Genomic DNA, 278,698 nt, shown 5'->3' with positions numbered 1-278,698 from the left:
AATGATACTAAGGTATTTAATTTTTGATTGAAAATACGAGATTATATGCAATGTAATTGTAATTGAAGACTACGAAATGGAAGCACAAAACAATTTGTAAACCAACCGGCACACTGTATGTATACATATGGAAGATGGCTTGATGTTTTTATGTTTTGTTTGTTTATTTTGGTTTTAAAAACCAATAAAAACTTAAATAAAAAAAACACAACATAATCTGTTTAAAACACACACATGGACAGAGAGGGGTATGTTTCCCATTAATATTCTGAAAAGTAATATCAAAATACATCTCGAGGGTAAGAAACCTCATCCCTTTCCTAAGAGGTCTGTAGGGGGCGTGCGTAAGCGCACCAACATGCCTACCGTCCTTGTCCTATTGTTTCTTTTATTTTTCTTATATGTACCCATTTCATGTATTCATAACTGTGTATATACTTATACCTATTATCTTGTAAGCGATTGACAAATAAAAATAAATAAATAAAAATAAATAAAACTGAACAACAAAAAAAGTAAGGACTTGTTTGTCTTGTATTGGTCTCATCATCCAATTTTTCTGTATCCTTGCTTTTGTTCTTAAGGGGGTGGGGGCAGAACAATAGCACGACCATAACATTAAAATTCTGCCTTTGGGCCCCCATGCAAACTCTCTTATTTGCTGTTGGTCTTCCAATTTGAGACCAGTGACTCCTGTTGACACCTGCATTAAAGTATGGAAAGTAGCAAGTTTTCCCATTCCAACAACTAACCCTAACTCTAAAGTGTCCCTCTAATTTTGAGTCTGATTAAAAAAAAATGTTGTTTCTTCAGGCATGCCTCCAGCACAGAATAATATGATATTATCAGGGGAAATACAAAGGAGAGAGGAAGGGAAGGGGAGAGGAAAGGAGAGGAATAGGCTTGATATTAAGGTGAGGGTTGTATTCTAGTCCTATTGTAAGCACTAATTTCTACTTTACAGTCTTGAAATAGTTATTACGAATACTGCTGGTCTTCCCAACAGACATAGGAAACCATAGAAACCATGTATACAAAATCTTTTTTAAAATTCATCCAGTTCGCTAGGTCTGTAATGGACAACAATAGATGTTTCTCTTGGGGTTCAGGTGAGGATGAAGTTATATTTCCAAACCTTGAGAATCTGGAAAGCTGATATTACAGTCATTTACCCACAAAGCATGACCCCACCCAAATGAATCAAGAGGAACCAAATTGAATTTTGTCTTGTGGATGACATGACTAAAGAATATAGTTGGAAAATATCCATTTCAGATTTCTCAGTTGGAGAGCAAAAGCAGAATGAATCAGAGAAGCAAAAGTGGATGGTCTCAATAAAATGAGACACACGGGATTTCAAAGTCGCAACATTTGAAACCAAATGTTCCTACCTCATGGCCAAGAAATTAGACTGATAGATCTTTCCAGTCTATTTTCTCTGGACTCTTATTTGGGATCCATATTAGTTTCACAGTTATGTCAACCAGGCGTGGATCTGATGTCTGAAGTGGGTGTGCCCATCCTCATCATTTGAAGAAGTTCATCATCGATCATCTGCAGACTTTCTGGAGTACAGTTCTAAAAGTAGCATTCTTCCAAAGCCAGGATGGGTTGACCCACTGCATGAGCTTAGAAAAAGGGCTTTGCTTTGGGTTCCTCTGTTGCGTGAACCTGACATGTCGGACAAGAAAAGGAATGCAAAACATGAGCAACTGATTGAAGCAGAGGTGAAGTTCATTTCTGAGAGCCATGAGTTTTTGTGTGTGCTTTCTTTTGCTGCCAAGACAAATTCTTGATTTTATTATTTATCAGAAATGTAACTTGATGCTTAAAATGATGAGAAACATGATGAGACTCTCCTCAGAGAAAGGCATCTGTAGGTTCCTTCTCAGCTCTTAGACTCTGTCCGCAGAGCACAATATGTCATGGCTATTGAATAAATCTCAGTTTGTTCAAAGAACATAAATGAACATAAATGACAAATCATGATTTGCAACACTTCAGGCTGCTATAATTTAATCTATTTTATGCAACTTTCTCAATAAAAGTAGCCCAACCAACTTTACAAAGTACCATATGTGCAACAATAAATGAAAAACAAACAAAACATTTATGTAACAATAAATGAAAAACCAAACCAAAAAAACCAAACACATACTAGAAAGGGAAGGAAAAATGAACAGAGAAAAATATCAATTTGTGTCTAAAACTACTCTCACAATTCTCACTAGATCAGGAACTTCTGAGTGACATAAATTATCATACACTATTGAGGGACTACAGGTGGTTCATTTAATGACCGTGCAAAGTTGCAAGGGCACTAAAATGTGATTAATTGCCATTTTTCACATGCCTTTTGCAGCAAAGCCATAGCCACATAATCAAAATTTGGTGGCTTGGCAACTGGCTCATATTTATGACAGTTGCAGTATCCTGGGGCTATGAGATCACTTTTTGTGACCTTCCAACAAGCAAAGTCAACGGGAGAGGCAGATTCACTTCACAACCATGTTAGTAACTTAATGATTCACTTAACAACTGTGGCAAGAAAGTCCATAAAATGGGGCAAAATTCACTTAACATCTGTCTCAGCAACAGAAATTTTGGACTCAATTGTGATAATAAGTTGAGGATTATCTGTATTTATTTTTTAAAGATTTTAGTCATGATAGAGAGTGGTTGGTTGGTTAAGTGGCATCAATTCTTTTTAAAGAAGGACAAGGAATGTCCTATCATTTAGAGTCAATTAAATCCCATTGCCTGAGATAAGCCTTTACAGAACTTCACTTCCTAGCAATGCCAGCGGCCTATTTGGATGGAAGATATAAAGGATTAAACAACCACATACACAGTTCTTGCATTTGTAATAATGTACAGGTGAAAGATCTGACCCATGATTTATTATATTGCAAACTTTTATCAGGAATTTAGAACTAGATGCATTATGCCCTTGTTAATCCAACGGAATCAATCTAGTTAACTAGAGAGAAAAAAATCGTTCTTCTTTTTGTCTATTGAAGATGAACATGTAATAAAACAAGTTGCATTGTTTGCAACAGCTGCAAGGAAGCTACAAGAACACACTCTGACAAATAGTGCTGTCAATATTAGAGAGAATGTATAGAACTGATATAATTGCTGCAATTTTAAATGTATTTTGCTAAAGCCTACAGTTATGAATAAATGTTTCAAATACAAATACAGAGACAGATATTTTTAAAAGCCTTCTTTCTTTTTCTTTCTTTTTTTTTAAACAAACTTTATTGATTACAAAACCAAAATATCAAACAAACACAACACACAGAAGAAGAAAGAAAAGAAATAGAAAAAAAGAAAATGATTAAAAAACTAACAATTCTACTATCGACAGTCTATGGTTCCTTGTTTGTTATCAATATTGGTGATACATTTACAAATACATCTTATTGCGAATATATAATTATGATTTACATTTTACGTTATTTACTAATATATTTTCTATTTTTGTTCTATCCAGTCATACCAGCATTCCCAGCTTCTATAATATTGTGATGTTTCTTTTTTCCTTAAGTGCTAAGGTTAACTTGTCCATCTCTGCACAGGCTGTTATCTTCTGTATAACCATCTCCTCTGTTGGAATATCTGCTTGTTTCCAACACTGTGCAAAGGTTATTCTGGCTGCAGTAAGAATATGCAGTATTATATATTTGACATTTTTAGGAATTTGTCTATTAAATATCCCCAATAGGAAGAATTCTGGTTTTAATTCAATTTGCTCCGCCGTTATTTCCTCTAACCACTTTTTTATTCTATGCCAGTATCTTTGGGCTTCAGTGCAGGACCACCACATATGAAAAAAATGTTCCCTGTTTCTTTTTACTTTTCCAGCAATTCGGATTCATGTTAGGAGACATTTTCGCTATTCTTGAGGGTGAGAGATGCCATCTATAAAACATTTTATAGGCATTTTCTTTATATGCTGCTGATCTTGTAATTTTATTATTCCTTGTCCAAACCTTTTTCCATTCTAATAATGTAATGCTACGTCCTATGTTTCTGCTCCAAGCTATCATGTTGCCTTTGACTACTTCCTCTTCTAATTCCGTCTCTAGTAAATAATTATAAAATTTAGTTATATTTTTTTTATCTGGACCTAATAAAATGTTATCTATTTGTTGTGCCTTAGTATAAATTCCAAAATTTTTCTTGTCTTGGCTATATCTATTTTGAATTTGCAAGTAAGCCCACCGGTCTACTTGTAGCCCCTGTTCTTGGAGATCTTGCCATGATTTTAAAGTTCCTTGCGCATCAAGAAGGTCTTTGTATGTTATCATTTTATTAAGATCTAGATTATTTGGATGTATCATCGCCTCCATCGTTGAGATCCAAATTGGGATTTTTAAAGAATGTTTTTTTTTTGTTCCAATTAGCCAATAAGGATTCTCTAATTATATGTCTGTGGAAATACTTCTGCTTAATTTTCCCAATGTCCCATAAAAATGCATGCCATCCCCTCTGTAAATCATGGCCTTCTAAAAATAAGATCCTTTTCTTCGACAGATTTACCCACTCTTTCAACCAGAGTAAGGAGGCTGCACTATAGTATAACTCCCAATTTGGGAGTGCCATACCTCCCCTGCTCTTCATATCTTGCATTGCCTTTAGGTTTATCCTCAGTTTTTTCCCTTGCCAGATAAATTTGGTAATTATCTTGTTAAGTTCCACGAAGTAATTTTTATGTATTTTTATTGGTATTGTTTGGAATAAGTAAATAAATTTGGGCAGAATATTCATTTTTAGAGTGGCAATCCTCCCTATTAAGGAGATTTGCAATTTAACCCATATCTCTAAATCTTTTTTAACTTGCTGTAATAATTTATTATGATTATTTTCCATTAGAGTTTTGCATTGAGCTGTCAACCAAATTCCTAGTTATTTAACTTTTTTTACTATTTGTAATCCCATTATCCTTTCCAATTTTAGTTTTTGTTTTTCTGTTAAATTTTTAGTGATTAATTTTGTTTTTTCCCTATTAATTTTAAGTCCTGCAACTTCCCCAAATTGATCTAACTCTTTCAGTAATTCTTGACCTGTTTCAATTGGTTCCTCTGTGAAAAATACCATATCATCCGCAAATGAATGGAGTTTATATTCTTCTTTTTTAATTTTTAGTTCTTTTGTTCCTGGGTTCTGTCTAATTCATGTAAGCAATGTTTCCAAAGATAATATGAAGAGCAGGGGGGATAATGGACATCCCTGCCTGACTCCTTTCTCTATTTTTATTGAGCGCGTGTGTTAGGTATAACATTGATACCAAATATGGTTTGGGTGAATAAATATATAAAACTTAGATATCATGGTTTAAGTGCTTATCACTTTAAGCACAATGCAGCAGGCAATTAGCCGATTAAGGGTGCGGTTAGAAGTTACAATATAAGGAAGCATTAGAAGCTGGAAAGCTTGCTGGCTGTTACTGTCTGTTACTGTAACTGTGTGCTGCTGCGACTAACTGTGATTACTGACTGTGAGTGCCTGTGACTGAACTGTTATTGTTTGCTACTGTTTGCTGAATATACAGCGTTTGTTTCTCTGGAGAGTGAAACCGGAGGAGGAGAAGATATCTTTATCGGCTGATAAAGATATTGCAAGGACTCTTAACTTGGACTATACTAGTGAGTCTTACTGGATGGAAATACTGTGAATGACTTAATGGACTGAATGACAATGCTTAAACTCTAACTGGATTAAAAACTATTTAAACTACAAACAGTGTTTGTGTTCAGTGTGTGTATACTCTGGGGCCCTTCCGCTCTCCTTTGGTTGCCTGGCTTGACTACTGCTGCAATACTCTTCTAGGGTTAATTCCAAAACCCTAACATTGGTTATGGGCCCAGCAGCATAGTCTAACTAACCAGGATATAGCATAGAGAGTTGGTGTGAGTTGCACATTACTGTAAAAACAAACTGTTTTAATTAGTTTAAAATAGTCAAAATATCTGAAGAGTAATGGCACAAGTAAATTTGTCACAACTGTCCATGATATCCAGGCTGGATGGAACAAACTATGTTTCATGGTCAATGAAATGTAGTTTACTTCTACGCAAAGAAGGTTTGTGGGACATTATAGCAAACCCACCAGATGTGAGTAGCTGGGATCCTGCTGATGATGATGATAACGAAAAGTTACAAGACTTTAAACTGAAGAATGAGCAGGCTTTATGCATCATAGGACTGACTCTCTGTGATCAGCAGCTTGTCCATATTCGTGGAGAAGAAAATGTTGCAAACTGCTGGGAGAACCTCAGGAAGATTTATGTTCGGGACAGTGTAGGAGCACATATAAATCTTACACGGAAGCTTTTTCGAACGCATCTTCAGAGGAATGGAGATATGTTAGTTCATTTAAACTGTATGAAGAGCATTTTTCAAGATTTGCAAGAAAAAAAGCTTATATTTAATGAACTGCAACAAGTCTACATAATATTATCTTCATTAGATCAAAGCTATGATGACTATGTGACTTCGTTGGAGGTATTGCCAAAAGAAAGCCTCTCATTAACCGACATAACAGGCAGGCTATTAGAAGAAGCCAGAAGAAGGCGTGAGCGTGACGAGCTGAGAGAAGATAAGAAAGAAGAGAAATTATCTTCAAAGCTTGAAAGAAACCAGCAAAGCAAAGTAAAGCACCTGGAAGAAGAGAATTTATCTTCAACGGCATACACAATTAAAAAGTGTTTTAATTGTGGAGGCAGAGGACATTTGGCAAGATTCTGCAAAAAGAGAAAAAGCCAGAATGTAAAAAAGCCAAAGAAAGCATTTGAACTAGCCACGTTTAGCAACTCTGATGTGAAGAATAATTTATGGGTGGTTGACAGTGGCGCATCCCACTGCATCACAAGAGATAAGACAAAATTTATAAAAATGTCTACAAGTTCTCAACATATATCTCTTGCTAACGGCTGGAACCTGAAAGCGAAAGGTCAAGGTTTTGCACGTTGTCCGTACATAAACCAGGATATAAAAATGTTGTATGTACCGCAACTAAAGTTTAATTTGCTTTCAGTAAGGGTATTAGATAAATTAGGTTATGTAATTACGTTTAAAGATAATAATTGCATAATTGAAAAAGATAACAAAAGGGTAACTGCAGCTTTAAATGGAACATTATATGTATTAGATAATAGTAAGAAAGGGGAGGCTCAAACTGTATTTAATAATATAAAGCCTCATGAAGAATGTATCCATTTATTGCATAGGCGTTTGGGGCATGTAAATTTTAAAATGCTAAAACGTACAGTTGAGTTATCTGAAGGAATAAGGTTAAAACCTTGTGATAAATATTTGCGTTGTAATGTTTGCTGTGAAGATAAGAGCAAAGTATTGCCTGCAAATAGGCTAAATGGTTTCAAAACAAAAAGAACCTTTAGAAGTAGTATTTGCAGACATAATAGGTCCAAAGAAACCCAGTATGGGGGTGCTAGATATATACTGAGCATTATGAACCATTATTCTAGATATGGGTTTTGCTATTTAATGAAAAGCAAAACTGAAACATATCAACATTTTTTCAATTGGCTTAGGTTTGCTGAAAGAAAGTCTAAACGGCAACTGATAACCCTGGTGACAGATAATGGTACGGAATTTATTAATAACAAATTCCAGAACAGACTTAAGATAGCTGGAATAGAGCATAAGAAGTCTGCTCCATACAGGCCAGAACATAATGCTTTTATTGAAAGAAGAGGCCAAACACTACAGGCAATGGTTAGAACAATGTTAAATGATTCTGGGTTACCTGATTCTTTGTGGGGAGGCTACAATGTGTGCTAATAACATATTAAACAACGTTGTTAATACAACAACAGGTGAAATTCCATTTACCAGATGGCATGGCAGGAAACCTGACCTAAGTTACCTGCACACATTTGGTGCACCAGCATGGGTGCATATTCCTGCACAACTCAGAAAAAAAGGGCAACATAGAGCTAAAAGATTTTTCTTCGTTGGTTATCAAGCAAACCATAGGGCATATAGATTTTGGGAGAAAGGCACATCTAAAGTGTTATGTAGTGCTAGTGCCCAATTTCTAGAACATGAAGGATGGGAGAAATTAGAACAGGATGCCAATAAAGATGTAATTATTGAATCCTATAGAAATCCCATTAGTTATCCCTGTAACTTTATAAAAATAAAGTAAAGAGACGAATACAGGATGAAATAGTGCCCATAAAGGAAGAAACAGATTCAATAGCTGAACAGGATGAGAAAGATGAACAAGTAGTAGTTCAAGAAAGTCCTCCTGTAAGCCCTATAATTCCCAGAAGAACTACACGTATATCTAGACCGCCTGATAGGTACCAGGCTAACACAGTGTGCCAGATTAATCAAGTTCCTAATTCTGTTGAAGAAATTAAAAAGTATCCTAATAAGGAAAAAGAAAAATGGTATGCAGCAATTAATAAGGAACTGAATTCATTAAGAGATATGAAGGTGTATGAAAATGCTAAATTACCTGTAGGAAAGAAATCCATTGGCTGCAAATGGATTTTTAAGGTAAAAATAGATAAAGATGGTAATTTAATCCATAAGGCAAGGTTAGTAGCCCAAGGTTTTAGGCAGAATGCTAATGACTATGATGAGGTGTTTGCACCTAGTCTTAAGGCAGCAACCTTGAGAGCAGCTTTAGTGTGGGCAGCTAGTAAAAACTATATAGTTAACCATTTAGATGTGGAAACTGCTTACTTGCACGCCCCATTAAAACATATTATTTATATGAAAAACCTGTTGGTATTAAAAGTGAAAATAAGGATAATAATGATTGTTGGTTGTTAAAGAAAAGTCTCTATGGTCTTAAACAATCAGGCTATGAATGGAACCAGTATATTGTAAAGGAACTAGACAATATAGGATTTAAAGCTGGTTTAGCCGATCCATGTCTGTTTAAGAGGGAGACAAATGGGAAAGTATCATTATTATTACTATTCACAGATGACATTGCTTTGATTACTGAAACTAATGATGAAGCAAATAAAATAATAGCATCATTAGGAAAGAGAATAAAGATCAAGCAATTAGGGAGATAAAGAAGTATCTCGGTTTGAATATAAAGAAAACACGGAAAGGTTTTAAGATATCTCAGGAAGATAAGATAAGCAAATTGCTAAAAGATTACAAGATGGAGCTTTGTAAGCCAGCTAAGACTCCAATGAGTCAGGAGTTTAGCAACACTGATGTACAAAGCCCTGAGTTTGATAAGGTGATTTATCAATCTTTAATTGGTAGTTTGAGTTATATTAGTAATTGGTCTAGACCAGATATATCGTACTGCGTGAATCAGTTGGCTAGATTCAATTCTGCACCATGTGAAAGACACTGGATAGCAGCTAAGAGGATATTAAGATATCTTAAAAAGACAATGAATTATTCATTGTATTTAGAACCAAAGGGTGATTTAATTCTAAGTGCATATGCAGATGCTAGCTTTGCATCAGAAAGAGACACTAGAAAGTCGACTTCAGGAACAGCCATAATGCTGGGTAAGACATTAATAGGCTGGAAGTCAATAAGACAACAGCATATAAGTTTGTCTACTATGGAGGCAGAATTCTCCTGTTTATCATTGTTATGTACAGAATTAATAATGTATAAACAAATGTTAATTGATATAGGTATAACTGTAGATTATCCTATAATTATACATGAAGATAATCAGGCAGCAATTCAAATGGCCACAAATATTGGAGTAAAAACAAGGAGCAAGCATACAGATCTAAGATACCTAAATGTGAGACAATCTGTAAGAAGTAAGATGATTCAGCTAGAGTACTGTATGTCGGAGGACAATTTAGCTGATAATTTTACTAAAGCCCAAGGTGCCAGTAAGCACCAGGAGAGTTGTGAAAAATATGGGGTTAGATTGTAAAGGTATTATATATTTATTTCACCCAAAAGGGAGTATGTTAGGTATAACATTGATACCAAATATGGTTTGGGTGAATAAATATATAAAACTTAGATATCATGGTTTAAGTGCTTATCACTTTAAGCACAATGCAGCAGGCAATTAGCCGATTAAGGGTGCGGTTAGAAGTTACAATATAAGGAAGCATTAGAAGCTGGAAAGCTTGCTGGCTGTTACTGTCTGTTACTGTAACTGTGTGCTGCTGCGACTAACTGTGATTACTGACTGTGAGTGCCTGTGACTGAACTGTTATTGTTTGCTACTGTTTGCTGAATATACAGCGTTTGTTTCTCTGGAGAGTGAAACCGGAGGAGGAGAAGATATCTTTATCGGCTGATAAAGATATTGCAAGGACTCTTAACTTGGACTATACTAGTGAGTCTTACTGGATGGAAATACTGTGAATGACTTAATGGACTGAATGACAATGCTTAAACTCTAACTGGATTAAAAACTATTTAAACTACAAACAGTGTTTGTGTTCAGTGTGTGTATACTCTGGGGCCCTTCCGCTCTCCTTTGGTTGCCTGGCTTGACTACTGCTGCAATACTCTTCTAGGGGTTAATTCCAAAACCCTAACAGCGTGTACTCTCCATTAATTATAATATTCGCCTTTTGTGAATCATAAATTGTAGTCACGATGTTTTCAAACTTAGTGCTTAGATTCATACTGTAAATTTGTTGAATTAGGAATTGCCAATTTAAATTGTCAAAGGCCTTCTGTGCATCCAAGAATACAAGGGCTATTTGTTTTTCCGGGTGGGCTTCGTAGTATTTCAAAACATTTAATACTATCCTTAAATTATTCCTGATTTGTCTATTAGGAAGAAATCTGTTTTGATCTTTATGTATATATTCATTCAATATTTTTTTCAATCTATTTGCTATAATTGTAGTAAATATTTTATAATCAGTATTTAACAGGGAAATTGGTCTATAGTTTTGTATATGTCGTAAATCTGAATCTTCTTTCGGAATCAATGATATCAATGTCTCCTTCCATGAATTCGGCATTCTTGCTGCTAGTAGGACCTCATTATATACTTCCACCATGAGAGGTCTTATTTTCCGGTGACAAGATATGGGCAAACGGAGGTGCTGAAGCTCGCTCTGGGTTTCATGCTATCTCCTCTTGCTGTTGGAGTGACCCTTAGGGGTGCACGCATCTTGTAGAGAAGTGTGCCAGTGTGGGGAGACTCAAGTTGTGGTGTGGAAAAGGCGATTCTCATCGCGACGTAGAGAAACCCTGTGGAGACCGACAACAAGAGACTGTCAGCAATGGCGGTCCTAAAGCCTTAATTGTTGCATACAAGAGGAAGCGAGTGAGTGACAGACTGTGGTGAACGAAGAGTGCAAGTGAAAGAATTTGCGATCCTGATTGAGCGTTGAATATTGGAGTATCTTAGTCAGAATGAAGCCCGAAAACAGCGGCCAAAGCAGATACGAGCAGCGGCGAAAGTGAAAGGGCTCATGAGACGGAAGAGGGTAAGGACGCGGGCAATCGGACAGAGAAGATAAGAGAATCTGAGGGATCTGAGAGACTGATAATAATTGGGGGAGAGAAAAAGAAGAAGAAAGAAAGAACAATAATTTAATTTAAGGGAACTTTGAAGGATTTGAATTGTGGACTTTGGGGGAAATCGGAAGGACGAACTTGAGATGGAAGGAGACTTGAAGTAAGGAATTAAATTACAACTTTAAATATTCCACGAACGAAACTGAATAATTTACTAGTCTCCTTTTGGATTATTGGACTGGAGCTGTAGTAAGTGGAGAAGATTTATTAAAGAAAGAGACTATTTGAATCTGAAAATTGACTTGTTAAACTTTCAAACGAAAGGAGAAACGACTACAGTGGAAAGTGTGGTGAGATAGTGAAATCAGAGACATTACTCAGCAACTCTGTACTTCCAGTGCGCTTGGTGAAGGAATCTTGAAGAACTGAACAATTATATGAAGACACTTTAAGCTTTTAAATTTGCGGATTGCAACAATTATTTCTTGACACCAACTTAACTGATTTTTGAATGTGGTAAATGTAATTTATATATATTTAATTGATACATTAGTAATATTGTAGTTTATATTTGGTTATAACACACATAAAAAAGGGAGGTGATAATTAATTAATTATTTAGGTATAGATATTTGATTATAGGCACTGATTAGATTGAATTAAATAATTAATTGTGATTAATTGTGATTATTATAGATTAACTAATTAATTATTGTATAGTAAGGTTGATATATCTATATTTAGATTTGTAAGTATTTGAAATATAGCATTTATAGATATACAGGTTAATATTATTTAAATTTAAATAGAGGAATTTGATATATTATTAAGAATTACAAATCCAGATATTTGATTTAGAAATTAGCTGTAAAAGTGTTCTGGAATATATATATATATTGATAAGAGAGGTTAATCCTGTAACATATCATATTATTTAGTGTAGTGGCCATTTATAGTTGATATTTCTTAATAGTGAATGTTAATTTGGGACAACATATTTAATATAAAACAAAAACAAATTTTACAAGAAATGACCTCCGTCACTAATACAACGCTTAAAACTGGAAAGAAGACTTCTTCAATACAAACAACTTCAATGCCATCAACCTCAGTGATGGCACAAAAGACAATTGAAGAAACTTTATCTGGAGAAAAACAACCTATCATCACAAATGCCAATATTCAATCGACCCTTCTTACTTTACAAGAGTCCATGCTGAAGCTTCAGGAAATAGTGGTAAAAAATCATATCGAACCAAGAGCTGACACAAATGAACTAAAAGAAGAGATGGGAAACTTAAAGGCAGAAATGAAACTAGACATCCTAAAGCTGGATCAAAAAAATGAAACAATACAGCAAGCACTAGAAAGAAATGAATCAACAATAAAGGAGGTTGAGAAAAGAACGGAAAAAATGGAAAAGAAGCTGGAAATGGTTGGTCAGCAATTAAGAAATGTGAGTAAAGAAATGGACGACTCCTTGGTAAATTTTGGAAATGGATAAGGCCGCAGGACATCTAAGATTCCAAAATATAATGGAATCTAAAGAAGAGGACTTAGAACTAGTGATGGCAGGAATATTAGCAGGCCTATTGGAAAAAGATAAGGACGATATTCTGAAAGAGTTAGATGAAGTATACAGAGTGAGCACAAATTATGCAAGACGACATAAACATCCAAAAGAGGTCCATGTGAGATTTGCCAGAAGGAAAGTTCGAGATATTATATAAAAAATTTCTAGAGAAGAAACAATTACATACAAAGGGAAAAAAATCTTGGTGCTTAAACAAATCCCAAGAAGAGTGAGAGAGCAGAGGTGAGATTATAAATTCTTGGTGAACCAATTAAACCAAAAAGGTATCATATTTAGATGGCTAATCCCAGAGGGAATGCTAATCACTTGGGAAGAAAGAAAAATTAAAGTAGACTCTGTGGAAAAAGCCCAAGAATTCTACGAACGATTGATAGGCCATGAAGAATCGAGTAGTAGAGACGAGTTAGGAATGAATTTGCAAGACGACCAAGACTACCAAAAAAATAGAGATGGGAATTGTAGCAAATTTAGCAAAGGAATTTAGCAAAGGAATGTTTTTTTACTACAAGGAAAGCCAACCACTTGACTGAAAAGCTGGAATTACACCCCATGTCTAATGAGAAAACTGCTTCTGAAGAGCAGACAGCGTAATTAGTGGCTCAATTTTCTTCCAAAACTAAAAAAATTATCCCATCATTTACATGGTGGACTCTATTTCTTCCCTAGTCTTCCTTGCCCCCAAACAATAAGAACCTGAAACAGCTTTGTCTTCGAAGTGAATGTCTCCATCCAGAAGGCAGCAGATCCATCTAAAACAGTTTAAAAAAAAAAAAAAATAGTTAGCGCAAAGCATCATAGTTTTTCCACCAATAATGGAAGGAGAAAGTCCATGGTGTGTTCTTGCATGGGGAATTCAGGATGCGCAGCCTTGGAAAAAAGTGTTGCTGTTAGTTGCGAAGTCGTGTCTGACCCATTGCGACCCCATGGACAACGTTCCCTCAGGCCTTCCTGTCCACTACCATCCTCCGGAGTCCATTTAAGCTCATGCCTACTGATTCAGTGACTCCATCCAGCCACCTCATTCTCTGTCGTCCCCTTCTTCTTTTGCTCTCAATCATTTCCAGCATTAGGCTCTTCTCCAGGGAGTCCTTCCTTCTCGTTAGGTGGCCAAAGTCTTTGAGTTTCATCTTCAGGATCTGGCCTTCTGAAGAGCAGTCAGGGTTGATCTCCTCTAGGACTGACCGGTTTGATCGCCTTGCAGTCCAAGGGACTCACAGCAGTCTTCTCTGGCACCATAGTTCAAAGGCCTCCATTCTTTGGCGCTCAACTTATGGTCCAACTTTCACAGCCACACATTGCAACTGGGAAAACCATAGCCTTGACTATACGCACTTTTGTTGGCAGGGTGATGTCTCTGCTTTTTAGTATGCTGTCTAGATTTGTCATAGCTTTCCTCCCCAGGAGCAAGCATCTTTTAATTTCTTGGCTGCAGTCCCCATCTGCGGTGATCTTGGAGCCCAGGAAAATAAAATCTGTCACTACCTCAATTTCTTCCCCATCTATTTGCCAGGAATTGAGAGGGCCGGATGCCATGATCTTAGTTTTCTTAATGTTGAGTTTCAAGCCAACTTTTGCACTCTCCTTCTTCACCCACATCAAGAGGCTCTTTAGTTCCTCTTCACTTTCTGCCATTAGAGTGGTATCATCTGCATATCTGAGGTTGTTGATATTTCTCCCGGCAATCTTAATTCCAACTTTTGATTCATCTAGCTCCATCTTTCTCATGGTGAGCTTTGCATATAAGCATAAGGGTAAAGGTCTTTCAAGATTAATTTACCTAACAAAAACTTTACCTTCATCCAAAAGGATTTAGATGAATCCAGTGAACCTGCAGATAGAAGACTGGCTATAGTTGGAATTTCCATTAAATGATCCTCCTGATAAGTCAGTTCTGACTCCTTGATGGAACCTCCCTGTTCAGGAGCAGAGGATGCAAAGGATAAGGGCCCTGCTCAAGGAATGTGAAACTTGAGAGATCCAAGAATTAGAGACAGGTAAAATATATGTTCTCCTGAATCAATAAGAAATTTCCCCTTCAAATTATGCCCCAAAATACTTAGAGATCCTTACATAAGTTCCTACTCTATAGTAAACTATAATTAATTGGGTTTCCCCATGGCATGTTGAATTCATTTGACCATAAACCATGGATATTTTTCTGTCAACTCAACCTTATTCAATACCACCAGTAAAAACCAACTTTGGTATAGTGTGGAACCCATTCTACATTGGAAATCTTTTAAAAATTAGTGAGAAGCATTTCAATGATTTGTGTTCTTCTCGAAGTCAAACCATTGATGCAGTAGCCAGCCTGCTGGTGTCTTAGAACTGCCAGGGCTATATAACATTGGTATTGAGGGTTCTACACTTTCTTCTAGCAGATTCCCCAGTAGTTTAAAAAAGTATTACTTTAAATCAATAAAGGTCTTTATGACTTGGCATCTGACTATCTTCTTTAAGTAGACGCAACTCACCCAGTTTGTAATCTTGGAGTAAATATTTGAACAGGGAAGAGGGGGTGACAGCATGATGTTTCTTCAAGCATGCTCCAATGTTAGAAAACAATTTAGGTCTTGGATGTTCAACAGTACCCTCTGACAGCCTTTTAGAGGGCAGGTAACAGCAGAGCTGTCCTTCATAGCTACAGGAAGTAAGAAAGATGTTCATTAGATGCAGGCTAGAGTAGGCTAGTTATATAAAATTTTAAGGATTTTGTGTAGCTTTGTGAAATGAGAAGTGATCAATCTGTTTAAAGTTGGTAGTGTAAAAATGTCATAAGCACATAAACATAAGGAGAACTGGCTATGCAAACCAAGACATGGAAAGGACACTAATATGTTGCCCCTTGACTCAAAACAGTCTGTCATCTGCTTCTGTCTCTCAGAATAGTTCCAAATTCCTCTTACAATTGCAAGACCCAGAAATCAAAGTTGATGGTATGTTTCTAAAAAGAGACATAGATGTGATTCCCCATATGGGGTTTCTATTCACATTTATTGACCTAGTAAGTCTTTAGAGACCTCCCACCAAAGGGATGCTTGTTCCATCAGTTCTCTAGCTTCTAACCATGTTTTAGTTTTCACATCTGTATCTCAGCATTTTTTCCCCAAAGAAACTTTATAGAGTTTTAAATTAGGCTGTGCCATTCTGTCCCCATGTAACTCTAGAGATTTATTACACTGAAGGAGAAGGAGAAGGAGGAGAAGAAGAATCACAGTGCTTGGGATTGTTTATTGTACATTGCATTCAAGTATAAATCATACATCTCTGGCTAGCACATCGTTAACCATGATTTGGGCCACTATGAAAGTTACAAGCAAAACATTGGCACGAAAAAAGACAAGCACCTAAGTTAATGATTGGCAAGAGGACCTGTAGTTTTGAAGCAAAGAGTGATAACCTGGAGATGAAGATAACCAGGAACGTCCACTCAAAAAAGAAATTTTGGCAGGATGGGTGGATGGAATGCTGGCTACCTCCTAATAGCGAACTGGGAGCTGGATTTCAAAGGGGCATCAGGGACAGAATCCTCAGTCTGTCCTTACAGGCACTTTCTACTGTGGAATCCAGGTCTGCTCAAGGTAGACCCATGTAAATTCATAGTGACATGCAGGTGGAAAATTCAGAAGAGCTATTATTCAATATGCTGGGCTACTTGCTCCACAGCCAGAAGATAATCCTAAATTGAAGGTTGATATAATTTTATGCCCGGGGCCAAAGAAGAAAATCTAGGGAAGAGGGTATCAGGTGCCTGTTCTGACCTGGTGCCTCCAGATTATTTTGGACTTCAATTCAAACAGAATCTTCAACCAACCTGGCTGAAGGATTCTGGGAATTAAATTCCAGTGTACCTGGAAGAATTTCCATTGGGGAAATCTGACAGACTGAACAATTTCTTCCCTTAGGAGTTACATGATGCAACAACAATCCACAACAATCAAATCTATCTGCAGAACAATGTCAAAGAGTCCATTTGTGAGGCATTCAGCTTCGTAAAAATAAATGATGGCTGTTTCAGTTTCCTTCATCCCCAACACCTTGTGCACACGGTGGCCTTCCCTTCTCTGTCTTGCTGGAAAGCCAACCATCCAATGCAGGGTCCTCAGTGTTACCCCCACCCTCTCTTTCTTAGATGGAAAGGTTTCACAGCATGCGAGAAGCAGACATCATGAGGAAATCTTCGTAGCTGATCCGTGCAGTGCCCGTCATGCCAGTATCCTTCTCCCGGAAGGCTTCGGTCATGGTTTGAAGGAGAGTGCAGGTCTGGATGAAGCGGTCCAACTGAATGCCAGGAGTGCAGCCCTTCTGTGAATAACGGGACACCAGCAGCTGGGAAAACTGGGGGCTCAAGTTGTACCCCATTTGGCAAAGAGCTGGAAGGTAAGCAATAGAAATGCGATAGAGGAATCTGTCAAATCTCTCCCCCAGCAGGGCTGGGTTGAAACCAATTAAACCATCTCCCAAGTATTAAGATTTCTTTTTTCCTAACCAGTAATTCATTGCAGAAAAGCTAAGAAACTTTAAGGCTATGAATCAAAAGTGAGCCCTATTTACAGGGAAACCAACGTTCATATTTTGGCAGCTCTTTCTCCTGCCTGAACTATGCAGTCGTCCAGATCAATCTCTCTTTTGGGGGAGAGAGAAAGCCTCCCTGTCAGACTGCCCAGGGCCCAGTGGTTTCTGTCCGTCATACTAGAGCTGGCAAAAATGGGCATGCTCCAGGCCCTGTCAATGAATCAATGTCTCTGGTAAGGAAAACAACTTCTCTATTATGGCACCTCTGCTATAAGACACTGACAATCCCAATCCCATCCAGGGTCTCCTGGACCCTGAGCTGGGATTTTAATCAAGCTCTGGCAAGTTCTGTTTGGTATGCTGATAATGTGATTTTTAGAGTCACTGAGCCTGGCTCTTTTGAACTGGATTTTTAATAGTTTATTATGTTTTGTTTCTGGGTGGTCTTGAGTAGATGGGAGGCTATATAAATTTGTTAAATGAATAAACAAATTGGCAATGGATTGATTAGATATCAGATAGTATTCCTCTGACAAAGTGAGAACTAACTTTAACATAACTCACACTTAATCCCTAGTGAAAATCCTCCATGCTGATGACTCAAATAGTTGGTGACAGAGTGGCATGACTGATATTTTTATATCAGCCAAACATTCCAACATGGAAGAACTACCTGACAATTAATGGAACCTAAGGTTTCCCCCCACAATTTTTGCTTCCTTTGCCATCTTCTCCTTTCAGTGGACGTACAGCTGCCAGTTCTTTCTGTGTCTCCAAGCTCAGCCCTTACTGCCAGAAAGTCTACATCCACCTTAGGAGCATGGCTTTCTGATGAACTGAATCAGACAGGTAGAAGCAGCTGTCTTTTCATTAAACTACTTGGCTCAACAGCTCAGTATTACTTTGATTGCCAGATAATCTGCTGCTTGTCAACAGATTTTTAAATGCCAGAAATTGAACCCTAGGATCTTTTATAGTGGAAATTATAGTGGGATTGATCCAGGCCGATAACAGCTAAGAACACTGGGCTGAGCCAGCGGTAGATCCAGCCTTGGATAAGATTTCAAGCTGAGGAATCCTGGAAAACATGGAACCTGACTTTGGAATGCCAGCACCACTCTTGGAAATCCAACCCACAGGGAATCTCATTTCTAATAGAAGAAGCTCAGAGTTTAACTGTGGGGACCTTGGTGCTCTCTGAGCTTGGTTGTTTTCTTGCAGGTATTTCATTACCCAACTAGATATCATCAGTGCCAAAACAAAGTGGGGTTTGCTCTCTCTTATATACAGTGGCTTACCCTGATGTCAGTGGGGTATAATTTTTCTCCTTGGCAGTTCCTTGATCAGAGTATTATTTGTCTGGTGTTAATCCCTGCTTATCTGGGTGTTGGCTGCTGGAGATGTTGTGTGAAATCTTCAGTGCTCTCTGAGCTTGGCTGGTTGCTTGCAGGTGTTTCATTACCCAACTAGGTAACATCTTCAGTGTTAGAATGGAATGGTGCAAAGGATGATGTTACCTAACTGGGTAATGAAATGTCTGCAAGAAAACAACCAAGCTCAGAGAATTCCAAGGACCTGACAATCTAATTTAATTTTGATAATCTAAAGTCAAAACCAACGGAGAACATTGCCACCTCCAACCTCAATTTTCTCACCTTGGTGTAGCTCATTACAAGTAATGTTTCCTGAATGGTCCCGATCAAACTGCTGGAACAGATTCCTCCACTGTTGAATAAAACGCCACAGGGCTGAAAACCCATAGAGATCGATCCGACCAGATTTGCTTTTATCAAACATGTCTGCCAAGACAGAAAGGCAAGAGCGGAGCACTAAATAGTAATGTTTCATTGCCTGTATAATAACTACTTTCCCCTAACCAAAAGCTGAGAGATCATACCACTTTTTGAGACTGCTTAAAAAGGTAGAAGGTTTTTACAAGCTTCCAAAATCTTGACCCATTTATTCAACCCAGGAAAAACTGGGAGGGAAAAAAATATAAAAAACAAAAAAAGCACTAGCATACCATTTGAACCTATTTAAGAACATCTTCTAAATTTATCCTGTTCCTTAGAATGCCATCTGTATTTCAGTAAGACATCAGGAGAAAGAACCGAAGACTTGGCTGAAATTGGGAAAATGATTCTCCCTGAAATATGCCAAAGGCAATGGTGAACTATCTTTAGGACGCTATCCTTATTCTTTAGCCGAATTTACTGGTTTAGATATTGAGGAAGATATACAGGTGAAACTTGAAAAATTAGAATATCGTGCAAGTTCATTTATTTCAGTAATGCAACTTAAAAGGTGAAACTAATATATGAGATAGACTCATTACATGCAAAGCAAGATAGTTCAAGCTGTGATTTGTCATAATTGTGATGATTATGGCTTACAGCTCATGAAAACCCCAAATCTACAATCTCAGAAAATTAGAATATTACATGCAATCAATAAAACAGGGATTGTCCATAGAACAATATCGGACCTCTGAAAAGTATAAGCATGCATATGTACTCAGTACTTGGTTTGGGCCCCTTTTGCAGCAATTACTGCCTCAATGCAACATGGCATGGAAGCTATCAGCCTGTGGCACTGCTGAGGTGTTATGGGAGACCAGGATGCTTCAATAGTGGCCTTCAGTTCTTCTGCATTGTTCGGTCTCATGTCTCTCATCTTTCTCTTGGCAATGCCCCATAGATTCTCTATGGGGTTCAGGTCAGGCGAGTTTGCTGGCCAATCAAGCACAGTAATCCCATGGTCATTGAACCAGGGTTTGGTGCTTTTGTCAGTGTGGGCAGGTGCCAAGTCCTGCTGGAAAATGAAGTCAGCATCCCCATGAAGCTCGTCTGCAGAAGGAAGCATAAAGTGCTCCAAAATCTCCTGGTAGATGGCTGTGTTGACCCTGGACTTAATGAAGCACAGTGGACCAACACCAGCAGATGACATGGCTCCCCAAATCAACACAGACTGTGGAAACTTCACACTGGACTTCAAGGATCTTGCAGTGTGTGCCTCTCCATTCTTCCTCCAGACTCTGGGTCAGTGGTTTCCAAATGAGATGCAAAAGTTGCTCTCATCAGAAAAGTGGACTTTGGACCACTGAGCAACAGACCAGGTCTGTTTTTCTTTAGCCCAGGTAAGAAACTTCTGACGTTGTTTGTTGTTCAGGAGCGGCTTGACAAGAGGAATACGACATTTGAAGCCCATGTCCAGGATCCGTCTGTGTGTGGTGGCTCTTGATGCACTGACTCCAGCCTCAGTCCAGTCCTTGTGAAAGTCCCCAACACTTTTGAATGGCCTTTTCCTGACAATCCTCTCCAGGCTGCGGTCATCCCTGCTGCTTGTGCACCTTTTTCTTCCATACTTTTCCCTTCCACATAACTTTCTATTAATGTGCTTTGATACAGCACTTTGGGAACATCCAACTTCTTTTGCAATTACATTTTGAGGCTTTCCCTCCTTATGGAGGGTGTCAATGATGGTTTTCTGCACAACTGTCGGGTCAGCAGTCTTTCCCATGATTGTGATTCCTACTGAACCAGACTGAGAGATCATTTAAAGACCCAGGAACCCTTTGCAGGTGTTATGGCTTAATTAGCTGATTAGAGTGGGACACTTTGAGCCTAGAATATTGAACCATTTCACAATATTCTAATTTTCTGAGATTGTGGATTTGGGGTTTTCATGAGCTGTAAGCCATAATCATCTCAATTATGACACATCATGGCTTGAACTATCTTGCTTTGCATGTAATGAGCCTATCTCATATATTAGGTTCACCTTTTAAGTTGCATTACTGAAATAAATGAACTTATGCACGATATTCTAATTTTTCGAGTTTCACCTGTATATGCATGCAGACCTGTAGCTCCTATTTGCGTTTCAAATTACTAGCCATGGAACAACAGTGGAGAAAAACACAACTTCTCCCTTGTTTACATGGGAAAAGAAAAATGCAGTTGGAAGAAACAGCTCCTTTGAGGGAGGGAAGCATCAAAATCCATGAACTTCAAGCATAATTATGTTTATAATTATCTTTAGCATTTCATTATGTTTGAGTCACTTCATTATTCTATTATTCTGTTCTCTTTTCTATTACATGCAAAGCAGCCTATAACATTTGCTTCTTTTACTATTTCATGGATCCTCAGCTTTGAGCTCTTCCAAAGGAGAGAATTGAAGGAGCTGGAAGCTTTAGCCTTAGGAAAAGATGATCACAAGGGATAAGAGAACAATCTTTAAACACCCGAAGGGAAAATGTCCAAAGAACAAGGCTTAGTCTCTGTCATCCCGGCAACACAGTGTTAAAGACAGGAAGGAGTTTTGGGAATACTAGAATGTCTAAGTAAGAGCAGGGGGAATCAAGGTTTGCTTTGTGAAAAAATTTCAGTGAAATTCCTTAAATGGCTAAGAGTGACCCCTTCTAAAAGTGGAGAGAAATAACCATGTTGGTTTACTTTGCAGCTGCTTATCAGCCTCTGGCTCTTGCAACAGCTGGAAGGACATTCTGCCCATCTGCAGAACCTTCACAGAACTTTCCTTCTGCTGGAGAAGGCTGGGGTCTCCTTGCAGTCTTCTCCAGCAGCACTTGCCAGAATCTCCTCCAGCAATTAAGTCTGATCAAAAGACTCTCCCAGCTTTCACAAGTGACAAAGGTGAGGGATGTAGGCAGGTGAGATGCTGCCCTGGGACACAGCAGGTTGTTTCTTTGCTTCAACAAAGAGAATCGGGTTTCCTCCAAGGTGTGAAGCTCTTCCTTGAGCTAAATTTAAGCCACCTTGCAGAACCTGAGTAAGAATGTTCAGCCAATGGGACTAAAGGCCTACAGGAGCATGGGGCACCTTTCTTGGATGCGTCCAGATAAGAAGCTGGGTTGCTGCTGCTTAGAAATGCTTTAATTTGCATTTGTGCACCAAAGGAGATCAACTTTGATGGCTTCAATTATCTCTTCCTATTCTAAATTGGATGAGTAAGTAGGGATTGACCAGTAGCTTAATTTCTTCAGAATATCTTGAAAAGATTTCTCCAGTGGCTATATATATAGAGAGAGATTCCTATTAAGTCTCTTTGCACCATTATTGCATAAATAACCAAGGCACACAGGATGATTTTACAGCTCCCTGCTGCTCTTACATACCATCCCTGGTACAATATACCCTAGCCTAGACTATTATTATAGAGTATTTGTATTAGATTTATTTGTATTATATGGATTTTGTTTGCCATGTTTTTTATGTCCATTTGTTTTTACCCCTCCTTTTAGAATTTGTTTTTTTATTTTTATAATCTTTAGTTTTTTAATGCCTTTTTAAATATTTTTTATGTTTTTAAATTCTTTGTATCTCACACTTTGAATGCTGATCTTCGATCACAATAAAGGTTGATTTAGTGGGAAAATCTAGTCTGGGTACAACATAAAAAATATATTATATTGACTCAAGAAAATGCAAATATAAGGGAAGCCACAGATTCTATTTTGTTCACATTCAGATACAAACACCTTTTAAAAAAAATATTGTGTGGGAAGCTTTCTGAACTGTCTTGCATGGATGTACTTGGTCTTCTGACAGCCACATCCTAGTAGAGAATAGCTCTAGAGCAGGGGTCCCCAACCACCGGTCCGCGGACCGGTACCGGTCCGTGGAACAAGTCCTACCGGGCCGCTGGTTTGCTGGCGCCGCCATCTTTTTGATGAAAAAGTGCTTCCGGTGAGCTTTTCCGGGTAGAAAGCTCACTGGAAGCACTTTTTCATCAAAAAAGATGGCGGCGCCCAGCTAATGCCGGTACCGGGCCGCGCCATAAAAAGGTTGGGGATCACTGCTCTAGAGACTCTGATGGGGAATCAGACCTACAGTATTACAGGGTCCTCACATGCTTTTCACCACACTGAGTATAAATTATTTTACCCTGAACTTACTCATCATCATCAAGCAAGTATCATCGCTGAAAGCAGACCAATTGGAGTTGACAAGGGCCTGCGTGAGCTCCTTGGTCGTGATGTAGCCACTGTGGTCAGCATCTACACTCTGGAACCAAGAGAAAGCTTCCGGGTCCATACCAGGGGGAACATGGCCTGTGTGGGAAAGAACGAGATATAAAGAACATGTACAGAGAAAGGCAGGGCCTTTGACCAGGGCATGCCAAGTACCCACCAACATTGACAGGAAGCATCTAGTAAGCTTCTGACAAATGGACAAGACGAGACTCAAACCTTTGCTGAATCAGCCTCCTCACACACACACACACACGCCCGGGTGAGTATATTAAATGTGAGCCCTAGGGAAGGAAGTTCACTTAGGCAGTGGGATGCAAAATCTTGTAAATACAGAAAGAAAATAAATGAGGTCTCTGCCAATGATCTGTAATGCTCAATGCCAACATGGAGAAGCGTGTCGCTTCAGCAGGATGCAAACGCTGTTGTGTTTAGGAGGCTTTTGCTCAGTGGCAAAGTTCTATGTCCATTTCCTCAGGAGGGCGACTTTGGTTCTTTTCAGTTCTCACCTTGGAACCTTAATAAATAATGCAATAGGAATGCCTTTCTGAACCCCTGGTTTAAATTAAGATGAATAATTCAAATTACGGACAGTTTTTCCAATTCTGCAAATACAAAACAGGCACCCACTGCTGCAGCTGCGGAACCAGTCCATAAAGTGAGAGATGTCGCAGACACCTGGGTTGTTCCTTAACACCTGGCTTGTGTAGCCGAGGGAGCTCTGGAGCTACAGACAAGTTTGCCTCCTTTGGGAGATGGTTTCATCTCAAAGGCTTTCAAAAGGTCTGCAAAATGTAGGCACTTTTGTATTCCAAAAACACTTGTAAAATGTCGCTAGCCCAGAAGAAAGTGCTACTTGGCTCACAACCTGCCCCAATGCAGGTTTGTGGTTTATTTGCAGCTTTTGATCAGCACCAGAAAATAGATAAGAAATGCTCTGAAGTAAGAACAAACCAACAAGCGACACCACACATTTCTCACTATAACCTGAAATTCCAGATCTAGTAATCACGGGTTTTGTAGAAGGGAGGCAAAAACACTGCAGTGGAAAAATGCAAATTTGAGGGTCAAGATCAACCGGTTCTTAAGAGAGGAAACCTGATAACAGACTTGGTTTGAAATGTTTGCTTGCTAAAAAAAAGGGGGATCAATGTTGCAACTGATAGGGGAGAAAAAGGATGGTCAGTAGAGCAAATCCAGATAAAATCAGGATACCCTGGTTCAACAACGAATAGCTGACAACTGAACTGAAACACAACTGAACTCCTACCACTCACCTCCAGGACCATAAGATGCTCCATAAGGTCCAGGCTGGGGAGCACCATAGGGATTGGCAGGCTGTCCATACGACCCTCCTGGGACTGGGCCACCCCCATACATTCCTCCCGGAGAGCCAGAGGAAGAGTATCCATATGGGTCTCCACTAGGCGGTGGCCCATATGGGCCTCCAGGTGCTGGGCTCCCATATGCTCCTCCAGAAGGCTGTCCACTTCCATACTGTCCACCAGGATAGCTGCCTTGAGGAGCTCCTGGAGCCTGTCCTGCAGTCCCAGGGAAGCCCTGTCAAGGAATGAGAGAAGGAAGGAACTGTAAAAAAGCAGACAATGAATCAGCACAGCGCCCAGGTTTCTCACTCCCTTGTTGTGAAATGGTCCTTTTTCCTTCTTCGTAAGTTCCGTGGTGGTGAAATGGTCCTTGTTCCACCCTACGTCCTTACAAAAGGTATATACCCTAAGCTGTGAATGGCTAGGACGCCATTCGTAGAAACTGGTGGTAGTATAAATAAAGAAGTAGTCATGGTGGAAAATATACCCCTTACATGAGTCACATCATTTGCACAATGGCATCCTGCTGCTGTGATCTCGCCTGACCCCCCTGGCAACTCCTCATCAAGTTATCAGGGTAAACAGAACTGAAGCGCCACTTTTGCTGTTGATGAAGTCCGACTCTTCTTACTCCAGAAGAAAAGAGACATTATTTTTTAGGGGAAGAAAAATACAAGTGCAACTATTAAAAAAGACATTTCCCCTGTTGAAGGTATCAGATTCAATCTCTGAACTGATTGCCAGCCTGAGAAATCAGTAAAATATGCTCTTTTGACAGCAACATGGATTGTCTGAGCTTCAGTTAGCCCATAAACATTTTATATTATCTTACAAATACCAACTCCAAGTTTGATTTTAATTAATATTTGTTTTAAAAATTCTATTTTTAGAGAATCAAAAAGCTTTAAATATATCTAAAGAACAAGTGGCTAGAGAAGACATTAATTTTATTAGATTGTATAATATTTCATAATTTCCTGATGGGGTAAATATATTTTGATTTGGGATAAAGCCAGATGGATCCATAGAGATAATTTTGCCAATATTTTATTGATTAGCTGTTAGTGTATAGCTAATAGTCTTTTAAGAAATGAAATAGGCATATAAAATGGCAAATCCTCAAAATTTTAATTTTTATGCAATACTTTGCTCCTTGTAACTCTTGTAACAGTGTCTTGGAAACAGTCTAAGATACCTTTTATTCTGAAGTCGAGTACACTGATGTATATTTAAAATAAAATCTCCTTAGCATTGAGCTTCAATTCCGAACCACCATGAATTTAACTTCACTAAACAACAAAGAGCATTTCCTCTCCCAGAAGAGGTCTTGTTCACACATGCTAAACTAGGACAGAGAGCATGAGTTTAATGTGTTGTGAAAATACCAGTTATTAAACCCCAACACAACTGACCCAGAGAAGGAAGGTTTATCTTAGCAATTTATCAACCCCAAGGCTAAACCAACCGTTTGGTTAACTGTTTTTATTATTATTATTGAGGAACAGGAGGGAAGATTCTTCCTTCCTGATTACAAGGCAATAATGAAGTCTTAAAACTCAATATTCAATAATGCAATATCCCAATACCAGAGTGAAATGAAAAAGATGGCTTTGGGCTCCAATGCATCCCTATGATTTTTTTTCTCCCCACATGGTGCAATAAAGAAATAAAGCCTCCTGCCACCTTTGTGGCAGTATGTCAGAAAACCTTGCTGACTGATTTCAGTCATGCACCGATAAGTCAATTTCCTGGCAGAGTGGATGACTCAATTAATAACTTGGTCCAGGTAATCAAGAGAGACATCTGAATCCATGTTGTTATCCTTGGAAATGAATTTAATTAGGAAAGACAAAATTACCAGAACAGATACAGGAGGGGGTAAAAAAAAAAAGAAGGCTGGATTCACATATTGCAATAAGCCACACAATCTTGGCTTAATGGAAGGCGTGGATCTTGAGCAGAGGGTTGGACTAGAAGACCTCCAAGGTCTCTTCCAACTTTTCTATTATTCTGAGCCTTAGTCATGTGTGCAGCCAAGGTAGATGGCCATTTTTGAACATTCGGATTCATTGCAAAATGCAGGTTACAAGGAGCAGGGCTTAAGGCACAGGTGTGTAAAAGACAGGGTTTTAATGAATGCACTTCTCTCATCTCTGCAAGAAAAGCTCTGCCAGTACCACCACTTTTCTCTTAAATCTTAAAGGCAGCCTGTGCCCTCCCGCAGGAGTCAGACGGCCAAAGTATTTTATGCATTTATTGTTTCAATTCCGTTCAATTTATATGGCTGCCCAACTTTGCATTAGCAACCCTTGGCAGTGAACCCCTTTGAAAATTTGTCATCAACCTTGCTTTGGGGGACAGATGACCTCCAGGTGGCTGAATCCCTGGTTTTTAATCCCTTTTAAAAGTCTGATTTTGTAAGTGTTTCCTAATTGCTTCGTTGTGTTTCTTGTGAGCCAATGCAGAACGGGGAGGAAAGTTTGGTCCCCTGGCAGAAGAGCCATTTGAGGGCTGTCCTCAGACGACCTGTGTCCCATTCTTGACGAAATAACCACCTACGTTCCCCTGCTTGCACAACATCCTGAGCGTTAACTAACTCACCAGGCTCCCCAAGGGGGTGTCACTCCCCCTCAGCAACTGTTGTTAAGATGGGCGGACTTCAACTCCCAGAATTCCCCCAGCCAATGAAAACACTTCCTAACCTCGTTTTGGGGAGCTTCCTTCCTTCCCCTCCATCCCCAACAACCTCCATTTCCCCCCCCCCCTCACAATGACATCACTACAGTACTCCATTGGCCTGGCCGTGACGTCACCCTGAGAAGCGGGATTCGTTTTCTTGCCGGTGCCATCCTCTCGGCTCTCCCCACCCCTTTCTGGTTGCCTAGGCAACTTCCAGCCCCCTTCAATCCAGAGCCCACTCGATCTCGCTTCGGTTACGGGGGGCTCCCGTCGACCACCGCGCGGCGGGGTGAGCCCGACGCCTCTTTCGCGCGCGTGCACGCCGCCTCACCTGTCCATACGGGTAACTGGCCGCCATGAAATCTTCCTTCTTGTCGCGCGGGAACGCCCTTCCTTCTTTCTCTCCGCCCTTCCACCCCCGGTCCTACTTGATTGGACGAGATGACCCTCGAGGGGAGCACGAACGTGGGCGGATCAACTGTCACTCACCTTGGTGGGCGGGGCTTCGCGAGGGTGAACGCTATAAAAGGGCAAGATGTTTCTCTTCCACCTCTTTTTCCCCGCCGAGTGAGGCGGTTAGAGGTTTCTCATTGTGGTTGTGGGGGGGTGAGGTAGGGCAGCCCATAACTTTCCAATCGTTCGTATGGCGTATTTCTGTTCTGGTTTGCATCAGAACAGAAATACGCCAGCGGCCTAGATAAATGTGTGTGTTATTCTGCCCGCATTTACACAAGCTCATCCCAAAATCACCAGTATGTGCCAATCAGGTGCTGACGAGTGGCGTCTACTCTCTTTAATATACAGTATTTAATCGTTCACGTTCTGTGTTTTATCAAATACTTTGTGGGAAGCCCCTCCCTCCTAGAAGAATGAAATATTTTGGAGGGGAAGCCCAAAATTTTTGGCCAAAAATACAGTGCGGATGTTGTTAACAGAGCCTTTTCCTGGACGGATTTTGTAATCACTTGATGCAGTCCTGGTTGGATCAAGGTGGTTTGTGAACCTGGTTTATTGCTTAATGCAGGGGTCTCCAACCTTGGCAAGTTTAAGCCTGGAGGACTTCAACTCCCAGAATTCCCCAGCCAGCAAAGCTGGCTGGGGAATTCTGGGAGTTGAAGTCCTCCAGGCTTAAACTTGCCAAGGTTGGAGACCCTGGCTTAATGTATTGGGGGATGACAGTGACTTGCGGGTTAATCTGACTACTGACTTTTATTGGGCAAGTTTCCAAAAGCTTCTCTCACTATTGAATCACACCTTTTTATCGTTTTCATCTTTCCTTCCTTGGGTAAAGCACGCATAGGTTGTTTTGAGGGGGAAAGTGAGTACAAATTCAGAGAAAAAGCTGCTAAGCCTTGAGACCCTTGAAGGACTAAGCAAGGATTTCTTCACCTCAGCAACCAAGTCCCAGAATCAAAAGCCCATCCCAGTTGGCTGGGGAAATCTAGGAGATGAAGTCTACACGTTGCTGAGTTTGAGAAATACAGCTGAATGTTGGGTGTTGAGCAGATAAGGAATGATGATGGTGGTAGTAATACAGGTATCCTCGACTTACAATAGTTGCGTTAGTGACCATTCAAAGTTAACAATGGCACTGACAAAAGGAACTTATGGCCATTTTTCATGCTTATGACCATTGCAGCATCTCTAAGGTCACGTGATCAGAATTTTGGATGCTTGTCCACTGGTTCGTATGACTGTTGCAGTGTCCTGGAGTCATGCCAGATTCACTTTAGAATCATGTTGCTAACATAAGAACCACAGTGATTTACTTAAAAAAAATGTGTCAGGAAAGGTTGTAAAAAGGGGCAAAACTCACTTAACAAATGTCTCAATTAGCAATATAAATGTTGGGCTCAATTGTGTTCATAAGTCGAGGATTACTCGTAATAATAATAATAGAACTAGGTTATGTTCTATAATGTTATGGCATCCTGGTTATCTCTTTCCGAGCTCACAACCTTGGAATTATGCCAAATTTGGGGTGCAATTAGTCAGTTTGATGCAGTGGTGAAGGCACCAGCCCGGAAAGATCATGAATTTTAGTCCTGGTTTAGACACAAAACCACCTTGGACCTTGATCCAGTCCTTCCCTTCCCAGCCCTAGGAAGAAAGCTATACCTAACTGTTCTGTCTCACTTGTAGCCACAAGTGAGAGTCCAAATGTCCCAAAGAAATAAACACGAACAAATAATACCAGAAACCACAGAGTTAACTTGTCTCTGTAATCGTCCTTGGCAGCTTTCCCAGAAACTGTCTTCAAGCCGAGATAACGCAAGATAAATCAGGAACAGAGGGCTTCTTCAAAGCTGCGCAGTAATTAACAAAGTTTGCTCCTAACAAAGTTTGCTCCAGACAAGGATCGTTAACTATCACGCTTCCTTATATTCCTTGAAGGGGCCTGTCAATCTCTCTAATTAGTCTCTGACTTGATGTTTCTTTTCAAATTGTGCTTGACGTCTCAACCTGCATCTAGTCCTTGCATCAACCCAACATTCGTCATCACTCAAGGACTCTGGTATGTTCTGTGGATCAGCTGCTGACACCTGAGGCATGATTGAAGTGGAAGGTTCTGGAGAGGAGTGTGTTTCCGACACTCCCTCATCCTCCTGGCTCACGTCTGCATCTCTCATTAGAGCAGGCTCCAATTCCAATGCCAAACCTTCCTCATCACTCGACCCTGTGTCTTCTGATACATCAGACTCAAAGCTCACAGCAGGCTCAAACCTTCCAGTCACAACACCTAACAATTTCAGAAAAAAACCTTGCCAAGAAAACTGCAGGAGCTAATCCAGATGGTCATCAGGAGTCTGACGTGAAAGCATCGTTGCCCTAAGACATGTTTTTCAGCCTTGAGGAAATCACTGAGTGTGTTGACTTGCTAGTTGTAATGAAGCTTCTCCTTATGAAAGGACAGACAAGGAGTTATGTTGGGTGTGCAGTGAGTGCAGTATCTGGGGATTTTAGGTTGCTGGTTCAGTTTGCATGGGAAATTAAACAGTGGCGCAAGAGTGGCATCCTGTGGGGTCTACAGGAGTCATCCTCAGTGGGTATCTTCTTGATTAGAAGCAAGATGGCATGGACAGACATAGCACCTTGGAAGAGACGTAGCAGGGGAGTTGAAATATCAGCTCTATGATGCCAGTTATAGTAACATGGTCCTCGACCTACAATCGTAATTCAGCCTGGCAATTATGGTCGTAAGTCATGATGGTGTAAAGTAAGTAATCATGAGAGTAGACCTGACTATGACCTTTTTTTGCGGCAGTTGTTAAGTGAACATGGCTGTCATAAAATCATTAAGAAAATGCCATGGTCATCAAGCAAATCAATGGTTTGCTACCGATGCAGTTTTGCCAAAACCTAGAAATAAGTGCCAGTTTTCGGCAAAACCATTGTAAAGTGCCATGTGAAAATATCTCTAAGTTCAATCATGTGACCATAGAAGGCATGACTGTCAGAACTTCAAAATTGGGCTGCAAGTTCCCTTTTTCAGATCAGCCATAACTTGTACAGTCAATAAACACATGATTGTAAATTGAGAACTATCTCTCCATGGTAAATTTCTGCCCTAAAATAAATAGTTTTGCTTTTGTGGGAAATTATTAAGTATTATTATTATTAAGTATTGTACCTTATGATTCTTGACTCTTGATGAATGGATCTTTTCTTTTATGTACACTGAGAGCATTTGCACCAAGACAAATTCCTTGTGTGTCCAATCACACTTGGCCAATAAAATAATTCTATTCTATTCTAATTCTATTCTATTCTATTCTATTCTATTAGAATTAAGAAGAAGAGAAACTATTGGATATATAGTATTATCACTATCACCAAATTGTTTCCTTCATGATACACAAGATGAGGGATCTCCTGGTATCCTACTTTCCACCTTATTCTATTGCTGTTGTGGAAATAAAAGGGTTAAGGCTGGAATAAATGAAGGCTAATGTGTAAGAAATAAACAGGGAGCTATGTATTTGCTGGCTGATCTGAATTGTGTGTGTGTGCTTGTTCTGAACATATGGGGACTGACTGGGAGAGTGTAGGTTGGGAACTAAATTGGAAATTACTGAGTAATTTTCAAACAAAAATCCTGTCATGTTTTGTTTAGGAACTGAATTAGCATTATGAGTAAATATCCTGCATTTTATTCCTATCCGTTTCCATTCAATTTGATGAAAATGAATTTGATTTCTTTTCCCCAAAGGAGAATGAATTTCAGTGATTTAGTTGTAAGATGTCTTTACCAAGGTGGCCAGATCTCTCTATTGTATTTTTTAGCTTTCTGCAGCCTTTCTAGCATCCGATAGAGTATTTTCAAAGAAAGGTGGAATGTAAAACATAGAATAATGGAAAGGGCTTTGGAGGTCTTCTAGTCCAACCCCCTGCTCAGGCAGGAGGCCCTATATCATTTCAGATAAATGATTGTCCTGTCTCTTTTTGAAAGCCACCAATGATGGAGCACGTTGTTCCATTGGCAAGTTGTTCCATGGGTTGATTGCTCTCACCATTAGGAAATTTCTCCTTACTTCTAGGTTGCTTCTCTCCTTGGTTAGTTTCCAACCATTGTTTCTCATCTTGCCTTTTGGTTGTCTGGAAAATAGTTTGACCCTCTCGTCTTTGTAGAAGCCACTCAAATATTAGAACACTGCCATCATGCCTGCCCTAGTTCTTTTTTTTTCCATACCCAATTCCTGTAACTGTTCTTCATATGTTTTAGCCTCCAGTCAAGGGTCCTTGAAGTGCAACCACTCATTCAGCAACTGTTATGATCATGGTGAACTAAGGGGACTTAGAACTGGTCTTCAAAGTTCTGGCCATCACAGCATCCCTGTCATGTGGTGAGGTGCTGAGGCCCCAGAAAGAGTGCAGAGAAGCACAACAAAGTTAAGGGATCTGGATGTTAAATGGCATGATGAGCAGCTAAGGAAACTTGGTATGTTTCTAATACTTGAAGCCACCACAGGGATGGGATAGTACTTGAAGGCAGGATAAGAAGTAATGGATAGATGATTATGAAAAAGAGACCCAACTTAGAATTGAGAACAATTAACTAACAATTAATTAACAATCGGTGGAATAGTTTACCTCTGGAAATTGTGGGTGTTCCATCACTGGAAGTTTTCAAGAAGAGATTGGACAACCATTTGTCCGGAATGGTATAGGGCAGAGATGGGCAACTATGGCCCCTTTACAACCTGTGGACTTCAACACCCCGGAGTTGGCTCAGGAATTCTGGGAATGAAGTCCACAGGTCGTAAAGGAGCCATAGTTGCCCATCCTTGGTATTGGATCTCTTGCTTGAGCACAGGGTTAGACAAAAAGACCTCCAGGGTCCCTTCTAGCCCTAGGACTCCATGATTCCATGTGATTGTGAACTGGGTGCTTGGCAACAGGCTCACATTGGTTGCAGCAGGCTGAAGTTGTGTGACTGCCATTTGCCACTTTCCTTCCTGGAAACTGATGGGGAAAATTGTATGTTGCCCAGATTATTCGCTCACATTCCCATCACTTTTTCTCCCAAGGAGCCTGGCTATGTGATCCTTGCTTAACGATGGCAACAGAGACAGCCAGGATTGCCATTTCTAAAGGATGCAGTCATGTGGATAGCATGCTTTATGACTGCATTTATTGGTGATGGAAAGCCCAGTCGCAATTACCATCATTAAGCGAGAAATTTAGGTAGTCCTTGACTTGCAACAAAATGCTTAGTGATGCTTGTTCAAAGTTACAACGGCACTGAAAAATGTTTTGCACACAATTGCAGGATCTCGGCGGCGCAGCAGTTAGAGTGCAGTACTACAAGCTACTCCTACTGCAAGGCTTAAGGCTGACTCAGCCTTCCATCTTTCCGAGGTGGGTAAAATGAGGACTCAAATGGTTGGGGGCAATATGCTGACTCTGTAAACCGCTTAGACGGGGCTGTAAAGCAGGGTCCCCAACCGCTGGTCCAGCGACCGGTACCGGTCCGCGGAACAAGTCTTACCGGGCAGCTGGTTGCTGGTGCCGCCATCTTTTTGGTAAAAAGTGCTTCCGGTGAGCTTTTCCGGGTAGAAAGCTCACCGGAAGCACTTTTCATCAAAAAGATGGCGGCACTCAGCACTCCCGGTGAGCTTTTCCGGGTAGAAAGCCATTTCTACCTGAAAAAGCTCACTGGAGCGCTGGCGCCGCCATCTTTTTGACGAAAAAGTGCTTCCGGTGAGGTCACCGGAAGCACTTTTTCGTCAAAAAGATGGCGGCGCCCAGTGATGCGGTACCGGGCCGCGCGCCCAGCTGATGCCGGTACCGGGCATGCGGTGTCAAAAAGGTTGGGGATCACTGCTGTAAAGCACTATGAAGCGGTATATAAGTCTAAGTGCTATTGTATCTCTATGGTCACGCGATCCAAATTCGGGCTCGTGGCAACTGGAATGTTATTTAGGAGGATTCCAGTGTCCTGTGATCCCCTTTTGCGACCTTCTGACAAGCAAAGTCAATGGGGAAGCCAGATTCATTTGAAAACAGTGTTGCTAACTTAACAACGGCGGTGATTCACTTAACTGTGGAAAGAAAAGTTACAAAATGAGGCAAAACTGACTTAACCATCTTTGGAAACTTTGGGCTCCATTGTGGCCATAAATTGAGGACTACCCGTCCCTTACCCCCATTTTTGGAGTCAGTGCAGGATTTGGGGAGATTTTTGAAAACAAGGAAGTGGCTGACTTTTGCGCTATTTTCAATCTAAACTCTAAGCTTGGGATTATTATTTTTTGGAGCAGTTTGCCATCCTAATTAAATTCAACCCTTCTTTTCAAAATCACCCAAGGTCACAAGGCGCTGCCTCCTGTTGTGATCTTGGATCAAAGGGGCAAGTTTCATCATATATTTAATTTAGAACAATTCATTTATGGCTACAAAAAACAACCTTTGCAAAAGTTTGAAAGGCCAGCTTTGTTGAGGGGGGAGCAAGAATAGCTCAACCTAATGCAATTGGAAAAAGGCCTCCAGGGGCCTTGCATTTCGGTAGGATTATCTGTCGTGGCATTTGGTTGATCTGAAAAGCAGACCCACTACCTGTAGCAAAATGCTAGGAAAGGGAAAAAAAGATTCTGTCATCGCAATAATAGAGCCACAAATCTTTGTGGAATCACATTTAAGGCATGCGGCTACACAGGCATTATTTTTAATGTCTGAATTACTATCTAGCGGAATGGGAATAAATAACATAAATAGCACAGGGTGTTATTTCATTCAACAAGCAGGAGCCAGAAGCATCACTCGTTATAAGCAAGTCAATCCAGAAGGCTGAAAAGACGGAGTAGAAAAAAGGGGAGACAAAATCCGTGGATAACAATTTGATCTGAAGAAACAATTTTACTGACAAAAAGGCATCGAGTCCTGAGGATGAGCAAATTCTTTTCATGGCATCGTTTACTGAGGCACAAAACGACGCCATCAGTTGAGGTTCTGTAACGCTCCCATAGTTACAGCTTGTGTGCCAAAACAAATCATTTTCATCCTGCAATATTTTCCCTTTTCCCTATTCTTACTTGATGCCAGAACTACAATTTCCTGATATTTCATTGCTGTTCCTTATGTTACTTTTGAAAGCCTCACTTTCTCTTTGTTCAGATAGTCACTGTGCCAAAATGTACATGCAGTTTCTCAAAAGTTTACTTCTCCTGAAAGAAAGGCGTATTTCAAATATTTTGTGGTTCTGTTTCAAGAGTTCATTTTATTATTGAAAGGGCTGGATTTTTTTTTTTTTTTTTGTTGTTTTTGGAGGGAGGGAGAAGGAAGGAAGGAAGGAAGGAAGGAAGGAAGGAAGGAAGGAAGGAAGGAAGGAAGGAAGGAAGGAAGGAAGGAAGGAAAAAAATGAGAATGGGAAAGAAAGAATGAAAAGGAGAGAAAGGAATGGAAGGTAGGAAAACTAAGAATAAAAGTGTAGAAAGTTAGCACTCACCTTTCTAGAAGAATGAAGCATTCTAGGAAATATTAAAAAGGCAGAATATTACTTTACTTTATTGTCATTGCACCTCGAACAATGAAATCAAACACCATCTTCAGTGCACATCATGACCATGAAAATAAACACAAACACATATCCTTCACCCATCAGACATTGAACCGAAAACCCCCAACACCGTACCAACACTGCACTATACAGCAGAATTCAAAAGAGCTACTGCCTTGGGATAGAAGCTGTTTTTCAGCCTATTTGTCCCTATTTTTATTATTCTGTACCGTCTGCCAGATGGTAATAGTTAAAAAAAAAAAGGGTTCCCAGGATGAGATCGATCTTTGAGAATCTTTTGAACTTTCTTAAGGCAGTGGGAGCTATAAAGCTCTTCCAAAGAAGGGAGAGAGCAACCCATGATCCTCTGGGCAATGACGTTAACCCTCTGGAGTGCAATTGGCAAACCATACAGAGGTACAGTATGTTAAAATGCTCTCTATGGTGCAGCGGTTGAAGGTCACCAGCAGTTTTCCATTCACTTCTTGTTTCCTGAGAAGTCTCAGGTAGTATAATCTCTGCTGGGCCCTTTTGACCAGGGCTGCAATGTGGGCACCCCAGTTCAGGTCCTCTTTTAGGGTAACACCCAGAAACTTAAAGTTGGCCACTTGCTCAATTCGGTCTCCATTGATAAGCAAGGGCTGGATGTCTGATCTGTTCCTTCTATAATCCACTATAAGCTCCTTGGTCTTATTGGTGTTGAAGACTAATTATACTTCCCTGGATGAAAAAAGGAGAAACATGCTCTTGGAAAGCAGCCCCCAACTTTCTTAATAGCCCCAGAAATAGACTGTGCCATCCTATCTACTAGACAAAAGGCTGGGCCATCTTATCCACAACACAAAAGACCTTCACTCTCAGGACATGATAGGATTAGCCCTCTACCCATCTCACCACATGGCACCTGGGAAGATTACATCACCCAGCAAGATTCAAGCAAGCCTGGGACTCAAGACAACCTACAAAGTTACCCCTGCATGGCTCCATGGGAGTCTGGCAACCAATCAGAATACATTTCTTTAACAGGAACAGGAAGCAAGTTCAAAGCCCAAGAGAAGGTACAAATATATCTCACTCTTTTCTCCATGTGGTCAGCCACCCAGGACTTCAAATCATGTGGTCCTGTCCACCATTAAATCATCTTTCCAAATAGCCTCCATGTTTCCAGTGCCTTTCTCCCCACTTGGAACTGAACCCAGAGGGACGTTTCTTCCAACAAAAAGGAAAGGAAAGGTGAAAACAAGAATGAAAAAGGTAAGAAGGAAGAAAAAAGCAAAAATGAAATAGGAAGAAATGAAACATGAAAGTGAGAATGAAATTGGAAGGAAGGAGGAAGGAACGAATGGAGGAAGGAATGAAACAAAGAAAGAAAGGACTCAGTTTTATTGCCAACAATTTTTCAGAATTCAGGGCTGAAACAGGAACTGGGCCAAGTTACCCAGCTAGCCAGCTTTCAGAATTGGAACTCAAGGTTTCCCATTCTTAGCCTGGTGACTTTAATCACTGCACCAAACTTTTGTCATTTATATACCTGCAAGTATTTCATACATCTGAATGCAAACCAAAGTACTAGCAAGTACTTTGTACCGAGATGTCCTATCAGAGTATTGTGTTTTGCAATGTTGAAATAAGCTGTAATTTGCAACAAAATGTTTGACTGGAGCCATATAGCTTAGGGAAGGGAATGTGTGAGTAAATAGCCCCAGAACAATAATTACTGAGAATAATAATTTGGATGTTATCTGCTAGAGGTTGGTAATTGCTTCATATAACCCATTGCTCTGTGAATCAGTACATCTATAGGAGCAATATTTTAAGAGCAGATACAAGCAGGTACATTTCCCACCTCTGTACAAATACTGACTTTGCAATGGAAAAGAGGATGCCCACAGCAAAAGGTGAAGTGGGAAAATAGCAGGTTTTTGATGTGAGTTTATACACTTTTGCAAAGCTGTGACGGTGGTGAAAAAAGGAATATGGAGGAACTGGCATCATTGTCAATATTGAAGCAATTTTCCCTCTGGGCTTAATGGACATGAAGTGCTATGGAGTATCCACACCATTGGATAGATGATTGGAGTTTTGTTGTGGACCTTTTCAGCTAAATGGATAGTCCTCGTTCAGAGAGGGAGGGAGGGAGGGAGGGAGAGAGAGAAAGAGAGAACAAAAACAAATAGAAAAAGTCATAAAACCTGAGCTGACAGCTAAAGAATGCTGGTGACTTCTATGGAATTATTGTTCCCAAAATTGCCAATTCATTTAAAAAAAAAATCTATCTCTTGTTCTTCTCAAATCATACGCTTTTTTCAGTCCAGAGACAACTATGAAAATATGACCATCAAGAATTTATGTGTGGTTTTCTCTGATCAATTTGCAGCAAGCCACATTTTGAAGAGAATGTCTGACTTGATGGATCAGCCTCTTGATACCCGTTTGAAGGAGTAACTGCAAATATTTTCTCTAATGCTTGAAAATCTCTGCTGGATGTTGTTCTTTGGTGTTTATCTGACATAGAAGCAGGACCATCTTACTCTTGCACTTTCCTTTTTCGAGATTGAGAGAGGAAAGAAGCCACTTAGTCTTTTGGCCAGCAGCCTTGTCATGGGGGAAGAAGCTGTCCCCATGTTCCTCGGGAGTTATCTTCTGACTTGAAAAATGATGAGCAGCAACTTGTTTCTTTCAAAAGATGAGGTGGAGATGAGAGACGGACATTCACAAAGAGAAGATCTTGGTGGTGTTGTGTAGGACCAAAGACTTAGTAGCACAGGGGATCATGGTAGCTGCTAGAGTGTGGGATGAACTTGCTATGGACACCATGCGGAACTAAGGGGAGGAAAATCATACCGTTTTTGACTAGCAGGCTTGTGGTTTCATCATTCAAAAATACAGTCAGAAAATTTTTGTCTATGGCATGACAAGGAGAAGGACAGTCACCATGTTGTTGCCTTGCCTTGCGGCATGATCCTATCATTGCAGCAGTGATTTCTGATGAGAATGTGTTTGTTTTTATCTAAAGGACCAAAGCTGCATGATGAACCAACAGGGGTTGCTAGCCTACATGTTTCTAATAGAAGACTATAGTCACTGACAATAACTAGTCACTGTACACTAATGCACTGATGATGTTACCTAGTTGGGTAATGAAACATCTGCAGGAAAACAACCAAGCTGAGGGAGCAACCAAGGATTCCACATTACAGTTCATTTCTCTGCTTCTACTGTACCTGTTCATTGAATGGGCTTTGCTGACAGAATGACCTAACGTTGGCTTGTAAATCAGTGGTTTGAAATGAACATGAGCCAAATACCAATTAGGAAACAAGGCATCATTTATTTAAACATTAAAATTAGGGTGGTGATGATTAACTCTTGGGATCAATGGCCCAAATGTGCATGTGTGAGAGAGACTCTCCTCTAGGGGAGACCCATTTGGGTCAAGGATGTAAGGGACACACCGTGTGTTCACGTAATCTCTGTGTTTGTGGTGGGGTGGACCTGGAAAGAGTTAATAAAGGGGCTTAAAGATTAGATTACTGCCAATTCTAGTTTCTGAAGAGATGTGATTTGAAGTTTGAAGGAAGACCTTGTGGATCGTTTGGAGGAAGAGTGGGGAGGGGGGTTAAGTAAAGAATTTTTTTTCTCTCTTTTGTGGTCAAAGGAAGTTGCAGGTGTCTGCTACAGGCCACAATAATATTACTTGGATCATGAGATCATCATGCAAATCATGAGAATTATATAATTTATGCCATTGCAAATAAGATAATTCAGGTTATTTGTGTGAAGGTGACAGCAGGCAAGGGACAATCACTATTCCTTCCACAATTTCCCATCATGAAGGGGCATCTTAGCCACAGATAATGACCGCTCCCACCCCAGTCTTATCTTCCCCTGATCCTCCAGGATCTCTCAGTTCTGATGCCCAGACATATGAGCAACTAGAATTAAATCTGGTTTGGATGAAGCTCAATATATTTGATATAAAAACAATGAAAAAACAAAATCAGGAACATTCAAGAAAAATTAATTAATTCCAGAAGGTACATGGTCCCTCACATTTCGTACAACAGGAAGAAAACAGAATGTTGGACATCTGGAAAAGTAATTACACCGTAAGATGATATTCCCATTCATACATCCTAAATACCACACAAGTTGTTTTAAGTTCAGGAGTTCTTTCCATTTTTTCCCCTCTCCAAAGACAACACAATTTTTAATACATTAATTTTTGTTCCACTTTTTCATTTCAGTTAAGGGGGGAATGTCTCTGAGTATGAAGTGACTTTTTTTTCCTGTACAATTTTATATATATCTACTAGAAGTAAATTCTGCTGCATTTACTTGTGCAACTTGCTCCAAGAGAGGTGTGTAAATGCTAGGTAGGGCAGCCTTTCTCGGTGTGTGCTCTCAAGAAGTGATAGGTGACAACTTCTTGATTTGCAATGGCTCTGCTGGTGTGATTCCATACTGAGGCAATTTTTGTTCTATCAATTGCATTTTAGAACTGTTTATCTCTTACCTTTCAGATACCCATTATAACTCATTCTAAAAGGGAAAATCCAATCAAAACTGAAATTAAACCACAGTATTCCCTCTTTCCCGTCTCCCCTTTGCATATTTTCTTAAAAATTTCAACAGATTTCGTCTATATTGTGGAAATAATAACTCCTAATGAGGTGGGAAAATAATGAGCAGAAGTTTTGTCTTGAATACATTTTGCTCACCGTCGGTAAAAATCACTCAGAATATGGAGACATTCACACACAGAAATCTTCTCTCTCTCTCTTCACACACACACACATACATACACAGACAGACACAGATATCCTGGTAGATCTTTTTTTTAAAAAAAATGCCATCATGAGAAGAAGTTGAACTCCACTGGAGAAAAATATAGTCAAAATATTCACAACAATGAAAGCATCATCACAGCTAGTCATGATGGAAGACTTGATCTTTGGCTATTCCAAATGGAGTCCTTTGTGGGGAGGGAAAGGAGAATATTCTTTAGCCCATAGGCCCCTTCATGTTTTTGGGCGGGTACATGGGCTGCTCCATGGGCATCATGCCAAAACAGTCTGAAGGATTGCAGTGACCAACTTTCCCAGGAGGGCCTGTGATTCCTGGTGGCCCTGGGATGCCCGGAATACCTTGCTGCCCCATAGGCCCTGGAAGACCCATTTTCCCATAACCTGGAGGCCCCTGGATACCTGAGAAAGGAAAACAAGAAATAGACAAGTATAATTGAGAGTCTTACATTCGGTGGTCTGTTTTTCCTTTCCTGAAATTATAGGAAACATTGGAGAAACCTTTCCCATGAGGATGCTCTTCAGACCAGTACACTTCAACTCCCAAAATTCTCCACTCTAAAGAATTCTGGAAGTAAAGTCCACAAACCTGAAAAAATTTCCAGGTTGGGGAAAGGTGTGTTGGGAAGGCCTCATTTCTTTGCGAAGAAAGTTTTGAGGGAATGTAGATTTGAATCTATTAGAAAGCTCAGTGTTGAGCCAAATAGGTTGATCTTGCTGTTGAAGGCCTCAGTCCTCAGCAGAACCAGTGGTGGCCCTCCAAATACTACCTGAACGTTTTGATTTGTAGTCCCACCAGCGACACTAAGAAAACCACCTATTTCATTACATACTTATTTATTAAATTTATATGCTACCCATCTTGCTCTGCAAAGCAACTCTTGAGAATTTAAAGAACAAATTATTTCAGAACAGGCTCCTTGTTCTTACAAGAAAAACCTAAGAACAACCTCTATTTTGGCTAATCAGAACAATATTTCCACCTTCTGCTCTACAGAGATTGAAGTATGGTTCAAGGCTTCTGGAGAGAAGCTTGGCCTATTCTAGGTTCATTGAGTTGGAGTAAGCTATGAGACTCTCCTCTTTTTCCAATCGCTAGTAAGACCAAAGTTGATCATTTCGCTAATGGTGTAGATCTAAAGAGATTTTTTCCATCCTTTTGAATGACCATGAAAGGAAGTAGAACACCGTGGTTTAAAATTGCTAAAGGCAGCAACAAGAAAAAAACTGCTTTCTGAGTGAAGATGCAACCTAATGCATATAGTAAGACTCTGAATGGCCAGGAATGGCACCACTGGTCTGCAGAAAAAACTCTACATATGCTCTATGTCTTGGTGATGGATAAAAGCAAATGACTGATGAAAGCAAGCAGACTTAAGCAAGCAGGTTTAACTTCGAGGGGAGCCAAATTTACCTGGAGGGCCTGGTGCTCCGGTCTCCCCCATGATTCCAGTCCCTTTGTCTCCTTTTTCTCCTTTGGTTCCGGGCTCACCTGCATTGAGGAAGAAAACATGAAAGTGAATTGACCGAAGCCTCTATCCATTTACAACATCAGGCTACATCTGAAACGGTTTGCAAAGAGTCTTGTTTGTATTTCTTTAGAGCTGTGACCACATTCTTGCCCAACTGGGATTAAGTATTCATCTGAGGAATCTGCTGGGACAAAGTTATAGAACTCAGGCACACCCCAAATTTGGGGACTCTTGCTGATGTGCCATCTGGATGACATGAATCTACTGGCTGAGTGGTCACCTGCTTAACCTGGCTTCTGATTTTGCCCATTGCCTAAATTTACACTATTTGCAGAGCCATTTGAAAACTCCATCAAGGTTCAAATTCTCCAAGCTTGACAACTTTAAGGCTGGTTGAAGGATTCCGGGAGTTGAAGTCCACTTAAAGTCACCAAGGTGGAGAAACTCTGGTCTATGATGTGCCTCTGTAAGTCTACCTTCTGTCAGGAGGAGGAGTTGCAAGGCTTACCTCTCATGCCGGGCACACCTTGCCGGCCTTCCCTTCCAATTTGTCCAGGCAGGCCTGGAGAACCAGGAGGGCCTGGCCGTCCTGGCGTTCCGTCTTTCCCAGGTGACCCTGGTCTCCCTGGCTGGGAAAGGACTTCTACTGGTGATATGGGCAGTCGGGAAGCGTAGTACTGCATCCGTTCTGTAGGAAAGAAAAGGGAGCCATTGTTTGCTCTGCTGCTCAAGGGGTGGACAGGAACTGGTGAGGTAAGGAAATAGGAAAACCTGTTTGTGGGGAGGACAACTTTCTCTGTAGCTGTTGAATAGAAACCCTTAAGATAAGCCCTTACAGGAATCTTTGGAAGCAGATGTGTTCTCCTGAGAGACTCATTGATAAGTTGATCTGGCTATTCTGTTAATTAAAAAAGTGGCATTTTATTTTACTTTGCTTTTTACTTCATTTAAATTTGCATGCTGCATATCTCACGCTGAGAGGCAATTCTGGGTGTTTTTCCTGAGATACATTCAAGCCAAATTACCCTGTTTCTCCAACAATATGGCCTCCCCCAATAGGAAGTCCCAGCATGTTTTATAGGCATGAAATGAAATTAAGCCCCTCCCCCCCAAATTAAGGCCTATATTAAAACATGCGAAATGGGGGGGGAATGGTGGGGGGGCTTGCCGTTAGGAAGTACTTTTGTTGCACACCCGGATATGGTGCTGCCGGCATTGACCCTGATACGAAGTGCTGCACCAACGCCGAGGTCAACATCGAAACCATCGCCGCCCGCCCGCCCGAAGATGCAGGGGGGGGGGGAATTAAGTCACCCCCCAAAAAGACGGCCTAGCCATTTTTTCGGGGCTCAAAAAAATAAATAAATAAGACCTGGCCTTATTATATGAGAAACATGGTATTATTAACAAAGAATACCACTGCAACTTTTGGATTTTTCTGGTTCCCAAAAAAAATCATCATCATCATCATCCATCATCTATCATCCATCATCTTATGTCCTGCAACAATATATGTAATGTTTTTAAACAACGACATCTGCCTATTCCAGGACCTAGGGAAGGACTTGGCAAAATGCCAAATCCAGTCTAAACGTCTGGCTGAGAATGCAACCAACCATAATTAATAGTACTATAACCTTCCTTGGACACACACTTTTATAGCTGACCTCCTTCAGGAATTAGTCAAACTATTGATTAGAACTCCTTCTGCAATCTTGTATTATCTTTATCATTAATTGTATCTGGTCTTGTTATCTGAACTTGTAATGTTTGAATTTATTGGGGCATCTTTTAGTCAATTTCTGGTCTATTTGCAGAAATGATGGAGCCAACTACCCTCTTAGGTCAGGAGTGGGGTTAATTTTAATTCACAGCAGGCCTGGGGGCACTTGTAGTTAAAATACATTCTCCTGGGCAGCTGTGTCATATTATAACAACAGGCATATTGAGACAAATTCTCAATTCCACACTAAAATGGGAGCCTACAACAGCCTTGCCAAATCGGGCTTTTCTCAGCATTTTCTCTTTGCTTATTTTTATTTTCAAGAGTGCCTGGGGTGATGGTGAAAAAGATAGAAGCTTGAGGAATATTAAGTCTGAATTCTGATTCTGATCACGCTATTCTTAGCTTTCATTTATTTTCTTCTCTCTAGAACAGTTGAAAGAAAAAGAAAGGAAAGAAAGAAAGAGAAAGAAAGAAAAAGAAAGATCCTCAGAGTCTGCAAATAAATATTATTGAATTGAATATGGCTATTGAATATTGCTTCCCCTAAAATAGTGATTTATCAGGCAGAGTGGTGAGGAGGGATCTGCAGGGAGATGATCAGGAAAGTCAAGATGATAACTGTGAACATGTGATTGAAGTTTCACTTCCTCTTAATGGTTGGAAAACGTAAGACAGAGCAAGGTTTGATTACATAGGTGTGGTCTTTTTCGCAACTCTTTTGACGCCACTCTGCTGCAGAGGACTCACGCAGGAATTCTGAAAACACCCTTAGAAGGTGGCTCTAAAATAGATGAAAATTCATAATTTCCCTGTAGGGCTTTGTAGGCGTTATGCAAACATTTCCCTTGCTTGGAAAAGACCAAAATCTGTTCTAGATGTCCATGGCAGAAAAGATGCATTGCATTGTTACTCCAATGTGCCCTACATGAGATTGCCCTGAAGAGCATTCAGAAACTTTAACTGATGAGAACGCGGTTGTGCAGATAGTAAAAGGTGACAGATATACAGCACATGTAACATTGCCGCTATGTGAACTGCTAGCGGCGTACTCCGGGTGCAACTCAAGATGTTGCTGTCACCTTTAAAGCCTTACGTGTTTTGGGACTGAGTTCCTTGAGGGATCGCCTTTTTCCAAGGCTCTCTACGTGTCCAATTGGATCTAGCAAAATGGGCCTGCTGCAGATCCTGTCACCCAAAGAATGTCAGCCGGTGGGGATAAAGAAGGGCCTTTTCTGCAGTGGCTCCTACTCTGTGGAATATCTTCCCCTCGGAGATTAGAATGACCTAAACCCTGTTGGCCTTTCCTAAGACTTTAAAAACCTGGCTATATTCCTTTAGTCTGGGATGCTGGATTTGTTAAGAGCCTCATAATTTGGCTTTATTGTTAACTTGGCTACTATATACAGCAGTGGTTCCCAACCTTTTTTTCGCCCCACACCCCTAAAGAAATTTCACTCGAACCTCACACCCCCTGAAATTTAGACTTTAGGAACTACTGAACGCGTTAAATATATGGTAGTATTGAATTTTTTCAGCTATGTATGTGACGGCCACTAAATAACGATACTTAACTCTAAAATGAAAACAAAGTTAATCCATTGCATAATAAATAAAAATGCCAACATATAGCCAATATCCTATTATTTACCTGGACTTTTCTCGCAACCCCTGGAATATCGTCTCGCCCCCCCCAGGGGGTGCGATCACCCCAGGTTGGGAACCCCTGATAGAAAGTATATTTTGAACATGTAAATGAAGACGCAATTGTTCAGGCCAAAAGTACCTAAAAATGTTAAATATTTGGTCCAGTTGTCCTGCTTTAACCTTTTTAGATATTTCTTTTGAATATTTTATTGTTTTTAAAATGCTTTTATTGTTTCAATTATTTTTTATAGTTTGGAGTTGGAAGCCGCCCAGAGCCATTGATTTGATATAAGCAGTTATAGAAATTGAATGAATGAACGAATGAATGAAATTGAGCAGCATTGAAATAACCTTCTCTATGGTGGAGTTTGGGGTAAGATTTGGCATCATCACTTGATTCATTTCCTGACCCTCTTAACTAATTCTGCTTGGTGTTCTAGGGTTTCCAACCTGCAGAGAGAGACCCTGTGCCTTCCCCCCTGCCATCAATCTGTTCTCTTCACCCACCATCAAACATTTTTTGGAACTCCTCTCTGATGAACATCCTGATCTGGTCATAGCTGATGGCATCTCCCTGTTGAGAAAAACAAGGAAGAGGGAAAAGCAGAAGTCAATTTCTGCCTTATCTTGCATGTTAACTTGTATCATTTGACCACTTTCACATGCTCAGCTTCACCCCACATGCAGCCATTTCCCCCAAGCTCCAGAAAATCTCCCAGAACCAAATCTTCCAACCCTGCCATCCATATCTTCTTCCTTCCACACTTGTTCCCTCCCTAGCTGAAGGAGTGGCTGCTGAGGGTCATGATAATCAATCTCCCAGCATGCTGTTATTTTAACTTCCTCCCATCCATGAGAAGCAATGCTTTGTGGGACCCTCTGGGGCTCCTCAGTCCTGGATCCTGGACAAGCAACCCCTCTCCTGCTTAACTTCAGGAAGGATTCAGCAACGTTGTGTTTTGGAGTAGTTGCATTTGCAGATTAGCAGCTCTGAACTACACTGGATCTCCTCAGCAGTTCTATATTGCAGGAGAAGCCAAGAGGTAAGGTTGGGCCCATGATGCCACGGCCAAGTCAGTTTTGGCACCTTATGCATCAGTGAAGTTGTATGAAAAACTCTTTCAAGTGAATATCAACCACTGGTGGCACATCCTAGAACCCATCGAAGAAGACAGATGCCCCTTCTAACTGCATCTACTTTTAGATTGAACCAAAATGACAGAGGACTTAATAGTTCAGTTGCCCATTACGCTGCATGCCTCTCATTGTCTTTGCCCCAGTTCTTACCGATGTCCCCGGAAGTCCTGGGTTCCCAGGGTTCCCTGCAGGGCCAGGTGAGCCAGGGTGTCCTCTCTCCCCGGGGGACCCACGTGGTCCCATGGGGCCCATTTCACCACTTTTTCCTGGGCCTCCTGGCATCCCCGCTCTGCCTTTCTCTCCAGGGTGACCCATCTCCCCTGGAGTGCCATGGTCCCCCTGAAAGAAGAAAGAGGACAATTCCATGAAAGGTTGTCCTAGGAGAAGAGCCTGACATTCACTCCCAGCGGTGTCCCACTTACTTTCTGTCCAGAAGGACCAGGAGGACCTGGTTTTCCAGGAGATCCCTGTGGAAAAGTAAGAAGCCATCTTCAACATAGTGATAAATACCCATCATGCATTTGAGTGGAAGAGAATATTAGCTTAAGGCTATTTTGCCCCATCAAGTGGCCCTCGTCCTACCATTTAACTTGAAGCTGTTTACCTGCCCTCTACAGGAGGTGTTCCTTATCTGTTACTTGTCTCCATTATTGTGCAATCAAGGTAGTCCTCACTTAAAGACTGGCTGTTTTATGGCTGTTTGAAATAACGGCCATGGAATGGCTGCTTTACAGTCTCTAAAGCACTCCTGGCCATCATAAATGGCTGCGCCCACCCATTCCCTGTGGCCATATGACTGCATGCCTGGTAGATCAGTTTTAGATTTGTTGGGGTGTTCACAGTCATGTGACCGCAATTCGTGATGTTTTTGCCAGTTTGTGACTAAATACCCCCATTCAAATGAATATTTTTACTTAATGACCACATCGAAAAAGGCCAGTAAGTTGGTGGCATGGGTGCCTTGACTTACAATCACAATGACTTACAACCATAATTCCAGGCTCAATTATGTATGTAATTTAAGAACTCCCTGCATTAGAAACGAAGCATTTGGAAGTCAGCTTCCAGGAAGCAGAGAAGGTAGTGTGGGAATGCAATAGTTGAAGATATACTGCATGCAAGGTGGACCAAGGGCTGCCTTCCAAGAAACTTCTTTCTGTCCCTGGTCCATATTGCCCCTGTGTGTGAATGAAAAATGTGAACGTTGTTTTGGGCATAAGAAAGGTGATGTAGGTGGCTTCCTCCTTTGTTACAGTGGGTTACTCCTATTTTTGGTTGTGAGATGTGGGTAAATAAGGCTCTTCTGTTCAAGAAGGTGATGAGAAAGTAAGAGTCACCATACCTCTTTGCCTCCCAGTCCATCCGAGCCTGGCTCACCCTAGGAACCAAAAAAGAAAATAAGGGGAAAAGAGGATTTAGTTTCATTTCTCTACTAATGGGTCCAAAGTCAAATAGTCATGTTGTTAATCTCTTTCAGCCTAATATTGAACAAAGAATTAAGACTAGGAAGCATTACAAACCATCCATGCATCCATCCATCCATTCTCAACAAGAGGGTTTTCCCATAAGCTCTTCATGATTGATTCTGAAACATGTTGACTCCATCAAGGGACACTCACCGGTGGACCTGGGTGACCCGGTGTTCCTGGCTGGCCTGGGAGCCCACTGAGGCCTCTTTCTCCAGTCGATCCCCGTTCACCCTTCAGACCCTGGGAAAAGGAGAGATGGCGTCAGAAACTATTGGAGACAATCAAGGAGATGCAGTGTTTTGAGGTGACTCCTTCAGATAGATGACCAACTCCACAATGTTCTTCCCAATGCATGTGCTCTGAGATCAGAGGTGGCATTCAGCAGGTTCTGACCAATTCTGGAGAACCGGTAGCAGAAATTTGGAGTAGTTTGGTGAACCAGCCAATACCACCTCTGACTGGCCCCGCCCCCATCTATTCTCTGCCTCCCATCGAGTCCCAGTTGATTGGTTGGGTCTTCTTTGATTGATCTGCATAGGAGAACGGAGCTGGAAAGCAGGTTAGTGGGGTGGGGAGAGAATGGGGATTTTACAGTATCTTTCCCCTGCCAAGCCCACCAAGAAATGGTAATAAAAATATTTGAATCCCACCACTGTCTGAGATTCATTTTTGTGGGAGAACTCAAGGTCCCCTTTCCAGTTGCAGCTATTTTTGTATACATAGATGAGTGGTGGGCAACTTTCTGGCATGTTTCTCTCCACACATCTGCTTCTTCATTGAAAAGAAAGCAGAGGTGAATGATAATGGGGACAGAGATAAAGATCTCCGTGTCTTGAGTCAATCTCACATCTAGAAAAAATCATGGCCAAATATTTAGCCAAGTTCTAAAAAATGTTGACTGAATAGCACAGAGTATTTCTACTTTGCTAGATGGTAGGTTCGCCTCCCCGCCCCCAACACGACAGTCTCTAGATATAGTAGATTGCATCCTCCTTGGCCCCCGGGATTGGGTTGGCTAAGAAGATGAGCATTTCCAAGATTGTCCAGATACATCTGGCTAGAGAAGGATGGGAAGTTCTTGGGAGCACCCTCTGCAGTCCAGTACCAATCTATGAAATGTCACCTTCCAAGATGGCATCTTAACAATTGACAATTCAATGAATGTTTCCTGGAGATCATTTTCTTATTTGGTTGGACATGATTTTGGAGGTAGGGATTCACTGTCTTTACAAAGAAATGGGAAAGGGGTTCCAGTGGAGAGAGATTTGCAAGCTTCAAAGAATGAATGGTTCCTATACTGTGGCTTCATTCAGAAGTGAAGAGGATCCATGTTGGATCAGACTCAAGAAGACCAGAGCCTAAGAATGCCAAAAGGGAAGGGAGGATACTCACAACTCCAGCAAGCCCTGATGGACCAGGTTGACCAGGGCTTCCAGGTGGACCCTGAAGAGACAGAAACATTGCAAAAGGATGTAAGAATGTAGACAAACCCACTGTTTCTCAACCTTGGTAACTTTAAGAGATCTGGACTTCAACTCCCAGAATTCCCCATGCTGGCTGAAGAATTCTGGGAGTTGAAATCCAGACCTCTTAAAGCTGCTGAAATTTGGAAACACTGAATATACTGATCACCATTGAGTATTTCCCCAGTAAGACTGACTCTGCCTTTCATGTCTAAAAAATAAATCCAAAATGAATTATTAGAGAAAAGCATACTCGGGAGTTAGTCATGGACATCTAAAACAGCATTCTTTATAAAGTTCTCTTGGGTGCATTTTAGAAAGCTCAGACATATTCATTCATGTCAGAATCCTTGCTGAATAGAGACCAAGGGAGAAATCTGGAGTAGTTACGTTTCTTGTTCGTAAGTTAAGTCTGATCTCAAAGGGTATCTGATCTTGACATCACAAGGGCTATTCAAGCAAGGGGAAACCTGGTTTCTCCCCCCTTAAATCTCTGTTCTTATCTGCCCATATATTCTTCACACAGTCTGTTTCATGATTCGGGCTGCAGAGAAGCATAGCACACATAAGAAATTAAGACAGGGTGCTGTCTAGCTTCCTGCTACATTTCCAATGTAAGTTCCCAGATGTAAATGGATAAATATGGCAGCTCAGAGCAACCAGACACACTGGTCTGTGCCATCTAGGTTGACTCTGGTTAAAATTCTAATGTGCAATGTTAAGATAGCACTAATCTAGCACTGATGATGTTACCTAGTTTGGTAATGATGATTATTACTACCTTTATTGTCAGAGTACAACATGTGTACAATGAGATTGGCTGAGCCTCCCTTCGTGCACCCACCCCCAAAACAACTCACAGTGAGAACAGAAGTCCCTAACTCACTCCCACTATGTGACCTTGTTGCACAACATGCCTGAAACATCTGAAACGTGCCTGAAACGTCTGAAAGAATACAACTAAACTCAAGAGAGCACCAATGATCCCACAGTGTTAATGCTTGCCCCAGTTGCTGCCTAGTTATGGATGGATGGGAGTTATAGAATTAAGATTTGGCAAAACTATTTATTTAATCTATTTATATTCCTGCTTTATTATTTTTATAAACAACTCAAGACAGTGAACATGTCTAATATCCTTATTTTTCTCCCCACAACAACCCTGTGAGGTGAGTTGGACTGAGAGAGAGTGATTAGCCCAAGATTATCAATTTTTTTCATACCTGAAGCGGAATTAAAACAGAGTTTCCTGGTGATTGGCCCAACATCACTCAGCTGGCATTCATGCCTAAAGCAGGACTAGAACTCATGGCCTTCTAGTTTCTAGCTAGATGCCTTAAGTAACTAGATTCTCTTCAGTGGATTAAGTGGATCTGTCAGGATTCCGGCAGTTACTCCAATTTATAGTTTTATAGTTGACAGGAACATAAATTTCTAAATATCAGTCCAGATTGAGAATAAAATATACTGAATTCTACAGGTTATTTGCAATAACGGAAGTTCAATAGTTTCCATACAGCTTTTGAGTGACCAATCTTTAATTATTGGATTGAGGAGGGATTGGCAATTGGAATAGCTTATTCTGACTATCTGCAGAACTGCTGTTATTTCTGAGGAATAGGTTTGGTGGGCTCATTTTTGTTTGTTTGTTTGGTTTATCTTATAAAAACCAAAATGTGAATGGTGCTTTATTTTTGTTTTAAAAAAGGGAATTCAGAAAAGAACAAAATGATACAAATGGAGAATTTAACAGTTGACATTTTACTTTGGCTTTTATGCCAAGTGGTATCTGCCTTTTAGCAGTGGTTCAGAAGCCTGACCTGGTAGCTTTATAGACATCTTTGCAACCCAACTATAAATCTGCTCACACAAAATTCAAGAAAGAGTATTTTGACTTACGACATGTCCAGGAGGGCCTGGTCTACCTTGAGGCCCCACAGGACCTGGCTCTCCCTGCAGAAGCAAAAGAACATTAGAGCAAATATTTATCTGTGTTAGGTTATTCTTGGAGCAAATTGTATAAATACATTGCCAGAGACTTCTGGGCAAGTTATAACTAAGCTAACCAATGCTATAGCATCGAAACATACATATCTTGGGATGTATACACGGAACTATGCCTCGTCTACTGTTCTCTGATTTCATCTACAGGTAGTCAGCCCTCAACTTATGACTGGTTGCTTAGATGTTATACTGGACTTCCACAAAGCTACTTATGACCCAATTTTGAAGTTCATTACTATCACCATTATTCAGAGAGTAGGGTAGGGTAGGGTAGGGTAGGGTAGGATAGGGTAGGGTAGGGTAGAGTAGAGTAGAGTAGAGTAGAGTAGAATGGAATGGAATGGAATGGCATGGCATGGCATGGCATGGCATGGCATGGCATGGCATAGCATAGCATAGCATAGAATAGAATAGAATAGAATAGAATAGAATAAACATTGGAAGGGAATGGAAGTTATTTGTATCCCATCTTTATTATTTTTGCAAATAACTCATGGTGGTGAACGTATCCACGACAGCAGCATCCCCATGTGGTCACATGATCACATTTTGGGCACTTGGCAACCAGCTCACCTTTGTTTACAGCATCCTATGGTCCTGTGATAATTTTTGACTTTTTTTGCCCGTTGCTGGTGTTCATTTCCAGCTTCCGGCAAAACACGCCCATTGAATAAAATGGATATGCTTAACAACTGCTGTGTTCACTTAACAACTGCTACAAAAAAAGTCATAAAATTGTGTCTTGTGACATGGTGAGCTGCTTAACAACTGCAATGACTTATGACCATAGTTCTGGGTTCAATTACATAGTAAGTTGAGGACTTCCTCTACTTCCATAAAGCATATGTTTGCATAGCAATCTATCTTCCCTTGGCATAGCAAGTAATTTCTGCGTACATAATATAATAATTTGCACAGCACAAGGTTGTCTGTGGGGAAGGTTTGGTAATGAAGATTGTTGTTGCATCAATGTCCTTCATATTCTCTCTTTTTCTCTCTCTCTCTTTCTCTCTCTCTCCCTCCCTCTCTCCCTCCCTCCCTCCCTCCCTCCCTCTGTCTCTCCCTCTCTCTCTCTCCATACACATCTGTATGAAGGTAACTGAGGTAAACTACTAGTAGAAGAATTAATCTTGTGGATTTACTTTGCTCTCCTCCCAACATCTTGCTAATTCCAACTCACTTTCTTTGTCCCACAAACACAAACCAAAGTGTTTTGAATTGAGCCACCCACAGCATTTTGTATATCTCCATCCTTCATCTACTCTGCATTCTCAACTTGAGTTCCTTTAGTCAGTCATGGTATATTACGACAATGAACGAAGATTCTTCTATAATGATTTCCACATATTCATACACCGCCACCCTGCCCACTGCTGAATCCAGGCAAACACAGTGCAGGATTAACTCAAGAGTGTATTCCTGACATTGCAATTCATTTTTGTCTGGTTGTTGACAACTCACCTCAGCTCCAGCCCGGCCCGTATTTCCAGGAAGTCCTGGCTTACCACAATCACCCTAGAAAATCAAGGAGGCATGGCTTAGAATGTGTATATTATGGACGATATAAAGCAACTGAAGCCTATCTTTTTCCAGTAAATTTCCTGGTCTTCTTGTTCAACCAGCCTTGGTGACAGACGGTCATGAGGATCAGCTGTCCTCCTCACTGTCCCAACGGGCCCAAATCTCTGAATGCTTTGTCACAGCCAAACACACCTTTGGGATTGAAGAGATGTGTGAAGTTGCCTGGAGCCAGATTAAATCAATGGTCCACAGAGCCCAAGGGGAACTCTGTCACTATTCTTCAAGTTTCCAATGTTGGGTTTCGATCCCCAGAATTCTCAATGGGAATTCAGGGGGTTTCTGAAGGGATAAGTTTGGGAGAGATGGATCTGCCCTAATTGACAGCAGTTCTCCAGAGTCTACTTGAGATCTTTTTACTGAATTTCTTTTTGCTCTTAGAAAGAATTGCTTCTCAAAACAGGGGCCTTTATAATCTCTCTCGGTCTCCAATATTTTTCAGCTTCTAATGTAACAAGCTGGATTGCTGTTGCCTGATTGTTGAGTTGATGACCCTGAAATCTACTTTCATAACACTGTCAAGAAATGGTTGAAGTGGCAATGAAGAAGACCATTGTTATTATGAGGAGCTTAATGATATTCCCCCTTTATATTAAGACCAGTTTAGAGCTCATTTGGAGGTAACCTGCTTGCCTTTTACTTTTGTTTACTGAATAAAGGAGAAAGGAAGGAATCTTTGTGTAGCTTTTTTCGCTGTGAAAGTCTCCGACATTTGATTTACCTCCCAGAATCACCTGCTACCAAGCAAAATCAGGTCTTGCAGTCTTCTGACCATAGTACGACCATGAAGTCACAGTGCCAGGTTTTGATCCAAACTTTGGACTTATTTGTGAGGAGCTTCTGCATGTAACCTCACATTAGTATTGTAGAAATTGGCTGTCCTTAGGATATCTCTGCTGTTGTTATTAAGGAGTTCCTAACAGCATGTAAGAGATTTGGGTACTAGCTTGCTTGGTCTGTAAGCTTTTTATGTTATGCCTTTCAATCAGTTTGCTTGAACTAATAAAAAAGCTTAAAACCCCTTTATTTACCGGTTTGTTCATTATTTCTGGATGCAAAAGAAGCAACGGCTTGGGCACCTGGTCACTGCCCTAATACTTGACCAAACAATGGTCATGAACACCAGCCTGCAGTTAATAATGTTGGACCTGTGACTTCAGTGGTACAGACTCTTCAGCACTTTGTCACCTGCTGACCACAAGGACAAAGGTCAGTGGGGCAAAGAAAGCAAGCTAATAATTTATTCCTTGTCTAAATACTCTGCTTGCTCCTGATCTCTGAGACAGCTAATCTCAAATCCCTGTCTCTTCCTTTTCTTCCAGATATGCACCTAAAGAATGCACATTCTCCCATTCTCTTTCTGGTAAGTTGTAGTTAGCTAGGTGCTAGGCTTTGTTTATCCCTATCTTGTTCTTCCTGAAATAAATCTCTTTTCTGTTGTAATTCTTAAAACGGCTTGCATTGCTTATCTTAGATTCTCACCTTCGGGAGCAGCCAAATGTATGCAGAAAAATTTTCCACAGATAATGAGTTGCATGTAGAATACTATACAGAAAATGCAACAATACAAGACAGATTCTGTCAGAGGGTCACCTTTCCAGAGAACTGAGAGATCTCTCTATTCTGAAATAAGGAGGAGGAAGAAGCGAGTGTGTAGCTTGGAGATGCTCCTAGATGTTAAACTCTCATATAGTCAATGGTCAGAAGTATCTTTGATCTGACTGGCCAATTGGAAGAAAATGACCTTCATAGTGTGGTGCCTGAGTGTGACATCTGCAACATGTTCTCTGCAGGCCTATCTGTGGGTCTGACAGAACTCGTCTGAGGTAAAATTGTGTCATCATGTGGGGTCATTGATTGTTTTCTTGCAGATGTTTCATTATCTGACTAGGTAACATCATCGGTTACCTGGGTAACTTAAGCAGTGATGATGTTAATGAAATGTCTGCAAGAAAACAACCAAGCACCAAAAGAACCCACAGTTCAACCCTGAGCTATAACTTCTCTGTTGATACCATCATGTGTTGCCTATTTCTTTCCAGACAAAATACAAAGGGCTGCTTATTGCTTTTATAAGATGCCCGTGGTTTGTATCAAGGCTTCTTGAGAAGGTTCCTCTTGCTCTAGGATTCAAGGTCTACTGGAGTTTTCTTTGTGGTCACCCAGTTTTGGGGGGTGTATTTTCTACTGCATTATGGCAAGTCTTGGTTTAAAAGCTTTTAAGACCAAGCACTTCTTTAAAAAAGGATTTTAGTTGCTGATTTTAATGGTGAGCATTGTTTTTAACATTTCTAGTTAACTTGATTGTTGTGTTTATCATAAGCTGTGAAGAGTCTTGATAGGTTATAATAATACATTTACCCAAACAAATTGTCCCTAAGGAGATAATTAACAATCAGTGGTTTATATCAGTGAGAATTACAGTCTTCCTGCATTCAGACTCACGATACTTTGGCTTTTCCAATTTTCAGGCAAGGAGAAACCATCTCCTAGACAATATATTTGACCAATTTGACATGAGGTTGAATAAATAAGAAGGAACATGTATCACATTTTGATCTTGCAGTCAATGACAAGGCTAACCTTCTGTCCTGGCAGGCCAGGATGACCTGTTTTCCCTTTGAATCCCTAGGGAGAAGAAAAAGAAAACAACAATAGAGAGGCTATAAACTTGGCTCAAAGTCAGCAGGCACTGAGCACTGAAGATTCAACAGACCAGAAATGTACTTCCCCACAAAAGAACCTGGCTTGGTTTTAGTATCTGGCAACAATCATTACAGTTGAGAACAGCTGGTAAACATCTGCGTGCCAAGACAAAGCTAAAAGGGCATCATCTAGCTGATGAAAAAATGGCACCGTCCAATCTCCCAAGAAACTAAGAAAGAAATGGAAGAAAGAAAACTCTGTCCCCCTCTTTCCCAATGACTAGTAGAATCTTGGATAGCCAACAACTTACTGGAGGTCCCATCATTCCTGGAGGTCCTGGAGATCCGGGGTCACCCTAGAAGAAGTCAAGAGTTAGTGCTCCTTAAAAGAAAGATAACTGCAATATTCCTAGTCTTCAGCATACCAAAGTTGTCTTCTCTCCCTACTTCCCATCCGGATATAAATGGGTCCACACTCTCTTTTCCCAGGAGGCATATAATCACCACCTTGCTATTACAGGTAATCTTGCACTTACGACCACAATTGAAGCTCAGAATTTATTTTGCTAAGTGAGAAGTTTGTTGTGAGTTTTGCCTTGTTTTACGACTTTCCTTGCCACATTTGTTAAGTGAATCACTGCAGCTCTTCAGTCAGTGACACGGTTGTTAAGTGAACCTGGCTTCTCCCCATTGACTTTGCTTGCCAGAAGGTCACAAAAGGGGATCATGTGACCCCAGAATACTGCAACCGTCATAACTATGAACCAGTTGCCAAGCATCCAAATGTACTACGGGGATGCTGCAACATTCATAAGTGAAAAATGGTCATAAGTAACTTTTTTCAGTGCTGCTGTAAGTTTGAACGGTCACTAAGTGAACTGTTTTTAAGTTGAAGACTATTTGTATTCTCAAGGAGGTGAAGGTCAGCTGATGCCAAACTTTCTTAATGGTTCGCTTTTCAATCCTAAAGAGCCAGCAGTGACTGTAGAATGCAACCTATTGCTAGGGGATGATTGTTCATGTGAATGTTGTAAGAAAGGCTAGTGTAATTTGCTACTGGGACACACATTCTTACCCGTGACCCTGGTTTTCCATCTTTTCCATCTTGTCCCTCCAGGCCAGATGGACCCTAAAAATAAACTTAGATTACATGTGCATTCTTTCTTTGAACTGCCAAGAGGAAGAAAAAAAAATCCAAGTGCAACGGTCAATGCTTTATGTTTATTTAATGCACTATACATATTAAGACAGCTTAATGTGCTGAAGTTTGGTTTATGGATGGATATCTTTAAGCCGGAACATTTTAACCATAGTTGTTAAGATGAAAATAAATGAGCCACACACAGTGATGTCTCACTGTAATGATCTGGTATGATGATCAAGCATAGTTTGTAATTGATAGCCCTATAGAATCAGAAATTATGTTTGGATGTAGACTTGCAAAATATCCTTGATGCTAAATTGGACGCTGTGTAATGGGGAAAATAGTGCACTACAGTTAGAACTGGAAACCCACACCTGAAAATTGCTGCAATATCAGCCTCTGAAGCTAAATGGAAAGTGAATATTGTCAAACAAATTTACGTAATATTCTGCTTGTTACGGTGTCATTTGCTTGTTGTGCAAATCACAGCTAAAGAATCTAAATGGATGGCTGTGTAAGCCATGGCTTTTAGCGAGATCTAATTTAAACAAGTGCCCTTTTCTAAGCCTTTTCATAAAATTGGTTCATTTGGAAAAGGGCGAACAGACTCCTTCTAATCTTTACCTATGGCAGTCTTGCAAGGGGGTTGATATGTTGAAACAAGACAACAAAACAAACTCTTGTGCTCTTAGTACAAAAGTACATCTGGGGAAGCAGGACATTTTGAATACAGGGTGCACATCATAAATATTTTATGGAAGGAGCCATAGTTTCTGTTACAAAAATAATAAAGCATCTTCTTGCTCCTTGCTCCCCAGTCTTTGTCCCCACCCGGTGCCGCAGTGGATGGAACGTTTAAATCTTTTACTTTCCAACTTCAAGTTGCCACAGTTTCCTTGTTTTAGAATGGGTGATGAGGAGATACACTTGAGTTTAATTTGGTAGTTTAAGAACAGAATGAGATGAGTGTCAGGATTCCGGCAGTTCCCCCCATTTAAATCATGAGTCTCGAGCCAAACTTCCAAAACTTCAAAAGGATTTATTGGGAGTTAAGATGTCCGGCACTGCCTGGGTGTAGCCAACTCTGAGGCACATCATTCATTGTCACCCTTGACCCTGGTTTTCCCCCACCCCCTGGGTGTACCGTAATTCATATTCTCCAATGGGACACATCCATAGCCCAGAGTCATCAATCATGCTCTCCAGTTAGAATTTTGCGCTGCAGAAACTTCAGTCACCTAGTTACTATCTTTGAAAACTATGTATGGAATTGTGTTTCACTTTCCAAGCTGCCTCACTGCTTCCCCTTCCCTTTCTGTTGGCAACTCTAAAAAGACCAGAGAAATATTTTATGAGTTGACAATGAGTTGGCTTCAGCATCTGAAAGGGACTTCTTAGGGTGGACACAGGAAAACTGTACTGCTGATTTTACACCATGGGTGAAACCTGCTGTTTTGTCACCTTCATTGTAGGGTGATTTAGACCAGGGGTTCCCAACTTCAGGACCACAGCCCACTAGTGGGTCATGAGCTGTTTGCAACCGGGCCACGGAAACGGCAGACGTGTGCACATGCATTCCCACTTGCCCGAGCAACGGGGGAGCGTGTGCATTCATGCTCCACTTGCATGAGTGGTGATCACACATGCACGCCACTCGGGCAAATGGACCTGTGTGCATGCATGACTGCCAGGCACTCACGCAGTACCATCTCCTTTCCCATCTCCCCCTCACACACACACACCGTTGATCCGCAAAGGTTGTCTGATTTAGACCATTGGGTCTTCAGCCTACTTACCTGCAGTCCAGGTTGCCCTGGAGGCCCAGGGGGACCAGCCATGCCAGGAGTCCCACGCATCCCTTCGCTGCCCTGCGGAAAACAGAGGAGAGAAGCCCTTGCAATGATTCTGCTGCTGTTGGCTGCCATGGAGAAGAAGAGTAAAGGAGAAGAAGCCAAGGAGAGGACACAGCTTGGGCTGGGGAGAAATGCGATTAGATTCCCATGCGTCTTCCTTTCCATCGCATTTACAGGCGGTCCTCGACTTACAACAGTTCACTTAGCAACCATTCAAACTTACAATGGCACTGATAAAAATGACTGGTGACCGTTTTCTGACTTGCCACCTTTGTAGCATCCCCATGATCACGTGATCAAAATTCAGAAGCCCGGCTTCTGAAACTGATTCATACTTATGACCGTGGCTGTGTCCCAAGGTCACATGATTCCCCCTTGGCCACCTTCGGACAAGTAAAGTCAGTGGGGAAGCCAGGTTCACTTCACAGCAGGGTTACTAACTTAACAACCCCTTAAGGGCTGTGGCAAGAAAGGCTGTAAAAGGGGACAAACCTCACTTCACAAACGCCTCACTTAATAACAGGAATGTTGGACTCAATTGTGGTTGTAAGTTGAGGACTACTTGTATTAAATGCTTATGTTGCCCCATCTCCTCTAGGCTTCCTCTTAGCTTCCTTTGCTGGAAAATGTCCCCATTCCCCGGATGACAGAAAGCTGATCTGCTTCTGGGGGAAGTGAGAATTATGCTTTGCCAGCCCTCCCCAGAGGAAGGTCCCCCATTTGAACACCACAACGTACAATCTTTCTTAAACCCAAATGGGGCTTTTTTAAAAAAGGCAGCTGGACTTTTCTTGTGTTTTTTTCCCCCCCCCTGAAAACATTTCGCTTCTCATCCAATAAGCTTTTTCAGTTCTGAAGAAGCTTCCTGGATGAGAATCGAAATGTTTTCAAAGGGGAAAAAAAAAAAACTTAGAAAATCGAGCTGCCTTTTGAAAAAAAAAAAAAAAAAGCACCTTGAGGACAACTATGACCTATAACGATGATGAGGACAAGTATGACCTATAACGACAACTATGGCCTATAACGATGATTGAAAATCTCCATAGACAAAAACCCTTCTTAAATTAGGCTCAAGGTTTACTTCCCTTCAACGTGCCTCTTCCTGTTTCCCAAGAGCCAAACAAAATCTCCAGGCTGCAATCCTGAGAAAACGCAGCAGATGTCAGTAAAAGCCAGCAATTGGCAGGCTCCCCTCCCTCTCCCACTTCTCCTAATCTCTTCCCTGTTGCAACCCAACGGCTATTTTTCTCTTGGCATCCTCAAAGGGGCTCCTTTCCAGATCCACGCTTCCAATGCCTTCTCCATCCAGCCTTCTATCTGCAGAAAGTATTCCCATGACCTGTAATACATAGATAAAACTCTCTGCCTTTAATAGTATGTGTCTACTACAAATCCCTGTGGAAACTCCTCCTTTGAGCAAAAAAACCCCAGTTCCCCCCTTGCTCTTCTGAAGGTTGTTCATCCATGGTCTTGTTGGACAGAGAGCCAGCTAGCTGAAGTAGGAGTGTGAGAATTTGTAGCTCTGGGGGAAGAAGGGTCTTCATTTACCCCCCAACTGCTTGCCTAGAAGATGGAAAATGTGAGTGGATGAGACAATTCATGCCTTCTTACTCTCCCGCCTCTGAAATATCTCATGGCTGTGTCTCTTGGTTCCTGTACCTAGTGGGAAGGCAGCACAGGCAGTCCTTGAGTTATGACCAGAATTGGGACCAGAATTTCCACTCCCAAGAAAGGTCCATCATGCCCATTTTTTTTGTCATGGCTGTTAAGAGAATCACTGTAGTTAAGTGAATCACAGGGTTATTAAGCAAATCTGGTTTTCCCCATGGACTTCACTTGTTGGAAGCCAGATGGGAAGGCCACAAATGGGGAATCATGAAATTCTGGGACACTACAATCTTCATAAATACATGCCAGTTGCCAAGCGTTTGGATTTTGATCAAATGCTACGATGGTTGTAAGTGTGAGGAATAATCATAAGTCACTTTTTTTTCAGTGCCATTGAAACTTTGAATGGTTGCTAAATGGATGGTTGCAGGTTTAGGATTAGCTAAACTAGTGGAGACAAAGTCTTTATGTCTCCCTTGGTTGCTCCTTCTGTTCAGCTCTAAGTAATATTAAAGGACTGCAAGAGCAGCATTTTAGATGTGGAGTTTGGGGAAAGAAAATATAACCTCCAAGAGAATCTCAGGAACAAAAGATGGACTAGCATCTGGAGTGCTGCTCTTGCAGAGATCAAGTTGCCTGAAGATAGAGGAAGGGGAAGGGAGATATAGAGTCAATGCTGTCATTATCCCAATTTTGCCTGCAGATAAGTGCAGATTCTGCAGAAGGAGAAAGGAAGGGATGAACGAGGAAGGAGGAAGTCATGCTGCTTTCTGTAGCAACAGTCCTGCAATTGGTATAAAATATCAAGGCCAGCAGGGAAGTTGACCTTCATATTTTGTTTCTTTTGGCCTTGTTCTTCCAGTTTGGAAGCCAGAACCCACCCCTCTTCTTCAAGCCCAGGAGACCGGAAGAATCCCTTTTCCCCAGCAGTTTATAACAGCACTAAGGCTGCATTTGGGTTAACCACACGGATTTCCATGCATTCTTTCCCTCTGTCAATATTTCTGCAGCTGCAAAAAAATCATCCAGGAAAATCAGTTGTAATAGAATTGTTTTCACTTTAGGTGTATGGTTTTGTATGCGACTTTCCCTTTTATATTTTTTAGAAACACACTGCATCCATGTTTTTATACAGAAGTATCATTTCAGCTCAACTACCCCTTAATACATATAATCTTCTTGATGCATCTTTCTTGAACAACTTCTTTGTGTGAATGAAAATGCCAAGAAAAACGGGGTGTTCATTAGCTGGTGCAATTTTGCTCCCATTGAAATCGGATGGCAGGTATGTTTACAGCCTTCCCGCTTCTTGCAAAATTGCTCCTGCTTCGTTTATCTTCCCTCCCCTCAAGATTTGGCTTTGGTCACTCACCTTTTCGGCTGGAGGTCCTTGAGGTCCAGGAGGCCCTGCTTTTCCTGGAAAACCTGGAGGACCCTGAAAAAGACACCAGCAATGATTTCAGAACACTAAATATGCTACATTAGTAAGAAAAGATCTATTCAGTCTAAGTGTGGAATTTTGTAATAGGACAAGCAGGGATTCTGCAATATGTCTAAATGACTTGAATTAGGTTACTATACATTTCTGTAGCCTATCATAGAGAGGGGCAGAAGCTCTGCAAAAATCAAAACTCCCCCACTAATTTTACTCATTATTTAACTTTGGAGCTTCTGAGATTTTAGTCGGATCAGGTGCTTCATGGTAGTATGAGATTTTGATGTGAGGCTATGCGTTGTGGTGAAAAGAATGCTCATGCTGGCCTCTGAATGGAAAATGGGTTGATGTTTTGTCCTAGTAGGCCGAGGGGAGGCCCCAGCTGAGATTTTCCACCCCAAGTAGCAGTCAGGAAGTGAGAAAAGCGGGCAAAAAGTTGTGTGGTTCTGTGATGAACTGATGAAGTTCTCACAGATAGTGTCTTTGGTTGGCTTTAAGCAGAATTTTTTTATGCTGAAGTTCTCCAGCTATGCTGGATTACCAATTTCCATCCTGTCAGGTCCAAACCATATCTGGATGGCATCAGATTGGAAAAAGGTGATTGGAAGCTTGTGGAAAGTTAATTTTCCATTTCTGTACTGCCAGAGAAAGGTCTGGGATGTTTGTTTTTTGAGCTTAGTTGTTTTCTTGAAGATGCATCATTACCCACAGAATAACAGAGTAACAGAGTTGGAAGAGACCTTGCAGGTCTTCTAGTCCAACCCCCTGCATTTCAGACAAATGATTCTTAAACACCTCCAGTGTTGGAGCACCCACAACTTCTGGAGCCAAGTTGTTCCATTGATTAATTGTTCTAATTGTCAGTGTTCTGATGCTACCTAATTGGATCATGCAAGAAAACAACCAAGCTCAGAGAGCACCAAGGAGCCCAAAGTTCAACTCTGGGCTATAAATATTCTCTTCTATTAGTACATTGGTTTTTCTCATGCTAGTACTGCTTTTCTTCTTAAACAGATTTCTCTTGGGGATTTTATCCCTAAAGAGAATCTTAATTAATGTGATTGGAATCTATTGGAAGAGGCGCTGTGACTCTTTACTTATGGCCATGCGCTGTTTCAATTCACAGACATTTTGCAAGTGATTGTCTAAGGAGACCCAACACTCCAGGACAAAATATTTTAGGATGTACCAAACTTACCGGTGCCCCTGGAAAACCAGGCTGGCCTTGAAAACCCTGTGAATAAAATAAATGTAGATTAATACCCAGCAATGCCCAAGATAGATAGGCAAAATAGCCCCCCTGATGCAAGCAGTGCTGATCTGAAAAAGCTAAGTCGAGTAAAACCAGATTAGCATTTTGGACGGGAGACCACAGAGAAATCTTGGGGCAGATGACTATACTGGGAAGAGGAAAAAAAGCTCTCAGAAGGAGGCAAGGACAAAAAACTACTGTATTGGATTTCTGTATTATTTATTCAGGTGGCATTAAGCTTTTAAAGGACTTCCTTACTTCCCTCTTGGAAGTTTGAGACAGACCCAAGACCCCAAGATCATCGGCTGGGAACATCCAAGGCTGGCAGACTGTTCACAGAGCAAGTAAAGTGCCAATGATTGGTGGACAATGGACAATGGGAGGGCCAGGAGGGGAAATGGGAAAGTTTTCTTAACGCTGTTTGCACAAAAACTGGAGTTTCTATTTCTGTGCCCATTTGGGATTTTCGGTAAAGTCTTTATTTATTTTCAGTAAACTTTGAGTAAAACTTTAAGAGTTCAGTAAACTCTTGGTTAAAAGAATGTCCCAGGAGTTTCTCTTACTGTCTAACCAGTAGGTAGGACAGTTGACATAAAACAGACAGAATTTTGACCGCACTAGCCCTTTTCAACCATGCCATGCAACCACTCCTACCAGCACTCCAGATTAAGCCTCTAGCAGAGGCTGGAGGAAACAACACTCAAAGCAGTGAGGCACAGGGACACTATTGCAGTGCCCGAAGAGAAGGACAGCCTCCCTCTCTCCGGGGATAACCTGTGGGCACATTGCCCCACGTGGTGGCCACTTCCAGAGTGGAACACTCCTGGCCCAGAATAGCTTACCTGGTCTCCTTTTTCCCCTGAGCTGCCTGGCAACCCTCTTTCTCCTCTGGGACCCTGATGCAAGGAAAGAATAACATGGGTGTTGTTTGCTTAGAGTTGTTGCACTGCAGGCTTGAACTTCTCCCTGGGCTGGTTAGCCTGAATCTGGCAGGCTTAGATGATGACTGAATGAAAGCTGGAACCTTTGTCCCTGACATGCTCCTTCTCAATTGGCAGAGCAGCTTTGAATCCAGAGAACCCTTCAAATAATCTAAGCCCTCACCACTAGCCTGGTATGATAAACTCCAGAGTCAGGTTCACCTCCTTAGTGAGAACTATGACCCAGATCATATATAAAGTACACAAAATAGATTCCCTTCCTGCATTCTCAAACATGCTAACAAGTATATGTATCTATCTATCTATCTATCTATCTATCTATCTATCTATCTATCTATCTATCATCTATCTATCTATCTATCTATCTATCTATCTATCTATCTCTATCTCTATCTCTATCTCTATCTCTATCTCTATCTCTATCATCTATCATCTATCATCTATCTATCTATCTTTATCTATCTATCTATCTATCTATCTATCTATCTCTATCTCTATCATCTATCTATCTATCTATCTATCTATCTATCTATCTATCTATCTATCTATCTATCTATCTATCTCTAAGGAGATCACAAAAGCTTACCCTGTTGACTCAACCTCTGATACCCAACCTTTGATACCGTTCCTTCTTTTCTGACTGCTGACTGTTTTTAGATTGGAAACTCCTCAAAACATAAATAACAAGGCTTGCTGCAGCTCAGTTGTTTTCAGAGGCAATGGAAGCCTCAAGATTTCCTGCACTACAGTCGTGCTGTATACAGTGAGCTGATAAGCTTACCGAGGGTCCTATGGGTCCTATCGGTCCGTCTACGCCAGGGGGTCCCTGGAGAGCAAAAGGAGACATTCCATCAGCAGCATTCCTAGAAATTAAGAATACTCCTAGTGGAGGATGGAAGGGAGGAGATAAGCTCTTTGAGTTGACAATTGTTGATCTAACAATAATGGCTTCAGAGAATAAGACAGTTTAAAAAGAACGAGTACACGCTTCCATAAACCTGTTTATTATTTTTATTTACTAAATTGCAGACTTAATAAATATAATCTAATATATAAATAAAAATTACGAGAGCCTTGACATCATTTGTGAGAGTGGGTGTAGGATTTATGTCATCGTTAATGAACAGATAGTTATGCCTTACTGAGATACTCGTAAAATTGTTTACATGCAAGAGGCTCCAAAATTGATCTGTAAAATCTTGCCAGAGAAGTTTTGAAAGTCCCGTTTTTTTTAAACCCCAAAGAACCATACTCAGTTGTTGTAGGTTGTTTTTTCCTCTGACTTACATGCTGGCAGGAGATGGTGGATGCTGTGGCAAACACTCCTAAAAGGGGTCAGGCTTGGAAAGGTTAATCTACAGCCATTTGAGCAAGATGGTCTTGGGAATTAGAACACTTTCACATGACCAGCCCTTGGGTCTCTCAACCCATCAGTCTATTTCAGTAGAGAATGAGCTCATGGTGGGTCTCCTGATTCTTGATGATGTAGTCCTACCTAGTCCCTACCTTCCCTTCCTTTCAGTTTTCCCACACATATTGTAGCTCAGATGAAATGAATGGGTGGCAAAGGATGTTAATTAGCTCCTTTAAGTATCTGTTTTTTTCTGGGTAATTTGGAAGGAACAATTCTCCTTTTCTTTGGCAGGGGAGACATTGGCATGCAAGGTGCCACCCTGTGAGCTTTCTTCTTCTCCATAACTTGGTTTGGACTGAATTTGAGATTATCTTTCCTGGTTGGTTAGATTCACAGAGAGTGACTACCATAGAATCCTAGAACATAGGGCTGGAAGGGATCCTTGGAGATCTTTTCTAGTCCAACAACCTGCTCATGGCAGGAGATCTTATACCACCCCAGGCAGATGATTATCCAGTCTATCTTTGAAAGCTTCCAGTGACGGAGCACCCACAATTCTAGGAGGCAAACTATTCCATTGATTCATTGTTCTCACTGTCAGAAAATGTCCCTGTGGTTCTAGATTGGATCTCTCTTTAATGATCTTCCACCCATTGCTTCTTTGTCCTGCCTCCAGGTGCTTTGGAGAATAAGTCAATCCCCTCTTCTCTGTGACAGTCCCTCAAGTACTGAAATACAGCTATCATGTCATGAAATTCCTTATTCATAGAAAAGATAAAGGAGAATACATCAACATTTTATGGAATCACCGGCTTTTGGTCAGAATGTTGTTTGATAACTAGGAAATCTGCTTCAGCTTAGACAGTGTTTGTCAATCTCGGCAGCCTGAAGATATGGGGGCTTCAACTCCCAGAATTCCCCAGCGAGTTGAAATCCACACGTTTCCAAGGTATCGTTGTTAAGAAATGCACCACTAAAACCAGGGCTCCCTCTTGGCTTAGCAATGCCCTTAAAGTACGGCAGCTTACCTCACCAAGGTATTTTATATTTACCTAACTTAATATGAATCTTAATGCATTTCTTGCCCTTTCATATTCCTACTTTCAGGCTGATTTATAGCAATGTTAAACAGTTAAAGCCATAAATTAAAATACTTTTTAAAAATGCGGATGTAACTACTACAGAATAAAATGTGTACCAATGATATTTTAAAAGGCCTTTGAGGATATAACTTGCAGCTGTAAAGATAGGGGAGAGAGCTTTGTAAAAACGAGAAGAGGGTTATAAGCAGGGGTGGGATTCTACCAGTTCGGACTGGTTCGGTAGAACCGGTTGTTATGATTCTGCGCAGTTTGGAGAACCGGTAAATCGCGCCCTTGGCTGGCCCCGCCCCTTCCTGCCCACCCCACTCACCCCGCCAAGTCATTCCTCATCTCGCCCGCCATTGCTAACCTGCCTTTGCCCACCATTGCTGCCTGCTTTCCACCGCGGCCCTGATCTCCTGGGCCAGCCTAGGCCGCTGCGCTCTCGCTCCCCCCCATCCGCGGGCTTGCCTGGCTTGCTTTGCCATGACCTCACTAGCTAGCTGCCTCCCCCCCACTGCAAGGCCATGGCTGTGCTGGCTGGGAAAGAAGGGAACGTTCTCCTTCTCCCCCCGGCCGCGAAGAAGCAAGCCACACCCACAAATTAAGCCACACCCACAGAACCAGTTGTTAAAAAATTTGAATTCCACTCCTGGTTATACGAAAAAAAAAAAAAAAAAGGATCTTCTTCCCCAGCCACAATTCCAAGGATGAGCTCCGAAAAGATTACAGGAAAGGACATTTAAGATAAAACCTCTTCCAGTTACTTACCGATTCCCCTTTCTCTCCTGAGGGTCCAACATAGCCCCGTTCCCCTTTGGCACCCTAACGGTAAGCAAATACATAAACATGAAAAGGGAATATTGTCAGCAGTGCTATAAGAGCAAACCTCTCCCTCCATTCAACCATTTCTAATTCTCAGAGACTCCACAGATCACGTCTCTGCAGTTTTCTTGATTCAAGTTTTTCGGAAATAATTTGCACTGGGTTTGCCATTCTCTCTGTTTCCTAGGGGTAAGAGGAACCGCTTGGCTCAAGGTCACCCAGTTGTCTTTGTGGCCAAAGTGGGACTAGAACTCACCGTCTCCCATTTCTAACCTGGTGCCTTTATCCCTACACTTAAACTAGCAATTAACAGCAGCCAAAGCAAGTGAGCACTGCAGTAAAACAAGAATTCCCTCTTTCTTCCATTCTTCTAATAAAATAATAAAAGTTCTGCAAATATTTTTTTTTAATAAAAGGTCAAACATAATATGGCAAACTCTGCTTTTGAAACCAATGTTTTAAATTTCCAACTGTTGATTCTAAAAATGGTGAAAAATTTAACACACATGATAAAATCTGAATATTTTACGCTTTCCCCTCCATGCAATAGAAACCCAGTAGGGCTTTAAGAAGGCACACTGTATTCTAAAGAGAATCATATGAGAAGAAGAGAAATATGAGCAAACTTTGGATCAGAAAAAATGTCTTTGAATTTTTTTTTTCCTACAAGGCAATTCTGCTCCACTGTGGGTAATTGATGAACACCCAACATCTTCCTTGGGTTTCAGAAAATGGTTTTTGGGTGGCACTAGGTTCCTTCTTAAGTCCCAAAAGCAAGGCATTATGTAGCCATTCAGCCCATCTCTTTGGCATGAGTTAGAAGACCCAGGTCCAGGCCCATCGGCAGCCATGGAAGTCCATCGATCATCTTCTGTCTGTCTGTCTGTCTGTCTTTTTTTGTTAAATAATTTTTTTTATTTTTCAATATAAACATACATGTTTTGTGGGCATTGCATTGACTGGGTGAAGTCTTTTTTAAGTAACAGTAACAATAATAATAGAAATAGCTTTGTGTAATTCTAATCTTCCACAACTCCAACAATGCTATCTGTCTCTGTCTATCTATCTATCTATCTATCTATCTATCTATCTATCTATCTATCTATCTATCTATCTATCTATCTATCTATCTATCTACCCTGTTTCACCAACAATATGGCCTCCCCCAATAGGAAGTCCCAGTATGTTTTATAGGCATGAAATGAAATTAAGCCCCTCCCCCAAATTAAGGCCTATATTAAAACATGTGAAATGGGGAGAATGGTGGTGGGGCTTGCCGTTAGGAAGTACTTTTGTTGCACACCGGATATGGTGCTGCCTGCGTTGACCCTGATACAAAGTGCCCCACCAACGCCGAGGTCAACATCCAAGCCGTCACTGCCCGCCTGCCCGAAGATGCAAGGGGGATTAAGTCACCCGAAAAGACGGCCTAGCCATTTTTCGGGCTCAAAAAAAATAAGACCCGGCCTTATTATATGAGAAACACGGTATCTATCTATCTATCTATCTATCTATCTATCTATCTATCTATCTATCTATCTATCTATCTATTTATCTATCTATCATGTATCTATCTATGTATCTATCTATCTATCTATCTATCTATCTATCTATCTATCTATCTATCTATCTATCATCTATCTATCTATCTATCTATCTATCTATTATCTATCTATCTATCTATCTATCTATCTATCTATCTATCTATCATCTATCTATCATCTATCTATCTATCTATCTATCTATCTATCTATCTATCTATCTATCAAGTATCTATCTATCTATCATCTATCTATCTATCTATCTATCTATCTATCTATCTATCTATCTATCTATCTATCTATCTATCTATCATCTATCTATCATGAATCTATCTGTCTATCATGTATCTATCTATCTATCTATCTATCTATCTATCTATCTATCTATCTATCTATCTATCTATCTATCTATCTATCTATCTATCTATCTATCTATCTATCTATCTATCTATCTATCTATCTATCTATCTATCTATCTATCTATCTATCTATCTATCTATCTATCTATCTATCTATCTATCTATCTATCTATCTAATTTATACGCTGCCCATCTCACTCTGCAAACTGACTCTCAGTGGACCTAATTACACTTAAAATAATAAATATAAAAATATTAGATACAAAGATGAGAAACGCAAGGCAAGATCGGCATGGGGGTGCCCTCCTCTTCCCTGTCAGTCCACCAGCCACCTCCAGTATGGAGCGCTCCCATCAGCACCTAAGCCAAATAGCAGAGGCGGATGGCGAAACCTTTCTGAGTGCCAAAAGGGTCATTACTGCTTAGCTGAATTGCCCTCACAGGACTGTGGCAGTGGGGAGAAATTAGAAGAGACAGTACAAGGCACACACCCCCTTGAGATCCAGGAGAAAGAAGGGCTACAAAGGAAGGTCATACTCACAGGGAGCCCAGGTGGTCCAACTGATCCAGGATATCCAGGCTGACCTGGAGGACCCTAAAGAGAAGAACATTGAAAACATCTCAATGCAGGCTACTACTGAAGCTTCAAGTTAACCTGGCAGGACCAGCTCTCTATGGCATCCACGCAGTTCCATTTGGATGTTTAGGTAGATGCTCGAACACGGCAGGCAAGCCTTCCTTTTCTCATTTAACCCCTCCTGCAATATGCAGCAGAATCCATGTCCTTGTGCTCAAGTTACTTGAACATGGAGTGGTGGCCCTTCTTGGCATCTTGTCAAATCCTCAGTCAGAATAATTAAATGGGTGGACAGCCGTTCTTTTTTACTGCAACCTTGCAGGTCAAGTGAGGATTCCAACTAGATTAGAATTTCTTAGATTTAGATCAGATGATATCTAGAATTTCTTAGATTAAAACTGCAATCATGGAACTAAGGCAAGGTTTTTCAACCTTGGCCACTTTAAGATGTATGGGCTTCAACTCCAGAATTCCCCAGATAGCAATAGCAGACTTATATATTGCTTCACAGTGCTTTAGAGCCCCCTCTAAGCCATTTACAGAGTCAGCCAATTGCCCCCAACAATTTGGCTCCTCATTTTTCCGAGCTCGGAAGGATGGAAGGCTGAGTCAACCTTGAGTCTGGTGAGATTTGAACTGCCTAATTGCAGGCAAGCAGGCAGGCAGCAGAAGTAGCCTGCAGTACTGCATTCTAACCACTGCACCACCACGGCTCAAGCCAGGAAGAGAAACTAGTGGGAAGTGGAAGAGAAGCTGGAGCCAAGATTGAGAAACATCAAACTAAGGGGGGCAGGGGGATATATATATGTATGTATGTATGTATGTATGTATGTATGTATGTATGTATGTATGTATGTATAATATTCTTAAGTTTTCGCAGGTACTTACATGTATGGCATTCAGCTTTGTTCGGGTATTTTCCCACGTCATTGTAGTTGTGCTTTTAAAGTTGTAGCAATGTTTCGGCAGAATCTCATCTGCCATCATTAGGCTTCTGTATTGTGTTCGTCTGTCGTCCAGACAAACACACTACAGAAGCCTGATGATGGCAGATGAGATTCTGCCGAAACTATGTGTGTGTGTGTGTGTGTGTGTGTGTGTGTGTGTGTGTGTGTGTATCACTGTAGAATGGAAAGGGGAGCCTTGGATGCATGAAACCTCTCTAGGTCTGTACACTGGGTAGCTACTATGTTCAGATGACAGGCTGAACTAAATCAGCCAGAAAGTTGCTGGCTACTTTGATGCAACACAATCGGCTTTTATTTCAGGGGAGTTGAGGGCAGTTGGGGGTCCCACTCAGCTCATAGTTCCTACTGTGCAAACCCTAAACAGGTTAATTCAGTAATAAGCTTAAGCATGCTAAGATATTCTGTAGACCTTTTCTGACTTACCTGGCCTTGCCTCCCTATCATTAAGCAGACAAAAACCATCACTTTAAATCACAGTTAACTCTTTGTGGACAATCAGGCATTTTGATAGCACGCAGCAAGTGCTTTTACAAAATAACTTCTATTTTGAATGTGGCCAGTTACAATGATGAGGAGATGTTCTTCCCCCACCCATTTAAATGTCCTCCCTTCTACTATTCCCTGTCATCCTCGTTTGATTTTTTTCCTCTAGGCAGAGAGGGAGAATATTGTCACTTCCATGGCATCTTCAGAGGAGATAAATGCCTCTAGAGTTCTCCATTTACTTGTTACTGCAAATTAGAAGAATCTATTTAATGCACTTAAATCAGAGATAGAAGAGGCCCAACAACAGCTGGATGCTCATGGACACAGCCTCTAATTATAGATTTTCCAGATCTGATATCATCTGTTTGTGGTTGATTACAAACGAAACACTCTTCAGGTTCTGTCATTGCTTTAAAAAAATGTATGGGGCATTCTAGCTCCTGCCTCAAGTCATCTGTAACTTGTTATTTCAGGCATTTGGAGTCATGATCACACCAAAATGTTCTCCATCAATCTCAACTGCACCCATCCATGAGGCTTGTCATCAGTCTTCTAAGCTGTGCAATCGAAGGGAATTCAGACCTGTCTTTCCCAACCTAGCATCTTGCAGACAAGTTGCTGTCCCAATCGATCTGTAGAGAGCCATGCATAGCTCAAGGCTTCTCTGAAATTATCAGTTGGATCCAACACTCACTGGTTCTCCCTTGGATCCAGGGAATCCAGCTGTCCCACGTTCACCTTGGAGTCCCTTCGGGAAGAAAAAGATACCAGGCATGTTTCATGTTGTCTGCCCTCCCCCATTTAACTGAACCACGGTTGCGAAGGTGGCCTCTCTAGCTATGTACCTGGGAACAGGCTGGGAACAGATGGAGAATAAGTTATAGAAATAGGAATACAGCATAAGTATCGAGTAGTCTTGAGGTAGTCACCACTTCTTTAATTAACCACTGGTGCCAGGAAAGCTACCATCAGCATCTGGAACACAGTTTTCCATAGCTTTTTCTAGGCTTACAGATCAATAGAATGCACACAGATTTGATGGGTTAGACATCCGAATAGCCAGGTTTTAGAAGGGCAGTGTTTGCAGCAGAAATTCTGGGCACACATGACATTGCTAATTGAGACAAGGAACAATCAAAATGGGTTTGGATCATGATCTGGGTAATATCTAGAGGACAGAAGATTCACAAATGTTCTCTCTCTCTCTCTCTCTCTCTCTCTCTCTCTCACACACACACACACACACATGTACACACTTACATTTTGTTCCAAATACAGGTAGTCCTCGCTTAATGACCAAAATTGGAACTCCATTCCTAAGTGCTGCAGTCGCTAAGCAAAACATCACATGATTGCACTTACAATTTTATTTTCGCCATCTCTATTAACTCTGCTAATCACAAGCTGGTTGGGAAGCATCTGAATGGCAATCATGTGACTGCAGGATGCTGCAATGGTCATTAATGTGAGGATTGGCTATAAAGCTATTTCTTACAGCACTGTAATATTGAATGGGCATTATAGTTGGTAAGCGAGGACCACCTGTATAAGGTCTTAATTGTCCCATGGAGACATATCCCAATCCCCACAAAGCACTATTGGAAACACATTGCTAGATGAAAAGAATTAACTCTATTTGGATTTCTTTTCTATGATCTAGGAAAAGCTTTCTCTGAGTATTCAAGACAGCATGTGGTGCAGAAAAAAAATCAGCAAGTTTTTAAGTACACACATCTAAATTCCAAGGCAAAGTGAGTGGTGTTATGTGGCTGTCACATTTCCTGCATTGGCATCTTGGAAGCTCTAGAGAAGATGAAATCATTATCAAATCATTTCACTGTTTTTTTTTCTCTTTACTACTTACACAAGAACTATTGAATCTGATTAGATTCCACTTCAGTCTCCATTACTGATCCTGGCCAAACATTTAAATTAAAGTCACAATTCAGCCATGATTCATAATTCAATGGGAACTGGTGACTAGTTCCCACAGAAAATAATGAACATCTTAGGTCGCAATCCTGTGCAAAAATCCTTAGAGAAATCTATCTATTTATCTATCTATCTATCTATCTATCTATCTATCTATCTATCTATCTATCTATCTATCTATCTATCATCTATCCCTCCCCCCATCAAAGATAGATAGATTGTGCTGGTCTTTGATTTAGATAGATGATCTTCCTTCCTTCCTTCCTTCCTTCCTTCCTTCCTTCCTTCCTTCCTTCCTTCCTTCCTTCCTTCCTCCCTCCCCTCCCCTCCCTCCTCCCTCCCTCCCTCCCTCCCTCCCTCCTCCCTCTCTTTCTTTCTTTCTTTCTTTCTTTCTTTCTTTCTTTCTTTCTTTCTTTCTTTCTTTCTTTCTTTCTTTCTTTCTTATGCTGTCATTCTAATATTGTAACTGCCCAATCACTAATTCAGCTCCTTCCTCTGTGATCATGTCAGGATCATGAGGAAAATACATGAAGCCCCACCAGGAGGACAGAAGTAGAAAATGGCCTGTAATGTAGGATCAGGTTTCGACTGAAGATATGAAAGTTAGCAAAAATAGATTGATCTAAGAGAAAATGAAACATAAAAAAAAATGATCCACAATGTTCTTTCCTTAGCACAGAGGTCTTCAAACTTGACAGCTTTACGACTTCTGGACTTCACCTCCCAGAATTCCTCCTCCAGTCATGTTAGTTCAGGAATTCTGGGAGTTGAAGTCCACAAGTCTTAAATTTCCAACTTTGAAGACCCTTGCCTTAGCAAATATACATTTTTATGTTGAGCAAAAGGCTGAAGAAGGCAGAATATCTTCAGGGTGGGTCAAAAGACACAACTATGCTTCATATGTAAAATATATATATATATATATGGGCCTTTGATTGCATATTTATGACCTGAAGTTTTGACCTCACCCTATTGACATATCTGAAAGAGAATTATATTTTGATAATTCTCCCCTCCTTTTTCTCATGTTGCTTCATCATCCTGGATACTGTTCAGTTTGGTCCAAAGCCTGGGACTGGATTCACGAGGAGATTCAGCAATTCATGCCATAAGTTCATTGTAGGATAAAATTGTTGTATTAGGGAGGAATGGGGCTTTGTTTTATCAGGGCATCCAATAATATATTCCTAAAATGCTTCTAGAATATGTTTTTTCATTGTGTAGCAGTTGAAGGGAAGGAGGCAATCACTTTTTACTAACTTAAGTTGGTTTTTTTCCTGCACCGCAATTATGAAATACTGTTTTTACAAAGGCTGCCTACAGATGTCTTTTCTGTTTTTATATTCTGATGTGCCAATTATAAAGGGAAGATTTGAGGACTGAGACTGTTTTTCTTACTTGCAGATAGTCAAACTAGGAAAAATGGACAATCTTTCTACCTGCAGGGCCAAGTTAGAAAAAAAAGGACTTATACTTATCTTGCTAAAACCATTGTCAAATGAAGCATTTTGGCCAACATTGTATTCATTTCCCTTTGTGCTCTGAGTCCATCCGTGAAAGGCTTCAGTTCAATTTCCTCATCTATAGACCCAAAGAGATTCTGAATTTTCTTACTAAATGCAAATACTAGCCCAGTTTGGCATCTCCCCTAAGAACGCCTGGTGACTAGGAGAGAAAGTAATGCTCCCAGTTGACACTGGTTGCTTGTAGGACCTCGCTTGTGCATTCATCCAATCAATGGGGATGTCTCCAGAGACTCTTTAGTATCCAAAAGTCCCACATCACAAGCATCTCTCAACTGTAATTTCTTGCTAAGTGGAGAAAGACCTACACAACCTATAATACAAGAATGAATCTCCATTAATTACACCCCACACAAATGTTGGAGGCTTTCATGAACCATTGCAGGGTAGAGTTAGTTGAGGTTACATGGTGATGGCTTTTATTGGATGTACTCTTGACACCAGACAGTGACAGGGCCACATCACGGAGCGATTAATCACACAGACTGGGAGTTACAGTGTCATTAGTGAGATGAAAATCAGGAATTAATGAATGGTGGTGATGGTCAGGTGAGGATACAATGATGTTTCAAGAGCTGGAAGCACAACTCACAGACATGACAAGGGAGGCTCTTTAGTTTAGGAAAAGTGACAGCTTCTTCTCAAGTCCACAGATTCTTTCTCAGGTATGTATTTGAACCTGGGTCCAACTGCTTCCTCTGAAGGGATTCAGCTCAGCAGGTATTCATGACCAGAGTCTAATTGATAAGCTAAGCCCTGAGGGGAAAATTGTGTGTTGGAATCTACTTGATATGAAATATCTCTGGGGAGAAATATCAGCTGTCTAGAAATAATCAGTCTACTCACTGCCTGATAAATAGTTCCAAACCCAGAATATCCCATCACAAATTGGGATTGTGGAGTCTTCTGGTGTGCTTTTCTGAAGGAAGGCTGAGGAAGGATCTTGTCTGAGAGCTTACCCTTAAAGGGGAATTCTCTAGATCAAGTGAACCCCCTGTTGCCTATGGAACTAGATAGTTTCCTATCGCAATTGATCGTTGGAAGGGAAAGTTCTGACTGAAAGAAAAGTTCTAGATAGCATAGCATCCCTGAGCTAGGAGAAGGACTGAGGAAGAGCTACAGACCAGGTGGCAGCACATGGGAGAATAGGCTGGCTGAGATATTAGACCCAGAACCTGGAGAAGAAGGGAGGAAGTAGGATGAGAAGCCAAACAAACAGCAGCAACACAGGACTGCACAGAGCGCGTGCTTTATCGGTTCTTACAGGTAATCCAGGTGGGCCAGTCATTCCCGGAAAACCTGGGGGCCCCTACAGGAAGAAACAGGGAGGTCATCACTCAGTCATCACATTGGCTGGACTAGGGAAAGCAGGCAAACAAAGGAGCTTTCGTTGAAGACAAGGCCAATCCTTCGCAACATATTATGCATTTCTGCTTAATTCAAGTGTAAACTTCCAAGTTCTATTGCTCCAAATAGCTGCCAAGAGAACAAACAGTGGCCCACCCTTCCCTTTATGGGTGTAGGTGTGGATGAGCAAAGAGGACATTTGTTGGACCAGAATTAGCTGGGCTCTTGGTGAAGAGCAAGATAGCAGCCACCCAACTGAACACTGTCCAGTTGTAGAAGCATCCCCTGAGGGGGAAGGCTGGCCTTAAGTGGCTTTACATTCCATGTTTCTTAGACAGGCATCAGATTATGCCAATACATGATGCTGCAGTGGGTAAAGGCTTAAGGGAAAGATCTAAGCAGAAATTGGCTCAAAGGATATACTTACAGTTGGTCCAGGTGGGCCTGGAGAGCCTCGTAAGCCTGGTGGGCCCTAAGGAGAAGCCAAGACAAAATTCATTTCTGAATTCAAGGAAACTGCAATACCATCCTGGCTCCTTGATCTCTCCAGGGGCTTTACCTGCTCACCCCTCTGTCCAGGATAGCCAGGGCTTCCAGGATGTCCTCCAGCACAATCAGGATCATTGTTATCAGACTGGAAGAGAAGACAAGATGACTCAAGTGGTTAAGGATCTGCAACAGTTTCAAAACCCAAGATGGACTCTGCTGGATGAAAGCTCCATTTCTGCCATAGTAATTCTAGTGGTCACTGTTTCCTGACAGATTTCTATCTCTTCCTGGGCTTCTGCTCACTCTAAAGCTTTCCAAAAGACCAAACCTAAATATTATTTAAGATTAAATATTGAGAATGAAGCACTCTCCCACTTAGTAAATTGCCTCCATCCAAATCTGGATTTCCACCCACGCCAGTACCTATGAACATCCATTTGAGTTTGTTTCAAGCAAACAACAAGAAATCTCATTTAATTGACTGCTGGATAGCCATGGATTGAGACTGGGAATTACTAGGGATAAAATTCCATGAATTTTATTCCATGGATAAAATTATTTATTCCATGAATAAAATTCCAAGGAGCCAAATGAGGGTTTTTTTTTTGTTTTTTTTTGGGGGGGGGGGGCGGAACAATCTTTGGTGGAACCAAATGTCAGAACCCCGGACTGATTGCATGAATGAACAGGAGTTTAGAACCCTCCATGTCCCTTGGCCCATGGTAAATGGTGTGAGTGAATTTTTCAGGGCTGCTTTGTGTATTTACATGCCTTGTTGGGCACAGACACACTATTTCTAGACTTAGAGCTATTCTGAAGGCCAGACTAGATGCCACATCGGGAGATTATTAGGTAGCCAACCATTGTTTTTCTTAAATGGAAAATGCGCTTGCAGGCTCCTAGACTGCAATAGCACTCAAAACTCTTGCCTAACGGAGTCACATAGAGAAAGAAATATTTCAACCCCCAGCGCCCCACCCCCACCCCAATTCCATGATATTTCTCTAATATCACCAGCCAACAGCAATGGTGGTAATGGTAAAAACGAAATCAAGATGGCGGCTGCAATCGCACCATTGAAGTCCTATGGGAAATTTTAAAGAAGAGCAGGGCTCCGTCCGTCTGTCATCTATAATCTATTATATTTAAGAACTGCTCATCTCTCTCACCCAGAGAGACTCTGGGTGGTGTATAATAAAATATTAGAAGCATAAAAACAGTAATTGCAAGAGGGGATGGCTTCAGGGCACTAAACAGACCCAAGGCTGCATGCTCCTCTGAGAGCTTGAGAGCACTTTGTCAAGAGGTCTGTGAGGGGGAGTGTTCCATGCAGGAGGGGTGGCAATGGTCTAGAACAGGGGTCTCCAACCTTGGCCACTTTAAGACTTGTGGACTTCAACTCCCAGAATTCCTCCACCAGCTTTTCTGGCTGAGGAACTCTGGGAGTTGAAGTCCACAAGTCTTAAAGTTGCCAAGGTTGGACACCCCTGCTGTAAACGAATGGTTATAAGTCAAGGACTAGCATATTAGCATATTTATCATAGTTTCTTTTCCCCACATTTATTCCATTTATCTCTGTATGTAATTTAACAATATCAAGTAGTCTAGTAACAAAGAAACATCAGTTCCAATCTTTACATTTTGAGAATCTATATCCTAGATAATTTATTACTTCAAATGCCATTATATTACACCACATTACCTTGCAGAAGCCCCTTTCTTAACTCTAATCTATCCATTATCTTTATGTCTCTTGATTAAACAATCTCTTTTCATTTTTGTACAATTTCCATATCTCCTTGTTTCCTGGTCCTTTCTCTTATTGTTTCTTTTTTGCCTTCATTTTTCCCCTCCATTTCTTGCTCCAGTTTTTATCCCCTCCCTCTTTAAAATTTCCCTCTGTAATCCCCTTTTCTGCTATTTTCATATTCTTTGGCTTTCAAAAGATTTCCCTTTTTAATTGCCTCCTCAAATATCCAAGTTTTAATTCCTATTCTTTTTCTCTTTTGCTTTAATATTCATTGCTCCCTTTGTTCATTGAAGCTGGCATCTTCTTTAATTCTTCATACTCCAAAATTGCCATTTCTAATTATTGTAAAGCTAGGTAGTAATGTCTCACCTCTTTCATGTAACATTTCTTTAATGTTTCTTAATTCCATTTTTAGTTCCAAAAAAAGTTCTGCCATTTTTAAACACTTCTTTTATATTTTCTTTATCCCTTTCTTTAGTCTTTAAATCCAAACCAATTGTCCAGTAATTTAATTTAACCAGTGTCTTTGATGTTTATTTCCAACTATGAACTTCCATTAAATCCTCTTTAAGTTTTTTCCAAGTTCATCAAACAGTCCAGTGTCCATAAGTTTAAATTTATGCCAAATCACCAAACAATCCCAGAGTAATTTCTTCACGTTTCTTTCTTTTATTTTGATATTCTGTATTTTCAACTTTCACTTTCCAGGGTTTCTATTTTATTGAAACAAAGTTTCTCTTATTTTGTATCAAATTCCACTTTTGAAAGAACCAGGCATTTTTAAAGAGTCACTAAAATTTTTCTTTTACCATTTGATGGCGCTGTCTGTTATGTCCAAGTTCCACCCCCCCACACTTACTTTTCTCTCATTAGGGCTTTTAAGTCCAATTAACAATTACTGTTTTTTTTTTTTTTGCACATTCAAGTCCAGCTTTTATTTTTGCCTATTTAGTGCCAAAATCATTTATTTATCCAATTTAAACACGTTTTTTCTTCTGGCTTCCTCCTTGAATTTAGCTCCTTTCAAAGTTCAAAGCCACTTTCAGCTGTCAATTTTTCCCCACTTTTTCTGGTCGCCGCTTTTACTATCTTTCTTTCTTAAGGTTTCTTTTTAGCTTAATTCTGGGGTACCTTAGTGTCCATATGTTAACTAGTTTGCCTGGTCTCCACACTGCCGACTTCTTCTCTGCTTCAGCATGATCTTAATCCCGAATGGCTTCCCATCTTCAGTGCAGCCATTAAAGACTGCCGCTTACTCCTGTCTTCAAGGGGAGTAGGCCAAGCCAGGGAGGGGAGATGCGGCTCCCCTTGACCCCGCTGGCAGTCTCCCCCTCTTTCCCCACCCCTCCGAGGTAGATCCAGTCCCGTTTGGGACCCTCCGACAAGGTAAACATACATTGAGGCCGTGCACAATCACGGTCTCTAATCCGTTGTTGATGGAAGCACTACCAGAAGCCTCCAAGATAGCTTCTCTTCCTGACTGGGTGGGACAGAATGATGTGATGAGGTAAAGATGGTTCCATAGGTAACCTAGCCCCATGCCATGTAGGGCTTTGAATCACCAACACCTTGAATTGGCCCAAGAAACAGAGCAACTTGTGCAATAGAGATGTTACATGCACTGTTCTTTGGGTGCCCAAGATTGTCCGTGCCATCACATTCTGTACCAGCTGAAGCTTCTGGATACTTTTCAAGGGTAGTGCAGAACATATTGAGATGAGTGGCCTAGCAGGAGGCCTCCCTGCCTAGGGAAGCGTGTAACTGGTGCACAGTACAAAATGGAGCAAAGGTCCTCCTATCATGACGGCCACCTGCTCTTTGTGACTCCAGGAGGGCATCATGCAGTTAATCTTGCAGTTGTAGCCTTGACATTTTTTGACTGCAGACACTTCTGCCACCAGCTCCAGCTGGATTGGAAATTTTTAAATATTCATAGGGAAATCAACCATAGAATATCAACTCAGTAATAACTTTGGACAATTTGGCATTTTTTAATTTATTAATGACTGCTAACAAACTCTGGAGTGTCCTGAACTTAGAGATCCACCAAATCCCCGTTTGGAGACACCTGGTCCACAAATGTTCCTGAGTACTGGGACTAAACAAAACAAATAAGCCTTTTGAACAGCTGTTTTATCTTTTTAATTCTTTTATAGAAAAACTGTGACTGTTCATACATTTTAAGCATGCTTAGTCGGAATTGTTTGGTGCTTATTTACAGTGTGTTTGTTTCTTTTACTCCACTCAATTATTTGCACAATCCTTGTGCAATACAGGAACAATTGCACCATTTTGAATGCTTTGTGGCAGTTGGGTGATAATTCTTTTTCCCATTTTCCATGGCACAGCTGGCATCAGAAAATATTTTCTGGATTTAGACATTTTCTAGCTGTTTTCTCTCATCTCTAGCAAACCTAGTTCTTGTCACGTAGCTTCAGTGCTCAAACAATGGCTGCATGCACACAATGTGCTCTGTTAGATTAACCCAAGTTTTACAAAACTATTGAACCTTAGATTACTCAAATGATGTGTGTTCATGCAACCCAACTTAGCATGCTGACCAAGTTTGGAAATGTGTGGCCATGTGTGGTTAAGAGGGTTGAATGAACATAGTCACTGAGTGACTATGTTTCACTCTTTAGAGAAAGAGTGAAATGGCTTGGGTCAAGAATATTAAGGCTGTGTTTGGTGTTAAGGACAACTGTACTGTTGGGAAGACAGCTTTCAGTGAAACAACCATCTACTAACCATCATTTCATGATGATGATGGTAATTAAATTTATTATGGCCACTCATTCCAAAAGATTTGGGGCAACTTACAATATCTACTATTTTATGTATTACCAGTAAGTAATAGTTGTTGTCTTTATATACCGATAGCTAGACAAAATAAATAATAATAATTGATGGTATCAACAGAATCAAGAATTAATATAATACCACACTACTATCCAACTTAAGGTCACAACTAAAATACATAACTTCAGAAATGTGAATAGCCAATATCCTTTAAAAAATTCATTGAAATGTTTATTTAGACAGCAGTCCAGTTTTTCCAGAAGAACTACTACTTAAAACAGCTTTGCAAAGGCCCATACAAATGGCTTGTTTTTAGAAAGATCTAATTCCCAATATAATTTTGGTGAGAATTGATTCCTGAGTACAGAAGGTCTCAGTTGTAATGAAACTATTTTAACTTAAGGAGTTTTCAGCTGGTGCCAGTTGGGTCAAATACAGCAGCACATGAGCTCCAAGTCAATTTGCCAAAGAAATAGGTATCCTGTTGTTTTTTGCATATTATTTGGAGAAAAGAAGTGATACTAATTTGTTATGTCTTTATCTTTCCTTTGCAGCCTTATGGATAAATATCTGGCCTAGAGATTTACTCACCTGGGGTTCTTCTGCACGGAACTCAGTGTGGCACTGAAAGTAGAAGAGATGCATCATGAGTTTAATTCCTAGTCCAGAATTTACGGCACACTAAAGTTCTGCAGATGCTAAATTTGCTTGATCAGTGCAGGACTAATTCAATTGAAGAATCCACTCAAGTTTTCTTTTGAGCCTATATATTTTTCAGGATGCCAATAAAGCAATTGGCAACTGATGAGCATGCTCCAGGACCCCTTGTGATCATGGTAAGGTATAAATTGTGGGTCAGGCATTGCACTTAGGCTTGTTCCCCTTTGTGATATATGGCAGCACAGGAGACCTGAATGTATTTATGGAATCACACAAAGAAATTGCTCAGGTCAGTGAACCTGATGGAGATATAGTATCCCCAATTTGCTTCAATTGGTTGGGAAATCTCAATGTGTTAAGTCAAGTCAAGACATCCTTAAGTGGAACTCAACTTCTCACGACTGCTGGAAATATCTAATAGCTCATTTGGCAATGATACAGAAATGCTTTACTACTCTTTTACTGAATATTTTTAAAATTCACAATCTATCATTCAGTATGGGGTTTTGTCATCCTTCCAAACCAAATATCAACCAAACCAAACCTTGAGATCATCCAACTTCAACTGGGAATGCCTCCTGCTATATGAGATCTAAAAGACTATTGTTAGGAATCTGTCCACCAATTAGTTGGGTTGGCAATATATAAACCAGCAATGTATGTTTGTAGCTTTAAGACAAAATCACTGTGTTGATTTATACTATATTCCGATTGGTTGATTGTATTGCAGGTTGCCATAAGAGGGTGCTAGAGATCATGGCTTATTCTCTCTGACATGCTGTATCTCTGACATTCAGTATCTCTGTTGTATTTATGCTGTGCTTATACTTTGATATTTTTGTTTAGTGGAAATGACAAAGGCAACCGGTAAGATTTTGTAATTGGATATTCTTTGGACTGTAAATCATATATGACCTGGACCGTTTATTGGACTGTGCTATTTCTTCAAGTAAACTTTAACTCAATTTAGTGTATCTGAGTGTGGCTGTATAATTATTCATAACTACTCTCATAAACGTTTCCATGTGCATATCCTTGTTACTCAAAGGTTATTCTGTACACATCATAACAACTATGGTGGATTGTATTTCTTTAAGTAACCCACATGTGAATGTTATGACCAGAATATGGATTTGGAGAAAGTGCAAAAGATTTTATAATCTTGCTCAAGAGTACCAAACTTTCACTTGTATGAAAAATAGGTACCAACATACACCTCTAGGTATAGTGATATGAGGGACTTCATGGCACTGAATGAGATTGAGCAGGAAGTGCCAAAAACTTGAAAAGGCTGTCCTCAATTTACAAGTATTCATTTAGTGACCATTCAAAGTTACAATGGCACTTAGAAAAGTGACTTATGATAGTTGTTCACACAACATTGCAGCATCCCCATGGTCACATGATTAAAATTTGGACACTTGGCAACTGGAATGTATTTATGATGGCTGTAGTGTCCCAGGGTCATGTGTTCACCTTTTGCAACATTCTGACGAGCAAAGTCAATGGGGAAGTCAGACTTAACAACTGTACTACTAACTTAACAGTGGCAGTGATTCACTGAAAATGGGGCAAAACTCACTTAACAACTGTCTTGCTTAGCAACAGATGCATCTGGATGACTAAAATTAACCGAGTGGTTGTTTAAAAGTCTTTAAAATGGTATCACTCTTAGAAGATTCGTATTTCAATTCTTAGAAATGGAGATCTGGAACTATGAGAAACAATAAGAAACGCTTGCAGAACAAGAAGATTGGGACAAAGAAGAAGCCATCTTTAATGATCAAATAATTTTAAGTGGGGGGAAAGAGAGTGAAAGGTTTAAGACTAGAAAAAACAGCCAAAAAGAATAATAATAATTTGAAAATAAGTATAAGATTAGAAAGCAACAGAAGAGGGGATTACAGATGAGAGAGTTAGAAGTAGAGAGACGAGGGGGTAAAAAGGGGAGGGAGAAGAAGAGGGGGAAGAAGGCAAGGAAAAGAAGTTGTAAAAGACAGAAACAAGAAATGGAGAAACAGGGAAAAGATATAAGGATTGTAACCATAAGCTTGTTTAGAGATAATGGGTGAAAATTTAATTGCAAAAGGGATTCTGCAAAGTTACATAAGATAGCATTGTTATATTACAAATAGAAATACCTTTAGAAAATATGATGATAGATAAAATATTTATTGTAATGCAGTGGGATGTTTGTTAATAAATAAATGAATTAAAATGATTGAGAGAATTAAAAGGGAACATTTTAAATTATTAGTAATGATTTATAACAATATACGTGAGAAATATGAAAAAAAAGAATTAACTATGGAAAATTTATAAGTGTTCCCAAGGAAGTATGATATTTAATTGAAAAGAAATGTTAAAGATGTTAAGATTCTAATGAATATTAATGATAGAATTGAATTGGAATGGAATGTGTGCTTTATTTACATATATATATAATTTTTTCCTTTTAAGAATATCATGTGTATTTTAAGAATGTACCAAGCAGAATTCGACTGGAAGTTATGTATTATATTGAATGCTATAATCTTAAAGGTATACATTGAAGCTTAAATAAGAGTTTGAATGGATAAAATTAAAGGATATAAAGGTGTCATACTCCAATTGGTAACTACAGGGAAAAATTTGTTTAATAAGAAAAGATAATATGAAATTGAAACAGGACAGACAAAAGTATAAATATAATTATTTGAATTGAGATGAGATAATTAAAATAACATTGAGAAAATTAAAAGAGGGGAAAAACTATGTAGAAAATATAAAACGGTAATAAGATATGGAATAGAATATAAAAATGAGCATGAAATTGAGTTTGGTGTCTGTAATGAAGAAGTATGTATGAAGACCTGTGCCATTTTCTGCAATGCGAGGATTCCTCTTAATGCTTCCCTCCAGTCCAGCTGGAGATTCCATCACACATATGCAGTGTGACTGCACAATGATTGAAAGTGTGTGCGTTTCAGATGGACACCCTTGCAAGCCCACTGAATCTGCTTTGTGGCTGAAGAGACTCAGAGATAACTCACCTGTGCACAATTATCTATTCCTGGAGCTCCAGGTTGTCCCTGATCTCCCTTTTCTCCTTTTATCCCATTAGAGCTTTGGGAGTTGCAATCTGCACAGTAGGTTTGCTATAAGAGAAGAGAAAGAATGTAAGTCTGATAAGGTTTACCACTTGAAATATGGATTGAAATAACCAGAGATGGCCCTGAGTTCAAATATAATGATGGCTCGGTGGCCCCAAAATTTTGTAGAGTTGTATGCAAAAATGAGTCCAGCAAACGTATATTCATTCATATAATAAACACCATTGCAAAAACGAATCCCAACCACAAAAAACTTCGCTCAAGACCAGACTTATCCATACTGCAAAGAATCCGCTCCCGTGAACTCCACACTGAATTCAAAAGACGTCTAGACAATGGAGAGAAGGACCTGTACATTGATTACTGCACTGATTGTATCCAAAGTAAGTCACACAACCCACAACTCAGCATCCAACCCTACCACATCCATCCCACCATCACTCAAAACTAGGCATGCACACCCCTAACTACTTCAATTCCAACTACAACTGGCCTTAAATGCAAGCTACTCAATGCAAGAAGCCTTGTGAATAAAATACCTGAATGTCTCCTCTTACTAAATACAGCTAAATTCAACATCATATTTTTCTGTGAAACATGGCTCAACGCATCTCTCCCTGACTCCATTACCACAGTAAGAGACTACCATGTTTACCGACCAGATCATGAAATCCATAGAGGAGATGGTGTTGCTATCTTCTATAAAAAGTCCCTACATCTAAAAAACATCCAAGTTACCCAGGAGCTTGCTATTCCTGAGACCATCGTCTGTGAACTGTCCTTAAATATTACATTTTGGTTCTTACTGTGTTACAGAGCCCCTGATTATGACATCGAACATGTAAACAAGCTAAATACACCACTAACATGGGCAGCATCCTGCCCACATGCTTTTATCTTTCTTGGTGACTTCAATCTACCTCATATTAACCAGACCCTAAACAAATGTACAACTGAACCCATACATGCAACCTTCTACAATGCTGTAACAAATCTGGGACTGGAACAATTAGTAACCAACAATACTAGGCTTAACAACTGCCTCGATCTCATCTCCTGCAATAGTTTGAATTCAATTTATGGAATACAAATTAAAGAACCCTTTTCCAACAGTGACCACAACATGATTGACTTTTGTCTCAACATACGTCCACACAAAAATCATCATAACGACAGGATTCCCAATTATAACTTCAAAAAAGGCAACTATGATCTTATAGACATAGTTATAGATCTCTCATCCCTTGATTGGCAATTTCTATTCACTGGATGCAATACTGTTGAAGACCATTACAACATATTTTTACTTGAAGTCAAAAGAATCATCAAACTATATGTACCAATAACAACTCCTAAAACCAGAAAAAAACAGATTACTCATAACAAGGAAGCTTCAGTCCAAAAAGAGATCACTTTGGCAGAAAAACAAATCTGGTCATGTTGCCAACTTCAAAAGCTGATACAAAAATTTATGCCACCAGATAAAGACTGAATGCACCAATTATCACATTAAACAAGAGGAAAACCTTCTATGCACCAATTCCACCCGCGCTTTCTACAATTTTGTAAACAACAAACTAAAAGAGGCAAGCTCCTTCCCACCCGTGAAAGGACCTAATGGTAAAGACTGCAACGATGACACCATTAAAACCAACCTCTTTAACACATTCTTTGGCTCAGTATTTGTAAACAGCAATGGATCATGCCCAGTATTTCCTAGTCGAACCACAGATGATCTAATATATATCGATTTTACAGAAGACAATGTTGAAAAAGCACTACACAATCTAAAACCATCTCTATCTATCGGACCGGACGGAATATGTGCCTACTTCTTAAAAAGCTATCTACTGCCATAACTGAACCTCTAAGCATAATCTTTGAAAAATCTTTCAGGACCAGCTCTTTGCCAAACCTATGGTCACTAGCCACGGTCATCCCCATCTTCAAAAAGGGAGACCCCAGCCTAGTTGAAAATTACAGACCAATCTCTTATGCTGCATCACCTGTAAAGTCATGGAATCAATTATTAACCAATCCATTATCCTCCACTTAGAGACAAACAACCTACTCTCTAATAAACAATTTGGTTTCAGAAAAAAAACACTATCCTGTAATCTGCAACTCTTACACTGCAAAAACATATGGACTACACAACTCAATCAAGACAAAGCAATAGACGCAATCTACATAGACTTCTGTAAAGCCTTTGATTCAGTGGTACAAACTACTACTAAAACTAAAATCTTATGGTATCTCTGGATACCTGCATAACTGGATAGAAGCATTCCTGTCAAACAGACAACAAATGGTCAAAATTGGGAGCGTCCTATCAAGTTCTGTACCTGCCAACAGTGGTGTCCCCCAAGGCAGTGTTCTAGGACCAACTCTCTTCATACTCTACATAAATGACCTCTGTGATCATATTAAGAGCAACTGTGTTCTCTTTGCTGATGATGTAAAGCTATTCAACACCACAGACAATACTGCTACCCTTCAAAAAGACCTCGACTATGTGTCAGAATGGTCAAACAAATGGCAACTTCAAATCTCAACAAATAAATGTTCTGTCTTACATATTGCCCCCCCAAAAAATCCGAAAATAAAAGTTGAATAGTCAAGACCTTGTTGATGATCCAAACTCTGTCAAGGACCTTGGAGTACTTATCTCTAATGATCCAAGTGCTAGAGCCCACTGTAACTACATAGCCAAAAAGGCATTAAGAGTTGTTAACCTAATCTTACATAGCTTTTTCTCTGGTGATATCACACTACTAACTAGAGTATACAAAACATTTGGTAGACCTATACTTGAATACAGCTCATCAGTCTGGAACCCACATTATGTATCTGATATTAACACAGTTGAGAAAGTCCAGAAATATTTCACAAGAAGAGTTCTCCACTCCTCTACTCGTTGCAGAATACCTTATGCCACCAGACTTGAAATTCTAGTCCTAGAAAACCTAGAACTATGCCGCCTTCGGTCTGATCTAAGTATAGTATATAAAATCATACATTGCAATGTCCTACCTGTCAATGAATACTTCAGCTTCAACCATAACAATACAAGAGCACACAGTAGATACAAACTCAAGGTAAACCGCACCAAACTTGATTGCAGGAAATACGACTTCAGCAACAGAGTGGTCAATGTCTGGAATACTCTACCTGACTCTGGTTTCTTCCCCAAACCCCAAAAACTTTAACCTTAGACTGTCTACTATTGACCTCACCCCTTTCCTAAGAGGTCTGTAGGGGGCATGCATAAGCGCACCAATGTGCCTACCGTCCCTGTCCTGTTGATTCTTTTTATTTTTCTTATATTATCCATTCCATATATTCACAACTATGTTTATACTTATACCTATTATCTTGTAAGCGATTGACAAATCAAATAAATAAATAAATAAATTAAATAAATAAAAATAAATGGATGTTTCTCAGCTAGAGATATAAGCTGGATCAGACGGAGTGATAGTATTTCATACATGTCTGATTCTGGAAGAACCACGGAGTCCAACCTTCTGCTTCATGGAGAAATCTAAATTGAAGTATCCCTGAAGGAAGACCATCCAACTTCTGCTTGGATCTGCTGAATGAAGGACAGTCCTCCAACTTCCTTTGGTAATTGACTCTACTACTGAACTGCTCTTGTGCCTGGAAATATTTCTTCGCATAAAGTTGAATTTTGCTCAATTATTTAATTTATATGCTGCCCATCTTCCCAATAAGGCAACACTTATCTTAGCATCAGTCTAAAAATCAGTCTAAAAATTCATGCCTTCTGAAATCATAGAAAATGGGCCACACATAATCAATTTCTACTTTCATTCAGCCATTCATATCTCTCTAAAGTAAATGATTTATAATACTCTTTATAATAATTTATAATACTCTATAATTCTTGGGTGAAGTTTTACAGCTTTGGTGAAAATTCCTTATGATTTGCTTCAGAGTATTTCTAGAGTGCTACCTTAGCAACTTTAACATATATGGCAGAGGTGGTATTCAGCAGGTTCTGACCAGTTTTGGAGAACCAGTAGCGGAAATTTTGAGTAGTTCAGAGAACTTGCAATTGCCACCTCTGAATGGAGATTTTACAGTATTCTTCCCCTGCCACGCCCACCAAGCCACGGCCACAGAACTGGTAGTAAAAAAATTTGAACCCCACCACTGATATATGGACTTCAACTCTCAGAATTCCCCAGCCAGCCATGCTGACTGAGGAATTCTGGGAATTGAAGTCCACTTATTTTAAAGTTGCCAACATTAAGAAATCCAGAGCATTATCGTATCTCCTGCTTATTCATTTTTTCTCAAGGAAAACTCCCAGTATCTCTGTTAGACCTAGTTTCTAGTCCTATGGTTGTCATCTTTTTCTATGGTATTCCATTTTCTCTGAGCCCTTGATAAATCAACAATTCCCCATGTTCTTCTATGCTCCCACAGTAGTTACTTGTGTTAATGTTTAGAACAGTTGAAAAATGTAATATAGATTTAATGATCAGTATCCTTAACCCTCTCAGAAAATCCATAGTTTTCTTTGCAGAATAACCAATAACCCAAATGAGCAAATTCAGGATTGATATTTTGTATTGTGTTGCAATATTGTACAGGTAGTCCTCAACATATGACCACAATTGAGCCCAAAATTACGCTGTTAAGTGAGAAATTTGTTAAGTGAATTTTACCCCATTTTACGATTTTCCTTGCCACATTTAAGTGAATCATTGCAGCTGTTCAATTAGTTAACATGGTTGTTAATTAAATTTGGTTTCCTCATTGACTTTGCTTGTCAGAAGGTCGCAAAAGGCAATTTCATGACTCTGGGATACTACAATCGTCATAAAAATGAGTAAACTGTCAAGCATCCAAATATAAATCAGGTGACCCTGGGGATGCTACAATGGTCGTTAAGTGTGAAAAACAGTTATGTCATTTTTTTCAGTAAACGGTCACTAAATGAACTACTGTAAGTCGTGGACTACATGTATTGTACTAAATTGTCCTCAACTTATGACTGATTGCCTAGTGACCATTCAAAGTTATAAGGCGGTTACAAAGATGTATTTATGACCCGATTTTGAAGTTACAATGGCCACCCCCACCTCTCCATGGTCACACAGTCACATTTTTGGGTGCTTGGGAACTAGCTCATCTTTATGGCCATTTGCAATGTCCCATGGTGACATGACCAAGATTTTCGGCAACTCTTTGCTGATTTTTACTTTTAGTTTCCAACAAAATATGCCGATTGGGTATAATGAATTCACTTAACCACCACAGTGTTCGCTTAATGACCATGATATAAAAAGTCATAACATTGGGACTCATCACATGGTGACCCACTGAATGACTTCAATGACTAACAACAGTCATAGGTCAAGGACCACCTGAACTACATAAAAGAAACATGATGATGATGGTCATATTGTCCTACCGTTCCTACAGAAATGCTCTCTTGTGGTAGAGGATTCTGCAATGGAGAGACAAAGCAAGAGAAATAAAGGGTGCATGGAAAAAAGGTAGTTCTAGTCTTGCTTTCTTTTACAGGAAGAAAAGCACAATGGCGTTATGAGCTTCTAGGGTTGTTGCCAAAAGCGGTGGGAGTTCCTAACCAATTCTTCATTGATGTTGCTCTGCTTTTTTTTTTTTTTTTTTGCTTTGCTTTGCTTTGGATGCTCTTCTGCACTTGGAAGATGGCGGCAGCTGCACAAAGGGGAGAGCAGTAAGCACAGGGCTGAGCAAGTGCAGGGAATAGCGGACGCTGCAGTCCTGTACCTACCCTTCCATCTGATAGCCCAGGTACTCCCGGCAAGCCATTCTCTCCTGGGATGCCCTAAAGGCAAGGAGAAACTTTGAATACGTGAATCCTCCCTGACTATTGTCTTCCAAAGGAATCCGGTTGCCACCCAAGGGGACTTCAAGGCCCTGTTCCCCTTCACCTAACACCTGCCCAAACATTCTCCTCCACGCTTTTCCAGATCCTTCACCTATTTTTCCAGCCATTTTCCTGAAAAGACAGGGCTATGGTGGTGTAGAAGAAGATGGATCTTTGGAGATGTAGCAGTAGTTGTGAACACCCATGTCTCTGTAACTTCTACCTCTGGATGAGAACCCAAACTGTACAGAGAAATGTCCCCCTTCAGCCAATTCTGAAATTTCTCCCTTCACCCCTGTCAAATCCTAAGGAATCCGATTCTCGTTATCTTACTTTTCCACTCCCCTCTACACTTTTCCTTGTATGATCCATCTTGATTTATGATGCCCAGCTTTCTCAGATACAGAATAAATATCTGGAAATGTATGAAAAATGTCTCCATCTATTCTCTGCCTCCTGAGTCCCAGCTGATTGGCTGGGTCTTCTTTGGTTGCCCTGCACAGAAGAATGGAGCTGGAAAGAAGAAGGAGGAGGAGGAGGAGGAGGAGGAGGAGGAGGAGGAGGAGGAGGAGGAGGAGGAGGAGGAGGAGGAGGAGGAGAAGAAGAAGAAGAAGAAGAAGAAGAAGAAGAAGAAGAAGAAGAAGAAGAAGAAGAAGAAGAAGAAGAAGAAGAAGAAGAAGAAGAAGAAGAAGTTTATTGTCATTGTACAAGTACAACGAAACTGTGGATGCACCCCAGCAGCTGTTCTCAATACAATAAAACCGAAGCAGGTTAATGGGGTGGAGAGGGAATGGGATTTTGCAGTAACCTTCCATCTGAAGTAGGGTGGGCATGGATATTTTGGAGTATCCTTCCCCTGTCACGCCCACCAAGCCATGCCCACCAAGCCAAGCTACGCCCACCAAGCCACGCCCAACACCACAGAACCAGTAGTAAAAAAAAATTGAGTCCCACCACTGCCCCTAATCATTCTGGTTGCTCTTCTCTGCACTTTTTCTAGAGTTTCAGCATCTTTTTTATAGTGTGGTGACCAAAATTGGATGAAGTATTCTAGATGTGGTCTTACTAAGGCCTGATAGAATGGTATTAGTACCTCATTTATCTTGATTGTATCCCTCTGTTAATGCAACTTAGGATTGCATTGGCTTTTTTGGCTGCTGTTGCACACTGCTGGCTCATATTTAGCTGGTTGTCCACTAAGACTCCAAGATCCCCCACTCAGTTACTGCTATTAAGCCTGATTTCACCCAATCTATATGTGTGCTTTTGGTTTTTCTTGTCTAAGTGTAAGACTTTACTTTTCTCTAAATTGAATTTCATTTTGTTAGATAGGGCCCAGTGTTCAGGTCTATCAATATCCCTCTGGATCTTGAGCCTACCATGTAGGGTGTTGGCTATTCCTGCCAGTTAGGTATCATCCACAAATTAGGTAAGTTCCACTTCTATTCCCTCATCTAAGTCATTTATGAAGATATTGAAGAGTACTGGGCCTAAGATGGAGCCTTGTGGTACCCCACTGCTTACTTCCATTCATGTAGACGTAGATCCATTAAGGACTACTCATTGAGTACAGTTTATCAGCCAGTTAAGAATCCATATGGTGGTGATGCTATCTATCCCACTTTTTTGTATCTTGCCAAGAAGTAGGTTATGGTCTACTTGTTGAATGCCTTGCTGAAAGAGATCCTCTCCTGATTTCCTGCTCTGAGACCCATAAAGCCACAGATGATCTCCCAGGGGAACATAATATTTCCAAGGCATATTACACTTCACTACCTTTCCAAAAACTAATTGACATTTAACACCATGCTGCACAAGGTTATACAAGAGGAGGGAAATTATTTCTGTCCTTTGCCTCTTTTTATTTGGCCACCCCTCAGCTTCCCACTTTGCACTTTCCAGCCTTCTAGCAATTTCATTGGTAAAATCTGGCAGCCTGACTTTGCATGGAAAATTAGTGCGGTTTTGCACAAGCCATTATTTGAGAGCCGAAATGCTACTTTCTGGGTTTCTCTTTTTTTGTGGGGCAGGGGGATTTTCCTCAACCCTGTTTGTGTTACATCATGACTTTGTTCACTGTGGCTGAAAGAAAGACCAAAATGTTGTTCTTGTCTTTGAATTAAGCAGCAGCAGCAGAGTGCTGAAGGACAGTGGGAGGGAGAATACAGAATAACAGAATTGGAATGGACCTTTGAGGTCCTCTAATCTAACCTCCTCCTTGAGCTGGAGACCATATACCAGTTTGGACACATGGTTATCTAATCTCTTCTTAAAAACCTCAAAACTTCTGGAGGCAAATTGTTTCGCTGATTGATTATTTTCACTGTCAGAAAGTTTCTCCTTAATTCTAGATGGGTTCCCTCTTTGATAAACTTCCATCGGTTGTCCTGTCCTCAGATGCTCAACCCCCTCTTCTGTGACCACCCGTCAAACATCAGAAGACTGCTATCATGTCATCTCAGTTATCCCTTTGTTAGACTAGTCATATCCAGTTCCCCCAATCGTTCATCATATGCTTTATCCACCAGACCCCTAATCATCTTTGTTTCATGTCTATGGAGATTCTTGGTCATCCAGGTCATGGTTGTCCCAAAGGTGCTTTTTCACGAGGCAAGTGGACTTTCTGGTTTTTCTCAGAAAAAGAAAAGTCACAGTCAAGAACATTCAAAGGAAACCAGAAAATCCAGTTGCCTCTTGAAAAGCACCTTTGAGACAATCATCTTTGTTGCCCCTTCTCTGCACTCTTTCTAAAGTCTCCACATCTTTTTTGTATTATGGTGACCAGAATTGGATGCCGTATTCCAAGTGTGGTCTTACCAAGGCAGTATATAGTATATACTACTGTATACCATACACTTCACGTGATCTTGACACTATCCCTCTACAGTTTTGATTTGTAGCTATCATGCAGACGAGGAGAACCCCATAGGACTACAGATGAACACATATCTGTTGTTTGTTCGCTTATTGCTCCCCACTCCCCCAACACCATTAGACAATCCTTCTGCTGCATCTTGATGAAAACAAGTGCTGGCCTCTCCGGTTATCTTCAGATCAGTATTTCTGAACTGAACAGTAAAAATAGAAAGAAACAGCACTAAAGGGATTACTGGAGAGCCCCACTTGTCCATTACAAATCATTCAAATGAAAGGGTGTCCTGTAGAGAAAAAAAAAAACACGGCAGCAAGACTGTAATGGGTTTTTCAGAGCCTGGGAAATAGATTGGCCATTTGCAAAATATTACTAGGACAGATGCTTGCACAATCTTCTTTTATCGGCAAAACGGGTAGCCACCTCATTGTGTCACATTTAAGCAAAATAAATTGGATGTTAAAAGTAAATGTATCCAACTGCTAACATTTCTGAAACCAAATCCCTTTTCTTTTCAAGCTGGTTAAAGTTGATGCTGAGAATCTTGCTCCTGGGGGCTTGATGCAAAATCTCCTATGTCACCTCCCTCTGCAAAGCACTACTGGGTGAAAGGTGGTCCTTTAGATGTGGTTGCACTCTAGCGCCCGTCGGTTGCAGTTAAAATGGCTGAAGGCCAGGAATAAAGAAAGTTGTGGACCAAGAACATCTGGAGGGCTAGAACTTAGCTACTACTGCTCAAAACACTACTGATGGGGATTTTGTGCAGCCACAAGAACATCGGGGAGGGATTTCTGAGTGTACCACTTTAATGAGGATCACTGTAGTGGTGCTATATTTACAAGGCCTCCTCAGTTCCAAAGGTGATAATAATGAACATTTTTGTGCCCTTGTTCCTGTTTGTCAGAAAGTAAACCTGGCCCTCCGATCACTTACCTGAGTTCCAGGGGCTCCCGGTGGGCCTGGAGGTCCCGGAGCGCCTGGAGGTCCCTGCAAGCCACAAATTAAAAGAAAAAGTGATAGAAAATTCGGCTCTTCAGAGAACACGGAACCCTCCCCACGATTGAGGAGCCAAAGTTGCCACACACAGAGGAGCAAGCATGCACATACACCCACACACACACCTGAGGGCCCGGCTGAGGCTGCCAGGGGTTCCCGATCCACAGTCCCGGAGCGCCCTGTGGGATCCAAAAGGGGAGAGCATTTAGCAAAGGCCAAGCAGGACATGGGTTCCACCTTCCGGAGCAGCAAAGGCGTTGAGCAGTTGAGCGAAGAATGGGGTATGGGTGGCTTGAACTCTCATCCAGCCTGGCAGCAAATCCCCAGGGCTGTGGGGAAGCAGGAGTGTGGGGCGACGCTTACCGGAAGCCCAACATGGCTTGTGTCCGTCCGAGGGCCAGGCTGGCAGGTGCATTCGCCAGAATCTCCCTGGGAAGATAAAAAAAAAAAAAAAACAGGTATGTGGGCTTGAAGAACCTAGTGAGGACAGGTGTGGGGAACAGGGCATCCTTTGCTACTGAAGGTTTTCGCTTGATCCATAAACCAAAGTGAGGGGTTTGTATAAACCATGGATGGCATTGAATGCCCTCAAAATTGAAGTTAAAAACAAGCAAATGTACCAAATGGGAATGTAGTAGGATGAGAAGATTAACCCACCTTCTCGCCTTTCGCACCTTTTTCACCCTAGACAAAAATGGAAAAGGAAAGAAAGCAAAATCAAACATGGGCGCTATTGTGGTATTAAGAGGCTCACTTAGATCATTATCAGATGAAACTCAGAACTAACCCCGAAATCTTGCAAAGTCCTCTTGACTTGCTCTCTTGACTAGCACATCTCAGACATATCCTTACTGAGACTCCGTCTAGTCCTTTTTAAAGGTACGTTCTCAGTTCTGCCAAAAGTGGACTAGTTTACCCTTCACTGGGACAGATTTCAAGGCCTGCCAGGTCCCAATCAAGAGTTTGATTCTCAAATTCTTTGGAGTTACTAGGAATTAGGCTGAGGAACTTCTGCATCAGGAATAGGGAAATGGGGGCCCTAGAAGACTCCCAGCCCTGTGTCTCCCTTGAAAATGTCTCTGCAAGTATGTGTCTACATGTATCTGTCAAGAAGATGCCTCTCTTTCAGACATCTCTCTTAGGGGATTGAAGAAAAGGGAAAGAGGGAAAAGAAAGGAAGATGGCAGAAAGACTGAGAGATTATCTTCAAACCATTTTAGTTCTGACTCAACTTCAGCCTTGTCCACCCCAAAGAGATCTTGTTCCAAATCAGGCTACCATTACAATGAACAAACAAACATAAATATATCCCAGATCATAATTCTACTATGAAATCTCCATGGAGATTGTCAGTCATTCAGGTCGTGGCTGTTCCAAAGGTGCTTTTTTGAAAAGCAACTGGACTTTGTTTTTCCTTGAAGACGTTTTGTTTCCCATCCAAGAAGCTTCTTCAGTTCTTGGATGAGAAGCAAAATACCTTCAAGGGAAAACAAAGCACTTTGGGACTACTATGAAATCTGTTTTGGTAACAATTTTGGTATCCCTCCCAATTTTACCGTACCTTAAGCCTTTGTCTCTTGGCAACTTTAAAATGTGTGGACTTCAACTCCCAGAATTTCCCAGCCCACTATACTGACCAGGGAATTTTGGGAATTGACATTTACATGTCTTAAAGTTGCTGAGGTTGAAAAATATTTTCTTAAATAACAATAGCAATAGCACTTAGACATATACTGCTCCACGGTTCTTTTTACAGCCCTCTCTAAGCGGTTTACAGAGTCAGCATATTGCCCCAAACAATCTAGGTCCTCAATTTACCGACCTTGGAAGAATGGAAGGCTGAGTCAACTTGAGCCTGGTGAGATTCGAACTGCCAAATTGCAGTCAGCTGGCAGTCAGCGGAAGGAGCCTGCAATATTGCACTCTAACCACTGCACCACCGTGGCTCTTTTATCCAGGTGTTTCAGGCCAGGCCAAGAAAAGGACATCAAATCCAAATCTGATTTAGATGGACTTAGAAAGAGAGTCAATGGATTTACAAACTTTAATGCATCCCTTCCCAATTTGTTCGCTAAAACAAAATTCCTTAGAGGAGAAGAAGTATATTGAGGTGTCCTTTTTTGGAGCAAATGACTGCCCCACTCTAAACATTTTTAACAGGTGTCCTTTTTCGGGGGGGAAGAGTTCTGAGCAAAACGCAGAAAAAATCTTATTCTGTTTTTCATTCAGCTTAGCTCCCATACAGTACAATATGTCTCAAAAGGATTTTTGCAAGGAGAAACATCTGTGTTATTGGTTACTTTCATACAAAATGTTACACTCCCCAACCCTCACAACCTAACAATATCTGCTAGCGAAGCAGATCTCTTTCCTTTTAAAAATAAGTTGACTGCATCATGTATCCTTTACAAAATTTTCAGGCTTTTAAAACTTTAGATCCAATCGTTGCTAACAAGCCATTTTTTGAAACAAATGCTTTAACCCAAAAAGCTGTTTTCACACTTTTCTTTTTTGAATCAATGCCTATGAAATTGGGTTTGGCTTGATTTCCTCAGACAAGTCAGTATTCTCAAAATATCCTCTAGGATTCTGCACAGAAGGCATTTCTAAAAATTATTTTTATGTATGTATTAGTCAAATTTATATGGCCACCCATTTCAAAGAAGCCACTTTAATAATAATACTAATAGCAGTAATTTTTGTAAAAGAACATCTATATTAAAAGTACAGGTAATTCTTGACTGACAACTGTCAACTCGTGAAGCTTCCCTGACCCGCTCCTGAATTGCCATAGGCAGGGGATGGGAAATTGCGCCTTGCAACTGCACCGGGGAATTTACTCCTCAGTCATAACAGGACGCAATCTGGCCAAGCAAGTCAAGGGCATCTCCAATAGATATCAGCAATGCCTAGAGGGAGTGACTTCCACAACCCGCGAAATTACCTCGTTGGGGAACGTGACGGGTGACACATTTTGGGGGGAGGGGGAAACAGGGTCAGAGGTGAGGCGCAAAGGGGGTGAAGTCAGAGTTGGCTTCACCCAGGCAAGGCTGACATGATGCTCCTAATAAAAGATTGGATTTTTATTGACAGATGGCTTGAGGCTCTTAATTGCATTAGGGTCCTGGTCAGAACCCTGACAACAACTATAATTGAGACTGGAATTATAGCCATACATTGTGACTGTTGTTAAGCAGTTCATCATGTGACCAACCCAATTTTACATTTTTTTTTGTTTCAGTCATAAAGGCGACACCATGACTGTTAAGTGAACTCATTGTCTGCCATGTATATTTTTTCCTGGACACTGCAAGTAAACACCGATTTTCAACCAAGAAATGTAAATTTTGGTCACATGACTATGGCATGCTACAAATGGCCGCAAATATAATCTGGTTGTCAAGTGCCAAAATGTGATCATGTGACTGAAAATTTACATTTCCAGAATTTTGAATCTATTTTTGGGTCTGTCATAACTGTCATGACTTATAACTGACCAGTCATAAGTCAAGGACTACCTATATCCAGTTCCAAGCCTACCTCTTTGTCTAAAACTTATTTCGCTTCATCCATCATATGGTACTGTTATTTCTAAACAACACCATCCATTTAGATTAGAAAATATTTATAGCCATTAGTTGATTTCCTTATTTGTATCCCCAAATCTAAATGTGGATTTCATTCCTGGGTCAAATCAAGGCGCTAACAAATCCATCAGAAGAAAATTGCTTTCTAAAATCACCAGAGAGAGCTCCCACCCAGATCCTGTGGGCTCCCTTTCTCAACCAGCAACTTAAAGATAGATGGACTTCAATTCCCAGAATTGGCTGAGGAATTCTGGGAGTTGAAGTTCACATATCTTACAGGTCTATGGAGATTCTCAGTCATCCTGGTCATGGTTGTCCCAAAGGTGCTTTTTCAAGAGACAACTGGACTCTCAGAGCTGAAGAAGCTTCTTGGATGAGAAGTGAAACATCTTCAAAGGAAAAAAAACCAGAAAGTCCAGTTGCTTCTCGAGAAAGCACCTTTGGAACACATATCTTACAGTTGCCAAGGTTGAAAAACACTAGTCTAGAGATATTGTGTTTACACAGTTTAATGTATTTATCTTTCCCCTGTCCTTTTTCCTTCTCTTTATGCACAGAGAAGATCATGCCGGTGGGCTGTTGCACAACCCATCTTGGGATGGATTATCACTATCTCAGAGGGTTACAAGGGCATCTGGAGGTGTGGCCAAAAAATTAGTATGGCAAGTCATGACAGTACAACCCCATTCTGCCTATTTTTTTTTAAAGGTGTGATGCACCATGCAGACACCCTGGCCAGGTTACAATTTTTCATTTGCAGTTCACAGAAGCAAAGAAAATCCCATCTCCAGCTTGGCTTCAGCAGAGACGTGTCTCCAGATCCATATTCCACCCAGCCCCTGAACAGCATCGCTGCATTAAAAAAACAGGCGAGATACATGCAAAAATCAATTGGAATTACTTAATAACCAAAGAACAGGTCTCTGAAGACTCTGCATAATGGTTTTTGGATTGGAAGAGTCAAAAGTCTCCCCTTGTGAGAGAGAATGTATAATTAATAACTCTTTATCTCAGTGGCTGATCACATTCTGAAGTTATTAAATAATAAAAAACGGCCCAAATCCAATTTGGTTTTCAATGTTGTATGCTGGCCTTTGAAACACAGCTTGCTATTAGAACAGCAGTGAACATTTGAGCTGTACTTTTCCAATAACCACGAACAATTGTCTATGCTTTGCAAATGAGACGGCACGTTGTGTTCCTCTTGATTTTTTTCTCTAACACCCGGCTAGTCTAACCATGGTTATATCAGCCTTATTTTCCAGTAGAAACCCAAAATTTTCACCAGGGATGTGCAATCCAAGTGCCCTATGTCCAGATCCTCAAAGCTTGGGAGGGTTGTCTTTACAGCCCCTCCAAAGGTTGCTAAAAAGCTGCAATTCTTATATGAGGCAGAAGAATGTCTAGGAAGATTCTCAGTCATCCAGATCATGGTGTCAGCCTTGGAAGCCATTTTTTTTTTTTTTTTGGAAGCTTCGAGGCTGCCACATTCAGTGCCTGGGAATTTGGGAGGGGGGATTTCATAGTGGGGTAAAAGACTAGACACAACAACATTCTTTCTCAGAGAGTCAAGGACATGTTGCCCTGCACCTGAAGGGGAGTGACTGGGATGGATGTCTCCAGTTGGGACAAAGGCTTGATTGGGCCATGTGATCAGAGGTGGAATTCAGCAGGTTCTGACCAGTTCTGGAGAACCAGGAGCGGAACTTTTGAGTAGTTTGGAGAACCAGCAAATACCCCCTCTGACTGGAGATTTTATAGTATCCTTCCCCTGCCATGCCCACCAAGCCATGTCCACAGAACTAGTAATAAATTTTTTTGAATCCCACCACTGCATGTGATGGACTGGTGGGTGCAGGGGGGTGGATTTTTTGATTCTATTTTGGGAAGAGAAAACCCGGAGCTCTCAGATTTAGGTTTTCCCAGCTGTATCTATATGACAACTCTAATAAAATGGAGTTTTGAAGAATTGTTTGTTTCAGTTTGGAGGTTGGCTAGTTGGAACACTGACACATGGTTGCCCCAAAAGCACTTTTTCAAAAGGCAACTTGACTTTTTTGAAAATCCAGCTGCTTTTTGAAAAAGAATCTTTGGGGCATAAGAGGCAGAAGAACAAAAATATTCAATAAGTGGAGACAAAACCCTTATACTAAATTAATCCAATGGGATTTGATTTACATTCATGTGAAATTAAATCCGCCTGGCTCCTCTCTCTCTTTGGCTTTGCTAATTTTGGAATTGTAGACTTGGGCTCACTATTCATGTGCCTTATGGCCTGGAAAAAGCTATTTACTCTAATTTGCACCAATGTTCACACCTGGGCTGTGTCAAGGCTGAATTTGGTGACATTCTATGAATCTGATTCTTTCTTTGTTTGTATTTTGTACTGTACTTCTGTTTCAGAGCTTGCTCCAAACAGCTGCAGAGTTTGGCAAAAGGTAGAGAGATGGTGCTTTAGTAATTACAAGCTTTCCAAGTAGGCCAACCTCTTCTAAAGAAAAAGTGTTTTCTGACACCATTCTGAAATCCAACAGGGTTTTGGAGAAGAATTATCTGTCGCTAGTGCTTTGAGATTTGAGAAGTTTGCAGGTAATTCAAAAGGGTGTACTGGAAGAGATCTTGGAAGTTTTGTATAAATCTTCCCTCAAAGGAATTCAGGTTGCAGCTTACGTACCATTAAACCATTGGAACCAGAAACTCCAGGGAGGCCCTGCTGGCCTTCTGGACCCTGAAAAGAAATATAGCAAAGGGTTAAGACAGTGTTGTAGAGACAGCTCCAGAAACATCATTTTGGCCACTATCAGCCAATTATGGGATACTAGGAGGAGAGGGAGCCAAGAGTCTGTGGCCCCCTCTTAATTTTTTCATTTGTTTCCCCTGCTTGGACAACTGATCCTTTAAAACTTTACCATAATCAGCCCTCCTGATTACAGAAAACACAACCAGACAGAAAACACAACTAGGTAAGTTAAATTTACTTTATTGTAAGGATGCAGTATTAACAGTATTGTGCAAGTCTGAAAGTATGTTTCTCCTGCCGTCCCTTTGAACTGGTCAATCCATGAGGGTGGTGCCTTCCTAAGTTTCTTTCCTTGACCATTGAGTGACTGGGATCCTCCCTCTCTTGTCTGATCATTACCTAGGCAGCATTTATTCCATTCATCTTCCAGGGCCATTCTCACATACTATTATAACCATTCACTGAGCTTTCTAATGGAAAGACAGCCCTTTCTTACCTCCTCCTTTGATCACAGATGCCAAATTTCTAGCATGGAAACCTTGGTGGTCATATTGGACCTCATCACACTCATCATCCACTTGCTAGCTTGTTCCTATTTGCATGCTCAGGCTCTGCTAAATACAGAGCCCAGGAAAAGAACTGGAAGATTATTCCAACCAGAGTTATTACACCTGGAGAAAGTGAACAAGACTGGACGGTGGCCAGCTTAAAATTTCCAGGGTCTAAGATGAAAGTGAGGGAGAGGGAAAGATTCTTATACTTACCTGTGGGCCAGGAATTGGTAGACCTGGAAGCCCAGGGGGACCAATGGCACCTTTAACACCTGGTGAGCCCTATATTGAAAAACAAAACAAAACATTATAGGTCCTCTTTGACTTACAATCATTTTCTTAGCAACAGTTTGAATTTATAATGGCACTGAAAGAAACTACTTCTAACCAGTCCTCACACATACAGCTGTTGCCTCACCCCCTACATTCCCCCCCAATTCACACATACAGCTGTTGTCTCAAGTAATTCAAGAAATCAAAATTTGGGGAGCTGACAAATTTGGTATGTATTTATGATGGGCACAGTGCCCTGCAGTCATGTGATCTCTATTTGGGATCTTCCCAGATAGTTTCTGAAAATGGGAGAAGCTAAATTCACTTAATGACTATGAGTCATTTAACAACTGCAGTGATTTGCTTAACAACTGTGGCAAAAATTTGCAACAGAAATGCTGGTCCCAACTGCAGTTTTAAGTAAAAGTCTACCTGTGTTGTGCACAGGTTCCAGACGTCTCAGTCCAGTCCAAACACTCCAATTTGGCTTTGTAATTGGTTTCCTGCTAAAAATATATCGGTCCATATGACACTCATCTTTTTCCTTTCACAACTATTTATCTCTGCTGCCAAAACTGGGGTATGTCTGGTATCATCTGAAATGGTGCAATGTCCTTCCCCACCCAATTTAAAAATATTGAACGCAGTTTGAGTCAGTGTGCATCCTAATTGTAGTTGATAGTGGTATTCTGTGCAATTAGAGCCCTCTTCTCTACCCAAAGTATCCCAGAATATTCACAAACTGGCAGCTGATTTGAGACACTTATTTATGGTAACAAATATGGGGAATGGAGAAAAAATAATTAATCAGGGAAGCTCATAGCTTCCATATTGATTCTTATTTAGATTTTATTAGCAGCATGGCAGCCAATCTCTCAGAAGGGATCTCAACATGAAACAAAACAATTTTAAGTTCAGTGACCAGAAAACAAAAGATGTAATCATGTACTGCAGTATTATTACATTCTGTCATCAGAGATAACAAAAAAACAAACAAAGGCATGAAAAAGCAAGGGGAAGAAAAGAGTTTTTGCACTGAAATGATACCAAGTTAATTGTCACATGTCTCAGTGAAAGAAGCACGGATAACCTGTAGCCATCTGTTGGAGCTGGATTACAACTTGTATTAGCCCAGAGCTGGCCATTGGCCATGCGATGGACTCCAACAACACCTCAATGGCAAACGTTCAATGGTATGGTTACGTCGATCATCAGGAAGCACCATGCTACTGGTATTATCCTTACTGGACACTATCAGACATGGGTAGCCAGAATTGTGTATGTAGGGCAGGGGTGGGCAAACTACGGCCTGGGGGCCACATCCGGCCCGTTGGTCTGTCCAATGCGGCCCGCCCCTGAAAAAAATAACTGCCATTGGTCTGTCCAATCCGGCCCGCCCCTGAAAAAAAAATCACTGGGTGTGGCGTATTGCCCTGTGTCGCGTGGCCCCCAAAGCTGCAAAACAGTGCGGAGCGATCTAGGGGTAGGAAAGAAAAGAAATTTGCAAAGGCCTCGGCTGGGAGTTCGAAATCACCTTCGAGTGCGACCTCTCCGAAGGTGAATCCCCGCCGATCCCCCTTTTTTTTCTGGGGCTTCCAGGCTTAAACTTTGCAAAGGCAAAGCTTGCAGGCTGGAGCGTCTTCCCGCCGAGGAGCGGGAAAGGTTCCACCCGGCAGGCGGGGCGGGCTGCTTGGAGCCACCTAAAGCTAGGCCGCTGCTGGTGGAGCCTTGCCCTGCCTTGGTGCCCCGTTTCCTGGCTCGGCGGTCCTGCTCGGGCAGCACTTTAAAAGCCTGCTCCCAGAACCCGAGCAACTTACCAGCAACTTTCGGCTTCGTTTTAACTCGCGGGCGCCAGGCATGATATTCCGCTCTGAGAAAAATCGGGCCGGCCAAAAGAGACCCCCGCCGCGCGCCCGGGAGTGCCCGCTGCTTTCCCTCGCCGGGCCGGGCGGCGGCGTGTTGCACGGAGGCTGGTTTGTGGCTGGCCCAGCTCCCTTTTCCTGCCGCTCAGCGGCCTCCGCCGCACCTCCCGGGCTCCGCTCAGGTATCCGGCTGGGGCTGTCAGGAGTTGCTACCGCCGGCGCAGCTCACGCTGGCTCCAGTCCCGCGTTGCCTCGGGAAGGGAAAGGCAAAACCAGGAGCCGCTGCTGCCGTTGCAAAGCGCCGCCGCGGCTCTTCCTTTTGCCTTTCCCTTCCTGAGGCAACGCGGGACTGGAGCAGCACGGAGCCGCGCCAGCAACTCCTGACTCGGGCCTCCGAGGGAGGGGAAGGAGGAGAAGAAGGGTGGGGGAAAGGAGGGGCGATTCCCCAAAATCGGAATTCGATTTTAATCGGAAGAATATCATGCCTGGGGCGCTCGCGCCTGGCCCGAGCCGCGCGGCAGAGGGGAAGCCCGGCGGGCAGGCGGGCAGGCGGGCTGCTTGGACGAGGCGACCCAGCGGCGCTCCGGGCTTCCCTCCGCCATGCAGCTCAGGGCGGGCGCGAGCGCCCGCAGTTAAAACGAAGCCGAAAGTTGCTGGGAAGTTGCTCGGTTTTCTGGGGCTTCCAGGGCTTTGCAAAGGCAAAGTTTGCAGGTGGGAGCGTCTTCCCGCCGAGGAGCGGGAATGGTTCCGCCCGGCGGGCGGGGCGGGCTGCTTGGATCGGGCTGCTGTGCGGCTCGGGCGGCGCGAGCGCCCGCGAGTTAAAACGAAGCCGAAAGTTGCTGGGAAGTTGCTCGGATTTCCGGGCTTCCAGGCTTAAACTTTGCTCGGGTGACACTTTAAAAGCCTGCTCCCAGCACCCGAGCAACTTCCCAGCAACTTTCGGCTTCCTTTTAACTCGCGGGCGCTCGCGCCGCCCCGAGCCGCGCGGGCGAAGGGAAGCCCGGCGGGCGGGCGTGCAGGCTGCTTGAGGAGGTTCCGGGCTTCCTCTCCGCCAGGTGCGAGCGCCCGTGAGTTAAAAGGAAGCCGAAAGTTGCTGGGAAGTTGCTCGGGTTTCCGGGGCTTCCAGGGCTTTGCAAAGGCAAAGTTTGCAGACTGGAGCGTCTTCCCGCCGAGGAGCAGGAAGGTTCCGCCCGGTGGGCGGGCGGGCTGCTTAAACTTTGCTCGGGCGGCACTTTAAAAGCCTGCTCCCAGCACCCGAGCAACTTCCCAGCAACTTTTAACTCGCGGGCGCTCGCGCCTCTCCCGAGCCGCACAGCAGCCCGCTCCAGCAGCCCGCCCGCCCGCCGGGCGGAACCTTCCGCTCCTCGGCGGGAAGACGCTCCCGCCTGCAAACTTTGCCTTTGCAAAGCCCTGGAAGCCCCGGAAACCCAAGCAACTTCCCAGCAACTTTCGGCTTCCTTTTAACTTCGGGCGCTCGCGCCTGGCCCCAAGCCGCGCGGGCGGATGGGAAGCCCGGCGGGCGGGCGGGCGGGCGGACTGCTTGGAGGAGGCTCCGGGCTTCCCCTCTGCCAGGCATGAGTGCCTGCGAGTTAAAAGGAAGCCGAAAGTTGCTGGGAAGTTGCTTGGGTTTCCGGGGCTTCCAGGCTTAAACTTTGCAAAGGCAAAGTTTACAGGCTGGAGCGTCTTCCCGCCGAGGAGCAGGAAGGGTTCCGCCCGGCAGACGGGCGTGCTGCTTAAACTTTGCTCGGGCGGCACTTTAAAAGCCTGCTCCTAGCACCCGAGCAACTTCCCAGCAACTTTCGGCTTCCTTTTAACTCGCGGGCGCTCGCGCCTGGCCCTGAGCCGCGCGGGTAGAGGGAAGCCCGGCGGGCGGGCGAGCTGCTTGGAGGAGGCAACCCGGCGGTGCTCCGGCAGCAGCAACAGGCAGTTTCGCCCGGGCTCCGCTCAGGTGTCTGGCTGGGGCTGTGAGGAGTTGCTACCGCCGGCGCAGCTCCAGTCCGCGTTGCCTTGGGAAGGAAAAGGCAAAACCAGGAGCCGCTGAGCCTGAGCCTCCGGTGCCGCTGCTCCGTTGCAAAGCACCGCCGCGCTCTTCCTTTTGCCTTTCCTTCCCGAGGCAACGCGGACTGGAGCAGCGCGGAGCCGCACTGGCGGTAGTAACTCCTGACTCAGGGGGCCTCCGAGGGGAGGGGAAGGAGGAGAAGGGGGAAGGGTGGGGGACGATTCCCAAAAAATCTTGTGCTGACCCGGCCCGTCTGTCAAATTTTAAAAGTCAATGCGGCCCCCGAGCCAAAAAGTTTGCCCACCCCTGATGTAGGGGCTTGACTGTCAGGTGTATGAATGAAAAACAACACAATTAATTGCTCAGAGTAGCTTCTTTGTTGCTGTTTGCCCACAGATAGAATCTTGCCAGACTGAAGCACACTCTGCATAACTATCAGTTGTGTGAAGGTTATAGGGAGGGTCCCTTCTGGGCCTCTGACTGCAAACCAAGCACTCAAGGCTGATTTGTCTTTTAGCCCCAGATTCAACATCAACATAACATGCGTTTCTCTGAGAGATGAAGTGACCATTGATCTCATTCTGACATATTCTGTACTATGTATTTCTTCCTACAACATCACTGAGCGTCAGCATCTGTATAACTCCTAAAGCTAGAGTGTTTTATTGTACAAAAGTTTGATGGTGCATGAGAGTTCAATGCCCCAAAGAGGGTTTGAACCCTGTAAAATAACATCTCATTACACACACTTGATAATTGTCAATAAGGATGAAGCCAATAATGCAGTGGCTCATGTGGTCTATGTGATTAAAAACACCACAAAGAAAATATGCTGGATAAAAATAGAATAATGCCCCCCCCAAGAGTAAATGGAAGTCATGTTAAACCGCATACATGGGGGGAAGAATATAACATTTCTCTCTCTCTCTCTCTCTCTCTCTCTCTCTCTCTCTCTCTGCTCTGAGAGCTACAGGTAAGATGGTGTGGTGGAAACTTGTCTATCAGCTCATGGTATTATTCTGATTCCTTATGCCTGAGACAAAATTTCTTGTCAGATACATTTCACAAGAAATATATAGACAGGAACAAGAACATAAAGATGGATTAAGCACTCACATGGAAATTCCTAAATAGCAATAGCACGTAGACTTATTTACTGCTTTACAGCCCTCTCTAAGTGGTTTACCGAGTCAGCATATTGCCCCCAACAATCTCTTGCCCTCATTTTACTGACCTCAGAAGGATGGAAGGCTGAGTAAACCTCGAACCAGTGAGAATCGAACTGCTGGCAGTCAGCAGAATCAGCCTGCAATACTGCATTCTAACCACTGGGCCATCACGGCTTTTTCCAACTGTTTCCCCAACCCTAGAGAATGAAATCTTTCTACATGCAGATACTCACCTTTGCACCTTTTATTCCTGGTGGCCCCTGAAGATCAGAAAAAAAGGAGGGAAAACAATTACTGTACAGCAAAAGCAAAGGTGTTGTAATTTCCTGGTTAGTGCCAGATGTTATTTTATTATTTGCATTCCTCCAACTCCATATGGATTCCCAAGAATCTGCAAAGTCCACGTGCAATAAAACCATGGATTCCTGGATGAAACTATCCCATGGAAGCTCTTTGATCACCACTCTACCCCCATCTTATTCCATGAGCGTTATTTTTTTGCCCTAAAATTGCCCAAATGATTGGGGTCAGCTATCCTGTGCATCAAGTAACTGGCATGCAGTGAAGGATGGCTACCATTCATTCATTCATTCATTCATTCGATTTCTACAGCTGCCTATTTCTGTCAATGACTCTGTGTGGCTCACAATTCCAAAAAAATATATAACAATCAAAATATTAAAAATACCTTCAAACAATAAAAACAATAGTCACATCCAAAATAAATATACATAGCAGCTGAGATACTTGACCAATTAGCAATATAGCTAGGAAAAGAGAGCCTTAACATATTCAGCATCCTAGTCTCAGGGGCATAGCCAGGTTTTTAGAGCTTTATGAAAGGCCTATAGGGTTGGGGCCATTCAAATCTCTGAAGAGAGATTGTTCCATAGAATGAGGCCACTCCAGGAAAAGCTTATATTCTAGACCCTGCCAGCTGACAATCTTTGGCTGATGAGATCTGCAGCACGCAATGCCCATTCTGCTAGATCTGGTTGGATGGGTTGAGACTCTTGGGAAAAGGTGATCTCCATGTGGTCAAGGTGCCCACTGGGTTGATACTTACTGGATTTCCTGGTAAACCTTTCTGCCCAGGTTCTCCCTGCGAAAAGCACAGATAAACATTTGGGGTTGATGCTAATGGTAATGCATGGTTGGAGCAATCTGTACCACAGGTTAAAAAGGCAGTTACTCACTTCAGGCCCTTGGATTCCTATGCCAGGGGTACCTGGTTCTCCCTAAAAAGTTGCAAAGGTTGTGTTAGTGGAAACATGAAACTTAGTGAAAAACTTTCATTGCACAACTCTTGAGAAGAATTAGCTTAATGTTTTTCCTCCCTGTTTTCCTCCTCCAAGAAATCAGAATCAATGTCTTAACCCATCCTATGTAGGACCTCTGATCACCCCTTACCTCCATCCTGTTCCATAAGCTTTATTTATTTGCCCAAAAATTGATATGGAGCTCATAGTAGCTACTTAACCATAGCCATTATTTTTATTTTTTTTTTTTTTGTTGAGTCTCTTCTACCACCCCAGGAAAGCTAAAAATGGATGCCCGAGAAAGGGTCTTTGAATAAATACAACCCTGATTGATACTCACCTGCAATCCCTTCAAACCAGGAGGCCCCTGAATACCCCGAAGTCCTGGTTTTCCCTGAAAATTGGAGGTGGAACAAAGAATTAGCCCAACACATTGTAAACTTTACAACTCTTCCCTTCTGAAGGCATCGTCGACAAAACTCAAGAGAAAAGTCTTCTATCTTTGACAACAGTCTATTCCAGATATACTGGATCACTTCCTATAATTCCCAGCCTGTATGGCGAATTACTTCTGTATGTACTGATAGAAGAAAAGATTTGTATTTTAGGGTTGAACTGTGAGGTCCTTGATGCTCTCCAAGTTTGGTGGTTTTCCATTTCATTACCAAACTAAGCAACTCCATCCATGGTGATGATGATGTTACCTAGTTTGATAATGAAATGTCTATAAAAAAGCAACTAAGTTCAGAGAGCACACATCTGTATGGCTGAGAAGATTGCTTTATCAAAGGGATGGAAATCTGAAGCGCTCCAGATGTTGGTTTGTAAAATCCTCATATTCCTAGCTGATAATGAGGGTTGTCAGGAGTTGTAGCTATAGTTGCAAGTTCCCCATCCCTGCTTGACTAGCATCCAACTGATAGATAATTCTGAGGAAGAAAACTGAGGACCCTACAGTTGATTTGGCAAAACAGAAAAAAAAAAATATGTTTATTTACCCTGGAAAGGATGAACCACAGTGAATAGTTATATAAAGCCTTAAGCCTTTACACCTCTAAATTTTGGAAGGGGTTATTCGGGTAATCAAGATGAATCTTACACTTCAAGTAAGAAGCCAAATTAAAGCATTATCAGCAGATGGCTCCTCAGTCTCTACGCGAGTATATCTACTGCAGAGAAATTCACCTCATTTAGTAATTGGTTCCAGTTTCACCACATTTCTCTACCTGCCATTCCACAAACCCATTATTCTTTGTCTTGAACTCTGGGATGAGAAATAACAGCCTTAGCTTCCTTTGTATGATATCCTCAGGTATTTAGACTGCTCTAATATAATCTTCAATCTTCTGAAGGCCAAAATAGGCCCAAATACTTTCATTTCTCTTCACCCTTTTAAACTTTATTTCACAATCCGGAGGGTAGAAATGCATTTCTTCTTTTAAAGTAAAATCAACATGGAGATTTTGAGCAAGCTGGAATCTGAATCCCAGTGGGAAAATCTAGGCTACTTCTGTGCATGAATGAAATTACAAAATACACAGAAAATTAGAGGGGGTGTGTGTCAACCTTGCTGGCATGAATAAGGGCACCTCTCTCAAATTAAGGTTAAAGATCAATATATGTGAGAATATAACTAAAGTGCTATTGCTGTGTTATCCTCCAAATCATCAGATATATTCTCAGCTTAATAAGATTACAGCTTGGTTTATTTTGTAGCCTTAATAAAAAAAAAACTCACGCAGATAGATTTTCTTTTGTTAATCAACGTCTGGGAACATTAATGATTTGACATTCATTGTTTCGCAATGGTCACCTTTTATTCAAACAAGCTGCTTGATGGAGGTGTTCTGATATGTAAATCAAATCAGTTAATTAAAGGAATAAAAACCAGCAGTTAACACGGTGCCTTCAAATAAACTTGATTGGAACCAGCAGATGAGAGGAAATGTATCTTCATGCAATGCGTAATTAACTGATGAAAGTCATTTCTGTACGCTCTGGCAATGGCTCATCTTAAGGGATTAGAAAGATTCGGGGGAAAAAGAATTCTGGCAATAGCTATTAGCCATGAGAGTGATAGGATACTCTTCCCCAATTTGATGGCTTCCTGATTACAAAGCCCATAATCCCTAGACAACCTACTCAAGGCCACGTGGAGTGAGAACCATGGGAGTCTGCAATCTGACATCAAAGGAAATTCAATTACTGGAAAACTGAACCCAGCCCTGGATGAGCTGGCAAGTTAATCTAAAGCATCAAGGCATTTCTAAAGATCCATTGACTAGCTAACAAGTTCAGTTCCAAAAATACAGAGTGACATGGGTGGCTAAAGATGCAGGCTGAAATGTTCTGCCTTTTTTATACAAATAACTGGGAAGAACAGGAAGGAGTCTTGGCTATATCAGACCAAGTTCTCAATTTTAAAAAAAATTTGTTCTAATTTGGTTTGGTGGCGAAGGCACCAGGCTAGAAACCAGGAGACAGTGAGTTCTACGGTAGTCCTGTTTTAGGCATAAACGTCATTTACCTGTTATGGGGAAAGTAGGAGGAAGAGGAAAGAATATTGGGTGTATTTGTCACCTTGAGTTATTTATAAACAATAACAAAGGCAGGATAAACATAAATAGTAAGAAAATAAACTCATAACTGATCACAGGTTGTATTGGTTAGAAAGTTACTTACAGGTATGCCTGGCTGACTCACACCTGGAAGACCAGGGTCCCCTTTTTTACCAGGTGGGCCTGGGATACCAACTACTCCAGAATCTGTGTTGATCATGGGACATGACTCACAAGCATCTCCCTGTAGGATGAGAGAAGGCAGGTGAGAAACAACACACAGTGATGTCAGTTCCAAGTTTGATACAAATACTGTGTTATTTCTTCATACAACATGTCACACAGCCATTGGTGACAGAAAGTTGCAGAACTGGAATGGAAGATATGAGACTCTTCACTGGTCATGCTCTCCACATCCACAACAGTGTGGCCAAAAAGCTTTGCACAAGCTTTGTGCAAACAGATTGTTTAAATAACCTTTGAAGAAGGTTTACAGAAAGAGGAATAAGCAACCAGAGGCTCATAGACATCCTTGAACCTACTTTTCTATAACCTCCCCATGTCATCTGAATAAGGTGCAAATAACTGGTAGCAGGGGAATCCGCTATTCTGTGGAAATATATGAAATCGCAGTTTGTATCTTAAAAGATTCATGTAAGAGTAAAAATGCTTCTAGGGATTTTTTTTTGAGGGCGGGGGAGGGAAGCACCATTTAAGCAAATCTTCCTCAGTAGGTGTTGTGGTCCACCAGCAGCCTGCAGAGCTGGCAGCAGAGTCGGACAGTGGGGAGGAACATGGGCCAGTCCGGGAGTCTGGGGAGGTCTCTGATGAGGGTCCTGCCTCTGATACAGAGATGGGGCCAGGACCATCTGGGAGTTATATGCTGACTCTGGAGCTTCCAGAATCTGACAGCAGTGAGGCAGAGGAACAGGGGGAGCCTGTTACCAGTGCATGTGTGCACAGAGCTGCCAGAAGGCAAGAATAATTAAGACAAAAGGGGTGACTTGGGAGTAAGGCTTGGAGGTGATTGGCCCTCCCATAAGACATAAAGGAGGAGCAAAGGGACAGGAACCTTTTCAGGAAGCAACTTTGTTTGTACTGGTCAGTTTGAAACTTGAAGCTCAATGTTGAATTTGTGCTCTGTTTGGTCTTATATAACTAACTGGCAATTTTGTCGTTGGCAGCATTTCAAGAAAGATAAAGGTGCATGCTTATCAGACTTATCCTGAAGGACTTTGGCAGACTTCTGTGGGACTAGTTACAAACTGTTTGAGACTCATTATGGGCTGTGAATTACTATAATTCACAGCCGTTGAAATAAAATAAAAGATTTTTGAGACTAACTTGTGTTTGTTAATATCTCAGGAAGCCTTGGTCAGAACAGTATGTCATATGTATTATACCTTGACTTTTTTTTTTTTTACCATAACTGTGACACCCTACCAACTCTATTTATTAATGACTGTGTTCCTATGGATTTACAAATGTGTTAAAATTATCCTTTCTACTTGCAGACAGCTGGTGAATGAGAAACAATTTAGTCGAGCTGAGCTTAATTAACATACATATTAGTATGTGTCCAAGCTAGTTTTCTTACAAGTTCCAACTATTTCAAAAAAGCAGACTCTCACCTTTTCACCTTTCACCCCTGCTGGTCCTCTGATGCCAGGCTCCCCAGGAAGGCCATTTAAACCTGCTTCCCCAGGTGTGCCCATATCACCTGGGTTTCCTGCATCACCCTGGAAAGCACAGAAGATAGAAGGAGACAGAGAGATGAAAACACCTTTGAGAATGGCCTTCTCTCTTATTCGTCAGTCTTTGAAGAATCAGAACACATACACACAACACACACACACGTGTAAGATATGAAAGAAAGTTCATCCTTCTAAACCAAAGTGAGTCTTCTGTAGACAGCAAAACATGCTGGATTCAGATGATCCAAATCTGGTGCTCAGTGTGGCTATGTTCATGCATCACACTCAAGTGAGTTCAGATGTAAATAGTTACAGTTGCACAACTCCCTAAGTGTGTGCTTCTGTATATGTTGTGTCTGTGATGCCATACAATATGACATCAGACCAGGGGTGGGATTCAAATTTTTTAACAACCAGTTCTGTAGACGTGGCTTAGTTGGTGGGCGTGATTTGGTGGTCATGTGACTGGGTGGGCGTGGCTTGGTGGTCATGTTATTGGCTGGGTGTGGCCAACTCAATATCACTCACATCGAGGCACGTATCTCCTCGCCTGGCCTCTCATGACTGTGGGGATGCTACAACAGTTGTAAGTGTGAAAAATGGTCATAAGTCACTTTTTTCAGTGCCATTGTAACTTTGAATGGTCACTCCACACAAGCAAAGTACCAGCAAAGGAGGGGAAAAAAACTCCAAAGAAGTTCCTGAGACAGGAAATCTAGTCCTGCCAAGAATGTAAAAATGGTTAACGGAGAGGCAGTTTCTGTAAGCAACACCAGAATGTTTCCTTCCTGCTTCCTTACAGGATTAGGCCAGTAATTTCTTCTGACAACTGGTTCTCCGAACTGCTTAGAATGTTAACAACCGGTTCTAGCGAATAGGTGCGAACTGATAGAATCCCACCCCTGCATCAGACTATACCCAGAGCAATGTGTTACAAGGGCCAGAGCAGGCCTTCTGTAGCATGGCCATAGAACTGATACCAATGGTGTAACAAATGTCAGATATGAGCCTTCCCTTAGCTACGAAATAAGAGCAATTGGTTCAATTATTTTGCAGGGCTGTTGTAAAGGAAAGAGGGGAATGAATCATGTGCACTGACTAGTACTTGCCCGTTGTGTTCAGGTGCCTCTCGGGTTGGTCACTTCAAGAAATATCAATAATTTGGTTTAGATGGCTGGGCTGGGGTGTCACACAGGGCGGAACTGGTCCAGGGCTGCAGGTGCAGGTGGTCGCCCTACAGGGCTGGCTCATGGTCTCCTTTCCCCTGTGCTTCCTGGGTTGACACAAACCTCGTTCGTTAAACTGGTCTCGTGCAGTCTTGGGGGTGCCCCGCCCCGCAACAAGAGGGCGTTGAGCGACGGCGCCTCAATGGGTTTCCCCCCAACAGCGTGCGTCAAAGGCCTCGGGTCGGCCGCGTGCTGGTAGCCTCCTGGTGTACTTACTACAATGGTGAGGAATGTTGGCATTATAGGATAACAACATCTAGAAGGCCAACAACTTTTGCCTCACTAATTATAAGAAAGTGAGAATATTTGATGTGGCCACACCCAGCAAACTGGTTGTTAACATAAGTGCAGCCCACCTCTCACTGTAAGTGTGAAAAATAGTCATGTTCCTTTTTTCAGTGCTGTGGTAAGTTTGAATGTTCATTAAGTGAACTATTTTAAGTTGAGGACTACCTGTACCATGCTGATATGATATCAATGGTATCTTGTGAAGAACATGATGTGAACGAAGGCCAACACTAGCTAAGGATTTCCGGCAGCTGTGATTTCACATTTTTTGTGTATATAATAATAATAATAATGGTGAGTGCCTGGTGTGCTTTAATCAGTAAGGTTACAGCTCTATGATGGGTGCCAGTTAACACAATGCCAAGTCCTCTCACCACAATTGTACATATTGTTTCTCCTAAATTCTACGAAACCTTTCTAATTCCTAATGCTAATTCCAGGATCCCAGGGCAAGGTTGCCAGGCAACCCTCAGGCTTTCGGGTGATGCTGGCTAGAAGAGGAAAGGTGTGCGGGTGCACAGGCCAAGATGGCCTGCTTTGTAAGGGTTGCTAGGCAACTGTGGTTCTAGTTCTTGAGTCTTGGGGCCTGTGTGCCTTTCAGAACTGCATAAAAAGGAATTTCCAGAATTAAATTATTTCTCAGTTCTGAAGAACAAGCTGCTTCTGCTGAAATTATTTTATCTATATTCTTGAACGATGCAAGAAACATTTTTTTTTCTCTTCATTTTGCTCTGGCCTAACATGCATACATGCATTTGAACCCATCTACAGGTAGTCCTCGACTACCTGTAACATATATATATTTGCACCCATACAGGTAGTCCTCAATTTACAACCACAATTGGGGCCCGAATGTAGATTGTTAAGAAAAATGGTCAATAAGTGAGCCAAATCTGATTTTGCCATTTTTTATGACACACACTTGTTTAAGTGGCCATTAAGTGAATTGTAGGTACTTAAGTGAATCCACATTTCCCCCATTGACTTTGCAGGTTGGAAGTTAGCTGGGAGGGTCACAAATAATGCTCATGTGACACCAGGACACTGCAACTCTCTTATTTTTTATTTTTTTTATTGTATAAAATACAAAAGGAAAGGAAAGAAAATAGGAAATTAAGGGGGGAAAGGGAACGGGGAAGAGGGGGTGTGAGATACAAGGGGGAAGAGAAAAAGAAAGAAAAGGGAGCATTGACTTCCAACTCTTCCTAGCACAGTACAAGATAAACACACTTGAAACTCAACTTTTTGCTTTTATATATTAATATATAACTAGGCATTTTTATAACTCCAATTTTTTCTAATCAACGAAACAAAAATCGAAGTTTCATTTTTTTTTCTTCACAAGCACTAATTCCAGAAATGATATCCAAATAAGACCATACCTTCCTCTTTAAAGAAAGTATCCAATTTAAGGACACTTCAAGTGTCATAAATACATGCCGATGGCCTGAATTTTGATCACATGACCACAGGTATGCTGTGAGGGTTGTAACTATGAGGACTGGTTGTAAGTCACTTCTTCAGCACCACAGTAACTTTGAACAGTCAATAAATGAATGATGTATAGATAATTTACCTGTACAGATAATTTCCCTGTATAGGTAAATTACAGTGACCATCCATCCTTTATTATAAAGGGCCATTCTTTATTTTTTAAAAAACCTGTCCTTTAGATTTATTTAATTTAATTGTTTATTTTCTCGGTTTGGCCCTTGCATTTCCTTTCTGTAGCAAATAAATGTACGTGTGTATATCTCCTTATAAATCTCTTTCAGATTTGCCCCCTTTTCTGGTTTGTCCTTTATTTTCCCCAAAATTAGGGTCACTATAAAGTGAATGCATCACAAGGATTGCTGATTTTTGAATAAGAAAAGGTTGTGTGAACTGCTGTTTCCAGGCTTTGTTTGATGTGTGAACCAGCCCATTGTACCATATTCAGTAGACCAGGATGAATAAAACCTTGGTTTGGTGTAACTAGGTGAATCTGTCTAACTGCATCTCCCTCAAACTTCCTGTTGTAGCCATGGCACATCTGGTGGGCATTGGTCCCTGCTGGTGATAGGATAAAGGCAGACCCATTTCCATCTTTACTTACCCTGCAGCGTTCCAAGTGCTCAGTTTTAAAAGATGCAGTACATGTGGAACAATATTATTCTTATAAAGATTGAGGAAATAATCTGTTTTCCATTAATAAGGAATGCACGAATGGACTCATTTTCTGCCAGGGCTTATTTAAAAAGGGTTTAATCAGAATAATAAAACAGACTCCACTGAAGGAGCAATTTTCTACTCACATCATATTGTAGATCTGGGTGGTGGTTAAGAAATGGAATGAATAACAGAATAATAAAGCTGGCAAACAAAGGAAATATATCTGCGGATATTTCCAGTGTTTTTTCTGTAGCTTTTATAACTTGATTGCATTACAAATTATTGCAGTTTTTTTCCACAACTAGTTCATGTCAATATATAATTTATGCATTTTTGCTATGATCCAGCCTTAATAATGCAAATGAATGCACTTGCTTTGCAACACATCAGTGTTTTGGGAAACAAATTATGTTCCTAGCCACAGTCAGGAGCTCATCCTGTTTACTTTTGGGCTGAAAAACCAAAGCTTTTCCTTACCTTCTGCCCTTTTAGTCCAGCTTCTCCGGGTATTCCCTAAAGCAGAGAAAAAAAAATATGAACTCAATAGTTTTCCACCCAGACTGATTGATTGCAACTACCTTCTGGAAGCCGGAAATTCCTTTTATAGAGGTTTGGCAGGCAATCTAATAAGAAAGCTGTTTACAGTATCTTCCGCAATCATGTTCTGCATGGAACAATGGCATCAGCTGTCAAATCATAGCAAGATGCACTGAGGAGTCTTTGGTGCTCTCTAAGCTTGGTGGTTTTCTTGCAGATGTTTCATTATCCAACTAGATAACCTTATTGGCACTCCCTTTTAACTCTGATGTTACCTAGTTGGGTAGTGAAACATCTGCAAAAAACCCACCAAGCTCATAGAGCATCAACAACCCCACAGTTCATCCCTGAACTACAAATATTCTGTTCTATTAGTAAAACATACTGTTTCATGTGCTCCACATTTCTGACTGAAAACTGTTTTCATTAATAGTCAACCAATGGTGGCCAAATCTGGGTGATACACTGATCAATTACACCAATGGGATTTCCCACCATGTTTTGGTACTCTTTGGGCTAATTTGCATAAGCAGTTTGAACAGCCCAATGATCATTTCCCAAGGGTTGAAACACACAGATATTGTTATCCTCCACCTCCCCTCAGTCTAACAAAATGGCCCACCCATCTTTTCCAGCAACACCGCAAACATAGCAGTCTCCTAGTTAGGCCAGCTCATAGAAAGTAAGGAAAATGGCTAGATGGAGATATGCAAAGCTCCATTGGCAAGGGGTAAATATTTTCTGAGTTCAGATAAACTTTTAAATCTGGCTCAGACAGAATGCTCTCCAATTCACTGAAAGAGCATGAAGTACAATCCAAGGAGACTTGCAACATTTGGTTATCTTTGCCAATCTCAATTAAAGCAGTTTTAGCCTTCTTGCAGAGTTGATTTCTTGGTAAGGTCAGCAGTTCAAGTGGTGTTGCCTGCTCTGCTGGAATTCTTTGTAACCGAATTCCTTTATATGGGCTACTGTGGCAGAACCCTCCTGTCCCCATCACTGGTCACTGCTTTCCAAGCTATTTTGTCTTGACTTGCTCTATTGCATACCCTCTTCAAAAGAGACCTTCACTGGTGAATCCTTTTTTAAAGAAATGCATTGGCAAAATGAATTAAATGTGTCCCTTTTTTCTTTTACAAATGGGGGTATGTTGATCCTTCCTTCTTTCCTCCCTCCCTCCCTCCCTTTGTTTCCTTCCTTCCCTCCCTCTCTCCTTCCCTTCCCAGTGAATTTGGCAACAATTCTGCCAGTTTCCCCTTCTAGCCTACCTGAAGGGTACAATAATGCTCCTACTTCCCCCCCTTTTTTCACCAATCTACCAATGGATACACCTGACTGATAATCCACATGGGGAGTCACCAGGTTGATGTAAAAGACATGCAGTGGGAGCCACAAGTTCTTCAGAACCCTCCAATGAAAGGGGAAGTGATTGAACTTGCTTTCTTGTGATGATGGAGTAAAGAAGCAAGGAGATACACAAACTGAGCTTAAGCAAGTGCAGTCTGGACAGAACCCCAGGCTGTCACTGCTGCCAAAGGAGACAAAAGGGTTGAAATGCAGAAAGGGATTTTGTAAGCCAACTGTCTATGGAGATCCTCAATCATTCAGGTCACGATTGTCCCAAAGGTGCTTTTCAAATGGCAACTGGGCTTTTTGGGTTTTTTTTTCCTTGAAAACATGTCACTTCTCATCCAAGAAGCTCCTTCAGTTCAGCTTCTTCAGATCAACTGAAGAAGCTTCTTGGGTGAGAAGTGAAATGTTTTCAAGGAAAACCCCCCAAAAAGTTCACTTGCCTTTTGAAAAACACTTTTGTAAGCCAACTCTATTTTGAGCAAGTTTATGTATTCATGATATTGAACTAAAATAAAATGTAGACACCTTTCAACTTAAATACAATCCTCTTTTATTGATAGAGTCATCTTATTGGTGCGATGTATGTATACATTTAACAAATAAACAAATAGATAATGAATACATAGATATCACTACATCTCTGCTGCAGCTCAATTGCAAAGTAAATGAATGCTATGTCAGGAAAAGGTGGTTTCTATGTCAGGAAATGGTGGTTTCCTTCCACATCTAGGTACCATCTTCCAGCAAGTGCTATTAGGAGAACAGCTCCCCTTTCTCCTCCCCTCAAATGAGATATAATGAGGGTCCACTCACTTGTTTTCCCGGAAGTCCAATCCCAGGGAGACCCAGTTCACCCTTTTCACCCTGAGGCCCAGGAACACTGATGGTAACCTTTCCACCTTCTAGAGAAGAACAGGACGTGCACGATTCTCCCTGAGAAAAGGTGGTGGGATAAGAGAAAAGACTTGTCAAAATCCATAGCTCTCTTCCAGGAAGAGGTGAGTCATGCTTGTTTCATTTCTTGTTATCAAGTTGCTCACCTTCTCGCCTTTGACTCCTGGACCTCCAGTGTCCCCTTTATTTCCCCGGATTCCCTGAAAACAGAGAAGAAATTAAGATGCAATTAAGAAGGAAGTGGAAAAGGGGAAAAGCCAGAGGGTTCTTTTAATCTTGTTGGCACTGTAGTTTAGATAGATAATGAAACCAATCATTAAAGTTAATTGTCCAGAGTTAGAATGTATTGAACAGCTCTCCGAGCTCCTGTGTGTGAGTGTCTGGGTTGTAACATCTGGAACAGAATTTCTGAGGAGGAAAATAATCCCACAGAGAGCCTAACTGTATGCAATTCATTCATAAGAATATAGAATTACTATTCTTTGCTACAACAATCTCTCCTTCTACACTCATTTGAAAATGCATTCCCCTTTCCTTGGTTATTAATTTTTTGTTATTGTTAGATATTTTTATCCCACTTTTATTATTTTATAAATAATTGAAGGTGACAAACATATCTATTCCTCCTCCTCTTTTTCTGAAAACAACAAATATGAGATGAGTTGAACTGAGACAGAGGGATTGGCCCAAGGTCACCCAGCTGTCTTTCATACCTATGTCAAGACTAGAACTCACAGTCTCCTGGTGATTGGTCCAAAGTCAACCATTTAACTTTCATGCCTAAAGTAGAATCAGGACTCAGAGTCTCTGGTGATTGATCCAAATTCACTCAGCTTTCATGCCTTAGGTAGGACTAGAACTAGAACTCACCATCTCCTGGCTTCTAGCATGGTGCCTTCACCACTAGACCAAACTAGCCAGTACCTGGAAGGTGATCTGAAACACTGATTTTTTTGAGAACTCGGAAATGGTGACATTTTATTTCACTGTCATTTCTCACAATTCATATGGCTTTCGTTCACTTTCACAACATCTTCACACTATTCAGACCACAGAAGGTGATTCTGGAGAGAACCTACTCACAGGTTTGCCCATAGGTCCGAAAAGTCCAGCATCTCCCTAGGGAATAGATAAACACAGGTGGGTTACTGAAAGAAGAAAATGGGCCATAATGGAATTTCTGAGATAAAAACAGCCTATTGATCAAAGGATTAACCTGGGAAATGGCAGTGGAATAAATGAAAGCATAAATCATAGCTCAGGGTGCAACATTTCTCATTCCAAGCAAACAATAATATGGTATTAAGCACTATTGGCAGTTCAAAGTTGGTACACTGAATTGATTTTGATGCTCACATAAAGAATCTGAAAAACTGTCATTGAGTGACATTAAACAGCCTCAATGATGATTATAAGTTTCCAGCAAACCCTGCAGATTTCTATGGAAGATCATTAGGTTAAACCTGCAAATACGTAGCCTTCACCAAGACAGGAAGCTTATATGTTCATGCATTGTGAACATGCCACTGGAATCTCTGCCTTGTAAAAGAAGATAAGGGATTCAGGTTTATGAGCCTAAATCTAAGACTGTAGATTTATGTGTTCTTTGAATAACTCAGTAATAATCCAAGCAAGTAAAAACAGGGCGGATAATGAAGGAAAAGACAGAACAGTATACGCATATTATGCAAGCACGCAGATACGCATGTAAACAGTTACAGTTTCATTAAACTCTGAATGAAGAAACACCTGAAACTGAATTATACATGCTGAACATTTTACCTTTTCTCCTTTTAATCCAGCCATTCCAGGAGGGCCAGTTTTGCCCTGTGGGGTGGGAAGAACAGCGGGCAACTTTAGTGAGGAAACTATTAATATGGCACTTATCAAGATAATTTATCAAAAGTAAAAGTGGTCTTCAACCTGCAACTACAGTCGGGACCGGAATTACTGTTACTAAGGTGGTTGTTAAATAAGTCATGCCTGATTTTTTTTTTTTTTTTTGCAACAGTTGTTGAATGAATTGTTGCAGTTGTTAAATTAATCAGGAAGTCATTCAGGAAATCTGGCTACCCTCACGGACTCTGTTTGTCAAAAACCATCTGGGAAAGTTACAAAGGACCCTATGAGGCTGGGATAGTCCAACTGTCACAAATACATACCAGTTGCCAAGCAACCGAATTATGATCATGTGGCCATGGGGATGCTGCCACAGTCATTAAATTTATGAGCACTGGTCATAAACCCCTTGTTTCAATGTCATTTAACTGCAAATGGTCACTAAACAAAAGGTTGTAACTTGAGGACTACCTGTAATATATCCAGAGAAAAAGTATTCTTTGTAACAATATAGAAATGGTTTGCCACTGTATTTGTGACTTTTTCCATTTTTCAATCTAGCCTACGATCCTGGCAAGATTTCAAGACCAGCTAATGTCAACTACTGTAGAGAGCAACAGCACTCAGACTTATATACCACTTCACAGTGCTTTACAGCCCTCTCTAAACTTTTTATAGAGTCAGCCTATTGCCCCCCCCCCCCCAGCAAACTAAACCATTATTTTACTGACCTGGGAAGGATGGAAGGCTGAGTCAACCTTGAGCTGGTGAGGATCGAAATGCCAAACTGCTGACAGCCAGCAGTCAGCAGAATTAGACTGCAATACTGCATTCTAACCACTGAGCCACCACGGCTCATACGACACTGTCACGAATGAAGGCAAATATATGTGTCCCAGAATAATGTTACAGGATCCAATCTGGGTCAGTGACTGGGACTATAGGGTTTAGTCAGAATGATACATTCTGGTGATAAAGATGTTCCCTGAGGATGGGCTCCAGAATGAGTCCAAAAGCTTGGAAGACTAAAACTCTAGTCCTGGTAACCAACCCAGAATGGATCTTAGATGCTGTCAATTAATTAATTGGATGGCCCGTTTAAATAGTTTAAAACAGTTAAACTTTCTTGAATAATGCTCCCCCTCCCCCCGATGACCCATCAACCAAACCTTGATATTAATGTACAGTATTTTGTGCTCTTCAATATCATCAGCCAACTTTGTAGAAGAAGGCTGAGGCAATGAGCAAAAAGCGGCTCAGAAGATGATATGAACATCATGGACTTTTCCATTTACAGAGAATGTTCAGGGCATTGCATTCTATCAATGAGGACCAGAAACCCTCCTTCACATTCTCCTTATTGCTCTTCATCCCTTCTACCTGCCAGAGACTTAAAGTCATAAAAAAGGAGTTTGTACATACGGGAAGTCCAATTGAATTGGTTCCTACAGAACTATTTTTCCCACGAAGTTGTGATTCAAAACTGATGCATGACAAACAGGGTTCACCCTAAAAAGACAGAGAGCAAAAAGCCAAGATTTAGATAGGACCAGTTCAGTTCTGCTGGCTGTTAAGTCAGTAAAGCTTCCACCAAAGATGGTGTCAAAGGAGGTCAGGAGCAGACCAAGTTAGTGTCTAGTAAATAGACTTAATCTAAGGAATACAGAATACAGAATAACTGAGTTTGAAAGGACGAGTTTGGAAGTCTTCTTATCCAACCTCCTGCCTAAGCAAGAGACCCTATATTATTCTGAGCAGATGGATGTCCAATCTCTTCTTAAAAACCTCCAGGGATGAACCATCCACAACTTCTGAAGGCAAGACGTTCAACAACACTGATTAATTGTTCTCACTGGCAGGAAATTTCTCCTTAGTTCTAGGTTAGATCTCTCTTTGATAAGTCTCCATCCATTACTTCTTTTTCTGTCTCAATGTTTCGGGGAATAGGTTGTCTCCCTCTTTTTTGTGACAGCATTTCAAATACCGGAAGACAGCTATCATGTCACCCCTAGTCCTTCTCTTCCTTAGACTAGACCTACCCAGTTCCTGCAACCCTTCATCATATGTTTCAACCTCCAGCCCTCTAAATCATCTTTGTTGCTGTTCTTTGTACTCTTTCCAGAGTCCCAACACCCTTTTTTGTATCGTGGTGACCAAAACTGGATGCAGTATTCCAAGTGTCGTCTTACCAAGGCACTATATAGTGTATACTATACGTAAATGGGAAAAGAGATCAATCTCAGTTTCAGAGCTATTATGATTATTTGTTTTACACATGCTTAGTGGTCTGTAGCAGATTTGTGAGTAAAATCGGCAAAAGAGAGGAATTTACCAAGAGGAGAAGGAGGCAGAGAAAACATCATAGCATTGATTCGTTGAATAGGATCTGAAGCCAGGAAGTCAGCAAGGGGGGGGCAGCCTAAAATTAAAGAGAAAATAGGCCCAAGGAGAGATAAGAAAGGGATTATCCAGAGAAATTGCCAATTACCTTTTCTCCTTTAATGCCATTAATCCCAGGGTCCCCCTAAAAGAAAAAAGAAAAAAAAAACAAGAAATGGAAATTGGGAGTAGAAAAAATGAACAACCCTGCCTCCAGCTGAGAGTTGTTCACCATGGCAAGGCTGCTGCATCTGGGAATCCAGACAGTAAATACAGTTGACAGAAGTCTGAAAATGGTTCCAAACAGCTGTTATGTACACAGTGACAGTTCTTCCAAGCCCTTCCACCTGGTGACTTAGAAGACAGGGGGCTGAATGGATTGGTGCCCAATTGGGCATTTGTCAGTAAAAGTTCCAGAACCGGTTCAATGCTTAACTTCAGAGGTGACTCATGTCTGTCATACCATAGTCAGCATGAGTGGAATTGGATGTAACCAAGCAAAGACACTCACCAATTTTGGAAGTGTGCTGGAATCAGGCTGCAATGATTGCCTGCTTAATGGCCCTTGTGGTTACTTTTTACTTTCCTTTCTGCCCCTTATATTTCTGGGTCCTGCTGGTGTGAGCAAGTCAGAAATCTCTTCTTCCCAGCTAAGGGATCTCAGAAAGAGCACAAAGGAAGTCTTAAACTAAGACTGGGAAAAGGTGCTCTTTTTTCCACCTCAACTTTGCAAATTTCTTAAGCCCAGCTTGCAAATATGAAATGCACTTTTTTAAAAAAAAAAAAATACAAGAATATGGGTGTATTTTGGTAAATCTCAAAGTTGTACATCTGGACCTGCAGTTTTACTCAAAACAGAAAAGTTTTCACAAGTATTTTACATGCAAAGAAACAACTTAAGAAACTTGGTTTTATGTTGAGCTTGGGGATGTGTGTGTGTGTGAGAGAGAGAGAGAGAGAGAGAGAGAAAGAAAGACCATCTCCTTCTTGTGTTCATAGTTTGGATGATGCCCAACTGCTGCATGGTTTACTATAGTGTGCATTTTATCTATTTCATTGTAAACTACCTGGAATCACAGCTATCAACATCGAGTAAATAAACACTTAACCCAGATAGCATTTGCCATACCTCTCCATGCAGTTCTATTCTGCACACTCATCTTGTTTCTCTCATATCCATCCACTGCTTTGTGCATTTCCTTTGTTCTTTAAAGCTCTCACTCCTCTTTCTGAAGATCTCATCAATTCCATTCAACCACGACTTTCCTTGTTCTTCTCCCTCAACCCATTTTTCCCCCGTTTGCATACTTGTTGTGCAATTTGATACAGTATTACTTTACTTTCTGTTTTTAGCCAAGCCGCTGAAATGCACTTCTTCCATATAGGTGATACATACACCTTCCTTATTTCTTCATTCTTGTTTTATCATCGCACACACTTAACCATGCTGTCCCATTGCATTCAGCAGTTTCCTATGTGTTTTCTGACATATTCAGTATTAACTTCCATGCACCTATGGTGGCAGAAACATGGTCTAACGTATGGCCCTTTTGGCTTCTTTTGATGACAACATATTACCTACTGGTACTAACTTTCTACCAAGTAATTGAATATCTTAACTTCCCTATCTTTAATAAGAATTTCACTGAAGTGCACCAATTAATCAATTTTCAATATTTTTTTCCTTTTATATACACTATGATTTATAATTCTTACTCCATTTTCCCTGTGAAACACAACTAAGATGGTCATTGAAACATTCATTTTTAGAAGTGTTTCTTATTGCTACTAATGTTTGGTGCACAACATTTGGGCTTTCAGCCAAGCATGTTATCAGCTACATTCATATCCCTAACCTGTCAACTCATGAAACATTCCTATGCCTGTTTTAGTAGTTGCCATAAATAAAAAAAAAAAAAAAAAGGGGGTGGGAGGAAGGAAATCTGGAAGAGCAATGCAGCAGTTTGAAAGCGAAAGTACATTCCAACTGTTATCTTTAAAAGATTGTAACTAAAATACCAGAGCTTTTGGTCTCAAATATATTTAATTGGAGAACATGAATGATGACACCCAGCCCATGGATGTGCTCAATTGGAGAATCTGGTTTATGAGACACCTGGGGGGAGTGGGGAAACAAGGTCACAGGGGACTGTAAATTACGTAGGGTAGAATTGGCTTCATGCAGGGCAGGGCCAGTATGTTGCCTTTAATGAATCCTTTGAAGTTTTTTGAAGTTTGGCTCGAGAATCCTGGTTTAATTAGGGCAATTGCTGGAATCCTGACATAATCATTATACAGATAAAGAGGTAAAAGTTTCCTGTGTCCAGTTGTGTCTGACTCTAGGGAATGGTGCTCATCTCTGTTTCTTGTCTGGGGCAGCAATGTTGTCTGAAGACATTTCTGTTATCATGTGGCCAACATGATTATATGCTAGAATAGAGAATAGAGATGAAAGGGACCTTGGAGGTCTTCTAGTCCAGCCCCCTGCTTGAGGAGAAACACCTATACCATTTTAGATAAATGACTGTCTACTCTCTTCTTAAAAACTTCCAGTGATGGTGTGCCCACAATTTCTGGAGGCAAGCTGTTCCACTGGTTAATTGTCCTCACAGTTAGGATGTTTCTCCTTAATTCCAAGTTGCTTCTCTCTTTGATTTGCTGAAGGCACACAAAATGCTGTTACTTTCCCACCAGTGGACTCATTTATCTACTCGTATTTGCCTGCTTTCAAAGAGCAGTGCAGTGGCTTAATGGTAAAGATGTTTGTCTCCAATTCAGAAGGTTGAAGTTCAGTCCTAGGTAGCAACAGATATTTCTCTCCTAGGGCGCAAAGAAAAAAAAAGTATCTGCTGCAAACTCCATGTGATGTCAGTAAACCCTCAGCTCCATCCAGTTGCCCCAACTCTACCCTGAATTAAGGGATTACAGGACTGAAAAAGGGAGTTATTATTACATGTATATGCCACCTATCCTACTATCAAGCAACTCTCACATGCCTTCTCTAAATCAAAATATTTTCTTTCTCCTTTGCTTCTTAAGGACCTACTGAAGAGTAAAATTCTGATCTGTGCTCTCCCTGCTTACTGTAAAGCCATGGTGCACTTTCCAAATTGTCATTTTTGATACTTTTTCAGTCAAAATTCTACCAAATGGTTTCCCAGATACACCTAATAAATTTAATTCCCCTGTAATATTTGCATTTGTCCTTGCGATCTTTTCCTTTGTATAGGCCGTAATGACAGCACAGCTCCAATCATCAGACATAAATGCATTCTGTACACATAGAGTAAGCAGAACACACAGCATCCAAATTTCAGTGGTTCTCCAATAATTCCATATACTCCTTAGCCTTGGCCTTTTTTCAACACCCACACAACACACAGGTTTTCGTTTTTCAGCTCTTGTTACTTAGATAATAAAGTTGAACAAGTATTTATTTCAGTTCCCCTCTTCCATTTACTACTCTCTAAAATATTCCTTGCAACATTTTCTCATTTCACTTTTGAAGGAGAATTTCATTTCATCACTTTTATTTTTAATTCTATGCACTCTGCAGGAGATTCCTTGTTTAATCCTCTCTCCCTACTTGCAAAACAGTAGGCATTTTATTTCTATCAAAATCTCCCTGCGTTTTCTCAGGTTCTTTTAATCTTAACCATTCCTTATTTTTTCGGACTATATTTTTGCAAATTCTTCTCTTTCAATACATATTATTAAACATCGTTCGGCTTTCTATTTTGCAGCAATCATTCTCTTATATGCATTATTTTTCATCCACAACCTCTTTTCCTTCATCATGCCATTACTTTTTTTCCCACATATCCCATTATTGTAATTCCACACCTGCTGTGGCATCCGGAAACGTGATTGATTTTGTTTTGTGCAGCTTCCACAATTTCTTCCTTTGCATCTGAAACTTTTTTTGATACCTGATTTCTATTTTTTCTTCCTGCAATAATTTCTACTTTCACCCTTGTTATTTCTCTTTCTTCAATTTCCTTCCATGTTTAATTTTTCCCGAGAACCACTTTTTCTCACTGATAAATGATTTGTCTCACATTGAAAGCATCGCTTAGCTAATTGTCTCAGTCTTTCACCATGGACCATCAAATCAATCATGCTTTTAGATTTGTATTAATTTCTTTGCTTTCCAGCTGAGAAAGGCAATGTGCTGACTTCACAGTCTTGGTTCTTCACTGAAGGAAACAGCCTCTCTGCTCTTCTTTTGATTGTTCTATTAATTGTTAAGTCAAAAGCTCCCCTTGTTTCCCTTTGTTTAAACTAAGCTCTAGGTTGATGAATGACAAGACGGAGGTTAAAATTACAGAGAAAGCGGAAATGGCTTCTTACTGCTCTCCATCTAAGCAAGTACAGTTTCTTCAAACTGAAGAGCAATCAAAAACTGGATTTATTCCGGAACTTTATTTATTTATTGCAGAAATATGTAAGGCTGCTCTATGACAAGTCTGGACAGTGTCTAGTTGAAATAATCATACTGTACAATTAAAACTAACAAATAACACCCAACTGCCAGGAGACATGCAAGACCTGCCACTCATTCTAACTACAAAGGCTGGAGAATCAGCCAGATTTTCTATCCATGTTTTGAACATGGATAGTGGGGAGATCTTAGGGAAGATGGTGTTCCAGAAGGCAACAGAAAAGGCATACATCCTGGGGTGTCACTAGATACACAATTTAATTGGCAGGGCAAAGAGCACGCCAACTCTGCCTGATTGTACAGGTTGGGCAGAAGCCATGAAAAACAGGTGGCTCTTTGGATAACTGTGGTGAAATCTCTAGCTAGCGTAGAGGAGGAGGAGTAAAGAGGCTGACTAGCTTAGAGTCACATTGTGAGAAGAAACAACAGAGGCCAGACTTCTGAAGTCTTCATCTGCCTGTTCCCAAGAGAACAAAATTGGTCTGGCAAGATTTTTCTAAAGAGGAGAACAACTTCAAAGGAATTCCTTGTGCCTGAAAATAATCATGCATCAAGGCTTTTTATCTGGCCTAAGCCCAAAGACAATGCAACAAGATCCAAATTGAGTCCAGTTCTTTATTTCCTTACACCTAAAGAACCAAGCCTTACCAGATTAAAGCTATAACCTTATAACCTAATAGAGATGCCCTGGGAGATTCCAAGGTGTGGTTACCCAGAGCCTTTTCCTCCTTCCTCATCTGGTTCAGGTCTGTGCAATGTCTTGTCATGGACTCTTCCCTGGGAAACTGCGATGCTCTTGAAAAAAAATATTTCCCCCAGTCTTACTCCAGATGCAGATTACACCACTCCTTTAAGGTAATAACTTGAATTGCTCCCAGAAGTCAACTGATAACCATTGCAGTTCTTAGAGCAGTATTTCTCAACCTTGGCAACTTGAAGATATCTGAACTTCAGTTCCCAGAATCTGGGAGCTAAAGTTCAGACATCTTTAAGTTGCCAAGGTTGAAAAACATTGTCATAGGGCAAAGGGGCTACTCAGCCTTGATGAAATAAAACTTTAACTGTCTAATCAGCTGCAGGGAAAGCATAACAGAGATAGTAATACAGGAGCAGCTTATAATACTTATCTCTTGAAAAAAAGCCCTTTCTTATGATTTATAGATTTTTTTTTATAAAAACCAAATTTATAAAGAGAATGAGCACAGTATGTAAGGTGAAACAGGACTTCTACAAATAAAAGAGAGCTTTTTTTTTTTTTTTTTTTAAGATGGGGAAACAGGCAGGAATTCCAAACCTTAGCGATTAAATCACATAAGAAGAAATTAGCTTAAGAATTCTGATCAGCAATTTGCCATCAAGGTCAAAACTATATTGAAAGTAAATAAGCAGGTTCAAGATGAAGTGAACCATTTACAAGCTGTACATCATAACATTTTAAACATTCCTGACAATGCAGATTGGAATGCAGGCTAATACATTCTTCATTTATATACAAAGTCTTTTCAGTGCAGCCATAATATTAAATAGAAATTGAAACAGGTTAACACGGAGTTTCTATTTCTGTTCAGAAGAGAAACCTTGGACTATTGTGATGTTTCAGATGACAATAGGATGATATCCTACATTTATATTGGATAACAGAATCTTTGGAATAGAATATAAGGAAGATAATATTTTTTCCAGATCTGCCTTTACAAATAGTTGGGAAATGCAGATTATGTAACAAGGTTTTACTAGTTGGCCTTCATACTCATTAAATTCTTCCCAAGAACCTCGAATGTCATAACATATCATTGTAATATACGTATGGGTCCAAGCACTGAGGCCTTTTGCAATTGACAAATAGAAATTTTCTCAATGCACAGATTTTCTGAGTGCTGTCTAAGATCCTTTGGTATGGTATCCAGTGTGCTGATTACAACAACTGGGACCACCACAACTGGTTTAGGCTACTATCTAGGCTACAATCTTTCACCTTTGATTTTCAGATCTTGAAATCTGGAAATTGTGTGATCTTCATTCTGATCTTCTCCAATTCTTTGCCTTCTATTCCATTCTATTCTACGGTGTATTCTGGTATTGCTATATCAATTATCTGCATTTTATTTCTTTTCTTCTTTTTCTGGTTACATCTGATGTATTTTGATTGTTTGATCAGTTTGTGTTGGGAAAACTCATAATATTTTAATCTGCTCATTTTCAACAACTTTTTCAACTCTAGGTTCCCAATTTTTCATTATTGTGAAACATGATAATTTTTACATATGCTGCAATAAATCATTTTTGGCAACTGTGTTATGTAATTGTTTATAATCAGTTTGTGAAAAGCTGAGTACAAGATCAGCTGTTTCTTTTGCCTCTTTGTACAATCTGCACTTTGAATTATTTGATGATTTTTCCATTCTGGCCTTGGTTGCATTAGCTTGAATAATTTGGTCTTGAGCAACCAAGTCTTCAGTTGTTTTTTTAATGTTCCAGGTATAAGCCATTGCTATATTATTATTATAAACTTTTATTCATTAAACATGAAATTCAATCAACTGAACATTTAAAAGCATATCACAAATATTATTGACTGGTACTGATGGTTGATATGGGATGCTGGCAACATCCTACCCGTTTGGGGGGGGGGGGGGGGGGGGGGGGTTTTTTTTTTTGTTTTTTTGTACCCTCCCCCGGGGGGGGGGGGGGGTTCGGCGGCCCGGCCCCCCCCCCCCCCCCCCCCCCCCCCCCGGGGTATCAACCAAGTATCATCTTAAAATGTATGTTGTTCCAAGTAGCACAGAGTTGGTTGTTGTTGTTGTTGTTGTTATTATTATTATTATTACAAAAATGTGAAATCACAGCTACCAGTTTTGCTTCTACTGACTACAATACTACTCTATGTAAGCAGGTCCTTTCACCTGAAAGCTTCAGTTGGCCCAGAATGCAGAAGCCCAAGCAAATATGGCCCATTATTTTGAGAACTGTATAGAGTAGGTAGTCCTAGAATTATGACTAGAGGGATCCCCAATGTTCATTGTTAAATGGTGTAGTCATTAAGGGAGGCACCACATGATTGCACCTGATTTCACAACTCTTTATACCAGCATTGTTACGTAAGGCATCACATGGTTGTGACTTGCAACCTTCCCTCCCAACTTTACTTGTGGGAAGCTGTCTGGGAACATCAGAAATGGTGATCATGTGATTGAGGATAGTGCAACCATTGCAAATACACAATGGTTGCCAAGCACCCAAATCACAATCATGCAACCAGAGGAATGCTTTAACAATCATAAGTGGGAGGACTGGTTCTAAGTCACTTTTTTCAGTGCTGCTGTAACTAAATGAATGGTCATAAACCTAGGGCTATCGGTATCACGTTGCTTCTGAATGCAATTTAGGTTTCTAATTATCAGCTTTAAGGACCTGCACAGTGCAGGACTTCATTATCTCTGGGACCACTTAGTCCTTGAGATGGAAGAGAAAACCCCTTCCAGGTCTCTGTTGCAAGGAACATTTCAAATTTGAAGACACTGTACCTTGATGAACTCATAAAAAGTGAAGGTTGGAAATTTCTTTTGCAGTTTCCAAGATTAATATGAAGCAAAGGCAATATCCAGCTGGGCCAATTTCAGGAAACAAGAACTCTACAGACTTCAGGAAGTTTTCTTTCATGCTAGTCTTGGGGTAAACAAAGTACCCTGGAAACTGGAAGATGAATATCACAATTACATTCTCAATGGGCAAACATGAACCTCTTTAGTCTTTTTTTTACAAATTGAAAGGTAGACTTATTTATATAGCCAATACAAGATGGAGTTGCATAGAGAAAGTCTCTGGGCTCTCCCTGAAATGTACTCAGAGGACTCTGTTCTACAATGTGCCACATTGTTTGCTTCAGAGCACTACAAAGAGGAGAATTTTCCTCATTTATGGAGGAGACTCGCTCGCCTGCCATGTTGAGTCTTAATCCTATTCCTAATCCATCCCACATTTAAGGTGAGCACATTAGAGCAGAGTCTCTTCCAATGATTTTTCCCAGGTATCTTTCCACCTGGACTGAGTTGTTTATAAGGTAGGCTGTCAATGTATTACAGGTAGTCCTTGACTTATGACTGGTTGCTTAGTGATTGGTCAAAGTTATGATGGGACCTATCAGGGTGCTACTTTCAACCTGGATTCAGAGTTCCAATGGTGACTGCCCCCTGCAATCATGTGACCCAACTTCAGATGCTCATCAATTAAACTTCATTTATGGCTGTTTGTAGTGTCCTGCAGTAATATGACTGCATTGTACAATGGTTTTGCCAAACCCCCTTCCCCCCCACACACACCAGCATTTCCTTCCAATGTTTGGCAAAACTGCCCATAGTTGTTCTGGCCTACCAGTGGCTAGTGGAGCTGGCAGCAGAGTCGGACAGTGAGGAGGTTGGGGAGGAACCTGGGCCAGTCCTGGAGGCTGAGGAAGCCTCGGACGAGGGCTCTGCGTCAGAGGCAGAGATGGGGCCAGGACAGTCTGGCAGTTATCAGCTGCCTTCGGAGTCAGATAGCAGTGAGGCTGGAGCCGGTTCCCAGTCTGTGCATGTGCACAGCTGCCAAAAGAAAACAACAGTTACGAACTAAGGGTCAATGTGGGAGTAAGGCCACAGGTGGACGGTGAATGGTCCCTACCATAAGGATTAAAAGAGGAGCAAAAGGGGAGGGGGCTTTTGCAGGAAACAATTCATTTGCTGCAGCAGTGTGAAGAGCTGTCTGTGCATCTCAGAGGCTCTTGTGCTGAGCCCTTCCTTGTCAGCACTGCGTTTGAAAATATTTACTTGGCAGCTCTCCAAGCTAGATAAGGTCTGTGCTCCTAATTATACCCTTGAAAGACGGTTTGCCAGGCCTTTGGCTGAAAGTGAATGCAAGAAATTCACCTTTGTTTAATAAAAGGGGTCCTGCCGGGACAATGAAAAGCACTGCTTAGTGCTTTTGGGGGAAGCCTAGGTCAGGACAATAATGAACTATTAGTTCACTTAGGAGCTTATGGCGTTCACTGAATGCTTTAGAACCATCCTGTTCACTTAACAACCCTTGCAAAATAGATTGTAACATCATACAACCGTCATGACTTACAACCATGATGGGCAGGCTCCCTTATGGTCATAAGTCAAGGACTAGCTGTACCTTCTATGTCTCAATGGTTTATGTTTGCCTAACCTCTCTCTCATTCTTCTCCTGGTCTCCCCATTTTCTGCCACACTGCTTGTGGGCTGATTAGTTTGTGTCCATTAAACCAGGGGTGTCAAACTTGCGGATTGCGGGCCAGATGTGTCACATGCTGTGGGCCAGATGTGCCACATGCTGGCCCTGCCCCCACCTGGTTTAGCAAGGGGGAAAAAAGTCCCAATATGTCATGTGACGATGCGAGTTTGACACCCCTGCATTAAACATATGAGCTTAATATGCAAGTCAATAAGCATCCTTCCATATAAGAGAGATTGCTTAGCTAGAGAAAGAGTTGTCAATCATACATTACTGGAATTCAAAATCTGACAGAAATGCCATATTGTTGATTATTAAATCTTCAAATTTTGTAATAAACAAGGAGGATTTTTTTTAAAAAAATTGATGGATAAAGGATATATTAATCACACTGCATCGATTAATTATTATGGCATAACTAAAGACCACCCATTGTCGTATATAGGTATTTTAATACATTTTTAGTTTGCTAGTGAGTTAAGATATTTAGGACTAAATATTTTGATGAGTTATTAGATCCTTTCTCATATCATTATATTGCTTGACTAAATTTACCTGTTATTCATGGAAATGTTACAATCTTATATGCTGGAGTTTAATTTTGTAATTGTATGGTAAGTTTTAAATCCTTCACAGCAAGAATATTCTTTTTAAATTATATTCTATTTAATATTCTTATTAAACTTGTTCCCAACTTGATTAATTTTTACTAGTTTTATCCTCAGTTAATTGGATGGATAAATGCAATATTTATTTCTACAGAAATATCTGATCATTCTCCAGCAACATTATATATTTTAGATATAACCTAATTATTAAAGATATTTTTACTAAAATAGATTAAACAGTATTTTGAAGGTTTTTTAAATTGAGAATGTAATGGTTGTTTGAAATATTTTAAGACATATGTTTTTGGACTTATTAATGCAAATGTTTCATGGAAAAAGAAAGAAAAAAGAAAATTTGGAGATCAGAGTTAAAAAACTCTTGACCATGTATAGAAACAATCTATATCAAAATTGGTAAACCTTTTATGTTGGCTAAATTGGAACTTAATTTTAATTTATGGACTTAGTATAGAATACTGATTGAATTACATAAAGCAAAGAATGTATTAGGAATGTAGAAAAACCTGCTAAATAATTGGGTTCTTGACTGAAATGGCAGCTAGATTGTACTGTACACTATACATTGTATAGCGTGCATTGTACATTGTAAAGATAGCCCTTGAAGTACAACCATAATTGAACCCAAATTTTCTGTTGCTAAGAGAGACATTTGCTCCATTTTATGACCTTTCTTGCTACAGTTGTTAAGCGAATCACTACAGTTGTCAAGTTAGTAATATGGTTGTTTGGTGAATCTGTCTTCCCCATTGATTTTGCTTGTCAGAGGTTGCAAAAGGGGATCACACATGACCCCAGGACACTGCAACCGTCACAAATATGAGTCAGTTGCCAAGCATCTGAATTTTGATTACGTGACCAAGTGGATGGGTCTAAGGGTGAAAAAAAAACAGTCATGCATCACTTTTTCCAGTGATATTGTAGCTTCGAATGGTCACTAAACAAACTGTTGTAAGCTGAGGACTACCTGTACTCTACTACGCTGACAGCAAAACATATCATGAACTTAATAAATCACCATGTTTTTATTTAGAACCCCCCCGCCCCTGCCGAGAATACTGTGGATGGAAACAGCCCTGGGTCATGTTTTTGGATGATCGCTGGCATGGATGAGGAGGGGGCTGTGCATTCAACCTCGTCCCACCTGACCTCTCAGTGGCTTTCAATACCATTGACCAAGATATCCTTCTAGATTGGCTCAGAAGATTGGGGACAAGATAAGATAGACTTTATTGTCCTTTTTTTTTTTTTCCCCTGCGGGCACACTGGCACACACTAAAAATGAAAATCTATTGCCTGCTCTCAAAAGTGTACATGTATCTAACACACAAATAGACATGCTATATACATACATTTGTATATATCTACACAGGGGTGGGATTCTCCCAGTTCGGACCGGTTCGGGTGAACCCCTAGCTGCCAAGATCAGCTGGCTCCTAACCGGTTCGATCCGATGATCATGTGGGCCTGCACTGGACTCACTTATGTGTGCTCAGCGGATTGGTGTGGCAGAGCGGATCGCCATGCTTCAGCTGTGTTACTTCCCCGAAGTAACATTGAAGGTAAGTAATTGTGTGCCCAAAGTGCGCGATTAGCGAGCCGGTTTTTACACCAGGAGAATCCCACCCTCTGTACCTACAACCAAACATACATATAAATATTAATCACTGTCCATCTTGAATATGTAGTGGAAAGAAGAAGCTTGAAAATTGCAATGTTGATACTGTACTGTGGCTGAACCTGGATGTTCTGCTTCAGATACCGTGAAGCCCGCTCCCAGAAGGTAACAAGGAAAAGAGGTTGTGAAGAGGATATGTAGCATCCCAGACAATCCTGCAGACCCTGCTCAAGCAAATGCTTATATGCCATGTCCTGGAGAGAAGGGAGTGAACTGTGAATAATCTTTTCGGCCATCCTCGCCACTCTCTGCCCCGCCTTCCTGTCTGAAGCAGTGATGCTTCCAACCTAGACCGCAATGCAGTACGACAGGATGCTCTCGATCGTCCCTTTATAGAAAGTGATAAGGACAGGGGGAGGATGATGAGCTTTTCTCAGGTGAAGCTGTGCTCACTTCACTAATGTCTCGCTGTTGAGCAACCAAGCCAGCCTATTCATTAGCTGCACACCCAGAAGTTGGATGCTGCCAACATGGTGTTGTACTAGTTCACCTTGTTTCTCTGGGGTTGATTTCAGTAGGTGGTTACTGGGGGAGAGGGAATAGAATAGAACAGAGCTGGAAGGGACCTTGGAGGTCTTCTAGTCCATTCCCCTGCTCAAGCAGGAGAACCTATCCTATTTCAAATAAGTCTCTTCTTAAAAACCTCCAGTGAAGGAGCACCCATGATTTCGGAAGGCAAGCTAGTGTCCTCACTGTTGGGAAGTTCTTCTTAATTCTAGGTTGCTTCTCTCTTTGGTTGTGCTGCTAATGTCTTCTCTAGGTGCCTGGAAGCTGTGGGGGTCTCAAATAATAGGTTTGAACCCTGGCAAGACTGAGTGATGTTGGGTTGGGTGCCCACTGGTTCCAGAACTATGCCATCTTTGGTGCTGTATGGGCTGACACCAGTGGTGGTATTCAATTTTTTTACTACTGGTTCTGTGGGCATGGCTTGGTGGGCTTGGTGTGGCTTGGTGGGCGTGGCAGGGGAAGGATCCTGCAAAATCTGCATTTCCATTCCACTCCATGGGAAGGCCTGGGTACCCCAAGGACTGATGAGTTATTGAGGTGAAATATATTAATATAATTATAATACTATTATTCATTATTGTTTGTTGCATAGTCCACCAGATGTTCAGACTAGATTTGGCATTTTTGTCTGCCTTTCGAATTCTTTCCAAGAACCTGATAGGTTCTTGTGGGTGTGGTTACTGATATCGTTGCAGGATGTAAATTGTTCCCAGTAAAGCTACCTTTTGCAATTGACAGACAGGGAAAGTGTCAGTGCTAATGGTATGATTAATTATTACTAACATATATATCTTCACCTAATATTTCTTCCTTTTCTGCTTTGTCTTTTATTGTTTTGAAATGCTTTTATAAAATAATTACAATGATAATAGTTTTACCATGGTATTTATCAACTTAACTGTTTTTCTGCTTTGTTGTATGCTGTCACTTTTTTGTGAAATTTGACAAATAAATACATAAATATTGCACATGGAATTATTGCCTCATGTGTTGTGAAGCTCTTGGCAACCCTCTTCAACAGAAAGTAGATTTTCCCCGAGTGTAACAGGATTTATTGAAAGGGGACAGGAAAAACTTCCAGCAAATCTAGCAATTGGCTTGCTTTCACTTTAGAATCTAATCCATCACGCAGGTTGCCAAGTCAGGAGCGTTTTTGGTCTGTGGGGCTCCTTTGTGAACTGGTGAGGCAGCTGTTATCTTAATTAATAAGTAATGCCCAAGTAGTCGGAAAGAGAATTTCCGACAGACTCTGCACATAGCATCACACCTGTCAAAATATTTCATGGAAATGGTCAAGAATATGCCGTTTACCTCTCCTTATTCTCACAGGTAATCCTCACAACCACAGTAGGGATCAGAAAATCCATCATTATGTAGTGCAGTCATTAAGTGAGACGTGCTGTTTTCAATGTATTTAATTTTATACTTTGGCTACGGTTTTTATGTCGCTTCAACTTTTCATTGGAGTAAAATGGGTGACTGTATAAATGTTATAAATAAATAAGTAACAAGGTTTTTTTCCACATTAAATGGAACACCTGCATTCATTAAGTGAGACATCACATGACCGCAATGGAAGACACTGTGAGTTCCTGCTGCAGAAATGACCAAGATCAGCAAAAAAATAAATAAAATCAATCATGTTTATTCGACACCTCAGAAAACATTTAAAAAGGTTTGGCTATTAATAATACAGGAAATATAAAACAATAGAGGGGACACTTGTATGTAAGATAAGGTTCTGCCATATTTTTGTCTGGTCTAAAAGCCCTAAGTTATTTTATAATGCTTTGGGGAAATTAATATGGTTTAAAGATATGAATGTGATTTTGAATTAATGTCAAATTATTCAATATAGGAAAAACTATGGATTTTCCAAGTATGACATGCAGTAAAAAAAATGATGTCATTGTTCTGTTATAGAACCACACTGCCAAGTGCCAGGGAAATCAGGAGATTCAGGCAGTTCAAATGAATATAAAGATTTATTGCAAGCTTAAGCTCTCTACTAGAATCTGAACTACTATTGGTCAAAGCAAATGAGTGGGAGATAAGAGAGGCATTCAAGGTGGACTTCACGGTGCACAGGGACTCATGACTTATGACACATTTGACCCCTCCCTTGGCCTCAGCCTGGTCCCCTCCTGTACACATTAGTTTATAATTTGAGATCAAGGCCATCCAGCTGGGGCTTTAATTACATGGCTTTGAATGTCATCTTGATAGTTTAATACCCACCGACCACCATTCCCTGCAGATGCTTCTGTCTGGGGTAGATAACATGCATTAGCTCATTATTCATTAGCTAAGTAATGGGAACATTATCAATATATGTTTGGATCTAAATATATATTAATAAGCAACAGCATATTACTTTCTTCTGGGATTTGTAGCATTTATTTTTCTGTCTGTCTAATCAACAGATAACCATTAAAGAAACAAAACTAGCCATTGTTTTAGATTTACACTTCTTCCCTTGCCCAATGTATACATGGAGATTTATGCTTAAATCCTTGAAGCCAACAGCCATGTCTCTGCTCATTCAACATTCACCTTATTCCTTCCATATTGGGTCTCCTAATGGCGCAATCACTTTTTCTGTTCTTTCTCATCTCATTCCCAGCCATCCAAGCAAGTCACTAAAATGAATATTTATCTGTCCTGGGTCATATACATTCAGAAGGTTGCACAATTTCCCCCCAAAAGTCATATCCAATTCTTCCATTATTATTATTCACTGGAGCATAACATACGCTGATCAGCAGTCCATCGATTTCTACTTTCCTATGCATCCATAATAACCAAAATGCCACTAATTCATACCAAATGACATCCTTTTTAGCCCTCCCATTCATAATTAAACATAAAGGCTAAAATTGTACATCAGTAAATTCCCTACGTCCATTCATCATTTACATACCACAAGATCAGACCCCTCTTTCTTCTGATCTATTAATTTCTACCCTTCTCTTCGTTTCAAAGACACACACATACATACATAAATATATTTAGCTATATTTATCCACTCCAGCTTGCTAGTCTTTGCTCCTTTTAAATTCCATAGACAATCTTCCATGTGCCAATTCAAACCCAGAGATACAGACCTTTGCCACCTATCACAGCATTTTACTCAGATAGATAAATGCAATTCATTTCTCTAGTATAAGGCCTACTAGAGCATTCTTCTAAACATATGCATTTTAGGCAGACTTTCCTCTAATGTATTGTTTTTAAATTGAAAATGTGCATTGTAATTCAAAACAAAATGAATATGACTTCCATTTTGTGCCTTGGGCTGAAAAGGTGGATTTTGATAAGTATCCATTGGAATGCCCAATAACTCAATCCATCTCCCAACTTAAATTGGAGACAAGGGTCTGATCCTGGTCTAGCCTTGGATTAAACAGACCATATTTTTTTAAAACTGAAACTACCGAGACAAGAGGCTAAAACTGGGATTTTCATTTTGCAGATAGCAATAGCACTTAGCTCCATAGTGCTTTAGTTTAGACCCTCGCTAAGAAGTTTACAGAGTCAGCCTTTTGCCCCCAACAATCTGGGTCCCCATTTACCCACCTCGGAAGGATGTAAGGCTGAGTCAGCCTTGAGCCAGTCAGGATCAAATTCTTGGCAGTCAGCAGAATTTGCCTGCAATACTGCATTCTAACCACTGCACCATCAGGGGTCCTGTGTGAATCATAGAACTGCACCTATAATCTCTTTTTCCCTTTCTCTTTTCCTCACAGGAGCTGGATCCAACACTTACCCTGTTGCCTTTAACTCCCGGAGGCCCAGATTTGTCCTGCAAAAAGGAAAAGAAAGGAGAATCTATGGAAGGCTTCAGAAGTCATTTCTGCTAGCTAATCAGGCCAGCAAATTCCCATTTCCCAAGAGCATTTGGATGGCTTCTTCACCACGACCTCAAAGAACAAAGCAATCTATGAAGGGGACTCACTGATTTGCCAGGTTTCCCAGGTGGTCCAGGTTCCCCCTTGGCTCCTGGATTCCCAGGGAGGCCGATTTGATTTTCATCAGTAATAATGGGGCAAACTTCACATGGATCGCCCTATTGGGAATACATAAAAATGCATTAAAAAAAAAAAAGAATACAAAGAAAAGCAGGAAATAAAGGTCAGGTAAGAGCCCGGGCGGGCAGGTGGGCCAAAACAGCAGCAGACATAGAACTGGTTCTATGTATGCTCTCTGTCTGCTGCTCTTCAGAGCTACTGGTTCTACAGAGGTGGACAGAACTGGTAGAATCCCACCCCTGGAAAGACGCACATCTCCTTTGGATTGGATTTCTCAAAATAAAGTTATCCTTGTGCAAACGTGGGTGCTTTTCCAGATGGTACCATTCCCTAAGAACTTCAGAAAAGATCAAGGAGTGAAAGGAAAGTCTACCTCATTTGTCATCTTCTTTCTCAGAGATCTATGTTAACCATTTCTCAAAGGTCCCCATTTAGTTTCAATGCCATTGGACTCACAATGGCAGAGCTGTTGGTTTCCCCTCTGAAGGGCTGTCTTGATCCTGACCTATTTATACTTACCTTTTCTCCTCTCAGGCCCGGGGTCCCTGGTTTGCCCTGGAGAGAAAGGGGTATGGATTTAATTTGGTTGATAAAATGCTAGTAAGGCCATCTCCTAACCTATCCTTCATATGCACAAGAGGTATGAAAACTGTGCCATTGTGCTTTCTGAACTTACTTGAAGTCCCACCACCTCACCCATAAGGCCAGACCCATTAAATTCAGAGGAACGCCACCTCAAGAGAAGATGAATACACAGAGAAAAGAAGGACTGGGAACAGAGTAAGATGGTGGTGACTCTTCTGGCATCTGTCCTCTTCCCCAAATGGGTGGAGGGTGGCTGGCCTCTATGTCTTTTATTATATGACATGGCTCAAACAAGCACCCTCTAATCAATTTTGGGGCTTCCTCCAAAGATCTGGGGGCAGGTTTTATCTATTCCATGGATATTTGCTTCAAGGAAACCCTCAACAACTTAACATCTTTTAGATGTGGTGGATTGATCCTACAAGATTCCAGCCAAATGGACTTGAGATATATACAGCAAGTTTGGGAACGGCTATTGTAATGAGGCTAGTAATATCCAGTGCTGTCTGCCTACCAACTCTTTTTCAATCCTGGTCAACTCTGGTCTCACCAAGAGGCAAAAACATGGCTGCTCAACACATAAAGAAGAATGTTTTATTTTTTTCTGATCAGGAAGGTCACAGGTAAGGACAGATAGTTACCACTTCCTTAAGTTGTCTCCAGGTGCCACTGTCTTTTAAGGGACATGTCTATTAATAATGTTTCACTTTTATAAGAAACTCACCTCTGAGCCCAAAGCCTAGAATAGGAGCGAAGATTGCAGCCCTCATTGTTTGAAAGCCAGCCTACTCTGAAGAGATGTTTGGGGTGAAATTAAGTAAAGTGTATAGGAAAGAGAAAGAAATGAATGTTTGCTCCTTATACTCCTTCCCTTCCTGCCTTCCTTTCCACCTGCAGCCTCATCAAAAGATGTCTCAGATATTCACCTAATTCTACATCAGGGCTGTCAAACTCCCGGCCCATGGACCGGATGCATTATGCTCTGGCCACACCCATGACCAGTTTAGCGAAGGGGAAAAAAAGTCCCGATACATCATGTGACGCCGCTGTGATGACGTGAGTTTGACATCCCTGTTCCACATGGATGACATATTTCAGAACATACAGAAAACTTGTATTACATTTCTGTCCTCCATGACATACTAAGATGTAAGAATTAAGCATGTAAGAATCAATAGCTGAATGGGGTATGTGTGAGTGTTTGTAATTTTTCTGCCTGAAATTGAAGCCAAAGGTCCAGTGAGCTTCATTTTTGGAAAGCAATCTCAGAAGTACGTTTTCTCAGTTTCTGCCAGTCCTTTACCCAAATAACCTGATGGCCTCTTTGTCATCCAGAGTCACAAAGTATTAGTAGGGCCAATATACTTTAGTTTCGTATAAACTGGGACATAGAGTAGTCTTTGCAAAACAATAATTTCCATGACATTAGAAGACACATGCACACAAAAGACATAAAAATAACATTTAACAAAAGCAACCAATGGGGAGGGGGTAGCAAATGCTTCCAATTTTCCACAAGATCTGTTCTCCTAAACAACCCTAAACAAAAGGAATTAGAGCTGACAAGGATTCAAATCAAGTGTTTCTCAGATTGCAATGTTCACAATGGAATGTGAAAATAGACAGCAGTGAAGTTGGACTGTTTCCCAAGGATAAGCTGCTAGGGGACCCGTACTCAGAGCACCAGCAGGACACAACTGGCATTTATATGCCTTTCCTTCATAGGAAAAATATGCCAGAAATAAATATAGGGAGGGAAATTGCATGCACTATGTAAATTTGCACATTCAATGCACACTGGAAACTTTGGGACACACATTTTCCCAAAAGAAAAAGCAAATACAGATGAAATACAGTTCCAGATGCAGAACAAACGGTTATGTGTTACTGAAACTGTTGTGGAAATTGTGTATATATTTATATATGAATATAATACTCTGAAAAGAAAAGGAAAAAAGAAATGGAGAAGAGAGAGAGAGAGAGAGAGAAGGAAAGGAAAGAAAGAAAGAGAGGGAGGGAGGAAGAAAGAATGAAAAAGAAAGTAAGAAAGAAAGGAAAAGGGGAGAAACAGATCAAAAGAAAAAGATCTTTTTCTAAATCACAGCAAAATCAAAGCAACTCTCTCTCTAGTTTTTTCTTTTCCCCTTATTGTTTTATTTCTTTGTCTTTTTTTTCTGTCTTTCTTCAGCCATTCAAATGGAAACAGGCATCAAGCAAGGCTGCATATCCCCCCCACTTCATTTTTTTATATTAATGCTGGGCCATCTCCTCAACATGAACTTTTATTCCCACACACTAAACTTGCTGAGAGGCATATCTTTGTTCTACTCTATGTAGACAAAGCAGCAACACTTTCCAGAACATTGACTGGCCTTAAAGAACACTGAAATCATTAGCCCAGTACAGCATGGAAGACCAGCCAGTACTCAATTATCAGAAAACCCAAATCACTGCATTTGCCAAAAGGCTCAAAAGCCACTCCTGGGGGATATATGACCACAAGATTGAGCAGGTCTCCTGCTTCAAAACACCTGGGAACATTGCTTTATTCTGCCAACAGAATGGGGATTAAATTGCTGAAAATGCATAGAGGAGATCTTCTGCCATCGTGAAATTCCTTAAGACAGGAGGACTTGCTTTCAACTAGTTCCCTACAACTAGGAAACTCTTGATTTTGCTTGATGAAATGTATCTCAAATCATGGAAGACCATGACCACAACAGGAGAAAGCAGGCCGAAGATGCCTGTTTTAAGATAAATTGATCCAGTTTCCCAAGGATCTCTCTGTGATCCCATGACTTGGGTAAGACAGCCCAATCAAGAGCTTGGAAATCAAATGACTAGAAGCTCCTTAGATGTTGTGGCCTTTGGTTCATTGATTTGTATGCTGGAGAAAGGACTTACTGGCTTCCCAGGAGATCCACTGTCCCCTGGAGATCCTGAACTCCCCTGGAAATAGAGAACAAGATGGATGGCAATGAAGTTTAGCCCAGTAGTGACACTATTAAGAACAAAAAACATGATGTTCATTTCAAGATTAGAACCATTGGAGGTCGCAAAGCTTTTAAAGGTTTGTCACATACCTTATCTCCTTTCAAACCTGGGGGCCCACCAGGATCACCCTGAAATGAAAACCAAACTGTTAAAGTTGTTCAGAAATGAGCCATCAAAAGTACTATTAACGACAGGAAACACAATCTGATCAAAAAAAAAAGTCCAGAGTTATGTCCTGTAGGTATTCTATCAGTATGATAACTTCTGGAATAGTGGAGAACCATTCAAAGGGATGCTACAAAAAGTGCATTAACTGAAGGAACCAACCCTCTTCCTGGTAATAAAACAGATGTCCCCAGCTGTTAGCATGTCTGTCCACCACAGGGAAATCAAAACTCTATCACAGGTAGCTGAGATTGTAACAGAGCTCAAAATAAATGCACCCCAGGCAAAAGCATTAAACACGAGGTCGTACCTATCCATCAGCCAGTACAGTTCACACTGTAGGAAAAAGCACTGAACTGATTCCACTTTTGAAACCTCCAGTTCAGTCCCCCTTCAACTTTATGTTAGTTTTATCAGAAGCATCCCTATCAGGATTAAGGGGCTGGAGGATTCCTGTTCCATTGGTAGAATTAGCTGAAGGGACAGTACAAATGCAAAGAATGTAAACAACCATATGTCACTAACAGACAGTTGGAGATTAGTGTTAAGAGAAAAGGAAATCTCCCAAGAGGGAAGCACTGTAAGGGAAAGAGAAAAGTCCAAGATCTGAATGGATGTAACTATTGGACATCCACTCAAGCTCAGTCAGAAACAGTCATCAACCCATTATGGTTATCACTTCCAAGAAAATCTTCCTCCTCAACATCACAGTTATCATCATCATCATGTTCATCATCATCATCACATTCATCATCATCCTCAACCTCATCAAGCTTCTAGCCAGGTTTGTCATTCTCTCTGCAGGAGCCCCAGAATGAATCTTGATATGCCCTATATAGAAACTGAAAAATGTGACCAGAGCTAAAGCAATATTTTGATAGGATTGGAGAGGCTTATTAGTGGAATCTTCTTGTTAGATTCAAAGTTCTTTGAATTTAATCTAAGTTTACATTTTCTCAACCTAAAACTGGTCTCCAGGAACATATATCTCCTTTGAAAGGATGAAATAGCAGTTTTTTTGGGGGGAGAAATGAGATATTTAGGCCAGAGGAGATGAAGTGGAGAAGGGTTAAATGCCTTCACCTCCCTTACTGCAATTTATCTGCTTTTACCTCAACCTCCATCCATTTTCTTGAATTGGAAAAATAAGCCCAGCAGTAAAAGTAGAACACCTCTTCATGGTGTTCCCATCAAGTCCTAAGTAATTTAGGTCTTCTCTGAATTACAGGTTTAAAGCACTAGTAGGGAAAGAATCAGCAGGTGGCAGTATCTGGCTGACCTAGTTTGTGCATAGAAGGTGAACAAGGTTGAGCATGGTTAGTATTTACTGTAGATGGGAGGTCCTTATTTATCTATTAGGTTTTTATCCCACATCTATTGCTTTATAAATAATTCAAGGCTATTCCCATATGGCTACGGGGCTTCAAGGATTGTATTGAAAGAACCCAGGCTGTCTTTTTTAGAAAACTTCTGGGTCTTCCTCCTTGTGTTGGTTTTGCTCTGATGTACCTAGAAATGGGCACTCGATCAGTCGAATGTATGGCATGGATTAACACCTTTAAATGGTGGTTTCGGGTGCTCTTTCTGGCAGTTCCTGGTATCTACCTCTCCTTGGCATTTGCTGACTCTCATATTTCTCGTTGGGAGAGGGAGCTGATGAAGAAATTACACCTCCTAGGTTTTACGGGGGATGCCCTGGGAGATTATTAAGGACGCCCAATTTAGGGTAGTCCAACGGCTTGTGGACATTGACTTGCAATATCTACGAGCCAGAGCTAACAAAACTTGCTCTCCTCTGATCTTCAGCCAATTTAATAATTACAGACTGAGGATGGCTTCCTATTTTTACACTCTAACCATTCCCAAGTATAGAAGAGCTTTCTCCCTAGCTTGCTTTAATGTTCTGCCCTCAGCACTACTGGATGGGTGATTTAAGAGGCTCCTGATTAGCGAGCGGCTATGCCCCTGTGACAGACAGAGCTGAGGTTGAAACTGTGGAGCATGTCCTTTTATATTGCCCTATGTATAACGCAGGCAGATCTAAGTTACTGTCTCTCCTTGAAACAGACCCTCCTAGACCCAATGTTAGTAATTTGTTCTTATATTGTCTAGGGGATAGCTCCTCATATATCACTTCTTTGGTTTCCAATTTTTTTAAAAAAGCTGTAACCATCAGAGGAGAATGCTGTAATCCCCCTTAGTCAAGTTTTTGGTGACCAATTGTTCATGATTAATTTTCCCATGTTCTTCTTTTGTTGTACTTGTGTTTTGGTCTGTGACCACAAATGGAGTATTATTATTATTATTATTATTATTATTATTATTATTATTATTATTATTATTATTATTATTATTATTATTATTATTATTATTATTCAAGGCAGTGAACATTCCTAATACTCCTTCCTCCTCTTATGTTCCCCACAACAACAACCCCCTATGAAATGGGTTGGGCTGAGAGAGAGGGACTGGCTCAAATTCTCCCAGTAGACTTTTCATGCCTAAGTTGGGACCAGCGCTCAGAGTCATCTTGTGATCAGCCCAAAGTCATCCAGCTGGCTTTCATGCCTAAATTAGGACTAGAACTCACCACCTCCTAGTTTCTGGGCCAGCACTTTAACCACTACACAAGATTGGTTTATGGGATTATGAGGACTGTACACTAGACTGTGATGTGGAAAGAGAAGGAGGCAATGACATGTTATTGTTCCCAAGAAAAATACATAGATATGTTTATGCAGTGAGAAGCTGCTGCCGGTTTGGACCGGTTTGCCTGGACAGGTAGTTCCAACCATCGGATGGGCCCCGCCCACCCACTCTGATGCTATCCCGTCCTATATATCTCACTCTCTGGCTCACTTGCCCTGGCTCACTCCTGCCCATGCAGGCCAGCTGATTTTCATGCCTCTCCTGCTCTACTCACAGCAGCTGCCACCCGCGTGAAATTGCTGTGTGTTTGCTGCCGCACCCAAGCGTGGATGGTGCACACGTGTACAAAGCGGATGTGTGTGCATGTGCTCACATTTTCATTCTTCACTAGATGAACTGGTTGTTACATTATGTGCAGCCCACCTCTGTGTCTATGAGACCATTAGAGATCAAACTTAATTTGAAAGAGACTCTATTTTTAAAGATGATTTATTTTCCAAGAAGAGTAGTAATGGTGAGTCAGAAAATCATCCTTACTGGTTTTCCTGGAAAGCCAATTCCAGGTGGGCCTGGCAACCCTGGAGGTCCTGGTTCTCCAGCAAGCCCTTCGGGGCCAACAAAACCTGGATCCCCCTAAGGTAAAAACACAGCCATTAGTCACATTTATCTTTCAGAAAAAGACCCCTCCCCACCCCTGTCTTCGACTTGCACAATACATAACAGTGAGATGGGTGGTATTTGAATTTAATGAAATAAATTAATAAATACCCTTTGGCCTTTGGGCCCTACCAAACACAGCTCTCCAGGTCGGCCCTAGAAAATTGCAAAAAACAGGCTTTGTTAGAAGAGGAGCTTTCCTCACACTTCATGCAATTCACGATCAGCTTCCTCAGAGATGGACTCTGAAACTAAACCTCACCCCAAGAATAAAGTAAGAGATGGAAACTAATCCAGGAGAGAAGCAACCTAGAACTCAGGAGGAATTTCCTGAGAGTGAGAACAATTTATCAGTAGAACAACTTGCCTCCAGAAGTTGTAAATGCTCTGACATTGGAGGCTTTTAAGAAGAGATTGGACAACCATTTGTCTGAAATGGTACAGGGTCTCCTGCTTGAGCAAGTGGTTGGATTAGAAGACCTCCAAGGAACCTTCAAACTCTGTTATATTGTTACTGTTACTCTATAGAGGCTGAGGATAATAAGAGATTTACTTAAGCCTGAATATGCTAATCTCTCCCTTTAGTTAAGAAAAGAGTAGGAAGCAAGACAGAAATTGTTATTGGCCAGGAATTATTAAGCCTTTGGATGGGCTGAACCTGGCACACATTTCTTACATATTAGTGAATTATGGTTCAACTTATTTTATTTTATTTATTTATTTGATTTGTCAATCACTTACAAGATAATAGATATAAGTATAAACATGAGTAAGAATACAGGAAACAGGTACAAATAAATGGGGACAATAGGACAGGGACGGTAGGCGCGACGGTGCACTTATGCACGCCCCTTACAGACCTCTTAGGAATGGGGTGAGGTCAATAGTGATTAGTCTGACCACTATTATATACCTATACCTATTATTATTATATATTATTATACTTAGCTTGGTCACTGTTCTCAAGTCATGCAATGGTTGACCTCTAATGCAACTACTTTGATCCATTTCTACCTGTATAGGATAGCAAAATAGCTGAACAGCTATTGAACATATTGAAAATATTGAAAATATTAAAAAAACCATCTCTACCCCATTCCTCAAAGATACAAAGAGTTGAATTCCTGATCCTGGTAAAAATAGTATTTGAATATTGATGTAATACTCAGGGCATCATTTGAGAATCATCTAATACAGGAAACAAGAGGAAAGCAGCCACAAAAATGACACCAAAGAGAAAGATGCCTGTTGTGCAACTTACATCTCGCCCAGGGCTGCCTGGTTTCCCTTGAAGTCCAAAGTCACCTTTCTCACCCTTCTGCCCCTGCAGAAAATGACCAATTTAGTAGAATTTAGTACGCAATTCAGTGTATTTCAGCCACAATTTAAGTTTTCTTAACCTATAATTTCATCACTGATTCTAGTTCATTGATCTGCTATTTTCCCAAGTGGTGTTAGGGCTTCTTAACTGAACAGTGAACTACTACTTTTAATCACAGCATACTTCCATAACCATTCACTAAGGAAATCATAATTTCCTTGCTTGAAATTTGAGGGAAACAATCAGGTGGACCATTTTCCCATGAACTTTCTACTTCATTCTCCAAAGCTGGAATTAGTCAATTCAATCCAATCAATTTAGGAAGTCTATCGTGATTCAGTTTTGAAGCATGTCAAATCAGATTCTGAATTGTTCAGTTGCATCCGCTTCTAATTCAATTCCTGAATTGAACCTCCACAAAACTTACTTTCTGTCCATGAGTTCCGCTCAATCCTTGAAGCCCCTGGAAACAAAAAAGTATCCATTAATTAGCAATGTAGAAATTTATAGTCTAAACCAGTGTTTCTCATCCTTGGCAGCGTTAAGCTGTATGGACCTCACTTCTGAGAATTTCCCAGCCAACAGGTTTGTCTAAACTGCACTAAAACTTAAGAACCAGTTATCATGAACAATTAATTTTACATTCCTAAAACAGCCACTATGCAGAAGTGTTGGCTTGCAATCTGGGATTCAAAATCCACCATAAAGGACACAAAATTGGAAAAGAATGCTGGTTTGGAGGTTTACAAATGTGTTATTTGGAACACATATATATCCAATGTATTCATGTGTTCAGATAAGCTATGGGATGAAATATGTAGAGTTTTCAGAAATTAAACAAACCCATTGAAAGGACATGATAGAAGGAGTTAAGTTTTGAGAGCTGGCCAACAGTCAACATAATATTCCTGATAAATGATTTTCTACAGACCCCTCACATCCCGGACATAAACTGTTTCAAGGCCTTCCCTCAAAACAACACTATAGAGCCCTGCACACCAGAACAACTAGACACAAGGACAGTTTTTTCCTGAAAGCCATCACTCTGGTAAACAAATAATTCCCTCAACACTGTTCAACTATTTACAAAGTGTGCTGGTAATCTTTTCATCACTCCTTATCACCCATCCCCTCCCACTTGTGATTGTAGGACTGTAACTTTGTCGCTTGTGTCCTTATATTGACTGTTTCCTAGTATGATTTGATTGTTGATTGTACCCTATGACTATCATTAAATGTTGTACGTTATGATTCTCGATTCTTAACGAATGTATCTTTTCTTTATGTATACTGAGAGCATTTACACCAAGACAAATTCCTTGTGTGTCCAATCACACTTGGCCAATAAAGTATTCTATTCTATTCTATTCTATTCTATTCTATTCTATTCTATTCTATTCTATTCTATTCTATTCTATTCTATTCTATTCTTGATGTACCTGCATACGTTTTCTCTTCATAGTGGCCTGGGGGTTGAACCATGAATGAGTTGAGACATTGGATTGTATATTATCTCTACAGTTTGGTTTCAGTCTTAACCACTTCTTCAAATGCATGAAGTTTAAGGCTGCTGAAGGAAATGGTTGCAAAGTGTCAAGCTCCAAAAACCAAGAGAGGCAACTGAGTTTCTTCTACATAGTTTACCTTAATGTTCCTCATTCATAGACAGAAATCTTGTCAATGTAAAGCAAACTACTTGCATCGTTAAAGATGAACTGTAAGAACTTCTAAGGAGGAGCTGTCTTGACCCTTTTCCTCCCAAACAAGCTATCTAAATTTCACAGTCTTTTGCTCCTCTAGAATGCACTCCTTCCCTCCTGGGAATCCAGACTACATTCTACCATACAATGGTAGAGAAATGAAGTTAGCCACAAAGCTGCTCTCTTGTATTAAAACAATGAATTCTAGATGTCATTAAGTAAGAAGTTATGAGAATGGAAAACATATCTCAGAAAGGCCAAGCCAAGACATAGGAAAGGACATGGAGAGGCCTGGCAATTTCTAGAATTGGAAAGGATTATTTAGATCAGAGTTTTTCAACCTTTGCAATTTTAAGATGTGTGGACTTTAACTTCTAGAATTCCCCATTCAGCTTGCTGGTTGGGGAACTCTGGAAGTTGAAGTCCACAGTCTTAAAATGGCTAAGGTTGAGAAATCCTGATTTAAATCATCAAATCCAAGCTTTTGCTTATAACAAGAATTTCAGTGAAATCATTTATGGCAGATAAGAACACATCAAATACTGCAGATAAAATATATCCCCTCCCCTTCCAAGAATCGTTGGGGAACTCTGGTATAGAGCATGTAAAATGTTACTGTCCAAGGGATGTCCAAGAAGAGTAAAAAAAATTGCACTATGGTGGAACTGGGTAACTTTGGACTGAATTTCTTGATCCTATATCCTTTGCTTAAATTCAGCCAGAGTTTTATCAAGGCCATAATGGATATTACTAGGTCCAAAGAGTCACCGTATTAATTATAATTAATTTGGTTCTTATGAAAGAAGCAAATCTGGGTAACTGATGCCAAGTCTGATGCCAAGTCTTTTATGGCTGGAATGATAGAATCATACGCTTCTTTGATATAATTCCACCCTATACTTTAAAAAATGTGATCCAGACCTCCCTATATATAGAGAAAAGAGGGGGTGGCCTTGAGGGTCAGGAGTAACAACTGCAACCAAGACAGTAGTCAGATTTTAAAAAAAACTAACAAGTTCGGGGAAGGAATGCAATCTGAGTAAGCATGTCACACAAGAGCCTCCCTAGTTCACATGAAGATAATGGGAGAGAGGAGGAAAGCACATTCATATTTGCAAGATTCTGCTACTTTATCTTTACAATAAAAGATACATGGCATTAGATTCCTACATGCCATTGGATTCCTAGTCTGATCTACCTGGAAGATCTGATCCTACATAATTTTTCCTTCAAAGATAAAGATTTAGTTCCTACAACTTTGGCTTGATTTCCAATTCTCTGACCATCCTTATTATCCTTCTAGCTTCTTGGGAATTTTGTTAAAGTAGTAAGTCTAGTACCCCAGGTAGAGTTTGGCTACTCAATCATCTAAGTGGAGCTGTTACTTCCAGTGGTTTGGTGCAGTGGGGAGAAGAAAAGGAGATCTGAAACAGGAAGAGGTCCTAAGGAATGAGAAGAGGACAACCAGATCAGAATGAAAGGGAAAGTCAACTAAATAATATTGGTTTGTAACAACCAGCCAAAATCTTTGTTTTGTTACATTTCTAGGTTGGTCTTTCTGCACATAAAGCAGGAGGCATTGGGCCAGCCCCAGAGAAGAGCTGTAATGCCTTCATAGTCCTGGCTCTAAAATAGTGAAACTAAATATTTATCATTCACAATATAAATTTTGGCTGTGCGCAATGACCTGTTTCCTTAGCCTTAGTTCCAAATACTGCAAGGAGGGGAAAACCTCAGCATCTCTGCGAAACAGCACAGAGGAGATGGTGAAGTCTTAAGCAGTTGGGCGCAAGGCTCTGTCCAGGATTAGGAAGGTCACAGGATGTTTACTGGCTGAGTCAACTGTTTAGATTGCACTTGACGGATATTGCCCTACTGAAGCCAGGTTGAAGCAAGACGGCTAAAGGAAGTCAACCCCTGGATTCAGATGCAGAGAAACCTGCCAAGTGAAGTTTTTCTAAAGATGCAAAGGATCCTAGAATTGGAAGGGAATTGAGAGATCATCAAATCCAAACCCCTGCTTGTTGCAGAATCTACAGAATCTTTGAATGATAACCATCCAGCATCTGTTTATGCAATAAGCAGAAGGAATCGCTTTGGGGGTTAAGAGGAAGAACAGTAACCAAGACAGTGATCAGATAAAAGAAATCTGAATTCAGAGCAGAACTGTAACTTGGGACAGTGCCCTAGATCAATGATGGCTAACCTTTTCAGCTTGGTGTGTCAAAAATCGGGGAAAAGTGTAGCCTTCCTCGGGTCGTGTGTCACTTCAAGAAATATCAATAATTTGGTTTATGACGGACTGGGCTGGGGTGATCACATAGGGCTGTGAAACTCGTCTCCCTGGTCTCAGGGCTGCAGGTGCAGGATGTGGGGATCGGAAGGCCACCTTACAGGGCTGTGAACCTCATGGATCTCCTTTCCTCCTGTAGCGTTCCTGAGGTAATGAAACTGACAAACCTCAGTTTATGGCGGTTAAAACTGGTTCTCTGCTGCAAAGATCTCGCGGCAGCGGTGACACCACGCAACAAGCAGGGAGCAGGGATTGGAGCAGAGCACAGGCAGCCTCTAAATGTGCAGGTTTTCCCCACACCAACAGGCGTGTCAGTCAAAGTGCCTCGGCGTGTCACAAGTGACACGTGTGTCATAGGTTAGCCATCACTGCCCTAGATGAAACCTTTCCTAGTTCTCACAAAACTAACAGGAGGGAGAAGTGCATTCACACATACAAAATTCTGTTACTATATAATAAAAACAGTATTAGCCTGCATGACTTTGGTTTACTAGTCTGGTCTTCCTTGAAGTGTTTACAGTTTGAAGACTTCCAGTAAGGAAAGGAAAGCTTTCTACCTCACACAGTAGCCTGTTCTATTGGCTGATAGCTGGAACTGTAAGGAATATTATTCTGAACCACCTTTCTTGTGGTTTTGATGGTTCTGGTCTTGGTCCAGATCCCTATGGGGGAATAAAGAAACTCCCTCTTTGCTGAGATGGTAGTATGGCAATGTTGTGTCCTCTGCCACTTTTCTAGATCATAGTTGCATCAGTTTATAGGACAACAGACAGCAAAAGTTTAGATGGAGGTATCTTGGGTAGCTGAAAGAGAAGGTCACCAAAATCAAGATGTCAAGCTGCAATTTTGCAGTTGAAGTCCCACTCCTTTGTCCACATAAAAAAAAAAATGGTTGGGATTTGTGTGAGTGCACCTGACACTTTGACTTTTCACATACGCTTATACCTCTGATGTGATTAACTCTTCCTTTACACAACTTTGATGTGGCTCTTTCAATCCTGCCTTGTCACTCTATTCCTAAACAATTGAAATCACAGTAGACCCTGGTGTTTGTGTCATTTGAAATTGCATTTATCCTGGCCATGGCTGATTTTTTGACATAACCTTATTACATTGCTATATTATATATACTTGCCTACACTTGAATAGGAACACGTATCAAGTAAAGATGCTACAAAGGATTCTGTCCCTTAAAATGATGGCAAATCCCAAAATAGGTCAAGTTATTTTCCTTTGAACTGAGTTGACCCCTGATGATTTTATAGACTCTTTCAGTTGGCATTTGTAGAAATAAGGCATAAGGCAGTTGTCATTATCTTCTTTCATAATGTCTTTCCAACTTCAAGTCCAGTCTCTAACTGTGGCTTTTACTGTGGTTTCTGAACCTAGTTCAACCTAGCTCAGTCCTGTTTTATTTTGTTCATCTAATCCAAGGTTGGTGTAGTGGTGTGTGGACATGACCTTGGAAAATAGGAGAAAGAGCCACAGCTTAGATAATAGTGTGATAAACAAAGGATGAGGTTTCAAAAGGGACTCTCCCTAGTTATGGGGAGAATAAAAGAAAGGTAGGGGAGATGTACATTTAGATTTGCAAGACTTTGTAATATAACTTTACAATAAGGAGAGTGTTAGTATTCATGGTTGGTGCTTCCTGTCAAAGGTCTGATAGTTGGCTCTCTGGTATAGAACAAACTATAAATATTGTAAATAATGTTGTTTTGGTCTCCAGCAGATTGGACCACTGGGGACAGATCAAAGGGTCTCCCTTTAAGAGGGCCCTATGTTTAAAAGCACTGGACAAAATTGTGTCTCCTTTCTTTCATCATTCTCTCTGTTATTCTTCTTAAAGAATTATTTTTGGTTAAATAAAGGACATCTAGACAAACAGGCTCCACAGATCCAGCCTAGAAGGCATGTTGAGAGAGGCAAAGAACACACAAAAAGATCCTGTTCACACAATAGTCGTTATGAAGTCAGTTACAAAGATGGGTGTTTATTCATTTTGCAAGCTGCTTTAACTTTGATTGCTTTTGAATGTGTGTGTGTGAGTGACACAGAGAGAGAGTGGGGGAGGGAGGGAGAGAGAGAGAGAGAGAGATTTTCTTACTATGTTGTATGAAAGGAGTTGTCAGCCTTCAAGATCTTTTCTACTTTTCTATTGCTTTCTACTGCTTTGCATCTTTCGGCTGCCATGAGTAACGGGGGGGAGGAGGGGTTGCATCTTGTGGGAAGAGAACTGGAGGTGTTACATTCTTGTCTTGTATAAATGAGGAGTGGGGGGGGGGAGTATAAATTCCTGCTCTTAAGTTTCTATTTCCTTGCTTAGCTTTCTTTCCTTTGCGCAGCTGCGAAGTTTTATCAAAATATGTCAAGGTCAACGGACAGAGGCCTCATCACCACCTGAAGATGCCCACATTATCATATTCAGAACTTTTAATTGGAAGAGTCTTTTGGACTTTGGGGGGTGGGAACAATTCCATCCCTTTGTATATGTGATCTGAGCGCCAAATTCCTTAGATTCAGAATTCTACCTGTAGCTTCCACTTTGAATTTCAGTAAAAGAAAAACTTTGCTCAAATCTATGGAGTCTGAGTATTTCTTTCTTGGATTTTGAATGGAGCACAGACTGACAGGAGTCTTTTTGGATAGTATAGTTTATGGGCCAAGATAGACAGAAAACTCAGAATGTTCAGTGATAACATGATATTGTGTGAACGCAGCCATGGATGCTGTTAGCTTAAGTGGAAAAAAAGGAGACAGAAAAGACATTAGGAGGAAGACAACTTTGCCAATCTGAAGACTTCTTGTCCTGTGCCAGGGCTACATTTGGACTGTAACAACTCCATTTTTGTTCTTTTCAGGAACATCATATGTTACTTACAATCAATGTTCTGCAGCCCATTTTTCAGGGCCACTGATTTTTGCAGGTATATCTGGGCCCACATCACTCAAAGAATGTTTGGGATCCCCCCCCTCATATTTCCTCCCCAAGTTAAGGCTTGCTTTACAAGCAGAGCATGTTTCAAAAATAAATCATAATATCTTAAGCTAATATTGACCAAATCCTTCCTGGGTCAAATCTGTTGGAATGAGGAAAGGGATTTGTGTAAAGATCAGAGGCCTGTTAAAGCGAAGAGAAAGAAGAGGGAGAGGCTTAAATAAAACGTATTTTGTTTTTCCCATGTTTTGATAAAGGCATGCCTACCTTTTCTCCTCGGTCTCCCTTCTCCCCTTTTGGGCCTTCGGCACACTTAAAAAACAAACGAGGAAGGGTTAGGATGGCAACATAGGATACAGAGGGAAAAGAGGAAAAGCAGAAGTCATCAACTTCTCATGAGTCTCCTTAAGACTAGGGGCCTCACCTGTAATGGAGCCTCAGGTGAGATCCGGACACAGTCAGCACCCTGAAGGGAGATTAGAAGATAAAATAATCTTAGGACACATCGAAGGACCATTGTCAAACCATAAGCACAGGACAATCCAGAAAGAAAGATTTATTGGTGAATTCTTTAATAGACAGTGTATTTAATAAATAAATAGATATTAATGAATTAATTAAAGTGGGGACACTGAGAGCCACTTGAACTCTTTTTCTAAAAATACGATACTGAAAGGCTAGCCATCTTTCTTCCAGACAAGACTGATCCCGAAATATCCCTCTGTTCACCATGAGTTAAATTTTTGAGATGCTTTCATTTCTTTCCAGCCCTGAGCCCTTTCCTGCAGCAGCTGAATGTTCCAAGACTTATAAGCCAGCATCCCTTTTTGAGGAAAATGGGCGGTTCAGAAATGTGGAAAATCAATCCGTAAAAAATCCATTTTAATCCCCAGATCCTACTTTAGGACATTGCATCCTAAAAGTGGACAGGTATCCCGTGAAGCTTAAGAAAGGGCCTACTTACACGATCACCTTTCTCTCCTTTGGATCCATAGATTCCTGGAGATCCTCGTTCGCCTTTCCCACCCTGCAGGGAAGAGAGACAAAGCTTAAGAAAATGACCACCAGAAGAACAGTGTCAGGGCAGTTCTCTGTAGAATTCCCTTTTGAAGCTGTCCAAAATAAACCCTCCTTCAAACTGGGTCTCAGCACCGAGCATTGGCAATTCCATCATCTCTGCATGAATTTGGTCAATTGTCTTAATATGTTCTTGTAGTCACACAACCACACTTCCTTTTTCACCTTTTCCTGTTACCTGAATAGGGAAGTGGAATTGGGCATAAGGAAGAAACGGAGAATATATGGCAGATATGGTGGTGAAGGAAAGCGATACAATGGTGGAAGGAAATACTCATCGAATGAGGAGAGAGTGAGAGTGAAAGATTGACTGCACACTTAGCAGATGTTCTCACAATGGCAACAACAATGTTTATGGGTACATCAAATAGCATTAGTGACTAGGACACACAATTCACCCCCTCTTGAAATTACTGTAAATACACAAAATTAAAATATCATTAAATTATGTATGGGTACCTGTGAGATCTGCAAGATTAGCAATAATGGTGATACAATGAGTTTATTAAAGCCAGAGAAAGCATTTTAATCTATTTAAACTCTTGGGAAACATTATTGATTTTGGAACCAATCTGCAAAGATTCTGGAACTGCTTGATGTAGTGGAAGTTACATATTTGACAAAAAAATAAATCTAATTAAAGAGAATCAGAAAAGAAAGCGGAAAATAGCAATAGCACTTAGATCTGTATACCACTTCACAGTGCTTTACTCTAAGCGGATTACAGAGTCTGCCTCTTGCCCCCAACAATCTGGGTCTTCATTTTACTGACCTCAGAAGGACGGAAGGCTGAGTCAACCTGGAGCCTAGTTAGGATCGAACTGCTGCAGTCAGCAGAATTAGCCTGCAGTACTGCATTCTAACCACTATGCCACTGTGAGTAATAGCAATTTTGGGGACGGTGGTCAGGTTTTTGCATAGGAGAGAAAAGGAAATTAGGAGAATGGTGGGATTCAGTGCCGCAAGCAGATGAGATGATTGAGAAAAGGGGGAGACATACCTTCAAACCAGGAGGACCCAGGGTAGCCTGTGTGGGGAAAAACAATATGAATGCATTTGATGGAGACACCCAGGAGCAAACCAAATGGCAAAGTAGAAGAAACAAGCATTTCCAAAAGATAAAATATGAGATTTGTAAAGGGCCATGTGACTCAGCAAGGGATTCAAACTTAAGAAGATGGAGAGGACCTTCTTCTTGTTTCCTCCAAGGGAAGAAAAGCAGAGGTAATAGCAATAACAGTTAGACTTATATACTGCTTCACAGTGCTTTACAGCCCTCTCTAAGAGGTTTACAGAGTCAGCCTATTGTTCCCAACAATCTGAGTCCTCATTTTACCAACCTCCAAAGGACAGAAGGCTGAGTCAAGCTAGGAAAGCAAAATGAAAATGCAAGTTCATTAAGGAGAAGGAGACAGGAATATGGTTGGTTCTAAGCCATACATTCATCCCAGGGTTCCACAAAATGGTCAACATCACTGTCCAAAAGTTCATAAGACTATCGAAGGGGTCATTAAACGGCTGGAGGTCAAAAGGAGGCTGAAAGTCAATAGGAATAGATTGAATCTGGAAGAATGAGGTGACATGGGATTAAAAATCATCATTTTTCCAGTAAAGTATCACCAGCCTTTTTGACACTCAGCTTCATCCTTCCTATGAATGATATCAACCATTTAGTAAAAAAGATATTGTTAAATCTTATATTTTTCATGTTTTTAAATATTACCTATTCTTATGAAATCATTGTTGGTACCTATTATCTGTTGTTATTCATGGTGTGATTAAAGTAGTATTTATCACGTTATTTTCATGTAATATATGTTTGGGGGGGGGATCAATGAACACTCTGAAACTTTGTGGAAAGGGTCAATGAGCTGAAGAGTTTGGGAACAAAGTTGGTTGGGCAAAGGAGCTAATTCCCAGAAGGGATTCTCAAAATTGTAAGAGAGAAAAGGGGACCAAGTGCCTTCTGGAGATCCTGGCAACTAAGAGAGAGAGAGAGACCTGGGGATAAATTCTACATGCTGGGTTTCAGGGGTGACGTAACCACTGGAGTTAAATCTTTGAGAGTGAAGGGTGACAAGCAGGGAAGTCAGCAGAGATGCAAGATCCTCAGACCAAGTGGTCTTCTTAGGCATTGTGCCAGGTCAGTAAAACCCCTTTACCCAGCACTGGATAATCTGCTTGATCCCAAGATTGGGTAGCTGCATTTCCATGATAGATTAAGAGGGGCTAGTTTAAACATTCCTATGCTTTGGGAATGGTTTCTTCTTCTGTTGCATAAATCACACAAATGGGAAGTCATATTGACGGTCAACTCCAGGGCTCGTCCTAAAGCAAGCCCTCAGCTTTGGAAGCTGTTCTGCTGCAATATATGGTAGGATTTCTGCACATATAAAGATGCCCTTAAATCAGTTCCAAATAGATCTTGCATGCATGCAACCTCTAATGGTTGCAGGAACTGGGTATGTCTAGTCAAATGAAGAGAAGGACTAGGAGTGACATGATCGCAGTCTTCCAATATCTAAGGGCCTGCCACAAAGAAGAGGAAGTCAAACTATTCTTAAAGCTCTTGAAAGCAGGGCAAGAAGTAATGGATGAAAAGCTAGAACTAAGGAGAAATTTCCTGACAGTTAGAACGATTAATCAGTGGAGCAACTTGCTGTCAGAAGTTGTGGATGCTCCAACACCAGAGGTTTTTAAGAAGAGATTGGACAACCATTTGCCTGTAATGGTATAGGGTCTCCTGCTTGAGCTAGGAATTGGATTAGAAGACCTCCAAAGTCACTTTCAACTCTGTTATTCTGTTATACGGATTCCAAAGAACCACATATTTGGAAGGGAAGGAAAGGGTTCTTTGCCCTATCCCCTGGTGTAGTACAGGGCTTGTGAGAGCGTCTCTAACAGATGCCCAACCTTTGTAAGAAGACATCTTGTGAAGGAGAGTTTATCTGCCCATTTCAGAAACTGATAGCTCATACAGTGAGATATTCCTCCAGATTTCTTGCCTGGATCTCCTTTCTTGTAGTTTTAATCCTTGTCCTGGCTTCTAGGGTAACAAATTATCAACCTGCTCCTTTTTCTGTGTGATAACCCTTCAGAAATTTGAAGCCCACTACTGTCTCTCCTGTCATTCATCTTTTATGTGAGCTAAACAGATGGAAGTCCTTCGACTCTTCTTCATCAGCTTAGAATACAGATCCTTCACAACTTTCTCTGCCTTTCTCTGAACTTGATCCAGTTAGTTGCTATCCTTTTTGAATGATATATTTGAGCACAATACTCTAAATGAAGTCTGAGTAGGATAAAGTAGATGAGAATGGTTACTTCCCAAAACTTTGACCCTGTGCTTCTCTGAATGCTCCCCCAAATCTTATTTGCCTTTTTTTTTAGTAATTGCATCTCACCACTGGCTTATATGAACTTACAGGAGACCCTTGGGAAATAGGAAATAAAAAATGAATAATATTTACAGTGTTTTGTTTTTTCTGTTCAATTGTGTCTCCTTCTCTGAAGTTGCCTGGACAAGTTCCTGCAGGCCTTGTTGACAAGGATTTTCAGAAATGGCTTGTTATTGCCTACTTCTAAAGGCTAAGAAAGAGTGACTGGGCAAAGGTCACTCAGCTGCCTTTGTGCCTAAGTCAAACTAAAAGTCATCGCCTCCCAGTTTCTAGCCTGATGCCTTGGCCAACATAGTAAACTGTCTCTCTTTCAGGCTAGGATAGACGAATTCCAAGAACTGCAGGGGCTTGATAGGAATGACAACAGAGGAAGTCAGTGAAAAAACAAACCTCTTTTTATTTCATTTCTGGGAAATTTGTGGCTGGTTGATTGATTTAGCAGAAAGGAAACTTCTGGCAGCTTCATTCATTCATTGACCCTGCAGGAAGGGGACAGCGGTTGTTTGGATGCAGACTTTCAATTTTGCTGCCAGCTTGTTAGGGTTTGGGAAATTAACCCCTAGAAGAGTATTGCAGCAGTAGTCAAGCCAGGAAGCCAAACGAGAGCGGAAGGGCCCCAGAGTATACACACACTGAACACAAACACTGTTTGTAGTTTAAATAGTTTTTAATCCAGTTAGAGTTTAAGCATTGTCATTCAGTCCATTAAGTCATTCACAGTATTTCCATCCAGTAAGACTCACTAGTATAGTCCAAGTTAAGAGTCCTTGCAATATCTTTATCAGCCGATAAAGATATCTTCTCTCCTCCGGTTTCACTCTCCAGAGAAACAAACGCTGGATATTCAGTAAACAGTAGCAAACAATAACAGTTCAGTCACAGGCACTCACAGTCAGTAATCACAGTTAGTCACAGTAACACACAGTTACTCGCAGCAGCACACAGTTACAGTCAGCCAGTAACAGCCAGTAAGCTTTCCAGCTTCTAATGCTTCCTTATATTGTAACTTCTAACCGCACCCTTAATCGGCTAATTGCCTGCTGCATTGTGCTTAAAGTGATAAGCACTTAAACCATGATATCTAAGTTTTATATATTTATTCACCCAAACCATATTTGGTATCAATGTTATACCTAACATACTCCCTTTTGGGTGAAATAAATATATAATACCTTACAATCTAACCCCATAATTTTCACAACTCTCCTGGTGCTTACTGGCACCTTGGGCTTTAGTAAAATTATCAGCTAAATTGTCCTCTGACATACAGTACTCTAGCTGAATCATCTTACTTCTTACAGATTGTCTCACGTTTAGGTATCTTAGATCTGTATGCTTGCTCCTTGTTTTTACTCCAATATTTGTGGCCATTTGAATTGCTGCCTGATTATCTTCATGTATAATTATAGGATAATCTACAGTTATACCTATATCAATTAACATTTGTTTATACATTATTAATTCTGTACATAACAATGATAAACAGGAGAATTCTGCCTCCATAGTAGACAAACTTATATGCTGTTGTCTAATTGACTTCCAGCCTATTAATGTCTTACCCAGCATTATGGCTGTTCCTGAAGTCGACTTTCTAGTGTCTCTATCTGATGCAAAGCTAGCATCTGCATATGCACTCAAAATTAAATCACCCTTTGGTTCTAAATACAATGAATAATTCATTGTCTTTTTAAGATATCTTAATATCCTCTTAGCTGCAATCCAGTGTCTTTCACATGGTGCAGAATTGAATCTAGCCAACTGATTCACACAGTACGATATATCTGGTCTAGACCAATTACTAATATAACTCAAACTACCAATTAAAGATTGATAAATCACCTTATCAAACTCAGGGCTTTGTACATCAGTGTTGCTAAACTCCTGACTCATTGAGTCTTAGCCGCTTACAAAGCTCCATTTTGTAATCTTTTAGTAATTTGCTTATCTTATCTTCCTGAGATATCTTATAACCTTTCCGTGTTTTCTTTATATTCAAACCGAGATACTTCTTTATCTCCCTAATTGCTTGATCTTTATTCTTTTTCCTAATGATGCTATTATTTTATTTGCTTCATCATTAGTTTCAGTTATCAAAGCAATGTCATCTGTGAATAGTAATAATAATGATACTTTCCCATTTGTCTCCCTCTTAAACAGACATGGATCGGCTAAACCAGCTTTAAATCCTATATTGTCTAGTTCCTTTACAATATACTGGTTCCATTCATAGCCTGATTGTTTAAGACCATAGAGGCTTTTCTTTAACAACCAACAATCATTATTATCCTTACTTTCACTTTTAATACCAACAGGTTTTTTCATATAAATAATATGTTTTAATGGGGTGTGCAAGTAAGCAGTTTCCACATCTAAATGGTTAACTATATAGTTTTTACTAGCTGCCCACACTAAAGCTGCTCTCAAGGTTGCTGCCTTAAGACTAGGTGCAAACACCTCATCATAGTCATTAGCATTCTGTCTAAAACCTTGGGCTACTAACCTTGCCTTATGGATTAAATTACCATCTTTATCTGTTTTTACCTTAAATATCCATTTGCAGCCAATGGATTTCTTTCCTACAGGTAATTTGGCATTTTCATACACCTTCATATCACTTAATGAATTCAGTTCCTTATTCATTGCTGCATACCATTTTTCTTTTTCCTTATTAGGATACTTTTTAATTTCTTCAACAGAATTAGGAACTTGATTAATCTGGCACACTGTGTTAGCCTGGTACCTATCAGGCGGTCTAGATATACGTGTAGTTCTTCTGGGAATTACAGGGCTTACAGGAGGACTTTGTTGAACTTCTACCTGTTCATCTTCCTCATCCTGTTCAGCTATTGAATCTGTTTCTTCCTTTATGGGCACTATTTCATCCTGTATTTGTCTCTTTACTTTATTTTTAAAATTACAGGGATAACTAATGGGATTTCTATAGGATTCAATAATTACATCTTTATTGGCATCCTGTTCTAATTTCTCCCATCCTTCATGTTCTAGAAATTGGGCACTAGCACTACATAACACTTTAGATGTGCCTTTCTCCCAAAATCTATATGCCCTATGGTTTGCCTGATAACCAACGAAGAAAAATCTTTTAGCTCTATGTTGCCCTTTTTTTCTGAGTTGTGCAGGAATATGCACCCATGCTGGTGCACCAAATGTGTGCAGGTAACTTAGATCAGGTTTCCTGCCATGCCACCTGGTAAATGGTATTTCACCTGTTGTTGTATTAACAACGTTGTTCAATATGTTATTAGCACACATTGTAGCCTCCCCACAAAGAATCAGGTAACCCAGAATCATTTAACATTGTTCTAACCATTGCCTGTAGTGTTTGGCCTCTTCTTTCAATAAAAGCATTATGTTCTGGCCTGTATGGAGCAGACTTCTTATGCTCTATTCCAGCTACCTTAAGTCTGTTCTGGAATTTGTTATTAATAAATTCCGTACCATTATCTGTCACCAGGGTTATCAGTTGTCGCTTAGACTTTCTTTCAGCAAACCTAAGCCAATTGAAAAAATGTTGATATGTTTCAGTTTTGCTTTTCATTAAATAGCAAAACCCATATCTAGAATAATGGTCCATAATGCTCAGTATATATCTAGCACCCCCATACTGGGTTTCTTTGGACCTATTATGTCTGCAAATACTACTTCTAAAGGTTCTTTTGTTTTGAAACCATTTAGCCTATTTGCAGGCAATACTTTGCTCTTATCTTCACAGCAAACATTACAACGCAAATATTTATCACAAGGTTTTAACCTTATTCCTTCAGATAACTCAACTGTACGTTTTAGCATTTTAAAATTTACATGCCCCAAACGCCTATGCAATAAATGGATACATTCTTCATGAGGCTTTATATTATTAAATACAGTTTGTGCCTCCCCTTTCTTACTATTATCTAATACATATAATGTTCCATTTAAAGCTGCAGTTACCCTTTTGTTATCTTTTTCAATTATGCAATTATTATCTTTAAAAGTAATTACATAACCTAATTTATCTAATACCCTTACTGAAAGCAAATTAAACTTTAGTTGCGGTACATACAACATTTTTATATCCTGGTTTATGTCTGGACAACGTGCAAAACCTTGACCTTTCGCTTTCAGGTTCCAGCCATTGGCAAGAGATATATGTTGAGAGCTTGTAGACATTTTTATAAATTTTGTCTTATCTCTTGTGATGCAGTGGGATGCGCCACTGTCAACCACCCATAAATTATTCTTCACATCAGAGTTGTTAAACGTGGCTAGTTCAAATGCTTTCTTTGGCTTTTTTACATTCTGGCTTTTTCTCTTTTTGCAGAATCTTGCCAATGTCCTCTGCCTCCACAATTAAAACACTTTTAATTGTGTATGCCGTGAAGATAAATTCTCTTCTTCCAGGTGCTTTACTTTGCTTTGCTGGTTTCTTTCAAGCTTTGAAGATAATTTCTCTTCTTTCTTATCTTCTCTCAGCTCGTCACGCCACGCCTTCTTCTGGCTTCTTCTAATAGCCTGCCTGTTATGTCGGTTAATGAGAGGCTTTCTTTTGGCAATACCTCTAACGAAGTCACATAGTCATCATAGCTTTGATCTAATGAAGATAATATTATGTAGACTTGTTGCAGTTCATTAAATATAAGCTCTTTTTCTTGCAAATCTTGAAAAATGCTCTTCATACAGTTTAAATGAACTAACATATCTCCATTCCTCTGAATATGCGTTCGAAAAAGCTTCCGTGTAAGATTTATATGTGCTCCTACACTGTCCCGAACATAAATCTTCCTGAGGTTCTCCCAGCAGTTTGCAGCATTTTCTTCTCCACGAATATGGACAAGCTGCTGATCACAGAGAGTCAGTCCTATGATGCATAAAGCCTGCTCATTCTTCAGTTTAAAGTCTTGTAACTTTTCGTTATCATCATCATTAGCAGGATCCCAGCTACTTACATCTGGTGGGTTTGCTATAATGTCCCACAAACCTTCTCTGCGTAGAAGTAAACTACATTTCATTGACCATGAAACATAGTTTGTTCCATCCAGCCTGGATATCATGGACAGTTGTGACAAATTTACTTGTGCCATTACTCTTCAGATATTTTGACTATTTTAAACTAATTAAAACAGTTTGTTTTTACAGTAATGTGCAACTCACACCAACTCTCTCTCTGCTATATCCTGGTTAGTTAGACTATGCTGCTGGGCCCATAACCAATGTTAGGGTTTGGGAAATTAACCCCTAGAAGAGTATTGCAGCAGTAGTCAAGCCAGGAAGCCAAACGAGAGCGGAAGGGCCCCAGAGTATACTCACACTGAACACAAACACTGTTTGTAGTTTAAATAGTTTTTAATCCAGTTAGAGTTTAAGCATTGTCATTCAGTCCATTAAGTCATTCACAGTATTTCCATCCAGTAAGACTCACTAGTATAGTCCAAGTTAAGAGTCCTTGCAATATCTTTATCAGCCGATAAAGATATCTTCTCCTCCTCCGGTTTCACTCTCCAGAGAAACAAACGCTGGATATTCAGTAAACAGTAGCAAACAATAACAGTTCAGTCACAGGCACTCACAGTCAGTAATCACAGTTAGTCACAGTAACACACAGTTACTCGCAGCAGCACACAGTTACAGTCAGCCAGTAACAGCCAGTAAGCTTTCCAGCTTCTAATGCTTCCTTATATTGTAACTTCTAACCGCACCCTTAATCGGCTAATTGCCTGCTGCATTGTGCTTAAAGTGATAAGCACTTAAACCATGATATCTAAGTTTTATATATTTATTCACCCAAACCATATTTGGTATCAATGTTATACCTAACACAGCTCCAGCAAGACAATCTGGGAAGGAGGAGGTCTGATTCTCTGCTCTAGCACCCATCCCACCCCCAAGGATACTCTGCACCTCAAAGTCAGCTGTTGGTCCTGGTGTCTTAGATGGAGAGTTTATAGAGGTATCAGTTGGGATGATTTAAGATGAAGTCCCTTGTGTTCATCTTGACCTCTCATGTTACTCAGTCTGACATTTCAGCACATCTGTCTGGTCCCCCTGCAGTTTCCTCCTTCACCTGCAAATTATCCCTGGGAAAAGGATAGTTGTGTGGATGCCCTACAGGGAGGTAGAGGATTCACAGCCCATGGCCAGCAAGGCATCGGCCAAGACAGGAGAAGACTCAGACCTGAAAGTGATTCCGTGCCTTGGCTTGGGAGGCTGAAAAGGCACCCATGGAAAATGGGCTGCTGAGAAGATGAACAGCCAAATGTTACTGGGGGGCTCTTTTGGGGGTCTAATTGTGGGGAAGGCCTAGACAGTAAGTCAGAGAAAGCAGTAACTGCATTAAGTGTCACTCAGCATGGAACTGGATGGGAGTCTCACCAACGCATCTTGCAGTTAAGGACCAGATGTAGCTTAATTTGAACAAGCATGAATGTTCTGGATATGATCATAAATTACTGCTCTGAACACGTCTAGGGTGCATTCCTATACTAGTGTAAAAGGCAGGTTTGTTTGTTTTTTTGCAAAGGACAACTGGGCTTTCTTGATTTCCTCTTTGAAAACATTTAGCTTCTCATCCAAGAAGCTTCTTCAGTTGCCTTTTGGAAAAGCGCCTTTGGGACAACCATGACCCGGATGATTGAGAATCTCCATAGACTATAGTGGAGTACAGATAGTTTTTGAGTTATGACCATAATGGAGCCTGCCTACCAGGGTTGTAACTCATGACATTTGATCACACGACTAACTTAATTTTATGAGCCTTTTTGCAGCAGTTATTAAGCTAATGACACAACGAAACAAACCAAAGATTCCCTGTGGGTTTGATTTTGCCCCAAACTGGAAGTAAATGCAGGTTTTTGGCAAGACCATCATAAAACACAGTTATGTGACTGTGGGATGCCGCAAATGGCCATAAGCACCTGAAGTGTGGTCACATGACTGAGAAATTTAAATCTGGATCATAAGTACACCCTGGGTAGGTCCATCAGAACTTCATATGGCTGCTTAGTGACCAGTTGTAAGTTGAGGACTACCTGTAGAGAGATGGCTGCCCTAAAATAAGTTACGGGGAAAATATTAATAAAACACAATCTTCACCCAGAAAAAGAGGAAAGTACAAAAAAAAAGACAAGATCGGTTCTCCCTGGAATAAAATAAGAGCAAGAGAAACTCTGCTATTATTTTCAAGATTCTGCTGTTAGTGTCTGCATAAATACAAGTAGTCCTCGACTTACAACAGTTCGTTTAGTGACTGTTCAAAGTTACCTCCTCATTGAAAACAGCGACTTATGACCATTTGTTACACTTACGACCATTGCAGCATCCCCAGGCTCACGCGATCAAAATCCAGAGAGTTGGAAACTGACTCATATTTATGACGGTTTCAGTGTCCTGAGGTCACGTGATCGCCTTTTGCAACCTTCTGACAAGCAAGGGGGAAACCAAATTTGCTTAACAACCGTGTTACTTACTTAACAACCTCAGTAATTCAGTGATAACAACTGTGGCAAGAAAGGTCATAAAATGGGGAAAAATCATTTAACAAATGTCTCACTTAGCAAGAGAGTTTTGGACCCAATTGTGGTCATAAGTGGAGGACTGCCTGTAAAACCGAGTTGCAGAAGTTCAGGAGGTTTCTGTTTCCTGGTGTGGTCAACCTCAAAGGGTTGATAATTCATCATTTTCACTAAATTCATCATTTTCATTCGACAAAAAGCGGGGCTCAAATATTCTGCAGAGGTATAGTAGCATACCTCTGCCTCTCTTTGCCCCTCCTGGCCAAAAAATCCCTCCCCCAAAAAAAGAAAAATAAATTAGCTGACTAAACTTTGACTGCCCAAAGAAAACCAGGTCCTGAGGCAGCTACTTTTGCAAATGCTAGAACTCGTTGCACTGAGTCAGCTAGAAAGCTCAGAAGAAGATTTGGTTTAACTCTTGAAATGGTTCTTTTCCATAATTGAAAGACGGCCTGTCAGATTCAGAGCGGAAGTGTAATTTTGTGGGATTGAACCAAAATGGTTCTCTTTTCCGACCACAACTGCCAGCCAGATGCTTGCAGGAAAACCCCTGTGGGAAAGGTACGATTTTTTTCCCCTCTGCGGCATGGAAGAAAAAGAAGCCATTCATGTCTACATTGAATGCCTCATTAACATCTGGAATGGAGCTCTGTACCTTTCTGGTCTTGGCTGATCCCCAGAGAGCCAAGCAGTATTGGTCCTGAACCACCTCTGGATGGAGAGGCAGTGAAGTTCCAGGAATTTTTTTTTTTTGTCCATCCCCTCACACTTTAGTATTTTTTTTTTTAATTTGATTTGTCAATCACTTACAAGATACAGGTACAAGAATAAATATAGTTTTGAATATAGTTTTGAATTATAAGAAAAATAAAAAGAAACAATAGGACAGGGATGGTAGGCACGTTGGTGCGCTTATGCACACCCCCTACAGGCCTCTTAGGAAGGGGGTGAGGTCAATAGTAGACAGTCTAAGGTTAAAGTTTTTGGGGTTTGGGGAAGCTTGTAGTAAGCAAAAAGTCAGAAAAGCAGTGAAATGCCTACAGTGGAAGATTGGATGATAAAATTAACTGAATTTGCAAAAATGGCAAAAGTGGCCAGTTTGATCAGAGCAAAAACAATGTTTTTTTTTTTCAAAGACAGGAAGCCTTATCTGGACTTTTTCTGAAAGAATAGAAGAACAAACAGATGGGGGATTAAAAATGAAATGAAGAGGCAGCAGAAAAGTTCTAAGATGATAAGTCCTCGATAGGAAGAAGGGTAGAAGACACAATTGTGTGTTTTGTTTGTTTTTCAGTTTCTTTTTTTTGTATTGCTATTTCTTATTTTCTATATTTATTCTTGTTATTTGTTATTGTATATTTTGCACACTCTCTCTCTCTCTTTCTATAAATTCCAGAAATGTAAATTACTTATTTAAAAAAAGCTGAAAGAAAATGAAAATGTCTTTTTGCTAAGAAAACCATAGAGATGTGTTGATAAAGGAACCAGTAAACTATATCTTTATCTACATGGAGTTAACTGTGAAAATCCTTAGAAAACTACAATCAGTCCTAAACATAATGAGAAGGTTGATGGGTTTACAACATCTTAGTGAGGATGTACAATATAAATCCAGTAAGGTTGCCCTCTTTCTCTCTATGTTACTAAGAACACTTAAATCTTTGGGGATACAAGTATCACAAGGTCACATTCTTTTAGTGCCCATTTGAAGCTACAACAGCATTGAAAAAAGTGACTTACAACCAGCCCTCACACTTGAAACCGTTCCAGCACCTGCCATCAAAATGCAAACACTTGGAACTTGACATGTATTTACAATGGTTGCAACCACCTGGGGATGTGCATTCACCATTTGTGACTTGCCAGGCCAACTTCATGACTGCATGTCTCACTTAACAACTGCAATGATCGTGCAATCACAATGGTGGCAAAAAGGTGATAAAATTGGGTGCAGCTCACTTAACAACTGCTTTGCTTAACAACAGAAATTCTGCTCTCAGTTGTGGTCTTAAATTGAGGATTATCTGTATGTTGGCAGATCTAATAAGATCAGCAGTTCTTTGCAAGGAAGGGGCAGAATGGGACAATTTGCCTTGGTGAGTTGACTATGGCAAGATGGCCTTAGCGAGGTGGTCATGGCAAGTTGGCCGTAGCAAATTGTCCTAGACCCAAAATAAGACATTGCGGGAGACCTTCGCAGGATGTGCCATGCACCATACAAACATACTTCTTGCAAAAGGTGGTTATCTTGTCAGATCCCTGCCTGGTTTATTTTGCTGGGTTTTATAGAGATGGCGGTGAGTCCCACCTACGGGGCTTAGCTGAAAATGGACTAGGGTCTACGATCCCTTCAGAACCTCCTCCTCGCTTTTCAGCTCAAACCTTAATTTCTAATGGACAAGCACTACTCTACATCCTACTATGGCAGAGTTGGTTTCATTGGAATTAAGAAGAAGGGCTTTCATCAAACGCTGCCTCTAAATCAATGGGACTCCCTGCACCCCGGCAGCCAGTTTAACAGCCTTTTCTCTCTGGCCTTTCACCGATGGATCACAATATGTCAGGCACTGACTTCATGAATAATAAAATATGTTATTGAATGCCTCATCTGCTGCTTCCGCCTGCTTTAATTAAATACATTTTTACTAATATGTAATGATATGGGGGAACGACCTTGGGAGATGAGGGGCGGGGAGATGCTGCTTAGGCAATGGTCAGATAAAAAAGGAGAAAGCTCACAGCTACATAACGGGTGGAGAATGATATCAGCCTTCCCAGGGAAACTAGGTAGGAATCACAACCAGATGAGTTAATTCTATTTTACTGTAAGGCTACATTAACAGAATCTTTGCAAGTCTGAAAGTACAAATCTCCTACTATCATCTTTACAGCCTGAGAACTTGGAATGGTGTATTCCTCCTGAATCTCTTTCTCCACCCATTATGCATCTGCAAGCTATGCCTTCTCTAATCTGACTATTCCCTAGGCAGCATCTCTTCCCACTCCCATCTCCCAAGATCATTCCAACATACCGTTAGATTACTATCTAATCAACATACCATTAGATTACTATCATTATCATTTCTATCTTTAATAATCCCAAGTCTCTTTTGAGTCAACCACATCTCTTCTTGATGTCTGTTCTGAAGTCAGTAATTTCCTGCTGACTTTATGGATGCAACTGGGAGAGAAGGAGATTACCACTATCACTGTCAAGATTTTTCTGACTTTCCACATATTTGTAAATAAGATCTGATCCTGCTTAGTTTCCAAGTGCAGACAAAGATGGGCAACACTTATTTTTGACCCTTCTGTCTTTTAATAACCCTTTTTAATTTGGTACTGGTTTGAATTGTTCTCCATCAGTTGGTGGAGTGTATGGACCATGATGATGATGAGAGCTGTCTAAGTGGTTAAGGTGCTGGTCTAGAAATGAGATGACTATGAGTCCTAGTCCTGTTTTAGGATTGAAAGCTGGCTGGGTGGATTTTGGTCAATCACCAGGAAACAATGACTTCTAGCCTGCCTTTGGTGGAGGGAGATAATTAGAATAAAAATCAAACAAATAAATAAATGGTCCTATCCATTCAATTATGCCGAATTCTCAGCAATTCTATGGACCAAGTCTCTTCACATTTTCTGATCTTGTGTGATCTTCAGGTGTTTTATGTTCTGGCTGGTGTCGGCTTTGATGGTGATTAGCCACCATGTGTTTTGGCAGCTTCGTTTCCTTTCACCATTGACCATGCTGAGCATAACTGCTTTTTCCAGTGTGTATGTTTGCATGACATGACCAAAATAAGTAAGGCAGAATTTTGTGATTTTACCTTTGGGCAATAGGTCTGGTTTTATATCCTCCAGCACTTGTTTGTGTGTCATCTCCACTGTCCAAGGAATGCACAGGTGCCTTCTCCATCATCACAGCTTGAATGAGTCGATTTTCCTCCTGTCTAGCTATTTCATGGTCCAATTTTTGCAACCGTAAGTAGCTACGGGAAATGTGAACCAATCTACATTTAGTTGCCAGGCTGATCATGAGCCTGGGTTACTTTTTTGCTATAAATGGAAGAGATCAATATGGGATAAAGCCGCAGAGCATATTCCAAGGCACCTGGTGCTATGGTTGGAATGGTTCCTCTTCTTTCATGCCCTCTCCTTTCATAAGCAGAGGAGCAATTTTAGTGTCTCTGGCACAGCAGCAGCAAGTAACCCAGCCGACAGCCTCTTGCTCTTCCAGACGTTCTCACGTGCAGAAAGCCTTTTTTTTCATCATAGGGAAGTTGATTGATGGAGTTGTTCTTCCTCTTGCTGCTTCCTAGCTCTTTGGCTGCCCGCCCAGCAGCAACCAAACTCAAAACAATCAACAAAAACACTCAAATCAACTTTCTCATTTTTTGCTCTGTTAATAAGAAATGGGCGTGATGTACAAACGAAGAGAAGACTTGGGGCATGAGATTTGACTTCAATGTAGCAGAGAGACACAGTTCAGAAGGCTCGTGCAGTTAGCCAGGGGTGGCCTGCTAATGGCTTATTAAAGTCCCCATTCGCTTGGGGCTGCAAAACTGCTCAGTAGGTAGAAATTTGGCTTTGCAGTTGTTTGTTTAGCAAATACAGAAACTGCCTGATGCCAGTGCCTCTAGGTGGCTTCCAAGATTATAAAATATTGGAGAAGATCATGATAACCAACTAGGAAATGATATTATTGTGGCTGGTTGCACAGTCAGCCAGATGGGTATGGCTTTTTCATCCACCTATCAAATTTCCCACAAGGACCTGATGTTGTAACTTGATGATGATGTTAAAGGTAATGTTCCAAGATTTATTACTATTGTTATTGTTGTTACTCAATTTTTTGGTCTCTTCTATCTTCCTTGGATGGCCAGCAGCAGCTATCGAAAATATCAAAAATATTGGCTAAAATCTTCTTGGCTTATCTCACAACCCACACACAAAACGTCCTGTGTATATTTTGAACCTGATTTCAGCCCGGAGTCTAAACCTCTAACTTAGAAAAAAAAAAAAAAGCGTGAGGGGAATAAGATTAAGAGATTCCTATACTTTTGGATGCCAATCTTAATGGAAGATAAGTTTTTGAACCAGGTAAGTGGCCTGGGTCCAAATATTTCTTTTCGACTCTTGGAAAAAAAAAGGGTTTCTAACTTGACAAAATCCATAGCTCTGTAGCAGAGCCCTCACTAGCAGGCAGAAAACTCCAGGTTTAACCCCCGATGTCTCCTGGCATATCTAAAAGCCTTTTCCTTATCTGAATGCAGGGAGAACCAATATTAGCCTCTGGCTAATCCTGAACTAGATGGACACATATTCAGGAAAAATAATATTTCTGTTGGAAGTGATGAGATTACAACTTTTCCCCACAAGTTCAAGTTGAAGGTCCATGTCACCATGCCTGCCAAGATGATCCCAAGGGTCTTTGGGAAAGTCATAAAAGCACCACTTTGTCCCTGGGATTCCCCCTCCACAAATGCCTGTGTAACCACTAGGCAGCCACCATTCGTGGAAGGAAAATGGGCAATGCAAAGATGAGTCCTCCTGCAATCCTCTCTTGCCTCTTTCTCCTGTCATCCTTCAGCAGTTGCCATAGGAATGTTTACTGACATCTGGAAGCCATCTGAGTTTTCTTCAGCCGTCCAGATGTTACTGATAGATGCAAGCCAGAAAGGAGCAGAAGAGGTGGGTGAGGGTGGGAGGATGTGGACAATGATTTGTGGAAGACACATGACCTCAAACCTATGAATGTGAGAAATTTCTAGAAATCAAGTCAACTTCCACAGAGGAAGAAGACAGAAAACTAGGTTCCGGGAAAGAGATGTGTGGCTGGGATGCAGGCACAATTTAATCAATGGATGAATCAATGATCCATTGAGGGTTACAGTTCTGCAGCTGCTGCTAATTCTTTTGAGTCAGCAGAGGCGAGCTGCCAAAAGAGAAAAAAGATCTAAGGACATGGCTGGGTCTTGTGACACTCTGTGTATGGAGAGGTCCGATGATTTCACCATTATTCACAGTAGGTAATGTGGTTGCTCAACCTCATTTCTCGTTCAGTTGCAGTCACTTCTTGCTACAACTGGGAGTCCTGACTGTTTGGAAAAGGGCTGCAGTGTTTTTAATTTGTCTAAGCTGCCCAACACGAAAGTTATTGAGCAAACTTGAACAAAGGTTATTAAAATATTAGGGCAAACAAACAAACAACCCCACCCCCAAATATGCAATGGTTGATAGACCAGAGAAGATAAAATTCTCTAGCCGAGCACAAAATTAGGCCCTTAAAATTAAACTGAATGCAAAGCTGCCGAGAGTTTAAGCTAATGCTAAATGGACATCAATTCTCTTTGGTGAGGGCTGCCCAGAATTACTTTATAGGGCAGATGGGCAGCATGATAAATAAACAAACAAACAAACAAACAAACAAACAAACAAATAAATAAATAAATAAATAAATAAATAAACGAATAATGTTGTACTAATCAGTTCCACCATCATCTAAATCCCTTGAGGGTATAAAGAAGGAGATGAAGGAGATGACCAGGCCTGAGGGAGGAGTGCCTGAGGGAGGAGTCAAGTGTGTCATCAGTTTTACACGCACAAGAGATCCAAGCCCAGCCTACCTTGAATTCCATTGACTCTTATCTACCACCAATTTGCCTTGACTACTAGTAATTCAGATTTTTGTAGACAGCATGCAATATATCTATAGTATTTGAACCATCTTGCTTCTGATGTATTGTGCCTGATAGGGCAAGCGACAGGAAGGAAAATCTGGAGGAGGAACCACTAATGTTGAACAAAGACTTTGGACAGATACATGAGAAAAGAGTCCCAGGGCTCTAAAATTAGCACCAAGAGCTTACACTGGGGCAGGAAACATACTGGCAACCAATAAGCCACATTTTCTCATGGCATCTCTGAAAAGGAAGAATATATCTCACGAAACCATTGCAAAATACAGGATGAAGGAAAAGTTTGAAGACTGAGATTGATAAATGCTCATGAGAAATGTTTGATGTTTGAGCATCGTCATTGGAGAATACCTATTTACTATGAAAATTCAAATAATCAGAACTACATGAAGTATATGCAAGAATATTGGAAGAACTTGCTGATGGTTTGATCGAACCTTTATATATTATTTTAAGAAAATCTGGAGCAGGTGAGAGATGATTGGAGGATGGTGTACAATGTCCTTATCTCTCAAAAGGGATATGAAAGAACCGGGATTGTGGAACTCCTTTCAGTGCCTCACTTGAATTTGATGAGGAAGCAGGGTGCAACTTTTGAGCCTCCTATATATCTACTTGTCATGCCACGTATCTAGGATTAAAGGGTACATTGTTAAATGCTATGCTGAAATCAAGACATATTATGTCTACAACATTCCCACATTCTACTAAGGAAGTTACCAGTTCAAAACAACAGATAAGTACACATTTATCTGTGCTGATTTCTGATAATTGGCACATTGTTGTCAACTCGTTATACAGTGAATCATAACGAGTCTTCTACAATCTTCCCAGGTATCAAACTCAGACTGGGGGATTTATGGACATCCCTGCTTATACAGGTACTCCTTGACTTATGACCACAATTGAGCCCAACATTTCTGTTGTTTAAGTGAGATATTTGTTAAGTGAGTTTTGCCCCATTTTTGCAACCTTTCTTGCCAAGGTTGCTAAGTCAATCATTGCAGTACTGCAACTGTAAGTTAGTAACCTGGTTGTTAAGTGAATCTGGCTTCCCCATGGACTTTGCTCATGAGAAGGCTGCAGAAGGGGATCACAACAGTCATAAATATGAACTAGTTGCCAAGCATCTCAATTTTGATCACATGATCATGGGGATGCTGCAAAAGTTGTAACTGTGAAAAACGGTGATAGTTCACTTTTTTCAGTGCCGTTGTAACTTTGAACGGTCACTAAATGAACTGTTGTAAGTTGAGGACTACTTGTATTCCTAAGCAGGGATGTCCAAGCACATGTGTCCATGTTGGGGGATAAGGAGGGCAAATGGCAACTTGAGCATCTTGATGTCACACCTCATGCTGGAGACAACAAGAATGATCAGGGAAGTAGAAAATAAGCTCTGGGAAGAGGCATTGAAGTAGCCCTGCTTTTTTGACCATGAGAGGAGAAGATCATGGAGGGATCTAAAAGAACCCTTAAAAACCACAAGGAGTGATAGCACTGCTCTACACTGCACTACACTTGGAATTCTGCATCCAGTTCTCATTATAGTGATACAGAAAAGATGCCGATGCCCCAGAAAGAGTGCAGAGAAGAGCAGCAAAGACAGTAAGGGGTCTAGAAGCTAAATTTTATGATGAATAGCTAAGGGAACTGGGCATGTCAAAGCCTAAGAGAAGGTTTAGGGGAGACCTACTTGAAGGGCTGTCACATGGGAAGGGAGGTTGACTTATTCTCCAGTGCACTTAAGAGCAGAACAAGAAGCAATGGGTTCATCAGAGAGAGATCCAGTTTGGAAAAAAGGAAGAATTGAAAACAATTAATCAATAATTAATCAAAATAACAATTAATCAAATTAATCAATCAAACTTGCCTCCTGGAATTGTGGGTTCTCCATTGCTGGAGATTTTTAAGAAAGGCTTGGACAGCCATTTGTTCAGGGTGGTATAAGGCCTTGGGCAGAGGATTTGAGAAGAAGACCTTCAAAGCCCCGTGATTCTATGAAATTCTTGAAAAAATATGGCCAAAATAATCATCGAGGTTGTTCTATGTCAGAATGCAGGACGTGGAGTAATTAGGTAGTGAAGGTTTTCATTCAGCAATAGGCAAAAACTTTCTAATAGTAAAAACAATTTGGAATTAAGCACCAAGGGAAGCATTGGATTCTCTTTCACAGAATGTATTTAAGCTAAGGCTGGGCAGCCATCTGTTGGAAAACCTCTAATTTGGATTTCTGTGCAGAGCAGTAAGTTTCGCTGGATGGCATAAATGACCCCCTTTGACTGTGAACATGTGAATGACTGGCTAATGTCCCTTAATGGTCAGATAACATCTGTTCTGGAATTGCATTGCACTAGTAATTGGTCATTTCCCCCTCCCCCTGCCAAAACTCCCCCAAATTATTTTAAAGCTTGGGTTTACTTTCCCTGCTAGAGTTGCCATTCTTCCTTTGGTCCTGTGTCTTGCTTTAAGCTCCACCCTAAAGCAAAAACATTTAGAAGAAGACTTTCTTGAAGGACTGCAAGCAATGACAGGACCTTGGAAGAGCTACTAAGAAGACTGGCTGAAAGACAGTGGGCAATTGTCCTGCTTTTTGGAGAGGAGGAGCACTAACATTTTGAGCTGCAAGCCCTAATATAAATTAAACGGAAATCCCAGAATATCCTTTTCATTACCAAGTCATCTTCTGCGGGCCCAGTGGTCCAAAAATAATAAAAAAATCCGTGGAGCAATCCAAAGTTGTCCACTCTTACAGTAGACTTGCCAGGAAGAAAAACTTGTCAACATTAAGGTTGACTCAGAAAACTTTTCTGTCTCATTCCAAGGACATGAAGGTTAGCTATGGTTATTCAATAAAGAAGAAAAGCGCTATGTGACCCAAGATGCTTGACTCTCCCCCACCTTCATTATTATTGTTTACTCTTACAGTCTCATTTCTGGCATTGCAATCAGCATTTTGCGCCCAAGTTCTGTAGGCCATGATTTGAATTTAGTCCTTGTGGGACAATTAACAGCTGTTCCAAATATTCTGATGGCCACAGTCAGAACATCAGGAATGCCTTCCACCTACCATTTGTCTGAATTAGCCCCAGATGGTATAGAGTCTCCTGCTTGAAGAGAAGGTTGGACTAGAAGACCTCCAAGATTATTCCGTTATCTATCAGCTTCCTCTGCCTTCTTGAGACGTCCCCTATCTTCTGTCTTGTTTCTTCAAGAATTTCTACTAAGTGATTCTTTGAGATCATAGCTTCCCTACTCTCTACAACAGTGTTTCTAAATTTTGGCAACTTTAAAATGGGTAAACTTTAACTTCCAAAATTCCTCTGCCAACCTGCTGATTGGGGAATTCTGAGAGTTGAAGTCCATTCATCTTCAGGTGGCCAAGGTTGAGAAACACTACTCTAAGGTCCCAACTTTCAGAATTCCCAGCTAGCATGGACAATTACAGTGTTGATTGAGAAAGCTGGAGCTTGATAGCTTATAAGTCGAGGACTTTTAAGAGAAGGACCACGGGGTGTTAAAAAGCCAAACATTGCTTATTGAAATTACAAGTTCAATTGAGTGTCAGTTCAAGCTAACATCCAAGGGGCAGATTCATTGAAAGTATGTTGGAATCTCAGAGTGATAGGAACATGCACCTCTTACTTACATTTGCATATGATGATATCTTCTCACATGGAGGACACTGCAAAAAAAAGAAAAGCAGCAATCATGAAACAGGAAATGAACCAGATGGAATTACTGCAACATTGAAAGCTTATACAGGTAGTCCTCAACTTATAACCATTTGTTTAATGACCATTCACTAACAACAGAACTGAAAAAAGAGACCTATGACCATTTTTCTCACTTGCAGCATCCCCAGGGTCACATAATCAAAATCTGCACGCATAGCAACTGGCTTATATTTATGATGGTTGCAGAGTCACAGGATCATGTGATCACTTTTTGTGTCCTTCTAATAAGCAAAGCCAATGATTCACTTTACAACTATGTTGCTAATTTAATAAGTGCAATGGTTCAGTTAACTATTGTGGCAAGAAAGGTCATAAAACGGGGGCAAAACTCACTTAACAGGTGTCTTAATTAGCAACATAAATTTTGGGGTTAATTGTGATTGTCAGTCAAGGAAGACCTGTACACTTGGGAAAATACGGGCATTCCTTTTGGTCTTGGTCAAACCTTTGTGTTAAGATACTCTTGGATTGTCATCATCCAGATCATGGTTGTCCTAAAGGTGCTTTTTCAAAAGGCAACTGGACTTTGTTTTTCCTTGAAGACATTTCGCTTCTCATCTAAAAACATTCTTCAGTTCTGTCTGAATGGTGGAATGGTGGAGGATGGAAGGATATATATTCCTTGCAGTCATCTGGTTGTTAGCACACTTTATGAGAGTTGTTGAGATCACTTGGAGGTTTATCTGTGTCCTCAGTGTCACCTTAATAGTGCAAATGGGTGTGTGGCAGAGGTGGTATTCAGCAATAGTAGAAAATTTGAGTAGTTCAGAGAACCGGCAAATCCCACCTCTGACTGGCCCTGCTAACATCTCTTCTCTGCCTCCCATTGAGTCCCAGCTGATCGGCTGGGTCTCCTTTTGTTGCCCTGCACAAGAGAACAGAGCTGGAAATCAGGTTAGGGGGGTGGGGAGGGAAGGGGGATTTTGCAGTATCTTTCCCCTGCCATGCCCACCAAGACACATCCACAGAACCAGTAGTAAAAAAAAATAATGAATCCCACCACTGGTGTGTGGAGCCTTCTTGGACCTGTAGAAAGGACTGTGTTGTAGACAGGAGATAGGGGGTGTCATATTCCTTCTCTCTGTTGAGAGGGGGCTTTTCAATCTTAATGTAGAGGGCCTCTTTGAACCCACTTTCAAACTAAGCCTTCCATCTTTCACCATTCAGTCAGAACTGAAGAAGCTTCTTGAATGAGAAGCGAAACACCTTCAGGAAAAACAAAGTCCCTTTGCCTTTTGAAAAAGCATCTTTGAGACCTAATTGAGGATATGCAGCCCTACGTAGTTTTTTTTAAAATATCTGCATTTAAAGGTTTAGATTATTTGGGGCAATGTCCCAATTTATTGAACCTCTTCTTCCACGCCTTCGTTTTAGAGCAAATTGTCTTTTACACAAGTCCTAAAAAGCTACTGGATGGGAACGCTCCTCTTCCTCCTCAACATGCAGACTTATTATGCCTTTTAGAAGATCTTCGGTCATCTTGCGTTAGGAGCTGTTTCCCCCTGGTAAAATACTGTGCCCCCTCCCCATTTTTTTTTTAAAAGATGTCTATTGCATAATCCATTCCTAGAAGCATACAAATGTACAGGAACTATTAACTTGGCCATCCACCTATGAACCACAAGGGCATTCTTATAATGGGTGCTAAAATAAGAATACAAATAAAATCCAAGCAATCAGCCTTGGGCTGTTTGAGCACTTTTTAAAATGGTCCAGTGAGTGAAGTGCCTGGGTCAAAATAGTAATAAAAATAAAACGCATTATGAAATGTTTCACTTGAATCCCATTTCCCTCCCACCCACCCCCTGCCTTCCTAGGTATAAAATGAAATGTGGACAACTTAGCCTGTTGCTAAGTTCCTGCAGGCTTGGGAGTAGTACTTGATTCAGTGGGATTCAGTAGAATGGCTCTGTTAGAGATGTCAGGAAAATAACTCGGTTGTCTGTCAGGCAACAGCCCTGTTCCCTGGCCAAATTCTGGCTGCAGCTAAAAACAAATGTGAGAAGCGAGGCAGTGTGGTTTCACCACAGTTTCCTCCCAACAAACCAGTAAAGTGGAAGATTTTCCCCAAGGGAGGGGAAGCTGCCTAGAAGCCAAAACCAGAACTTCAGAGGGAAATTTTTTACTGCCCTTAGAAAAACTTTAAGACTTGTGGACTTCAGCATGGCTTGTCTGAGTACTTCTGAGAGTTGAAGTCCACGAGTGGCTAAGTTTGGAGACCCCTGACTTAGAGTCCCAATTGGCACACCTGCTGCCAGAAAGCATATGTGGCAGACACTAGGGAAGCAATATCTCTCTATCATGTCCCTATCATGGGATAGCTGCTTCTGTATTTCTTCTTTCTATTTTTCTGCTCTCTGGCAGAAAGGTCAAAGACTACCTTCAATCCTTGCACTTTTAGCTTGTCCTCACTTCAATTGGGATCAGAAATTTTGTTGCTAAACAAGGAGGTTGTTAAGTCAGCCACACCCAGTTTTATGACCTTTTTGTCACGGTTATTAACCGAAGCACTGCGGTTATTCAGTGAATTATCTGGTTGTTAAGTAAATCAGGTTTTGCTCACTGAATTTGCTTATTGGAAGCTGGGTGGGAAGGTCGCAAATGGCGAACAAATGACCCCGGACATTTCAACCATCATAAATATATATTGGTTGTCAGGCACTCGAATTTTGATCACATGATTGTGGGGTGCTGTTGTAAGTTTGAACGGTCGCTAAAGAAATGATTATAAGAAGAGGACTACCTGCCTATTAGATGCAAATTTCAATATAGATTTAGATATACTGGATTGGGCACTCAGATGTACCCAACGGGAAGCACGTCCAAACTCAAGTTCTAATCTGTACAAGTAGTCCTTATTAACCACAACTTGTTAAGCAAAGAGGTTGCTAAATGAAACTGTGATGACCCAAAGGGGTGTGCCACAAAGGCAACACAGTCAAATAAGCAAGAATTGTCCCTTTAATACCTCCAACTTTGCTTCCAATGTCCAGGTTACCTTCAGTTGGAGAAAAAACTCTCCCACAAACAGTCTTTAAGTGGAGGAAAGTCAGTCCAAAAACAAAATACATACAAACTGTAAATAAAAACCCACACAAACCACGCTGCAGTAATTAACTTGACAGGGCAGGAGAAGGAATTGCAGACTTGAAAGCCCAGCAAAACATACACAGTTGGGAAGACACCAGGAACCCAGGTAAGCCTCGACAATAAAAGATAACTCACGATTTGCTTCCAACAAGTTGCTGTGCGTAGCTTTCCTTTTTAAACACTGTGTTCCCAGCTGCAGCTAATGAAGGGAATCAGGGCCCTTTCCTCCCCTGTAAGCCATGCAACCCATGTTGCTCTCTTCTCCGTTCCTCCCTGCATGCCCTAGGATGAAGAGGGGGTAGGCCTGGGTTTTCCTCCAAATTCTCTCTCCCTTGCTCTACCTCTGCCCAGCCGCCCTTTGCCCTTCCCCATTTTCTTCCACAGCCAAGGGAGCCATACTCCCACACCCTGTCAGCTGCTCAGACTCCACCTCCAAATCAGATTCTGACAGGGGCATGACAGAAACCACAATTGTGCTTATGATCTAAGTTCAGCTTTCCTTTCCTTTGCAGACATATCAAGGCTGCAAATGAGAGAACTGGCTACAAAGTTACTTTTTTATCACCGTTATAACTGCGAACAATCAGTAAAGGAGGACTAGTTGTATTTTCAATAGGATCTGTTTCCAGATGCATTTTCCATTTGTAAGTTCCACCAGTCCTCACAAGGATGCCTAAGACTTAAGGCATCCAGACAAGGTTGTTATTTTCTTAAAAGAAAGTAATTCTGGTAGGGCTGAAATTTCCAAAGCATTATTTGAATTAACTCGGAAACGATCTGAGATCATTTTATAAAGCAACATAAAATCAAAAGCAGAGTTCTTGTTATAATCTGAGGTCCTGGAAAAACCACCCCCTGTTATAAACTTATTTAGCCTGTTCGAATGTAAATGAGAATTCATTTTGTAGAACAGCCAAGGGGTAAAAGAAAATGGCCAGGGATTTTAATGAAACTAGAATTCGCAATCTTCCAAATTAGACTCCACTGTAGAATGGATAGGTAGCAATGTCTTCTGATAGCTCTTGTTTTCTACTAAAATGTCATGCGAAAAGTATCTAATAACGCCGCCTGAGTATTACAGAGCAATATGACTTTATTACAATTAAGAGTGGAAATGAATCTGGAAATCCTTCTTGCAATCCAATTTTAGCCTGAGTAGGAGAAGAATTCTGGGGCACAGAAAGCTACCTTTGAGATGAAGTGTGATGCACTCAACAGAATGTGGCTTTGGAGAATTGTATGGCTATATCTAGGCAGGGCCCAAGATGAAGTAGATTCAGTAGAAAAGCTGAGTTCAAACCAATAGCAATATCCATGCTGGCAGCTACTGCAACCCCTATAATGTTTGGAGTTAGGAAATTGCACATGAATAGTACGTTAAAACTTATGAGATTGATAATTCCTAACGGTGCATAAGAGCGCCAGCACTGCTTGCTTCCTTTCAGGCATAGGGAGCACGGATGTATGGAACAGTGGAAAAACACCACGAAGAAATTGTTTGTTCAAAGCTGGCCAGGAAAGGATTAGCATCTGCACAGCTTTCAAGAAAAGCTGCCACAAGGCGCCTTTTGATGGGGGGGAGGGGGGCTGTAGGCCTGGTGCACGGTTGAAACCAGCCGGAGATGGGGAAAAGGACATTTTACGGAATTTCTGTTTTTACAATATTTAGGGCCCTCCACCATCCATACTGACTCAAGAAACTGAACTACTTTCCAAAGTAGGGTTATTTTACACATTCAACTCATTTTTATCTATCTATCTATCTATCTATCTATCTATCTATCTATCTATCTATCTATCTATCTATCTATCTATCTATCTATCTATCTATTTAATTGCTCAAATGTATATAGCCACCTATATATAAATAAGTGACTCAGGGTGGTGTACAACAGAACTAAAAACTAGATAGAGTGGATGATAGATAGACAGACAGACAGACAGACATATTCTCTTTTCCTTCACAATAGACAGATATAGAGCGATAGATGGATGTATGGATAATTTCCCTTTTCCTTCACATTAGATGGATGGATTGGAGAGATAGAGATAGATAGATAGATAGATAGATAGATAGATAGATAGATAGATAGATAGATAGATAGATAGATAGATGATAGAAAGATAAATTTTCAATTTGCTTGGTACAAAATGGCTTTCTCCATCTCAGTGTTGCGATATAGGAAGAATTGGAATCAAACTTCAGAAATAAAGAGCAATTGGTTTTATTAGCCTGGGATCATAAATAAATAATTGTAAGTATAATTTGGAAGTCAGGTTATTAAGCTACGGTTCAGTGTCCCTAATTTAACTGTAATCCCCTCAGTCTTCTAGTAATAGGAAAAAACAGTCTTAGTAATTGTACTAATCATACTGGCAACACAATAAGGTTGGGAAGGGTAATCTCTTGCAATGCTTTTAAGGAATGTCATCTTCAGGGTCTGTGGGGACAAGACTTCTCAGTCATGCACCCCTTTCTCTGGAGCACCATTCCCCACCACCATTTTCTCTGGAGAATCATTCCTCCCCCCCCCCAAATTAGACTGATCTCTACCCTACTGGTTGATTACTACTGGCTTTTCAACAATAATCAACAACTACCTTTATTTGCAGTTAAGGCTAGGATGGGGTGGAGATAATTCTACTGACAGTTCTTCCTATAGGAAAACCATGTAGGTGACCTTTCCTCACCAAGATTTTCACAGATGGAAGTGCTGGGATCTGACTCAGAGAGGATGGAAGGAAACTGGGAATGATGAGTTCTCCTGAATCTATACTTCCTCCATTTCCAGATTGGGGCCCTAAAGAGAGGGATATGTGCAATATTTTTTATCAGCTTAAGAGAAGAGTAGAACCTCAGTCTCCTCATTCATAGTCTAGCACTTTCACCACTAGATCACTCTGGACCTTGGGCTTAGTTGCCCAAACTCTTTCAGGGTGCTTCTGACTGAAGATGGACTAGAACATGGGATCTTCACCACTACAACACGCTCTCTGTTTCTCTCTTTATACAACAGAAACATGGGGTGAAAACATATTGGAAGCCATGGGAAATAAACAAAAAGAATGTAGAAAGTTGTATGAGGCCATCTCCTTCTTCGAAGAGCCATTCTAGGATTCTGTCTCTATGTCAGGAGCCAGGATGGACATGGAAGGGTTAATATCCTCTGTGTCCAGTTGACCAGAGACAATGAGAAGGCTTATGTTCCTCCTTAGATGTTCACAAGCCAGAGCAGCAAGGCTTCAGTACATGCAGAGATGGAAGGACCCACATACATTCACACAAGAATGGAGGGTGAAATTGATGGAATTGGCAGAGATGTCAAAATTGACTGCTTTGATTAAAGAAAAGACTTTGTCTAGCTTCATTTGCCCTTGGAAACTACTCTTGGATTTTTTTCCTTGAAGCTGAAATCAATGAAATTTTAACTTTTGGTCTTGATGATTAGGCTAGTTTGTGATGATAGAAGTACTGTTTGTTATAGTTTATTCTAGTTCAAAGTGTCATTGATTTTTAGGGTTTTATCTATACCAAAGAAAGTCAGAAATTACTTGCCTTCAGAAGTTGTGGGTCCTCCATCAATGGAGGATTTTAAGAAGAGATTGGACAACTATTTAATAACAGAATAACAAAATAACAGAGATGGAAGGGACCTTAGAGATCTTCTAGTCCAACCCTCTGCTCAGGCAGGAAACCCCAATCTATTTCAGACAAATAGTTGTCCAATCTCTTCTTTAAAGCTTCCAGTGTTTGGAGCATTCATAACTTCCGGAGGTTAGTCTAAAATGGTGCAAGGTCTCCTCCAAAGCAGGGGAATTGGATTAGAAGACCTCCAAAGTCCCTTCCAATTCTATTATTCTGTTATTCTCTTCATTGAGAAGGGCATATCCTTGCTTGGAGACCTTTTTAAAGCTACCAGATCATATCAACTCTCTTTCCAAAGGCACAACTACTTGATTTGGGGACCTGGATAACAGTAGAACCACCTTCTGCCAGTGGCTTCTTTCCACCAAATAAGACGGAGAAGGATGATCCGCTTCCATTCTCTTTCAGGATTGTAGTGAAAAGTCTTCTCAGTAATCCACCCCCTTTTCTAGGGCGGATCCTCCCCCAAAGTTAGATTGAAAACCCTCCCCCCGACTCTGTTGGTTTTTGAGGAAGTATTGAAACCTGGCTGTTCCAGACAACTTGGAACCAGACTTGTTATGAGAACTCTCCTGATATTGATTTGTGTATGCTGATGGTTGCTCCTCGGGCATTGGGGATGTTCTTTTTGTTGTATTGATTATTATTTTAATTTTCTTATATCAAATAATGTAGGTTGCTCAAAGTCCTGTTTGAATGGAACAGCATAGAAGCTGCAGTACATGAATAAATAAAATTAATAGGACAACTGGAGGTTCCATTAAATCTTCCTTATGTAGCTCACCTTTTCTCCTTGATCTCCTTTCATAGCAACCTTCCCAGAGGCTCTCACCTCCTAGGAAAAGAAGAGAGAAATAACAATATTACAGGCTAAAAGTCATAAAATCTTTGCTTTGCGATAGCTTCTGGCAGTTTCTCTTCCGGAGAAAATAGCAGGTATTCAGAGAGATTAGTTTAACCTAATGAGTTTAACTATTGCAGCCCCACAAGGAACAAAGGAGAAATTGGAAGCTTTTTTTGAAGAAGAATTGGGTCTCATTGTATTCAGGCCAAGAACAGCAAACATCAGCTAAACCAGCAATTGAACAGACTGAATAATGTGGTTTGACATAGATGAGATAGATAGATAGATAGATAGATAGATAGATAGATAGATAGATAGATAGATAGATAGATAGATAGATAGATAGATAGACAGACAGACAGACAGACAGACAGACAGACAGACAGACAGACAGACAGACAGACAGACAGACAGACAGACAGACAGACAGACAGACAGACAGACAGATAGATAGATAGATAGATAGATAGATAGATAGATAGATAGATAGATAGATATGGATGGATGGATAGAAGGATGGATGGATGGGTGGGTGGGTGGATGCAGTTGATGCATCATTAGCACAATATGAAACCAAAGAGTTTCTCTGAATGTATTAGTTGGATTTTTTTCCACTCAAGGTGCAAATTGGTGGTGTCCTCAGGAGTGGGTCAAAACATCAACATGGTAGTCACAGCCATAAATCAAGGCCCCACCTACAATAAACATAAAAAATGGGTGGGGCTTCGTTTATATGGCTGTGGCTGCAATATTGACTTTTTTTTTAACCCTCCTGGGTTCTCTGGCATAAGTCACAGCAGATGGCAGGTTAATTGCTGGCTGATCTTTGTTGAACTTGAAAAAGTAAACATCTCCTTTGGTTTTGCAGAACATGCTTGTTGAGTTTCACATACTTTCCATTAGGTACAACAATTTCCTGCCTTATTTCATCTTTGCAGTAATCTTTTGCTTGTTTGTTTGTTTCTCCTTTTCTTTATATTAGAAAGAAACTTGGGCAAGATGTTTTAACCGTGTTATTGTTCCGTGCTGATGCATAATTATTTTTGTGTTCATTATAGTAACACTGTTCTCATCAGTTCAAGAAAAATATAAGGATGTTTCTCTCTCTCTCTCTCTTCTCTCTCCCTCTCATTCTCTCTCTCTCTGAAACCTAAGCTTTTTTCCCTTCCTTTTAATAAGCAAGACTGCTCATTTTAAGGAATTTTCAGATCTGTAGGTTGCAAATTATTTTCGTGTCTGATATGGTATTGCTTCTGTTGTCATAGCACCTTCCCAAAAGCAGCATATTTGATCAAAAACTTGGGACTGAAACAAAATCTCTCTTAGTGGCCCTTTGGATTCCTTGCATTATCTTTTGTTGATCTTGAGAAAGCTCAGCAAATCAGATCAAGTTACTTTTTGGATGGGACACCATGAAGGAATCTCAGGGCTGCAGTGTAGACTAGGAAGTCTAGCCTTTGAAAAGAGACAACACTTTCCTAATCTTGAAAAAAACAAAAACCCACTTTCATAAATGTGTGCAGGAGGTCACCAGGACACAAACTTGACTCAAGAGAGATTTTCCCTAAAATAATTGGTCACACTTCTGTATGCCATTTTGTATCAACCCCAGTCCATATAAGCCACAAAGGAGAAACAACCAAACTGGAGCCATAAATTGCCCGTCCCCAAACACACTTTGCTATTAAGAAACACTGGGTGACCCATTGTTTGTAATACACTGGTTCTCTTACAACCATTTGCTTAGCAACTGTTATGATGGCATTGGAAAAAGTGACTTTTCACTAGTCCTCATGCTTATAACAGTTACAAAGTCCCATGATCCCATGATCAAAATTCAGGGACTAGGCAACTGGCATGTATTTACAATGGTTGCAGCATCCTGGGCTCATGGGAATATATTGAAATATGCACCTGATATAGAGGTAGTTCTCGACTTAAAGCCTTTCGTTTATCAACCATTCAAAATTATAACGGCATTTAAAAAGTGACCTACAACTGGTCATATCACTACTCTTGCAGCATCCCCATGGTCATGTGATCAAAGTTCAGGCACTTGGCAGCCAGATTGTATTTACAATATTTGCAGTGCCCTTAGGTCGTGTGATTGCTGTTTGTGACTTTCCCAGCTGGCTTCCATCAAGCAAAGTCAACGGGACCAAGGAACACAGTGGCTTGTGTAGTTAGGACACTGGATTGACAAGCAGAAAGCCTTGAGACCCAGGTGCTTCCATGGGATTGAGTGAGCCAGGTGCTGCCATGTCAATGGAGTGAGCTCCTTTCCTTGGCTCCAGCTCCTCCCGGGAACACAAAAGGACCCCCCAACTGGGCATCCCCCCCGGCAATGGTGATGCCACCAGCTAATCCTTTCAAACTGGAAGTGCCTCGGTGTTTCTGACACAAGTGGGATGCGAGTCAATTGGAGAAGACAGATTCACTTTACAACTTCATGATTCACTAAACTGCTGCAGGAAAAGCAATTATAAATTGGATGCAGCTCACTTTAACCGTCTTGCTTTACAGTGGAAATTCTGGCCCCAATTGTGGTCATAATTCGAGGACTACCTGTGCTTGCTTTCGATGGAGGGGAATTTGCTTAGCTGGCCCTTCAAAGTGTCACTTATCACCTCACAAAGTACCTTACCAACCTTTGGAAAGCTGCATTCACACAGCAGAACTTACAATTAAAAAAGAGCTTGGAATGAAAAAGTTTGTGCTAAAGAAACTTACATCAGGGAATTTTACCAGTCTGTAAATGGAACGGAAGAAGCACAATTTCCATTAAAAAAACAGTTTCTCTGAAATTTATGCTCACAATTACATAAAACAGGAAAAGATACATACAAGTCTCCATATGTTTGAAGATAGTATGTGTATGAATATTTGGAATATTTTTTTCCTGATTTTTAAAAACAGGTTAAAAAACACACTGGGAGACTGAATTGCATGTCTCATGCTGAGCTTAATGAGATTACTGAGAAGTCTAAATACTTCATTGTTTCTCAATCTTAGTAACTTTAAGATGGGCAATTCCCAGAATTCCTGCAATATTGCACACTTAACCACTGTGCCACCAGAGTTCTCCATAGCTCACCCTTCTCTTCTTTGCTTCCCCCAGACAACTACACTGTGGACTAAGCAGGGAGACAATGAGCAGATCAAAACTAAATAGATAGCTTCCATGGCTGAGGATCTCCCAGGGACTGCCCAAAACCTCATGATCAGGTTGGCTCTACACAAAAGATCTGTCCACTTCTCAATTGCTTGCTCATCCTTGCTTCTAGCAAAGTACCCCCTTCCCCTATTTTTATTCTCTCTCTCACACACAGACACACTTCCTTGGTTCAACAAGTGCCTCTGTTCTGGCATCCCTGGGAGGTGCTTGTTAGCAGATTTGACTTATGCTTCTCTTTAGACAACAGGCAGCCCACCTGCTCTCCATCCATCAATTCACACTTTGATGCTCTTGCTACCCAGGGTCTCCCACACACCACATCAATCACATGCATTTTCTTTATTCGGCTTGTCTCCCATTCCTTCCTAAAAAATGGATTTTCTCTCCTTCATCTCTTCAGCTTCTTTTCAAGTTTGTGTATTTGTGGGGGGAAAAAATGAGGCAGATTTGATTCTGGCACCAGACAGTGAATGAGTGAAGCTGTTGCTCTCCTTGGTGAGAATATCTAAGAAAAAGGAGGGCAAGGGTTAAGCTTGGCAGAAAGCAGAGTCTCTAAAGCAGCCCAGAAGTTCTGCCTTTGGCAAATCAAAATCTGGTTTTTTTAAAGGGATGAAATAAATCACCTCCCAGTTGGACTACTACAGCACACTACACATGGGGCAGCTCTTGAAGAGCGTTCAGAAGCTGTAATTGGTCAAGCAGAAAATGGCACATGCAGTTTTGGGTGCACATGGTACATCTATGCAACACCACCGCTTTGCAAGCTGCAGTGGTTTCTAGTAGGCAAGTCAAAGTATTGGTCATCACTTAGAAAGCCCTCAAAACCAGATTATTTGCAGGACCACCTGTCTCTCCCTCTGCTCATCCCACCAGATCAAAGCAGACCTGCCCACCCCATCAGGCAAAGTAGACTTCCTCCAGGACCCCTCTGTTAAACAGGGTCACTGGTTTGGATCCAGGATAGGGGCCTTCTCTATGACAGTAACCACTTTATGGAACAGTATCCATCTGATGGTTGGATGGTCTTGACCCCATTTTATACTCCCTTTCCTGCTTACCATGGATACTCCTTGTAAGGTCTACAGTCACGGATGCCATTCTGCTAAGCTATGCACATAAACAGCCTGACACCAGTAATGGGGGGAAGGAGCAGTCAGGGAAGGGACACAGGGTGGAACTCAGAGGAATCGAAACCAAGCAGTACCAACCCATGAGAAGCACCAGCAATGTCAAGGTTACACCAAAAGAACGTGGAGCGGGAAGAAAGGGACTTTTCCCCCAAACAATTTGTTAACACCTGATTGGACATTGCCTGATAACTGGGGGTGTTGGGGAGGGTGGGAACAAGGGAAAGCTAATTGTATTTTTTGCACGCAAAAATCTCAGGTCCGGCTTTGCCTCTTCTGTAACCGCTTTAGCTTTAATAAAGCATACTTTTGGCTAATCATGGGCCAGGAGTCCTTCTTTCCCAACTGACCAAGTTGGAACAATTGACACCTACTGTTTTACATTTCATTTTTGAAAAGAATTTGCTTTAAAAATTCTTACAAGGGAAAAGAGAATTTTGGAGATCTTTCGATGGATGGATGGATTAATGGATATTCTGATGTTATTTCCAACACTTACTTTGTACCATCCTCTCTCCAACAAGCTACAGACTATCCGGGTTCACTTATTTCAAATAAATTGCAGGGGAAAATATTCAACCCTGAACTTTTCTATTCTGATATTCTTGATGCCACTAGGGGTATGTGCGTGTGCATGCATGTGGCCATCTTTCCCTACTGTGATTGATGGAACTTTTCTCTTTTCTTAGAGAAATTTAGAAGCTCACCTGATTTCTCTGCCCTCAAATTTGGTGCAGAATTTTAAAAGGCTCTTTGTGCCACACTGTGGATTTAGTATAGTTTTCATACCAGCTCTAATGCATGAGTGATGGAATACAGCCAAGAAAAGGTCCTGCTTTTTTGGTTACAAAAGAGAAAAAAATATCTTGATTTTGTTTCAAACAACCCAGCATTACTAGGCAACATATGGACTGTTAAAGAAGAACCATCTCAAAATCTTGAGATCTTTTAGGAATGAAATTGGACAGGTTTTAATGGCATTGGATTGTGGTTATGAACTAGTGAATAATCAACACTGCATAATCACTGAATCACTGAATAATCATTAATAAAACTCTGGAAAAAAGGACAGCAGTTGTAAAGATGAAAGACAACATTTAAAAGTAAAAGAGAAATCCATTCACTTTGCAGTTTATTAGGAAGTTACTTCAGCTGCTTCCGGCAAATCAACATAGTTTCCCCCCTTAATTTGGTAATGTGACTTCTTGAACCACAATACAGCTATTCAATGATGCATAATATTAGAAAAAGAACATATAAAACTATGTATACAAAGATAGCTGAGCACAGAAAACACGTACAGATTTTTGAATGAGCTTTTGTAAGACATTTCAAAACTTGATGGAGAAACAGGAAAAATGCACAGGAAGGATGAAAAAACCAAGTAAAATGGAGACCAAGACTAACTCCCGTCCTCTCTGCTAACTGGAAAGTCCTATCTTTGAGAAATGGTCTCAGGACATTTTCCTCCACTGGAGAAATTTGAAGAAATCTCCCCTCACTTCCCTTGCCCACTAATCAAAGGGATATTTATGCTCAAGTTTTTTTTTTTGTTTTTTTTTTTTGGGGGGGGGGTGTTTCAGCCCTCAAAGCAAGCCAAAATTGGCCAGTGTAAAATAATTCAGCAGGCTTGGCCTTCATCTCACATCCCTGCAGATGGAGATGAATGTGGCTTTCATCACTGGATTTTTATCAAACGGTGACTAGCCTCTTTAATAGAATGACTTGGGTTCCTCTAATTTCAGTTGAGTGCACACCTCCCTAAATCAAGTGCAAGCAAAATATAAGCCACCTACTGGTCTCACCCTCAGACATCCACAGAGCTCAGTGCATTTCTCAAAATGTTAACGTAGTGTTACACCTCCATGATGCAAGCTCTGATGAACAGTCAGACAAATCAGCCATCAACAGACACATAGAGATAAACAACATCTACATACTATTCAAAGGAGACAATAAAAAGACAAAAAGTAAACAAAAACAACAAAATATCCCCTGAATAGCAAACAATACCCAGATAATCAGAGATTAACACCAAGATTAATACCAGGCCAACAATCAAGACCAACAATCAACAATCAAGAAATATACAATGCTCCATTCAAGAAGCAACCAATTCAGACAAACAGTTAACAATAAACAACAGCCTAATCAAGGAACTACCAAGAATACTCCCTCCCAGCACTGATGATATTACCGAGTTTGGTAATAAAATATCTGCAAGAAAACAACCAAGCTCAGAAAGATCCCCAAAGCTCTTCCTTTTTGTACTCCATGTGATGCTGCAACTAAAGCACAACAGTGGAAACATTTGCATTGCCTTGGCATCAGGTTGCTTTTGTCAATTGCTTCCCCTACATCCTGCCCATACACATTTCTGCCTCCGGAAGCAAAATGGTAGAATAGGCATTTTATTTCTTCCATTGATTCTGCCCCATTGAAGTTAATGGGCTAGTCAACAGAAGTGGATGGCAAACCCTATCTTCTGAAGCAAATCTTGGCATTCTTTTTCAACCTTCAGTAGAAAGCATGGATTCACCATATCATTTACAAAGGTGAAACATTCTTTAGCATGGGCTCTGCATACAGCTAGTCCTTGACTTACAACAGTTCATTACACCAGCACCGAAAAAAGTGATGTATGTCCATTTTTCACAGTTACATCTGTTGCAGCATCCTCATGGTCACATGGTCAAAATCCAGGTGCTTGGCAACTGGTTCATATTTATGATGGTTGCAGGGTTCCAGGGCCATCCCCTTTTGCGACCTTCTGACAAGCAAAGTCAATTTGGTAAGCCTGATTCACTTAAGAACGGAACCCTGATGGCACCGAGGTTAGAATGCAATATTGCAGGCAAACTCTGTCCACAGCTCCAGAGTTCAATCCTGATGGGGCTCAAGTGTGACTCAGCCTTCCTTCCTTCCTTTCAAGGTTGGTAAAATGAGGATCCAGATTGTTGGGGGGGGGGCGGCAAAATACTGACTCTGTAAACTGCTTAGAGAGGGCGGTAAAGCACTGTGAAACGGTATATCAATCTAAGTTGCTATTGCTACTAACTTAGCAATTGCAGTGATTCATTTAAACTGTAGCAAGAAGGTCACAAAGTGGGACAAAATTCATATAACAATTGTCTCACTTGGTAACAGAAAATTTTGGGCTCAGGTGTGGTCATAAGTTGAGGGCTACCTGTACGGAGCACAAACTAACATGGCAACCTCCATTATTTTCCCCCCACCCCAAGATCTGTTCTCCTTTCATGGTTTTTAGTCCTATTAATGGGAGGTAGACTTCCCAAAAAGGCTGGCCAGAAAGTGAAGTTGCCATGAAATGACCCCATTGCCTCCAGCAACTGCGTGGCATGCTGAGATATTAAATGCGGTGAGTGCAATAGATCCATCTATTACGTTGCTGTTTTTAATCTGTTCTTTCAACTGGGTAGCTTTCCTTCATCTGTCATATTAGTGGAATTAGGCTCTCAGACTGCTGGGTTTGAAATGACATTCCTTGCTCTACCCCGTTTCCAATTCCTTACATTCCATCCCTTTTTTTAAAAAAAAAAAATGCACATTTTTTCCCTGTCAGATTTGACAGCAACATATAACAATTAAATCTCCAAATTGGTCGCAAATGTTCTCCCCACAAAATCACATAGCTGAGTGTGATTTAATTCCACTGTGCTCTTTCTCCCTATTAGCCTATTTACCCAACTGCTGGGGGAGCTGAAAATGAGATTTCTATCAAAAGAGCCATTAAGTCAAAATGTACCCAGCAGTGGGTTAAACTTATGCCAAATATATACCAGTTTCAGATTTTTGAATCAAAACAAGTTGTTTTCATGACGCACTGGCCTCCCGCTGCAAATGTTTATTGTTTCTCCAGTAGGGTGTTTGCCAGGACACCTCCAGAGTATAACTCTCCTTGTTTTCTTAGGAGGTGGCCATGGGAGTCTCTCAATGCAAAACCAACCAAGAGTTTTGTGTCACTTTTCAAGCAGTGTTTCTCAACCTCAGCTTGAGGTTGAGATGTCTAATCCAGCTGGAAGGGACCCTGGAGGTCTTCTAGTCCAACCCCCTGCTCAAGCAGGAGATCCTCTACCATTTCAGACAAATGGTTGTCCAGTCTTTTCTTCAAACCTCCAGTGATGAAGCACCCCCAACCTATGAAGGCCAGCTGTTCCACTGGTTAATTATCCTCACTCTTGGGAAGTTTCTCCTTAATTCCGGGTTGCATCTCTCCTTGATTAGTTGCCATCCGTTGTTTCTTGTGTGGTGCTTTGGAAAATAGGTTGACCCCCTCTTCTTTGTGGCAGCCCCTCAAATACTGGAAGATTACTATCATGTGACCCCAGGCCTTCTTTTCTCTAATCCCAAGGTGGAAGTAGCAGCAGCTGTTGTGGGGCTCAGGTCATGGGCTTTGCTGCAGATACAACTTCCAGAATTCCTCAGCCAACATGAAATCCAAACCTCTTAATGTTGCTCAGCTTGAGAAACCCTGCTTTTAAGACTATTTTTATTATCACACGGGCTTTTGTGGATCCTCTTCAACTGAGAGATGTCAGCTAGACCAGTGGCCCCCAACCTTTTTTGTGCCACGGCCCGGTACCGGCATCACAAAATGATCCGCGGCCCAGTACCGGCATCAGCACGCATGACAAGGCAAGGCGAGCCGAGCGACCGGCCAGCCAGCCATCCCCTGCTTCTCCCTGCCACCTTCAACTCCTCCTTTGTACCTTTTTTGTGCTTTTTTGTGCTTTCTTAATCTCCTCCGCCATCGGGATGGCTCTTCGTTCGAAGCCGCCCCCCCCCCTTCGATGAAACTAAGGTGCGAGGATTCCTTCAGGACCCAAACGCCGCTTTCCAACCAGAAAAACTCACCGGAAGCACTTTCTCGTCGAAACAAGATGGCAGCACCCAGCAAACCGGCGGCCCAGTAGAAAATGATCCACGGACCGGTACCGGTCCAGGGCCCAGTGGTTGGGGACCCCTGAGCTAGACAAACTAATGAAATAATTTTGTAATTAAGGTTCCATAAGTGTTCTTGAATCTCTGGGGAAAGAAGAGCCCTTTTTTTTCCTGTCCCCAAAGTGATATGAATTAGTGATCCTGTCCAATCAGAGGTGATGCAATTAAAGGGACATTGTCCAATTTATTTGATGCAAAGTTAACCCCAGTCTTTGGTAACTGGGCACAGGGCCTCTGATTTAGATAAATCTTGAATTTAGACAGCTCTAGAATGCCTTTCAGCCAAAGCCCAAATTTCACCCCTCTGGGAAATCATAGTAATCTGAAATTTACACTGAATCTTTACATTCAATTTCAGTTTAATTTTAAATTGTTTTATATTTATCTTTTTAACATTTGTAAGCTTCTCAGATTCACCATATCAGTGAGATTGACAGTACTGTATATCAATTTTATAAACAACAATAACAATAGCAGCCAATTCCAAAAGGCTGTTTTACTTGGTACGGCTTACATTCAGTGACAATACCCTTAACGCCATCAAACAACATCACCTGCCTATCCTAGGTCCTTGGGTGGATGAAAATGTAACAAGAATACAGTTAAAACTTTGCCTGGTTTTTAATGGGCAATGGCCTCAAAGCCACTATCTTCATTTTTTTTTTAAAAAAGTCATAACTTGTGAACTTCTCTGAACCCAGGAAATCCTGCCTTTAGAAGACAATATTTGTAGCTCAGGGTTGAATTGTGAGGTCTTTGAGGTTTGCTGAGCTGGGATGTTTGTTTAAAGATATTTCATTACTCCAGTCAAGGAACTACCAACTCAGACAAACAAGCTAACACTAAAGAACACTTATCAAGGAATTACCAAGTACCAATGATAGCAAAACGAATAGCACTTATATAACACCATATACAGGTAGTCCTCACTTTTACAACAGTTCATTTAGTGACCATCCAAAGTTACAACAGCACTGAAAAAAGTGACTTGTGACTGTTTTTCACAGTTACAACCTTTGCAGCTTTCTCATGAACATGTGATCAAAATTCATATGCTTAGCAACTGTTTCATACTTATGACCATTGCTGTGTCCCATGGTCATCTGAAGGTTTTGCAACCTTCTAACAAGCAAAGTCAATGGGGAAGCCAGAATAGAACAGAATATAACTTTATTACGGTCTTAAACCAGCAATAAACATCACTATTTACAATATACCGTATAAAAAAATACATTAATAGTGAATAAAAACGTCCCTGTTAAGAAAATACATGTTCTCAAGCAGTTAGGGTCACTCCCTGGTTTATATGAGTGGAGAGCCAATAAGTGTGTGTGTGAATACCATTTTCCAAAGATTGTTCTATCTCCAAAAATTGGCACAAATTGACAGCTATAATTCTGTCACCAATTTTTTTTCTTGTAGACATTGCAGCAACACAGAATTTTGCCACTGCACGCGTAATAGCCGGGTTTGAGTCCTGGAGGAAAAAGCCTACATAAGAACTGTCTGCCCTCCCTGGCAATCTCTCTAGTAAGGGGAGAACATACAGTGACCCACAAACTCTGTATACCTCACAGGAAGCCAGATTCACTTAACAGCTAGGTTACTAATTTATCAACTGCAGCAATTCACTTAACAACTGTTGCAAGAAAGGTCATAAAATGGAGCAAAACTCACTTAACAAATGTCAGAAATTTTGGGCTCAATTGTGGTCGTAAGTCAAAGGCTACCTGTAGTGTGTTCTCAGTACTCTCTGAGTAGTTTTACAATTCAGCATCATACTCCCAACAATCTGGGTCCTCATTTTACCAACCTAGAAAGGCCGGAAGACTGGATCGAACTCCAGACTGTGGGCAGAGTTAGCCTGCAATAGTGCATTCTAACTATTATGCCACCAGGACTCGTGTTGCTGATGCTTCCATGTTTGGCAATGAAACATCTGCAAGAAAACAACCAAGCTCAGAGAACACCAAGGACCCCACAATCCTGCCTTTGTTTATCTTGCAACAGCACTCCACCCTTCGTAGCTCTCCAACAGCCACAAAATTGCCCTGTTGCCTTTCCCTTTTTAAATACTGGAACCATTATGATGCCCCTGGGCCTTTTAAAATGTATGGAAAGCAATTTCAAAGGGAAATAGAACATACTTCATGTTTAATTGTAAAAATCACGGAGAAGATGAGGCTGAGGAAAAAAAGGGGACACTTTAGTTCCACAGAGTGCTTCCATCATACTGCAGACGCTGAGTATTTAGAGAATAGAAAAGCAGGGCTGGTCAGGCCAAAATAACCAAATGTTTCCCATACAGTATAATTCGGTCTGATTTAACCTCATGACTGTCAAAATAAATCAAAGCGACATCTTGGCTCTCTGTGCACAGACATTCCCTCCCCCCAAAAAAACCCCATTCTGCTGTGCACAAATCAAAGGCTCTGGATGTCCACAAGAACAAACCATGGACCTCAACATGGCTTTTATATAGCAGCTGTCAGGACAGTGTTCCTCAACCCTGACCACTTGAAGGATTTCGAATTCCCCCCCAGTGAGCAAGCAGACCTGTTCACCTTGTGAGGTAGGAAGCCCAACCAGGAATGCCAGCTCTCTCTTTACTATAAAGTTACATTAAGAGATCTTGCAAATCTAAAAGTCTTCCCCCTTTCCTTTCTTTTCATTCTCCATAAAACCAGAGAAGGTCGCTTCTGAAATACCTCCTTCCTTCTGCGGGCTGAGATATATTTTGGAGATATTCCTCAGTCTGTATCTCTCCCACTCCCTCCCTGTCTTCCAAAGTCATTCCCATGGACCACTACAGGAGCCCAGTTTGTGGACTTTGTGCCAGGCTCAGAAGCTTTCTGGTTAGTGAACACCATATCAGCAATTTCATACATGTGGTGGGAATCTACTTACAGTAGTACCTCAGTACACCACTATCACAAAACCTGCTGAATTTGATACACACTGCATTGTAATACAAAAATGTTGTCCTGGTACTCATTGTTTGTTTGGTAAATGTACTGCAGTAGGAAATGGGAGACAAAGAACAGACAGGAAGTTGGCCATGCTGGGAAGGTTATTGACAGACAGGAAGTCCTTCCCAGCCAAAAACAAAAGGGTTGTGTGATAAGTCATGTGGTTTGTTTGGCATTTGTTATTTTTAATACTCCTTGCACCTCTTGGAATCAATTAACAATGCATATTGAGGTACCACTATATCTATTTATCCATCTAATTCAAAACCAGCCAACTTCTGTGAAAGCAGAGGACACATTTCACAATCAACCTCTTGTTAGCTTTTGGCAAGTTTCATTTAAAAGAAAACCAGAGGCCCTTAGTCACATGCTTAAGCAGAATTGTGGGAGTTTGAGCATGAGTTCGCTCACTCCCATTTTATGCTGTAGTCTCCAATGTAAAGTAGTTCTGTTTATATCATCATCTGTCTTGGTTTCATGGCAGAGGTAAGATTTAAGGCTTCCATGGTTCTTTGTTCTCTTGCCAATTTTAATTCAAAATATTCATAACTGCCACCTTGAGGCACAGCACAGAAGGATCCATAAAAGCATAAACCCCAAGAATAAAAGTCAGTTCATCCATGCAAGTGGGCCTGAGGCAAAATCAAAACACTTAGAAGAGGAGTAGCTTGTAAAGACAAACCTGCTTGCTTTGAGGTTCTTCTAGGCAGAAACAGCGTGTGTAAACTTTGCCTTCTGTTTGGGGATTGATCTCAATTAATTCATTGTTCTCCATAACTTCTACATCCCGACGTGTTTTGGAGGCTTCTGGAAAACACTGTTGAAATGGAATCAAGAATCAAAATAATACAGAGATGGAAAGTATTTGTAAGTTGGTATGTTCCTAGTGGGTTTGGAAACGAGAGGCTACATTTTTGGGATTCAGGATTTTTAATTTGCAACACTTTTAAAAAGGCAGAATTGTCTGGTTTATTAATAACTCTTAGCCATCAAAGAGAAAACAAACCCTGTTATGGTGCAGCCATATGACAGATGAGCCCAGCTACCGATGGGTAGAAACTGATGACAAATTTTAAGGATAAAGATGATTAGAACTGCCATGAGTGTCTTGATTTTCTACTTATAGACAAAGCTCACTAGTGCTTACTTCTGATTCATCTCTAAGACCAATAACAGTTTTGTCAATATCCAGAGATCTACTTTGAAAGTGGCAGCAGTTCAAAATACAAATCGGTCCACATTAAAATTCACAGTGAATACAATGGTGTGCCCATGAATTCAGATCCCCATTTAATTGAAATTCATGGTTGTATAGGTAGCCTTCGACTTACAACAATTCGTTTAGTGACTGTTTGAAGTTACAATAGCACTGAAAAAGTGACTTATGACCAGTGTTCATATGACTATTGCAACATCCCCATGGTCACATGATCAAAATTTAGACACTTGACAACAGTCTCCTATTTATGACGGTTGCATTGTCTCAGAGTCATGTGATTGATTGCTTTTTGCAACCTTCTAACAAGCAACGTCAACAGGAAAGCCAGATTCATTTAACAACCCTATTACTCATTTAGCAACTGCAATGATTCACTTAACAACTGTGGCAAGAAAAGTCATAAAATGGGGGCAAAACTCACTTAACAAATGTCTCACTTAATAACATAAATTTTGGACTCAATCATGATCATAAGTCGAGGACTATCTGTACATTAAATTGAGAATAAGAGAATTGGAGAACAGCCTTGCTAGATGAAGGTAATCTGGTCAGCATTCAATCTCCCATGTTAATCTACTAGAAGCATCTAGTATAGAAGCCCAGAGGTCAAGTCATATCTCTTCCACTGCTGGTCCCATGCACCTAGTAGTTACAGGAAAACTAACCCCATGCCGAGTCGTTGAATAAAAGCATGCTGCTAATCTGCAAAATAGATATGTAACCTAGACAAATCATTCAGACACTTTTGGGTGTGTGTGTAGATATATTTGCACACCCAGACACAATACTCTAGGAAGATTGCCCATTTATGTTTGCAGATAAGCATCTGATGATTCTAGGGTAACATGGAAAAAGGCAAGAACATTCCACACCCCTCCCAGTCATCCATAATTAAAAGTGTCATTTTTTTTACAAAGCCTTAACATTTACTCACCCCATTGTCGGAGATCTCGCAACATCCCTCATGCATTGCCATGGCTGGGTCACAGTAGATGTGCAGCTGCTGAATGTCAAACTAGGAAATATAAACAAGATGCTTTTGGATCAAAATCAAAAATCCCAGGAAGAAAGCTTCCATCTTTCAGGTCTTGGAGAAGAATCCTGAGCCACCTTTCATCACTGAGCATGTGAGAAATGTTGGGTTTCTCAAGCGGCTCTTGCACCACAGGTTTCTCAGCACTTCACACCATCTTTGGATAGAATTGCTGAGAGCAAATTTTTAATCCTGAATCCTAGGTTTTGTGGGCTGCAGACATGGCATCGGGCCAATGGCTTCAATCTCAGGACTAGCAACTAATCTCAGATGTCTTGAAATATTGACTCTAATTTGAATCCGAGGAAGAGCACTGATTAGGATGAAAAATATGTTCATTGTTCCCTCAGATCTCAAAATCCCTTCCTTTTGACTCTCTGGGGAAGGAACATGGCCCTGATTCAAAGTGAAAGAACAAAACAGGCCTATTTCTCCTGGTTGTTTGTTATCTCTAGTTTCTTTCAGCGCTTGAGTCTTTGGAAGCTGCCTAGATATCAGGCGTGGTCTCATATAGACCAGCAGCCTATGAGTCATGACACCCCCCCCCCATGACTTCACTCATCTTATAAGCTGCACAAGTTCTGGCAAGGGGATTTCTGGACCAGCCTGCCAAATGACAGCATCGTATTCACCATCACTTTCTTCTCTCCCAGCCATCGCCACAAGCCAGGACTACATGCTGCTTTCAGATAGGTTCTTGGGCTTTTCAGGATCTGCCTAAAATCGAAAGTAAGTCTTCTCCCAGCATGATCCTACTGAATCTTTTTAGCAAGATTTACTGGGATGAAAGGATTGGGACTGAAGGAATTCTGGCAACTGAACTATTGCCCTTCTACAACCAACACATTTTCTTGAGGGTAGAAATGTCTTCATTTTCTTTAGGTTTTTCTAGGAACCAGGGAAGTGGTAGATCTTTCATTGTTAACATGGGGGTGTGCATCTGATTGCCTTTATAGGTCTCCAAAATAACCATTACACTAAATCTCTTGTCCCTACTTTCCTCATCTTTGACACTTGCTTTTCCACAGGCCTGTATTTCTACTGTTTCTCTACACAATGTTGGTACTATGGTTCTTCAGCTGCCATTTGTAGTAGGCTTCTTCTACAGGATGCCTTGTGAATTCTCTAGAGGATGTTGCACTTGTACACTCAACAGGAAGCAGTGACATCAGGTAAGGGAAGATTACCATGAAATTATCCATCATGCATCAGAGTTCACTAGCCAGGATTTGTGACCTCCTGCCCAGTTGACCACCATCAAAATTAATTATAGACCCTTTGGGTGAGCCACCCCCAGATTTGGATCAACCCTCCTAACAGAAGCTGCAGGATAGAAAGAAAGGTTGTGTATGTTCTTTTTGGCTGTATACCTAATATTTGGAATCTCTTAAAATATCAAGAACTTTTTGGTTTGGGGACATGGCTGAAGGTATGATCATACAATCCTAGAAGGAGAAATCTTCTTTGTAAGAGTGGAGTTTGAAATATATTGTTCACCAATATTTAAATCAGGGTTAGGTACTTTTGGATGAAGAGACAAGGAAATGTCCTTCGAATATTATCCTCAAATGTTTTGGAGTTACCAATTTATCACATAATTATCTATTTGAAAAATTATATAGAATCATAGCACTGGAAGGGATCTTGAAGGTCTTTTAGTCCAACCCTCTGCCCAAGGCAGGAGTTTCAATTAATTATTAGAATAATTAATTATTCACACAATTAATTTTGAGGCTATGCTGTTAATACTGTAGTAAGTATACTTTTATCCTCTGCTAATTAGTCTGATGCAAATTTTTATATAGAACTCACACTCAGCTACTTTCTAGTTTAGTTTAGTTTACTTTATTGTCATTGCACCTCATACAACAAAATCAAACACCATCTTCAGTGCACATCATGACCATGACCATGAAAATAAACACAAACACACATCCTTTACCCTTCACACGTTGAACTGGAAACCCCTGACATCACACCAACACTGCACTATACAGCAGAATTCAAAAGAACTACTGCCCTGGGATAGAAGCTGTTTTTCAGCCTATTTGTCCTTGTTTTTATTATTCTGTACTAGCCTGGTGCCTTAACAGAAAGAGGATGTGTACAATAGTGCCAAATCAGAGGCCTGGCCTAGAACATGGTTTCTGAAAGCTGCTTGATTTATCTCAGGATGCACTCTCATCAAAATAGCTTAGTTTCTTATTAATTATGCATTGGATGATCAGCTCAAATGCTTTCACAGTCGCTTCCTGGAACCACACAGTTAGTGCGAATGGATTTGCTTTTTCTTTATAATTATGCAGATTCCCTTGCCTTACTCTTTCAATTTTTCTGCAGCTTTGGATCAACTCCCTGCAGTTATTTTATCCCTTTTTACTGTTTTGTGCATTTTAGCAATGCTTGAATTGTCATAGAAGGAATTTAATCAGTATTATTTTAGCAGTTTTAGTTTTTCTTGAAATTCCTCTTGGACTTTGTTTTCCTCCGGGAAACAAAATAGATTCACCTAACCTTCTGCTGAAGCAAGATTCTACAACAACCTCAAAAGAACAACATTGCTAGTCTGCACTTTGGGAAGCTCACACTGCACAGAAACCTCCAAATTTCTCTAAAACATTCAGCAAAATCTGATGGCAATTCCTGATGAAATTTAGCTCTCACAGATGTCTGACGCCTACCATTCAAAGTATTTAAGATCCTACTTCCACTCAGCTCTGTCTTGGACTTGTCCATGGTTTCTGCTTATATTGTATATGTACAGAGAATACTCAACTTTCAACATTTCATTTAGTGACCATTCAAAGTTATAATGGTACTGAAAAAAGTGACATGACCATTTTTCACACTTATGAACTTTGCAGCATCCCCATGATCAAGTGATTTACATTTGGATGATTGACAACTGTCTCACATTTATAACGGTTGCCGTGTCCTGGGATCATGTGATCCCCTTTTGCGATCTTCTGACAAGCAAAGTCAATGGGGAATCAAGATTCACTTAACAACCATGTAACTAATTTAAGAACTGCAGTGATTCACTTTAACAAATGAGGCAAGAAAAATCGTAAAAATGGAGCCGACTCACTTAACAAATTTCTCACTTAACAACAAATTTTGGGCTCAATTGTGGTTGTAACAGATTTAACAGACAGATTAACAGTGTTGGAAGGGACCTTGTAAGTCATCTAGTCATCTACCTCCCACCCAAGCAGGAGACCCTACACCATTTCTGACAAATGGCAGTCCAATCTCTTCTTGAAAGCCTCCAGTGATGACACTCTCACAACTTCCTAGGGCAACTTCTGTTCCATTGGTTGATTGTTCTCACTGTCAGAAAATTTCTCCTTACTTCCAGGTTGAATGTCTCCTTGTTAAGTTTCCATCCATTATTCCTTGTCTGGCCTTCGGGTGCTTTAGAAAATAGCTTGACCCCATCCTCTCTGGGGCAGCCCCTCAAGTATTGGAACACTTTAGTCTCCAGTCCCCTAATTGGTTTTAGTTGCTCTTCTCTGCACTTTTCTCTTACTCTTCTCTGCATTTTCTCTGCACTCTTAGTTGCTCGTCTCTGCACTTTTTCTAGAGTCTTAACATCTTTTTTATAGTGTGGTGACCAAAACTGGATGCAGTACATTATAAGTTGAGGACTACCTACTGTATAGTATGGTCTAGACTCTAGAGCCTCCCAATTCTAGATGAGACATTCCACAGAAGATTATGGAAACTAACAAGACTTGTGTCTTGTGGGACTTCAGAACAAAAGGACAGCTAGGTACCAGTCAATCCACCAGATATTGTGGTAGCAGAAGAGGATCAGAAGACAGAAATGGTGATGGATATGCCAAGCAGCAGCAACATTAGGAAGAAGGTGTATGAGACTCTGGAGAAGTACCGGGGCCTGAATGATGAACTGGATAAGATGTGGAAAGTGAAGTCCAAGTAGTCCTACAGGTAGTAGGAGCACTTGGGGCTGTGACTGCATAGCTGGGAGAGTGGTTCCAATAGGTCCCAGGAAGAACATCAGAGCTCTCTCTTCCAGAAAAGTGCAATACTAGGAACAGCTAAGTTTCTGTGCAGAACCCTCAAACTCCCATGCCTCTGGTGGATGATCCAAGATTGAGGAAGACACAGACTGATAAGAATGAGAAGGGAAATGTATAGAGAGTATATTAAATGATGGTATTAAATACCATCAAATTATGACTTAGGAAATCAATTATTAATAGTAACATAAAATACAAGAACCAATCAGTTCTGGACTCAGTAAAGCTGATGGTGCCTGGAAAGGGATGATCAAGAAGCAGAAACTCAAATATTTGAGCGTGTGATGCAAGAAGACAACCAACTAGGAAAAGGAAATGTCTTGGCGAGAGTAAATAAAATAATGAAGAGGTAGGAATAGGTGGATGGATAGAATCAAGAAAGTTACAGGAATGTCCAAATCTACTGGTCGTCACTGGAGACAGGTTGAGATGTTGGGCATTCACAATCACCAGCGATCAAACCCAGCTCAACAGCACATAGTTGATATGATAGTAAAGTAAAAATAAATCAGTTATGATAAAGGATACCTGCTTAGTTGCAAGAAGTCTGGCCAACTGCTAGACTAGATGGATTAATGTTCCAAATAAAATTCTGAAATGCTGGACAGCTTCCTTCAGCTGGTCAATTTCAGATGTAAAGGAACTACCAAAGCATTCCCAGTCAACACAGCCCTTGTCCGTACCAGCTGGAAATTCTGAAAGTTGCAAATCTTGGAGCAGTATTTCTCAACCAGGTGCTGTCTGGGGAATTCTGGGACCCAAAGTCCATATTTCTTTAAGCTCCTGAGATTGAGAAACATTGACCTAGAGAAATGCAAGATATTGTGGGGAGGGATATCCCAAGTGTGCCTTATTCATCTCATTATGGTGGGTTTCAATGTATGTTTGACACTTAAGAACATTATAAAAGTGCAAAGTCTTTCTATGAGCTACTCTTTCTTCATTGGTTATTACTGCTGTACGATTTGTTTAAGAGCAAGTCTGGCTTCTCTTTCAATTCATTGTGCTCAGATTCATTCAGGAAAAGAAACTTTGGAACTGAGAGCGGGGGAGGGGGAAATCTCATTTCAGTTTTAGCTACCACTGTGGTATTCTTCCATTCTCTTTGTAGGTGGGGACAAAGTCCTGAAGTTCGGCATTATGGTATGAACCCACTTCCTTAACAGGTAAGAGATTCTGATTATGCTTTGCGTGCTTTATCAACATTTGCATAGGGTATCAAATATCCAAGGAAGGATGACAGAGCAACAAGAATCTAAAGTGTGTTAGTATATCACAGCACACAAAACCAATCCAAAAACAGCAGGACTGATGCCTCGCAGCTCTGTCTCTTGCTCGAAGAGAGCTGGCTCTGTTACTGCTGCAGTAGCTGAGGGCTTCACACTGACTCACATTCTCTAGAGCTACATTCCTTTTGAAAATGATCCTGCACCAAGAAAAGTTGCCACCACATTTCATGCATCATTAAAAAAAAAAAAAAAAACTGGAGCAGATTTGGAGCTGCCACCTCAGGTTTGAGAAATGCCCAGAGAAATCCAGAGCTTAAAAGGACATTTCTCAGCAGATGCTATCTTTCCTGAGACTTTCTAAGGATTTTGGGGAAGTCGCAAAAAGTTTTGGAAGATTTTTTCCTCTCTTACAAAAGGGGAGAATTATTCAAGGAAATTGGAATATTTTGCAAATCTCTGGATCAAGTATTCTTGACAACTGTTTCAGAGGGGATACAACCACAATTGGGACCAGAATTTCCATTGTTAAGCAAGATGGTTGTTAAATGAGACTTGCTTAATTTTATGACTTTTTTTGCCATGATTGCTAAACAACTTACTGCAGCTATTAAGTGAATCATGTGAGTGTTAAGCAAAGCCAGCTTCCCAGAAGCCAGCCGGGAAGTTTGCAAATGGTCCAGGATGCTGAAAACATCATAATTATATGCCAACCACCCAAATTTTGATCATGTGGCTGTGGAGATGCTACGAAAAGTTGTAAGAGTGAGAACTCTTCAAAAGTCACTGTTTTCCAGTGCCGTAGTAATTCTGAACATCTGCTAAACTTTGTGAGTTCAGGACTACCTGTATAAACAATGTTTCAACAACTGTAGAGTTTATATCTTTGTAAAGCTAATATTGGTCCGTCAAAAAAATAAAACTAGATGACCCCAGCTTCTTTCAGTCCTCTGTGTCTTTTATCTGTAGTTGTAAACTAATTATTCAATTACTCTGTCACTTTATATGACTTGAGTACTCTAGCATTCTGGGCTCTTAGCTCTTGCTGGCTAGGAGCCTAATGATTACTGTATTTCTGTTAGCAAATAAAGAAAACCAATTTGAATCTCTCCAATTGTTTTGGCTCAATTTCTTTAAGCTAAGCATTAGCACCAGAGAAGCTACATTGAAGCCTGTGGCAGCAAGTTGTCCTCTCTCTTGGAGGGGAAGCAAAATATCTTGCCCAGTTTGGAGAAAACTGTGGTCAGCTCAAGTTGGAGATGTATCTCCTAGCTACAGGAGGTTCACGTGTGCCCACCACCACCACTGCTGCCGCTGTGACTCACCATCACTGGAGTCCCATGCACTGCCTCCAGTCCCACGAACGCATTGCCTTCACTGACCAACCGATGGCGCAGCTGCAGAGGCTTAGATGAGATGTAATTGCAGTCAACATGGACCGAGATCACCTGGCTTTGAATGCTGACTACCATTTTGTGCCACTTCAAGTCAAAAAAGGAGGTGATGCCTTTGCCAGCAAAGACTACGCCAATTGCCTCCCCATGACGGTCCTTGGCCTGGAACTCCAGACTCCGCTCTTTGCTGTTGATCCCCAGGGAGAGCTGAAAAGGTAGAAGGAAGAAGAGAGGGTGTTGAATAGAAGGATGTTCTAAAGAGAGAGAGGCAGAAAGGGGAGGACGAAATCAGGAAGGCAAAGGCTGACCTCTTAGTGGAGAGAAAGGGACAAAAATTTATGAGAGCTGATAAATCAGAAAGCTTTGCAGGGGCTCTTCAACTTATCATCTCAATTGGGACCAGATATTCCATTACTAAACAAGCCAGTTGTTAAATGAGTTGTACCAACTTTTATTACCTTTTTTGCCATGATTGTGAAATGAATCACTGCCGTTGTTAAGCAAATCCAGCCGCAAAGGTTGCAAATGGTCATTACATGACCCCAGGATGTTGAATCTATCTGTACATGTCAAGTGCTGCATTTTGATCCTATGAAGCTGTGATGATTGTAAGTGCGAGGAACCATCCTTCCTGCAACCATTGTAAATACATTCCAGGTGCCTGAATTTTAACCATGAGGCAGTGAGAGTGACTTATGACCAATCACTTAGCGATCGTTCAGAGTTTTCACTTAGCTGAAAAAGGAGGTTTATGACCTAATCCTAAATTCCAGTGGTTGCCATCCCCCCTGCCCTTTGGCTACTTGAGCAGGGGGCTGGATTAGAAGACTTCCAAGGTCCATTCTATTCTATTCTATTCTATTCTATTCTATTCTATTCTATTCTATTCTATTCTTTCCTCTATATTCTATTCTATTCTATTCTATTCTATTCTATTCTATTCTATTCTATTCTATTCTTTCCTCTATATTCTATTCTATTCTATTCTATTCTATTCTATTCTATTCTATTCTATTCTATTCTATTCTATTCTATTCTATTCTATTCTATTCTATTCTTTCCTCTATATTCTATTCTATTCTATTCTATTCTATTCTATTCTATTCTATTCTATTCTATTCTATTCTTTCCTCTATATTCTATTCTATTCTATTCTATTCTATTCTTTCCTCTATATTCTATTCTATTCTATTCTATTCTATTCTATTCTATTCTATTCTATTCTATTCTATTCTATTCTATTCTATTCTATTCTATTCTATTCTATTCTAATGCCCATTCCCATTCCATTCTGCAATATGGCTGCATTCATAGCCATTTGCATCATCCCATGTTATCATGTTTTATAACTGTTTTGCCAAAAACAGGCACTTTCAGCAAATCCACGCCCATCACCATGACAAACATTTTATGACCACTGCATTTGCTTCACAACCATCACAAAAAAGTCATAAAATCATGTTGGTCACATGACTTTTTTGTATTACAATAGTTACGACTTACAACTGTAGTAGCCAAGTTCCATTATGGTTGTAACTCAAAGGACTATCTCTAGTGATATTTTGCTGTTAAAGAAATGAACCTTAAATTATAATAAAAATGAGATCTTAAGTAATAATAAAAATCCTTAGAAACACGGGGAGAGTTTTGTTCCGATGATATTATTGGGATGAATTTTATCAGGTTCTTTTTTGAACACTTTTCTTTCAAATTAAGTTGGTTTAATCTGTCTAAATGTTATATATCTATTCATAAATATATAGTAATAACAGGTCAGAATAGATGACTGGTCTGTTTTTGCATCATTTTTAACCTATGTAAAAATGAATATGATTTATGTGAATTTCCTTTAATATATGCATGCTTAGTGGCTCTTTTCCTTTATATATGCATTTCCCTTAATGTAATGCATGTTAATGCATAACTTAGTGTTCAACCTGCCTCACAAAATTCTGAAAAGGTTACTTGATGCCTGACAGTCTATGGAGATACTCAGTCATCCAGGTCATGGTTGTCCCAAAGGTGCTTTTTCAAGAGGCAACTGGACTTTCTTGCTGCCTCTTGAAAAAGCACTTTTGGGACATAGATGCATGACACATTTGAAAGTTACCTGAAGCTTAACTGATTTGCAAGACAGCAAGCTTGGCTAAGTTCTCCACCCCACACAGAGAATATTCCTTCTGCATCACATAATTGGAGAATTCTCCATCCTGCTAAGGTCAAGACAGAACATTGCTCCACCTCTCAGTTTGATGGAGCAGGCTGTGGCGGACTCCGCAATTTGTGTATCAGCATCTGTGGGAACTCAGCCATTGCTTTAGTGTGTAATGTGAACAGGGTCACCACACTCAGTGACAACTTTTCTTTCTGGGTCCATTGCACATGGAATGAACACAGCAATCATATCCTATTAACTTGAGTTTAGAGTTGACTCTATGTTCATATGGGCAAGTACAATACCAGTGGCACCATTAGCTGAAAGGGCAAGGTACAAAGCAGATCAATTCTTGGCTGAGCTAATTGTGGGAAGGAAGGAAGGAAGGAAGGAAGGAAGGAAGGAAGGAAGGAAGGAAGGAAGGAAGGAAGGAAGGAAGGAAGGAAGGAAGGAAGGAAGGAGTGGGTTTAACTGGAGTTAGCTAGGGTGGAAACAACAGGAAACAATAGATCAGAGAGGCAATGGAAAGACTGGACCAAGTTAGATGGTTATACCTGGGGGTATCCCTGAGGGTCAGTGATCTGGAAGAGATACCAGTTCTCTTTGGTGGTCTGCTTCTTCAAGAGTAGAGTGATGATCAAAGTGAATTCATCAGGCAAGCCCCGGGGGAACAGCTGTCTGGGAATCAAGAAGAGGACAGAGATGTGAGTAGATAAGTCTTTCCTCCTTTGGAACATTTCATCAGGAGAGCTACCAGAATGTACAACCAAGTTGCTCACCAAGTCCGATCACTAACTATTAGATCAGCCTTTGATATCTCCAGAAACTTTTCTACAGAATCTCAGAAAAGATCTCTTTCCTCATAGCCTAACATGCTTGAACAAGAGAATCAGGAGAGAAGAATACTGCAGATGGATTTGTGCACATGTTAAAATTTTATTTATTTACATTCCTTCCTTATAATTTTTTAAAGTACGATAAGTCAAAGTGATGAAAATACCTTATATTCCTTCCACCTCCAATTTTCCCCACAACAACAACCCTGTCAGGTGGGTTCGGCTAAGAGAAATTGATTGATCCAACCTGGCTTTTATGCCTAAAATGGGACTAAAACTCAGATTTTTCAGGCATCACCAGGAGACACTGAATTGTATTTCCTCCTTAGGCATGAAAGGCGGTTGGGTCACATTGGGCCAAATTTTATCACAGGGCTGTTTTTGTAAGGGAAATAGGAGGAGGAAGGAGAATTAGGTATGTTTCCTTGCTATTTATAAAATAATAAAATAAATAAAATATAAAACGATTAAAAAAAATGCACAAGGTTTTTACCCTTTTAAAAATTAATAAATATATATTAAAAAGATAAAAGGGATAAAAATATTAAGTAAGTAAATAAATAAATAAAAATAAGTAAACTGTAAAAAGAGATCTAGGAGTCCAAGTGGACAACCACTGAAATATGAGCCAACGGTGTGCTGCAGGTGCCAAAAAAAAACAAAACAAGAGAGTCTTAGGTTTCATCAACAAAGAGAAAGAATCTAGATTATGTGAAGTGGTAGTATTGCTGAATAATCCTTTGGTAAGACTACATTTGGAATACTGCATCCAGTTTTGGTCACCACAATATAAAAAGATGTTGCAGTGAGTGCAGAGAAGAACAAAGACGATTAGGGGACTGGAGGCCAAAACATATGAAGAATGGTTGTAGGAACTGGGTATATCTAGTCTAACTCAGCCATGGTGGCACAGTGGTTAGAGTGCAGTACTGCAGGCTACTTCTGCTGCCCGCTGGCTGCCTGCAATTTGACAGTTCAAATTTCACCAGACTCAAGGTTGACTCAGCCTTAGGCTGACTCTGTAAACCACTTAAAGAGGGCTGTAAAGCCCTGTGAATCAGTATATAAGTCTACATGCTATGGCTAATGACTGGGGTGACATGATAGCAATCTTCCAATATTTAAGGGGCTGTCACAAAGAAGAGGAGGTTAACCTATTTTCCAAAGCATCTGAAGGCAGGACCAGAAGTAACAGATGAAAACTTATGAAGAAGTGGTCCAACCTAAAACTAAGGACAAATTTCCTGACAGTGAGAATAATTAATCAGTGGAATGGCTTCCCTTCAGAAGTTATGGTGGCTCCAACACTGGAGGTTCTTAAGAAAATATTGGGCAGTCATTTGTCTGAAATGGAATAGGGTCTCCTGCTATTCCAGGGGTGTTGGATTAGAAGACCCCCAAGGTCCCTTCTAATTCTGTTAAATATAAAAAGACCCCCCATAAGAGTTAATGTATGGCTAACTAAATCTATCATAACACAAAACACTCTCAACTAAGCAAATTAAATACTCATTAAGGCTGGTTTGAGGCAAAGGTCATCATCTGGCAGATTTTAATCACTGCTGCATAAACCCTGGCATGATTGTATGTTGTAGCAGGATTAGTGTCTGCAAGCAACAGGGAGGTACAAAATTGACTTGTTGCACCCTGAATATTTATATGGTATTGGTGAAATGAGGCTAGTATGAATGTCTCTATAGTATAGGCACCAAAGAAGCACACACTATGTTGTTTCTGTGTGTCTAGAGTCACAGGGGCATAGTCTCTCCAAGTGGGGAATTTTCCTGCCTTCAAAACAGCAGACAGGAAGACATGAATAGAAGGAAAATCCAAGATCATGTGACAACATGTACACAGTTTCTCTCTCTGCTTCTATCCATGACTTAACCCAGGGGTGGGGAACGATGGCCCTTTTATGACTTGTGGACTTCAACTCCCAGAATTCCTGAGCCAGCATAGGAATTCTGGGAGATGAAGTCCACAAGTCATAAAGGATCCTTGTTCCCCACCCTTGACCAAATGCCACCTTCTGTCTAGCAAATCCAAAGCCATTCAAGGACATCAGCCATGTAGAATGCAAGGAAAGAGATGTACTGGTCTATTGTGATGTCCGCTTATTTGAGGGGAATTTATTTAAAAAAAAAATTGTTGTCAAATCAATCAAAAACAGTCTGGGTTTATTTTGAGAGGCCCTTTCAATTGTCAAGGCTGTGAATAAAGCTCACACTCTGTTTCTTTGATGACTGTTCTGCTTCTGGCAACTGAAGAAATCCAACATTTAATATGAATGGTGGCATATTCTCTTAATGAAGACTGGGTTTTCCTTGCTTAATGGCAAATCATCTTTCTTCTTCTTCAGGATCTAAAAAAGGGACACTAAGGATAACATGCCAATTCCCTTAAGTAAAATGGATTAAATATATTTAAAGATAATTGCTGATTCAACCATGTACCATCTCATTAGCTGGTCATGTCAGGCTCCAAAATCCAAGAAAGACATGCTGAGTTTCTTCTAAGCAGTCTCTTTTATTGTTCCTCACTATAGACAGAAATCTTGCCCATACATAAAGCAACTACTTGCACAGGTAAAGATATACTCTGCGAACTTCTAGCGAGGAGCTCTCCTAAACTTCTTTTTCCCAATCAAACTTCTTTCTCCTCTGGAATATGGCCCCTCCCTCCTGGGAATCCAGACTACATTCTATCACAGGCCTGTTATATATACTTCTGATCTGGCCATTCAATCAGGGGTGGGTTTCTACAGGTTCTGCCCACCTCTGTAGATCCGGTAGCTCTGAAGAGCAGCAGATATAGAACCGGTTCTATGTCTGCTGATGTTTTTGCCCACACGCCCACCCGGGCTCTTACCTGATCTTTATTTCCTGATTTTTTTGAACTTCAGCTGCTGTGCGAGGCACAGCTGCAGTTAAAAAAGCAGGAAAAAAGTGGTTTTTTCAAAAGCTGCTTCTCTGCACGCAGCATGCTGATGACGATTTACAGGCTTGTGCGCAGCGTGCAGGGAAGCACATCGTAAATCACCGAACCGGTAGTTAACCCTGTCGGATCCCACCCCTGCATTCAATCATGTCTTCCTCTAAACCAGGGCTGTCAAACTCCCGGCCCGCGGGCCAGATGTGTCACACACTGACCATGCCCATGCATGGTTTAGCGAAGGGGGAAAAAAGTCCTGATACATCAGGAGATGCCACCATGACAACGTGAGTTTGACATCCCTGCTCTAAACCAAGCCTGAATACCAGGGATATTTCATTCATTCATATGTACAAAGACTCATATACCAACACTCATAGCCACTGATGCCCACAGAGGTAAAAAAAAATGCAGTATGGCAAATGTGGTGCCATGATGCAAGTCTTCCCCCACCCTTTGTACATATGTCAAGAGGGCAGGGTGTGAATTATGAGGCAAATCTGCCATCTTACTTCTTTTGACCCCTACTAACAGATGGTGTGGCCTGCAGCTAATCCTCACACCTAAATATGGAATTGTCCAGATTGGGGAATAAGAAGAACAGTCCTGTTTCTTTTTATCTTTTATTTTCCTAGGCCATGCACAAGTTGAAAGCCAGCAGAATAAAAAAGGTTAGGGCGAAAAGTTGAGAGCGGCAATAAGAAAATTTAACACATACATCAACAAGTACAGCAGGAAAAGGAAGTGTGGCTCTATTTAACAACTACCAGGAAAATACAAGAATCCACCCTAAATGGGAGGGATAAATGAAGTGTGTTAAACTGTCCTGGGACAAGTATCATCACTGGATGAGGTTGAGAAAGTTAAGATGATGCTCACAAGAGTGTGATCAAGGTTCCACCCATTTTTTTTTATGTGCATCACACAACCAACGCACATAAAAAGTGATGAAGCTTCAATTGCTTCATCTTGGCTACTCTCCTGACTTTTCTGACGACAGCTTGAGGACAACTCTGCCACAACAAATTTTCTCTCTCTCTTTCTCTCTAAGCTTGGAAAGGTCAGAGCCAAGTTCTCAGGAGGTCTGGAGCAACATCTGAGAAGGTGACAAGGTTGTCTTCTCATTTCCCAGGCCAGTCTCATGCGATAACAGAATATCTGATTTCCTTGTTTTTCTCTACTCTTCGGGTCTAGCTTTCCATTTGGATTTTTTTATGTCTATTGAATTATAATTCTGCATTTTGTATTTGCTTTCATTCCTCATGTGAGTTAGCTCTGGAAAGTGATATATGTAGAGAGACACATTCAGAAATAACTGTGAGAAATAGACTCCTTTCTCATCACTGCACTGCTATGCCAGGATATTATGAAAGTCCCTTTTGTGGTTGGTAACCAAAAACAATTTAGAAGCCCTTTCCCCCCCTCCCATCTAAAAACAATATTTTTGAAAGATGATTATAATGAGGTCATGGCAGCTCAGAATCTAAAATGCTATCCAATTGTTTTTTTTGGTCCAGCAGCTACCGCAGCTACTAACATCTGTGTTTGTTTCTCCAGACATTCAAAATACGTTGAAAACCAGACAGAATTGGGAGATTTGGAAGCCAAAGTGAAGAAGGATCAATTTCATCCATGGAACATTTCCCACTCTTGCAACATTGCCGATTAGCGAGATGGTCCATCCTGAGACATGATCACCACCCAATATTTATTCCAAGCTTCTGCACCACAAACATCCCCAAGCACCACCTGACCTTGACAGAGAAAACATCAGAGATAAGCTGCTCCTCAAAAGCCAGGACTCTTAAGATATAAAATTCTGCCAGTGGCTCATAAAGCTTATCACCCACTAAACAGTACACAAAGTGACAGCTATGGATTATGGTCTCCATGGGAGGGATGTTGCCAAAATATATATTTATTACATTGTGTATGTTGCTCTGGTCCTTGACCAGCTCTCTTCATCTTACCATCCAAAGAGGATTAAAATAACCTCAAAATATAAACCGCAATGTCATTTTAGCTCCAGATTAGGTCCAGCACTTGAAGGACACAGTCTCATCAGGCCAATCTTATCTGGGTTTGACCATCATGGAATTCCAGTATTACCAGTGTTTCTCAATCTTGGCAACTTGAAAATTTGTGGTCTTCTGGGGATGGGAAATTTGGGGAGTTGATGTTCACACTTCTTCAAGCTGCCAAGGTTAAGAAACACAGATAGACTCCACTGGGAATCTAGATAGTCAAGATAACATAGAGGAAGGTGGCAGTGGCAAACTCCCTGGGTCTCCAACAAAGGTTCAACTCAGACTTTACAATTCTAGAAGATGGCAGCACCTAACTAAGCATAGTTGATCCTAAAGTTAAGTGGGGTTATGTCACATTAATGGAATACTTTATTGGTTAAATATGATTAGATACATAAATGAAATTTGTCTCTGGTACTGTAGCTCTCACTGTACATACAAAGCAACAGAATCATCATCATCATCATCCCAATAAGAGGAGGAGCAAAGAAGATAATAATAAGAGTAAATATGGCCATGCTGCACAGGTAAATATATATCGACATTAGACAGCACTGTGAGAATTAGGTGTTTCATCAGATTGATGGTGGGAAGGAAAACAATGTTCCTGGGTTCTAGTTGTTTTGATATGCAATGCCCTATAGTGCCATCCTGAGGGGATGAATTCAAACAGTTTGTGTCCAGGATGTGAGGGGTCTGTAGATATTTTCTCAGCTCTCTTTCTGACCCACACAATATACAGGTCTTCTATAGAAGACAGGATGGATGCAATTGTTCTTTTTGCAGTCTTAACTATCCACTGGAGTCTGTGCCAAACCAGATGACAGACGCAATAATTCCTCTGAAGACATGGGAGATAAGTAGGAAATATCCAAGTTGTAAGTTAGAATGAAAACCCTTCCAAGATGAAGGCAGGGGCAAGCCAGTTCTGTAGTATGGTTGAGAAAACTGCATGGAAGGTCAATTGGTTGTTTGAGCTCAACTCAAGACCATCCAAAAAACAATCCATGCACTAAGGATTCTATTTTTAATCCCTTAACCTTATATGAGCACAAGGTACGTGCAATTTGTTAGAGGTTTAGGCGCCTACATACAATAAAACACAGCACACTATCAAACTTGATATGATTGTGTCAAGCCAGTAATGTCAAGTGCCAAGAACTAAGAAAGACATAAAGGATTACTTCTGAGCAATTTCCTTTAGTATTCCTCACCTATAGACAGAAACCTTATCCAACTAAAGCAATTATTGGCATTATTAGAGATATACTTTAAGAATCACTAGGGAGGAGCCTTCTTACCCCTCTTTCTCCTGGACAAACTATCTAAGCTTCATTGCCTTTTTGACCTCTGGAATGCAGCCCCTCTTTCCTGGGAATCCAGACTACATCCCCTCACAATGAGGGCTCCATTTCTTTCTTCTCCTTTCTTTATTTCTTAATAAGATATTATCCAGGATTGCAGAGCTAAAGGACAAGATTTGCTGGTTCCGTTCTGATCATAGGACCAGTGCCTCTTCTCTGCCAGGAGGTTGTAGTAGACAACTGGATAGCTTACCCAACTTAAGCCAAGAAAGAACTTCAGAGAGAACCCCTTTCACAGGCACAAATTGAGCCCTGAACCTGCTTCCTCTCCACCCACCCAATCCTCCCCAACCCCTCTCTTTTCATGCCTACTGCTTCAGACTGTGAGTGCACACATGGCCTCATGACTGATCTTCACAAGCTGCCCTAGAAGCTATTTCAGGGGATGGCGAGGTGGAAAAAACTGTTCTGTCAAAGCCTTTTTACGTGACGTTCAGGCGATACGGATTGCAGAGAACAACAGGGCTACAAAAAGCCAAGGTAAAGCCATCACCAAACTGCTTGCTGTTTTTCTCCACAATCCATCTTCCTCCAAGGACCAAGCGATACACAGAGAGAAAAGTGGTTTTGGGGGGGGGGAGTGGGCAGTGATGAACTGAAGCAATGGCAATCCAGGTCAGATGGCACATGCTCCAGTTTCTGGAATTAATTTTAGAAGTCCTCCTGGTTAAATTGGAATGCAGGAATGAAAAACAAGGTCCAGTGAATCAGGGGGATAATAAAAGAATGGGGAATTTGAACCAGTTGCCAAAGAGTTGTTTTGCTTTCAGCCTAAGAGAGTGGGGAAAAAAAAAAGGTGGGAGAGTATAACAGGTACTTGCCAGACCAAGAGCCATTCAGTTGTGGCCACACAGGAATGGCAGCGGGTGCCACATGCAAGAATTACACCGCAAATTCCACTGGATGAGAACTTGCCTCTTTAATTCTCCCCGGACTTAGCAAATAGATGAGCAGCAGGCATTAAAGCCTTCTCTCTCCTATCAAATATCCATGTGGAAAAAATCCTCCCTCGCCCCCCATCTGGGAAAGAAAGGTGCAGAACACAAAATTAGACGCAGCCAGCATGACTGGTCACATTGAAAAGAGAGAGCAGATGCTGGGGGAATGTATTTTATTTTTTTTATTTATTTATTTATTTTGTCAAACAATTATTAGACAACAGGTATAAGTATAAACATGGTAACAAACACATGAAACGGATACGAACAAGAAAAAAGAAACAATAGGACAGGGACAGTAGGCACGTTGGTGCGCTTATGCAATTTGCATTTAAAAAGCCTGATGAAGTTAGGGAAAGATGCACTCACAAACCCTATGTGGTGAGAGAGACCTTGTGAATATAAATGGTGACCATGGAGGAGGGTGCAAAAAAAAAAAAGAGAGAGAGAGTAGGGACAGTCCTCAATTTACGACCACAATTGGAACCAGAAATTCCATTGTTAAACACGGTGGTTGTTAAATAAACCAGGCCTGATTTTATGACCTTTTTGCTACAGTTGTTCAGTGAATCTCAGCAGTTGTTAAGTGAATCATGTGGGTCATTAAGTGAATGTAGCTTCCCCCATTGACTTTGCTTGTCAGAAGCCGCCTGGGAAGGTCACAAAACACAATGCCTAAGACACGGCAACCATGGTAAAGAGACGGTGACTGCCAAGTGCCCAAATTTTGATCACGTGACTTTGGGAATGCCGCAGTGGTCCTAAGTGCAATGACTGGTTGTAAAGTCACTATTTTAATGCTGTTTGTAACTTTGAATGGTCATTAAATGAATGGTTGTAAGTCGAGGATTACCTGCAGGGGTGGGATTCAAATTTTTTAACGACCGGTTCTGTGGGTGTGGCTAGATGGGTGTGGCTAGATGGGCATGGCCATGTGACTGGGTGGGCGTGGCTTATTTTTTGCAGCACCCTCTCCTCCATTATTTTGGCCTCCTGTGCCTCAGGGATGCCTCCTAGTGGGGCCTTTTTCTCCCAGGAAGCTTTCCTGGGGCCCAGGAAGGCAAAAAAATGGAGCATGGGGTGGGGTGGGCGGTGCACAGCAGCACCACCCCTGGGCTCCATTTTTGGGCCTCCTGGGCCTCAGGGAAGCCTCCTGAGTGAAGCAATAAGACAGCGAGGGGGGGTCCCACACAGCTGATCATCAGAACAGCTTATTGTCGGAAGGGGGAAAAGAAAGAAATACCTTAAGGAGTGACTGGGTGGGGGAGTACACAGTCAGCAATGTCACGCATGCGTGATAAGGACTGGGTGGGGCGGGGCAGAGAGGGAGGGGACAGCCAGGGGCACGATTTGCCGCTTCTCCGAACTGCACAGAATCATAACAACCGGTTCTATAGAACCAGTCTGAACCGGTAGAATCCCACCCCTGATTACCTGTATGTACAAATCATAAAGGCAAGGCATTCCCTCTTGGTGGAATGTGGTATCCTAGATGTGTGTGTGTAGTCAAATTCCCCAGATCCCTAGTCAGCGAGCCTCTGGCTGAGCCGGCTGAGCATAATGGGAGTTGTAATGCATCAAGGTTAAGAAAAGTCCTTGGTGCTCCCTGAGCTTGATTGTTTTCTTGCAGACATTTTCTGGTTTTCTCACAGATGTTTAATTACCCAACTAGGTAAAAACGTCAGTGCTAGAAGGAAGTAGGTTTTGCCTTGTTTCATATACTGGTGGCTTGTCCTTTCAGTGTTAATGGGAGTGTCCTTGGTGAATCCTTGATTAGGCTGTTGCTGACTGTTAATTTACTGAGTTAAGAAGGGGTATTGAATGACCTTGATGCAGCTGAAAGTTTAGCAGAGAGTCACCCAACATCCGGTTAGTCTTTCCACCTGGTTTCTGCTTTGCAGGTCTCACTTGAAAGAATGAGTCCCCTCTTTGGAATTGGGCTCACATTTTGTTTGGCCAGTTGTGTGTTTGCCACCCACGTGCATTTCCTCACATCACGGGAGAGGAAGCCCAGGATTCTTTCTGCAGCTGGATTGCAACAATAACTTTGGAGAAGTGTTTCCCAGGCTACGGCCACAACAATAAATCTTTGCAAAAGGTATCTGTGCTCAAATGGTTTCCACATCAGCTACTCTCTGTGTGTGGGTGGATATTTTTCTCTTGTCCACTTACCCTCTTCTTAGCCAGTTAACGAAGGAGACCTGAACTAAGAGTTCTTGGCCCCTTCCACCTAGGACACAGTTGTGGATCTGGATGCAAACTGATCTCATTGCTGTCTTTTCAGAGATCTATCTGCTCTGGCTCAACCGCCTTCATTCCACTTGTGCCTGTTTTGGTTTCCTGGGCTCATGAATCACTTCAGAAAAACAGGAACTAATCATCCAGAACAAAATCATTCTCCAGACTAGCCAAGACTGAAAGTGCAGCTACCTATTCCCAAGGGCCTCTGGCCTCGATTAAATAAGCAAATTTTAGAACAGCCAGGAAATCAAAAGAAAGACAGGGAAACTCTGGGGAACTTGATAGGGATGTTTAGATTTTGGGGGACACAAGGTGGAAACAAAAATTGAATCCTTCGTGTTCATATTTCTGATCTCCTCCTACTAGCCCCATAGCTTAATCTGAACAGGGATTCTGCCCCAATCTTTCTCCCTATCTCATCTTCCAGGCCCCTTCTAGGAACTGGAAGGAAAATAATGGAGCTGAAGAAGTCCTCGTGCATTAAGCCAGGGTTTCTCAACCTTGGCAGCAGTAAGATGTGTAGAATTCAACTCCTACAATTTCCTACCCTGTGTGTGTGTATAGTAAAAACACAGGAACATACTCTCATTATTACAGAGGTGGGAGGATAGTTCGATTCTTTGGTACATTAAAATCTCAAATGCTCTGCCTAATTTTTTTCCAGGTCCCCCAGAGAAAATGCATTTAGGGAGGCCCTAAATGCAGGGGTGGGCTTCAAAAATTTTAGCAAAGGATTCTCTGCCCGGTTGCTGGGTGGGCATGGTCATGATGGGCGTGGCCTAGTTGCCTTTCTGCACTATGGTGGGGGTGTGCATTTTTGCCCTCCCCAGGCTCCGAAGGCTCTCTGGAAGCCAGAAACGGGCCCATTTCCGGCCCATTTTTTTTGCCCTCCCTAAGCCTCTGTGCACTTACCTGCATCCAAAATGGGCCACATGGGGACTCCTGGGAGGGGCCAGGTGGGAGGAGCCAGCCAGGAGTGGGATTTGGAGGTTCTCTGAAGTGTACAGAATCTTAGCTAAGGGCTCTTCTGAACCCCAGCAAACCCCCAGAAGCCCACCCCTTCCTAAATGTTCCATCACTGTCCTCATTTCAATACATCAGGGGTCTCCAACCTTGTGCCACTTTAAGCCTGGAGGACTTCAATTCCCATGTGGCCAGGGAATTCTGGGAGTTGAAGTCTCCCTACTTAAAGCTGCTGGAGCCTTATCTTAAAGTTGGCTGGGGAATTCTGGGAGTTGAAGTCCTCCAGGCTTAAAGTGGCCAAGGTTGGAGACCCCTGCAATACATCATCTCTTGGCCCTTTTGTCTGTGCTATTGAAAAAGATGATTGAAGTATCTTTTGGGTCATATCATGAGCATCCCTGATCACCATGTTTCTCAACCTTGGTAATTTTAAGATATGTAGACTTCCACTCCCAGAATCCCCCAGCCAACTTTGAAATGTGTGGATTTCAGCTCAGCATGTGGCTGGGGAATTCTGGGAGTTGAAGTCTCCCTACTTGAAAGCTGACTGGGAATTTTGGGAATTGAAATCCATATATCTTAAAGTTGGCTGGGGAATTCTGGGAGTCGAAGTCCACACATTTTAAAAGTTGAGAAACACTGCATTAAGCAAATCTCTATTTTCTCAGGTTCGGCCTCTCTCGAAACACTAACAATTCAATTGCTCAACCAATAGAAAGTTAAGATTTACAAAGCTAACCCATGTAATGTTCTGAAGACTTCCAATATATGCAATATATTGGCTATTATCCAGGTGGAATAATAGTTGAATAATAAAAAGTGACATGACAAAATGCTGTTCATTCCTACACACCCAGACTGATTCTGTACAAAGCTCCAAAGAGGAACGTGTTCATTTGCAGTGGGATCCAAGTTTTTTTTTTAAAGAAAAGTTGCTGTTTTTTTAGTAGGCAAGGATCCACTTATAAATTAAAGGGAAGGTCTCTTTGCTCTGTTTCTGAATGTCCTACAATCAAGATGGCAAAAGTGATTACAGTTTCCTCTTTTTCGCTGCAATGTTTATAACCAATGTTTATAATTTTGACCCTGTTAAAATACACCTTATGTTGACATATAAATTTTGCCCCCAATGGAATTGCATCAATCTTTGGTCATTGCAATCAAAGGTTTTTAAGCCAGCTTTTCATTTCTAAAACAAGGAAAGCACCGAAGCTTTGCAAACTATTGTTCCAAATATCCAATAATCCCTTTTAATTACAGGTCAGCAGCTAGCAGGACCTCTAGCACAACATTTGTCCTTAAGGCACAAGATATATATTGAGGCTATAATGGTGGTGTCCACAACTTCATCAGAAATGCACTTTGAATGGTGATATATGGTAGATACAGATAGTGTCTTACTTGATGATAAAGAGTATGAGTTTGCAAGAAAGAAAATTTTACCTTTTATTGCTTGGAAATGCAATACATAATAATAAATAATAAAATAATAAATAATAAAAACAGAAGGGTCCATTTCAACTGAAACTAAGTGAGACACTGCCCATCAAAGCAAGCCAAAAGCAGCAAGATACGTAGTACTGTAGGATTGACTGGTTAAGGCCAAAGAATCAAGAACAACACTTGGAGTTACTTCTGAGTAGTATCTTTGTTGTTGTGTGCCTACAAACAGAATCTTGTCAGACTAAAGTAATTATCTGCCATAACTATAGATACACTCTGTCAATTGCTAAGGGGTATCTAGCCTTGCTCTCTTCTTGCCCAGCAGACATTCCAAGCTCCATTGTCCCTGTGCCCCTTCCTCCTGCAACTCTGGTCTACATTCCATTGCGTGACCTAGCATCCTGTCAAGTCCTGAAGCCAAGCTCAGCTGACTGCCTAAATCAGTGCCTAAGCTCATACACCATGCTTCATCTGATTGATAAAGTAATCAATATCTCAGAATTGCACACTATGTAGTTCTATAACCTGACCAAATGATCTGAATTCACACAACAGAAACTAAGTTTAAACTTAGCCAGGCTTAATTCTTGGCGAATGAAGCCACATGGTTTGTAACTCTGACCTGTTAATCCTGAATGAAGGCAGCTGATAGGTCATATCTGCAGACACACAGATCTCTCCATGCATCAAACACGGGATAAGAAGTAACTGATGGAAAATTAACAAGGAGAAATCTAACCTAGAACTAAGGAGGACTTTCCTGACAGTGAGGACAATTAATCAGTGGAACAGCTGAACTGAGAAGGACTAGGGGTGACATGAGGGCTGCCACAAAGAGAAGGGGGTCAACCTATTCTCCAAAGCACCTGAAGGCAGGACAAGAAGCAATGGATGGAAACTAACTAAGGAGACAACCAACCTAGAATTAAGGAGAAATTTTTCTGACAGTTAGAACAATTAACCAGTGAGAATGGCATGTCCCCCAAAGTTGTAAGTACTCCATCATTGAAGGTTTTTAAGAAGAGAGTGGACAGTTATTTGCCTGGAATGGCACAGGGTCTCCTGTTTGAGAAGGAAGTTGGAATAGAAGACCTTCAAGGTCCCTTCCAAATTTGTTACTCTGTATTAAAGTCAGCTGTTTGAAAACTTATTAGCTTTAGATGGGTTGGACTAAAATGTCCATCACCCAACATATTGAAGGATATTGGAATAATAGCAAACACTCCCAAAACAAATGCAATTAGAGGTTTCTGCAAGATCCAATGTATTTGTCAAATATGGTAAAAACCGTTTTGTCCCATTGTGGTGCCAATTCTGCCTCTTTCACATATGTGTGAAACATCATCACAGGTGTACAAAGGAGGTCTGGCTTGTGTTCCAGTAAGTGCAATGCTCTCTTCATCTTTTGTGTCTCTGGCAGACACTTCTATCTTTGTAGTGAGTTTAGAAGATTGAGAAAGATAGGATCTGTTACCAAGGCAACAAACAAACATGGATTAAGCTCATACAAAAAAGTAAAGATGTATGAAAATTTGTAAGACAGGACCTCTCTAATTCACATGAAGATAGAGAGAGGAGAAGCACAAGCCATGATATTGCCACTGGTTCATCTACATCAGATTTTTCCAGTTTTATCCTGAGATAAGTAGGACAGGATTGGTGATGGTGGTGGAGGATGCAAAACATGATGTACTGTAATCCTAAGCAATCAGTCTTGCAAAGATGCCAAGGTCCAAGGATTAACTGCAGCTTCACCAAGCGAAGAATACACAGCTTTGCAGATAGCCGCAGAATAAATTAAAGTCAAACTGCAATGACAATTGTGCTGTTTGCAGTACTTTGATTGATAGTAGCTGAACCATGCAGTCCAAATAGCCAGATTTTAAGCAATTCAGCACAGTGATAAGGAGAATTCCATTGTAAGAGAAGCTAATGAGAAATGAAAATTCTGATAGGTGGAAATTCTTTTTAAAAGATACTGAGAGTACAATCAGAGTTGGCAGCAAGGCTGGCTGGGGAATTCTGGGAGTTGAAGTCCACATAGCTTAAAGCTGCCAAGGTTATGGAATATTGCTTGCAATTATGACAAAAAAAATAGAAGACAGCAGAAAGCAATGTGGATATAGGTAAGCTTGGTGAATATTTAAAATGGTTAAAAAATAAATATGTACAGGAAGTAGAAAGAAGATCAGAATGTTAAAAGAGAAAACAAAGAAAATGAGAAATGGAATAAAAGATTCATTATTCAGAATGAACTGGATAAAGGATGTTGAGGAGGATTTCACATGCTTAAAAGAAAAAGAAAATAATGGTTACAGGAACTGGTCTTGGCTAGTCTAGGGAAGAGAAGGACCAGGGGAGACATGATAGCAGTCTTCCAATGTTTGAGGGGCTGCCACAGGGAGGAAGGGGTCAAGCTATTTTCTAAAGCACCTGCAGGCCAGACAAGGAACAATGGATGGAAACTGATCAAGGAGAGATTCATCCTGGAAATAAGGAGAATTTTTCTGACAGTGAGAAAATCAACCAATGGAACAGAAGTTGTCTTCAGAAGTTGTGGGAGCTTCATCGCTGGAGGATTTCAAGAAGAGATTGGACTGTCATTTGTCAGAAATGGTGTAGGGTCTCCTCCTGCTTGGGTGAGGGGTTGGACTAGATGACCTACAAGGTCCTTTCCAACTCTGTTAATCTAATATAATCTAATTAATCTAAGCCAGTCTATCAAATTCCCAGTCAAGAAAGGACAAAGCTAACAAGAAAGCAAAGTGAGAGGGACTCAAAATATTGTGGTTCAGTCTTCTCCAACAAAAATGTATGTATTCCACCTGGAAATTTAAAAGTAATATGAACAAGGAAGTTTGAAGCTTTGGAAAAAATGTGGGTAGGAGATCTTTGAATTCTGACTGAGTTTAAATCTCTTGGCCAGGCAACTTGTAAACCAGAACACTTAAGGACTTTGCTAATGTTTTGTTCAAATTTTGAAGTCACTTTTTCTCACCTTCGGCAACTTTTATTGGAAAATACTTTATTAGTTTTACCTTTAAAAGAACAACACAACTACAAATTATGTACAACAAAAAGAAAAATAGGCCTTGGCATAGACCAAGAGGGGAAGAGAGGAAAGCCTAAGAGAGGGAAAAGGGAAGAGTAAGGGAGGGGAAGGATAGAGTAGGGAAAACAGTTAAAATAAAACCATATTTTGTGACTGTCTGTAAGATCCTTTCTTCTTCAACAGTATCATCGGCGGTGCTTTTCTTTATCTTTATCTGCTGCTCGGGAGGCCCTCGGCCATAATTTTCCTAGAGATGATCTAAACCAGGTTTAGCCAATTATACAAGGATTCCAATTGTTGTAATATGATGAGGATTCTTTATTTTTAGTGCTTGGGTTAGTTGTCCATTTCAAGCGCATTGTAACATTTTCTGAATAACCATATGTTCAGAGGGAATGGAAGATAATTTCCAGCACTGGTTGCAGTCTTCTGCGGCTAAGATATGAATGTACAATATACTTCCATCTTTTGGGTATTTAAAAGTTTATCGAAAATTCAGAAGGAAGGACTCTGGTTTGTACTCTATTTGTTCCTTGGTTATTTCCCTCTAGCCAGCGCCTAATTTTTGCCAGTACTTCTGGGTTTCCTTGCCACGACCACCACAAATGGAAGAAGGTACCTTCTATGCTTTTACATTTCCAACAATTGGGGCTCGTGCAATTGGGGTGCATCTTAGCCAATCTCGAAGGGGGCAGGTGCCATCTTAAAACATTTTATAGTGCGTTTTCTTTATAAGCTGCTGATTTCGGCAACTTTAAGGTGTTTAGACTTCAACTCCCAGAATTTCCCAGCCAGCCACGTGCCAAGATTGAAAACACTGCTCTAGGTACAATGTTTGAGGAATCTTGGAGAACAGATGCCAGATGAATGGAGATGGACGTGTGAAAAGGTGGAAAGGAAGACCCAGGAACCACTGATCAGCCAAGCTGACTTCAATACCTGTGGCATTTCTAGAGAAAGTGATAAAGCAATTAATCAATGCTCACTTTCTGAATAATGCCACCATGATTAGCAGTCAGCATTGCTGTCTCCAGAACAAATCTCACAAGACTAACCTTCTCCGTCTTTTGAAATAGACAATTTCCACAGCACATTGTGAAATAATATGTCTTTATTTCAGCAAAACGTTTGACATTGTTCTCTGTGAAATTCTGATTAGCAAGCTTGTTAGGCATGGGCCGGATGGCTTGACAGTGGATACCCAGGCAAGTTAAAAACTGTGTTCAAAATGGTCCCTTATTAATGCTTCCTCATCAAACTGAAACGAAGCATGGATTAAAGTGCCATAAAGTTCAGCCCTGAATTTTACACTCTTCAACTTTTTAGAGATGAAGGGAATGTTTTTTCAACCCCCAATGGCCAAAGACTGAGTAGAGCAGGAGTCAGATGAAATTCAGGATGATCTGGAGAAGTTAAGAGAAATAGGCTTAACGTAATAGAATTTGTTCAAGATAAATGCTTTTTCACACAGGAAAGGAAAAAAGGCACAGCATTGGAAATCCGGCTCAGTAGAAATATCTTTTAGAAATATATTAATGATTATAAACTGAATATGAACTAGCAGTGTGATGGGGCCAATCAGTTTCAGGCTACATCAACAGAAGCTCAGTTTCAAGTTTGGGAAAGTAATAGTTCCATTTTATTTTGTGTTGGTCAAATTCCATCTCAAGTACTGTGTCCAATTCTGGACACATTTGAAGAAAGATTCAGAAAATCTGGAGGAGATACAGGGAAAGTCAACAAAGTTGATGACAAGGCTAAGAAGTGAAGTCTTGTGAGGAGAGCTTGAGAGAGAAGCATATATTTAGCAATGAGAAAAAAATGATAGAGGGGGCACATTTCAAATAACTCATGGGGAGGGAAAGGGTCACCCAGAAGAAGGCCAAGCTCTGGAGAATCATGGAGCTATTTCTCCAAAACTTGAAGGGCTGTCACAGGGAAGAGGGAGTCAATTTATTCTCTAAAGCAGGGGTCTCCAACCTTGGCAACTTTGAAACTTGTGGACTTCAACTCCCAGAATTCCTCAGCAGCAACTTTGAGACTTGTGGACTTCAACTCCCAGAATTCCTCAGCAGCAACTTTGAGACTTGTGGACTTCAACTCCCAGAATTCCTCAGCAGCAACTTTGAGACTTGTGGACTTCAACTCCCAGAATTCCTCAGCAGCAACTTTGAGACTTGTGGACTTCAGCTCCCAGAATTCCTCAGCAGCAACTTTGAGACTTGTGGACTTCAGCTCCCAGAATTCCTCAGCAGCAACTTTGAGACTTGTGGACTTCAACTCCCAGAATTCCTCAGCAGCAACTTTGAGACTTGTGGACTTCAGCTCCCAGAATTCCTCAGCAGCAACTTTGAGACTTGTGGACTTCAGCTCCCAGAATTCCTCAGCAGCAACTTTGAGACTTGTGGACTTCAGCTCCCAGAATTCCTCAGCAGCAACTTTGAGACTTGTGGACTTCAGCTCCCAGAATTCCTCAGCAGCAACTTTGAGACTTGTGGACTTCAGCTCCCAGAATTCCTCAGCAGCAACTTTGAGACTTGTGGACTTCAGCTCCCAGAATTCCTCAGCAGCAACTTTGAGACTTGTGGACTTCAGCTCCCAGAATTCCTCAGCAGCAACTTTGAGACTTGTGGACTTCAACTCCCAGAATTCCTCAGCAGCAACTTTGAGACTTGTGGACTTCAACTCCCAGAATTCCTCAGCCAGCTTTGCTGGCTGAGGAATTCTGGGAGTTGAAGTCCACTAGTCTTAAAGTTGCCAAGGTTGGAGACCCCTGCTCTAAAGCACCTGAGGGCAAAACAAGAAGCAGTGGCTGGAAGCTCATCAGAAGGAGATCCAACATGGAAAAGTGAAATTTCCTGACAATGAGAACAATTAAGCAATGGAACAGCTTGCCTCTTGGTACTGTGGGTGCTCCATCACTCATGGTTTTCAAGAAAGATTGGACATCCATTTGTCCAGGATGGTATAAGGACTCCTGCCTTTGGGCTGGAAGTTAGAATACTTCCAAAGCATCTTCCTATCCTATGATTCTATGATTCTAAATCACAGGATGGTCACCTCCTGTTAAATATTAAGAAAAAAAACTTCCTGGTTGTAGGAATGATGGAGCAGTTGACCCCGTTGCCAAGGGAGATCATAAGCAAATCTCCATGGATGTATTTAAACAAACAGCACTCTGTCTGGGATGTTTTATCCTGGATTCTTGCCCTGATCAGAGAGATCAGTCTGCAGCTGAGCACCAAGCAAACATTGATTCATGATATCAAAATAGTTGTCTTGGATGTTGGTGCAAGAGGTTTCATTTCTGCACTGCATGTTTTCTAAACTGAGGGGGAAACAGGTCTTGGATGTAATGGTGGGGGACAAAGCAGGAGTGTCCTGAAGGGGGCTGGAGGGAGAGGTTACAGTAATGGGGATCCCGGTACTTCCAGATACTGTACTGATGGACTCTGTATCCCAGTGGTCCAAACAAGCATGGTTAATGGAAGGAAGATGTCATCCATCACTGTCTGGATGGTCACAGAACTCCCATCCCTGCTTATAAAACGGAGTGTATCCTCTGAGATGCCTCCTGCTTCAAAACAGTCTCCCCAACATCACTAGGTGGCATCCATAGACACCTCAAATTTAATTCATTTGAAGAATATGAAAGGAAATGAAAGCATATTCATGAACTGAAGAAGCTTCTCGGATGAGAAGCGAAACATTTTCAACAGAAAAAAACAAAGTCCAGTTGCCTTTTGGAAAAAGCATATTTGGGAGATAGTAAGCATGAAAAACCTATGGGAGCCTCTGGAATTTTTAGAATTCTCATTTAAACTCTCAAGCCAGTTCATAAGAGACTTGGAACAAAAACTCAACAGACTGGGTAATCTTGTGAGATTTTGGCTGCTGTACTTGAAACTAAGCTGCTTTCTGTGTATAAGCAGAAGAAGAGGGGACATATGAATGACCTCCCCCCACCCACCTACCTTGCGTCTGGCTTTTCTGTCTTGACCAGGCCTCAGGAAAGGGCAGCCCAACCCAGCTAGTAAACAGCTTCAGCATTTGCAGGCCATCAGTCAAGTCCTCTCCGAGTGGATGCCAAGTTTTGCTGGAGCAAGAAAAACACCCGCCAAACAGGAGGAATTGCTGAAGGGCCTGGAAAAGTCTCAAAGCCTTTGTTGCTTTTGGGCAGTGATTGACTTTCCAGGATCGAGAGATCCTTCCAGTCATTCAGCTGAAGCTAAATCACCCACAAAACCTCTCGTTTGGAGGACCCAAACACTCTTCGCTGGGGGACACACAGCAAAGCAAACCAGGCCAATTAAAAATGGTTGCATTCACATAAGTTAAAGCTGATTAATTTTAACTTGGTTATTATTTTTCTGTGTTAACAGATTGTGTGAATTCAAACTGTTCGATTACTTTAGGCTACTACATGAGCTCAGAAAATAGCTCAGACAAGTAAACAGCATAGTTGTATTATTTGATTACAGTTGCAGAGGAGTTTCCTGGCTGGTTTGCTCAGTTTTGGGTACTCCAAGTAGAGACTCTTCTGCACTGAGATATCAGGGATCAAAGAGTTAATTGATTTAGGACAGTTGTCTTTTCCCACCATTCAAGGATTTTCCAGAGGCTCACATGAAAATTTTGCTCTCCTCTGAACTGTCAGCTTGTATTTAGACAACATGTTAATCAAGGTTAAAGAGGGGTTGGATTGTGGTCCACCATGCTGTGTGAAACTGGCCATTGCATGGAATCTTAGCATGACTTATTTTAAAATTAAAATGTTGTGTCAAACTACACAACTATCAATCAGGGATGATACTGAGACTTAAAAATATCACTTTCCAAACTCTGTTTGGACTAAGTGATTGGCATAATTTTATATTAGTGAACTAAACCATTCTTACTTTAACTATGACTTATTGAATGAACCACAATTGGCTGAATAAACTGAATATTGTAAGCCAGAAACCATGGGTTGACAAGATAAAGGTAAAATTTCTTACAAGTTGAGTTTGACTCCGGATGAATTGGATAGGTCTACATAGCCTTCCTTGGCAACAATACAGCTTCACTCCCATAATTCTCAGGCACATTCTTCATACATCAATTTGAGACCCAACTCAGTTGGGAGACCTGAAGTTGATGATGACTGGTTATGGTAAATTCTTTGGGGGAGACAGTGATCACAGCTTGGTGTGGGTGAGGAACATAAGAGTCATGACTCCTAGCTTGGTTCAACACCAATGAGTGACTAAATAGATATGCCCATACTGTTTTCCAGGCAACAATACAGAAATACTATAGTTTCTAGGATCATTTTTCAACTTTCCTGGGATTTATGTTGTTCTTTCACCTGAGAATGAACAAATTCTATCCAAATTTACCATTTGAAGCCAACCGCAACTGCTAGAGTCACATAACACACAGTACACTTTGTACTCCTCATCATAGTGCAGAAAGCTCACCAGAGTCCACAAGCTGATGAGAATGGTGCATTATGGTTATCAACTATTGCTTCCCCAAGTTCAACTCTGGCTTGTGGCTCATATGGGAGACAGAACTGCAGGCCTGCATATTATTTATTAAGAGGCTGCCACAAAGAAGTTGGGGTCAACCTAGTCTCCAAATAAACCGAAAGCAGAACAACGAGCAATGGATGGAAACTAATCAAGGAGAGAATGAACCTGGGAATAAGGAGTCCTGACAGTTAGAACAATTAATCATTGTAAAGATTTGCCTCCAGAAATTGTGGGTGCTCCAACGCTGGAGGATTTTAAGAAGAAATTGGACAACCATTTGTCTGAAATGATATACAGTATCCTGGTTCAGCAAGGGGTGGCGGGGTATGGATTAGAAGACCTCCAAAGTCCCTTCCAATCCTGACATTCTGTTATTTATTGTTATTTTATTAGGGTTCTAAGCCCAATAGTCCAATTGTGAATGGCTTCAAGTAGCATATAAACATATGAAAGTCAAGTAATAAAATAGTCAACAGAATAAGAACAAACATATTAATAACACAATGAATAATTATAGTCAGTAGAATCAGGAATATTAATCAGTTAATCTATGAAACCAACCCTGTAAAGTAGCATTCCATGGCCAGGGGAAATAAGATGGAAATAATATGGCCTGCAAGAATAATCTAGTTTCAAAGGAGTTCTTGGAAAGCAAAGGGGGAAAGGGCTATTGCATCTCATAGGAGATGCAGTTCTACAAGAGGGAAGTATCAGTTATCTCATTTCTCTGACTCCTGAAGGTGGCATTCCTTGAGTAAAGAATCACCGGCCCTCAGTTCTTGCAGATGAATAGATTGAGAATTGCAAAAATTAGGAATGTAGTAGAAGCTTTCAGGCTAATAAGCTTCATTAAAAGGCAGAAGTCTCCAGTTAGCAAAGTTTAGTAAAATTTATTACAGGTAGTCTTTGACTTACAAACACAACGGAGCCCCAAAGTTCTGGTTTTAAGTGAGGCATTTGTTAAGTGACTTTTGCCCCATTTTATGACCTTTCTTGCCTCCGTTGTAAAGTGAATTACTGCAGTTGATAAGTTAGTAACCCAGTTGTTAAGTGAATCTGGCTTCCCCATTGACTTTCCTTGTCAGAAGGCTGCAAAAGGTGATCACATGACCTTGGGACACAACAACAGCCGCAAATATGAACCAGCTGCCAAGCATTTGAATGTTGATGATATGATCACAGGGATGTTGCTAAGATCGTAACTGTGAAAAAGGGTCATAAGTCACTTTTTTTAATGCATTTATAACTTTGGTCACTAAATGAACAGTTGTAAGTCAAGGACTACTTGTAGTCTGAAAGCTAATATCTATTGAAGGTCCTGTAGATATACAGATGTTGAGCCAACAACCAACACCTTGAACTGTATCTAGAAGCCAACTGGCCACCAGAGTAGGGCCTGAAGCAGTGGTGCTACCTTGTCCAATGAGGATGAATTTCAGGCTGATTCTGCATTCAGCAAGAACAGTCATACCCAGCAGGTCTGAGGATCCTTTCCCCCCCTGAGTTTCAGAAGCAAGACTGGCCACACAGGTACCCACCTGTACTCCCAGGTACTCCCTTTCCCACACTGCTGTTTCCTAAATGAGAGTAATCCTCAACTGGAACTTCAAATGGTGATTCCATGACCTGGGGATGCTGCAACCATCATAAACACATGTTGGTTGCCAATCGCCCAAATGCTGATCACTTGAGAATGGGGATGCTATGCCAGCACATGGACCAGTTCAGCATCATTGTAAATTGGAATGGTCACTAAATGAATGGTTCTAAGTTGAGGACTACCTATATCTGCCTTAACAATCATGTCTGAAAACCCTGGACATCGTAATTGGTTAAGGTTAAGGTTTTGCCCATCTTCCTTGTAGACCTTCACCTCCCACTGATACATGGGGAGAAGGAAGGCTTCTAAACCAGCAAAGATCTGGTCAGTTTCTCAATTGCTGGCCCAACAGACGGGTTTACTGTTATATTATTTTCGCCTCAAAACAAATTCCTCCAGCAGACAGTTGGAACAAGGAATTAGAACTGAAATTGATGCATGGCATTAATTTGCACAGAAAACAGGTTATCCACAAGCAACGGCCATGCAGCAGCTTTAAGAGTCAGGAACGGAGAACACTCACTTCGTTGGATGAACCAAGGAAGTGTTGCCTAGTCGGAGGATCATCGGACCTTTGGGATTGCGTATTTTCTTAACTGACGAGGTCTTCAGAAGACCAAACCTTTTGATTAGATTAAATCCTGGAAAAGAGAGAAGAAGGTAAGCTGGGAGTCTATTGGGAATTTGGGATGTTGTAATGAAATGCAGAGAGGGGGAAAACACCAGGTTGGGAAGTCTAATTTCACCATCTATTTTTTTTTAAACTTTCTCTATTGGTTCATAATATCTTCCTTATTCACATTGCAGAATAATAAAGACTAATTCCTGAAAATGTAAGGTACAGAAGAATAACGAGCTGTGGAGCATTAGATGTGGGTCTTTTATAGATAAAAATAGGTTTGAGTCAGAATGCCTGAAAGTCCATCCTTTAGTGTGGTGCATCTCTAGTCCTTATTGAGACTGGCTGTTCCTTTAATTGGGAAAAATGAAGAAAAAGCATAGTATTTTTCCTTAAGGGAAATAAGGACTTCAAAATGGTGAGGCTTCTGAGTCTATTTCCACCTATCATTTATGTGTCTGTCTGTTTATGGTCATAGTCCCAAAGCCACGGGCACACTGACACATCCCATTCATATCCAAAACTTAAATTACATTTTGATCCATCTCATCTAAGACTACTGCTATTACACAGTATTTGAGGACTTTCCGGGAGATTTTGACAGTATGGATCATCTCATAGGAAGTGTACAATTGCCTGTTGGAAGCTGTCCAGACAATATGTGATGAGATTAGTTCAGTCCTAAGGGAACGATAGACGGGGCACTTCAGAAGTCCGTAATCAGCTGTTTCCCCTTCAGTGTTCAAACATCTGAATGAACGCTTTTGATAGTGGATGTGATTAAATCTTCCCATCAACGGCACCCAGGATAGGGGGCCTAAGACATAAATCCCCTTCCTGGCAAAGGCACAAGGACTGGATAAAAAGAATTGGGTATTGTAAAAATGCAGGTACATAATATCGTTGTAGCAGGGACAAGAGATATTTAGCTCTATCCTTTGGTACATTAAGATCAAAACATTTTCTGCCTGATCTCATACCAGAAAAAAAAAAAACACATTGGGGAATAAACCTGAAATGTTCAATCATTGTCCCCATTTCAACACATCATCTCTTTTGTCTGTGCCAGTGCAAAGGATACTGGGAGTATCTTCTGGAACACATCACGAGCATCCCTTAAAAGAATGTTTCTCAACCTTAGCAACAGAGGGAAGGAGATACCTGAAATCAAACTTGCCCATAACTCCTGTGGAACCATCTTTGGCTTGCTTAATGTGCCCCTGTGTTTAGCAGGGATGTCTTTTGCAGCAACTTCTCCACGAAAGGTGTTACATTAAGGCCGTGTTTCTCGACCTTAGCAATTTTTACACACATGGGCTTCAACACCCAGAATTTCCCAAGCAACATAGTTAAAATGGTTAGACCTCAGCTCAGCCTGCTGGCTGGGGAATTCTGGAAGTTGAATTCTACACATCTTAAAAGAGCTGGGGAATTTTGGGAGTTGAAGTTCACCCGAGTTAAAGTTGCTAAAGTTGACAAACACCGCCTTAACATAACCTCCCTCGTGGAGATGTTGCTGCAAAAAAACATGGTAGGCACGGGGGCGTGTTAGCAAGCCAAAGGTGACCACAGAAGTTATGGGGACCTCTGATTTTAGGCAAAGCAGGTATCTCCTTCCCTCTTGCTCCAGGTCAGGTTTCAGGCAGTGGTTTTTAAAGAAGAGGATCTACCTGTCACCCCACATTCTTACTTCTTGTCTTCCATTTCTCAGCCCTGGGGAAAGTGCTAAAATGACAATCTAAGCAGCTGTCATAGAATGGCAAACTAAGGTTGTGTTTCTTGGATGAATGTTAGGCTTACAGATCAGGCTGCAAGGTAAAAGATAGGCTTTGATGACTATCTGGACAGTGACCCCCCAGCTGCCTCATCTCTTGCCACACTCCACCCTACCCCATCTGCACCTGGGGAGGACAATGCCAAGAAAACACTCTTTGGATGCTTATTAGCTAGACCTCAATGGGTGGGGGCAGGTCAAGCAAGCAGGGCTATCTCAATCCCACGAATCTGGAGGAAAGAGAAGGAAGAGAATCTGGGCTGCCCACTTACCAGTTATATTTACAAATTCATCGCTGCTGTGGTCCAGACGGAGATTTTCTTTCTCCAGTAGCGGACACTTCTCTCCTGTAAGAGAATGATTAATAAGAAGGATTAATCAGTGGAACTTTGTCTCCTGGAGTTGTGGGGGGCTCCATGACTGGAGGTTTTCAAAAATAGACTAGACAACCACTTGACCACTTGTTTGGGAGATATAAGGACTCCTGCCTTGGGCATGGAGTTGGAGACCTCCTCTAAAGTCCTTCCACTATGACTAGATGATAAGACATTTTCTAACCATCACCACGGAGCATTGACATTCATTAACATGTGAGTTAAGCCCCCAGATGCCATTGGTTGAGACACAGGATTCAGTAAGGAATGAAGACGGGACTTAGTTATACAAGTGGAGGGGTTATTGCTCAAGCAACTGTTGGGTTTTTCCCTGGCAGAGAGGTTAATTCTGACTCAGAGGCCAGGCCTCCCTTGCCAGGACCCGTCTCAGAATTTTTCATGTGATTTAGTTTTGGAAATGATAGAAATAAATAAGATAGCTGTTCTAAAATAGAGAAATGACTCATCTCTGGACAGACATTCACCAGACCCAGCATTTGTTTTCTCTCTCTCTCTCTCTCTCTCTCTCTCTCTCTCTCTCTCTCTCCTCTCTCTCTCCTCTCCTCCCTCCCTCCCTCCCTCCTCCCTCCCTCCTAATCACTAGCCAACCTATGGATAAAAGTTAGCAAGGATGCTAACAAAAGACTGCAAAACAGTGTTGCTACCAGCTATGTTGGCTTGCAGTGCCCAGAAATCCTCAGCCAGGATTCACGCAATGTGGTGCACTAAGCCTTTGTATTTATTGACTGGCTTCCAACAATCTGTTTGATTTCCATCCAAACTTAGATTCAGGGGCCCAGAGCAGTCAACGTAGAGCTTCTACCTTCTGCTTTTTTCACAACAAGCCACTTAATGTGGGCTGGGCTGTGAGATGGTGACTAGTTCAAAGACACCCAGTTAATTTTCGTGACTGTAGATGGATTTGACCCTCAGTCTTCTTGCTCCTAAGTCATCGCCTTAGCAACAGGTTCTTGTAACTAGGTCAGGAAAGAATTAATGGCTGCATTTGCACAACTTTGGTTGATAGAATTAACCTTGATTAGTTATTTTGTATCTTATCGTAGTGTATGAACCTACTCTACAGAAAGTCCTTGACTTATGACTGTAATTGAGCCTGGCAGTTACAGTCATAAGTCATGGCAATCACAAAATGACTTTTACAACTTTTTTTGCAAAGGTCATTAAGCAACCACCGTGGTCAAAAAGCAACTGCCATGGTTGTTAAGCAATTGCTACAGTTGCTAAGCAAACTCATTGTTTGCTGTGGACCAGTTTTGCTAGAAACCAGAAGGAAACACTGGTTTCCACCAAAACATTACAGTCACATGACCACACAGTGCTGAAAACCACCATAAATGTGGATGGGTCAGTTGCCAAGTGCCCAAAATATATCCAGATGATCATGGGGGGGAGGGGGAGGTGACTTCAGAATTCCAAAACAGGGTTGTAAGTGGGTTTTGAAAGGGTCCATTATAACTTGTACCAGTCACTTTGTCATAAGTTTAAGGCTACCAGTATTTCGTTAGATCACAGTTGTGCAATATTGTTCTAATGTTGTTTTGGATAAACCCAGAAAATGATTAAAATTAGTAATCAGATGAAGCAACTTTTGTGAATCAGCCTTATCAAAACAAGGTATGCACTGGGAGATGCTTAGCTGAAAAGCTACAAAAACCCAACTCGCTGCTTCTTTTGCGTGTGAGAATTAGGATGCGTGGAGCCTGTGGAATGGGGAATAATAGCATCTCAGCAACAAAGTTTCTTTCAAAGGAGACAGAATCAATTAGCTTGCTCACATTAACAGAGTGGTTCACGCTGCTGAGTGGCCATAAATGTTTGAGTGGGTAACTTGGGCAGTGGAAAGAGCCTATGTGTTTTCAGTTGATCAGCTAAAACACATCTAATTAACAGCTAGAACATCCTCCTCCTCCTGGGTTGAAATTCCTATTTTTCACATCTGTCTCTGGAGGAATAAATATAAGAACTACCATAATGGGTATAAGATGGATGCAATGGTACATTAGCCCTTTTCTTCTTTTAGCAATTTCTGCTACCCTTTCAAAGTTCTGACTCTCCAGTTATTTGTCTTTGCATTTTTAAGGCAAGCTATTCCAGACTCAGATTTTATCAAAGTATTGAAATGTTGCAAATGGCAAAGAACAAACAATACAGAATGGATGATATTTCATCTGGCAGAAACATAGCTCTGCGACAGTTCCTTCAAGGTGCAATTTTGCTAAAATCTAGGTTGGTCCCTCAACCGTTTTCCAAATGAGACAACAATCATTTCTCTCCTCTGTGAATTTTGAGGATCACAAAGGATGACAACCTGCACCCAAAACTTTGCAATGATTGTAAGAGGCAAGACAATTCTGCCCTAAGTCCTCAGCTTATGACTACAATTGGAACAGGAACTTCCATCCCTAAACCATGGACTCGTTAAGTGAGTCATGATTGATTTTACAATACTTTTGCCTCAGCTGTTAAGCAAATCACCATGGTCATTAAACAAATCAAATTGTCATTAAGCAAATCTGGCTTCTGCCTTGACACTGTGTTTGTTGGAAGCTCCCTGGGAAGGTTGCAAATGGCACTCATGGGACTCTGGGTTGTTGCAACTGCTGTAAATATAGGCCAATTGCCAAAACCCCAACTTTTAAACATGTGACTATGGGGATGCTATGACGGTCATAAGTAAAAGGACTGATTGTAAATCCCTTTGTAAAAATGACATTGAAAGTTTGAACAGTTGTTAAATGAATGGTCATACTGTAGCTCGAGGACTACCTCTCTAGCTCAGAAGCAAACAAGGTTCACAAGGGCAGTGCTGATGTTCCTTATTCTCTGCTCTGAACCGCAAAGACGCCTGAGCTCAAAACCAACAAATTTAGAGCTTCTGCTTCTTTCAGCACTTGAGATCCTGAACTGAACGTTTTTCAGCTCCAGGCTCTTAGCATGTGTAATGGCAATGCTGAATACCGTTGTTATTTTGACGTCTTTAGTGACATATTTTGATTTTTCCTTTATTTTATGAAATCTATAGAAGTTGAGAGCTCATTCTGAGCTCATATGTTTTTAGGGGAGGTTTCCTCTTATTTATTAAATAAAAGAGAAGGAGAGGGGAATCTTCACTTAGCTCCAAAGGTTTTCCTGCTGTGAAAGTCTCAGTCTTTTGATTCCCATTCCAGAGTCATGTGCCACCAGTCAAGATCAGTGGCATCCTGACAACCAGGTCTTGCAGTCTCCTCAATATAGCCCGACCACGAAGTCACAGTACCATATTTTTATACACATTTTGCAGTGATTGTTGTTTGAAGGGAGCTTCTGCACAGACCCTAGTGCTGGGCACTGTGGAAATTGGCCACTATTGGGGCGTCTCTGCTGTTCTTATTAAAGAGCTCCTGACAACTTGTAAGAGATTTGAGCATCATCTTACTTGGTATGTTATGCTTATTTTTGCTTTTAAATCTGTTCGCTTGAGCTAATAACAACACATACAATCTCTTTATTGACTAGAGTGTTCATTATCTCTGGATCCAAAAGAATCAACCGGATCACTGGCCTTAAACTTGATAAAACAGCATGCCACCCAAGGCTTGGGTGCAGAATGTCACAGCAGGTCTTGCAAGTTGTGACTTAACAACATTCCCTCAGCACAAATATATATATTACTCACAAACTGTTGTGCTTCTTAGGTTCACTCTCTTGCTTGGCTCTTGACTGGAACTGCTAGTTATATAGGAGCTAGAAAAATAGATGGCAGCAGAAGGAACATTTGCTGCACACCAGATCTGGCAGCGCCGCTGTTGAATTCTTGTAGTCTACTGCTAATGTTCTTAATGATGACTTGGTAGCAAAGTTGATGCTTTGGGACACAGAACGCAACCCAATTTCTTGCTTTAACTGTAAATCTCTCTCAAATAAAGTCTTTCATTGGGAAGGAGAATGGAGAAATGACATACAGCTCGAATCATTAAGCCTTTCCTCATGTTCCTGTGAGTCATTGTAAGCTCCAAAACAAAACAAAATAAAAAAATAGATGTTTTCTCCAAAGGAAGAATGTATGAACTACAAGATCCCTTGAGTTTGTCTCCTAATTACCAGTTATGACCAGTTGCTATCATGGTTCAGCCACAGAACATTTTTGCAAAGGATATTGCAGCTGCTGAAAAATGGTCCCCTGGGGGCCCTTTAGAGGCATCCAAGACTGCTGCCTCAGCTCTTTCTCTTCCTGCCAAGTCCATTAAAAAAGCAAATAGGGTTCAATTATGAGTCTGAGGAGGGGCATGGCAGAGATGTTAACAGCTTAGCCTGGGCCAGTGTTGCTCAACCTTGGCAATGTATACCTTATGCCACCAGACTTGAAATTCTAGACCTAGAAAACCTAGAACTATGGCGCTTTCGGTCCGATCTAAGTATAGTATATAAAAATCATACATTGCAATGTCCTACCTGTCAATGAATACTTCAGCTTCAACCACAACAATACAAGAGAGTATACAAGAGAAACAGTGTATTGGGGCCAGGAATGACAATAGATACAAACTCAAGGTTGATCGCACCAAACTTGACTGCAGGAAAGATCGCACCAAACTTGACTTCAGCAACAGAGTAGTCAATGTCTGGAATACTCTACCTGACTCTGTGGTTTCTTCTCCAAACCTCAAAAACTTTAATCTTAGACTTTCTACTATTGACCTCACCCCTTTCCTAAGAGGTCTGTAGGGGGCGTGCATAACCGCACCAACGGGCCTATCGTCCCTGTCCTATTGTTTCTTTTATATATATATATTTATTTTTCTTATATGTATCCATGTATTCATAACTATGTTTTTACTTATACCTATTATCTTGTAAGCAACTGACAAATAAAAATAAATACAAATAAAATAAAAATAAATAAATGTTAAGATGTGTGGACTTCAGCTCCCAGAATTCCCCAGGCAGCTGGGGAGTTGAAGTCCACACATCTTAACAATGCCAAGGTTGAGAAGCACTAGGCTATGAGATTCCCTTGAATAGACCAGTGCATCATTTCTATATTGCAGGAGAAGCTGAGCAGCTTCAGATAAGAACATTCAGTTGCCATCAAAAGCTGACCTGAAACAAACATTTATGGATTTGAAGAATCCTCCTTATGCAAAACATTTTACGAAATATATGCATCTCCAGACAAGGCAAAAATGTAATAAATGAATAAACAAACAGGCAAGCTGTTAGAAATCATAATGTTCCCATGGAAATAATCACATTTTCAATAAGTTAACAAAAAATAAGGCAGAAACTGTCAGAATAAACACATTGCTCATGGAGGACCTGAAGTTATTGCCATTGCAAGGAACAAAGAAAGGTCTTGGGTTGTGTTAAGATGAAGTCTCTGAGAGTTCCAGGAAAACCTTAAAATATTTCAGAGCAGGAAGAATTTGGAGAAGAAATACATAGAGGAGGATCAGGAACTCAGGATGGGATCAAAAAAAGTCCACATAATATTTGTTTGTTTGTTTGTTTGTTTGTTTGTGTGCGTGTGTGTATGTATGTATGTATGTATGTATGTATGTATGTATGTATGTATGTGAACCAATACAGCATCTCCCACACCCATCCCCTCAAGCCATCCCAGGAGAATCCCATGGTCAATGATATCAAAAGTTGCTGAGAGGTCAAGTAGAGCAAGGATGGATGCACTACCCCATCCCGCTCCCACCAGAGATCACCCAAAAGTGCAACCAATGCTATTTCTGTCCCAAATCCAGGCCTGAATCCTGACTGGTAGGGGTTGAGATAATCCATTTCATCCAGAAACCTCTGGAGCTGCTGCGCGACCACCTTCTCAATAACCTTCCCCAAAAAGGGAAGATTGGAGACAGGTCGGAAATTATCCAACTGGGTGGAATCCAGCGATGGCTTCTTAAGAAGAGGGTGGACCACAGCCTCCTTAAATTGCTGGGGCACCGTCCCCTCCTGTAGAGAAGCATTAATCACTGCCAGAGTCCACCTGCCTGTCACCTCGTGGGAAGCTTTCACAAGCCAGGAGGAACATGGGTCTAAAACACAGGTGCTCGCGCGCATACTCCCTAGGATCCTGTCCACTTCCTCAGGAGCAACAGGGTCAAACCATTTCCAGATAACAGGGCAAGAACCTGCCTCAGGAGCTTCCACCAGATCAGCAACCACGCCGGCATCTAACTGGCAACGAAGTTGAGTGATTTTGTCTTCCAGAAAATTCGCAAATTCCTCAAAGCGCCCCTTCAGGTGGATTTCAATCTCCTCCTTCCCTAAGAGGAGATGGCTCCCCTCAAAGAGGGTCGCTGGATGATTATCTGCAGATGCAATTAGTGTGAAGTATTTATATTTCGCCTCACAAATCGCCACAAGGTAGGCCTTAGTAGCAGCTAATATATATAATATATATAATAATAATAATATTTATTTATTTATTTATTTATTTATTTATTTATTTATTTATTTATTTATTTATTTGATTTGCCAATTGTTTACAAGATAATAAGTATAAGTGTATACATAGTTGTGAATACATGAAATGGGTACATATAAGAAAAATAAAAGAATAAGAGAAACAATAGGACAGGGACGGTAGGCACGATGGTGCGCTTATGCACGCCCCCTACAGACCTCTTAGGAAAGGGGTGAGGTCAATAGTAGACAGTCTAAGGTTAAAGTTTTTGGGGTTTGGGGAAGAGACTATAGAGTCGGGTAGAGTATTCCAGACATTGACCACTCTATTGCTGAAGTCGTATTTCCTGCAATCAAGTTTGGTGCGGTTTACTTTGAGTTTGTATCTATTGTGTGCTCTTGTGTTGTTATGGTTGAAGCTGAAGTATTCATTGACAGGTAGGACATTGCAATGTATGATTTTATATACCATGCTTAGGTCAGACCGAAGACGGCGTAATTCAAGGTTTTCTAGTTTTAGAATTTCAAGTCTGGTGGCATAAGGTATTCTACAACGAGTAGAAGAGTGGAGAACTCTTCTTGTGAAATATTTCTGGACTTTCTCAATTGTGCTAATATCAGATACGTAATGAGGGTTCCAGACTGATGAACTGTATTCGAGTATTGGTCTAGCAAATGTTTTGTATGCTCTGGTTAGTAGTGTGATATTACCAGAGAAAAAACTACGTAGGATTAGGTTAACAACTCTTAATGCCTTTTTGGCTATGTAGTTGCAGTGGGCTCTAGCACTTAGATCATTAGAGGTGAGTATTCCAAGGTCCTTTACAGAGCTTGGGTCATCAACAAGATCTTGACTATTCAGCTTGTATTTTATTTTCTGATTTTTTTTTGCCAATATGTAAGACAGAGCATTTATTTGTTGAGATTTGAAGTTGCCATTTGTTTGACCATTCAGATACATAGTCAAGGTCTTTTTGTAAGGTAGCAGTATTGTCTGTGGTATTGAACAGCTTTACATCATCAGCGAAGAGGACGCAATTGCTCTTAATATGATCACAGAGGTCGTTTATGTAGAGTATGAAGAGAGTTGGTCCTAGAACACTGCCCTGGGGGACACCACTATTGACAGGTACTGGATTTGATAGAATGCTCCCGATTTTGACCATTTGTTGTCTGTTTGACAGGAATGCTTCCATCCAGTTATTCAGTTGTCCAGAGATACCATAGGATTTTATTTTTAGGAGTAGTTTGTCGTGTACCACTGAATCAAAGGCTTTACAGAAGTCTATGTAGATTGCGTCTATTGCTTTGCCCTGGTCGAGTTGTGTCGTCCATATGTTTTTGCAGTGTAAGAGTTGCAGATTACAGGATAGTTTTTTTCTGAAATATGCAATCAAGGCTCCATCCTTTCCAAGGTTATTGCCACCATTTGCACCATATTGACTTTTTGGAACTTCTCCAAAAAGGTGAGAAGAGAAACAGTGTATTGGGGCCAGGAATGACAATTTCGGTTAGTGTTCTGTGGCACTCTGCCCCACTTGGCACATAATGCTGGCCACTTTATGATGTCACCTGAACATGCTGTTCTGTAGCAACCACTTTATTTTATTTAGCATATTTTTATCCTGCCTTTATTATTTTATAAGTAACCCCAAAACTTACCTAATACTCCTTTCTCCTCCTATTTTCCCCACAACAACAACCCTGCAAGGTGGGTTGGACTGAGAGAGAGTGACTGGCTCAAGGTCATCTGGCCAGCTTTCATATCTAAGGTGGGACTAGAACTCACCACCTCTTGATTATTGGCACAAAGCCATCCAGCCATCTTTCATGTCTAAGATGGGTGTAGAACTCACAAAATCCTGGTTTCTGCTCCATTTTGTGTCCTTATTCTATCAAAGCAGGGATTATGTGCTGTACTAAAAAGGATTAAAGTGGGAGCCCCTTTCATAGAGTGACATATGGCAATTGGCTTTTATCTCAGTGGCAACTACTGGCTTCCCTTCCTCCCCCATTTAATTTTTCTGTCTTATCTCCTACCAAGCTGAATCCACATGCTGCTTCGGTGACTATTTCCATGTCCAGCAAAACCACAGCCTTCCGGAACTTTATGGGAAATACCAGCAATGACAAACTTGTGTGTACTAATGCATGCCTATTCAAAATGCTGCCAGTTTTGGGTACAGAGCAAGGAGGGGCTGGAGATTAAAGGACAGAGGGGGGGAAACAGGGTGATGGAATATCTCATCACAAAAGACATAGCTCCTTTCTCCATTATAAAATACAAAGCCGTATTGAAATGTAAGAATGCAGGACTGTAGCTCTGAAAGCAAAGATGAATGGGAAAGAAGCATAATTTCTCAACAAATGAAATGTTCTCTGCATTCTGGCCTACCAGATGTATTGGGGAGGCTTGCATACTAAGACTGGAGGAATACAGCTCTCTTCAGATTTTTCTTGCTCCCTAGCAACTGCTGCTTGACATACAACTGAAGGGCCAACAAATGTGATGCCTGAAATTCAGAGACCGATTTAAAACAACAGGCAAAATTTAAGGTTGGGGGCATCTAGTCCATTGCAATTATCGCCTTTTGTCTCTGTCTTTAGGAAGGCTTCCTTGGATTTTTCAGCAGCTCATGATTAAGCAAACACATTGTTAGATATATAATAAGTCTAGATAGGAAGCTATTGTGCAGGGCTGGCACCAGAGATGGGTAATGTGGAAGGCCCATGATTTTCTTTTTTTATATAAATATTTTTATTGTACATTTTTCCTTATAGTACATCACATTTTCAGTCTTGCAGTGACTGTGTTCTGGCTGTGTACATCCTTTTTAAGTATACATAGTGTTATACTCCCTGGTTATAACCAGTATTCTCTTAATCATGCATTTATAGTCCCTTTTAACTGCATACTGTTGTGTATCATAGTTATAACCTTTATTTTCATACTGATACCATAAAACTCTGTATAGTTATTTTACTCCTTTTCCCTCTCTATTTCCCTCTCCTTCCTTCTCCTCCACTGATCAATAACATCCCTTGGCCAGACCACAAAAAAGAACGCCACAAGTATGAGAACAGAAGGGGGAAAAAGTTGGTGTCACTTCTCTTGTCCTTTTTTTTCTGACACAAATTCTGATTGTGACATTGAGGAGAACAAGCCTGGAAACAGAAGAAGATCAGATCCATGGAGAAAATCTTGCCGGAGGGGTATCATTATAAGAAAGAGCCTCAATGCATCTCCCAACCACCGAAAAATAGGAATAAATAATCTGTACAAGGAATAATGTGGACTTCAACTCTTAGAATTCTGCAGCCAACATGGGCTGGCTAGGGAATTCTGGGAGTTGAAGTTCATGTGTCTTAAAGTTGCCAAGGTTGAGAAACATTATTCTATAGTGTCCTAAGTAACGTGATCAGATCACAACAGAAAATTTGTAGCAGAGCTTAGAAATTTCAACTGATTCTCCTGACTGCCACGTTTGCTTCTTCCTTGCTGTCATATCTTCCTTGCTAAAACTCCTTTACTACACTTCCTTCATGATCATCTGAACAGAAAATCAACTCAATTGTTCGACTCTGTTCACTTATTTCCATTCATTTATTTTATGCAGGCAACGGATAACTCACTTTCTCATCTGCTGCATTTGAGGTATGTATTCTTTAAAAAAAGAAAAAGAATCTGCAACCTTTTTTAAAAAAAAATCAATAAAGATGCAACCAAAAGAACAACAAAGCAAAACAAATCCATCTCTCAAACATTGACAGGTCTTGGAAAGTGACCCCTTTCATGCTTGATTAAACTGGGGGCAGTTTTGCTTTGCTGCTTTGATCCCAATCCATCAGCGTTTTCAAGCATGGGCACTGCAACACCTGGACTCTTGTTGAGGATGATGATCTTATTATTGTTGTTGCTATTTTAAAAATAGTCGCTGATGCAACACAAAGCGGTAAAGGGGAGAAAACATTAAGAGGGCAGCAAGTAAGAAGAGTCTGTTGTTTAAAGCAATCTTTAGCCAATTAAAAAATAAAAGGTCTGTAAGTCATGAAGGATGGAATGTCTGTTTCATATTTTGCCGGCAAACAAAGAAGAGTTTCAGAGGGCTGAATGGAGCACCAGAACTTCAGCCTTGGATGTCCTTGTATGAGGGATGTTTTAATCCATGACAGCCAACAATTAGGAGTTTGCTAGCAACTTTTCCGACTAACCTAACCCTAACCCTAACTATATTAAAGGTAGCAGCTCACAAAACCTTTAATAAACTGAATTAGCCAGAAAAGGCACTACCAGATTCCTTGGACATCAGTCATAGTAGCAGGTAGGGCAGGGATATAGTTGTATAGCCATGTTTGAGGCCAAAGTCCCAAGGACCAGGTTTCAGACACATAGAAAGTCCTGCCTAATTAACTGGTGGAATTTCTCACCAGGATACGCGGTAGTGGTCAGATAAGTTTAGAAGGTAAGAATAATAGATTGTAAGAATAGCCTCGAGGAATAAGAATACAGAATAACAGAGGGGGAAGGGACCTTCCAACTAGAACGACAAAAGAAAACAAAGGTAATAGTAATAGATGTCTTGAGTGCGATCCCAAAACAACTGGAGTACCATTTGAAGATCAATGGCATTGACAAAAAGACCATCAGTTAATTGCAAAAGGCATCCTGAGATGATACCACTAACACCATAAAACATCCACACCTGCCTATCCCAGGTCCTTGGGAAGGACTCAATAGGTAGACAAAAATGCCAAATCCAGCCTGAGCATCTGGCAGAGTGTGTGACAAACCACAATAATAATCATTCAACGTAACCCATACAAACAAAAGTTTTGGGGGGGTCCTGCATAATTTTCCAAAGTTATGACCCTTTTTTACACTTATAACCATTGTAGCATTCCCGTGGTCATGTCACGTGATCAAAATTCAGAGCCTTGGCCACTGGCTCCTATTTAGGACCCTTGCAGTTTCCTGGTGTCACATGATCCCCTTTTGACAAGGAAAGTCAGTGGGGAAGCCAGATTCACTTAACAACCGATTTACTAACTTAACAAGTGCAATGGTTCACTTAACAACTGTGGCAAGAAAGGCCATAAAATGGGGCAAAATTCACTTAACAACCTAGCAACAGAAACTTTGGGCTCAGTTGTGATTGTAAGTCAAGGACTACCTGTATTCAGAATCGGCTCATGCAAACACAAACCTAGTTCACTGGGAGATAACAAGGAGGGGAAATAAACCACAATCTTGCAAGATTCTGTTGTTATGTTTTTTGATCTGGTCCACCCCAAAGGGCCAGCTCTCCTATGCAGTACAAATTGACAGGGTGCTATTGATCTGTCTCTCCCTTTCTCTGAAATCTGAGGCAGCTGTTTGAACCCCTTTTTAAATTCTGCATTATTCTTTCAACCGTCAGGGCTGAAGCAGCGACTTTACTCTTAGTTAGCTTAAACTTTGACTAGTTTCAAGTGTTCTGCTTGAATCAAAGCCCATTCAGTCTAATCTACGTTCAGTGTGCATATGAGCACAGGAAATGAGCTAATTCAAGGACCAAGCTAAGTATATTGTTGAAACCTAGCTATTTAATTTAAAGCATTCCAGGCGAGGATCTGAATGTTCTCTTTTGTCACTAGGCAATCCTCAAAATGTTCCACAGCTGCCTTGGCTGTCCATTTTTCCATTAAACCCCCAGGGATAATATTGTGAGGAAATCCCTCTTGTAGTATTTGTGCCACGCTCCACGGGGAGTCGTGTCCTTGAAAAGTAGGTTAAGAACATCTCTTTCCACTGGAGAAGTTCAGAGCAACTATCTACTCCATTTCTCTGGCCAGAAATTTGGGGGAGAACTTCAAAAGGCCCTTTCTGCTGCAGAGAGGGTCCAGATGGACTTTTTAATTTGCAACGGCAGATGGTCCTTTGCAGCAATTTTACAAACTCTCCAGATAACACCTGTTTTCTCTATCCCACAGCCCCTGTTTTAAGTCTGCCTCCTCCTGCCTCTTATCTAAATGGGGATAATTCATTTAGATTGAAGCAAGTCACGACTGGCTTTTAAAATTTTGTGGGCAGAGAAAAAGGGATGATTGAATTTTTCCACATTGTTTTCAGACGATGGAGAATTTCTCCAACGTAGGATTCCCCCTTAGCAAGGACAGCCGCAGTGCCACTGAGGGTGAGTGATGAGTTGGGGAATCTTAGAGGAAGTCCCCCTCCCATTGTCCCATTTAGGGAATGAATGGGAGGGCCCTGGCCAATTAAGAGACCATGGCAGTGGGCCCCAACCTTTTGGGCACCAGGGACTAGTTCCGTGGAGAGAGGTTTTTTCTGTGGACCAGAACGGATGGGTTTTCACATGCTGCCTGCATCCCACAGATGGTGCTTTGCTTGTTTGTGTGGCCTGGTTTCTGGCACTCTGCAGATCAATGCTGGTCCAAGGACCAGGGTGAAAAATACCTACACAAGCCTAAGGTGAATTCTGTGGGTGGCAAAGGAGATTAAAATGTGCATTGTATGATTGTGTTTAACCTAATTTTAATCTTTGTGTATTTTATGTCATTGCAGGGGTTTCTTTTCAAATGTGGGAGGGCAGCCTGTCAAGCCCAAAATTGGCATATGTGTAGCCATTTTGGTTAGGTTTAGTATATAGTATATATTCTTTTTCTTAATTTCTCTTTGGCGGTCATGGGGGAAGGGTTTCGGGCTTGCCACATTCCTAAGGGGGGAGGAGTGGAGATAGAGAGAGTTGTTTAGGCTAGGTGATTCTTCTTCCTGTGGGAAAATGAGCTGACCATGTTCTGCCCCATTGAGGTGCAGATTTATGACATAAAGCCATGTTGAATTACTTCTATTGGAGAATGTGACTTTTGGGGGTTATTTCTAACTTCTAATATTGTGGGGTAATTCCAGGTTGTGTCAGATTCAGAATTACCACGGACTTTGCCAATTTGATGCTTTCCTAAATAAAAGAAATGATCTTGGAAGATGGACTTTGTTCTTTTCTTTTCTTTTTTCCAAGACAATTTCTTTGGGGATCCCTGGGTCATGGTGTAGTAATAGACAGGACATTCACACATGCTGCTTGGCTACCTTGATGCTAAAGCAGTGCAAGAAGATTCCATTGCATGTATGTATGTATATACGTATGTATGTATTAAATTTCTATGCCACTATCTGCCCTACAAAGTGACACTGGGCAGTTTACAAATTATAGAAACAAGTGAAAAATAGTTAAGATATTAAAATGAACCAACATTAAGATATTATTAAAAACTGCACTAAGAACCATGCCTAGAGCATTTGGGGAAAACCCCTGAAGTGTGATGGATGAGCCTCATCTGGGAAAACCACCTTCACGATCATGGTATCTTCCCTGCCAGGTAAGTATAGGTAGTCCTCAATGTACAACAGTTCATTTAGTGACTGTTCAAAATTACAATGGCACTGAAAAAAGTGACTGATAACCATTTTTCACACTTAATGACTGTTGTGCCATACCCATTGTGATGGGGTCAAAATTCAGATGCTTGACAACTGACTCACATTTATGACAGTTGCAATGTCCTGGAGTCACACAATCCCCTTTTGCGATCTTCTGACAAGCAGAAGCCAGATTCACTTAACAACCATGATACTAATTTAACAATTGCAGTGATTCACTTAAACATTGTGGCAAGAAAGATAATAAAATAGGGCAAAACTCACCTAAGAAAATGTCTCACTTAGCAACAGAAATGTTGGGCTCCATTATGGTCGTTAAGTCCAGTCTTGGATCAATTTGATCCATGAGAATTTATCTAGAATCCCCTTCTCAAAATCAAATTGTCCATAGCAGATTTTATTTCATCAGAGTGAAATAAAGTCTAGTTAAAAAGTCCAGCGAAAAGGAAAAGAGTCTAGATCAGTATTTTGCAGACATGGCAACTTCCAAATGGGTGGACATCTTCTCTCAGAATTCCCTGGCCAGCATGCTGGGATGTGAAGTCCACCCATATTAAAATTGCCAAGTTTGAAAAACATTGGTCTGCATTAAAAAAAAAAACCTGGAAAAGCTTCAGTTTACAGAGAAGCAGGAGACAGGAGATCTTTGTCAATGATGCTCGTCATTTTTTCCTTGGGGCTTCACCCCTTCCGACACCGTTTCCTCCCACAGCTCCAGTATTATCAATTTTGCCTGTGTGTTGTTGCACAGATGCACTCTAGCTCATAACTCCTGCCCTTTGGAGGGGAGAGAATGGGAAACTGTGTGAGATGGAGGAGGGCAGAATAAATATTGGGAAGATAAAGCATCCCTTTATGATTTAAGTTCTAGACAAAAAAACACAGCCAGGTTTTCAGCTGCGAAATATGGAGCTGCCACGAAACGTACAGATATTGTATTGCAGATCTGACAGGAAGAACGAATGCCAGAAAAGAATGCGATACATTCAGTGAGGAAGGAGGGAGGCCAGGTGGCGAATGGCCAACTCAATTAAGAGAGGCTGGCAAAGCAAAATAAAATAAAAGCAAAAGTCACTATCTGAAGCTATAAGCGGAGCTATTAGGTCCTCCTTTCCATTCTCCCCAGCTCAGGGAAGCAATTGAGACGATCTCAAGACTAGCAGAAACCACGGATGTGCTTGGAATAAGTACATCTGCTGCTGAGCAAAGACAGATGCACAAATGAGCGACGATGTGCAAGGAAGCAGAACGGATTGCCTCCGAGTTCATCTTTGCCTGCTCTCTCCTTCGGAGGGCCTGCTCTGTTAATACTAGCTCAGCTCTGCTGGCCCTGTCTGACTCAGGCCAGGAGGGCAAAACTGCAGGAGATCAGAAAAAGGCATTTAAGGTTTGGGGTGGGGGGTAGGAAGATGGCAGCATGGAGGATAACCACAGGGAAATGCTTCCTCTTAAGATTAGGATTCTGCTAACCCCACAAGGTGCCCTCCCACTGGAGAATTTTCCCATTTGGGGGAAATTGACACCTTCCAAACAGTGGTGGCATTCATTTTTTTTTTTTTTTTTTACTACCGGTTCTGTGGGCATGGCTTGGTGGGCATGGCAGGGGAATGATACTGTAAAATCTCCAGTCAGAGGTGGGATTTGCCGGTTTTCTGAACTACTCAAAATTTCCACTACCGGTTCTCCAGAACTGGTGAGAACCTGCTGAATACCACCTCTGCTTCCAAACCTGTGGATCTACAATGTACAAAAACCTTTAGGATACACTGAAGCATTTGCAAACTGAAGCGGTGACAAGTGTGGCCTGACAACTTGAATTTTTTATGTCCCTAAATGCCAAGCTACCAAGCCAAGGAATATTTGAGAACCATCAACAATTACAGCTGAAAGCCAACACTCCAAAAGATAGACTCAGGATACAGAAGGATCTCAACAGACTGGCCCAATCTAACAAAATTCAACAGTGAGAAAAGTAAGATTCTGTATTTTTTTTGTAGGCAAGAAAAACCAAATGGATGAGTACAGAATAGGAAGTACCTGGCTCAATAGTCATAACTGGGAGAAGGAAGGCAAGGTGCTGCCACCAAATCGGTCTACAATAAAGACTTCCAAGAGTCAAGCCCAGTTCCTGGTACTGCCCGGGCATGTCAATAATATAGAAATGGCTTGCCACTGTCTTCTTCTAGGACTTTTTCTTAACTTCTCAGCCCTGGGACTAGGCAGCGTATTTGACTACAGTTGGGATGAGAGGCATCCCCCCAAAGGAGGAGTCTGCTGCAGCATATGAAAGAGAAGCTGATCATAGAAAGACAATGTTACTTATTTTGGCCAGTAGGAGACATGTGACACCTCAAAAATGTGGGCATGACAAGGATAACCTCTGTATTTGTCTGCTCTGAGAGCTAAAGAAAAGGAAGATGGACTATGACTCTTCCACTAAGGCATATACAGATAAAGGCATCGTTGGGTTTTGTGTTGGTTGGCAGGCAGAAGACCAAAAAGGAACCACAATGATAGAAGAGAGATTGGCCAGATGCCCCCTCCCCCTACACACTGAGCCTCTGAGCAAATTGTTTTCAAAGGTCATTATGCACATTAAGAGCATTCCTAGAACACTGAGCACACTGCAGGGGCTGATTAATTGGGAGACTAGCACTTTCCCTGAAATGACCTGTGACTCTGGAGGAGCTTCAAGTTATGATGAAAGTTTTCTCAATATTTCAAATGTAGGAAGAAAGAGAAGGAAGGAGAGAGAAGAGGTGGTGGAATCAGCATACATATGAGTATAAGACACTGGGTCTTCTAAACATATAGAACATGGAATCATAGGGTTGGAGGTGTTAAATATTCATGAGGAGTGGAGTCTGACGTCAGACTCCGCTCATTTGCTGGAAATTCTGGTGCGAATATTGAAGCCTGAACTCGTGGACAGCTCCTGCTTTAAAAAGCTGGAGCCAGCTGCGGCTCAGCCTCTTTACTCAGGATCTTCAATAAAACAGACATTCTCAACAATCAGAGTCCTGCCTCTTCCCTTGACCTGCCTATCTAACACTGGTGACAAAGGTCAAATCCTAGCAGAGACCAAAGGACACAAGGCAACCTCATGGCATTGCGGCCATCTTTCTTTCAGCACCAGCTCAGCAAAAGAGCATCGACTGACTTCAAAATGGCCGCTCATGTGCCCCCCCTTCCCCCACTCTTTTCAGACTGGGAACGGAAAAATGGTCGACGTATATGGGGAAATGTAAACATTTCCTTGAAGCAAACAGCTTCCATGAGCAGGCTGACCCCCAGAAAAGGCACTATTCCTGAGTTACTGTGACTCAGACATGTATGAGACCACCAAAGCTTAGTGGCACCTGAAACCTTGGAGAACATTACCTGGACAGACTTACAGAAAATACTAAAAGAGCATTATAAGCCAGTCCCATCATCTCTGGCTTGCAGATATGAATTCTACCTGTGGTGCCAACAAGTGATTCAGTCCATAAATGAGTACGTGACAGCACTGAGGAAGCTACCCAAGGATTGTAAATTCCCAGGCACGGAATTCATGATCTGAGACCAGCTCGTGCTCAGACTTAGAGACTTGACTCTGCAAAAGTGATTGCTAGCCAGACAAGATCTACCGTTTAAGACCACCATCAGGAAGCCCAAGCCGCGTAAGTCTCTGACAAGTCCCCAGCCAGAATCAGGGGCTCCCAGACCATCCATGATGCCAGAACCAGTGCCACAAACCACAGTGGGGCTCTGAGATGGAGGAGAGTGAAGGAGACAAGGATAACGTCCACTGAATAAAGTCAATGCACAGGATGAAGAGGCCAGCAAGAGACAAAAGGTTTCATCCAACTGGGTACTCTGGGTTCCCAGAGGCTGACAAAAGATATCAAAGCCTATCATGCACTGGGTGTGGGGGAGACCGGGCATCAATTCTCCCAGGAATGGTTGTGAATTAGTTGAGTCAGCTAGCTGTCAGGATTCTGACATTTAACCCCATTTAAATCATGAGTCTCTAGCCAAACTCCAAAAGGATTTATTGGGAATTAAAATATGCAGCATTGCCTGAGTGTAGCCGATTCTGAGACACATCATTCGTTGTCACTCTTGACCCTGTTTTTCCCCCTACCCCCTGGGTGTATTGTAATTCATATTCTCCAATTGGACACCTCCATAGCCAAGAGTCATCAGTCATGCTCTCCAGTTAGAATTTTGTGTGGCAGAAACTTTGGTCACGTAGAAACTATCTTTGAAATACATTTATGGAATGCAAGCTGCCCACGGCTTTCTCCTCCCTTTCTGTTGGCAACTCTAAAAAGACCGCAGAAATATTTTATGAGTTGACATGGGAAATCATCCGTGAGTGGCATGCCATTTTAAAGATGCCATTTGCTAGCGGTGTGAATGGCAGAGCCACATAGCAAGAGCTTGTAGAGTGGGCCAGCTGGTGGTCATGGCCAGAGAAGGACCAGATCACCTACAAGGTACCAGGGAACCAAGGCAACATCCCGGAAAGCACCACCGACAATTAACAAAAGGCAGCAAGATTGAAGTGCAGACAGAGATATTCACACAATAGTGGGACATTCTGATGCCTACACTATGGTTGCCCAGTCAACTAGCCATGAGGCAGAGAAAATCCACATCACTGTCCAGTAGAGGGAAGCCCTTGCAAGATGGAAGTGGACACAGGATCAATTAAAACCATGATGTCCTGGAAAACCATCAGAAGAGCAAGCCCGACCCTCATGAAGCATCAATTGGAGCCTCCAAATGGCACTCTTAAGGACTATCAAGGGAACCACATTCCCATCTCTGGAAAGGGTTCCTTTAACATAAAATTCAAGGGGTTGAGGGACCCCTACCCATCACCATAGTAGATAAGGATCTTCCCAGCCTAATTGGAATGGAGTGGTTCAAAGCCCTGGGACTGGAGGTAATGGGTGGAAACTGAAATATTGGAGCTTTTGGAAGCTGAATTCAAGGACATCTTTTATGTTGCCCTAGGCAAGTACAAGGGGACCCCAATTTCATTTAATCTAGACCCCCCAAGTAGCCTCTGTCAGACTCAAGCCACGATGAGTCCCTTTTGCTCTATGGTCAAAGATAGATGAGCAATTAGATAAGCTGATTGCCCAGGAAGTTCTAGAGCCGGTTGATCATGCTAGGTGGGAGACAGCCATAGTCATCCCAGTGAAACCAGATGGGTCTGTCAGAATATACGCTGATTATAAATGCACATTGAACAGAGCACTACAACAAAGTGCTTACCCTGTGCCAGTGGTGCAACACATCCTGCACTTGCTGGGAAAGGGACAAATTTTTGCAAAGCTGGACTTAGCACAAGCATACCAACAGCTACCTGTGGATGAAGCCACAGTGGAAGCACAGACAAGAGTCACTCATAGGGGTGCATTTAAGTGCAAGCGATTACAATTTGGGGTGAGTTTGGCCCAGGGCTATTTCAAAGTTTGATGGAATGACTATTACACAATATTGAGGGGGTGATGCCCTGTCATAATATCTGCCACAAACAAGAAACAACTCACCCAAAGGTTGAGAACTGTGCTGAGCAGGTTTCAAGAAGCGGGATTTAAATTTTAAAAAGGGAAATGCCAAATAGCAGTGCCCCAGGTTGAATTCCTGGGATTCCTAATTGATGGTTCAGGCATCCATCCCACAGAGTGGAAGCTTAAGGCTATCAAGGAGGCCCCCACACCACAGACCAAAAAGCTTTTTTAGGCTTATTAAACTTTTATAGCATTTTTTTGCCACAGAAGGTGACAATCGCTGAGCCACTCCACTGATTATTGGACAGGGGAGCTGAGTGGATCTGGTGGCCCAAAGAAGCAGCTGCATTTAATAAAGTTAAAAAAAAACCTCTTAACCTCAGACAGTGTCCTAGTGAAATACAATGAAACCCTCCCACTGGTATTAACCTGTGATGCATCCCCATTTGGGGTGGGGGCAATCCTCTACCACAGAATGCAAAATAATAATAATAATAATGAAGCCCCATCACATTTTATTCTAAAATACTATTCAAAGCCAAGTGGAATTACACCCAACTAGATAGAGAAGCATTGGTGGCAGCGGCAGGAGTCAAGCATTTCCATGAGTATTTATATGGCAGAGACTTTGAATTGGTCACTGATCACAAACTGCTACTAGGCATCATTGCAAGAAATAAACCAACCACCAACATATCACTGAGAATGCTGCGATGGACTGTGTTTTTAGCAGCATACAATTATCGCCTCACACACCGACCAGGGAAGAAAATTGACCATGCTGATATCCTCCGCAGGTGCAAATTACCAGACATCATCAAGGACCCGGCACCATCCACATCTGTATTGCAAATTGAAAATCTTGTGACAGGCCCGATTATAGAAGCCAAAGACAGAACCCTGGCACGAATTTTAAACTGGATGTGGAAGGGGTGGCCGGAAAGACTGGGGGAAAGCAAATTCAAGCCATTCAAAAATCGGCAAATGGAATTATCAGTACAGAAGGGTTGCCTGTTGTGGGGAGATAGAGTGGTGATACTAAATGCCCTAAGAAAGGGATGTTAGAAATAGGATACCCATGGATTGTAAGGATGAAAGCATTGGCAAGAAGCTATGCATGGTGGCCAGGAATGGATCAAGAAATAGAGGATTGGGTCACCACCTGCTCACCATGCCAAGTCTAGGCCAGCTCCCTCGAGCGCAAAACTCCTTAAATGGGAAATGCCTATTGTACTGTGGGCACGAATCCATATAGATTTTGTGAGGCCATTCCAAGGGCAGACATTCTTAATCATAGTTGATGCACAGTCAAAATGAATAGAAGTAGCTATAATGGCATCAACGACAGCAGAAGCTGTCGTCAAGGTCTTGCGGAAACTATTTGCCACCCATGGGTTGCTGGACATACTGGTTTCAGACCATGGACCCCAGTTCACCACAAACATATTCGAGAGTTTCCTTGTGGAGAGAAGAATCCGGCATGCCCTGTCAGCACTGGTTTACCTGGCAACTAATGGGCTGGTAGAGAGAACTATGAGATCTGTAAAGTAAACTTTAGCATGGATGGGCCCAGGGGGACACCAGAAAAAATTGAAATAGAATAGAATAGAATAGAATAGAATAGAATAGAATAGAATAGAATAGAATAGAATAGAATAGAATAGAATAGAATAGAATACTTTTATTGGTCAAGTATGATTGGACACACAAGGAATTTGTCTTGGTGCAAATACTCTCAGTATACATAAAAGAAAAGATACATTCATCAAGAGTCAAGAATCAAGAAGATCGACCCCAGATAGGCTGCACCCAAGTTATGACACAGGGACCCCTGTAGAGTCCACCAGCAAATAGTTTTGTCCAGTATAGGGCACCCTGTATATGCACATAACTACACTGGAGGTGCAAATCAGGTACCGGAAAAATAGTAAGAATCATAGGCCCCCAATCCTACCAGATAGAGCTAGAGGATGCTAGGATATGGAGGAGACATATAGATCAACTCCATGGGTGATTAGAAGACAAAAGACTTGAGGAGGAAAGTTTAGGAAGGGAACCCTGACACAGAAGCACAGACCAGGCCCTGACAACCTCAAATAAAGATAGGCAAGAAAGTACACTTCCTATTCTGACTACCAGCCCGTGGGATAGGCGCAACTACTCATCTGGAGAAATGGGGATCCAGCAAAGTACTTCTGAGGCCTCGGTTCTGGCAGAGACAGCTACACCCTGGGAGAACTTCTAGGAGGTTCCAATGACCAGCTCCAGAGTGACAGCAGACCCATCTATCCAGTTTGCCGCCCCAGGTGGGAATGAACCATGCAAGTCCAGTTACACCCACCGTAGTCCTGCCTATTTGCGTGACTACATACTCTAAGCTATCACTGATTGGGTAGCCTCTATCTGAGAGGGGAGGGATGTTAAATATTAATGAGGAATGGAGTCTGATGTCAAACTCCACTCATTTGCTGGAAATTCCGGCATGAATATTGAAGCCACATCAGTGGCTGAACACGTGGACAGCTCCTGCTTTAAAAAGCTGGAGCCAGCTGCTGCTCAGCCTCTTTACTCAGGATCTTCAATAAAGCAGACATTCTCAACAATTGGAGTCTTGCTTCTTCCCTCGACCTGCCTATCTAACAGGAAGAGACCTCCGAGGTCTTCTAGTCCAAGGCAGGAGATCTTATACATCTCAATCAAATGGTTGTCCTGTCTATTTTTGAAAACCTTCAGTGATGGAGCACCCACAACTCTGGAAAGAAAGCAGTGTCATTGATGAATTGTTCCCACAGTTGGAATATTTCCCTTACTCCTTGGTTGGATGTCCTTAACAAGTTTCCACCCATTATTTCTTGTCCTGCCCTCTGGTGCTTTTGAAGAATGAGTTGATCCCCCCTCTTCTCTGTGAAAATCCCTCAAGTACTGAAAAACAGAGCTATCTTGTCATCTCCAGTCCTTCTCTTCAATAGGCTAGATATACCTAGCTCCCTCCATCATTCATCGTATGATTTACCCTCTAGTCCCTTCATCATCTTGATTGCTCTTCTCTACACACTTTTTAGGGACTCAGCATCTATTTTTGTATTGTACTGACAAGTCCCTCTCTAGCTGGATTTACACCGCGTGACAGGTAAAACCATGACAGGTGCTTTTACTTAATGACTAAACTAGGCTAGTACTAATGTTGGTTGGTTGGCTTCCGAGATCAGCTTGGTACATGAACTCATGTGCTGAGTTTATTTTTTGATGGCAGCAGATGAGAACATCCCCCTGACCTAGTTTGGGCTTGGATGCTAAGCAGGGTCAGGCCAGGTCAATGCTTGGATGGGTAGCTTCCAGTGAATTGCAAGGCTGAAAACTCAACTGAGATATTAAAAAGCATTTTGGTAAATAATCACTGCCAGCCTGTTTAGCATTGTGGACAAGAAAATGAAATGAATATATTCATATGTATATATATAGTATACCAGTGTTTCTCAGCCTTAGCAAATTTACGATGCATAGACTCCAACTCCCAGAATTCCCCAGCCAGCCACACTGCCTGGGGAATTCTGGGAATTGAAGTCCACACATCATAAAGTTCCCAAGGTTGAGAAACACCGCATTATGCATTTACGAGGCCTGAATCTCAAATACAGCCTTTCTCGTTGCAAAACACAAGGCAGGCAGCCTTCCCCATTAAGATACATTATCCTTCTTTAGTGTTGCCACAGTCTTCAGATTTTCCACATTGCCCCTAGCACAAACTCACTGCTTCTGTGACGAGCACCTGCCATGTGATTCTGTGCTATTCTGAAGGAGCAGAATTGCACACTCAGAGGCCTCCCAACAAAACGGGGCGACCTCCAGACTTGATAGAACTATCCCCTTGATAGGAAATGGAGTTGAGGATCAAATGGAATTGACAGCTGAGGTCACTATACTTTGGAGCCCAGGTGGGGTGCCGGAAGCCATTGCCAGGTTGCCAGCATCTCTCACGGTGGCCTGCAGCAAATCACCAGAAGCTTTTCAGGCAGCTATCCATCAATGAGAAACACTGCTGAGCTAGCAGCTCCAAAGAGCCTTCTTCCTGTCAATCAGAACTGGCAACAGATTAGTTTAGCAGCTGGCCAAGGTCTACATCAGAGGCAGGGAATCATTTTGTGGTTTGGAGGGTTTTGTTTTTAATTTTTTTTCCTTCTGAGGGATGCAGCAATGATGTCATCCAACTGGCAGAAATTGAAACGTTCAGATCATTTCCAGGGAAGATCTGGAGTTTGATAAAGTTTTAAAGGAGTCCTTATTTTAATACAGTGGCGGGGAAGGGTGGGTTTGGAATCATACCACTGAAAAATCTATGTTATGCCACAGCTCCTTCATAACACAGTATGGAGTGCTCTAAGGCAGTGGCCCCCAACCTTTTTTGTACCATGGCCCGGTACCGGCATCACAAAATGATCCACGGACCGGTACCGGCATCAGTACGCACGACCAAGGCAAGGTGAGGCGAGCGACCGGCCAGCCAGGCATCCCCCGCTTCTCCCCGCCACCTTCAACTCCTCCTTTGTACCTTTTTTGTGCTTTTCGGGCTCTTTCTTAATCTCCTCCTGAGTAACGCGAGACTCTACCGCCATCGGGATGGCTCTTCGTTCGAAGCTGCCCCCCCCCTTCGACGAAACTAAGGTGCAAGGATTCCTTCAGCACCCAAACGCCGCTTTCCAACAACTGATGACCGACAAGCTCACCCGGAAGCACTTTCTCAAGCGCCGTCGAAACAAGATGGCGGCGCCCAAGCAAACCGGCGGTCTGGTAGAAAATGATCCATGAACCACTGCTCTAAGGTGATCCACATGTTCGCATCTGGTTTATGTGTATTATACGACTGGGAACTGCCTTTCTAGCACTAGAGACAGTGGAGGAAGCCCAGCAATTGTCACCTTTTAACTCTGGATTCTACATAATACAGAATAGAATACAGGATGTAAAATAAGAAAGTTGGAAGGGACTTTTGAAGTCCTAGTCCACCTCCCTGCCCATGGCAGGAGATATTTACTCTTTGGTATAAATGGCTGTCCAATCTCGTCTTAAAAACCTCGAGTGAGGGAGCACCCTCAACTTTTGGAGGCAAGCCGTTCCAGTGATTAATTGTTCTCGCTATCAGATAATTTCTCCTTAATTCCAGATTGGGTTTCAATTTACCTTGAGTTCTCTTTGAAAATTGCCTGAATGTTCTTGGGGAATTGACCTCCTTTGGAAGATGCACGGCATGTAAGTGTTCAGTGTTCAGTTCCAATGTTGGCTACCAAACTTCATGGCAACTCTGGATTTCTCTTTTGCTGGCATGATTCATTGCAGGTTTTCCATTTTGTTTACCTGAGCACAGGAGCAGGGAGAGCGAGATCTAGGCCCAGAGGTCAATTTGAGAAGATTGACTATCCGTGGTAAAGAAAAGGTACTTTTCAAATGCTCAGTGGCATTTTCTCTTTGATTGTTCTTTGTAGATCTGAGCATGGAGCTCCGTGGTTCAAGTATTTCTTTAATGACCTCCAGCACCTTCCTCTCCCTTTCTTTCTTATTTCAGCTGGGTCCATGTTTAGATTCTGTGCTTCCTTGGGGAAAGAACTTCTTGTTCTCATTTGTAGTTTTTAACAGTATTTTTATTTTATAGCCAATGACCAGCTTGCACTCTATAAAACACCATGAGTGCTAAGAGCTCTATATAATTGCATCTAGTCATTAAGACATATGAGCTCTGTCCTAAATTAGGCCTAGTCCATCAATTCCACATGCTTCAAAAGAAATCAAAGCAGGATCAGGAGCAGCTGAAACTCATTTCTCATTCTTTAGAGGTAGCAGGAAAGAAAATCTTTTTTAATCTTTGATTTTAAGAAAGAGTTAGTCTCCCTCAAGTTGAGCTTGACTGCTAGACAATTACATCAGGGAATTTGGGCAGCAATTGGAAAGATTTTTCCCTGCCACAATCCAGAATATTTTTCTATTTTCAGTCTACTGTATAGTCTGGATTCCTGGTGGTCTCCCATTCAGCTTTGTAATCCGGAAAATTGGTCAATCCAGCTGCAACTGTCCTTGAAATACATGATTCTATATGCTCCTTTTGTTTAATCAGGTTTCTGCTCTGGTAACTTGTGGACCCCCTTCCTGTGTGATTCGATTTCCTAAGTCCATTAAAGGGCAGGTGTAAGGCCCAAGGAACCAAGAATGACATGAGGAGTTACTTCTAGGTAATTTTTTTTATTGCTGCTTGCCTATAGACAGAATCTTGCCAGATTGAAGTACTTATCTGTACAACTACTACATATACCATGCAAACTACTGTGTTTGTGGGTGTAGGTGTGTTTGCCTTTGCCCTTTTTCTGCATATCAAAGTTTCCAAGCTTCTTTCCCTGGGAGGGAGCTCTTCTGTCAGGCCCAAAGAACCAGGATCATTCATAAGGCTGTAGCATAGAAGATTTATTCAAGCCTATATGCAAGAATCTGGGCAACTAAAGTTCAGCACTAAATGGGTGCCACATAAGGGCCAATGGCATTCAGGAGGGGTTGGGTGTCTTGTGGCAATGCAAGGATTCTAAACTGATGATGCACTTAACTCCACCTCCCCCCCAGCTCTACCTACTCTTCTTCTACACCCTCCCTCCTGCAACTCTGAAATATATTCTACCACATCAGGACAATTAAACAAGTCACTGCTAAGTGACCTCTCCACTTCATAGTACTTGCTAAAATGAGTCTATTGCTGATGCTAATTAAAATCACATCATCACAATAATTCTTGATCATGTCAACAACCCTCTCAAAGTAGGCAAAATTAAGAAATAGACACTGCAAGGATTCCATTGATGTGGCTTTATTGTTGTAGGATATGTAAACTGGATTTTTGAAACCTGCCTGTCTCACCCTTTCACAAAATTCTAAATACCTTTACATCCCTTTAATGACAGAAGCTTTGGAAGGACTGAAGCCCAGGGACACAAGCCCCCAAAAAACAGAAGTAGCAAAGATACTGCTATTGTAACAAAGGGAGAGGAGAAAGAGAGCCCTTGCTAATGAAAGGGGGCAGAAGGTCCAGAAGTTGGACCCAGAATTGCCAAAGAGGAAAACTGGCTCATTCAGGTAGTCCTTCAAATTATGAGTATAATTGGACCCGAACGGGGAATTTAACCCATGATGCTCATAGATAAGGCACCTACTGTACATGGCTGGACCTGATTTTATTACCATTTCTATAGTAGTCATAAAGTGAATGCTGCTGAAAGTCTGAATCCATTCTCCCAAATAGATATGATTTCCAGAAATTGGCAAAACAAAAACAAAAATAAAGAAAAAAACCCACAGGAAACCAGCAAATTGTTGCAAATTGCAAATTGTTGCAAATGTTGCAAATTGTGAGCCTGGGATAACTATGGTGCAACCAATCACGGTAAATATGAGCTGATTGTCAAGCACCCAAAATGCAGTCATGTGACCACGGTGAGTGGGTAACACATTTTACGACAGTCAGAAATGCTTTATGGGCTGTAAAGCACCTTTGCCAAGGCTGTTCTAACTCTGAATGGTCATTAAATGATTGGTCATAAGTCAAGGACCACCTGTAGTTCTCTCCCTCCTAAATTCACATCCAGTCAATGTTGGAATTTGCAAATATAGAGAGTTTGGATAAGTTTTTCAGCTGCCCATCATTCCATTTGTGCAGCTGGCATCTTAATAAATAGTAGTGTTCGGCTTTCATTCATTTAAAGCCAAACATTTTTCCAAGGAAGTTCCTTGTATCAAGTTTGTATCTGCCCGTAAGTGTACGTGTGCATGTTCATGTATAAACTGGTACAATAGCCTGCAGCTATAGAAGAGAGACACCCATCTGAATTTAAGCTGCCTTTAAGATGTGCAAAGGCGAATATCCACCAAGTGCCAAGAAAGCAGCCTTTATCAGGGATCTGAGTTGAACAGCACTGATTCCACTCATTAATAGTTGCACTGATTTGCTCTAGACAGCACCCTCAGAGCAATCCCTCTTTGGCCTGTTAAGACATTGGCTCTCTAGACCCGTGATCTCTCCCCACTGCCACTGTAGCTGCCTTACCTTCTTGAAATGCCGGCACCTTCCGTCCTTTGCAGGTCTCAAGGAAAACACCCAGCAGGTACAAAGCGGAAAACAGGGCCCTCCACATTGTGGGTCACGGTCTGTGATCTTGCATCTAAGGAAGCAGAGATTCTGTTGCATTGAGAAGATCGATGTACCAGAACAGCTGAATCAGGACAAGTCATGAATAGAACAATGACCCCCTTTTTGCATGTAATTATCCCAGACCTTTCCCTACCCAGGTAAGCAACATTGATTAGCAGTCTTTAGCAGATATTCAAGGCATCAATCCAGGGAATTTTCTTAGGGCAGAACAGTAGAGTCAATTAACTGGACAAACACGTCTAATTGTCCCAACTCAATTTCCACACAATTCTACCTGGATGACTGAGAATCTTCATTAAGATACTGGCACACACCTTGGGGAAGAAACCCAAGTGTAGGAATATCCTTAAGAATTGTAAGAGTTGGCACATTCCAAAGACTCTCTGTCTACTCAGTTGGTCCCTTGGTCTCAGACTGAAGAAGCTGTGTGGATAAGCAGTGAAATGTCTCAAACCAACAAGAAAATAAGTCCAGTTGCCATAACTCAACTTCCAGACAGTAGACACAGTTGTTTTAGCAATTTATGTGCCCTTCAAAGTAGTTCAAGCTAAGAATCTAATGCCATGTAGGAATCCAGTGTGTACTATATCGTTTCTTATAAGGATATAGTAATAGAATGTTGCAAGTCTGGATGTGTTTCCCATCTTCGTGAGAACTTGGGAGGGTCAATGTTTGAAAGGCTTTCTCTGGTTACAGTTTTGGCTCAAACTCAAAATTTCCTTTATCTGACCCTTGCTCTTTGTGGTGTCCCTCAAAGCCATTCCTTTTACTGTCTACATTGGGAGGGTGGAATAAAAATGTCACAATAGCCATGCACATCAAGCTGTGCCCCTTTTTACATGCAACACATGTTAAAAGGGTGTGGGGCTTTGATCATATTATTATGGCTGTCATTTTGATTTATTTTACATCTCCCCCCCACCCCCTCCTGTAGACACACCTGGGAGCAATGCTCCTAAGGCTCCAGGTGTAGTAAAATTGTTTATTGGAACAGGAGAAAAAAAACCAATAGAAGGAAAGGTTTACATGACCTAGGATATAATGAGATGGAAATGTTTATATGCATGCATGTGTGTATGGGGTTGTTTCAAGATGTCATCTGGCAGCAGCTTCTTGGAGACTTAAAAAGTTCCTCCTGCTGAGATAGGATGTCTGATGATTTAGTTTGCTGTTTTGCAAAATTAAGCCCCCTTCAGGAGCCACCTACTATACTTCAATGTAATCTTACTTCAAGGAAACCCCCTTTCCCTAGATTTCCCCATTTGCTATGCAAGGAAAAGCAACTCACTTTTTTTCATATATGTGTATGTGTTCTTATGTATGTGTGTGTACATTAATTGATTTCAGGAAAGTCAGTTAAATGTTGGATCTTGTCAGAGTGAATTGCCAAATTTGAGGAGAAAGGGAGCTAAGGGTTTTAACACAGTAGTCCATTTTAAACTTACAAAAAGAAAAATTGCAAATTTATTTGTTTGTTTGTTTGTTTGTTTCCTTCTTTTTCAAAACTGAGGGAAATCTGAAGGGTTTGCTGCATTTTTGTTAAGATATGGAGTTTTAAATATCAAATTAACAGTTGGAGGAAGTGATCTCCAACTGATTTCCAATTTTTTTGACGTTCGCACAGTTGATTCAGGTTTGCTTTGAATCAGGGAAATCTCCCAAATGAGCTGTAGTCTGACCTGCTCTAACTTTCTTTGGCTGTATACAGAAACACTTTGGCATTTTCAACGTGTAGAGATTTTTCATATGATGAATTTAGCACATTGCCGGAATATTATTCTGTGTTATATAAAGAACCACTTTCTTTGGCAAATGTTTGGCAACCAGCATGTTTCTAATGCTATTTGTGCTCATTTGGATTATGCTTTTCCTTAAAGACATCACATTATGGATGAGTTTCATATTTCAAACTTTCTATTAAAAAGTCACATTGTCTTCAATAATATTATTTTTATTATTGTTTTACATTCAGTCATAAATAAAGCTGCAATAAAACCAGCAGTGTTGAAGAATATGGATGCAGCAAATTAAAACAAAGTTCATTACAGTAAAGCAAAGAAATAGGCAATCTAAAATGCCATCTCATTCCTGGAACAATTGTTATCATGCTATCAGAACTTGCAGGCTGAGAAATAAATCTCCCTCGCAAGAGAAACTACATTCAATATCAGTAGATGATTGACAAATACAATATAACCAGATAAGCTACTCCTTTCAGGCAAGAAAGAAATTATATTTATGTAAAAAAATTGTCTACTGTAAAACACAGAAATCAAATCCTGTCTATTATGTGTGTGTATATGTTGATAGGTGTGAGAGAGATAGAGATAGATAGAACTAGATAGATAGACAGAGCTAAAGCGCTCATGAGAGAGAGAGAGAGTTAGAGATCAAACCCTGTCTTTATTATGTGTGCATGTGTGTATGTTTGTGTGTGTGTGTCTGTGAGAAAGAGAGAGAGAGAGAGCTAGAGAGAGAGAGATAATGAGAGAAAGAGATAAAGAGAGAATAAGATAGAGTTAGAGATCAAACCCTGTCTTTATTATGTGTGCATGTGTGTAATGTTTGTGTGTGTGTGTGTGTGTGTGTGTGTGAGAGAGAGAGAGAGATGAGTGTTAGAGATCAAACTGCTTGTGTATGAGAGTAAGATAGAGTTAGATATCAAACCCTGTCTTTATGTGTGTGTGTGTGTGTGTGTGTGTGTGTGTGTGTGTGTGTGAGAGAGAGAGAGAGAGAGATAATGAGAGAAAGAGATAAAGATAGAGAAGACAGAGTTAAGACAGAGTTAGAGATCAAATTGATCATGTGTGTGTGTGGGGGAGAGAGAGAGAGAGATCAAACTCTGTCTATTATGTGCAGGTATGTTTGTATGTCAGATAGCTAGCTATACCTCTGTTGAAGTTTCACAAGGAATGGACAGGTTCACTCAATAAATTTAGTGCATACGTCCAGAGCTGGTATTCAGCAGGTTCTGACCAGTTCTGGAGAACTGGTAGCAGAAATTTTGAGTAGTTCGGAGAACTGGCAAATCCCACCTCTGACTGGAGATTTTGCAGTATCCTTCCCCTGCCACGCCCACCAAGCCACGCCTACAGAACTGGTAGTAAAAAAAAAATAGAATCCTGCCACTAGAATCCCACCACTCATAGAATCATAGGGCTGGGCGGGACCTTGGAGGTCCTCTAGTCCAACCCTCTGCTCAAGCAGGAGATCCTATGCCATTCTGGACAAATAGCTGTCCCATCTCTTCTTGAAAACCTCCAGTGATGGAGCACTTACAGCTTCCAGAGGGAAGCCATTCCACTGTTTGGTTGTCCTCGTTTTAAATTTAAATTTAACCAGGCCACTTAAAACCTTGCTAAGCCTGCTAAGCTTGGCTAATTTTAACCTCACTTATTCTGGTTAGTCTATGGTAGGATCATGGACACATAGAAAATGAGAATTCCACAATCAACTTGACCAGGTTGTTCCCCCAAAAAAGTATACGTCAGAGTAGGAAATTCAACAGAAATGTGGTAGAAGTAGAACATGACGATAGGGTTAGGATCTATGGAATATCAAGTTTGCTAATTTATGTAACCGGCATTGTTTTTATCCCTCGCCCTGAATTCCTGAGAGGCACAAGCATCATTTTTATGACATCATCTTGCAGATGCTTTTTTTTCAAAATAGATTTTCTCAGTTTTATGGAGCATATTTTCAGTTAACTGAATGTAAGGTCGTATTTGAGTGTATTTTATTAAGGAGTACTTGGAAACCCCATTCTCTCTCTCTCTCTCTTTCTCCCTCCCTCCCTCTCTCTGTCTGTCTCTCTGTCTCTTTCTCTGTCTTTCTCTCTCTCTCTCTCTCTCTTACACACACACATCCAACTTAATTGCCCTAGTGAAATCAATGGAATTTTAATATGTTTAACTTTGATTGAATTTTTCAACCGAATTATGAGAAAAGATGTGGGAAAAAATGCTCTTAATCTCTAGAGATAGACACAGAGATGCTAGAATATCTCATTGCAAGGGAATAAGGTGGTACGGTCTATGGGAGGATCAGGGTAAGTCTCTAAATTGATTTATATCAGTTTGGGTAGTTTCGTGCGCATGCATTTTATTGGGCCAAATAAGTCTAAGTCCAAAGACTTGCAGCTGGAGCTGGAGCTTGGCTGAAGGTTTTTTTTTTTCTGAATGGTTCCAAGCAGTGGAATCAACATGGATCCAATTCATGAAATCCTCGTCAAATAGAGACAAGGGAGGCACCCAAGACAGATTTGAAGATTTACTGCCATATCTTTAAAATACTTTATATTGCAATAAATGCACCAGAGTTAATTCCTAGCTCTCTAAGAAGCAGTAACAGCTAAAACATTTCTGTTTGGCTACCATGCAGAGTTAGATTTATATCCCATTTTCTTTTCAGAGCTCTAGGTAGCATGTAGAGATAGTCCTCATTGAGTGCATAGTGGCAATGAAGATGAAAAAGTAATTTTTGACCAGTGTTTGCATTTATGATCTTTGCAGGTCTGTAAAGAAAAGGAAAGCTGAGATCAGAGGATAAGTTGTCAGGTTCACTTACTGACTGCTTCACTTAATGACCAAGTTGCCGATCCCTATTGTGGTAGCTAAACAAGAATTTTCTGTATAGAATGTTTTCCCTGTTGTTTTGTCTATTAGATACTGACTAGCCCAAGTCACCTCAAACTTGAACCCTCAAACATTACACCCTACTTGCCTTTTCACTTCCCTACCACTCACACGAAATGTGATTGATATGGTGCAGCATTTCCTTCAACATCAAGTGCGTTAAAGAAAGCATACAGGGAGCCCTTGACTTACAACAGTTCATTTAGTGACCATTTAAACCGAAAAGGTGATTTATGACCGTTTTTCACACTTACAACCATCGCAGCATCCCCATGGTCGAAATTCAGACACTTGACAACTGGTTGCAGTATTCCAGGATCACATGATCCCCTTTCGCGACCTTCTGACAAGCAAAGTCGATGGGGAAGCCGGATTCACTTAACAACCTTGTTTACTAACTTCACAACTGCACTGTGTCAGGATTCCGGCTGTTACTCCAGTTAAATCATGAGCATCGAGCCACACTCCCAAACCTTGAAAGGATTTATTAGAAGTTAACATGCCGGCATTAGCCTGGGCACAGGCCAACTGAGATACGTAATTCACTGTCACCCTTGATCCTGCTTTACCCCCAGCCCCACCCCTCTGGGTGTATCATCCAATGAAATACTTCCATAGTCAAGAGTCATCAATCATGCCTTCCAATTAGATTTTTGCAAGGCAGAAGCTTCAGTCATCTAATCAGTCTCTGAAGAAAATATGAATGGAATGTACTTTTGATTCCACTCTCCTGCCTGCTCTTTGAAACTCTCCCCCCTTCTTTCTGTTGACAACTATAAAATATGTATACAAAATATTTTATGAGTTGGCACAGTGATTCACTTAACAACTGTGGCAAGAAAGGTCATAAAATGGGCCAAAATTCACCTCACTGTCTCCCTTTGCAGCAGAAATTTTGGGCTCAATGGTGGTCATGTCAAAGATTATTATCTGTATTGTGCACCAACAACTAGACCTAGTTGTTCAACCATCCCAGAAGGAGGGTTGTGTTACTGAAATTTGAAGCCTTTGAATGCTGTGAAGTTATCAGAATGGCAACAGAAGTTAGCAACAGCATTCCTAAAGGGCGTTTCAGGCATCCTCTGAAATGAATTTCGCCATTCCCACTTTCATTTTTTTTCCTTTCACAACATTTCCTGTGCTGGGAACAGTTTCTGCTTTTGTTTCTGTTCATCTATTTGATTTCTTATCTTTTCAGGAGGAAAGCAGCCGTGGCCAACTTCTCCCACCTTCTCCTGCAGAGCTCGTAGTCTGCCTTTCTGAGTCTTCTGTGGTTTTTTTGTGAGATCACAACCCTCTCATATTTTCCCTGGATCGTGACACTGTAAAGAGCAGCCATCCAATGTGCTGTCTTTCTACTGGAAGCATCCATGGGGAAGGATGATCAAAAAGTCAGGATGGTGATTGCAACCGTGTCAATGAAGCTCCATTGCTTTTCTAGGCAAGCTATACAAGAGACTCAAGCTCCAATCCTGTAGTCACAGTGGCCTCCATAATTTTTTTGAACCCCTTCTGTGGATTTTATTTATTTATTTTTATTTATTTGATTTGCCAATTGTTTACAAGATAATAAGTATAAGTGTATACATAGTTGTGAATACATGAAATGAATACATATAAGAAAAATAAAAGAAGAATAAGAGAAACAATAGGACAGGGACGGTAGGCACGTTGGTGCGCTTATGCACGCCCCCTACAGACCTCTTAGGAAAGGGGTGAGGTCAATAGTAGACAGTCTAAGGTTAAAGTTTTTGGGGTTTGGGGAAGAAACTACAGAGTCGGGTAGAAGTATTCAGACATTGACCACTCTATTGCTGAAGTCGTATTTCTTGCAATCAAGTTTGGTGCGGTTAACTTTGAGTTTGTATCTATTGTGTGCTCTTGTGTTGTTATGGTTGAAGCTGAAGTATTCATTGACAGGTAGGACATTGCAATGTATGATTTTATATACCATGCTTAAATCAGACCGAAGATGGCATAATTCAAGGTTTTCTAGTTCTAGAATTTCAAGTCTGGTGGCATAAGGTATTCTACAACGAGTAGAGGAGTGGAGAACTCTTCTTGTGAAATATTTCTGGACTTTCTCAATTGTGCTAATATCAGATACGTAATGTGGGTTCCAGACTGATGAACTGTATTCGAGTATTGGTCTAGCAAATGTTTTGTATGCTCTGGTTAGTAGTGTGATATTACCAGAGAAAAAGCTACGTAGGATTAGGTTAACAACTCTTAATGCCTTTTTGGCTATGTAGTTGCAGTGGGCTCTAGCACTTAGATCATTAGAGGTGAGTATTCCAAGGTCCTTTACAGAGCTTGGGTCTCCGATTCCTTCCTATAAAGCAAAGATCTAGGTGGGATCCATGAAAAGAGGAGGCAGCTCTTCTGAAATCAGTGTTCTCTGAAGCCAGCAGTGTTTTTAGCTGCACAAAACCAGTCCTCTTTCTCTCTACACTATTTTCCGCCTTCTGGAAGGCAATGTTGTAATATCACAGGGTCCAGAATTTGGGGACTTTGTTTAGTTTTAGGATATGTTGCTGGTTTTTTTGTTCTTTTGTTTTGTTTAAAAAGAAGCATCAAATTTCCCAGAGCTGCTACTCCTTCAACTGAGTTCTCTACTCAAGTTATCTCTTTTTCTTTTACCTGCCTCACTAAACAGCACCTTTGGCTTCTTTCACCAAATCTTACTCCCTCCTTACTCCAGACTCCTCCATCTATTGCCACATACATAGCAACTGGGGTCCATGGACTATAGTTTAAAAAGTCAAGATGGCAACCATCACAGGGCAATTGAAGAGAAAAAGCAACAAAGATGATCAGGAGACTGTAGGATAAAACATAAAATGGTTGCAGGAATTGTGTATGTCTAGCCTAATGAAAAGAAAGACTGGGGTGACATGATAGCCATCTTCCAATATTTGTGGACTGTCACAAAGAAGAAGGGGTTAATCTATTCTCCAAAGCACCTGAAAGCATGACAAGAAACAATGGATGGAAACTAACCAAGGAGACAGACAACCAAGAACTAAGAATAAATTTCTTGACAGTGAGAACACTCAACCAGTGGAACAGCTTGTCTACAGAAGTTGTGGGTGCTCCATCACTAGAGGCTTTTAAGAACAGATTGGACAACCACTTTCAGAAATGGTATAGGGTCTCCTGCTTGAGCAAGGGGTTGGACTAGAAGACCTCCAAGGTTCCTTCCAACTGTTATTCTATTATTCTGTTTTGGTTTTCTTCTGTGATGCACACCATCATCTTAATATTTTTTACCACATTCTGTAAACAAATCTCCAGCATGAAAAGTCAGGACCACACTATAAGTTCCAGTTAAAGTGATTTATTGGTCCTGCCTATATACCAGAATCTAGTCAATTTAACAGTCAGCACTAAATTGGCACTAGATAAGAATTAAAAGAATTCAAGATGGGTTTGACTTAGACCTCTTGTGGCAACATAATGATTCCAGGCTGATTCCTCTCTTGATTCCACCTCTTGACTCTGCCTGTCCTTCTACAATAAGCCCTCTATAGCAACAAAAGGCATTTGTGAATGCTTTTAAATGTAACATTCTTTGTAATTTGGGAAAAAAATATTTTAGAAAAATTCTTCACATTTTCAGTTTGGTTTAGCCTTACTTTGGTCAAATTTGATTTTGAAAATGAATAGAATACCTTTTGAAAACGATTGGCTTTTCTTTCAAACTATTACCAAATTTCCTGCTGGACAGCACACACTGTGCTGGAAATAAAAGTACTTATCTTAAATTTCCTTGAGGCAAATTCAGCAGCAATCTAATTTAGACTTGTGCTGATTTCTGGCAAAAATGCCTTGATTTTCTGGATCCTGATACACTTCTTCAAAGCTAAACTTATGCCAGCTGCTAATAATATTTTCAAGAGGTGTTAGAATCAAGAAAAACTTCTGTGTGCTTTCATACTAACAATTTGATCTCTGAAAAAGACAGTCCATTCTGGGTAAGACCGAATAAATTCTTCCCAGTGTCAAAATCAACTAGAAGCAAATGTTTCAACAGACTTGAAGAACTTTATGTAAAATATCCAACAAAGACAAATTATTTACTTAAAACTGTGTTCTATATTGCCATTCTAAAATGAGGGGAGTACAGGAAATCTTATACATCTTAAATAAAAGTACATTAATTTTTTAAAAATAAAAGTATCTGTAAAATGAATATAATGGGAAAATAAATACTTTTGTGGGAAAATGACAGAGTGGATAAAATGCTAGCCTTTACTGTTATGGATTTTCCAGAAATAATGGATTGATGTTGCAGCTCCTGGTAGTTGGATCTTGGTTGAATAAAAGGAAAAAACTTTCTGATAGAAAGATCCATAGAAAGATACAGCGGAAGAGTTAATTTAGGGGGTCTGTGGCTTTTAAATTCTCCATGCTGGCTGGGGAATTCTGGGAGTTGAAGTCCACACTTTTTAAACTTGTCATGGTTAAGAAATACCAGTTTAATTGGTTTAATCATAAAATGCTGAGTGTTAGATTAGAAGATCTTGGTAGTCCCTTCTTATTCCACTCTTCTATGAATTGGGATTCAGTTTCTGGAGAAATGAACTAACTTCACTTTCTAGATGAACTTGCTGAGTGCAAAAACTATCTAGAAACCAAAAAAATACATTTTATTGAAAAGTATTAATAAAAGCACATCCTATTACAGGTGGTCCTCAACTTACGACCACAATTGAGCCCAAAATTTATATTGTTAAATGAGAAATTGGTTAAGTGAATTTGCCCCATTTTATGATTTTCCTCGCCACATTTGTTAAGTGAATCCCTGCAGTTCTTAAATTAGTAACACCGTCGTTAAGTGAACTGGGTTTCATTGTTTTTGCTTGTCAGAAGGTCACAAAAGGGAATCACATGATTCTGGGACACTGCAATGGTCATAAATATGAGTTAGTTATCAAGCATCTGAATGTAAATCACGTGACCATAGGGAAGCTGCAATGGACATAAAGGTGAAAAATGGTCATAAGTCACTTTTTTCAGTAGCTGTTGTAATTTTGAATGGTCACTAAATGAACTGTTGGAAGTCAAGGACTATCTGTATTTACAAAAGGTGTTTCTATTAGAAAAGTGAACAAAAACATGCTTCGTGGAAGGGATACAAAAATGCACATCACTTTTCGTGCATATATTAGAGAATAGTTGCAAATCAGTAAGGAAACCCTGGCAGCCAATGAAAATGGTGTTGAAAAGTTGAAATTAACATTTACAGCCTTCCATCCTGATTTTACGTCCAATAAGATGAAAGTAGTCCTCAACTGACAACCACAATTAGAACCAGACTTTCCATTGCTAAATAAAGCATTGTTATAGGAGTCACTCCCAATTTTACTTTTTGCCACCATTGTTAAATGATTCACCACAGTTGCTAAGCGAGTCACATGGTCATTTAAGCAAATCTACCTTCCCCCATTGACTCTGCTTAACAGAAGCTGGCTGGGAAGGTCGCAAATGGCAACCACTTGACCTCAGGATGCTACTCCTCCTCCTCCTCCCATGTCTGAAGCACCAAAGCGCTTCCGTGGTGAAAGGATTAGCCAGTGACTTCATTGGGGCCTTCTTTCCTGTCTCTGTTAATGAGCCCACCAAAGTGTTACCTATTTATCTACTTGTGTTTTCCTGCTTTCAAACTGCTAGGTGGGCAGGAGATGGAGCAAGGAACGGGAGTTCACTCTGACGCAACAGCAGCACTCGGGCTTCAAACGCAGGCTTGCAAATTGTCAACCCAGCATCCTAACCATGTGAGCCACCCCCACTCCGTCCCGGGATGCTGCAACCATCCCAACTACTTGCCAATTGCCAAATGCCTGAATTTGGGTCCTGTTGCTTTATTTAACACCAGTGTGGTAGCCTAGAGGTGGAGTTCCCACTTCACAACCAGGAGGCTGTGAGTTCAATCCTAGGTAGAGGCTAATATTTGGAATAGACCCCTGCTTGAGCAGGGGGTTGGACTAGATGAGATCCCTTCCAACTGTGTTATTCTATGTTAAGATACTGCAGTATCCTAGTGCAAGGACTAGTTGTAAGTCACCTTTTTTTTAAAGCGATGATGTAATTTAAAACGGTTGCTAAACAAATGGTTGCAAGTTGAGGGCAGATTGTAGAGACATAGGATCAGGCAGGAACAGCCTGTACAAAATGGAAACCCTCCATATTCCTTGGTCCAGGGTTTTTATGGCTTCGAAAGTAATGCCAACTCTTCAAACTATGAAGGCACCAGAAGCTGGTCTATTTGGCCCAAAGTAGGTTGCTACTGAATTCTGAGAGATGAACCTTTAAAAATGTTTTAAAGTGTAGACGGTATATAAGGGTTGCTCTAACACTGAATTGGTAGACAAAAATATCAGGGTTAGAGCCCCACATGGTCCCCCACCACAGGGTTGTTCCAGTGAAATTCAGTTTCAAACTTGAATTACAGTAATATAAATTCTTAAGTGATTTTCAGATGGGAAGTAAGAGAATAGATACACTGACACTTGACAGAATCAGTACATTAAGAAGAGGAGGGGGAAAAGCAAACTGGGCTTAAAAATTCCAACTCCTATCTTTCTGATGAGATCATGAGATTATTGCCCCAACCGTCTTGGAGTCAAATGGGATGTGCATTAATTTTTCCACTGTCACACAATTTCGGTTCACGTTTCCAAAGAAGCAAGGGATCCAGGACACTTGCACTTATTCTTTCCCTTGCTCCTTACTCCCTCATTAAGTGGTCCCATCTACTCTTGGAAGTGGTGTAGACATGTTGGGAGAAAATGAGGGGAGCTGTATCCCAACATATCTCGAGAGTGAAGGAAGAGCTAGCATTGATCTGGTTCACTACACCAAGGAGGAGGAGAAACATTTAGGTTTGAGCAATCTATGCCGATGGAAAGAGTAGACTAAAATAGAGGTGGCAACCCTTAGATCCCAAACAGAAAAGAAACTCCACAATGCAGCTCCAATCACAGGACCACAAGGGCTTTGCTGACTAGAGGAGAAACAGATACTTATCATTGTGTGGCATGAATGTAAGATGGGAAGTTGTGAGGTTCTCCTGCCCTCAGGCGTTTACCCAGCCATTTATGAACCATCTGGATAATTCAGCACTTGAAATAATTTGAGTAACAACCTCTCAAAGGCTAAAATGTTAGGTCAAAATGATTCCATAGCTTACAGAAGTTAACTTCTACAGGAAATATCGTCTGTAAAAACTTGAGGAACTTAGCCAAGTCATAAACTAGAGTAGGGGGGCTCCTCCAGAGGGTTTTAGCCATTTTTAAAGCTTTGTGTGATCACTAAGGAACCCGAATTTAAGAAGAACGTGCAGTTCACCAACTGATGACTTACGGCTAGAAGTTTCAGTGGATTAGAATGCCCAAGAAAAATAAAAGACATGAGCTTTGGCAACAAAAATAGTCCTAAAATCGGTCCTATAAAAGCCCCTGCCACAATCTCTTTGGAAATCTGTATGTAAGTCTACGTCCTACAATATTTTCTCTCCAGACCCTTTTGAGAGGGATGTTTCTAGCATGATGCAACTAGACCATCTGGTTCAAAAACTTCATTTCTCCTGCAGAGTTGCTCGATTAATCTCTTTAGATAAAACAATGTGTAAAACACATCTGGAAGTATTTGTGAAATAGTCTATGATGCAGGACGGAGCGCTTGACTTTTCTCTTTCACATCTTCCTGGGCTCCCTTGTGTGTCTTTACTAAATACAACCCCCCTCTCAACACATACACCCAACATTAAGCAGATAAGGGATAATTTTTGAGCAGCTTAATAACCCAGGATCCAAGACGCAACTTCTGAGTTCATCGGTTTTGCTGGGCTGCTAATCTGCCCCCTCCAAAGGGGCCTTCTAGCAACCCCCGCTTGCTACTTCACAAGGATCAAAGCAGAGGGAAACTTCCTGCTGCCCAGAATACAGTCGTTAGAAAGCTAACTGCAAACCATGCTGGGACAGAGCCATTTCTCTTACCTGCTGGAGGTGCTACACACAGCTGGCCATGTTTCTAAGATGAGTGTGAAACTGTGTCCCCAGCAAGCAAGCAAGCGAACGGACTTGCAGCCTACGTCACCGTTGGATCTGGCAACTGTCAGCTCCAACTTTCACGTTCTTTAGAACTCCCCCTTTCTTTCTGATCTTCCAAGAAGCCGCAAGCAGGGAATTGGGAGAGACAGAAAAAGGCAGCTTCCGATCTCTCTTGCAAAGCAAATTGGAGGAATCCTTAGAATTGGAGAATACCTCCAGGAGAACTCAGCTCACAATGCCTTTCGGCTCCTTCACCCCCCTCCCTTTCTGGCTCTTCTCTCCAGAGGTGGAGAAGTAAAGATTCCCCCCACACCCACTCACCCACCCTTGCAACTCTAGTCTGACTCAGTGATGAAGGACTGCTGTTGCGCCAGGCCCCCGAGCTGGAAACGAGCAGCTCACAAACGTGCCGGAATGCCAAAAGAACTTAATCAAGCCCAGCTGGGATGGGAACAAAGGCCCGGAGGCAAGGGAACTTCTGCCAGATCTTCCCCAACTTTTTGCTGTGTCTAGTTCAGTCTGTTTCTCAACCTTTGGTTCGAAGCATCTTAATGAGATTTGGCCGGGCGCAGAAGTTGCCACAAAGAGGAGCCAAGCTTCTGTGATGTGTCCAACTCTTGCTATTGCAGCAGCCCAGAAAGTCTCTTCCTGTTGAGTGGAGCCATCGGTCCATCTCGCCTGGTGGGCTCTGCTTAATTTGGTTGTAGATCTCTGGGGCCTCGAGAATAAGTGGTCTTCCCATCATCACTTCCCAGTCCTTTTGTGGGAAGACCAGATATGGAAGCAAGAAATTTGACAGGCAAAACAAACAAGGTATTTTAGAGAGGAGTGATGGGTCATGGGATGCAGGGATGAAAACATTTGTCCCAGTCTCTATGATGCAAACAATTCATTAGTGGTAACGATAAAACTAGTCCAATGAAGTTTAACCCCAATTATTTCTACTTAAGCTCCTGCTGATCAGGTCACTGACTTCAATAAATAAAAGACAATGGAGGGAAAAATGCATCAATGTAGAAAGCAAGAAACCAGTATTTACTCTCTGGGGCCTCAGAGCTAGTAAGTGCAAGTTTCTACCACTTACTGAAAGTTAGTCCTGCCTTGGCTTATTTCGGGGAGGGGGGGGGAGATTGGCTCAGAATAGTCATTCTGGATCACACAGGGAAGAATCCAGTTTCTACAGGAAATAACCATTTAATGTGCCCCAAGCTGAATTTTTTTTAGCTAAGCTCTCCGACCCAGAAGACTTTTTGTAGACGAATGGAGCCTAAATCTGATCCAATCTTAAGGGCTGTGAGAATGTGATCTTTGTGGATCTTGGTATGATTTTTTGGCCCTAATTTGTACCACACGGGAGAGCTTTCTCCTCCAGACTGGTAACCTCCTAAAGATGAGGTGTATCTTAGCCATGGCACCTGGGGCTGCTGGGATTAGAAGTCCAAGATGCCTGGGAATGGGAGGACGCACCTGCTCTTTTTATTGTTATAACTCATAGAAATTCATTGTATACTTTCACTATTCCTTTCGCAGGAGGCTTTGACCTCCTTAGGATTAAGATAATACAGCTTTGCTGAAGACAGAATATTAGGTTAACATGGGCTATTAATACAGGTAGACTTTGATTTATGACCATCATTGAACACGGAATTTATGTTGCTAAGTGAGAAATTTGTTGAGTGCATTTTGCCCCATTTTATGACTTTCCTTGCCACATTTGTTAAGTGAATCACTGCAGCTGTTCAATTAGTAACATGGTTGTTAAGTGAATCTGGCTTCCCCTTTGACTTGGCTTGTCAGAAAGTCACAAAAGATGATCAGGGGCACTGCAACTGTCATAAATATGAACCAATTGCCAAGTGTCCAAATTTTGATCATGTGATCATGGTGATGCTGCAATGACCATAAGTGTGCAAATGGTCATAAGACATTTTTCAGTGCCATTGTAACTTCAAACAGTCATTAAATGAACTGTTGTAGATACAAGTACAAGTTAGCTTTGCTTTTAGGAGTGGGAATACTCATGGTCTCCAAATGTTGTTGAAATTCAACACCACTGGGAAGGAGTGCTGGTAGGTTCTAAAGAACCACAGCTTCTTACACATTTTAGCAAGATGGAGGATTGTCCCAATACTGCTTTTCAAAAACCAACTGGATTTTCTTGGTTTTTTTTTCCTTGAAAATATTTTGCTTCTCATCCAAGAAACTTCTTCAGTTCTGAAGAAGTTCAGAAGCTTTTTGGATGAGAAGCAAAATGTTTTCAAGGAAAAAAACTAGGAAAGGCCAGTTGCCTTTTGAAAAGCACTTTTGGGACAACCATGACTGGATGATTGAGAATCTCCATAGAAAAGATGGAGCATTGTGTGTGCAAAGGGATATAGTGCCTAACCCTGCATCTCCAACTTTTAATGCAGATGCTTCATGAAAAATACATCAGAAGTCATGTATTTTGGTTAACTGTGGTTGATTTTGAGGACAGATATCTGATCCCAAAACTGGCTCAATGTGAGAAATGGATCAGAGCTTAATTTGGTCCTGTTCCTATTAATGAATGGAGCAATGGGCCACAAGTTCACAGATAAATTGACTCTTGATGAATTGCAGCCAGCTAACTACCAGTGACCACCCAATGAGTTCACAGCTGAGAAGGGATTCCATTGGAGAATTACATAATGCCAGAATGTCTCTTCTCCCCTTCCCACATCCCATTTTCTGGGAACCCCTGAAAATGTGTTTCAGCTGCCTGTAATACCACATGTAACCCTGGAGGAGGGGAAAAAAAACCCTAGCAGAGACTATCCTGTAAAGCTCATCATGCAACAGCCCTGTCAACTTCAAGCATAAAAATGTGACAGAAATGTATAGGGAAAGAGCAAAGAGGATACCTAGAAACAAAGACCGCAGCCCAAAATCTGGAAGCTCAGGTGCAAAATTCCTAAAGGACCATGTCTGAGAAAGAAGGTGCAGCTTTCTTTCATTGTGATTCTTGTTGAAATTCCCTTCTTCCTTCCAGAGAATTGGCATGGCTGCAAAGGATGACAGGACTGGCACAAAGCCAAAGCCAAATGACAACCAAAGAGTTTTGCTATTTGTCTTGGTGCTAATTTGCTCAAGCAATTCAGGCAAATGCAATCCAAAGAATCCTTGCTTTTTGCATCCTAACCGAAACACTTGACAATTATGTGGGGAGGTAAGAGTGGAGGATTAGTTGTAGAAGAAAGGCTAGCAGAACCAGGAGGAGGTGTGAAAAGAGGGATCAGCCTGGAATACATAGTAACAACCTTAACCCTAACCTTAACTACCATTGGCCCTTATCTAACTCTAACCAGGTGCTAATAGTTAGCCAAGATTCCTGGTGCATATGGTTTTAGCAATAAATACATTAAACCTTCACATGTGGACTTAATGTTTCACACCTGACATTAACGCAAGGTTTCCCAAATCTTAACCCAGAACACCAATGAAAGAGAATATATGCAACTCAAGGTTGAACTGGAATCTTTGGTGCTCTGAGCTTGGTTCTTTGCCCATTTGCAAGCACTGAGCTCTGATGTTACCTAGTTAGGTTATGAAACATCTGCAGGCAAACAACTAAGCTCAGAGAGCACCAAGGACTCTGCAAAGGGAATTATTGAAGCAAGGTCCCACAAGCATGGATTTGAACTGGACACTGATAATTCTGGTCAACATTCTATTTACAATGACACCACCAATTCAACCATTCTTGTTGTAGGGAGGCAGATGAGAATAAAACATCAAAGAAGAGAATACACATATACTGATGTCAGCTTTCATGGCTAGTATCTGTTGGGCTTTAGGGTTCAGTGACCATGGTCTAGACAGGTTGTAAAGCTAGGGATAGACTAAAGATGGACTAGGCAGTCCTGGCTTTATCTGGCAGGATGCCTAGTATTTAGTTCTAGGCAGGAGCCCAGTCAGTCCTACTCTTTGTCTGAGTAGACCATCTTGCCTCTGACGCCACCATTACTAGTGAAACATCAGAAAATCTTGTATCTAAATCATGGTCACTAAACCTGAAGCCCAACAGTGCCCAATGGAACACATATAATTTGCACGTGTGTTGATATTACTCTCCAGAGCCCAGACTTAACATTCTGCTAACTGGAACTTGGACTGTGTAAAAATTTTCAAAAAGCAATGATTTTTTGCCATACTGGAATAATTTTATTTTTTTTTGGCTAAGAAATCATCAACATGAAAGAAAAGGCCAAAACTAGAAAAGTGGCTTTTCTCAAATGCCTATTTTTTTTTCCTAACTTCATGTGAATACAAGCAATTTCTTGACTCCAAATTTAGACAATTGGTGTTATAAGAACTGTTTGACTGGAAAGTTCTATTTCTAGGGCATCAGAGAAAGGAAGATTTTGTCCCTTGTCTACTTCTTGGCTGTTTTATCATCTTTGATGCATTATTTTCCCTACTGTACTTCATTTAAGGTTAAACCAACACTCCTGTAAGAGTAATTGATCGATTTGAGAGTCATAAGCAAAACAGGGGCCAAAAAAACCCCACCCCCAGGAACAGGGGATGGGTTTCACCAATATATTTGAATTCAGTAGGAGTGCTGAAAAAAGACTGATAATTAAGTTAACAGAATCTCCTGTTAAAAATGTTCAAGATATAATTGCCTTGGATGAAAATATAATTTTAGCCCAACTGTGTTTGAAGTAAAAATGAGATTGAAAAGCCTCACTTCTATCCAAATTTTATTAGGAAGAAACAGAGGAACAAGGCAGAAGGAGAGAGAATGAAAGATCCTTTTATTTGTTCAGCAGACAAAATTTTACTAAATCATTTTACTAAAAACCATCCAGGTGAGAAACAGACAAGGCTGGATTAAGGCCAAGTGATGCCCTAACTCCACCCAACAATGATGTCCCTTGACAGAAACATCACATATCATGAGACTGAAAACAAATGTGACCTCTGACTTTCAAGCTTTAGTCTCTCACTCTGCCAAAAAAAACCAAATCCTCCATGTGGTTTTAAACAATCCAGATTAAAATCGAAGTATTACGGATAAAAACAATTGCAA

General features: G+C 41.0%; 2 protein-coding genes across 7 annotated transcripts; both read right to left on the bottom strand.

Moving 5' to 3' along the window:
- Window positions 1-16,262: 16,262 nt before the first annotated feature.
- PEF1 (penta-EF-hand domain containing 1) lies at window positions 16,263-28,344 on the bottom strand. The gene is made up of 5 exons (XM_026673686.2): window positions 27,894-28,344; window positions 24,836-25,118; window positions 23,484-23,639; window positions 19,222-19,365; window positions 16,263-17,424 (listed from the first exon to the last, which is right to left on the bottom strand). Exons 1-5 carry the CDS (start codon window positions 27,918-27,920, stop codon window positions 17,195-17,197), a joined length of 840 nt encoding a protein of 279 aa, XP_026529471.1. The 5' UTR covers window positions 27,921-28,344; the 3' UTR covers window positions 16,263-17,194.
- Window positions 28,345-39,504: 11,160 nt separating this feature from the next.
- On the bottom strand, window positions 39,505-273,917 carry COL16A1 (collagen type XVI alpha 1 chain). 6 transcript variants are annotated; one of them, XM_087970506.1, is made up of 71 exons: window positions 273,592-273,917; window positions 260,853-260,967; window positions 233,315-233,389; window positions 231,173-231,290; window positions 208,296-208,419; window positions 205,518-205,793; window positions 198,825-198,905; window positions 197,354-197,488; window positions 184,379-184,429; window positions 176,771-176,806; window positions 156,518-156,544; window positions 155,405-155,467; window positions 154,865-154,906; window positions 154,708-154,752; window positions 147,937-147,972; window positions 147,450-147,512; window positions 146,300-146,344; window positions 146,069-146,164; window positions 142,807-142,845; window positions 142,628-142,672; window positions 139,658-139,693; window positions 139,066-139,176; window positions 138,877-138,912; window positions 122,739-122,774; window positions 121,673-121,759; window positions 120,194-120,238; window positions 119,495-119,530; window positions 118,558-118,611; window positions 118,331-118,450; window positions 116,105-116,140; window positions 111,900-112,007; window positions 110,393-110,512; window positions 108,051-108,104; window positions 107,648-107,689; window positions 107,518-107,553; window positions 106,685-106,711; window positions 101,362-101,430; window positions 100,532-100,585; window positions 94,928-94,954; window positions 94,634-94,699; window positions 94,396-94,449; window positions 94,208-94,261; window positions 90,307-90,360; window positions 89,962-89,997; window positions 84,459-84,563; window positions 81,358-81,390; window positions 76,288-76,362; window positions 76,156-76,200; window positions 75,646-75,690; window positions 71,621-71,674; window positions 69,437-69,490; window positions 66,942-66,995; window positions 64,516-64,560; window positions 63,636-63,689; window positions 62,740-62,775; window positions 61,479-61,541; window positions 58,442-58,513; window positions 56,577-56,630; window positions 55,813-55,857; window positions 55,440-55,484; window positions 52,740-52,793; window positions 51,174-51,227; window positions 49,204-49,254; window positions 47,962-48,051; window positions 47,685-47,720; window positions 46,765-46,809; window positions 46,493-46,681; window positions 45,713-45,779; window positions 42,344-42,523; window positions 41,778-41,855; window positions 39,505-40,765 (listed from the first exon to the last, which is right to left on the bottom strand). In XM_087970506.1, the coding sequence occupies exons 2-71, from the start codon at window positions 260,938-260,940 to the stop codon at window positions 40,563-40,565; spliced, it is 4,809 nt and encodes a 1,602-aa protein (XP_087826632.1). In that variant the 5' UTR covers window positions 260,941-260,967; window positions 273,592-273,917; the 3' UTR covers window positions 39,505-40,562. The 6 variants fall into 6 exon arrangements, with proteins under 6 accessions (XP_087826632.1, XP_087826633.1, XP_087826635.1 ...); XM_087970507.1 differs by lacking the exon at window positions 75,646-75,690; XM_087970509.1 differs by lacking the exon at window positions 90,307-90,360.
- Between the last annotated feature and the right edge of the window lie 4,781 nt (window positions 273,918-278,698).

This window comes from Notechis scutatus, chromosome 8 (assembly GCF_049901735.1).
Source record: "Notechis scutatus isolate UNSWTSFEM ecotype Mainland chromosome 8, rNotScu1.2, whole genome shotgun sequence".
Classification (NCBI taxonomy): Eukaryota; Metazoa; Chordata; class Lepidosauria; order Squamata; family Elapidae; genus Notechis; species Notechis scutatus.
Note: the sequence above shows the minus strand (reverse complement) of the source record. Positions and strands in the feature narration are given on the sequence as shown.

Coding starts and splice junctions, on each gene's coding strand:
- PEF1 (XM_026673686.2), bottom strand. CDS start 27,920: ATGGCGGCCAGTTACCCGTATGGACAG. Junction 25,119..27,893: donor CCAGTTACCCGTATGGACAG/GTGAGGCGGCGT, acceptor ATTCCTTGACAG/GGCTTCCCTGGGACTGCAGG. Junction 17,425..19,221: donor TTGTAATGAGCTACACCAAG/GTGAGAAAATTG, acceptor CTTACCTTCCAG/CTCTTTGCCAAATGGGGTAC.
- COL16A1 (XM_087970506.1), bottom strand. CDS start 260,940: ATGTGGAGGGCCCTGTTTTCCGCTTTGTACCTGCTGGGTGTTTTCCTT. Junction 146,165..146,299: donor TAGGGCCCAAAGGCCAAAGG/GTATTTATTAAT, acceptor TTTTTACCTTAG/GGGGATCCAGGTTTTGTTGG. Junction 84,564..89,961: donor AGAGCATTTCTGTAGGAACG/GTAGGACAATAT, acceptor CTTCTCTTATAG/CAAACCTACTGTGCAGATTG.